Consider the following 288,358-nt stretch of genomic DNA (forward strand, 5'->3'; position numbering starts at 1 on the left):
TATTTAGTCTTATTGGCAAGCCAGTTTGTGTAGGACAAGTTCCTGGCTTGGAAGCAATGCTTACTGTGACACAACTTTGCTGAGATAAATGTTTTCAGAGAGTGGAGAACAGCAGGATAGCCAAACAGTTGCATTATTGTGACCCAGCATTTAAAGCATGCCTAAGAACACTTGATTAAATGCTTCTATGCAACTTCAATTGTGCCTATAAGTGGTTCTTTAACTCAATAATACAATCGCTAGTTCAATTATGTTCCAATATTATTCATCAATTCATTCATTTCATAAATTTAGTTGACTAACTACCATGGCCAAGTCTTGAGCTACTTACAGAATGTTAGCAGCAAATTATAGATCTAGAAGTATGTCATCTTTAGAAAGATCTCCTTTTAATGATTAATCCTTAACAGAGAAAAATATCTTGATTTTGCATAAAAATCATCTTTAGAAGCTAAATGAGCAAGTGCTTGAAAAGCGAAGAACAATATCTCAATGCATGTTTAGCTACTACTATTATTAAGCCCAAAACGCTCACTAAACTTCTCTCAAGTTCTCATATCCATTCTCACTATATTTCTTGAATGAGGTCAGGAATTAGTGAAAATACCAAAAAGGAAGAAGCTGAATGAATGGCCATTTCCATTTCTAGCATGAACTAGACAATACCAACTAAGTTTCCCTGTGAAGACAACTGAAAAAACTGGACAAATATTTTTTAAAAAATGTATTTGTAAGCATCAGATAACTAATAAGGCAAGGAAAGGGGTCAAGACTGAAGGGAAGACAGACATCAGAGAGGCAGTAAGGTTGTTTTCCTCTAGTAGTGTTTGCTGATTCAAGATGAGACAATTGAAAGGCCTATAAGCTGAGAAGTGCTTTTGACAGCCTCATGGGCTAGGAAGACAAAACTAAAGACAAACACTTGTCCAAGACCTGACAAGAAAGGCCTTGATAATGAGTCATGTTTTAGTTATGTCTGTAAAGGGCTACTTCTTAGAAGAAGGATGAACCAGAAGTAGATTAACCCACGAAGATTTTGAAGCCCAAATTCAAATAAGGTCTGAAATTGCATTAGAGCATTCAGAGATTATTCATGCCCTAGTTTCCTGCCCAATACTAATACAAATTTTCTCTGGAGAAATATAGCCATTTTCTTAGGCCTTAAATTATTGCTACAGTGTTTAACTTACAATATAGATCCTGTTATAAAATCAACCAGCATATGAAGAAACAAAAAAAACAAAAAGAAGCAATGTACAATTGAATCAGACCTACAAGGACTTCAAATGATAGGTTATGAGACACAGACTGAAATAATTATGAGGAAAATATTCAAAAAAGATAAAAGATTAAGAATTTGGGCAGACAATTTGTAAATTACAAACCTCAAAAATTAAGAACTCAGTGATAGGTTGTATGGCAGATTACAGACAGCTGAAGAGAGAATTAATAAACTGGAAGATAGGTTAGAAGAAAATATACACACTAGATCATGGAGAGAGAAATAAAGGGAAAAGTCCTAAGTGAGCATAGAAGACACAGAAGACATACCAAGAAAGTATAACATCACCAGAGTCTCAGAAGGAGAGAACAAATGTGTCAGAAGAAATATTTGAAAATATAGTTGGCAAAATTTTTCAAAATTGATGACCTTTCAAGACAAACAATGGAAGCCAGAAGATAATGAAATGATATTTTCACAGTGCTAACAGAAATATCTTCCAATCTATAATTCTAAACTAACAAAAATACCTTTTCAGAATACAAAGATTACATAAAGACCTTTATTTAAGACAAATAAAAATGAGAGAATTAATCACCTCTAATCTTTTGCTACAAGAAACACTAAAGGGTGTTTATCACACAGAAGAAAAAAGTCTCAAAACAAACAGACTACTATAGCCTTCAACAATTAAAAAAAAAAAACCTCAGCAAATCCTGAAGAAAGGTGAAAACGTCATTTCCAGAGTTACCACAGTATAATAATCAAATGTCCCATTTTCAACAATAACAACAAAATCACAAAGCATACAAAGAAACAGGAAAACATGGCTCATTCAAAGGAATAAAATAAATTGACAGTATCAACCACCAAGGAAGCCTAGACATCAGACTTACTAAAGAAAGACTTAAAAAACTGTATTAAATATACTCCAAGGCCTAAGGGAAAACATAGACAAAGAACAGAAGGAAAACAATATATGAAAAAAAGAGAATATCAACAAAGAGACAGAAAACATAAAAATGAACCAAACACAAATTCTGGAGTTGAAAAGTACAATAACTGAAATGAAAAAAATCACTATAGGAGTTCAACAGCATATTTGAGCAGACAGAAGAGAGAATCAGTGAACCCAAATTTCAGATAATTGAAATTCTTGAGTATGAGGAGCAGAAAGAAAAAAAAGAATGAAAAAAATGAACAGAGTTAAGGGACTTGTGGAATAACATCAAGTGGGCCAGCATATGTGTTAAGGGAGTTCCAGAAAGAGAATAAAGAAAGGAGCAGAAAGATTGTTTTCAAAAAAATCTTGGGCCCAAACTCTTCAATTATGATGAACGATATGAACTTACAAATCCAAGAATCTCAACAAACTCCAAGTAAGATGAACACAAAGAGGCCCACACTATGACAGATTACAATCAAACTTTCAGCACCTTGAATATATCATGCCACTTTCGACAGCCAAGACAAAGAGAGAACCTTGAAAGCAAAAATAGAGAAGTGACACATCACATAGAAGAGATCCTTAATAAGACTATCAACAAATCTTTCATCAGAAACCTTGACGGCCAGAAGGCAGTGGGATGATATATTCAAAAACTGTGCTGAAAAGAAAAAAACCTGTTGGTCAAGAATTCTATATCTGCAAAACTGTCCTTCAAAAATAAGGGAGAAATTCAAACATTCCCAGAAAAATAAAAGCTCAGGGAGTTCATTACCACTACACCTGACTTAAAAGAAATGTTAGAGGAAGTCCTCCTGTTTGAAACAAAAGGATGCTACACAGTAACTTGAAGCCTTATGAACATATAAAGATCTCTGGTAAAGGTAAATAAGTAGGCAAATATAAAAGTTAGTATTGATGTTATCTTGGTTTGTAATGGCACTGTTTATTTTCTACAAGATTTAAAAGACAAAATGTGTAAGCAATAATTATAAATCTATGTTAATAGGTACACAATATATAAAGATGTCATTTGTGACATTAACATAAAGTGGGGGTGGGGTAGAGCTGTAAAGGAGTAGGGTTTTTGTATGTAATTGAAGTTTAGTAGGCATCAATCTAAAATAGATTGTTATAACTTTAGGATGTTATGCGTAATTCCTATGTTAACCACAAGGGAAATATCTATACAATATACACAAACGGACATGAGAAGGGAATCAAAATACGTCACTACAAAAAGTCAACTAAAGACAAAAGAAGGCAGTAATGGAGGAAAAGAGGGACCAAAAAACCTGTTATACATATGAAAAACAAATAATATGATGGAAAAATCAAGTTCTTCCTTATCAATAATTACCTTAAATGTAAATGGCTTAATCTCTCCAAGAAAAAGTCATATATTGACAGAATGGATAAAAAAAAAAACAGTATCCAATGATACTCTCTAAAACAGACTCATTTTATATCTAAGGACACACATAGGTTAAAATTGAAAGGGTGGAAAGAGATATTCTGTGCAAACAGTAAGAAAGAAAGCATGACTGGCTATAGCAATATCAGATAAAATAGACTTTAAGTCAAAACTGTTGTAAGAGACAATGAAGGACATTGTATATTGATAAAAGGGTCAATTCACCAAGAATATACAACAATTATAAACATATATATGCATGAAACATCAGAGCTCCTAAATATGTGATGCAAATATTGATGGAATTTGAAGGGAGAAATAGACAGCTCTATGGTAAGAGTAAGAGTCTTCAATACTCCATTTTCAAGAATGGAAAAACAGAAGGTCAATAAGGAAATTGTCTTGGTTTATTTGGACTGCTATAACAGGATACCATAGACTAGGTGGCTTATAAATAATAGAAATTTTATTTCTTACAATTCTAAAGGCTGGAAAGTCCAAGATCAAGGTACTGGCAGATTCAGAGTCTGGTGAGAGCCTGCTTTCTGATTCATGGATGGCCATCTTCTCACCATGTCCTTACATGGTGGAAAGAGAAAGGAAACTCTCTGGCGTCTCTTTTATGAGGGCACTAATCCCAATCATGAGAGTTCCAATCTCATGACCTAATCATCTCCCAAAGGCCCCACCTTTTAATAGCATCACACTGAGATTAGGATTTCAATATATGAAATAGGAAGGGACATAAACATTCAGTCCATTGCAGGAACAGAAGACTTAAACAACCCTGTGGACTAATCAAACCTAATAGACATGAAGAACGCTCCATCCCACAATAGAATACATACTTTTCTTAAGCACGCAAATAACATCCTCCAGGAGAGATTATATGTTGGGCCACAAAGAAGTCTTAATAAATTTAAAAGATTGAAATTGTACAAAGTATCTTTTCTTATCATAATGGAAGGAAACAAAACCAATAGCAGAAGGAAAACTGAAAAATTTTCATATACATTTAAATTAAACAAGACAATAGGTCAAGGAAGAAATCACAAGGGAAATTGAAAACATGTTGAAATAAATGAAAATGAAAATACAACATACCAAAAAATATGAGATGTAGAGAAAGTAGTACTAAGAGGGAAATTTATAGTTGTAAATGCTTACATTAAAAAAAAAAAAAAAGATCTCAAATCAACAACCTAACTTTACACCTTAAAGAACTAGATAAAGAAGAGTAGACTAAATCCAAATCTATCAGAAGGAAGGAAATAATAAAGATTAGAGCAAAGATAGATAAAATAGAGTGGAGAAAAACAATAGAGAAAATCAATGAAACCAAGAGTTGGTTTTTCAAAAAGATTCACAAAATTGACAAAAATTTAGCTAATTTGACATAAAAAATGAGTGAAGCCTCAAATAACTAAAATCAGAAATAAAAGTGGGGACATTTCTACTGATTTTACAGAAATAAAAAGAACAATGAAAGAATACTACAAACAATCATATGCCAACACATTGGATAACCTAGATGAAATGGACAAATTCATAGAAAGATACAGCCAACCCAGACTAAACCTTGAACAAATGGAAAATCTGAATAGGCCTACTACTAGCAAGAGACCGAATCAGTAATCAAAAACCTTCCAACAGGGAATGCTCCACTGAGGCAGCTCAGCCACCACTTGGGGGCCCCCACCAAGCCCAGCAGCCCAGGCAGGCCACCAGTGAGTGCAAAGTGGGCTCACGTGAGAGAAAGAAAGCACTGCTCCCCTTCCTTCCTACCTGGTGCACCAGCTCAACCAGTTAGCCAAGGCAGCAGATCTGCACTAGAGCACCTATGCCTACATGTGTGACATGCCAAGCAGCAGCATCCAGCAGGCAAATACAGAAAGCTGTATTGTCACAACTTCCAGTGGATGGGCACAACTTGCAGTGGATGCAGCAGGTTCAGAAAATTCAGCTCCAGTCCCCCTCAGTGGTGGCAGGTGGAATCTGTAACCAGATAACTACCACTATGCACCAGCAAAGGTCCACATCATCAAACACCGTGAAGAAATACATTGACACTCCAGATCAGAAGGAAAATGACAAGTCTCCAGAAGCCAATCCTGAAGGCACAGAAATTTATAATCTAAATGACAGAGAATTCAAAATAGTTATCAAAGAATCTCAAGGAGTTACAGGAAAACTCAGAAAGACAGTTCAATGAACTCAGGAGTAAAATTAATGAGCAGAAGGAATTCTTCACAAAAGAGATTGGAATTCTAAAAAAACCAAACAAAAATGCCAGAGATGAAGAACACAATGAATTAGATTTAAAAAATATCTAGAAACCTTAAAAAACAGAGCTGACATTATGGAGGACAAAATTAGTAATTTAGGCAACAAAAATATAGGAAGGCTTCAAGTGGAGGAGGAGAGAGAACTAAGACCAAAAACAAATGAAGACATTCTCCAAGAAATATCTGACTCAATTAGGAAATGCAACATAAGGATTATAGGTATTCCAGAGGGAGAAAGGAGCAGAGAGCTTGTTCAAAGAAATCGTAGCTGAGAAATTCCCAAACCTTGGGAAGGAACTGGAATTACAAGTAAATGAAGCCAATACAGCTCCTAATTACATCAATGGAAAAAGACCTTCCCTAATGCATATATTACTAAAACTGGCAAGACTCAATGACTAAGAAAAAATAGTAAGGGCAGCACACAGAAGAAAATAACCTAAAAGGGAACCCCTATCAGGTTTTCAGCAGATTTCTTGGCAGAAACCTTACAAGCTAGGAGAGAGTGGAATGATATATTCAAAATACTGAAAGACAAAAACTTTCAGCCAAGAATGCTCTATCCATTGAAACCATCCATTAGATATGATGGAGAAAGAAAAACTTTCCCAGATAAACAAAAACTGAAGGAGATCATTGCCACAAGACCCCCCAGCTACAAGAAATGATCAAGAAAGCCCTCATACCTGAAACAAAAAGGAAAGGGTTTACAAAGCCTTGAGCAAGGAGATAAATAGACAGACAAAATCAGAAAATTGCAGCTCTCTATTAGAACAGGTTAATTATAACACTAAACATAAGGGAAGGAAAGAATCAAAAATAACTGTAAACATTTTAATCACAAACTCACAAGACAAACTGGAAATAATTGTGTCAACAATAACTTAGATGGGGAAGAGGAAAGGGATGGAACATGTTTAGGCTAACGGAGATAAGAGGCTATCAGAAAATGGAGTATCTCATCTACAAGATCTTTTATACAAACCTCAAAGTAATCACTAAATAAAAAATCAGGACAGAGACACAAATGATAAATGAAGAGAAAACTATCACAGAAAATCACCAAACTGAAATGGCAGTTAGAGATACATGGGAAGAGAAACAAGGGAAATATAGAACAACTGGAAAACAAGAGATAAAACGGCAGTGTTAAGCCCTCATATATCAAGAATCACTCTAAATGTAAATGGGTTGAATCTCCAATCAAAAGACACAGAGCAGTCAGATGGATTAAAAATCAAGATCCAACAATATGCTGCCTCCAGGAAACACATCTCAGCTCTAAAGACAAACATAGGCTCAGAGTGAAGGAATGGAAGATAATACTCCAAGCAAACAGCAAACAAAAGAAAGCAGGCATTGCCATACTTATATCGCAAAATGCAAACTTCAAGATAAAAAAGGCAATAAGAGGCAAAGAGGGGCAGTATATAATGATAAAAGGGACATTACACCAAGAGGACATAACACTTATGAATATATATGCACCTAACACAAGAACACCAAAGTACATAAAACAACTATTAACAGACCTAAGGGGAGAAATTAATAGCAACACAATAATAGTAGGGGACTTCAACACCCCACTTACATCAATGGATAGATCATCCAGACAGAAAGTCAACAAGGAAATAGTGGAATTAAACTAAATACTAGACCAGATGGACTTAATAGATATATACAGAATACTCTACCCAAAAACACAGGATACACATTCTTCTCAAGTGCACATGGAACATTCTCAAAGATAGACAATATGTTGGGAAAAAAAGGCAAGCCTCAATAAATTTAAGAACATTGAAACCATATCAAGCAGCTTTTCTGATCATAACGCTATGAAACTAGAAACCAACAACAAGAAAAAAGCTGGTAAATTCATAAATACGTGGGGACTAAACAACATAAAACTGAACAACCAATGGATCAAAGAAGAAATAAAAAAAATGTCGAGACAAATGAAAATGAGAATATATCATATCAACTCTTATAGGATGCAGCAGCAAAAGTGGTTCTAAGAGGAAAATTCATAGCAGTACAGGCCCACCTCAACAAACAAGAAAAATCTCAACTAAGTAATCTTAAACTACACCTAATAGAACTAGAAAAAGAAGAAGAACAAACAAAGCCCAAAGTCAGCACAAGGAGGGAAATAATGAAAATTACAGTATAAATAAATGAAATGGAAATCAAAAACAAAACAAAACAAAAATACAAACAATAGAGGGGCTGGACTGGTGGTGTAGCAGTTAAGTTTGCACCCTCTGCTTTGGCAACCTGGGGTTCAGTGCTTCAGATCCTGGGTGCAAACCTATGCACCACTTATCAAGCCATGCTGTGGCAGGCATCCCACATATAAAATAGAGGAAGATGGGCACAGATGTTAGCTCATGGCCAACCTTTCTCAGCAAAAAGAGGAGGATTGGTGGTAGATGTTAGATCAAGCTAATCTTCCTTAAAAGAAAACAAACCCACAATAGAAAGGATTGATGAAATTAAGAGCTGGTTCTTTGAGAAGATAAAAAATTGACAGACCCTTAGCCAGACTCACTAAGAGAAAAAGAGACAAGTCTAAAAATAAATAAAATTAGAAATGAAAGAGGAGAAACTACAACAGATACCACAGGAATACAAAGGATTATGAGAGAATACTATGTAAAACTATATGCCAACAAATTGGACAACTTAGAAGAAATGGAAAAATTCTTAGACTCATCCAAACTCCCAAAACTGAATGAAGATATAGAGAATATGAATAGACCAATCACAAGTAAAGAGACTGAAACAGTAATTGAAAAATTTCCCAAAAACCAAAAGTCCAGGACCAGATGGCTTCTCTGGAGAATTCTATCAAATATTCAAAGATTTAATACCTATCCTTCTCAAACTATTCCAAAAAATTGAAGAAGAGGGAATGCTTCCTAACTCATTCTATGAGTCCAACATAACCCTGGCCCCAAAACCAGACAAGGACAATACAAAGAAGGGAAATTACAGGCCAATATTGCTGATAAACATAGATGCAAAAATCCTCAACAAAATATTGGTAAACCAAATACAGCAATAGGGGCCGGCCCCGTGGCTGAGTGGTTAAGTTCATGCACTCCACTTCAGCGGACCAGCATTTCACTGGTTTGGATCCTGGGCACAGACATGGCACCACTCAGCAGGCCATGCTGAGGTAGCATCCCACATACCACAACTAGAAGGACCCACAACTAAAACTATACAACTATGTACCAGGGGGCTTTGGGGAGAAAAAGGAAAAATTTTTGAAAAAATCAAATATAGCAATACATGAAAAGGATCATACACCATGATCAAGAGGGATTTATACCAGGGATGAAGGGATGGTTCAATATCTGCAAGTCAATCAGCATGATATACCACATTAACAAAATGAGGAATAAAAATCACATGGTCATCTCAATAGACAAAGAGAAAGCATTTGACGAGATCCAACATCCATTTATGATAAAAACTCTCAATAAAATAGATGTAGAAGGTATAAAATAAATAAAATAGGTGTAGAATGGAGGTACCTCAACACAATAAAGGCCATATATGACAAACCCACAGCCAACATCATACTCAATGGTGAAAAACTGAAAGCTGTCTCTCTGAAAATAAGAACAAGACAAGTGTGCCCACTCTCTCCATTCCTATTCAACATAGTACTAGAGGTTTGGGCCAGAGTGATTAGGCAAGAAAAAGAAATAAAAGATATCCAAATTGGTAAGGGAGAAGTGAAACTCTCACTGTTTGCAGATGACATGATTCTATATATAGAAAATCCTAAAAAATCCATTAGAAAACTTTTAGAAATAATCAACAACTACACCAATGTTTCAAGGTACAAAATTAACCCACATAAATCAGTTGCATTTCTATACTCTAACAACGAACTAGCAGAAAGAAGACTCAAGAATACAATCCCATTTACAATTGCAACAAAAAGAATAAAATATCTAGGAATAAATTTAACCAAGGAGGTGAAAGACCTATATACTGAAAATTATAAGACATTATTGAAAGAAATCAAAGACGACACAAAAAAATGGAAAGATAATCTATGCAAATGGATTGGAAGAATAAACATAGTAAAAACGTCCATATTACTGAAAGCAATCTACAGATTCAATGTAATCCCAATCAGAATCCCAATGACATTCTTCACAGAAATAGAAAAAAGAATCCTAAACTTTATATGGAACAACGAAAGACCCTGAATAGCAAAAGCAATCCTGAGAACAAAGAACAAAGCTGGAGGCATCACAATCTCTGACGTCAAAATATACTACAAAGCTATAGTAATCAAAACAGCATGGTACTGGTACAAAAACAGACACACAGGTCAATGGAATAGAATTGAAAGCCCAGAAATAAAACCACACATTAGTTGACAGCTAATCTTTGACAAAGGAGCCAAGAACATACAATGGAGAAAGGAAAATCTCTTCAATAAATTGTGTTTGGAAAACTGGACAGCCACATGCAAAAGAATGAAAGTAGACCATTATCTTACACTGTACACAAAAATTAACTCAAAATTAAGGTAAGATCTGAAACCATAAAACTCTTAGAAGAAAATATACGCAGTACACTCTTTGACATCAGTCTTAGCAGCATCTTTTTGAATACCATGTCTGTTCAGGCATGGGAAACAAAAGAAAAAATAAACAAACGGCACTTCATCAGACTAAAGAGCTTCTGCAAGGCAAAGGAAACCAGGAACAAAATGAAAAGACAACCCACCACCTAGGTGAAAATATTTGCAAATCATTTATCTGACAAGGGGTTAATCTCCAAAATATACAAAGAACTCATATAACTCAATGATAAAAAACAACCTGATCAAAAAATGAGCAGACAATATGAACAGATATTTCTCCACAGAAGATACATAGATGGCTAATAGGCACATGAAAAGATGTCCCACATCACTAATCACTAGGAAAATGCAAATCAAAACTTAATGAGCTATCACCTTGCATCTGTTACAATGGCTACATTACCAAGACAAAAAATAAATGTTGGAGAGGATGTGCAGAAAAGGAAACCCTCATGCACTGCTGGTGGTGCAGCCACTATGGAAAACAGTATGGAGATTTCTCAAAAAATTAAAAATAGAAATACCATATGATCCAGCTATCCCACTACTGAATACTTATCAAAAAAACTTGAAATCAACAATTCAAAGAGACTTATGCACCCCTATGTTCATTGCAGCATTATTCACAATGGCCAAGAAGTGGAAGCAACCCAAGTGCCCATCAACTGATGAATAGATAAAGATGTGGTATATTTACACAATGGAATATTACTCAGCCATAAAAAAGACAAAACTATCCCATTTGCAACAACATGGATGGACCTTGAGGGTATTAAGTTAAGCAAAAAAAGCCAGACAAAGAAAGAAAAACACCACATAATTTCACTCATATGTCGAGATAAATACACGGACAAGGAGGACAGATTACTGGTTATCAGAGGAGAAGAGGGCTGGGGCGGTGCACAAAAAGGGTTAAGGGGCACATATGTATGGTGACAGATAAAAATTAGATATTGGTGGTGAGCACAATGCAGTCTTTGTGGAAACTGATTAATAATAATGTACACCTAAAATTTCACAATGTTATAAACCATTATGACCTCAATAAAATAATTTTTTTAAAAAACAGAGAAAAAACCTTCCAACAAAGAAAAGTCCAGACAAAATCATCTTTAAGGTTATAAGCATTACTGAGGATAACTGGAATACTTCATAAGGAGAGAAAGTTCAACTTATCCAAAAGAGAATACTATTTTCAATTGATATGTATCTTGTATCATAGTATCAAAATACATAAATAAAAAATTTTCAGAACCACAAGGAAAAACCAAATGATCCATAGTCATAGTCAGAAATTTTAACATACCTCTCTCAGTAACTAATACAACATGCAATTAATCTGCTTGTAACAATTGTTACAAAATCAATTTACAGCAAAAAGTCAATAAGAATATAGGAAGTTTGAACAACACAATTAACAAATTTGATCTAATTACTTATAGAACATTGAACTCAACACTGTAGCATACACATTCTTTTCAAGCACTCACAAAAAATTAATCCCCAAATCATCATATGCTGAGCCATAAGGCAAAGCTTGATAATTTCCAAAGCTTGATAATTTCCAAAAGAGTATATGGAGTATACTCTCTGAGCAAAGTTTAAACTTAACAGAAGCTGGTCCATGTAAGGCTGGTTCAACGTTAAAAAGTTAATTAAGATAATCCATCAAATCAATAGGCCAAAAAAATTAGGAAATATTTAAAACTGAATGGTAATGAAAATGCTACATATCAAAACTATGGCATACAACTAAAGCTGTACTTAGAGGCAGATATGAAGTTCTAAATACATATTTTAGAAAAGAAGAAAGTGAGAGAAAGAACACTAAATTAAATCCAATAAGAACAGAAGGAAGGAAATAATAAGGATAAAAGTAGAAAATAATAAAACAGGAAAAAATGTAACAGAGATTCAACAAAACTGATAATTGATTCTTTCAGAAGACCAACAAAACTGGTGAGACTAATCAAGGAAAAAGACATAGCATAAGTGACCAGTATCCAAAATAAAAATGAGATGTCACTGCAGATCCTGAAACTCTGACAAAGACAGGATATTATGATCAACTTTATACTAACACATTTGAACACTTATATGGAGTGAGCAAATTCCCAGAAAAATACAACTTACTAAAACTGACACAAGAGGAAATAGGAAAATTTCAATAGCATTATAATTATGAAATAAATTGAGTCTGTAATTTAAAACTTTCCGTACGGAAAACTCTAGGTCAAATGGCTTCATTGGAGAACTCAAACGATCATCTAAAGAATTAATAATGCCAAATTGATATCGACTCTGATATCAGTTTCCCCACATTGAACCCAGCATATATGGGGTTAAAAACAAAACACTCATTCCCTGCTTACTCTCTGGCTTTCTGGCTCCAGAATCCACCATCCTCCATGGAGACAGACACCGTCAAGGACAAGCAACTGGACTATCTCCTCCCGCAAAGAGATACAGGCTGGTGGGAAAGCTGCTGACCAGCAAGGTCATGGGCTCCCTCCTCTCCGCAAGTAGTCTCAAGGCCAAAGACAGGCTGGTGGGAAAGCTCCGACCAGCAAGGGCATATGCTCCCCCTCCCCTACCTAAAACCCCAAATAAAAGCCCTTCCTTTTAGCTTTTCGGGGAGTTTGGGATTTGAGCGTTAGCTGCCCTCTCTCCTTGCTCAGTGCTGTGCAAAAATAAAATTCCTGCTTTCTTCCACCACACCTGGTGTCAGAGATTAGTTTGCTGCGCAACGGGTGAGCGAACTCACTTCAGGTTTGGTAACAAAATTACACAAAATTTTGCAGACAGAACACTTTTCAACTAATTTTATGAGACCAAAAATAAAAAGACCAACTCACTAGAAAAAAGGGCACAGACTCTTCAAGAAAGGGAATGTCAACTGGCCAATAAACACAGGAAAAGTTGCTCAACCTCCTTATCATTAAAGGAATGCAAATTAAACCAAAATAAGATACTACTATAGAACCGTCAGAATGGTTAAAATTGAAAAGACTCAAAGTAACAAGGCCGGCCCGGTGGCGCAGTGGTTAAGTTGACACATTTCGCTTCTCTGAGGCCCGGGGTTCGCCGGTTCGGATCCCAGGTGCGGACATGGCACCGCTTGGCACGCCATGCTGTGGTAGACGTCCCACATAGAAAGTAGAGGAAGATGAGCACGGATGTTAGCTCAGGGCCAGGCTTCCCCAGCGAAAAAGAGGACTGGCAGTAGTTAGCTCAGGGCTAATCTTCCTCAAAAAAAGAAAAGAAAGGAAAAGACTCTCAGTACCAAGCATTGATGAAGACATGGAACAACTGTGATTCTCATGCACTGCTGTCAGGAATGTAAATTGGCACAACCACTTTGGAAAACTGGTAGTATTATCTAAAGCCACACTGTCCAATATAGTAATTAATAGCCACATTTGCTTATTGAGCACTCAAAATGTGGCTAGTCCAAATTGCTATAAATGTCAAATACGCATTGAATTTTGAAGATTTAATATGTAAAATAGCCAATTAAAAATGTGCATATTCGGTCCGGCCTGGTGGTGCAGCGGTTAAGTTTGCGTGTTCTGCTTCAGCGGCCCATGGTTCACGGGTTCAGATCCTGGGTGTGGACTCACGCACCGCTTGTCAAGCCTTGCTGCGGCATGCATCCCACACATCAAGTAGAAGAAGATGGGCACGGATGTTAGCTCAGGGCCAGTCTTCTTCAGCAAAAAGTGGAGGATTCGTGGCAGATGTTAGCTCAGGACTAATTTTCCTCAAAAGAAAATGTGCATATTGATGGCATGTTGAAATGACAATACTTTGTATATACTGGGTTAGTAAAATGCGCGATTAATATTAATGTCACTTTTTAAAAACTTTTTTAATGTGGCTACTAGAAAATCTTAAATTATATATGCGACTTGTACTATATTTCTGTTGCTGATGTAAAGCTATGATCCACCAATTTTATTCCTTGAGCATATTCCCAACAGAAATGTGTATATATGTACACTAAAAGTTAAGCACAAGAATGTCCATAACAGCTTTATGCATGATAGCTGAAAACTGGAAACAACCTGAATGTCCTTCAACAGTGGAATGATAAATAAATGGGGGTGTGATTATAATATAAAATATTATTTAGCATCAAAAATGAATAAACTACAGCTCTATGCAACATCATGATGACTCCTACGGTGTTAAGTGAAAGAAGCCATCTCATTTGATTCCATTTACATACAGTTTAAAAGCAAGGGAAAATAAGCTACAATAACAAGGCAGAAGAGTAGTTAACTTTGGGGAGAATGGCGGATGTAGGGCCTGAAGGGGAGGGTTTAGGAATCTGGCAAATGTTCTGTGACTTGGTACGGTGGTAGTTACATGGGGTTTTGCTTTGTAATAATTCACTGAACTGTACATTTATGTATATGATATATATCCAGTTTTCTGTATGTATGTTATTCTTCACAATGAAAAAAACTAAGAAGGGTTAGTGAGACTTCCAGCAATTTTGCAAACGATTTTAATAAATGTAAGGCCTCCTTAAAAATTAAGCATCTATGACTGATCTGTTTATGTAAATTGTGGAAAACCAAATTGGGTTGTTTTTTCAAGACTGTATTCTGCCCAGTAAGGAAATCCAGATACTTTCTAAATAGTTCTAGGTATGACTCTCCAGTTTAAAATAAAAATATCTCTGCCCTTTGCTTGGTCACTAAGCTTGGCATGACAGTCCACTTCATAACAGATGTGTCAATAATGTTGATAAAAATAAAATATTGAATCTCAGAATTGCAGAATTTAAAGCAACAAGGCAGTCTAAAATTGTTTTGAGTTATGATTTCTTTGTGAATCCAATGGAATCTATGACATTTCCTCTTGAAAATGTGTATATACGTATACATGCAATATTTTACACATAATTTCAGTTGGTTCACCACGGTAATTTATCCAATTCAGGTTATTCGCTAGATAAAGCTCTAAGGTAGAACGAGATCAAGTGACATGGCTGGTTAGCGGAAAAACCAGGACCAGTACTGCACGCTTAATTGCCAAACCAGTCATTATTCTTTCAAGCGAAGCAGATGTTTTTCTCTGCTCCTTAGTTCCCATCTCAGTACTGGGGTTGTGAATTCTCATACAATTCTGTCCTTATCCTTCTGCCTACTTGGGTGAAGTCTTCAGGTAAGAAGATGACTCCCTTATCCTCTTCTTAAAGTAATATACCTTTAATTTTCCTATATCACTGTTATTTAAGCATATACATTATTTTTCCAGCTACATTGTAGGGACTATGCCTTATGAATCTTTGCTTTCTTCAAACCACCAAGCTAAGTGCAAGGAATACATCCCTTATAAAAGAAACATCTGTTGAATTAAAAGGACGTGCAAATATATGACTGAAACTTCGAGAGAACTATGTCCCATCATTACAGGGTTATCATGAACTCAGATTCTGGTATCAGACTGACCAAAATATGAATTCAGCCTCTGCCATTTACTAGCTGTATGTTGCTGGGTGTGTTACTTAACCTGAGTCTCACTTGGTAAATCTGATGGTACCAAATGTAGTTCATAAGATCATTGTGAGGATTAAAGGAAATAATCTCTGTGAAATATCTTGAGCAGTGTCTGGCACGTAGATTGCAGCTAGCTATGGTTGTTGTGATAGCATACTCAACCCTGAATTAAAGACTCAGTGGAGGAAAACAGACTTAGAATCTTAGAATCAGGCTGGTCAACCAGTCTAACTGATTCAGGAATGATTTATATGTTGCTCTAAGAGATTCTGCCTTTGCTTAATCTATCCCAGTGACGGGGAACTCATTAGAACTAACTGAAGCAGTTTCAATTTTTCCAAAGTTCTACCATGTTATTAGGTCGAACCATATAAAATTGCTGTTTGTAAGTAAAGACAATTGAATCATCAACAATTTCTAATAAAATGACCAGAAATTTGCCTTTCTATTACTTCCTCTCACTTTAGTTCAATGTCCACTCCCTCCTTTTTATTTTTTATTTATTTATCTTATTTAATATTTTTTGAGGAAAATTAGCCCTGAGCTAACATCTGCTGCCAATCCTTTCTTTGCTGAGGAAGACTGGCCCTGAGCTAACACCCATGACCATCTTCCTCTACTTTATATGTGGGACACCTGTCACAGCACAGCATGGCTTGCCAAGTGGTGTGTAGGTCCGTACCTGGGATCCAAACCGGTGAACCCTGGGCTGCCAAAGAAGAACATGCAAACTTAGCCACTGTGCTAGCAGGCTGGCCCCACCTCCTTTTTCTATATGACTCTTTTGGAGACAATGGAGACTCAACGATGAAAAGATACACCTAGCTCTTGCCTCCATTGAGGCTTACATGCTCATTAAGGAGACAACAAGAAAATAAGCAATTGTGCATAGTTTTCAGTTCAAGGACCTGGAAGAAAAATGTTTCCAGCAAAGGCCTTAATAGAGTGAATTCCCATAGAACATATCCTAGATGAGGAATTGAGAGTATAGAGCAGCACAGCCCAACAGAACTTTCTGTGATGATGAAAATATTCTGTATTGGCACTGTCCCATAGGATAGCTACGAGTCACACATGGCTACTGAGCACCTGAAATGTGGCTAGTGTCATGCAACTCAGGAAATGCAATTTTAATTTAACTTAATTTAAAAAATTAAAATTAAGTTAAATTTAAATAGCCACATGTGGCTAGTGGCTACCAGGTTGAACAGAGCAGGTATAGAGCAAGAGGAGACAGGCAAGAGATGAGTCTGGAGAGATCAGCAGGGCCCAGCTCATGAAAAGCCTGGAGGAACATCTTAATACCTGTGACTTTGTTACCCCCTGAGGGCGGTCATCTGCCCGCCTCAAGACATGCCAATAGTCAAGAGGCAAGGTGGTAGGAGAGAAAGGGTTTTTTATTACAGCTTGCTAGCAAGAGGGAAGATGGCCGACAAATGTCTGAAAGAACCATCTTACAGAACAAAGAGTACAGGCCAGCTATATACAGTGCTGGTCTCTGGGTGGGGGAGGCATCTGGTCTCTGAGTGGGGCCTCCATCTGATCTCCAGGTAGGGGCAGACATCTGGTCTTAGTTCCTGATAGTCTTTCGTTGTACTGGATATGCATCAGAGACTGCAACAATGCCCTGTGCCCTGATCTTCTTTCAGTTGTCATTTATGACGGCTATCAGCATAAACATTCCTAGAGAACTCAAAAGAACAAAGTTATCATCTTATCGCAGCTGGGAGGGGCCAGAAAATCTACAGAGTATGTCTGGGCTAGTTAATCAGAGGTCATTCAAAGTGACAATAAGGTTTCTTTTCTACAATATGGCTTCCCTCATGTCAACCTTGTGTTGAGCTGGTATCAGCTTTACCCTGAGAGTCTCGGGGAGTCTCGGAAGGATTTTAGGCTCCAGGGAATAACATGATCAGATAGATAATTTTTATAAAGATAATTCTGGTTGTCTTACGGAGATAGACACAAAACGGGGAGAGAGATTGATCTTAAGAGTTTGCTCTATAGGGGGAGACATAGGAACAAAAGAAAAATGCCTCAAGGATATCTCAAAGGAACAAAGAAGCACGTAACTAATTACACCCAGTTACAGACAATACTCATATATGTATTTATATACATTATACACTATTTAACTGTAATAACCCAAATTTCTTGCCTTTTTTTCCTAGTTGTTCATAGGACATCTAGCTTCCTAAGTGTTTCTGGATGTCCCCAGGTGTACCTGAGCTCACAAGTATGTCTATCAACAAAGTGTCCTTGCAGCATCCACCTTGTTCTCCCTCCTTTGTGTATATTTCACTCTGCTCTTCTCACAGTCTGGCCACTGAGGATACTTCTGACAGTGGTCATGCCAATGATCCTGATGCTCTCAAAGCCATTAACCCTAAAGTGCCAGAAAGGTCCTCTTTTCTCTGCAGAAGGGAGACGAAAGCCCCCACCTCTGCAACGGAAGCCACAGTGCTTGGCTCACCATCCTCTTGGTCCTCAGAGCAATTTCTTTACCCAGCTCTTTCAGGCTCCTTCTCGTCTAACTGCTCTATACCCTACCTAGGGGATAAAACAAAACGAGAGAAGGAAGTCTCCAAGAACTGATGGTGATAAGCTGCTACTGGGTCTCCCCCTAAAGAATTTTGTCTTCCTCCCTTTAGGAACCAATACATACACATGCATGCTCAGTACAATCTTTCACCCGCTCCCTGATACACACCGCATGAAAGCACACACACCTTATGCATGTAGACCTCTTCAACTCCTAGCACTTTGGCTAAACATGTCCATATAAGGCTGAATTCTCTTCAGGATCAGCCAGCACTGTCCCTATTCCATATACATTCCTGCAAAAGAAATGGACAAAGAAGCACTTAACCAACCATAGCTCAACAGTCAGATATAATGTGTGTGGAGCTGGGGCAATAGCTCCAGCAATGTAAGTCCAGCAATAGCTGGAGCAAATGTGAAGTGCATGCATTTGACTTGGGTGCCAGACTGACCTGGATTCAAATCTCAGCCTGGTCACTTTTACTAACTGGGCACTCTTGGGCAGATCACTTCACCTCTCTGAACCTCAGTTTTCAGTTCTACAAAATCCCTACTTTTAGAAGGTTGTAAAAATTAGAAACAGCTTATGTACAGCGCCTGGTACCGAATGGAAGCTGGTATTATTCCATGCGTGTCAAGCACTGAAAACTCAGGATGCTGCAGGCTTGCAAAGGGGACACAGAATAAAGGTCAGAGTGCTACCAAATCCTGATGCAAAAGCATCTTAGGATCAAATTAGATCACAGCCTGGAGCTCACCTAGTGAGGACACTTAAGTCAGAGACATAAGTGAGTTGATCAAGGCCACACAGCAAATTAGTGTCGGAGACAGGATAAAATTCCAGGTAAGTCTGGAAATGTTCAGCTCAATGCTCCTTTCTGTAAGGCAGCAGCCTCTCAGCTGTCCAGGCTCTGCTCTGATCTGCCCCTATTTCATTCTGATGTGACAATTTGGACTCCTCCTTTGCACCTGGGAGTGTCCTTTCAAATGACAGGCAAGAGAAAGAGCAGATGAGGTGTGTTTCTAGTGATAACCAGGCCAGCACACGCATCCCTGTCGCCATGGCAACCTGGGCTTGGTTGGGGAGGACCCGCTCCTCCTGCGCGCCCCCCCCCATCCACGCAGCGGACGTAACACGTGCGGCAGGGTCACGTGTTGTTGTTGGGCCGCAAAAGCTGCTTCCGGGTCAATGCAGGACAGCGGGCTCCAGCGGCCGGAGTGGGGGCCGAGGTGAAGCGGAGCCGGGCCGGGGCGGCCGGGACCAGGCCCGAGGCTGAGCGGCGGCCACGGCGGTGGCCGGGAGGGGGGAGGCGAGGCGCAGCCCGAGGAGCCGCCGCAGCAGCTCCCCGCCTCCCGGGCTGAGGGGTGAGTGGAGCCCGGCCTGCCGGCTCCGCCGGCTTCTCGAGGCCCGAGGCGCTCCGCCCCGGAGCCGAGGCGCGGAGGGCAGCTCCTGCTGGGGTGCCGTGTGAGGAGACGTCGGGAAGAACTCGGAGCGGGACGGGGCCCACCTGGGCCACGGGGAGGGAGGCGACACCTGCCGGGGGCTGGCGGGAGGCTGGGCCTGACCCGGGCTGGCGGAGCGGGGAGGGCCCTGGGCTGCGAGGGGGAGTTTGGCCCCGGGTTGGAGCAGGGCATGGGGGGAGCCGGTTCCTGGGAGAATCCAGGCTTCTCCCTGTGCCCCAGGGGCGGGGGGATGGGAGGACGTCCCTGGCTGATGGGAACCGGAGATGAGTCCGGGGCTGCTGGGGAAACAGGCAACTTGTCTGACCCACTGAACCAAAAAAAAAAAAAAAAAAAAAAAAGAAAATAGAGGACGTGTCCCTAGGGAGGGGAAAGGAGTGTTCGCAGGTTCCTGGGACACTAGGCCTGCTCCTTCCAGGGGCTGATCAGAGGAGATGGTATTTTAATAAGGGCTTTAGGGAGAATCGTTTTGCCCCCAAGTTGGAAGACCCTGAGAATGAGGGGATTGGGATAAACTGGGGCCTGGGAAGAGGGTACCCTGTCCTGGGATGTGTGAGGAGTCGGGAATGTACGGGTCTGTGTTGAGAATGGGGAGTACGGAGTTCTAGGTCCTCTCCTAGGAAGACTGCTGGGAATTGCTGACGTGAGTGATTGGGACACAGTGATTCTAGCAGTTGTAGTTAAGGAAAGTTGGTTGGAAGAGTTGAACTGCTTACAGTAGTGGAGGAAGGAGGAGCTCTACTCTCAAGGTTGCTAAGCTACAGGAGCTTGTCGGCACTGCCTAGGGCTGTTGTTTGGGGAAGTTAGCAATCCTTTCAGGTCCGAGTACAGCCTTTGCTAAGGCATCTCCTAGTTCTTTTTACGGGCCCTGGAGCTCTTCACTTGGTGTCCAGAGTCCATCTTGAGGAGAGATTATGTGTAGGTGATGAGGACTAATGAAAACGTTCTAGGGTAGGAGCTTTCAAATTTTTTTTTCCCATCATGCCCCGTAGCAAAAAGTACATTTTACATCATGATCTAGTACAAAGGTACCGATGAACAAAACGTTTCACAAAGCAGTGTTTACTCTTATTATATGTGATGCATTCTGATAATTTCTATTATACTCCACTCTCTTTCATTAAAAACTTCTGACCGAAACCCACTAAATTGATTTATGGGTCACAAGGTGAAGTTTGAAAAACACCATCTCCAAGGCACGTTTCTTTGGCTTCAGTGTGTCCTCATGTTTGCTTCTGGAAAGCAAGGATGATGGTAAGGAGATGGAGGGTCGGGGGGAAGGAAGAGGACGCCAACCAGGTGCAATTGACTGCTTCATTTGTTTACATAGTTATAACATGTAGCATATTTGACTGGTGTTTTGTACCGTAATCCTAATGCCTGATCATTTAATGAAATTTTTGAAATAAGTATGTGCTTTAATTCTCTCTATCCTTTGCTCTGTCTGAAATATGAGAGGCCTAGTTCCATTTAGTTGATTTACCCCTACAACATAGCTAAGGTAATTTTAATGTTAGTCTTGTAAATATACAGTGATTTGCTTTTATGCTATTTAAAAAAAAGTCAATCTGAAACCTAACTCTTCTTATTCCAGTAATTAACACATGGTAACATTTTTCTGCATGATTATAGGTATAGGTTCATGGCTTTAGTATATATTTTAAACTTAGTCATAAACTTGAGCAAGACTTTGAGTTAGTTAACATCTTAATTCTCCCCACAAAAATGATGTTTTCATCTATTTATAAAATAAGTGAGGTCCTTATATGAATAGTATTATAATGAACATTAATGAGTATTGGTAAACAAAGTGAGAGGGCTTCATGTGTTGCTGTGTTTAAAGTCCTTTTAAAATTTGTCACATAGCCTATTGTTCCAGGATGTTGAGTGTCAAATGATGTTGCAGATTTCAGTAGGTAAATTTATACGGTATGTATTTAAGACCCGTTCACTAGTGTTATTTTTTGTGGAGAATGCCTTCATGTTATTTGGAACATGGAATTCAAATGCACAACCATCAAGAAAGAATTGCCCAAGTTAAACTTCATCTGTGAGGCCACATTCTTGATTAGATGCCTTATAAAAACATCCTTATCATCTTCAAACTGTGTATTATAAAATATCTTTCTTACATTTAACTATCTGTTGACTATATCTTGGTTACTGATGAGAGGGGCTATGTTGGCATGTATCAGCCATCCTTGAAAAATTATCTTTTAATGAGGTAAATATTTGTTTTAAAATATTTAGCTTTAATGAATGTTTACATGTTTTCTCTTTGTGGTAGCTGTTTGGAACATTAAGGAAGATTCTCATTAATTTCATTTTTCTGGGAATCATGTGTACCTGTCAATAAACAGTCGTGGAGAATTTACCCTGAGTGATTGTGTGTGCTTTTTTATAGTTTTCGTTTCTTCTCTTGAATCTCAGACTCTTTAAGTATGTCCACCTATAGCAGGCTCTTTTCCCCTTCTAATTTTTGCTTCCAAACTGCTGTGGGTTTGGAAATTAGATGCTTACATTTGTTGGAATTTTGTGTAAAATGAGATCGTGTAGCTCTGAATAATGTTTTTTCACATATATATAATATATATTATGCTATATATTATATATATCATATATGTAATACTTTTTTTTTTAGTGTATGAGCTATGTGACATGTATTTTGGCTACTCAGAGGCCTATTTACTGACCTTTTATTCGTGGGTTGTGTTTAAAATAAGTGAACTGTTTATATATTTTGGGCCTAGTTAGCTATATAAGAAAAAGTTCTAAAAAGTAAGGTGAAACTGATAGTGATACAATTTGGATTTAGGAGGTGCAGAAATCATTTAGCTGTGATTGTTGCCTTTGCCCTACGTGCAATTAGTTATTGGGTTACCATTCCGCCCTTTTTCATCTTTTCCACTACCCTGTTCTGACTTCCTTTCTTTGAGATTAGAATGCTAACAGCCTAACTATTCCCATTGCCTGTTATTCTCATTCTACTGGATCTTGCATAGCTTTATCGGAGTATTCTTCCAAAGAGTGTTGCTATAATTTATCATTTCCCTCCTCAAAAACCATTAGCAGCTTCCAGGGCCAGCGCTGAATAAAGCCCATACTGTTGAGGTGGACATTGGCATTGTACAGCCTCTACTTTTTTTTGGACATTGTTTTTCCATTCCTAAATGCAAATCCTCTGTTCCTGCCAAGCTATTTACTCATTGTACCTTCCTTTGTATATAACATTATTCTTGAAAGTCTGGGAAATGTGTTCTCTTTCTTTGTGAAATCCTACTCATCTTCATTTCATTACAGATGAGCCCTCTTCCTGAGGTCTTTCTTGCCTGTATTGTCTACATCACTTGTCCTGTATTGTTTTATATTATTTGTGTACCTTGTTTTTTACCCCTTTTAGATTGTAAACTCATAGAGGACAGGAGGCTCAAGTGTCCCCCAATCTCTAGGATCGAACACCTAACACAGGCTTTATCAGAGTATAGTTTAGAAACCAAGTGAATCAGAATTTGACTGAATTTATGGTTAAAATGTCAGGTTTTGAAAATTCCACCCTAGACTTACTGAATCAGAATCTAGGAATCTGCTTAGGTAATTCTTCCGTTCAGTAAAATTTGAGACTCACTGACCTAGCATGAGGCTTTAAATTATAGTAGGTACACATAAGTTTTGAGCAAATGATATAAATGAACTGAGCAGTGTCAGTTCAGCAAATTGGTTTAACTTTAGGGCTTTGGAGTCAGGCAGCCTAGATTTGAATCCTGTCTCTCTCACTCACTAGAGCTGTCTGACCGTAACCTCTCTTTGCTTTAGTTTTCCCATCTGTAAAATGGGGTTAATAATAGGACTCCTCATAAGGATGTTGTGAGAATTGAATGAGATAACACATGTAAAACAACACTGTGTAAGGTACATGGTAAACGGTAGATTTTGTCTGCTGTTATCATAGCAATGATTGGCATAACTGGTCATCGAAGTAATGAAAAGCGCTAAGAGTAGGATCCATGTCAATCATTGTTAATAAGCAAATTGCTCGTGGTTTCAAGAATTCAGGCTTAAGATTTATTTTCCATTTTAGACTAACGGATAGTGGACCTATATGGTGTTTAAAGTCATGAAGGTGTTTTGCCTTCTTTAGAAGGATGGTAACAAATTAGCAAGTTAAGCTTTTTCCCCTTCATCGCCCCCTTGCCTGAAGAATGAAGTGCAAACTTTCAAACCGAGGACCTTAGAGCTTACCATCTGGTCCTGCCAGCCCATCTTCTTCCAGCCCTCCTCCCACACATCCACACCAGCCACACTTTCCCTTACTTGCGCCTTGACATGTGCTTTTCCCCTTATTTCTCATCTGGGGAATTCGTGTGGCTCTTTTAAGACTCAGTTTTATGTGTGGCCGACCTTAGTGAGGACAGACCCACTCCCTCGGTGTCCTGAAAGTGCTTTGTCCATACTTAGGTATTACCTTTGTGTACGTTTGTCTTCTTTTTGGAGGGGAAAGGATTTAGTCCTTGTGTACGTTCTCGGTACATTCTATTTAATTAGTTCACCTCTGTTAGAGGCAGAGGGTGTTTGGTTGGTATTTGACTCAAATAAGCTCTCCCATTTGTCTGGACTTTTCTACTCTCAGCTTTCATAATAATGTCTACAATTTATTGGTCATGTACTATAAGCAAGGCAAAACTAGATGCTTTAAAAGCTTTATTTCATTTAATCTTCACAATGATTCTGAGATAGCTATTAATAGCTCCATTTTACGAACGAGAAAGCCAGCCCAGAGAGGTTAGTAACTTGTTCAAATTTCAGTGCAGATTTGTGATTGCACTCAGGCCAAACTGAATTCCATGCTCTCAATCACAGTGCTCTTCTAAAAACAGGAGATTTAAACAGATGACACTTCCAAAACTCAGGACTCCGTGGCTGTGTGAAACTCTCACTAATAATTCATTAATCGTCCTTAGAAATGTGATCTATTATTAGTACTGTTGGGAAAGGATTATTTAAACTAAAATTCTTCTTAGACTAATGCTTTTCCAGTGATTTTTCAAAATTTCACTTCCCATTCTGTCATACTCCTCATTGATGTACTTGATTTTTATTTCACTGATAGAAGATATCACTTCCTGTTTATTCAAAGTAAAATTCACTTTTTCATTCATCCACCAAATATTTGTTGCCATGTGGCAGACACTGCTCCATGTAACACTGAACTGGACTCACAAATCCCTGCTTTTGTGGGACTTCGGTTCTGGTGGAGAGAGACCTCAAACAGGCACGAACGAACAGATCATGCTAAGTGCTGTCAAGAATGAAAGCGGGTGAAGTGATAAGTGGGTGACGGTGGCAGCCGTGCAATTTTTGATGGGGCGATCAGAGGCAGCCTCACTGAGAAGGTAACATTTGTATTTAAATTTATTTAAGGTTTAAATGCTGAGATGAAGCCAGCTAAACCAAGAGCGAGGAAAAGGGCCTTCCTGTGAATGCCTTAAGAGGGGCAATCAGCTCGGCAGGTTTCAGAAGTGGAAAGCCATGCTAGCTGAAGCCTGGTGGGCTAGGAAAAGGGTGAGAGGAGGCAACGTTAGGGAGGTAAGCAGAGAACAAAGTCAATGAAGCCCTGAAGACTGATGAAGAGATTGGATTTTATTCCAAGTGTGAAGGGAAGCCATTGGAGAGCTTGAAGGACGTGATTTGACTTAAATTTTGGAAAGATTGCTTGGCTACATTGTGGAGAAGGAATTGTAGTCATGAGACACCGGGGAGGAAATCATTGCAGCAGTCCTAGTAAGAGGTTGATGGAGGCTTGAACCAGGGTACGGTAATGGAGATGGAAAGAACTGGGCAGAGTTGGGGTGTTTTAAAGGCACTGTTGGTTGGTCTTGCTGATTGATTACATGGGCATGTGAGAGGAAGAGAGAAATCAAATATGACTGGAGGTGGGGACTGGTGGAGGAGGAGCAGGTTTGAGGAGGGAATGAAGAGTTCTGTTTTTGCCTGTGTGCCTCTCCCTGATTGTACTCCCACTCTCCAAGGATGCCACAATCCTCTTTATTATTCTCTGACTTTCCTATACAGTTTTTACCACATATGTATGTGACCCTAAACAATGACTCATTTTCTATGTTTTTAAATTTTGTGTAAATGGAATTGTACTGTATATATTCTTATAATTAGTTATTTTATCCATTCAACATTATTTTTAAGTGTTATTCATGTTGCTGAGGAAGCAAGCAGTCATAGCGAATTTGTCAATTGTTAATTTCCATTGCTGTGTACCATTTTATTTTATGAATATAATGCAGTTTTATCCAATTGCCTGTTCTTGGATATAAGGGCCTTTTTTCACCAGGATTTTTGTAACTTCAGACAGTACTGTTGTGGACATTCTTTTGCTTGTCTCCTGGTGCACGTGTACAAGTTCCTAGAGAGTTTACACTGAGAAGTAGAAGTGCTGTATCACGGAGTATGTGCATATTCAACTTCACTAGACAGTGATAGATTGTTTGCCGAGGTGTTTGTACTCCCACCAGCAATAGAAGAGTTCTCACTCTCCCATATTTTCTCCAACACTTAGGATTGTGAGTTTTTAAGTCTTGCTAATTTTTACAAATGATATTTTATCAAGACTTTAATTTTTGTTTCTGAGTATTGAACATCTTTTACATATATTTGTCATATGAATTTTATCTTCTGATAAATGCTTGTTCATGTCTTTTGTCCATTTTTCTATTTGGATTGTTCACCATTTTCTTACTGTCTTTAGGTGTTCTCCAAATTGGTTACATGTGTTGCAATTATCGTATTCCAATTTCTGGCTTGTCCTTTTACATGTTTAATGTCTTTTGATGATCAAAAGTTTTTCATTTTACTGGTCAACTTTTCCTTCATGAGTTTTGTTTATTTATTTTTTTTTTTTTAAAGATTTTATTTTTTCCTTTTTCTCCCCAAACCCCCCCGGTACATAGTTGTGTATTCTTCGTTGTGGGTTCTTCTAGTTGTGGCATGTGGGACGCTGCCTCAGCGTGGTCTGATGAGCAGTGCCATGTCCGCGCCCAGGATTCGAACCAATGAAACACTGGGCCGCCTGCAGTGGAGCGCGCGAACTTAACCACTCGGCCACGGGGCCAGCCCCAAGTTTTGTTTATGTTTTGATTATGAAATATTTCCCTAAATCAAGATCTTAGAGCTTTTCTCCTATTAGAAAAAATAACTATTTTCTCTCAAAGGAGTAAAGTTTGCCTTTTAATTTTATCTGGAGTTGAGTTTTTCTATGTCGTGAAATGAGGATTCGCTTTCATTTTTCTCAAATTGATATTCACTTGTCCTGGGACCAGTTATTAAATAGTTTAACCTTTTCATACTGATCTCTCTGCCACTTCCTGTCATATTTACATGGGCCTGTTTCTGGGCTCTCTTTTCTGTTATATTGGTTATTCTTTTTCCTTCAGAATTGTCTTCTTTAACAAAATATAGTCGATTCTTGTTAGTCATGGTACTTATGTAAAGTTGCCATAAAAACTGAATGAGTGAATATGGAACCATTGCTCCTATGGAAAATACAGGCTTAGGTTCCTGCCAGCCTCTGGTCACGACATTTCCATCAACTGATCAGTACATAACCTTGTTTTATATGTGTTTCTTATTAATTATTCACTATATATTGTTGATTCGTTAACTTTGAATTCATAGTGAATAGCACTATATAAGCCTTATCTAACTGTATTTTCTCCCTAAGGTACATCACAGTCTTCTTGTGCTTAGGAACATTAGACAGCACTTCAGCACTACACCTGGGGGCCATTTCAATACTGAAATCACAACAAAATACAAAAATATGAAAACCATGGCCCAAAATAGATCAGGAAAAGGACACTTATTTACAGTATGAGCTGAAACAAGAAGGCAGAGTGCTGCCTTGTTCTGTCCCAGCTAGAAATGTGCATGTCGGGCAACTCAAATTTTTTGTTGCTCTTTGAGTATCTGCAAATGACTGTGAAAGTGCTGCAGTTATTGATTTTGGGGTTACAAATAAGTTTTAGTGAGTAGGCAAATCTGCAAATAAATTCTCTAGTGATTAGTCTTGACTGTACTAGGTACTCTTAAAAGAGAGCCAATTTTTCAGGAAACCATTAACTTGAGCATTTTTCCTACCCTCTCATGCTTACACATATCTTTATAACATTTTATTTTAAAAGAATAATTTAATGCAATGAATCTCTCAGATACTAAGTTCTAATTGACAGATAACATTCTCTCAATAAAGAGACTTCTTTTTTGAGAATATTTTTATTATATTTATAATCATGGTATTATTATTTAGTTCATAGTTAAATGAGCAAAGAATTTCAGGAAGAATTGCAACACTTAAAATGTTGAAAACAAGTCTAAATTATTAAACCCTGATTGTGACTCTATACAAGGATCATATTTTCTCATAGGCACTATTAATAAGGCATAAGTTTTGTAAAGGCAAGTACCCTCTGGAGATTGTAATTTAAATATTAGCTCTTTGTAGTCCCTTATCCATTAGTGACATATCTCCACGTGAACATCAGTAAAGGAGCCAAGGAAAAAATAAATGAAGACTATACATCGTAAATCAGATCTTCCACAAAATGCATTTATTGTGACGTAGCCATTTGTCCCTCACTGTTTAAGATCTTTAAGTGAATTGTTGGCATTAATTTGATAAGTGTGCTGAGAGAGTGAGAACCAGAAACTTTGGACTTGGAACTACAGTCATCTTTTTTTTTATATAGCATATATTTTATTTATTCCTTCATTTTTTGAAATATTTTTATTGTGGTAAAATATATATATCATAAAATGTACCATTTTAACCATTTTTAAGTGTACAGCTTAGTGGCATTAAGTACATTCACATTGCTGTGCAACCATCTATCTCCAGAACTTTTCATGTTCCCAAACTGAAACTGTTGTACCCATTAATCAATAACTCCCCATTCCCTATTCTCTCCAGCTGCTGGCAACCGTCATTCTACTTTCTACATTCTACTTTCTCTGAATTTGACTACTCTGTATACCTCATAAAGTGGAATCATACAGTATTTGCTGTTTTCTGTCTGGCTTATTTCATTTAGCATTATGTCTTCAGTGTTCATCCATGTTATAGCATGTGTCAGAATTTCTTTCCTTTTCAAAGCTGAATAATACTCCATTCTATGTACACACCACATTTTGTTTATTCATTCATTTATCCAGGGATATTGGGGTTGTTTCCATCTTTTGACTATTGCGAATTATGCTGCTATGAACGTTGGTGTATAAATATCTATTCAAGTCCCTGATTTCAGTTCTTTTGGTCTACACCCTGAAGTGGGATTGCTGGAGCATATGGGAATTCTATGTTTAACGTTTGAGGAACTGTTTTCCACAGCAGGTGTACCATTTTGCGTTCTCACAAGCAGTGCACATATATTCATCTTTAGTTACTAAACAGTGCCTATTGTTCTGAAGTATGGCATAAATTATTAACTCTTGCATATGGAATATAAGGTATAGTATGTATACAAAACTCATATTCAGTATTGAGTCTATTGTGGCTGTAGTCTTTGCGAAAGAACTTAGCTTGTGCTAGGTAGCAGGTATTTCTGACTCTGCCACTGATTCATTGCTCTATCATTGTCATCTGTTATTTTTGGAATCCCCTTGGAGAGATAGACATAATTATGTATTTCAGTGGTAGCTGTGAAGGATTTTTGTGCATAAGTACTCTGATCTCAGGGTTTATTAATAAAACTGCTTTTCATGTTTTATAAAATAATTCGATAGGCACAATCAGAAGTGATTAGAAAACACATTGATTAGCACATTTGTTTTTAGTGCCGTTGAGGAACTTCTGACTCCTAGCGGCCCTGTGCACAGCAGAGCAGAACCCTGCTTGGTCTTTCTGCACCATCCTCTCTCCTCCTGGTGCTGTATCAGACAATGCTCCGCTGCTATTCATAGGGGTTTTGTGGCCAATTTTTTCAGAAGTGGGTGGCCAGGTTCCTTCTTCCTAGTCTGTCTTGCTCTGGAAGCTTTGCTGAAACCTGTCCACCATGGGTGACCCTGCTGGTATCTGAAATTCCCGTGACTGTGTACTACGGCATCACGGCAACACACAGCCACCACAGTGTGACAACCGACAGATGGGTGGTATGACCCCTGACCAGGAGACAAACCTGCGTTGCAGCAGTGAGAGAGCCTAATCTTAATCACTAGACCACCAGGGCTGGCTAGCACATTGCCTGGGTGCCAGTTACGTGCAAAGTACGTTCGTGATGGATACAAAGAAGCATTATGATGTGGTCCTTACCCTCAAGGGCTATACAGTCTAAGGACACAAGACATAGACACATGAAAAGCACATCACTACACATGAGTTACTTAACTACTGATACTAGTATATGGGACAAAATGAAAAGATGTCATGCCAATATGTATTGATTAATCGCTCATTGAATATTTTAGTCAATAGCTACCATGAGCTCAGCTCAAAGGAAACAGTATTATGGCAGGAAGTATCTGAAAAGTATACCTCCAAAGCATATTCTGAGTAGGGTGTTGAAGGATGTATTAAATTTAGACAGCTGGAAAGGAGAGGAGAAAACCATCCAGTTAAGGAGGAATGACATTATAAATGTCAGACAGTTTTATTGCCCAAATCATTAATTGGTATTAATTAGCATTGTCCCAGGACCAAAAAAATTAGATTAAATCTATGTAACAAAAATTTCAAGTAAGTCCCCCAGCCCTCCATTCATGCTGCCGTGCTCACGGGCTGGTGATGGTAGTAGTAATAGGAGTGGCAGTAGCAGCAGAAGTAATAATCAGCTGATATTTATTAAGTGCTTTCTATGTCCTAGGTGCTGTGCTGACCACTTTTTACCCTTATTGTCTCCATTCACTCTTCAGCAACCCTATGAGCTAGGAGTTAGGGGCTATCTGTTACCTCTTTTTACAGATGAGGCAATGGAGACAGAGCTGCAGTAACTTGCCCACAGTCACACAGAGAAGTGGTCAGTCATGATTTATATGCAGGCAGTTTAGTTCTAGAACCAGCACTTATTACCACCAGGTAATACCGCCTGAATACTAAATGTGGGAGGGACTACTCAATTTTTTTTTTATGACCTGTAAACTTTTGCAGACTCTCTGTGGCTGGTTAACATTCTGGTAATCCCTAGTTATTAACCAGAGTGGTTTGTAAACTCTAGAAGCCTGCAGAGTGATGAGCTAACAGTCTGTTCCTAATGAGGCCTTGCTTTAACTTGATAACTTCAGTAGGTGACACGAGCAGAGATAATGGGGTAATCTGTAAACAGCTGTGTAATGACCTTAAACTTGTGTATTCAACAGCTGAAAAATAGCATGCATATATAATTTTCTTCTGATGAAAACTAATCCATTGAAGAAACTAATATTTGTTGCTTTTTGGGGGGGGAGGAAAAATCGAGAATAATTTTTTCCGCTTTGGTCACTAGACCAGTCAGTCCTGCTGCTTAGTTTTGTGATTCAAAAGTTACTTTATGTGGTTACAGGAGGTATTTTGGCTGTGATGGTTTTCATATATTTTGATAAGGTGTATTTCTGTGACTTGTGCGTGATGCTGTATACAGTTGACTTAAAATATTCCTTTTTTAGTAAAGACAGCATGGCTCAACAGATTAGGGATACAGAAGGTATGACTTAGCATGCTGGTGGGGCCGCAGAAACCTGAGCAAGTCACGTCAATTTCATGTCCTGTAAATAAAGATAAGTGTCAGTTTGTCAGTATCAGGATGGTTGTGGAAAATTACGAGGCTTTAAAATGATTGTTAATCTCAGTTTGGGGACACTTGACTTATGGGGAACATCGATTCAAGAGAAAGCGTGTCTACTCCTGAATTTTGAGGAAGCGCAACATTAAAGCCTTGAGATTTTTCCAGTCGCATCTGGGCTGCATAGAAAGGTAGGAGTGGCTGCAAATTTGTTTGTGAAGGAGTTGGGGCGGGCTGAGGGTGGAACTCTCCTTGGAAGCTATTGAAGTAAGGGTAGCGGATGTTAAACTGTGGTTGTTGTCGTGATCGCTCTAAGTGTATGGAAAGTACTTTTCTATAGTTCAGAGTGCCTAATTTAATAGGGATATAGATGCCTGCTTTCTGGACGGTGAGAAGCCATGGAAATCAAGAAAGCAGTGCTTGGAAATATTTTCACACAAAGAGGTACTTCAGTCTAAATAGAAGTATTTTCTCAATTTTTTTCCTCTCAAATAAGGTACTTTCTTATGAAAATCATAAAATTCTTGGGCTAGTACATTTGGGCCAGAAATGTCAAGTACTTTGTTTACATACAGTAGACTACAAGTGTGAGAGTCAGTCATACTTACTGTTTTGCACTTGTTGATGAGAAAACTGTCTCTTTGTTTAATGTCAAATGTGCATCGTGTGTAATACCGTTCTTAGTAGAAAATACAGACAGCTGTGAGGCCGCACTCACTAATAATGTAGCGTCATGATTTAGACATCTTTGGTGTCACTGATATAATGAAATAAAGAATTTGACTTAGATGTTTTAGTGTCTGTGGTGCTTTTAAGGAGAAACAGGTGCTGTGATAAGAAAAGGGGGTAGCAGGGCCCGACTAATAGCGTGATTCAAGGAATGCCCAGGAGTCTGAATTCTCATGTCATTTGGCAGTGTTGGACTTTTAAAAAAATCTTCTACTGAGAAAAGTTGATGTGCCACATTATTACACTTGGATTTAGTTTAGTATTCAGTTGAGGAAGAGGCTTTGAGAAATAGGGTGGGTCAAAGTAGGGTGTGAAATCCTGGTGGCCTGGTGTGTTATGATAATGGATTTATCAGCTACGCTCAAGGTTCGCACTTGGAATGCTTAGAGTAAGTTTGTGAATTGGGGAACTGTAACTCCACAGAATAGTTTTGAAAGTTATTAGAGTTAATTTTCCTTACTTTTCATCCCAAGAAAGCATCCTCTTAGGTATATTACATAACGCTCAGGGGAGATGACTGAGGTGGAATTACAGGTATATGTACTTTATGATAAATGCAATTAGAAGTGCCATTCAGAAGAAGACTGGCTAGTCTAATTCTATTGGCCTGGACAACGTCCCTGAAGCATTTTTATGGGAGAGACAGCTGTCATGAATGACTTCAGCTGCAAAAGCTTGTTAATGGAACACTGTACAAACCTTAAAAACGATTATGTAGATATATAGTTATTGACATAGAAAGCTTTTCATGAGCTATTTAGCGAAAAGGCAGGTTATAAAACTATATATCTAAAAATAAATTAATCTTTGTGTAAAAAAGATATATCTACATAGCATGGAAAAATATACACCATAAAGTGCATCCTCAGGCTTAATCTACTTGCTAAATCTGTCGACCAAACCTTTCTAGTACGGCTGTGACTCCAAACATGCTTCAGATGTGAAAAACTTTTGGTAACACTTATTTACATGCTTAGCTGAGCTAATAAAAAGGGAAAGTAATCTACATGGAAACTACATGAGATTACAGGGTTTTTGCTTATTTTCAACTGGACATTTTTAAAAATTCAGAGTGTATAATACTTGTATTTTTTAAAGCAGTTATTTATTTTAAAAAAAGCTTATCAATAGGCCTTTATTCATTCATTATTTAATTTTTCCTAGAGGGAAAATGTATAACACACACATATACTTTCCAGAGTTTTATTGGGGGACACTTATGTTGAAGATCAGAAAGATTTAGAAAACAAAGTCCCAGCTACCTAAAATGTCAAAGACCCTGGCAGGGTTTGGGTATAGTGGGGTCTTTTGAAAAGGAAGCTTTCTGGGGATGAGGTTAGGAGTCCACAAAGCACAAGTTAAATGGGCTTTAAAAAAAAAAAAACTTGCAAAATTTGAGAAAGTCATCCTAAGAGACCCTTTGAAGCTACTCAGCAGATTTTCCTCCTCAGACGTGTTTTGTTAGTTGTTGACCTCCTCCACCACCACCCAAGCCCCAGGCTCAGCCTGTAAATTTCTCTTTTGTGTTTTTTTTTTAAAAAAAAACAAGATATAACAACTCTCTCTCTAAACACGTGGTTTTTCGTCTCAACTGTCCCATCTCTTCTCTTTCATCTAAGCTTCTCAAATCCATGGTCTATCTCACTGTCTTCACTTATTTCTTTCTTTAACTCTTTGCTGTGGTTTCTATTCCCCTGTCTGTACTCAAAGGGCTTCCCCTAAGGTCAACAAACTCCTGACTGCCCAGTCCTTTAGGGAGTTTAAGGTTGTCCTCATTGTTGACCTCTTGTTATTCTGCGTAAAGATCGGTAACCCCATCCTTGCTCTGTATTCACAGTGATCTATCAAAATTTTTCATACTTTTCTCTCTACAGGATAAGGTCAAATGTGAGCAAGGTCAATCAGGAGCTGACCACCATCCACTCTACAGTCGAATCGCTCGCTTCTCCCACTCCCCACCACACGTATTTTATGTTTTAGCAATACCGCTTATTAGCCCATGTTTCACGTCTCTTGTGCCTGTTCGTGTTCTGTTATTTCCTGCGCCTGGAATGTTCTTCATCCTGTTAACCTGATGTTCATCGTCTTTCAAAATGGCTCAGGATTCACCTCACAGTTCCTTGATTGTACTTCCGAAAGTTAATCACTTCCTATGTTTGAATTCACTATTTCTACATGGCTTATTTTAGGTATGTGTTATCTCCGTATATCTCCTTCTAGATTGTGGGTACCTTGAGGGCAGACTTTGGATTTTATTTATTCTTGCTTTTTTTAGTGCTTAGCACAGTGTTTGGCACTGATTCAGTATCTGTTTCCTGTTTGTTGAACAGAATGAAATGAGATTGTAAGCTTGGTGAGGGCACACATTTTATGAATAAATGCATAGGCAAAGAGGCCTAATTGGAACCACTTGATAAGGTGCAAAAAAGAGATAGCAGAAAAAACTAAGTATATTTGTTGTCTCTGCTTTTATTAAACAAGTGGTAAATAGATTCTTTTTCTCAGATTGTCTTGTAAAGGAAATAGGCACCTAAGTGGAGAGAAATGACTGGAATCTAATGTCGTCTGACCAAAGGAAGTTAAAGGTGAAATTGTAGAGCCTTTGGTCAAAACGGTTAACCTAAGTTTTGTTGTCAAATGTTGTTAACAAAATATTGGCAGGTAGCTTTTAGAGTGTAGTTTTTTCTGCACTTCTCTGATGAATAGATAAGATTGATTAGTTGGAAATAAATGGGTGCGTGTCAAATGACTGAGAATACTTCTAAACTACTTGAGAGTGTTTCCGTCTTCTCCATTATCTTTATGCTACAAAAACTCCTCCTGGAGATTTAGTCTCATACTAAATTAATGCATACTTTGAATTACTGCAATTTACTTTTTAGAACTGTAAATCAGTTCCCAACTATTTGCTATTCCAGTAATTTGAATCCTGCAGGATTGGCTTCCTGCTGCAGGAAGCACCACTCTTTTCTTTGTTAGTCTCCACAGTGAGGGCCCAGGGAGGCCTGAAGCTCCCAAAGCATCCTTAGGCTTATGGCTTTGTAACCTCTCCCTCCTAGAGCTGGGATGGTTCCACAGTCATGATAATTTGGATACAGTTTGGGTAATTTGGATGAAATATTTGGATAACTTCTATTACCTCATTTAACTTGCCTAGCATAGGAAGTGACTTGACCCTGCAGGCCTGAGGGTATCCTTCCAGCCCTTCTGTACACTTCCTAGTGGAGATTTTGCTTTGCCCTTGTTAAAGCCATGGAAAAGCCTAGAGAACACTCATCTGGCTCTGTCATCTTACCCCTTTATCTCACCTCCATCTCTCATTTAATTGTAGTTTAGTTCTGAGGCTCGGGTGTGTTTTGTCCTGCTTTCTTTTTCTTTCCCAATGCTGTTTCACAGAAGTATCTGTTTCATTTGGCCATCTGTTTTATTTCTTTTCTTCCTCACTCCCCAATTCCTTTTAAAATTTTTATTATTTCTGGATTCTGCATGGTCCAATTTGGATTTTTTAAATAAATGATTGATAATAATGAAGAGTTAAAAAACTCTTTGACAAATTATTAGGTCATTCCCAGGTATATCACTTGAAACTGTTTTATGTTTTGAAAAGATAATGTTTGAAAAAAAAGATGATATATGTGTCTGGTGAGTTGATGGGGTTTAAATGGGTGATGGCAAAAAGCAAATCTTCTTTCTACCCTTATTCCTCATTTCCTCTCTCTGGAGTCAACCATAGACACTAATTTTATTAATTTCTATTTTGTCCTCCTGGAGGTAGTCTATGTATATAAGCAGATAAATCTATTTTTTATAACATTTAAAATTTATATTTTGGGACTCTGTGGAGTAGTATTTATATTTTTGGAAGTTGTGAGTGAGGCTGGTAGTATTCATACTTTACGAAGCATGGTACGCTACCATGAAGTTTTTTTGTGAAGTAAATATTGACCTTGCATACCAGCATGAGGAAATACCTTGTATATCCTCCAGTGTTAGTGGTCACAAATGGCCTATTTTCTGTTTTCAGTTGTGTTGAGTTTCGTACTAATTTGACCTGATCCTTTGATTGGGAACATAAAGTACAAAGTGTTTGATAGCAATTGAGGACCCTTAGGTGACTAGATGTTCTGTTCTGATATTAATCTATTTGGTCAAAGTGTCTGAGCACCTTATCTTCCAGCTTACGCTTTATCCTGACTTTCTCCAAGCACTTTACAAGGGCATATTATAGTCAGCATTCAAGGCACAAAGGAGTTGAGATTTTCACAGGCACACTCCATTACTTAGTAATGGAACCAAGTAACATCACCCAAGATTCCTGGCCCCCTGGCTTTAAGCACCAATTCAGAATACTTTTACAAATGCATTAGAACTCTGCCAACTGTAGAGGTAGTCAGATGTAATTTGACACCTGTGCTTTCCAGAAAGTCATAGACTACCCCTCTACCCACCAAAAACCTTTTTAAAAGCTCCAGTTAAAGATCTTTTTCCATCCTGTATTTCCTCATTTTTCAATTTGTTTGGTTTTCAGTTTTCCTTTCCCACCTGCTGTTCCTCCTCAAACTGCCCCAACAGATTTTGAGTAGATTTATGTTACTGATCCATTTTGCAATCTTAATGTTCTAATTTAAAAGCCATGTATTAACGTCTATACTATCTGCATTCCTGGAAAGCTATTCCAATAGAGTATCCTGGAAAATGACCAATGAAGGCGCCTAGCATTGCTTTTAAGTCTTTAGAAAATAAAGAAGAATTAAAAAAAAAAAAAAACCCAGACTACTTGGAAGGGTTATTAAAGCCTGGGGCCATGAGGAATAACTTTTTTAAGTTCCCACGATTGCTTGCTCACTAACACTCATTTTAACTTGAATATGTCTCTAATCTTACCATCCCTCAGTTTGTCTATATTTAAATTGTGTATAAGATTATTGCCCTTGAATTGAATAGGTTTGAGTTTAAGTGGTTCTGAAGCTTCCTTTTAAAAAGATGCTATTTAAACTCAGTGACTATTATTTTGACACTGACAGTTCAGCACCCTCACCACACACTTTTTATTCTTTTGAACTGCCAATTGCGTAGAAGATAGCAATGTAACTTCCTTGACTTTTTGTTAAACATTTCTAAAAGTTCTGTTGGCATTCTGCTTGAGACAGGTCTTTGATTAGAACTATGGTGCCTGTCACTAGTGGCACAGCGCCTGCTCTGTGCTGTCTGCTGTTGGTGCTCAGTTTACATTGAAAAAGAACCTTCCCACCTGAAGGTTCCTGAAGTCCTAGATGAACGCACACTTCAGTTTTGACACAATCAGTGCTGGGATGGAGGACAGCAGCAGACGCTAAACATTCTGTATGGATAGAAAGAACGAACTGTCTTAGACTAGAACAGGCTCTATCCTTTAACTCCCGGGTGAGGATCCTGACAGGCAGCCCTGTATTTTCAAGGTGACTTGTGATATATTCACTATGAAATGTATTCTGTAGCCTCAACTTTGGTAAATTGTACAGACACAACTTTTGTTCGGTAGATTGACATGTGCTCAGTGAGTGTCTACTCTGCATTATAGGCATTTGTGAATTGATTTTACAGAGTATAGTAGACATGGTCCTGGTAGTTATCTAGAAAATGGGCCAAGTTTAAAGCCCACTTTTATATTCATACCTTTTTCAGATTATTATTACAAATCTGAGAGGAAAATTTTAGCCCATCCATAGGTGAGAAAATTAGAGAGAGGTTAGATGACTAGCTTATGTTTTACCCAGCTAGTAAATGACAGAGCCCATTTTCTATGTCCATGTGCTTTCTAGCACACTACAACTTCCATGGATAGTGGATAACATTTGTGTATTTTAGAGCCTTACAACAGCCTTGTAATCCCAATAGTACGTTTGTGTATGTTAGAACTCTACAGCAACTCTAATCCAAGTAGTATAGATATTAATATCTTATTTTACAGATGAAGACATTTGCATCCCAGAGAAATAGTGTCTTTCTTGCCTGACGGCACAAAACTATTAAGTGATAGAACTGCGTGGTCTTAAACCTACTGCCCAACCTGAATTCTCTGCTCTCTCTAAGCACACTGGAGGCTAGTGATTTTAGTACTCAGCAACACTTCTTAAACCCTTACCATGTATAGCACTGTACCAGATGCTTTGAATGAATACTAAAGAAATAGAATTACAAAGCTCCACTCCCCTTTATAATGTGATAGTGGAGTTAAGACACTCACATGAGAAAAATACTTAATGTTCGGTATAATTAAACTGTATAAGCAAAAATAAACTAGTCCAACATTGTGAAGGAAATATGTCACCACCAATGGTAAACAATGTGCAACATTATCTTGTTAGCATCAGGCAGCCTTCTGAAAAGTTTTTTAGGGCTCATTCCTGCTGGTTTCTTCCAGGACCATGTACCAGTAGTACTTTTTAGCCTTTCCGGCTCTACTTGCTACTTCTCTGTAATCCATAGCCATATTCAGGTCTCTCCTATTTTAAGAGGAAAAATCTTGACAGTTGCCCTCTATTCCCTACTCCCTCCTGTTTCTGCGTAGCTTATCAGCCCATCTTCCTCCTCCCCTTCTCATCAAAATTTCTCAAAATGTTGACTATGCAGTCTACTCTCTGGTTGTTCCCTTTCTTTTTCTTCATGACTCTGCTTCCTCTGCCTGACCCTTCAGTATCAGTGTCCTTGAGTGTTCTATTGTTCTACTGTTCTTATTCATAATATTTCCTGGAGCCTGGTGATGTCCAAAGCTTCACCTCTAGCTTACATTTCTCTTCCAACTTCTGACTGTTTCCCTGGATATTCCAGAGATGCCCCAGATAGAACATGTGTAAAATGGAATTCATCATTTTCCCCCTTAAAACTAGATCTCTTCATATTTTCTTTTTACTTAATGGTATCACCAGTCACCTGGTCACCTGTACTAGAGACCTGGGGGTCAGCCTTGACTTCACCTTCCCCTCAGCCCCTATAATTCCTGAAAAGCTTGCTTTCTAAATTGATCTTGAATCTGCTACTATTTGTACTACTACTGTATTGCTTCAGACTCTCATCATCTCTCTTCTGTATTTTTGCAGTATCTTTCTAACTCTTCTACCTGACTTCAATCTTGTTTCCCTCATATTTATTAGCTACACAACTGCCAGGGTGAGTTTTCCCAAAAAATTGGTTGTTGCGTATTCCCTTCCTTAAAACCTTTCGTTTCTTCCTGTTTCCTGCAGAATAAAGTTCAGCCTCTTGATGTAGCATAGAAGATCTCCTCTGAGGTTCATATTTAGATACTCCTGATGCTGTCTTCTATTAGATGTCTTGTGGTTTCTCATATATACCATTGTACATTCTCATTGCTATACCTTTTTTCATGATATTCCCTCTTTGAGTATTCTTTAGCCTCCTTCCTTTTTCTGATTATTTTAGTAGAAAGCTTGATATCTGATAGTTGGAACTACAGAGGTCAACTAGTTGCCTGTATTTTGATTGATATTTAATACAGATCATAGGCTAGCACCTCAAGATAACGGGTTAGCAGGTTGTCAGAAGTTAGCATGTTGTATAATATTATCTGTTTTAACCTATGCTAAATACTGAGAGGATGCTGGAGTTACTGCATCTTTGGACCCTTAGCTGAGGTTAGACAGTGAAGACTCTACCCAAACTCAAAACCAAAAGAAATGACATTCTGTAGTAGTTAGGATTAGGTCTATTTATAAGTAACTGAAAAATGGAAAAGAAGAGTGGCTTAAATAAAATAGAAGATTATTTATATTTCACTGAAATTCCCAGAGATTTGCAATCCAGAACCAGTATGGCAACTCAGTTCCATGAAATCTTTAGGGACTTAAGTCCCTTTAAGCTCTTTGTTCCACCCTCCTTAGGGTGTGTTCCTTGGGCCCATAGTCCAAGGTGGCATCTGTTTTCTAGGTAATAGAATTGAGGAGGAGACAAAGAAAGAGGGCAAAGAGCACATTCTCTTTATCTTTTAAGGATGATTCCCAGAAGCTGCCTCAGAAAACTTTATTTCTATCCCATGGACTAGAACTTAGTCATATACTCATTCCTAAATAGAAGTAGCTATGGATACAGTTAAAAATTCTTTTACTATGGAGGAAGAGAAAAATGGATCTTGAGGGACAAATATCAAAGGATTCATCCAAACGTTTTAGTCTGATGTTTAGTCTATACCTTCCTTTTTTCTCCTTTTTTCCATTACTTACCACATGAACCGTACGCACGAGCCAAAAGTCGTCTTGTTACCCTTTGTTCAAAATGATTGCCTCCTGTTCTAAATCTTGGAGCGCTTTTAATCTGTATTACAGTTATCATATGCTGACTTGTATTGCTGTCATTTGTCCTGCGTGTAGCTTCCCGAAATCCTAAGGTTTCACCACAGTGTAAATTTCTGTGGGCAGTGACCACGTCTTAAATGTCTACAGTGCTTAGCCTAGTGCCTTATAAATAATTAGTTCTCAATAAATATTTCTTGTATGAGTAAAGAAATAATTTTCATGATTTATTGGTTTCTTGTAGAATTTTAAGGAAAGGAAGATGGATCAACCTAGTGGAAGGAGTTTTATGCAAGTATTATGTGAAAAATATAGTCCTGAAAACTTTCCTTACCGCCGTGGTCCTGGGATGGGTGTCCACGTCCCAGCCACACCTCAGGGCTCTCCTATGAAAGGTAAGCAAGATGGGGCCTAAGACATTTATTTATTGGAGGTTACTTAAGACATTTAACCAGAACATTCCCTTATTTGCAAAAGATTTCCTCTATTTTGGATTATGAGTCAAGTAGTCTTTCTCCCTTGCTATGATTTTAGTTTTTTGAAAAACCTGAAATGACTTGTTTTCCTTCAGATTGGCCAAAAGGCATTTTAGTTGCACTCACAGGACAAGAACAACATTTGAGTGATAGTATTTCAAATGCCTATTTTTTCAGGGAACTCAGAGTGTGCAAGATTGTACAAGACTCGCCTGTGTCCTCAAGGACCACAGCCTAATTGCATTACAAGATATTCACATTTACAAATATATAACACGATGTAGTTTATGATGAGACAAATGACTGGCACAGTGATTGGGAAAGAAATTTAGAAGAGAGTTAATAATATGATCATGAAAGGTTCAAAGCTGGGATACTTGAACCAATCCCTTCAAGAATGTGGCGTTTGGTTAGAGAGGAGATAAAGACATTCTAGGAAAGAGATTATGACATGAGCAAAGATCTACAACTAGAAAGGTGCAAGGTATGTTTTTTGCTTATGTTTTACTTTACTGTTGTAATTAACAGTTTTTGGAAGTAGTTCTTTATAATTATATGGGATTAATATTGAAGAGTATTTTAGTTCTTATGTTCAAAGGTCACTGAGTGTTTGTTGTTTCTGCATACAACTATCTTATCACTCCATATAAACTGGAATGGCAGAAAGAAATGAACTTCCTACTTGGTGATTTTTTTCAGGATCCATTCCTAGTCTGAAAAATTTGATACTGATAAGTACTAAGTTGAAAAACCATGTAATTTGAGGCCTCCATTAATAAAATATTACCTTTGTGAGTCCTTGTTTTATACCAAATAGAGACAGTGTGGTTGAATTCTCATGTTTATTCTTTTTAGTAGAGGTAGTAAGAGCAATTTTATTGACACGTGTTTTTGAACCAGGCAGTAGTTTGACTACCCAGTTTGATCAAATTCATTGAATAGTTTAAGACTCTGGAACACTTTCTCCCATTACAGTTATATTTTTTAAAAAGTCTAATTTTTGTAAGGGGCAAATTCTACACAGATTGAAATGGGAATGATTGATGGACAAGTATGAGAAAGAGATGCAGATTTTTAAATGGATCCATTTAAGTGAGGGCGATTTCTTGAATCATATGAACCTGAAGAACAGAAGTGCTTTAGCGCATAGACTATCTAATGGTTTGAGATAATTTTCAAAGGCAGAAAAAGGTGAAAATATACATCTGACAGAGAGAAAAGAGCTATCTAGAACGACACTTTTGAAGTAAATTATAAAAAGAAAGAAGAGGCCATTAAGAAGACAGTGGTATTTCAGACATGAGTCGCCTGGATCTAGTGTTCGGGTGATAAGATGATAGCATGGATGATGGCTCTGTTGTTGCTTCCTGAGATGAACAATGCTACCGGGAGTTAAAGCGTATAGGACATTTTGGTGCTACTGGTCCACTACTTCTCCTCTCCTCGTGGACCATACTTAACCGTTTCCCCTTAGAATTCGGTACTCTTGGATTCTATCATATCCTGTATTTTCCAGGTCCTTGTGTAATTTCACACAATTTGATTTTGATTCCTGGGGGCTGAGTATATGTAGACAAGAATTAGGCTGACATAGAAAGTGTTTTGTTTCCCCCGTGATTCAGATCGCCTCAACCTCCCAAGTGTACTGGTGTTGAACAGCTGTGGAATAACCTGTGCAGGAGATGAAAAAGAAATTGCTGCCTTCTGTGCTCATGTGTCGGAACTAGATCTTTCTGACAACAAACTGGAAGACTGGCATGAGGTGAAGTTTTTATATTGCTGTATTCTGGTGAGATGCGGCAATAACCATTGTTTTATTGTTTGTAATGTATTCTGCTGAATTCTGGGTCTCACTCGAGATTCTTGTTGTCTGTATATCTCAGGATAAATAACCCACTTCAACTGTTTCTATGGTGATTTTTCAGTTAGCTTTGTTATTCTAATTAGTTTTTCATTAATGTAAAAAGCACTGAAGAACTTGATACCAGGTATCAAGAGGTTAATGAGACTACAGAGATTTGGACTGCTGACAGTGCATTAAATTCTCTACTATTGCACTAGTTTACACATCCTTTGCTCATTCTCTACTACTGCTTCAATATTTCTCCCTACAGTTTGACATAAAAATTGCTTGAGTTTGAAACTAAGATTATAAAAATATTTCTTCTTTTTTTTTTTTTAAAGATTTTATTTTTTTTCTTTTTCTCCCCAAAACCCCCAGGTACCTAGTTGTATATTCTTAATTGTGGGTCCTTCTAGTTGTGGCATGTGGGACGCCGCCTCAGCATGGCTTGATAAGTGGTGCCATGTCCACGCCCAGGATTCGAACCGACGAAACACTGGGCCACTGCACGGGAGTGCATGAATTTAACCACTCAGCCACGGGACTGGCCCCAAAAATATTTATTCTTGTTACTAAAATTTACTCCAAATATTTTAGAACTTTTCCTTATATTATTAAGTCTTTTTGGTGGTTTGACATAACTGATGTCTTATGATCTCAGAGTGACTCTAAACCAAGTACACAAAGAAAATTATTCTCATCTCCTCTCTTATTATTATATATACTATTACTGACTTGATTATAACATTACCTGATGAAGCTACCATTAAGAATAAGGGAAAAATAGTTCTTCCTAGTCGATTCATTCTCTTGCCTTAATTTAGGCTCTTAATTCTTGCTTGGGCTATTGGAAAAACTTCCTAATGGGATTTCTTGCCTCTAGTTTTATTCTCCTTCCTCTAAGCTGTCTTCTACAGTGCTACCAGACTCCTTTTAATAAATGAAACATGATTATGACATGCTAGAAGTCCTTTAGTTGCTTTTTGTTGCCTAGAAACTAAGGTCTGAACTCCCTAAGCGTGGCCCTCCATCATATGGCCATTTGCTATTTCTAGAGCTTTATCTCCATCTTTAGCCATATGCTTTTTCCTGCTGCTCATGATAAACTCTTGACATGAAAAGCTTCCTTGCTTGGGTTCATCCTGTATCTATTGCTCCCTCTCTCCTCTTGTCTGCCTGGCCACTTCCTACCTATCCTTCAAGACTCGGCTCAAGTTGCTATTCCTCTGTGAAACTTGCCCTGGCTCTCACTCAGGCAGTCAGATTATCCTAGCAGCTGTATCATGCTGCTAGGAAAGATTTATCACCATGTAGTGCCATCACTTGCTTATTTGACAGTTTTCCTACTAGACTATGAGCTTATTCAAGTAGAGACTTTTGTCTTTTTTATCATCAGCACTAAGCACACTGGGCGCTCAAATACTTGTTAATGCGTTAATGAACAAATGATTCTATCTTAAGGATTGATGAAGACCATTTGCTTCAACTTTTCGTGTTAGCTTAAGAAATTCACTTAATCTTTTAGTGCTTCAGTTTGCTCATCCCTAAGACAGGGCTGCTGATAAAATTAATCATTGAGGCACTTTGTATGTATTAAATGCTATGCAAATTGTAAGACAGCTTTCTTGTTTCAGAAAGATCTATCGATAACCTCGTTTTCTTCAGTTTTTCTTATGTTTATCCATTTCATAGTCTCATTTAATTTGATAACTCTCAGTTATATTTCCTATTATTAAGATGTTTACCAAAATTCTTTGAGGTGCATGTCACTTGATGTCTACGTGACTTGTTAATATATACAGATTTACTAGGCTGTTCCGTGAAACAATCTCTATTTGTACATGTATTTATTCATTGATCAACTTATCTAAACTGCTAGTATAGTTTACTGTGCAACAAATTACATTCTGTGCCTTTTTGGTCTTTTGAGATGCTTAATTGACATGCATGCTGTGTTCATACTGCACAGACGCAAAAAAACTACCTTGTCAATCCTCCTTCTCCACGATTCCCACAATAGTCCTACTGCTGAATCTCTGGCAAGATTTATGACCTGCATGGGTGACAAGTCAGACCAGATCTTCCTCTGAATCGTTTCAGCTCCTATGTTCTCAGGCTGATTCCCCTCAATTTGTTTCTTTGGGAGTATAAAATTTCACAAAGGTTTTGTGCTTTGTGCTTTGACCTGTGCTTTGAACACATGCATATACTTTTGCTACCTGGTGGGAACAGTTTCATAGTGATGTAGTGCTACCTCAAAAGAACGATTTCTGTCAATATGGATCAGAACACGGAGTTCGCCGTTTCTCTGCTTAGATAAAGGTCTACACTAAATATTTCCTAGGCCACATTGACATATATAGCCAGTTTATTTGTACTCTACTTGTGCTCAGTTTGTATATTCCTGTATATGCTCTTATAGTTTGTTTTCAAATAAACGTTTGTTGCTGCTACCCTGCAGGTTTCCGTTTTCCAATTTATTTTTGTATTCCTCGTTCCTTTATATTTTGTCCTTAGCCTTAACTGTAGTTGATCCCAATCTTCTACAATGTATATCAGAGCACAGAGAGATGAGAGAAATACTGACAGCAAAAGAATATTGATTTTTAGGATTGATTAAACTCTTTGTTAGGCTACAAATACCTCATATGTCACAGTTGGGATTTTTTTCTTTTTTTGTGAAAGATTAGCCCTGAGCTAACATCTGCCGCTAATCCTCCTCTTTTTGCTGAGGAAGATTGGCCTTGAGCTAACATCCTTGCCCATCTTCCTCTGTTTTATACGTGGGATGCCTGCCACAGCATGACTTGACAAGCAGTGCATAGGTCCACACCTGGGATCCAAAGCGGTGAACCCCAGGCCACTGAAGCAGAATGTGCGAAATTAACCACTACACCACTGGGCTGGCCCATAGGTCACAGTCTTAAGACATTACATTTCAACCCTGTTACAAGCCGTATATCTGATGACTGGAAAGATCATTTGTCCGTGGCCGTTAGCTTACTTTATTTCAGCTGGTATTTGATATAGCAATGTGAACAAAATAATATAGTTTATTCTTTCAGTGTTTCATATGGTCACTAATATTATGAGCAACTTCTTTTGTAGTTTAAGCTACTGGCTCCTGTATATCCAGAGACTAAGATAAATATGAGTGAGAAGGGGAATGCTTTTGAGGGAGGCAAAAATTTGTCTCCATCCTTCTAAAATTGGGCATCTATGTGTAAAAGAAAGATGCATTTTTTAGCCTTTGACTTGAATTTTTGCCTAAGTAGATTTTTGTCTGACCTTTCCCAAGGTATCTCCTTTTTCCTTCCCTCCTTATCAAAAGCATTTTATAAAAGAAATTAAACCAGGTAGTTGAGAGGAGAGAGGAATTAGCCACTCAGAAGAGGTAGAGAATAGCTTGGGTATAAGTTACAGATTGTTATCTTGCAACCCTTCCCCTATTTTTCTTAAAACTTTAGTTTCCTCCTTTTTAGAAGCCAGAGTAGAGGGTCCTTTATCAAATCATAGAATTGTGGAAGCCTGAAAGGTGATGTAAGTTCGTCTCCACGTTTCTGCACGTGAGTATACTCAACTCACTCTAGCAGGAAGAGTCTTTTTTATTTTTAGAGTTTAAAAAAGAGAAGTCAATATACTGCCCTGGAAACTCAGTTTGTCAGCCTTTGCTATTAGGACATTTTTCTGTCATACATATATTTACCTGTGTAATGAATATAATATTTTCCAGGATCTAATCATTAATTTAAAGTTATCCAAAACTCCTTTTTAATTTTAGCCTTTTAAAGATAATATTTATTTATTTATTTATTTGAGGAGGAAGATTAGCCCTGAGCTAACATCTGTGCCAGTCTTCCTCCACTTTATATGTGGGTTGCTCCCACAACGTGGCTGATGAGTGGTGTTGGTCCGTGCCTGTGATCTGAACCCACCAACCCAGGCCACCGAAGCAGAGCGTGCCGAACTTAACCACTACACCACAGGGCCAGCCGCGAAAATATTTATTTTTAACATATTATTTTTCCTGCTTGAATTATTAGATGATAGTCCAATTTTGTCTTTTTAGAATATTCCAAGGCTAATGAGTTCTTATTATAAATGTTTGTTCTTATTGGACTGTAGTATGGATGCAAACTGTGGAAAAGATTGTATTGTGTATCTGCTAGCCTTGGGAATGCTCCCAGAAATTGCTTCAGAAACCCTTAAACTATCCATTTTTGGGGTACTTTCTTCTTTATTATAAAAATAAAATATGAAGTGTGGTGGTTAGCAAAGGGGTTAAGTTTTTTTTATTTAACTGGGGTTGTACTATAATTAGCAGTTATCCTTCATGCTGTAGTTGGAGCATGATTCCTCTTCGTCTCTTTTTGCCCTTAAAAGAGGTAGAGCATAGCTGGTCATCATCTTCTGTGTGAAAGTCCTCGTATCATTAGTGTTCAGGTGGCAGAAGGCAGCAGAGGGCTGCTCTCTGTAGACTAGCCGTGTTGTGACCACAGACTAAACTCCACATCCTAGCCGTATATCCCGCAAATGCCTGATACCATTGGTCACAAAAGGTATCAAGCAGGAGAGTCTGTGCAGAGCGGGAAAAATTTCTTACGTTTTAAACTGAAGCCTGGTGTATTTTCTCTAGAAGATAGCTCATTTCTTTATTTGTAAAATGAGGATAAAAATGGTACCACTTGAAAGGGTTAGTGTGTAGAATAGATGAATAATGTATGTGAGGACTGTTCCCTCTGGTATACTTCTCTGAACCACCTTCTTGGAATTCATCTGCTCCTCACTGATTGTGGAGCTCCTGAGCTGAGCAGTACACAGTAGATCTCATAGAAAGTACAGATTGCTTTTTCTTTCTACCCATAGTTCTCAACACTGGATACCTTTTTGGGGTTACTTATGGAGCTCTGAAAAGAAACACGTATTCAGGTCCCAGCCATGAAGCTTGTCTCACGTATGAAGCTTCTGATTCAGTTGTTTATGGTGGATCCTGGGAATCTACCAGTGGCTCTAAATATGACATACTTAAATTAAAATAAATATGGTAGGGCATATAGCTAGGGTTGAAATATTGGTTCATACTATAGCTGCATTAGTAATCTGATTTCTTGAATGGTTTTGTGACATTGATTTATTCGACAAACTTTCAGTGCCCACTAGTCAGTAGTGAACTAGGTAATTATTACTCCCACTTTCATCGAATTTGCTTCCTGTTGGGGAATAGGTAAGGATAAAAGTTTCTAAAATATGTACCAATCACTGTAAGTGCTTTACAAGTCGATCTCAGTTCTACCAAAAATCCTGTTAAATAGGTGAATACTTTTTTCTCTCTGTTACAGATGAGGAAACTGAGATTTGGAAAGGTTAAGTAACCTGTCAAACCACACAGCTAGAAAGTTCCGAAACCTGGTTTGAACCCAGGTTTTCTGACTCTAAAAACAATTCTAACTCTTCTGTTGTACTCATTTTCTCATAACTTTTAGTTAGCACATTGCCTGGCTGTTTGATGCCTAATACATTTACTAGGCTGCTAGCATTTATTTCATATTTGTTTAAACCAGGTCTTCTTTTTTTTTCTGGTTATATTTATAATTTACTATTTGTGGTATATTGGAAAGAATAATAGCTCTGATTTTTAAATCCTAGATTTTGCTTCTGTAACTCTGAAACCTTAGTCAAATTACTTAATATCTCTGAGCCTCAGTTTCCTCATTTATTAAAATGAAAATGGTGTTAGCTATCTTGCAAGTTGTTTTGAGAATTTAGTGAAATAAGCTATATCAAAGAGACTAGTGCTATGCAGAGCAAATAGTTAAGGTCAGTGATGCTCATTTCCTATTTTTTTCTCTTTTATAACAAGTTGCGAGCTAGCTAAATTGTTAAGTTGGTGATCGTCTTTTCTCTTTTGTTATGTAACTATAGATGCTTTTTGTTTTTGAGTAAATCTATTGTAAAGTTGGTACATCTTTGAATCAAGCTGAAACTGTTTTCTAAGTGATTGTGACTATGTAGTCAATTTTGAACGCTTGAATGTGGTCTTCAATAAACCTTTAATCAGCCTTGTACTGGAAATGGAAGGGAGGAGATATTCAAAGAGAGTTACATGACTCAATCTCAGCTCTTTAGAAACTTGTAGCCTAAAATGTAGTCATCTAAACTATCTTTTCTCCATTTAGCAAAGAGAGTGTCATATAGAGCATTATAAAAAACCTTGCCAAAGGCAACATGGGAAATCTTTCTTTTGTACCATTGCTTTTCAGTTATGCCACTATTTCATAGAAGGAGATTAATTATTTGCCAAGATTTGTTGAAATTACTTGTGTCCCTCTGTAAGTACCATCACTAAATAGGACTCCTGAATGTAAATGGCCTTTGGCGTAGAGACCCATGCACTTAGGCTTTCTTGAGAGTGTTTGCTATTTACAAGCTCTGATTACTGCCTGATATGCCTTTCTTTTTTTCTCCCTAGGTCAGTAAAATTGTGTCAAATGTTCCCCAGTTGGAGTTTCTAAACCTGAGTTCCAATCCTCTGAATTTATCGGTTTTAGAAAGAACGTGTGCTGGGTCCTTCTCTGGGGTTCGCAAACTTGTCCTCAACAACAGCAAAGCTTCTTGGGAGACAGTCCACACGATACTGCAGGAGTTACCAGAGTAAGCCCAGAGAGCATGATGGAGAGGGAGCTATGTTGCCATCTGTGTTAATACATAGAATTAATGCTGATCTCCTATCTCAGAAATACTAGAACTGCAGATTGAATGGAGAATGAGGTTAGAAAAATGAAGGAATTAGAATGAGGTGTGAGGGTAATCTAGTAGCATTTTCATTGGAATACTTGCTCAGTGTTGAGTAGCTCCAAGACATAGGATATGTCATCCTTTGGCTAGAAAATATCCCTGAGAAGCACTTATCATTTCTAGATCAACCCAACCCTTCTCCATTTTAATCTTGTGATTACCTGATGTCAGGATTTTGCCTCAGCCCTTTTCTTGGGGAGGAAAAAAAAAATCATAGTATCTCTAAAATATGTTAACAGTCAGATGATTAAGTACCTGGCTGGCCTGATGGGAAAATGGGCCTGGTATTCTTTCCAATAATTTAAGCAAGAAATTATCCTTTGGTTTGTCAATTTAGAAATGCTTTGTTATCTTTTGTTTTTATCTATCTTTGTATATGCACATAAATATTCAAAGGAAGTAGTTTAAAGAAATATACGAAGCTGTAGTTTCTTTGACCGTCTAAATGTGGAAATTATCAAAGCCTTTCAGAATCTGGTCTCAGCGCACTTATTCCATCTTAGTTTCTCACTCTTACTCCATGAGGGTGGTTTCCTCACTGCATGGAACATCTAGCATGACATCTAATGAGCATTTAAGTCCCAGTTCTACTTACTAACCATGTGACCTTTGGTAAGCTAAGTAACCTCTGAGCTCTGTTTCCTGGTCTGTAAAATGGGTGTAGTTGCATTCGCCGTGAGGAAGTGTAGTGCAGTCTGTAAAGCTCCTGGCACAGGGCCTGGCACGGTGCGGGAGTTCAATGACAGTTATTATTTCTGGTTCTAAACATTGGCTCATGTTGTTTCTGGACTTGCCTCTGTCTCCTCTCAACCTATACAAGCCCACCTCTCCTTCAGGGCCATGCATTGTTTCCTCATTATTCTCACTACAATTTCAATTCCAGTCCTATAAGAACTACATAGTTAGTACCGCTTAATTTAGCGCTTAATTGTTTAGGCATCAAATTGACTTAGTACTGACTGGGTCATATCATTCTCTGCTGCTTTATGGATTTTAAGTTTTGTCTTCCCAGCTATATTTTAAGCTTCAGGAAGATATTTTTATGTTTTCTCTACAACATCTAGCAGAATGTCACACAGAGTAGACACTTATTTATTTATTGAGTGAATGAAATAGATGCAAAGTAGAAACTTAACTGCTTTAAACAATGAAATGTTTCTTTTTCTCTGCAGTTTGGAGGAGCTCTTCCTGTGCCTTAACGACTATGAAACAGTGTCTTGTCCTTCTATTTGCTGTCATTCTCTTAAGCTACTGCACATAACAGACAATAACCTCCAAGACTGGACTGAAATACGAAAATTAGGAGTTATGTTTCCTTCACTGGATACCCTCGTCCTGGCCAACAATCATTTAAATGCTATTGAGGAGCCTGATGATTCTCTGGCCAGGTTATTTCCTAATCTGAGATCCATCAGTCTGCATAAGTCAGGTGAGGTACAGGCTGGTCTCATTCTGCGTGCAAATTGGTCTGAGCTTATGCAGGAAATGCAATCAAAGCATATTTCTTTCAGTCATAGCTCTGCCTTCTTATAGGATGAATTTTCAAGAGTGACATGTAGATGGATATTGATTAGCTATATTTAAGACATTCATTTTCATAAATGCTCTGATAAATATCGAGTGGCATAGCATTATATTAACTATTTATATTTCATAGGTTAAAGGGGTCATGCTATGAAAGGAGTGAAATGAAATTAGTGAATTGTATAGTAAAAGAAAGTAAAAAGAGTACGGAGAATTGTAAACTAGACTATTTTATCTGAATTTAGGTTAAGGAATCACAACCTCCTATGCCTTTCAAATGCTCTTTTCTTTTCTAGTATTTACGTATAATCGATTGCCCGTTTCTTGCCATCTGGTTCTGTGTATCACAAGAATGAATATTTTTAGCCTGTGTTTTTTTTTTTTTTTGAGGAAGATAAGCCCTGAGCTAACTACTGCCAATCCTCCTCTTTTTGCTGAGGAAGACTGGCCCTGAGCTAACATCTGTGCCATCTTCCTCTACTTTATACGTAGGACGCCTACCACAGCATGGCTTGCCAAGTGGTGCCATGTCCGCACCCGGGATCCAAACCGGCGAACCCTGGGCCGCTAAGAAGCAGAACGTGCGAACTTAACCGCTGTGTCACCGGGTCGGCCCCATAGCCTGTTTTTCAAAATTGATAAACTTTATTTTTTAGAGCAGTTTTAGATTCACAGCAAAATTGAACAGAAAGTACAGAGTTCCCGCATACTCCCTGCCACCACATGTGCACAACCTCCCCCACTATCAACATCCTCCCAGCACCGAAATGATACATTTGTTACCATCCATCCTCCATTGACACATCATCACCCAAAGTCCATAGCTTATATTAAGACTCACTCGTGGTGCTGTACATCCTATGGATTTGCACAAATGTGTAATGACCTGTGTTCACCATTATAAAGTCATACAGACTAGTTTCACTGCCCTAACAATCTTCTGTGCTCCACCTAGTCATCCCTCCCTACCCCCTAATCCCTGGCAACCACTGATCTTTTTCTGTCTCCATAGTTTTGTCTTTTCCAGAATGTCATATAGTTGGAATCGTACAGTATGTAGCCTTTTCAGATTGGCTTCTATCGCTTAATAATATGCATTTAAGTTTCCTCCATGTCTTTTCATGGCTTGATAGCTCATTTCTTTTTAGCACTGAGTAATATTCCATTGTCTGGATGTCCCACAGTTTATTTGTCCCCTCACAAACTGAATGACATCTTGGTTGCTTCCAAGTTTTGGCAATTATGAATAAAGCTGCTGTAAACCTCCATGTACAAGTTTTTGTGTGGGCATAACTTTCAGTTCATTTGGGTAAATACCAAGGAGTGCAAATGCTAGATCATATGGTAAGAGTATATTTAGTTTTGTAAGAAACTGCTGACCTGTCTTCCAAAGTGGCTGTACCAGTTTGCATTCCCACCAGCAATGAGTGAGAGTTCCTGTTGCTCCACACCCTCGTCAGCATTTGATGTTGTCAGTGTTTGGAATAGGTAGTGGTATCTTACGGTTGTTTTAATTTGCATTTTCCTGATGACACGTGGTGTTGAACATATTTTCATGTGCTTACTTGCCATCTGTATGTCTTCTTTGGGGAGGTGTCTTTTCAGGTCTTTTGTCCATTTTTAAATCAGATTGTTCATTTTCCCATTGTTGAGTTTTAAGAGTTCTTTGTATATTTTGGATAAAAATCCTTCATCAGATGTGTCTTGAACAAATATATTCTCCCAGTATATGGCTTTCTTCTCATTCTCATGACATTGTCTTTCAGCTTATTTCTTAAAACAACTATGTAATTAAAAATAACTCTAACCTATAGTTGAAAAAACATAAAGAGTTTAATTTGCCATAGGGGTATAAGAGTGAGAATTAATTTTTAAAAACCATTATTTTGCATAAGGAAGCTGTTTATTTCACAACTGCGACACCCCTTGAGCTAACAGTATTCTTCCTCCTGGAAGGAAATGCCATTCTGAAGGGAAGAGGAGGGTTGAGACTTGGATGCTTATGCACCAGTCCTCATAAAGTGCTCCTCTGCCTTTACCCTTGCTGAAGGTTGAAAGAAACAGGAAGGGGCTACGTTGGTCTCTGAAATGGATTTAATGTGTTATAAAATCGACCAGCTTTATGATTATAGGAATATTTTTTATACCACTGCCAAGTATTGACCTAGATGATACATTTGCTCACAGCCATAGGAAGAGTTTTGTTTTAGGACTAAACGATCTTAATTTGTTGTGTGTTCTCCTGCCTAAGGGTTCAGGGTTTTTATGTTTTTGTTTTTTTGTTTTAAATTTTGAATCTGTTTTCTCTGTCCCCAAAATGAGGACAGTGTAAGAGATAATATTTAGTTTCTGGTTTTATTGATCTTGCCCCACTTTAGAATTTGTTAGGTAAGAATTTGAGTATGACGGTATCAACTCTGATCAATAGTTACGTTCTATGAGTCTATATTTGGTGAAAGAGTTGATTACATCACTTTTTTATTATGTAATCTTGGTATACATCCTGCTTACTGAAACCACCAGTGACCCCCTTTACAAGCCATTTGGTTGGAGACTCAGTAGATGAGTGGATGTTGGAGAATAAAGATGTCTCTCCTTGACCACTGGGATCATAGACATAGGAGAGGCTATAGGGAAGTTTTTAGGGTATTTAACTAGATTCCATTCTGTCCTTGGATAAGGAAAAATTTCAGGCTTTCTAACTAGTTTATGATTATTTTAACATTTCAGAAATTATTAAGTGAAGTAATCTTCTTTTTGCTATGTGCCTATTTGTGTGCTTTTCAGGATTTGCTTAAACAATTTATTTCTCAAATTAGGTTTGCATTCCTGGGAAGACATTGACAAACTAAATTCATTCCCCAAACTGGAAGAAGTGAGATTATTAGGAATACCTCTTCTGCAGCCATATACCACTGAGGAGCGAAGGAAATTGGTAGTAGCCAGGTCTGTTGTCCTGATTATTCTGCTTTCTATTCTCAGGGCCTTATTTCATCAATCGAATAATGCATTATTTGTTGGGGGGAGTGCACTGTAAGTTTATCCATCTCTTGAACAGACTCTGTTTGAAGGAGCTGCTTCTGTAGCTCCAAATCCTGGAAGAAAAGGGATGCAGTATGATGAGAAAAATGTGAAATATAGTTGGCCTGCCAAGATCACTGAAAAATTCCCTTACAAATCTTTTCTATTTTTATACTTTTCAATATTTGCAATATTTGAAGTGCTGTTTTGGGTCATGAAGAAAAAGTAGGTATAATAGAGAATCAGTTCTATTTTGGTTGTCCTATTTTCTGTTAACATAGTGGTCGTTTAAAGTGTAAGTACCTGAAAATTGGGCTGTTTCATTTGTGTAAAATTTAAGAAAGCAGCATCTGTGTTTTCTTCTTGAATATAGATTGACTTAAATATGACTACCATATTGTTATCTTCTTATTCCAACTCCCCTGCCTTTTGTTTCTCAGACTCTGCCTCCCGCAGACTACTGGAATGTCCCATGAGTGTTTATTTTTGTATGCCCCTTTACCAGTAATAAGATTTGGCTAAGATGTAAAGGGCTATGGAGTTTTGATTTGTTCTCTTTGTGTACTACACATGGTAGTTTTGAAAGGGGAACAGTAGGCTTTAAGGTTCCTTCAGCAGGTTTGATATAAGAAGAGGTTTTTATTTTGTTTTAAGACTGGCCCTGAGCTAACATCTGTTGCTAGTCTTTTTTCTTCTTCTCCCAAAGCCCCCAGTATATAGCTGTATGTTCTAGTTGTGGTCTTTCTGGTTCGACTATGTAGGACGCTGTCTCAGCATGGCCTGATGCGTGGTGCTAGGTCCGCACCCAGGATCCAAACCAGTGAAACCCTGGGCCGCAGAGAGGCCCAGCACGTGAACTTAACCACTTGGCCACAGGGCTGGCTCCAAGAGTGATTCTTTAAACAATGTATTGATCTTCCTGATCAGCTAACACCTAGCAGATCCTACTGCTTTCCAGTTGTTAACATACCCATTAATATCTCACTGAAGAAATATATTTCAGCATACTTTTCTTCTAAGAAGAATATCTTGCAATAGTCCTTGTACTTTACTTTCTTTACACAATTCTTTTGTAAATATAATAAATTAATTCTTGAACCAAATTGCACTGATTACTCTCTACAACTGTACTGTCCAATGTGATACCATTAGCCATGTGTGACTTTTGAGCCCTTAAATTATGGCTAGTTTGAATTGAAATGCGCTGTAAGTATAAAATATACACTGGATTTCAAACACTTTATGAGACAAAGAATGTAAAGTATCTCAGTTATTTTTTTAGTATTGATTACAGTTGAAATTATTAAATCCTGGATACATTGGGTTAAATAAAATATATTATTAAAATTAATTTCACCTTTTTTATTTTAGTCTTTAAAATATGACTACTAGAGAATTTAAAATTACATATGTGGCTTGCATTATGTTTAAATTGGACAGTGCTGCCTAGAATCTTATTTTGAAAGGTGAGATATAATTGTAAAAGGTCAGTGTCATATCTAAAAAAGAAACTTTAGGTATTTTTGGTCCTTTTATTTTGTATCACTTTAGTTCATGTCAGTAGTTACATACAAGCACAGCCACATCAAATGTGTCCTTTCAAGAGAATAAGACTTGGCCTCAAACCAATAATTTTATTTCTAAAGCTAAGTATTTTTAGTATCTTAAAATGTCTTTATTTTGGTTTTTACTTACAGATTGCCATCAGTTTCCAAACTTAATGGCAGCGTTGTTACTGACGGTGAGCGAGAAGATTCTGAGAGATTTTTTATTCGGTACTATGTAGATGTTCCACAGGAGGAAGTGCCATTCAGGTAAAAACTCCTCATCAGCTTAGCAACACTGTAGTGAATATGGAGGCAATTTAAGAATTATTTTAGAGGAAATCTAGTAATTTGTTATTTAGCCCTCTTAGAGGACTTTGGTGATGGATTTGAAAAACAAGGAAGAAACGCAAAAGCACACCTATTTTATCTCACTTGCCACAGTGTGTTTCTTCTAACTTTGCACTTGTATCAAGAAGGTTGGGTAAGTATTTGACTGCTTCCAGTAGTTCCCACTCCATACTCCCTATTGTTTGATTCCTTTTTCATCCTCTTCTCCAGGGTCACATTTTCACCTACCCCCAAAATTGATCTCTTCTTTCATATTGCATCTGCTTTTAGGATACACTAATTCCTGCAATTTGGAAGATTTGGCAGATGTACACTAGGTTTAAAGGATATGAGAAAAGAACTGGCAAATAGACTCTTGAGGAAATATTAAAGGAATTAGGATAGTTGATTTTGAAGAGAAATGCTGAGGGCTACATTTGTAATTACTTTTAAGAATATGAAGAGTTAATATATATAGTTTGGTAGGTTTATAGTTTAATACTCTGTAGCAGGTTTGATATAAGTAAATAAACAGGAAAAAAAATACTCCCGAAACAGGTTTCTAGATGTTGGTGACTAGAACTGGTTACCAAAGAAGTTATACACTTTCCTTAAAGACTTGAGAATACTATGGAATCCCGTTTGACAGGCAGAGTTTCAGATGAATGAGGTGCGAGTTGGGACTGAACGTGTGTCAAATCAGTTGGTCCTTCTGGTTACAAATTTCTGTGATTCTAATTCATTCTTTCTGAGCATATCTAATTTTCACCAAACTTTTCTATTATAGGCTTTAAGGGGGTTGATGTTCTGTAAGGCTCAACCACTGCTGTATAAAAAGATTTTGTGGTATTATTAGTAGTATTTTAAAGCCTAAGTGTTTAAAAAGTGTTAGACAAAGTCAGGATTTTGAAGATAACAGTTTAAAATTAGCTAAGAACAGCTAAGTAGGGAGAAAGATATTAGTATGCCGTTTAACACAACCCAGGAATATTAGGTTAAACTGCGTAAAATTTTGTGGGGTAAAACATGGTCTAATATTTATAGTTTCATTTGGTTCAATCTAACGTATTAATAGAAGAAGTAAATATTCTGGTTTTGAGCATAAATCTGTTATTATAGTTTACTTAACTTCCATTCTGCTATAAGTAGTATATATATATGCAGTAAATTGTTTTCCATCCCTAATAGCATAATTATCCTAAAATGAATTTATGCCTCTGTACTAGTTGGTGTTCATGAATGCAGGTCATAGAAATCATCTTTAATCAGGGGAGAAATTTAGTGGAAGGATATTGAGAAACTAAAAGAATTGTTAGACAGTCTGAAGAGCCAGGCATAGGCAGGAACCAAGGGAAGCTCGGACAGCCAATGTTTCAATGCATAGTCTGTCCATCTCTCTCTGCTGGCACTGTCATCTCTAGATGCTACAGTGCGGGGCTTTACCACTGGACACTTGCAGCTGTGTCACGGACTTTTGATTCCCCTGTAAGTGCTGAAAATAATCTCTCACTGACCTTTGCCTCATTCCCTAAAGGTCAAAAATCTGCATCTGCCCAGTTGCTTGGCTATGTGTAGGACATGCCCTCATACCTTGTCTCCCAAGGGACAGGGAGAGGGATTATATGCTCCACTGTGGCTTCTGCAGTGAGAGGTAGAATCTTGCTTCCCTTGATCTTAGGACTTTTCCCTGAAAAGGAGCAATTCAGAAGAAAGAACATCTACTATAGTCTGCCATTTTGAGTACCCAATATCTATACATATACATTTTCCCATAGTTATATAAAAAGAAATTATTCATACCTGCCCTAATATATTCTGTGTATAAATGAAAACGTATTTCTCTCTTCCTGAAATGAGATACCTATTTATTCAAATCCTAAAGACTCCGTGATCTATTAGCTACTGTAAGAGATTTATGCAGTCAAGCTATTTTAATTACCACTCTGGCTTTGCTGCCTATTTATGTAATTATGCCTACTTTCTCACTCACTAGTGGTTAGATGCCACTGCTTGGTCCCTTCCATCCTTTTTGAAATGGAAATGGGCAACCTGATTTCAGGTGTCTTCTACCAGTACTGCTGGCCTGTAGAACTCACACCTTTTCAAAGATGTGAGTGCTGTACTCACTAATGTGTTTTTCAAGGCCTTTGAAAAGGAAGTGTCTTCTGAGTCCTCTTAGGGTTCATGGATGGAGAATGGGTGACAATAATTTCCACCATTCTTTTTTTTTTTTTTTTGAAGATTGGCACCTGAGCAAATGACTGTTGCCAATCTTCTTTTTTTTTTTTCTGCTTTTTCTCCCCAAATCCTCCCAGTACACAGTTGTATGTTTTAGTTATGGGTCCTTCTAGTTGTCGCATGTGGGATGCCGCGTCAACGTGACCTTGTGAGCAGTTCCATGTCAGCACTCAGGATCGGAACCAGCGAAACCCTGGGCCGCCAAAGCAGAGAGCGCAAACTTAACCCCTCGGCCGCAGGGCCGGCCCCTCCATCATTCCTGTGTCCTGAAGTTTTTGAATTCTTCCTTTCACATTATCCCCCAAATTTGTGGCATCTCAACTTCCTTTAGCATAGACCACCACTGAGTCCAATTTCCAACCAGCCAACTAGACAAAAATTTAGAACCACTCCCAGCCACTAAGACTAGCTTTTTGAATTCAGAATCTCTAGTAATGTACCTATATCAACAAAATCGGTTATATCTAAAATTGCTTTTCCCTCTTTGGTCAACATACTCAGAATCTATTCCTGTACTTATTTCCTATATTTTTGTCCATATAAATGACCAAAGTCTTATAAGTCTTTGGTGTTTTTGTAATTAACCCCACAGAGCATGCTGTGGTCTGATGGTACTGGAGCAGAGAATATATGTGGAAAGATGAGGTAAATGGGGAATTAGTTTCCTCTTGCAAGGTAATTCCCTTAGGCAGGATTTTACTGCCTTTTCAAGAAAGAGAGGAACAGTCTTATTAGACCCAACTAGCAAGGGGGAGCCTAGATGAGGATTAGGAATTCAAGATACACCCAAGTCCTCAGAATCCACCCATATGCCTCTGTTCCAATTCATATTCTCCCTCTTTCTTCTCTTTCTCTTTCCAAGCAATGCTCCAACTTTCATATAATAGTTCAAATATGGTCTCAAATTCCAGTGACCTGTAATTTAGCAACCTGGAGCATGAAACTTGTGTATTTGTGTTTAAAACTACCCAACTCTTATTGTAGTAAGACAGAAAAGACCCTTTTCTTAAAAGTACTTGGAGTTCAGCCTGTGCCATGAGCCTCGTTTATAGGGATTTGACCTGAATATACTCTTTATTTAAGCTATTTTGTGCCCTTAGAATAGCAGATTCTCCGCCTCATAGTCGCATTCTTCATGCCCTTTATATAGCTTTATTCTTGGCAGCACTAGAGCATTCCATGTGACCACAAGTGATAATTCTCTATTTCTCTACTCCATGTTCAGGACTTGCTGAATCCCTTCCATGAACACTAATATGGTATTCACTGGCCTCTACTAGAAAGCAATCCCCAAATACCCTGAATTACCTGAGGGGCTGTTGCCAGTAATCTACTCCCTGGTACCAATTTCTTAGTGCACACAACAGAAACCAGCTCGCCCAACTTAAGTAGGATAAGAATTTAGTGAAAGAATAATGAAGACTGTGTAGCTCGAAGAATTGAGAAGAAGATTAGAGAATTAGGCTCGGGGCAAGATTTATGGGAAGCAAGGCACAGCCAAGATTCCTACATCTCACTATACAGACAGTGTGTTTCTGACAGCAGTCACTGGATCGTCATCAGTAAGCTGCTGGACTTGATTGCCCTCAGACATTTACAGCCATGCTTTTGAATTCTTGGTTCTTCTATATCTGCTGTGAATAATCTCTGTTAGACCTTGTGTCTCTGCATTATACCTTAAGATTTAAAATTCCAGTTATAGGGAGACAGCTTTATATCACCTTCCCATGTTCTAGCTTTCTGGGAATGGAGAAAGAGAAAATCTACTCCTCTTCAGCTTCTGTAGTGGGAAGTGGTTCCTGCCGCTCATCTTTTTTGGGTTTCCCGCCAATCAGAGGGGCATTCACATGCTGGACAGCCAAAGTCGACATATATCCATTGTGGTACCTGTTCCCTAGTAGTTTTTATTATAAGTCCCATGGTAGAATTATCCATTTACTGAGCAAATATTTTCTTGAGATATTGTAATGTGCCAGGAACTGTGTTAGGTAGGCACTTGAAAAAGAACTATAACAGCCATTCATGCTGATTCAAGATGGAATGGTGAATAAGCAGAGAGGAATTTGTGTTAAAATGCATTCATTGTGAATTAAGAATAGTGATATATAAACAAGCTATTAGTACTATACTTATCATCTCTTTAATTGTCTTCTAAATTATAGGCATAATCTCTTCCTAAAATACCCATAAATAGTGAGTAGCACAGTGTGTAGTTGGTAAAAAGTGAAAATTTGACTCTCTGGATAATTCAGTGTTTCGTACAGAATCACATTTGAGCTTTAGTTTCCAGATAGGATGGAGGTATTTATTTATTTTGAAGAAAACTTCCTTTTCATTTGGCCATGGATTTTTTTAAATCATTGTTTAACTTGATTATCCTATAAATTCTAACTTCTACAACATCCTTCCCCGGTTGTTAGGTTCCCTGAGCTTTTCGTCCTCCATTCATTTTCCTGTCTTGTGTCATTAAACATGAAATACCTCTAGTCAACTTAGACATAAGTAAAAAAGTGAGCCAAAATGTCTTTTGAGGGTGTGAATAAGAAGCCAATAAGATCATTTGAATGTCCTTTATGGTAGCAAAGTTATTTTCTGAGTCAGTTGGATTATTCACACACATCTGTTTCTGTGTGATTAGTCGTTGTGGCAACAGAAGTCTTTAATGATTATTCAGAAATTTACGAAATTTGTTTTCCTCTTAGAATAAAATACAAGCCCCAGTCACCTGAATCATTTCAATTTTTTGTGATGAACAGAATAAAATGTTTAGAGGACCAAAAGGAGATATACTTATTAAGAGTTTTCTAATTTCTTACAGGTGCTCATTTATCCTTTTTATTGCCTTCTTCTGGTAGGTGGGACTAGAAGTTTAGCCTCTACTGTAGCTATTAATGGTACTAATGGACTACCCCAAAAAACTGAGCCATCACCCATATGTTTCATGTTTATTTACTTTGTGAAATAATAGAAGATGAAAATCTCTGTTTCCTGATTCTTGGCCTTTAAACACCATAGTGTTTGCTTTTCCAATCAATAGACTCTTTTTTTAAAGATTTTATTTTTTTCCCTTTTTCTCCCCAAAGCCCTCCGGTACATAGTTGTATATTCTTCGTTGTGGGTCCTTCTAGTTGTGGCATGTGGGACGCTGCCTCAGCGTGGTTTGGATGAGCAGTGTCATGTCCGCACCCAGGATTCGAACCAACGAAACACTGGGCCGCCTGCAGCGGAGCGCGCGAACTTAACCGCTCGGCCACGGGGCCAGCCCCAATAGACTCTTTCTTTTAAAGCCTTCATCCATGCCTTGTCTCTTCGTGGCTTGTGTAGCAGTGGTGTGCTATTTCAAAATAAGCTCGGTGTGTGCTGCGGGTGGTTGCAAAGATGTCCTCACTGAGCTGGTCCTATTTCAGCTATTGGACTCTCATATTTTGCCAGGAAAACTTGTAGGAAATAACTCTAGATTCTAGCTGGGTTTCAAAGGACAGCTTAATTTATTACTGAATACCTACTATGAGCCAAGAGGCACTGAGCCAGAAGCTGGAGATAAAAAGACAAAAAAAGTAGTATATGCTCTCAAGAAGCTTGCCATCTGGGCTAAGCTAGAGATTTCCATGTTCCCAACCTCTAAATATTGAGTTAGCCCAGGATTTGGTCCTTGGACCTCTTCTCTTTGATACTCATCCCCTAGTTCCAGTCCTGTGGCTTTACATGCCTTCTGTATTCTAACAACTACCAAATTTATATCTCCAGCTTTGATCTGCCCCTGTATTCCAGACTAGTATTTCCAGATGCCTGCTTGACATCTTCACCTGGATGTTTAAACCTAATGTGTCCAAAACCCAACTTTTGATATTCTCCCTTACCTTTCCCCTTCCCCCCGACCCCCCCACCGCCATATCTGCTGCTCTGCAAGTTTTCCTCCATCCCTCCATTTTTCCAGTTGCTCAGGACAAAAACTTCAATATCACCCTTGATTTCCTTCTCCCATACACCACGTCTAGTCCATTTGGGTTTTTTTCTTTCAAAAAATGTATATGGAATCCAACTACTTCTCACTATTCATTTTAGTTCAGACCTTCATCATCTTACCTGAGTTCTTAGAGTAACCTCTTACTTGGTCTCTCTGAACCCACCCTTGCCCCCATAGCTTATTCTCCGTATGGGAGCCAGTTTAGAAGAACTCAAATTTATTTTTAAAAAAACCCTTCCTTGCTGTTCCTCACATGCATCAAGCACACTCCCACCTCTGGCCTTTGCACTTTTGTCCCTGTTTGGAATGCACCAAGTGTTGGCTCTCTCCCTCACTGTTACCTCATCAGATATTCCTTCCCTGACCATCCTACCTCTGTCTCCTACAATTCTCTTAGCCTACTTTTATTTTTCTTATTTATCAACATCTACTGTGGTCTCCCCATGCTGTACTGTAAGCTCTGTAAAGCAAGGACTTCTTCTGTTTTGTACTTTGCTATATCCTCAGTGCCTAGAGCAGTGCCTGACAGTACAGCAACTGTTCAGTAAAATGATCGAATCTTCGCATTATGCTCTGGGAGCATGAAGGAGGGGTACGTGGCTCTGTTGGAACAGTTGTACTTCCTAGAAAATGATTGAGTGATCTGGTGAAGGTGAGAGGAGAATATTCCAGATAGACAGAAGTACATGGGAAGTAAAGGCACAGAGGTATGAAATAACTCTTTATGTTCAGTGAACTATAACAGTTCGATATGACTTAGTGAGAAGTAGTAAATGGGAAGCAGTGGTAGATAACGCTGGGGAGGAAGGTAGGAGTCAGGGCAGCCCATTAAAGACTTTGGTATGCCATTCCAGGAGATTAGGACTTTTTCCTGCAGGCAGTGGGAAATCATTAAAAGATTTCAAGTGGGGAAGTTACCTGGGCAGATTTTGGTTTCTACTTAGAAGGACAAACTGAGAAATAGCCAGGGACCTAGTTAATAACTGAGACTTTAATAAAGGAGGATGTGTGTATTGGAGGTTGCTTATGTCATTGCACAGAGGTACACATGTTAGGACTGAATTTCACTATGGAATTTGAAGTAGTCCTTAGAAAAAACTTGAAGTTCTGCTTGTTTTCTGATATTTATAGCCCTGATTTCTCTAGGGGTATAAACATATTTAGAGAGAAAGAAACTTCCACGTTTATGAATCTAGTACGTGTTAAAGTGTACATGTTTATTATTTTTGCCTTGCTATTTATCAGATGTCTGCCACATGGCCTATATTTATCAGTCTTTCTTTTATTTTGTGTTTGCTTTATCTCTTAATTTCTTCTGAGAGATTGAATTTAATTGATTATTTAGTACTTTAATACATAGTGCTCCTCTGTTTAGTTTTAAAGAGAGAGATAAAAAGAAAAACCATGTAACTTTTCTTTTAGAAATGAACATACCATGTATCTTTGGGGGTTAAATGGTTTCTTTTTGTTTTTGAGGACAGTGGGGGTAAATAAACTGATCAATTTGATGTGTCTCTTTTTTTCAGACTTTAAAATTTTGTTTTTCATAAAGAGGAGTTATAAGAGACATAACTCCAGTGAATGATTATTTGATAGGGGGAAATGCTGTTGTCAGAGGTAGAGTGGCAAAGCTGGAAAGAGGTTTCTTTAAAGGCTTTTCTTTGCTTTTACACTCCTTTGGTACCTCACTTTCTGTTTGTCCCAAGGAGTCTCTAAACTATGCCCTGGGAAGTCCTTATTTATGATGCCAAGGATTTTATTAGGCATTCCTCAAATGCTTATTGGATTGTCATTAGAGGTATGCTTTTTAAAATATGGAGAGTGTGTTTTTTCTTGCTTGAGACTAATGGCTTTTCTAAATGGAGCTGATTGTATCTTCAGCAGCCTGCATTTGGACACCACCTCAATGAAGGCTTATTTTGTCTTGGATGCTGGAGAAATCCTAGTGTGCTGTGTCCGTTACCTCATATTCCTTCCACACAGAGGACCTGCTGTTGTGAAGGAACATTCCTACATTGGACATGAGTCTCCTGGGGTTCTCCATATTGCCAGGCTCCATCATCCTCTGACAAGGGCCGTGACACAGCACTCCTCACATTCAGCTGAGAGTCTGAGGAGAAACAAAAGGTGCTTTCTCCTTGGCACACCACGGAGAGCCTCTGAAATGTTAGCTTCCCCTGTTGCTTACAGCCTTTGTCATTCCAATTACCTTGGACTTTATTTTGACTTCTTGCCACTTTCCCAGCCCAGCAGAAGATAAGCTACCTTCCTAATCTTGATTGGAGTTATATATGAGAATTTGAATATACCTGCAAAGGAAAGAAAGAATAAGAACCAGTCCTCCCAAATCATGGTCTCGGGGAAGCCATTATCTTTGGTGTCTGAACTTTTGTTTTGGCCTGGGCAGGGGGCCAGTTTTATCTTTTTTGTTTTTGTTTGCTTTTTAGAATTAAAAAAAATATTGAGAATAATAAAACAAACACTTGTGTTCAGAACTGATGATTGTTAATATTTTACTCTTCGAGTTTATTTTTTAATTAAAAGAAATAGCATTGCAGAGAAAATTCTAGTACCTTTGTGACTCTGTTGCCAGTCCTATTCTTACTCCAAGAAGTAACCACTGGCAAGAATTTGATGTGTATCCTTCGTGTCTACTTATTATATTTTATATATCCATTAAAATATAAAGTAGGATTTTATAATTCCTTGTCACTGTACATTGCAGTTTCTTCTCTCGGTCTGTAGCTTTTCAGTCTGATCTTTTCACTTTGTATTTTGTTGAAAAGAAGTTTTAAAATTTTAATATCTAATGTATCAATCCTTTGTTCTATGGTTTATTCTTATTCCATCTTATTTAAGAAATCTTTTTCTTTCCAAAGATCATTTAAAATAATCTCCTGGGTTTTCTTCTAAAAGTGTTTTCACATTTATGTCTGTGATTCACCCAGAATCTATTTTTGTGTATAGTGTCAAATAGAGATCTAAGAGTTTGTTTTTTTCCCATATGGATAATTAGCATTCACCACTGATCTGTAATGCCACCTCTGTCATATATCTTGTTTTTTATATGCATGCATGGTTGTTTCAGGGCCCTGTTTTGTTCCATCGGTGTATTTGTCTCTTCTTATACCATTACAAAATTGCTAAATTATGGTAAATCTGAATTCCCAATAAGGGTAAGTTTCCCCACATAATTGTTGTTTTTCCCCTTGCCTTAGATATTATAGGCCCTTTTCCCTATGAATTTTAGTTTTGGCTTATCAAGTTCCACAAAAATCCTGTGGTAATTTGGATTCCAATTGCATTGAATTCATTGACTAATTTGGGAGAATTGACATCTTGTCAATTCTCTATTATGTCTTCTTATCTGGGAACATAGGATATCTTTCCATTTAATTCAGAGCATCTTTTATGTCCTTCAGCAATGTTTCTAATTCTCTCACAAAGACCTTGCACATCTTTGTTAAATTTATTTCTAGGTGTCTTATACATTTTGTTGCTATTTTAAATGAAATTATTTTTTGTCACTGCTTTCTTATTGGTTATTGTTGATGTATAGAAATACTATTAATTTTTGTATGTTGATCACGTATCTATCAGTTTTGCTGATGTATAGAGTAGTTACTTTCTTTAGAATTTCTATGTAGATAATCATATCTGCAAATAATTTTTAGATCTCTTTTTTCTGTTTCTTAGATAAGACCTCCTCCAGTATAATATTAAAAATGAACAGTAAAAGAGGGCATCTTTATCTTGTTCCTCATTTTAAAGAGAGTACTTCCAAAATTTCAATGTGAAGTATTTCGATACGAAATATGACTTTTGCTGCAGGTTTTTGATAGGTGTCCTTCATCAGATTAAGGTAGTTACTGTCTCTGTTTTTCTAAGAATTTCTTTTATTACAAATGAGTATTGATTTGTTTTATAGAATGTTCTTTTTGTATTGATATGAGCATATTGTTTTGTTCTGTCAGTCTGAATTTTAGTGATACATTTTGAGATATTGAACCATTTCTGCATTCCTATACTCTTTAACTTGGTTGTAAAATATTAAGTGTTCTTTTTCAACACTGCAGAACTTAATATTATAATGTTATTTGGGATGTTTCCAACTATTTTCATATTTAAAATTGGTCTGTAATTTTCGTTTCTACTGTTCTTTTCTGGTTTCGTTATGAAGCTTATATTAACTTCATAAAATGAATTGGGTCAGTAATTTTATAGTTTTTTATTAAATTAACTGTTTCATTTAAGTTTAAATTTTTGTTGTCATTCATAATATTCTTATGATTTAGGAGTAGGTGTTTAAGTTTTCAAATTATTTTATTCTATTTAATTTTCATTTGGACTAAATGATACTTCCACATGGAACCTGGCTGAAAATTTTTTTAAGAATATAAACCAAAAACCAAATCTTTTTCCAACTTGTGTCCTTAGCAGCCACTCAGGTATTTTGTCCCTAGGCAACTACTGACATGGGTTTCTTCTTATATTTCCCTTTGCTATTCAGTGCATAATTTTTGTGCACAAATGGTCACAAAACAATATACATCTTTCCCTTTGCACTTAACAATAGATCTTCAATATCATTCCATAATGAGGGATCTTTGTGATTAAAAGAATGTGCTGTATCAATATTCATCTCCTTTTTCATACCTAATAATGTTTATTTGTGCCTTTTCCTTTTTTCTTGATTGGTCCTGCTAAATGATTATCTTTTAGTAGTGTTCTTTGTTTAGAGTTAGGCTTATTGAGGTATAATTGACATAGAGTAAGTTTAACCCTTTTTAGTGTACAGTTCTGAGTTTTGACCAACACTACAGTTATGTAACCTCTAACACAATCAGAATATATAGCAGTTCTATTACTTGAAAAAATCTCTTTGTACTCCTCAACCCTTCCTCTGACTCTCATCCTCTGGCAACCACTGATCTATTTTCTCTCCCTATAGTTTTGACTTTTCCAGAATGTCTTGTAAATAGAATCATATAGTACCTAGCCTTTGTTTTTAATTGAAATTTTTTTGAGATAATTATAGGATCACATGCAATTGTAAGAAATAATACAGCTACATCCCGTGTACCCTTTACCCAGTTTCCCGTAATAGTAAAATTTTACAGAACTGTAGTACAGTATCGCAACCAGGATCTTAGCATTGATACAGTCCACTGATCTTATTCAGATTTCTGTGGTTTTGCTTATACATGTTTGTGAGTGTGTGTGTATTTAGTTCCACAGATCTTATTGCATGTGTAGTTTTGTATATCCACCGCTGTTGTCAAGGTACTGAACAATTCCATCACCATTGGGATCTCTCAGTTTGCTCTTTTATAACCACACTCAGATCCCAGCTGGGTCCCCACTCCCATCCCTATCCTATCCCCTAGCAACCACTATTCTTATCTTCATTTCTAAAATTTTGCCATCTCAAAAATATTACATAAATAGAATCATACAGTATATAACCTTTTTTTAGATTATTTTTTTCCACTTAGCATAATTCCCTGGACATTCATCCAAATTGTTGCATATATCAGTAGTTTGTACCTTTTTATGGATGAGTAATACTCCATGGTTTGTAAGTATCACAGTTTGTTTAATCATTCACCTGTTGAAGAACATTTGAGTTGATTCCAGTTCTTGGTTATTACAGATAAGACAATCTATGAATATTTCTGTACAGTTTTTTTGTGTGAGCATAAGTTTTCATTCCTCTGGGCTAAATGCCCAGAAGTGCAATTGCTGAGTAGTATGGTAATTGCATGTTTAGTTTTATAGGAAACTACCATACTGTTTTCTAGAATGGCTGTACCATTTACATTCTAAACAGCAATAAATGAGTGATCAAGTTTCTCTGCAGTCTTGCTAGTATTTAGTATTGTCACTATTTTTCTATTTTAGCCATTCTGATAGATGTTAATATCTCATGATTTTAATTTTCATTTCCCTGATGGCTAAAGATGTTGAATATCTTTTGATGTGCTTATTTGCCATATGTAAAGTCTCTTTAGTAAAATAGCTCTTCATGGGTTTTTTTTCCACTTATTTTATTGAGGTCATAATGGTTTATAATGTGTAATTTCAGGTGTGCATTATTATTAATCAGTTTTGTATAGACTGCATCATGCTCACCACCAATAGTCTAATTTTTATCCGTCATCATACATGTGTGCCCCTTTACCCCTTTTGCCCACACCCCAATCCCTTTCCCCTCCAGTAACCTCTAATCTGTTCTCTTTATCCATGTGTTTGTTTATTTTCCACATGAGTGAAATCATGGAGTGTTTGACTTTCTCTGTCTGGCTTATTTGCTTAACATCATACTCTCAAGGTCCATCCATGTTGTTACAAGTGGAACAATTTTGTCTTTTTTATGGCTGAGTAGTATTCCATTGTGTGTGTAGATATATATTTTATATATATGTATATAAAAGAAGATACCCCACATCTTCTTTATCCATTCACCAGTTGAAGGGCTCTTGGGTTGCTTCTGTGTCTTGGCTATTGTGAATAATGCTGCAATGAACAGAGGGGTACATAAATCTCTTTGAACTGTTGATTTCAAGTTCTTTGAATAAATACCCAGTAGTGGGATGGCTGGATCGCATGATATTTCTATTTTTAATTTCTTAAGAAATCTCCATACTGTTTTCCATAATGGGTGAGCCAGTTTGCATTCCCACCAGCAGTGTATGAGGGTTCCCTTTTTCCATGTTCTCTCCAACATTTGTTATTTTTTGTCTTATTACTGATAACCATCCTGACACGTGTAAGGTGATATCTTATTGTAGTTCTGATTTGCATTTCCCTAATACTTGGTGATGTTGAACATCTTTCATGTGCTTGTTGGCCGTCTGTATATCTTCCTTGGAAAAATGTCTGTTCATATCCTCCGCCCATTTTTTGATCAGGTTGTTTATTTTTTAGTTGTTGAGTTGTATGAATTCTTTTTTGGAAATGAACCCCTTGTTGGATATATGACTTGCAAATATTTTCTCCCAGTGGGTGGGTTGTCTTTTCATTTTGTTCATGGTTTCCTTTGCCTTGCAGAAGCTTTTTAGTCTGATATGGTTCCATCTGTTTATTTTTCTTTTGTTTCCCTTGCGTGAGCTAACATGGTATTCGAAAAAATGCAACTAAAACTGATGTCAAGCAGTGTACTGCCTATATTTTCTTCTACAAGTTTTATGGTTTCAGGTCTTACATTTACATCTTTAATCCATTTTGAGTTAACTTTTGTATATGGTGCAAGATAGTGGTCTACTTTCATTCTTTTAAATGTGGCTGTTGAGTTTTCCCAACACAATTTATTGAAGAGACTTTCCTTTCTCCATTGTATGTTCTTGGCTTCTTTGTCAGAAATTAACTGTCCACAAATGTGTGGTCTTATTTCTGGGCTTTCAATTCTGTTCCATTGATCTGTGTGTCTGTTATTGTGCCAGTACCATCCTCCTTTGATTACTACAGCTTTGTAGTATATTTTGAGGTCAGGGATTGTGATGCCTCCAACTTTGTTCATTTTCTCAGAATGCTTTGGCTATTCAGGGTTTTTTGTTGTTCCATATAAATTTTAAGATTCTTTGTTCTGTTTCTGTGAGGAATGTCATTGGGATTTGGATTGAGATTGCATTGACTTGGTAGATTGCTTTAGGTAATATGGACATTTTAACTATGTTATTCTTCCAATTCAAGAGCATGGAATATCTTTCCATTTCTTTATATCTCCACTTTCTTTTAATAATATCTTATAGTTTTCAGTGTATAGGTCTTTTACTTTTTTGGTTAAATTTGTTCCTAGATATTTTATTGTTTTTGTTGCAGTTGTAAGTGGGATTGTATTCTTGACGTCTCTTTCTGCTAATTCCTTGTTGGTGTATAGAAATGCAGCTGATTTTTGTAAGTTATTTTGTACCCTGAAACTTTGCCATAGTTGTTGATTATTTCCAGTAGTTTTCCGATGGATTATTTGTAGTTTTCTATTTATACAACCATGTCATCTGCAGACAGTGAGAGTTTCACTTCCTCCTTACCAATTTGGGTACATTTTATTTCTTTTTATTGCGTAATTCCTCTGGCCAAAACCTCCAGTACTATGTTGAATAGGAGTAGTGAGATTGGGCACCCTTGTCTTATTCCTGTTCTCAGAGAGCTGGCTTTTAGATTTTCACCATTAAGTATGATGTTGGCTGTGGGTTTGTCATATTTGGCCTTTATTATATTGAGGTACTTTTCTTCTATACCATTTTATTGAGAGATTTTATTATAAATGGATGTTGGATCTTGTCAGATGCTTTCTCTGCATCTATTGAGGTGATCATGTGATTTTTTTATTCCTCATTTTGTTAATGTGGGGTATTGCATGATTGATTTGTAGGTGTTGAACCATCCCTGCATTCCTGGTATAAATCCTACTTGATCACAGTGTATGATCCTTTTAATGTATTTGGTTTGCCAATATTTTGTTGAGAATGTTTGCATCTATGTTCACCAGCAGTATGGCCTGTAATTTTCCTTCTTTGTGTTGCCCTTGCCTAGTTTTGGTATCAGGGTGATGTTGGCCTCATAAAATGAGTTAGGGAGCAATTTTGGGGAATAATTTGAGAAGGATAGGTTCTAATCTTCTTTAAATGTTTGGTAGAATTCTCCAAAGAAGCCGGCAGTTCCTGGACTTTTGTTCTTTAGGAGGTTTTTGGTTACTGTTTCAATCTCTTCACTTGTGATTGGTCTTTTCAGATTCTCTATTTCTTCTTGATTCAGTTTGGGGAAGTTAGATGAGTCTAAGAATTTTTCCATTTCTTCGAAGTTATCCAATTTGTTGGCATATAGTTTTCCATAGTATTCTCTTATAATCCTTTGTATTTCTATGGTATCCATTGTAATTTCTCCTCCTTCATTTTTAATTTTATTTATTTGAGACTTGTCTGTTTTTTTCTTAGTGAGTCTGGCTATGGATTTGTCAAATTTGTTTATCTTCTCAAAGAATCAACTCATAGTTTCATTGATCCTCTTTATTTATTTATTTTTTAGTCTCTATTTCATTTATTTCTGCTCTGACTTTTATTATTTCCCCCTTGCTGACTTTGGGTTTTGTTTGTACTTCTTTTTTTAGTTCTGTTAGTTTAAGATTACTTGTTTGAAATTTTTCTTGTTTGTTGAGGTGGGCCTGTATTGCTATCAATTTCCCTCTTATAACCACTTTTACTGCCTCCCATAATAGTTGGTATATTGTATTTTCATTTTCATTTGTCTTCAGGTATTTTTTAATTTCTCCTTTGATTTCTTCATTGATTCAATGGTTGTTCAGTAGCATGTTGTTTAGTCTCCATGTATCTTGACTTTCCCAGCTATTTTCTTGTTGTTGATTTCTAGTTTCATAGCATTTGGTTGGGAAAGATGCTTGATATGACTTCAATCTTCTTAAATTTATTGAGGCTAGCCTTTTTTCCCAGTATGTGGTCTGTCATTGAGAATGTTCCATGTGCACTTGAGAAGAATGTGTATTTTGCTGTTTTTGAATGAAGTGTTCTATATATATAGATATATATAGATATATCTATATATCTATATATATCTATTAAGTGCATCTGATTAAGTGTTTCATTTAAAGCCACTATTTCCTTGTTGACTTTCTGTCTGGATGATCTATCCAGTGATGTTAGTGAGGTGTTGAGGTCCCCACTATTATGGTATTACTGTCAGTTTTTCCCTTTAGATCTGTTAATAGTTGTTTTATATGCTTTGGTGCTCCTGTGTTAGGTACATATGTATTCATAAGAGTTATATCCTTTACTGGAGAGCCCCTTTTATCACTATATGCTGCCCCTCTTTGTCTCTCATTGTGATTTTTATCTGGAGGTCTGCTTTGTCTGATATAAGTATGGCAACACCTGCTTTCTTTTGTGGGCCATTTGCTTGGAGTATCTTCCTCCGTCCCTTCACTCGGAGACTATGCTTGTCTTTAGAGCTGAGATGTGTTTCCTGGAGGCAGCATATTGTTGTGTCTTGTCTTTTAATCCATCTAGCCACTCTGTGTCTTTTGATTGGAGAATTCAATCCATTTACATTTAAAGTGATTATTGATATATGAGGGCTTAGTACTGCCATTTTATTTCTTGTTTTCCAGTTCTATATTTCCATTGTTTCTCTTCCTTTGTATTTCTGACTATCATTTCAGTTTGGTGGTTTTCTGGTAGTTTTCTCGGTTTTCTCTTTATGTGTTGTGGCTCTGCTCTGATTTTTTGTTTAGTGGTTACCTTGAGGTTTGTATAAAAGATTTCATAGATAAGATAGTCCATTTTCTGATAGCCTCTTATCTCCGTTAGCCTAAGCAGGTTCCATCCCTTGCCTCTTCCCCTTTGACAATTCCCATAATTGTCACAAATTATTCTTTTTTGTGTTGTGAGTTTGTGACTAAAGTGAAGTGTTTATGGGTATTTTTTATGCTTTCCTTCCCTTTATCTTTTATGTTATAATTAAGTGTTTGATAACCTGTTCTGATAAAGAGCTGCAGTTTTCTGATTTTGTCTGTTTATCTCCTTGCTCAAAGCTTTGTAGACCTGTGCCTTTTTGTTTCAAGTATTAAGGCTTCCTTCACCATTTTTTGTAAGAGAGGTCTAGTGGCAAGGAACTCCCTCAGCTTTTGTTTATCTGGGAAAGCTTTTATTTCTCCATCATATCTGAAGGATAGTGTCACAGGATAGAGTATTCTTGGCTGAAAGTTTTGTCTTTGGGTATTTTCAATATATCATTCCATTCTCTCCTAGCCTGTAAATTTCTGCCAAGAAATTCACTGAAAGCCTGATAGGGGTTCCTTTGTAGATTATTTTCTTCTGCCTTGCTACCCTTGATATTTTTTCTTTGTCATTGACTTTTGCCAGTTTTGCTATTATATGCCTTGGAGAAGGTCTTTTTGCATTGATGTAATTAGGAGTTCTATTGGGTTCATGTGTTTGTAAGTCCAGTTCCTTCCCCACGTTTGGGAAGTTCTCAGCTATTATTTCTTTGAACAAACTCTCTGCTCCTTTCTCCCTCTGGGATACCTATAATCCTTATGTTGCTTTTTCTAATTGAGTCAGATATTTCTCAAAGAATTCCTTCATGTTTTTTAACTCTTAGTTATCTCTCCTCCTCCACCTGAAGCATTCTATATTTCTATCCTCTAAATCACTAATTCTGTTCTCCATACTGTCAGCTCTATTTGTTTAAGGATTCTAGATTATTTTTTATCTCATTAATTGTGTTCTTCATATCCAGAATTTCTGTTTGTTTGGGCTTTTTTAGAGTTTCAGTCTCTTTGGTGAAGTATTCCTTCTGCTCATTAATTTTATTCCTGAGCTCATTGAACTGTCTTTCTGAGTTTTCTTGTAACTTGAGTTTCTTTATAACAGCTATTTTCAATTCTCTGTCATTTAGATTGTAAATTTCTGTGACTTTAGAGTTGGTTTCTGGAGACATCATTTTCCTTCTGTTCTGTAGTCTTAATGTAGTTCTTCATGATATTTAATGAAGTGATCATTTGTGGCACATTTGTGGTAGTATCATGTCACAAATTCTACTGGCTACTGCTGGGGAGAAGCAGGAGCTGTGTTTCTGATCCCACCCCACCTGCTGTGAGTTGTGCAGATGTGATGGGTGCTCCCGCAGGCCAGGATAGCACTCACGCATACTTTTGGCTGCTGCCACCTCCACTTATAGTTGTACCAGCAACTGTGCCTGGGTGAGGCTTCTTCATGGGTTTTGAACCAAGGCCACTCATTGCGGCTGTGGTGGCACAGTGGGTTCTCCCATAGACTGGGAAAGGATGCACATGTGCAGGGCTGCCACCACCTCTTCTTACAGTTGCACCAAAGCATGTTCCCACTGAGGGAGCCATGGTGGCATGGTGGGCACTCCTGCAGGCCTGGAAGGCATTCATGTGCACATGTAGGACTGCTGCTGCTTTTTCTTACAGTCACTCCTGGGTGCGTTCCCACTGGTGGGGCTGCTGCAGCACAGTTTGTGCTCCCACAGGCTGGGATAGCATTCATCCACAGCCTCGGTTGTCCCTTCTCCACTTAGAGTAGTACCAACCACTGCATGAGGACCTGCAACCTGGCTTGCTGTTGCCGGAGAGGGGTAGAGGAGCACTCATCTATCTTCAGTGCTTTCTGGGGATCCATTCCATCTACCTTCAGATGTATAGCTGCGTGGGTCTCTCAGGCATCCTGTTGTGCTGTGTGGGTATCCTCCATAGGTCAAAGAATGTCCATTTCATTGTAATTCAGAGGGGGAGACTCAAAGGGAACAGCTCACTCTGCCATGTTGCTGACATCACTCTCCTCTTCATGGTTTTTGCCATTTTTTGATCGGATTGTTTCTTTATTTTTGAGTTTGAGAGTTCTTTATATAGTTTAGATACTAGTCCTTTGTTGGATATGTGGTTTGCAAATATTTTATGTTGGTTTGTAGCTTGTCTGTTTCATTCTTTTTCCATGAGCTTTTATAGCACAAAAACTTTTAATATTGATGAGGTCCAGTTTATCAAATTTTCCTTTTATGAATTGTGCTTTAGTGTCAAGAACTCTTTGCCTAGCCATAGCTATTGAAAATTTTCCTATTTTTTCCTAGAAGTTTTATAGTTTTACATTGCACATTTAAGTCCCTGATCTATTTTGAGTTAACTTTCATGCAAGGTGAGAGGTTTAGGTTGAAGTTTATTTTTCTCACCCATGGTTGTGCAATTGCTCCAGCACATTTGTTGAAAAGACTGTCTTCCCTCATTGTATTGCTTTTGCAACTTTTTGAAAAAAATCAAGAGAGTATATTTTTCTGGGTTTTTTCCATTCTGTTCCAATGATCTATGTGTCTGTTGCTCTAGAAATACCCCACTGTCTTGATTCCTGTAGCTATATAATAAGCTTTAATATCACATAGAATGATTCTTCCCACTTTATTCTTCAAGATTATTTTAGATATTCTCGTGCCTTTGCCTTTCTATATAAATTTAAGACTAAACTTTTCCCTGTCTACAAAAAATCTTGCTGGGATTTTGATAGGAATTATATTAAACCTATAGATCAGTTTGGGGAAGATTGGCATATTTACTATATTGGGTCTTCACTGCATGAACATAGTATGTCTCTTCATTTATTCAGCCCTTCTTTGATTTCTTCCATCAGCATTTTGTAATTTTCAACATACAAGTCTTGTAAATCTTTTGTTAGGTTTACACCTAAGTATTTCATGTCATTTGCAAATATGAAAAGTTTTATTTCTGCCTTTCCAATCTGTATGACTTTATTTCTTTTTCTTGCCTTATTACTGTAGCTAGAACTCCAGTACTATGTTGCATAAGATGGTAAGAGTGGACACCCTTGCTTTGCTCCCAATCTTAGGGATTAGCATTCAGTCTTTTACTACTAAGTATAATGTTAACTATAGGTTTTTTATAGATGCTCTTTATCAAGTTGAAGTAATTCCCCTCCATTTCTAACATGCTAAGAGTTTTTATCATAAATGGATATTAGATTTTTTTTGAATGCGTTTTCTGTGTCAGTTAATACAATGATTTTTCTTCTTGAGCTTGTTGATATGGGAGCTATATTGAGTGACTTTAAAATGTTGAACCAGCCTTGCATACCTAGAATAAATTCCACTTGGTAGTAGTGTATATTTCTTTTTATACATTGTTGGATTTAGTTTGCTAATACTTTGTTGAGGATTTTTGAGTTTAAGGTCACAAGAGATATTAGTATGTAGTATTTTCTTTTTTTTAAACTCTATTTTATGTTCTTTTGGTATGATGGTAACACTTGCTTCATAAAACAAGTTGGTAAGTGTTCCCTCCTCTTCTGTTTTCTGGAAAAGATTGTGTAAAATTTGTTAATTCTCTTTTTTTATCGTTTAAAATTTTTTTTAGGTTTTAATTGTTGTAAACTACACATAACAAAATTTACCATCTTAGCCACTTTTTAAAATTGTGGTAAAACATATATAACATAAAATTCACCATCTTAACCATTTTTAAATATACAGTTCAGTAGTGTTAAATACATTCACATTATTGTGTGACAAGACTTCAGAACATTTTTCATCTTGCAAAACTGAAATTCTATATCCATTAAACATCAACTTCCCACTACCCCCTCCCTCCAGCCCCTTGCACCCACCTGGCAGCCATCATTCTACTTTCTATCTCTATGAATTTGACTACCCTAGGTACCTTATATAAATGGAATCATACAGTATTTGTCTTTTTGTGACTGACATTTCGTTTCGCATAATATCTTCAGGATTCATTCACGTTGCAGCATATGACAAGATTTCCTTCCTTTTTAAGGTTGAATAATATTCTATTTTATGTATTTACCACATTTTATGTATTCATTCATTCATCAACAGACATTTGGGTTGCTTTCGCCTCTTAGCTGTTATGAATAGTGCTGCTCTGAACATGAGTGTGCAGTTATCTCTTCAAGACCCAGTTTTTCAATTCTTTTGAATCCCAGAAGTGGGATTGCTGGATCATATGGTAATTCTATTTTTAATTTTTGAAGAACCACCATACTGTGTTCCATAGCTGTTACATCATTTTATTGTCACACCAACAGTGCACAAGGGTTCCAATTTTTTCACCAACCAACACTTGTTATTTTGTGGTTTTTTGACAGTAGCCATCCTAACGGGTGTGAGAGGGTAGCTCATTGTGGTTTCAATTTGCATTTCATTGATGATTAGGGATTTTGAACATCTTTTCATATGCTTGTTGGCCATTTGTATGTCATCTTTAGAAAAATGTCTATTCAAGTCCTTTGCCCATTTTTAAATCAGGCTTATTGATTTTTTGTTGTTGAGTTGTAGAATTTCTTTATATATTCTAGATATTAACCCTTTATCAGATATATGATTTACAAATATTTTCTCCTGTTCTGTAGGTTGCCCTTTTGTTCTGTTCATTGTATCTTTTGATGCACAAAAGTTTTTAAGTTTGATGTATCTCATTTGTCTATTTTTGCTTTTGTTGCCTGTGCTTTTTGTGCAATATCCAAGAAATCATTGCCAAATCAAACATCATGAAGCTTTTCCTTCATGTTTTCTTCTAGAATTGTTATAGTTTTGGGTCTTATATTTAAGTCTTTAATTCATTTTAGTTAATTTCTGTATATGGTGAAAGATAAGGGTCCACCTTCATTTTTTTGCATGTGGATATCCAGTTTTCTCAGCACCGTTTGTTGAAGAAACTGTCCTTTCCCTGTTAAGTGGTCTTAACACCTTTATCAAAGATCATTGACCATGTATATGAGGTTTATTTCTGTCCTCTCTACTCTATTCCATAGGTCTATATGTCTGTCTTTATGCCAGTACCACACTGTTTTAATTACTGTAGCTTTGTAATATGTTTTGAAGGAAAGGAGTGTGAGTCTTCCAACTTTATTCCTCCTTTTCAAAATTGTTTTGGCTATTCAGGACCTGTTGAGATTCCATGTGAATTTGAAGATGATTTTTCTTATTTCTGCAAAAAAAATGCTATTAGGATTTTGATAGGATTATGTTGAATCTATAGATTGCTTTGAGTAGTAGAAACATCTTAATATTAAGTATTCTAATCTATGACCATGGACTGTCTTTCCATTTATGTGTGTCTTCCTTAATTTCTTTCAGCAATGTTTTGTAGTTTTCAGTGTTGTTTTCCTTTTTTAAAAAAATACCTTTGATTTCTTTGTTATTTTCTTCCTTTTCCTTGATTTTCTCTTCTTTTTCTAATTTTTGAGGTAGGAGTATAGATTATTGATTTGAGGCAGGCTTTTGAGTCTGGTTTCTTTTACTTAGCATAATGCATTTGAGATTCATCTATCTTGAGTATGTTACTAGTGAGATTGTTTTTACTACTCAATTGTATTCTTTTATATAGATGTAACACAGTTACTTAGCCATTCATCAGCTAAATTACATTTGGGTTTTTTCCTTGCTTTTTCTTTTTTTGCAATTTGCTAAGAAAGCTGGGATATGTTACTACCTACAGGTTTCTGTGTGAAAATAAGCTCTTCTTTCCCCTGGGTAAATACCTAGAAGTAGAATTGCTGAGTCACATGGGAAGTACATGTTTAACTTGACAAGCTGTTTTCCAAAGTGGCTATAACCGCTTTGCTTTCCCACCAGCAGCATATGGGAGTTCCTGTTGCTCCACATCCTCATCACCACTTAGTATTTTCAGTTTTTTTGTTTCTCTCTTTAATTTTAGCCATTCTAATACATATACAGTGGTATCTCATTGTAGTTTTAATTTGCATTTCCCTAATGACTAATGACGTTGAGCATCTTCTCATGAGCTTATTTCGTCTCCATATACCTTCTTTGGTGAAGTGTCTGTTAAAATCTTTTGCCCATTTTTGTACTGAGTTATTTGTACTCTTATTATTAATTTTGAGAATTCGTTGTACATTCCAGATGTATGTCCCTTAGCAGATATGTGTTTTGTAAATATTTTCTCTCAGTCTGGCTTGTCATTTCATTCTTTTAAAAGTTTCTTTCAAATAGCAGAAGCTTTAAATTTTGATGACATTCACCTTACTGGTTTTTTTCTTTTTGGATCATGCTTTTAGTGTCATATCTAAGAAATCTTTGACCAACCGAAGATCACAGAGATTTTCTTATATGTTTTCTAGACACTTTATAATTTTAGGTTTTACATTTAAGCTTGTGATTCACTTGAGTTAATTTTTGTATATGGTGTAGGATATGGATTAGGTTTTTGTTTTGTTTTAATTTTGACATATAGGTATCGGTTTTTCTAGCAATATTCATTGATAAGACTATCTTTTTTCTATTGAATTGATGTTACACCTTTGTTGAAAATCAATTAACTGTCTAGGTAGACTCTCTATTTCTGGATTCTTTGTTTTTTTCTGTTGATCTATGTGTCTATCCTTTCCCAATATCACACTGTCTTGATTACTGTAGCTTTATAGTAAGTTTTGAAATTCAGGTAGTGTGGGTCCTCCACCTCAGGTCTTCTTTTTCAAAGTTATTTTGGCTATTCTAGTTCCTTTGCCTTTACATATAAATATTAGGAAAAACTTGTTGAATTCTAGGAAAAAATTCTGCCAGGATTTTGGTTGGGGTTGTGTTGAATCTATAGAACAATTTAGGTAGAATTGACATCTTAATAATATTGAGCCTTCCTGTCCATGAACCAGCATATGTCTCCATTTATTTAAGTCTTCTTTGATTTATTTCAGAAATTTGTTCTTTGTATTTTTCCATATATAGATCCTGCACATATTTTGTTACATTTTTATTTAAGGATTTCAGGTGTCTTAGTCCTGTTCAAAATAATAGTTGTTTTTTTAATTTCAGTTTTCAATTGTTCATTGCTGGGTATAGAAATACAATTGATTTTTGTATAGTGACCTAGTATTCTGCAACCTTGCTAAACTTATTAGTTCTAGTTGTTCTTTTGTAGATTCTTTGTAGACAATCATGTTGTCTATGACAAGGCACAGTGTATTTCTTCTTTTCCAATCTGTATGACTTATACTTCTTTTTTTTCTTTTCCTGCATCTCTTAAGAAATTCATACAATTTTTCTTATTTACTGTGTCAATATAGTGAATCATATTGACTGATTTTTTTCATGTTTAACCAGACTTAAATTCCCAGGATGCATTTCACTTGGTTATATAGTATCATCTTCTTTTTATGTTAGTAGATTTCATTTGCTAATATTTTGTTGAGGATTTTTGTGTATATGTTCATGAGGGATATTGATCTGTAATTTTCTTTACTTCTAATGTCTTTGTCATGTTTTCATATTAGGATAGTTCTGGCCTCATAAAATGTGTTTGAGTGTTCTTTCCTCTTCTCTTTTCTACAAGGATCTGTGTAGAATTAATATTATTTCTTTCTTAAATATTTGGTAGAATTTTCAGTGAAGCCATCTGTGCTTGGTGTTTTCTTTGCTGGAGGTTTTAACTATGATTAAATTTACTTAATAGATGTAGCTTGATTTAAGTTATCTGTTCCTTCTTGAAAGAGGTTTGGTAATTTTTGTCTTTGAAGGAATTCATCCATTTCATCTTAGTTATTGAATTTATGGGCATAAAGTTGTTCATAATATTCACTTATTATAAACTAACTTTAATGTCTGTAGGGTCTGTAGTGACAGTCCTGATATTGGTATCTTCTTTTCTTGATCAGTCTGGCTAGAGGTTTATCAAATTTACTAACCTTAAGAGCCAGCTTTGGATTTCATGGGTTTTCTATTATTTTTCTGCATTCTATTGCATTGAATTCTGTTCATATCTTTATTAGTTTCTTCCTTCTCCTTGCTTTGGGTTTAATTTGCTCATCTTTTTCTAGTTTCTTAAGGTAGAAACTTACATCACTGATTCGAGACCTTTCTTCTTTTCTCTTATAAACATTTAATTCTATTAATTTCTTTCTAAGCACTGTTTTAGCTACATTCTGTAATTTTTGATGTATTATATTTTCATTTTCATTGAATTCAGAATTTTTTCTAATTTCCTTTGTGACTTCCTCTTTGATCTGTAAATTATTTACAGATGTGTTGTGTATTTTCCAAATGCTTGGAGATTTTCTGGTTGTCTTTCTGTTCATGATTTCCAGTTTAATTTCATTATAGTCAAAGAACATACTTTGTATTATATCAATTCTTTTAAACCTGTTGAGGTGTTTTTGGCCTAGAATTATGGTCTGTCTTGGTCAGTATTCCACTAGAAAAAGAAATGTATTCTGATGTTGTTGGGGAGTGTGTTTTATAAATGTCAGGTCAAGCTTTTAATGTTGTTCAGGTCTTTTATATTGTTAACAATTTTCTGCCTGCTTGTTCTATCAATTACTGAGAAATGAGTGTTGAAGTCTCCAGCTGTAACTGTGGATTTGTCTATTTTTGCTTTCAGTTTCCATCACTTTTTGCTTCATTATCTTGAACCTCTGTTGCTATATACATACACACTAAGGATTGTACTGTCTTCCTGTTTGAGCTCACCTCTCCCTAATGGTTTTGCAATTGTCTAGAGACAATTGTCCTGGTCTAGATAGGACCAGCTCTCATAGTGGATTTCAAAGAACCTGCCCCATAATAATTATAGTTAATGTGGATCTAGTCACCTAGACAGCAGGTGGTTTGATTTAATCACTGATAGTGGAGCTATCTTTTTACTTCTTTTACTTAGACCTATTGCTCTAAAGAGGTAGCCATAGATAGTGTATCTTCAGCAGTTTTTTTGCATCCTTATTTCATGCCCAGTGTCACATCACCCCAACTCTACCCTGCTTCAAGCAGTGAACCTGGCTCAAGTTCCCCTGTCCCCCATGGAGGACTTTGAATCTCCTTTGCCTCATAGAACCTAAACTCCATCTATACAGAATTCGAAATATATTGTGATGTACATCCAAAAATAAACAAGTAAATGAAAAAAAAAGAAAAAAAAAAAAGAACCTAAACTCCTGACTGCTATTGCCTGCTTTGGATTCGGAGTCCAATGGTCCTGTGGTTTCAGTTGTGTACTTTGGATTTCTGTTCAATTTCTAGTCCATGGAGATGTCTCTTACTTTTGAGCTTGGAGTATGTCTTTTTGGAATTCAGATTTTCATATTTTATCCATTTTACTCTTTGTTTGGAGCAGAAGTGCATTAAAATGTGAATTTATGGAGCCATTTTGATCAAAGTCCTAATCATATTGGTAAATGTAGGTCAAATCATTCTTTTAACTGCTGTATGATATTCTATTATATGAATAGGTCACATCCTATTTATCCATTCACTAGGCAATTTTAAGAGGACTTGAATTTAAGAAATAGTGAGTTGAAACAAAATTCTATGACTTAAGCCTTGATGAAAAACTATTTGGAAAATACTAAGTTCAATTCAAGATACTTTGCTCTGTGTGAAAGGTGAGAATAAATAATTCTGAAGGTAGATGAAATACAGAAGCTTGAGGAAAACAAGTGGGGAATATCTATGGTTTAAGCTAAGCAAAGAGAATGAGATCTGTGATAGATCATAAAGAGAAAAGGGAAGAAAATGCGGGAGTGAATTTTGAGGACTACCTAAGTGTGGGTGGTAAAAAGAGGAATAAGAACCCATAAAGACAGATTGAAAGGGGGCATTTGAAATGTAGAAAGGAGGAGAGAATTTCTAGAACAGTATTCATTATTACAGCAAACCATTAAGATAATGAGAACTAAGAAAGAATGATGGTCTGAGAACAAGACTTGAGTTCTAATTTCTACCTTTCCATTCACTAGCTAACAGACTGGACTAGCAAACTGGCTGTCAGTTACTATATCTGTAAAATATGTAGTAGATGATCTCTAAAGTCTTTCTACCTCTAAAATGTGATATTTATGTGTTTTAATAAATAGGATATTGGTGACCTAGAGAAAACTGCTTCAGTAGAGTGTAACATCCCAGTTGTAGAATGTTAAGGAAATTTGTTTGGTATGCCATGATGTGGTACCCTACAAAATGAGAGAAAGCAAACTATAGCAAGAGAGATTAAATAACAGCAATCAGATGTTTGCAATATATTTTCGAATCCTTCATAATGCCTTGGGAAACCGAGTAAACTAAATGAATGTTTTTCTTCTAGTTATTCTGCAGTGATTTGGTTCAACCAAGTGAACCATCTGAGATTTTTCATGTTTTATTTGCTGCATTTCTTAGAGAGATGGATGTACTAGGGATTAATTTTGGAGCAAGACAGCTTTGTTTAGAATAAAGACTCCAGTTGATTCAATATGAGTCTGCCTTTGACCAAGAATAGATTAACAGAATTGTTAGCTTAAGACTGCTACCCAGGCCGCCTGCAAGCACACCTCTAGGCAGTTGTAACAGATGGATAGATCACCTCTGGGATACGTTTATTGCCATTGTGGTGTAAGCACCTGCATAAAATGTAAATACCATCATTTTTCTCTAGGATGCTCCTTGAGATTGTGAGCTGCTGCTTTTATGGATTTGGAGACGTGAGGTCCAAACGTGGATGTTTTCTGCCACCTAAAAGCCCCTAGTTCTAGGCCTACTTTACTTTTCCAGTTTCCTAAAAATTATGTAAAATATTTAATGTTTATATTATTTAGTTAGGATAGTTTATAAGGCTACTCAGAGCTGAGAAGGAGTTCACCTTTTGTCTCTATCCAAGTTTGGATTTTAGGTTTTATCATAAATTCTCCCTATGACTATGGCTTATGGTAGGAACCTGGAGTCTTTTTCAAGTAGTGTGCCAAGTCTTCATTCATTCTGGAATCCTAGACCTGTGACTGAATTGTGATTAAGGAAATGCTCCCAGGTATCTCAGGAATCAAGAGTGAAAATGGGCAATAAGGAGAAAGGAGCATACGTCTCTTAACCTGACCATCATGGTACTAAAATCTGCTCATAGGTCTGTCATGTTAGACAGGTGTGCCATGGACCAGGATGCCCTAGTGTGTGAAGGTTTGCTTATGTGCATTGGAAATGGAGCTACGCCAGCTCCATTAAGGATGGCTTCGTTTTTCATTCCCTTCTTTGTTAGTGCCACCTTCAACCCCACTTTACTGGTAGTCTGACTTCTAACTACTCCCTATTCAAAGACTCTTAAAGTTGAAAGAAGCTTTTCTCTCAGTGGGTGTTTTTATTTAATAGGAAGAAAATAAAAGCATAATGCCAGGAAGGAAAAAAAAAAGCACAACGCCAGTTTGCCTGTGGGTAGTGTTTTTCATAGCCAGCCTTGGTGGCACTCTCACTGCCCCAGCCCAGTTTCATTTTCCAGTCAGGGAACCACATCACCCATTTGTTAGTTGTCACACTGTGGCAGCTGCCTGTTGCTGTGATGCTGAAAGCTGTACCACCAGTATTTCAAATACCAGCAGGGTCACCCATGGTGGACAGGTTTCATGGAGCTTCCAGACTAAGACAGATTAGGGAGAAGCACCTGGCCACCCACTTCTGAAAAAATTGGCCATGAAAACCCTATGAATAGTGATGGAGCATCGTTTGATACAGCGCGGGAAGATGAGAGGATGGCACAGAAAGACCATACAGGGTTCTGCTCTGCTGTACGCAGGGTTGCTAAGAATTAGAATCGACTCAACAGCCCTAACAAAGTGTTCTTCACAAGGTTGCAGCTAGCATTTGGTTTCCATTTATCAGTCTCAGTTGCCCATGTGGTCATGCTGGCCATTATGCTGTGTGTAGTAAATTTTGGTTCTCTTGTGATTAGTCATTTTCTGTTAGAAGGTCATCATGGAATGGTGTACACACATTTTCAACTTCTGAACACAAATACAGTATAAATTACATTTTAGCATTTGATTATTGCAATACATCCTTGTCAATAATATCTTCCAAGCTCATTTTATAGCATTTTGCCCACTTGAGGAGTGAGATTTATAAACATTAAACACTTTTTAGTGTACTAATTGATAGAAGTACTAATTAGTAGAATATAAATTGAGATCATTAGTTTTGAAGAATACTTAGTCATCAGAAAGCATTTACCTCTTAAGACTATAGTTCTGGGCCAGCCCCATGGCCAAGTGTTTAAGTTCATGCACTCCACTTGAGGGCCCAGGGTTTAGCTCATTCAGATCCTGGGCACAGACCTAACACTGCTCATCAAGCCATGCTGAGGCAGCATCCCACATAGCAGAACTAGAAGGACCTGCAACTAGAATATACAACTGTGTACTGGGGGTCTTTGAGGAGGAGAAGAAGAAGAAGAAAAAAACAAGATTGGCAACAGATGTTAGCTCAGGGCCAATCTTCAAAAAAAAAATAAAAAGACTATAGCTTTGGGGCTGATGGTAAGAAAAACTCAGATAATGCAGAGTATGCAGATATAGTTCAGTTTGGATGGACTTTTGAATAATGAATAAAATATCTAAGCTAGAAGACTAGGGAGAATTTGTTTCTAAAATTTATTGGGCATTTTGTAAAGTCATGATTTCTTATATTTACTGAATTGCCCTGCTTAAAGATAATTCAAAATAAGATAATTGGGAGTAAACATATTATCTTAAAATCTTGATTTTCATGTATGTAACTTTTAGGGGAACATATTCTGTGTGTGTAGTGAGTCACAACTCTTAGTGCCTTTTCTTCATTTTTATAGACTAAAGAGTGAATATTTGTTATGGCCCATATCCAAACTTTTATCTATGTATGAAAGTCTGCTGGCCTTACCTGAAAAATTAATAAATAAACATTGATTTTAAGATTTAAACAAGTGGAAAGGCAGGTGCAGAAAGTGGTAAAGTTGATGGCACAAAATAAAGTTGGAAAGTTATGAAGGAACCAAGTCATGAAGGGCTTTTTATAGTCATTGTATTAGTTTTCTATTGCTGCTGTAACAAATTACCATAAACTAAGCGCTTAAAACAGCTCCTCCTTATTATGTCACAGTTTCTGTGGGTCAGATATGTGGGCAAGGTGTGGTTCAACTGGGTTCTCTGCTTAGCGTCTCACAAGGCTAAAATCAAGGGGTCAGCAGGGCTGCATTTGTTATTGGAGGCTCTGGAGAAGAAGCACATTGCAGACTCATTCAGAATGGTGGTAGAATTCTGTTTCTTCTTATGCTTTCCATGTGACCCACTTCATCTTCAAGCCACCAATGGTATGTCAAGTCCTTCTCATGCTTAGGATCTCTCCGACTTCTTGTTCTGCTAGTTGTAGAAACTTGTCTGTTTTTAAGGGCTCATATGATTAGATTAGGCCCCTCTGGTTAATCTCCCTGTCTTAAGGACAACTGTGCCATATAACATGATAAAATCTTGAGAATAACAGCAGGGGATGAAGCTCATGGGGGCCAAAATTCTGCCTACCAAAGTCGTGCTAAAGATATGGGGCTTTATTCTGATGGGTTTTGTATGATTTTAAGTAGAGGAGTGATGTGGTCAAATTTGTGTTTTATAGCAGTCGTGTTGGCTTTGGTATAGACAAGGATCAGCGTGGGCCACACTGAAGTCATGGGAAACCATTTGAAGGAGTTTCACTGGGATTCAGTTATAGATAACAGAAGCCGTGCTAGCTATTTTAAGAAGAAAGGGATTTAATACAGGGAGTAAGGTGCTTACAAAATCTTTGGAAGGGCTGTCTCCTGAGGATTGCCTCTAGAACAGTACCACAGAACTGGCCCACCAAAAGCACTGCTGCCTCTGCTAGAATCAGAAAAAGGGAGGCTCTGGAAGCTGCTGTCCCTAGTGCTGGATCACAACCACCTTAACTGTGACCTGGAGGTCAGCAAGCTGCTGCCAGGGGTGTTGACTCCAGGAACACACTGCTTGAACTGCAGTTTGGTAATTAGGAAGCCTCTACCCAAACTGTTCCCACTCCATGCCTACTAGATCCACTGTATCTCACCCCAGAGCTGTTGACAGTAATTGATAGAAGATAATCTCACTTGCAAAGGAGTGTGGGAAATGTAGTTTTCAGCTTTCTAGTCTTTGCAGTACAGGAAGACATTCCAGGAGGCGTTTGGAACAGATACTGAGGAAGCTCATCTAGCTTATGCATCCAGAGAAAGCTATAGCAATCCAGGTTATTAATGATAGTGGCTTGAATTTATAAGGCATGTGGGCGAGACAGCTGCAATAGATTCATAAAATATTTAGGAATAGAATTAGTAGGACATGGCAATTGATTGAATGGGAGAAGTGGAGAGGAGAAATAAGAAGGAATCAGGATGACTATCCAGTTTCTGGCTAGGATGATTAGACAGTTTCTGGTGCCATTTACTGAGAAAAGAAAGACTGGAAGAGAAGATAGTTGGGGAGTGACAGTGAATTATTTCTGGACATGTTGGTTTTGAGAAAACTGTAAGACCTTAGTGTCCTAATTTATAGTCATTTAATTTGTAGATAGACTTGACCAGTTGGACGAAGTAGGCTAGTTTCTGCACTTGAGTCATAATTTGGGATACAAATATGTTTATAGTTGAGATTAATTCAGTTGACTATAGTGTCAAGCATTAAGTCTAGGATTATACAATTATTATTTTAAGTTTTAGTTTTATATTTAAATAGATTTCAGGGTTTACCACTAGTTCTTTAACCTCATTGTTGAGTAGTGTTTATCTTTTTCTTTTTCAGAAGGGCTCATGGGTGCCCTATTCCCTAAATTCTTGTTTCAGAATATTTGCTTGTCAAATTTATTTCCGAAAAATGCTTGGCAAGGTATAATATTCCTGGGTCATGCTTTCTAATTTATTTATTTGTTCAATAATGTTAGTGTTTTGCTCCTCAGTTTGTTTCACTGGCTCTGTAAGTTCCCTTCATCTCATTCTGCTGTTTATCCTTTGTCTTTGAGCTCTTGTTTTATTATATTCATGCACTTATTAATCTCTAGACTTTAAAGTACTTATGAGACATTTTCTTTTCCTTCAGTTATGTTTTCTTTCATATTGAGCTCCGCCTCTGCCTTTTACTTATTTATATGTTCCTTTCTTTTACTCTTTTTTCTGTGCTATGTGCTTAGTTGCCATTTTGTGTCTTTACCTTCTTGCTTCAAAGCGGGCACCTCTCTCCAGACCATCTCTTTACTGAAACATAGTATAAATAAACTCTCTTTGACCCCTTTGCCATTGTTTCTTTTGTCCCTCCTCTGCAGAGTATGAGAGCTGGGGTATCACAATTCCGTCTGCTTTTCTGTGGTCTGAAGGGAAAACATCTCTGGAGTTGGGTTAAGTTTTTATTTGACCCCTGGGTTCTGTTGTCTTTTCCAAGAGTTTATTAAATTATCATAATCAGTGTTTGACTTACTTGAAGGCGTATACTAGGAGACAGGGTGGAGGAGAGATACCCTTAGACTTTGAATCATTTCACTTTTTCAGTTTTGAGCCTTGGAAAATTTCAAATCCTGGTAGTTTGTTTGTTGGGGGTTTTTGGTTTGTTTTGTTTGCCTTTGCTAAGATCCTGACACCCTGGCAGTGGGATGTAGAGGCTTCCCGTCTCCAAAGGGTTTCCTCAGTCTTCCTCTCAGCCACTCCTTACCCCTCAGTTCAGTTTCCTTTAAATTGGGAAGTATTAGTCAGAATGCTCAGGACTTTGTCTCCTTACCCTCTTTCTCCATAATGGCTTCTGGAGGTTGGGTTAGAATCCTTGCTTAGCAGAACTATATAGTACAGAGCCTTGGGTTCCTTTTAAAAGATTGTGGCAATATGGTTTTTCCTTCTCTTCTTTAGTTAGTTGCTGCTGGTGATATTTTTACCCTTTTAAAAAACACTATTTGGGGCTCAAGTCTTGAGAGAAGATTATTGTGTAGTTTGTTTCATCATACCACCACCTTTTCCAAGAAGTTCTACCTGAATACGTTTCAACCATATATTTTCTAAGGAGTATGTGTGTTTTAATAATGTGAGTTCCAGGATGACAGGAGTGTAACATTAATTTGTGTATATGAAATTAGAATTTACAACTGCTTACTCATCTGTTATTTTATATAATGCTCATGACTGTCTTATAAGGTAGGAAAGGCAGACTTATCCCAATTTTACTGAAGAGAAAATTGAGATCCAAAAGGATTGCGTGAGTTGCTAAGTCACACATCTAATTATAGGTTGAAGTCAAGACTCTAAAGTCGGATCTTCTGACTACAAGGCCAATGCTATTTTACCATACCCTGTTACTCCCCTTGATGGAAATGGTTACCTCCATCCCCAACTACACATCCTCTTACTACGTCTTTAATGTCCTACCAACCTTATTATAACACTGATTTAACTGAGTTAAAGCCAAAAGTAGGGTGAGGGAGGTAGGGGAGTAATCTTGTATGACCATTGTATTCTGATCCTGAATTGACCTCAGTATGCCTTGGTTATAATAAAGCTAATATCCGATCTTTTTAGCATTTTTTCCCTCTCTGGTTTGTAGGAAGCTGCTCAGCTTCCTCAGTAAAATCAGACCTCGATCCTCCAAGGCTGGCAGTGGAGACAAGATTTTCCACGTGGGAAACTTACCTTGTGGGCCCTAGTCTCACCTCTGTGATTCACTTTCCTCTTGATGTCTTTTGTTTTTTATTCTTGCCTTGATCAAGGAACTTGTATCCCCTCATTTACAACTTTTTTACAAGAATGTATTCTTGACTCTTCTGCAAATTCCTTGTCTTACACCCTGTGAGACTAGGCTGGAAATTCAAACAAGGCATCACTGAAGAAGCTGGGTTAACAGCTAGCAGTCAACTAGTTGTTTTTGTTTCTAAGTTATGGCTTGTCCAGGAGTCAGAAACTGCTCGCCTGTTCTTATATAGTGATTAGTAGTGGGCATGGTGACCATCTCTAGGAGAAACTCTTCCCGTATCCACAAAGACATGGTTTTACTGTTGCCTTTAGAGGGCAACCATATCAGATCACAGCTTCCACAATAGTCATTCGATAGATGGATAGATAGATAGATGAAGATAATATTCGAATAGGCTATTAGAAGGATGTTGAGCATAGCAGTGTAGTTTAGCTGTAATTCTGAAGAAGTCCATAGTTCGTGTGCTAGTGACATAAGCTGACACTTTTTTTATTCTTCTAGGTATCATGAACTGATCACAAAATATGGGAAGCTGGAGCCTTTGGCAGAAGTGGACCTAAGACCCCAGAGCAGCGCAAAAGTAGAAGTCCACTTTAATGATCAGGTGGAAGAAATAAGCATTCGTCTGGACCAAACAGTTGCAGAACTAAAGAAACAATTAAAAACTCTAGTGCAATTACCCACAAGCAGCATGCTTCTCTACTATTTTGACCATGAAGCGCCCTTTGGCCCAGAGGAAATGAAGTACAGCTCTCGGGCGTTGCATTCTTTTGGCATTAGGGATGGAGATAAGATTTATGTGGAATCCAAGACAAAATAACCTCTACCAGCCTTGTAAAACACACACATAAGGACTTCTTGCAGGGCATTTGTTTCCAATGTGGTTTTCTTTAGGAGGGAGAAGGTTTTTTGTTTTGTTTTGTTTGATTTAGGTTTCAGGAGGGGTTTGTATATTTTCCCCCCTAGAATGGGTAGGGGGCTGTTTTTGGTATTTTCTACCACAGATTTCTTTGGCTCAGCCAGCAGAATTGGCCACATCTCCAGTCCGTGTGCCCTCCCTCATGAAAGATGACTAAGAAATCACCGACTTCTTACTGTGTTCACCGGGATTCGTCTACCACGTGGTTATCGTTACCATTGAGGGTACTTGTGAAGATGGTACGAACCGTATATCCCCCTCAGAAGGGTGTCTTATAGTATTTAAATCAGAAAACAAGCAATCTTTACAGGAGGGGCCAGCACTTCTCTCTCCCAGTTCTTCCCTCTCCCTCCTTTCCTTTTTTGTTCAGTTTTTCATTTTGATTTGTGTCAGCACGTGTTTGCCTAATTGTTTTATTCTGTTCATAATTAACTTATTTCTCAACTTGGGTGATTTTTCATTTCTCCCTTTTGAAATTAAAATGTTTTAAGCATTTTCAACCTGATTCTGATCTCAGGTACTCAGTTAGAACCTATAACTGTTAGGATCTGGAAGAAGAGTAGATGGAGAGTTAAAACTCCAGGAAAACTCGCCGTTCTTCTGGAAGCGCAGGCAGAGCAGTCTGGTCTCTTTGTATGTAACTATCTCAATTTGTAATGTTCCTCACACATGACATCAACTGTTACTTCCATAACATGACAATATCAGATTCCAGAGTTCTTTTATTTTTGCTTATTGAATGTATTTCCTTATATCTATCTATCTTTTTCATTACTTTAAACTATTAGGAATAGAGGCCTGACTTTGTGAAGAATCCAATGGCGTAATGGATGTACGTGCCAGGAGAGTTGAGAATTAGCTAATGAACTATCTGCAGGGTGTGTGAGGGAGGAAAGGGGGGAATCTGGGAGGAGTGTTGTGACTTTCCTGCCTGTGTCATCATTTGAAGCCCTTGCTCTTGCACTTTGCATTAAAAGTGGGAAATTTTACTCAAAGGGAGCTTTGGTTCCCAGTTCTCCCCTGGGATTTTGTGATGTCATAATCGAGCAATTCTTTTTGTTTTACATTTCGATTTCATTGCCTCTACAGAAGAACAACTCTGCCTAATCTGTGAGTAAAATGTAAGTGTCAAAACTTCAGAATTGCCTCCAAGTCATATTTTTTGCAAAAGCATATTTAAAGCACTTTTCTTTAAAAGCTAGTTCCTTATCTGCTCTGAAATCTTTTTGTTTGTTCTTCTATTCCTTTGTTAATCAATGTGATCCCTTTTTTTGATATATGTCTTTCTTGGTCCACCATGTTTACAGGTGGGAGACTTGAGAAAGACTTAGCATAACTGGGGCAGAAGATGTGCACGTGAAGTATTTTTCAAGGAATGTGATCAATACCTGATTGCGTTTGACCTTTTGACCTTCATTATATGATTCCACCCCTCCTACAAATTCTTTAATTTCTTATGAAATTTTTAGATGACTCTTGTAAATTCTTCACCTATGCGGAGTTGTGTTTATTATTGCTACTTTTTAAATTTTCCTATGCCATAACAGCAGATGTTTATTCTCTTAATGCACTTCAGGTTCAGTATCTGTAAAGACTTTGACCCAGGCCTACTGAGTCAAATCTACATTCACTGTAACATTAAAGGTGGAAACCAAAGGGTTTGAGAAAGATGAATGAGGCCTATTCTCCTTCTGCTGCAGACTTTATCTTTCGAAATCACAAAAGTGAGCAATGGAGATCCAGGCTGGGTATAGACAAGGATAATTATTTTGCAATCACATTTTCCTGACAGATTTTTGGAAGTGGGAAAAAAGTGTGGCAACAGTGTCATGAAGACTAAAACCGTGGGTGCTTTGTGTATGTGCGCATGAGTGCAGACGAGTTTGAGAGAAAACAATATAATTGAGCCCATTGCTTCTGTCAGCCTGGAAAACAGATGCACTGTTATTTCTGAGGTTGACTGACTGTCCCACAGCAGAAGGCAGAGCAAACACTTATGTTATGCTTTAATCATAAGTGGAATGGTCACAATTAATAAGATATTTTATATATGACAAAGTTTTATGAAGCGCTTTTTTACTGTTAGAGACCTGTTCCTTCTGTTATTACAGAGCACAGTGTCCATCAGCTGCAGGCGTAATTCTTCTGTTATACAGCTGCACGTCAGGGGACTTCTCATTTAATTCAGTGGATGTGGGTATTTTTAGGGCATTGGATTGATGGTTTTAATAGTTGCTGAATAATTTTTGATTGAGACGAAAATCTAATACAATTACCGGTCTTTTAGAGTTACGGAAGTAAAGGAGAAACGCTATTTGAGCATGTGTTCTTGTAGATTTATTTGGGCAGCTAAGTAAAGATGCTGCTTTTGAAATAAAACTGGTGCTGTGTAGACACTTGTAACCAAAATTATTTTTATAATAGGCCAAAAAGAAGGAGAGGAGAGATCATGGACCTTTGAGTCTACAAGTTATGCATAATTGATGCTGCAGCTTATCTGTATTTTAATGTTGACTTCGTCCAGATTCAGTGAGAGCATATTATTGACATTTATGAGGCAAAATGCTGTCAGAGCCAGTATTACAGATATGTTGCTACAGGCAGGCTGTATAGAACATACCTTTTCTAAATTAGACATTCTTTTCAGTTATGAAAAAGGAAAGGAATAACAAAAGAACGCCAAATCAAGGGAAAGGGATCCTTTCTACATGTGGGCATGTAGCTGCAGAAGCCACAGTAGAAATCAGTTTTTGAATTTGAATTGTTCAAATAGCCCAGATTGCTGTAAAGTAAAAAAAAGTCAGAGTCACATGTCTGTTTTTATTATTAAAAGTTTCTATTGCTTCTGCAAACTGTTGCCACCATTGCCATAAATATGTAAGAAAGCAGCAGATATTATATAACCCTTTGTTTCTTTAAAACCTTTTGGTGAAAATAAGCCCAAAACATGAGCCATGTGTAAGAGAGCCAAATATTATGATGCTATGTTTTAAATTTTTGTTTGCTTAAAAAAATGAAAGTTCAAGTCTAACCAGGTGTTTTAGCTATGTCGCTAAGTCCGCAGTGTTATGAACAGAGAACACTTGTTGCGCAGGGAGCTGATCGTCATTTGAGGCTCGCAGTTGATAGCTTTACAAATGCACATGTGAGTGCGGCTGCTCCATGGGAAGTGCTGGCCTCCAGGGCATATAAAACAGGAATACAGAATAACAGATTGTTCTAAGCAATGTCACTTCTGTTTATGAATTTGATTTTTCCCTTCATTTCATGTTAGATTGAAAATGCAAACAAACTGCTTTCGAGAACACCCAGAAGCTCTCTGTGTTACCAGACGTGTTGTGAACACTCGATTTTTCCTAGGTGCTTCCTTAAAATACATGTCCATTGTAGTGGTGGAGGACTCTCTCAGGCTCTTTACTTGCCAGTTGTCTCCTGCAGTTAATGGAAATATATATTTTATTTTAGAATATAATTTAAACATGAAGGTCTATTCTTTGCACTTTTTATTAATATATATATATATAGATAATCTTTAAAAAAATTAAAAATCCAAGTCCACTTTCTCTTTGTGTTCTGGTTTTTTTCTGGAGTTGTGGGATCAAGATATATGTTTGTTTTGATACAGCTAAAAATCGACATCAGTGCTGTGGTTGGGTCCTCTGGGGATCTGGCCTAAGCTGGTAAGAGTTTGGCCATTTTAATGAGCTTAATTGGGATTTTGCCAAAGTTAGAAGTGGGAATTGCAAAACAAAGATTCATAGGAAATGTGTTATTGCTTTTGTGTTGGTGAACTTTATACTTCGAACATGCTCTAGATAATCCCTTTTTATCCTTTTAAGGCTAAAAACCTCCCTTTGAGATATTTGGCATCCCCTTTTTTCAGTAAGAATGAAAATCTCATTTTGATGAATTAAAATTTGTGACACTTTTTCAAGTGACACTTCTTCCTTTGAAAAATAATTGTCTATACGAGTTAGAGTTTTAGAGACTTGAACCCTACCTGCTTATCAATAATTTCTTGGTAAAGTTATAAATTAACCTTGTACCAAGAGTTAAAGTCCAAGAACTGTGTTTCATTTCTGTATTTAGAAGACAGACTCTATTAACTTTTCTCTCAGTGCTTCAGAAGTGCATGAGTATCATGATCTGTGTAAATTTGATTGTTTCTACCTCTTGCTCAAGTTTCAAAGAATTGTAATTTTAACTTCTGTGCTAAATTCTATTTAATTAGTATTTTTGTGAGCTTCTCTAAGGACTTGCACAGTAGACATATGTCAAGACATCCAATATCCAATGGACTGAAAAATGTTGGACTTTCGCCAGTCATTAATATGCGTATAAAACAAGAAGGTTAACCTGTGATGTCACATTTCTCTTTCCATCTCTTTTATGGAAAAGAAGTCATCTGTGTTTTCCAACTTAGAACTTCAGAGTTCAAATTTAGCCAGATAACTTTAAAACATATATAAGTCATTATAGATACTAACATGAGTCATTTCATCTACTTTTAAGTTTTTAATGTAATTCAGATTTAGGAATTAAGTTTATCCATGAAAGGAATAACGTACCATATTGCATCTCCTTAAAGGATAATGAAGTTCTGATTCCTTTCCTTGAAAAATTTGAGAATAGCACTAGAAGTGTTTAGCTTTTTTTCTAATAAACTGCTCTATTAAAATGTTCAAATATATATATTTGCCTATATATATGAATATAATATATGTGAACATATTCTTAGCCTCCCGCCTTACTCTGAAGTAAACAGCACAACATGGAGATTTTTTACTAATATAGTTTAGCATTATTCTGCTGAGTCAGTGGCATTTTTACAACTTTATTTCAAAACACTGAAACAGTGACCTAAATAATAATTGAGCCAAATAAATAGACAGCAAACTAGAAGAAAGGAAGTAAGTTCTTCCCTTTAAATCGGTGAAATAAGAATTGCTAATAACTTTAATGCTTTGTCTAATGCTTTCTTCAGTGTGGTTCAGGCACCTGAACAGTTGGCTTGCATTCTGTTTGAAGGCACACACATTAAGAGGGGAGTAACAAACTCATGACCCAGGAGGAAGGAAAGACACAGAAGATAGAGTTGCTGGTTGTGTGAATCAGTGCCAGGGATCCGAGCTTACAATTTCCCGTTCTCAAGTTTCTTCTAAACACTAATAAGGAGCATTTATCATCAACAGGGCTCATCCTAGATGCTCTACCTATACTGAACCCATTTGGTCTTCACAACGTCTGTGACGTCAGCACTGTCATCATCCCCATCTTCTTACTAGTAAGGTGATTGAGGCACAGATAGATTAAGTGATTTGCCAAAAGTCATACCGTTGGTAAATGACAATAGAGCCAGGATTCAAGCCCAAGCACTTTGTCTGCAGACTCCATGCACGGGACAGCTATGCTATAGTGCTTACTGCTGCCATAACCTTCCACACACATACCTTTATTGTTAGTCTTTATGTGTCACTGAAATAAGATATTCCTCAAAATCCATTTACTAAGTTGATTTGCTCTATAACAGTCTCTAATGTGTCTGGCAGCTCTAAATCCAAATTGAAATTTGTCCTCGTGCCACTTCCAGAATTGTGAAACTGTGGTTCGTGTATATCTATTGCCCTGCCTGCTCCTCCACAATGCCCTATTGGACACTTGTGATGGGTGCTATTGACGAGAATAAATGAACCAGTAATATTATGCAAGGAAACTGATAATTTGGTTTTTAACCTGAGGACATTCCAGGGCCTTACGACTTTGTTTCAGTAAACAGCCAAAGGTGAGAGAGGTCACTCTGTTCCAACTCAGACATCCATCAAGAAGGCATCAGTGTTCAAGTGAAAAAATTGCTGTTCTTAGAGGAAGAAAAAATGTTTATAATCTAATGGAGCCTGTATGAAAGGTTTTGTCATGGGAAAAGATGAGGTTGTCACTGCTATTGCTCCTCTTTAAAATTCAAGAGAGAGCTCTGTGAAGAATATAAATATTGCTACAAAATGGAGGGGACGTTATCTATTATGGTCTGCAAGATCTAGATTTGCCAAAAAATTGCAATGCAATTTCAGTTTGTCGAGTCTTTCATAGACTCTTCATCCTTGAATGCTTCTTTGTCACTGTAAGTAATACAATTAAGTTGCTAAATAAGTAAAAATGGGGATAAAAGGAGGCAGACATTAAAAAATACAGGCTAAAGAGAAAAAAAATGTTTTCTGAAATATCTGATACATTTGAAGGCAGATGTAAGCTTTACTCCACTATTAGAGAATACAACTAGGACATTATGAATTGCTTTGGTTGTGTTAAAATTTTGTTTGGTCTAATTTGTTTACAAAAAGAAGTCTTTTTAAAACCATTTAATGTTTAAATAGAAAGCATTCACATGGTTCAAAAATCAAACAATATAAAGAAGGTATACATTGAAAATCCCACTCTAACCCCTGTACTCCATCTTTTATTAGTTTCTTGTATATATTTCCAGAGTTTACACAAATAATAGCAAATAAGAATATATTTTCTTATTGTTCCCCTTTTATACAGCAAAGTGAACATATTATACACTATCATGCACCTTGCTTTTTTTCACTTAAAACATATCTTGGAGATCTCTCTATAGCAGTATGTAGGGAATCACTTTACCCTTTGTTTACAGTAGAATACATAACATTTCATTTATTGATGTAATTGATAATTTATTTGACCAATACCTTATTGGTAAACATTTGAGTGTTTCTCCCCCCACCAATCTCCCCCTTTTTTTATTGTTCTCATTTGCTCCAGGAAACAGCATACGTTCTTTTACATATTTGCAATAAATCTGTAGAATATATTCCCAGAAATGAGATTGCTCAATCAAAGGTCAAAAGTGTTTGTAATTTTGGTAGATATTGCCAAATTGTTCTCCATTAAACTTATATAAAAAGGACATTTTTTTTCCTGGTTTTATAACTTGTCACATCAATACAAAGTCAAAGACTTTACTAATTTGGGGCTTGATATATGATTCCTAGTTAGTGCAACCAAGATAGTGTTCTTCCCAATTAGGCATGCAAATCTGGGCACTTGAATTCAACACATCGTGGATTTATGTGATCCTTGCATATTGTCTATCTTAGGAGCCATCTTTCTTCTGGAATCTGCAATTTTTAATCATCGCTAAGTGAGATTTCACCTCTGCACCAGAAGTTATATATGTACTATTTTTCCTCAGCAATGTATCACTTGTTTTAGCCTAGTGCCCTTGAAAAAATGATGAATTAATAGCCCCAAACTCCTCCACTTATGGTCCCAGTAAACTTTAATCAGAGTTGCCTTGCCAACCACCGAAAATCTTCTAGAGAAACTTCTTGGTGCTACTTGGTGAAGAGGGAATGTAGTGTGTCTGCCCCTGCTTTTTTTTCAACTTTATTGCTAATGTGCTAGCAAGAATGTTAAATAAGGCCAATTGTGAATTTCTTCGCTTATGTTGGTCTACTTAGAATTAGCTATTGCAAACTCCTTGGTTAGAAATAGATAAAGTTGCCTTCAGAAAATATCTTTGAGTCCTTGTTTAAATTTCAGAGACGACCATCTTTTATCATTGAGATCTTAGATCCAGGAAATCTTACTGGTTAGTTAATAAACATTAAGTGTCATTCAGTGTGGTCTCTGATTCAATATATATATACAGTATTCTGGAGGGTGACACCCCACCCTCTCAGGGTATTATCTCCAAGGCGGTGCTTCCCTTCCTCCTTCAGCAATTCATTCCAATGCTGGATCAGGGATCCTACTGTAGTCATGGGCCCACACTCATATCCCCTTTTTTGAAAAGGACATTCCCTAGTCAGATACTATTTTGCACAGAATTCTATGCCTACAGATCAGGCCGTCTGCAAGCCTCTCATTAGCAGTGCTGGCTGAGGCCCTGTGAGCAGGAAAGGCATTCCCATATCCAGAATACAGGTCTATTCCTGTGAGAAGGGACAACGGGCACTTCCAGGATGAAGGTGATCCAGCATAGCCATTTTGCCACCAAGTGGCCAGTTGGTCTCCCTGAGGAACTGTGACATACTGAGGGCTTAGCTATGGTCTCTGCTATTGGCAGGTTGAACATTCAGAGGCAATGGTAGCTAGATCAGCTTTGCCAAATGAGAGTTCATGCTATTGGTCCCATGCATAACCTCCACCCACGCTCCTGTGGGCGCTTCATACGGGTCCCCATTGTACTATCACTGGCAAAGGCTGCCTCACATCAACTGGCCAAGTCATTTTGTCTACTCAGTTGTCTAGTTCCTCTTCTGTAGTGGATGCTTTCTTGTGGACGTTAACATGTGATACAAAGATCTTCACACTTTGTGTCCATTTCCAGCTGTCTATCCACATGTCTCTACTCCAGGCCTCCTTGTCACTGATTTTCCAAGCTTTTTCCTTTCAGGCTTTTGTCCAGCTGGCTATGTGATTCACCACTGCCTACGAGTTTGTACGTATTCTAACCTCAGAACGCTTCTCTTTTGACACAAAGTACTTGACAAGATATATCGTCCAAAACTCTACACATTGGCAGATGTTCCCTTATCATTGTCTTTCAAGGCCACCCCTGACTGAGGCTGTAATACTGCCCCCATCTGCCTTAGGCTTGCATACACACACCAAGCCAATCCATCCATATGCCAAACTGAGGCCTTTCCTCCTCCTTTAGTTTATAGTGTGCACCCCTCATGTCACATGCAGCCATATGTTTGATTTGGATTGGGGGGTACTGGTACAACTCTGGAAGGTGACATGGAGTCTAGGCTAACTAGTCAGGCAGCTTGCTCACTGCAGGTCCCAGATATACAATTTCATCTTACAATAGATTGCTACTGGGCCCCCCTGACTTTATGACTTGGTGGGGCCAACAGGGCACAGCTCATGGTGGGAATTTCTGGACACGTGGTCACTTGTATCGTGGTCAAATGTTCCATCACAGGGCCAATTTGAATGCCAAAAGTTGATTTTCAGGAGCTGTGTTATTCTTTGCTACCAATGGCATGACCTTGTTCCAGAACTCCAGGGGCCTGTTGTGTGGTTCTCCCACTGGGGTTTGCAATAAAGTGCACATTTCAACTTTTTCCACCACTGACACCTCCAACAACAAAGGGTCTACTGAACATATGACCCAAGTGCCAGCGTTGCGTGCATTTCAGCCCGGAGCAGCTACAAAGTTCTTTCCTGCTCTCAGACCAAGTCAAAGCTGGCTGAATTCCTTATCACCTGGAATGTGGGCTGGAACAGTTTTCATAGGTATAGAATGTGTGGCCACTAGAACTTGAAGAAAGCTACAAAGAAGGAAGAATTCCCGTAGAGTTGCAAGATGTAGCAATTTGTTTTTTACTTTGGAGGGGAGGGTCCAGCATGCCCCTGACCACTGGATTCCTAAAAACTTTACTGAAGTAGTAGCCCTGAATCTTTGAAGGATTTATCTCCCACCTTCTGGAGCACATGTGTTTTCCCAAGGCCTCTAGCCTGCTAGCCACTTCCTGCTCAGCATGCCCAGTCAGCTTGATGTTAACAGTGTAATGAATCAAGGTGATGTTCTGTAGGATCCAGATGGTCCAGAGCTCAGTCCTGGGGCAAAACTATGAATGTACATCGCGGTCTGTTCCATTTGAATGTAAACTATTTCTGATCCTCGTTCTTGATTCAGGCAGGGAAAAAATACATTTTCCAAATAAATGGGCACATGTCATGTTATCTAAAAACCATGTCAATCAGCTCTGTGCCATTAGCACAGCAGCTGCAAATTGGAGCTACTACTTGGTTGAACTGGCAGTAGTCCACAATCATTCTTCAGGATCCATCTCAGCCAATTAAATGGAGATATGATAGAGTCCACCACCCTTGCTCTTTAAGAGTGACACTAGTCTTTACCATCCTCCCCCGATCCCAGGATGCAATACTCTTTTGTATTTACTACCTCTGTGGGAGTGGGGGATCAGTTTCCTTCCTTGCTATGATAGCTCTTACCTGACAGACCAAGGACCCAGTGTGACAAGTACATCAATCCCAATTATATATTGAGACTTGGAGTATGACATCCAGGTGGGTCTGCAGCCCCTGTGGATCTGCTGAAGCTGGACTTGGCCGAGACTCCTTTTATTATCTGGGCCCTACGTGTTCCCACACTAACAGGGTCTTTGGGTATCAGTGTTAACTCAAACCCCTCGTCCAACAGTCCCCAAAATCTCTAGGCACTCCACTTCCCCAAGTCTACAGTCGCTCTAGTAAATGGCCATAGGTCTTTTGGGAGAAGGACTGTGAGAATCATTACTATACATATTTGCCATGGAGTTGCAGGGTTCCTCCCTTTGGAGAGCTGGTTACCTTTTTGGTCTGTGGATTCCAGTTTCAAAAACTGACTCAGATCCACAAGCTGAGCAAGAGATCTGGACTTTTTATTAGGGCAACTGTCTTTGGCCTCTTGCTCTTTTTTATTATACCTAGTAAGCAATACCACTATCACCTGCCCATCTACTTTGCCCCTTGGATGCCACGCTCTGTTAATTGTCTCCATAACTCTCAATGGATCAGGCCCTCTTGGCTATCACTGTGATCTTCTCAGTCGTTATGAAGATTATGACCCCCTTGGCTTCAGACAGTAGGGGGCTGCCACCTGGTCTCTATTGCTTCATGCTCCCAACGTCTCCGATTCTATCAGACAGTCGAGGTCTATATCACCTCTCCTGCCATCAGCCCTGGCCTGCAGAGGAGAGCACCCACTGAGCTTCTTAGTGATAGCTTAGAGAAGCTGGTGCTTCTCTCAGCAGCGTACTCCTGCTGGCTTTGGTGGATGATGTGTCTGTTCTCTGGGCTTTCCCATGGAACATGATCATCTGGTGGGTCTTCCAAACTCACGTACTATATCTGATCCAGCATCTACTACAGTAATTTAGGCATTTCAACCTCACTCAGGGTGAGCCATCATTTTTTTCCAGGCTGCTAGGAGCTTCTAGCAGCGAGTTTGCACCATCCCCTGGGATCCTTGCCAGTGTTAAAGCCTGTATCCCTAGAGTGTGCCCCCAAGTCAGCAAACCTTCCCTTGTTCTGTGTTATGGCCCAGTCTCCTTGATTGATCACCCTCACAATTCAGTCCCATGGGTACTCCCCTCTGCCCACCCTGAGCCAGGAGGTGCTGGCTAGGTCTTGTAGCTTCTTTGGTGTAGAGTCTCTTTCTTCCCTCACCAGGTCCAGGACATCCCTGGCTGGGTTATGCTGCAACTTAACCCTTATTATAGGTATAGCAGTCAGGAAAGGAGACGGGAGCAGCTTCAGAACTGGGGCGACTGTTGCCTCATAGGGAATAGTCCTTCCTATTGTCCTCCTGTGCTGGGAGAAATTTTAGCTCTTAATGAGGTAGAATGGGACATGTCTGAGGGCTCAGAGTTTTGAGAAATCTGGAAAATCAAATCTTTGAAGGCTTCTACCCAGATAATGCCATCATACACACACACCCATACATGTATTATGCATGTACACGTGTATATGTATACATACAATAAATCCCACCCAGATAAAATTATATATATAATGCATTGTATATACATATACAAGGTTTTCCCAATTAGGCCCTGATTGTGGCCCATGAGAGCCGCCTCAGTTGAGCACTTGTCAGCTCAACTAGGCCCTCCAGAGCAAACATTGCCCATAAGAGGAATCTTGCTTTGGGTGGAAAGTGCTAGGCCATTGTCCTACCACCTCACCCAGTCATTGGCTAGGGGCCACTCCAAGAAGAGTGTGCCCTTGGTTCCAATGCTGAGGCTGAGCCTGAAGGACCTGGAAGCTGTTGGCCAACCACACTTCTCACTGCATCCTTTCAAACGAGCTCAAATCTGACAACTCTCTCACAGAAAAGGTGTAAGAAATTTAACAAAACCAAACAAAAACAATCAGCATATGAGGTCCATTCTACTTGTTTTTAGGGAGTTAAATTTTTTGGTTCCGTTTATTTTGTCTGAAGTGTCTTTTCTCCTGCCTAGAAAGCAGCATCCATCTATGCCATCTTTATAAAGAGCCAATATCTTGGGTTACTAGCTCCAAGCCACCCGGCACCACCTTTGGTCTAAATTTTTGTCAGAAATCTTTGCTCACTTCACACCTTCAACAAAATAAGCCCTCCTGCCGATATGGCATAAAAAGAGGTTTTTGTCGTTTCTCCATCTGTGACCACGGAGTATACACCCAGAATACATACTCACTGACTGGCTTACAGCCAACCAGCACTAAACCAGACCAGGCTTTCCTCAAGCGCCTGGCACCCGCTCGCTCCCAGATTCTCAAAGTCATTCATTTCTGCCACCATCTTGCAGATCTGGTTAAGCCCAGATTGCATTTCTCCCAGGAGCAGTTCTGCCTCAAGAAGGATGAAGCACTTAATATGGGTCAAAAGGGCTGAGATATAAATATCCTCAAGCGCATGAAAAAAGAAGACCAAAGCAATTATTATGCCACTAGCAATTTTTTTAAATAGAGCCAACTCTTCTGCTTCAAGACAGTTAGGCTGACTACTGGACTAAAACCTTAATAAAGGCTGGGCAAGGAAAATGCTTTTCTGGGCATCTTCTATTTGAGTCTCATTTTACTTTAAATAGACACCCCTAAAGTTAGATTTTTCTGTTATATAAATATGTGCCTTTCAGAGGAAATTAGTCATTTGAGATCCATAAGTAAATTTATGTGGAAGATTCGTCATACTAGTAAGCTTAATGTACAAAACCTACTGAATTATCACAAGTTTTGAGAAAAATATTGAATAATCTAGACTAAAAAATAAGTTCCCCAAGCACTCTTGTCCATTTTAGGATAACTTGCTCAAAACTGGAATTACAGGTTTGCTTTTTTTTTTTTTGCAGTCGGCATTTAAACGTCTGGTCAGAGAAAAATTTTGAGTAATTTAAAAATTCCCATTGATTTACAGTTTTTTTCTGCTACATTCAATGATTTCTTTTTTAACAAATCTCACTTTACATATTTTGAATAGTAGACTTAGTTTATGTCTTAGCCAATTTTTCTCATTCTGCATCAAACCTAACACATTTTACCTTGTTCACAATGCCTTTTTTTTTTCTTTTAAAGATTGGCACCTGAGCTAACAACTGTTGCCAGTCTTCTTTTTTCTTTCTTTTTCTTTCCTGCTTTTTCTCCCCAAATCCCCCCAGTACGTAGTTACATATTTTACTTGTGGGTCCTTCTGGTTGTGACATATAGGATGCCGCCTTAACATGGCCTGACGAGCGATGCCATGTCTGCGCCCAGGATCCAAACCGTGAAACCCTGGGCTGCTGAATCAGAGCGCACGAACTTAACCGCTCAGCCACGGGGCTGGCCGCACTATGCCTTTTAAATTATTTACTTACTGCAAATTTTTATCAGGAGGGATCTCTCTCCCCCCAGGCTCTCCGAGGACCCTCACTGGGCATCAACGGAGCTTTCCAGGGCACCGTTTGGTTTTTCCTTATGAAAGATCATGCCTCACACAGGTTCCCTCGTTCGCGTTTGCTGGAAAGTGCCCTGGCCTATCACGCTGCACAGCCGTGTAGCAGAGAGCAAAGGGAAAGAATAAAACCTAGAAAAGTTTGAGAACGTTTCTTTAAATACTTGGTGCATACCTGTGAAAAATCAGAGCTGAGCCTGTCTGCCAACCGTTCAAAACCAGAGAAACAAAAAAAGACTTTAGTGGAAAACCAACTTCATTTAAATGTTGGAAGCAGCAGCTTTGTGTGGCGTTTTAATCCCATGCTGGTGGATGCTAATTCTGTAACACTATACAGTTGCCTTTTTTTTGGGTACAAAAGTAGAAGGGGGGAGTTGCTTTTGTGTTTTTCAGTGCAAAGTGATTCTGATCAGAAAGGACCAAGGTTTCAGCTCCCAGTACCTGACATTTCCATCTGAATCTACTTTTTCTTTTTAAGAGGGGTAAAAAAAGGTCTAGTTTTTCAGGAAAAGAACCTCTCTACGCAATCCTGAAACTGATCTTTAGATTTACTTTTCCTTAATCAATAGAAAAAAACTTGATCGCAACTCAACACATCTGACTCTAACGCCGGACTAACTGAATTTTTGGTTTTAAGAGTAAGGGATTCAGACATCATTTCAGGAATCAGAAATAATTGGCAGCAAGTGGGGGAGAAGTGACATGAATTCCTGTTCTACTTAATTTTTTCCTGGTTTACCAAGATTTGGCTTAATATTTCTGACAATTCCTCCAGTGTCTACAGAACAGGTTAGTGACATTTTTCGTAAATACAAATGTTTAAATGAATCCTCCTTCCTGCTCTCTGAACCGCTTCCCTAAGGGCTCCAGTCTTCACCTCGCACGGCATCTCCCTCTGCTAAAGCTGTGTGAGAGCTCTCCTAAAGTCTTTGTACTATTTTCGGCAAAACTGACTAATATTTATTATGTGCTTGAGATTCTAATGCGTGTGCTTGACAACGGAAGACTTACAATAAAACTCTCACAGGGGAAAGTCACTGATATTCCATGAAAGTTTGGCTGAAGAATTGTGATAGCTTCAAAGAATAAGAGGAGGGTTTTTAATTTTAAGAAGACTGTTTAGAGCAAACTTCACCGTCGACCCTGCACTTGGTGCTCACGCAGGTGTGTGTCTAACGTTGCGCTTGCGTCTGCGTTTGCATCTCAGCTTTACGGAGCGGCACAGACCGTCCCGGCCGTTCAACTGACTGTAACTAAAATGAAAGCAAGCACACTTTGGTAATATCCCTTCTTAAATTAATTTGCTGGAACTAATCACTGGTTTGTGTGCTAGCTTCTATTTTTATTGTAATTTCAAGGAGCAACCCTGGCGTGGTTCTTTTTTTTTTATCATCAATGTATTTATCATTCATTTCACCATGGAAAGTCAGTGAACAGTCTCACACTACTTGTGAATCTGGTCAGTGCTTCAAAATGATGGATTGGCGCCATCCTCTAGAGAAGATGATGGCAAACTCTAAATCCTCTCTCCCGTAGAAACACGTTGTGTTTTAATCGACTATTAGTTGACCCTGATTGAGAGCTGTTGTGAAAATTAGGAGAGCCAGGTCTCCCAGAAGACGAGTGTCTATTCTAGAGACACAACATGCTCTATTTAGAGTTGGGTCCTATTTTTCAGTGGTTTCAGAGTAGGTGCCTTTCCTTTACTCATTGTCGCTGTCATTGATTCTATATAATTTCCTGACAATTTGAATGATCTCATTACACTTCCAAACTGGCTGCTCATGGGGAGTCTAATTTGTTCATGAAGCATTGAACTTAAGGACCTGCTGGCATTCAGGGAATTTCAACCCGACTCAGAACTGTTGATGTTGTTATGTGAATTTGTCCTAGGATGGTTGTGCTGTGTCTTGGGATTTGCCACCAAACACACCTGGTGTTCTGTTTACTCTGGCAAGCTGGGGATTTTTTTTTTCTTTTTCTTTTTAAAATTCCAGGATGAATTATTCATCATTACTTAGAATTTGGGTCTCTTTCATCTTCGCACTTGTACGGCACCAAGGTGAGTACTACAGAATTCCATAAAGCTCTTGATTAGCATGCTCTTGAATTTATAAAGAGATGCTTTTGTTGGAACCATAATTGTCAGGGCAGGTGTACATGTGTCTACAGATACAACAAGAAAAATGTAAATTAAATTCTCTTGTCAAGGGCAAAATACATTAACTTTGAATGATGTTCGCTTAAATTCCTACTTTTTCTTATCTAACTTTGAACACAATTTGTATATACTAGGTTGCTCATGTTAATGGAGTGGGTCTTTAAGAGGATGCAAATTATTTTTACTAAAAGTATGTAGGGTAAGTGTGCGTGTTCACCCCATGCCTGATGATTGAGTTCCATTAAGGCATTTAACTTCTGGCTCAGAGTTTAAAGAATACACTTGTTTTAGCCAAAATTGAGAAGTTGCAATAGCATTAATGTTGGTAACTTGTCTATCAGTAGCCCTTTTACAATGGCCAAAAGTCTAAAACTGCCAGTGAAATAAGATAATTACACCCCCAGAGATTTTTTTCTTTTTATCTGCGTAGCGTTGCCCAACATAGGCAAATGCTGCACACATTTCTTTCTGCTGTTGTTGGGTTTTAGACAAGAAAGATGGGAAAGTCCACATAGATTTGAAACTTTTATGGCTAAAATTCTGAAGCACCTTTATTTTACTCGTTTGTTTGGTTCAGCTGGAATGTGATTACAAATCTAAGAGAATAAATCTCTAAGGCATGCGCAGCCCTGACATTTTTCCAGGGTTGGGTAAATTGAAACAGTTGTGGCATGCAAACTATAGTCTGAAACTTCGCAATAAGGAAAGAGACCCACTGACTCTAGCCTCCCACTCCTGCTCTAAGAAAGTATGTTTCATTTGGTGGGGAAAAAAAAGTTCTGGAAACATAGTTATGTTTATTGGGAAATTGGCAACCTAAAGCCAGCCTGAGTAGCGATATTCTTTCTTTTATTAACGCTGATGCTATTGACAGGCCATGCTGTTAACCAGTTAAATTTTCATAGTAGCATTGGTGTCTAAGGTAGAAATTACTGGGGTTTTAATCTACTCGCTTTTATTAAGCACCCTTTTCGTCGTTCAACAAGTATTATTTTTTTCTTTCTTCTTCTCCCCAAAGCTCCCCCCCCGCCACCGCCAGTACATAGTTGTGTATTCTAGTTGCAGGTCCTTCTGGCTCTGCTGTGTGGGACACCGCCTCATTGCTTGATGAGCGGTGCCATGTCCGCACCCAGGATCTGAACTAGGGAAACCCTGGGCCGCTGACACAGAGCGCGAGAACTTAACCACTCGGCCACGGGGCCTGCCTCCTCATTAAATAAGTACTGATTAAGTATTTATAACATCAGCTATCTTAATGATTTGTATTCTTCTTAAAATTGAAAAATTTTAGCTCTCCATTCTTTCTTGTTCAAATTCATGAGCTAGTTAGAATTACTCATGGAGAGAAGAATCTTGCAAGTTTGCCTCCCCTTTGGAGCAGAGAGAGAAGCTAGGGACGGTCTCCGTGCCCACAGTTTTCTGCCTCCTCCAGGAGGGGGACGAATTCTCCGTTTCCCAGGCAGAAGGGCCAACACTGCCCCAAAGATCAATTCATCTTTCCATTAAAAAGATTACAATTCAGGGTGAATTTGAGCCCTATTCACACCTGGGCATCACTCCTAAAAAGTTCCCCGTTAAGGATAAACCCACGACATGATTTGATTGATTTATTATTATTAATTTGAGAAAGCTCATCCCCCTTCAAATTTAGCAAGTACCTGTGAATACTGCTATGATAGGGATTATAAAGAGATTTTTTAAAATTCCTACCTTCTAGGAATTTGGAATTTGTTACTTCGGGGTAAATATGAAAGTTAGAGAACTGTTCTTTTGCCTACTGACGTGATGTTAAATGAAGCGCATAGGCTGAGCACTCCTGTGATTAAACTGGGTGCAGCATCTCCGAAAAGTTCAGATCTGGTTGGCTTCCCAGAGACTTCCGGGGCTTGGGGAACAATGCTTACACACTAATGGCCGGGCTCGTTTCCCCTGCTTCCCTCCGTGTGAGCCCCTGGAAACAGATGAGCTGTCTGTCCAGGCACATTGCCTCTTGCTCTCTGCTCCAGAAGGAGAGAAGCTGGCACTCAGCCAGGCGCCACTGGGCTGCTTTGTGGCCATTCTGTATTCTCTCTTACATGAGCTGTTGTCTGCTCGCTAAAAGGCTCCCGAAGGAGCAGGACAGTCCTCGGCCAGTAGCTCGCCGGTCTATCAGCTCCATCAGCACAGAGCAGGGACTTTCCCAAGGAGAGGACCCTGACATGAGAATGGGGTGTTAGCATCTGGGGATGGCAAGCAGGTACCTCAAGAACTGTGGCCAGAAGCCCCCAAAGGATTTGCCCCTTCCTCTGACAACTAATAAACAAATAAAAAGAAAAAAAACGGAAGAAAAGATGATGTTCTATTGTTCTGTTCTCATTCAAGAGAAGAAAGGGCAGAGGCAGAGAAAGGTCACACCCCAAATGTAGATTATTTCATAGATCTCCTGATCATCAATCACGTAGACCCTGGAGTAATTGTCTAATTTCTCTCACAAAACTGGGTCACCCCTTGCAAGAGTTTGGATGAGAAACTTCTGAGAAAGAAGCCAGGTTGTCAGGAGAGGTGATGACACAGTCACAGGAGGGGAGCTGTGTGTGTTTGTATGATGACTCTCACCTTTGACCGGGACGATAAGTAAGAGCCTTGCGCCTCCTCTGCAAAGAGTTCTCAAGGGCCCGACCTCCCTCACCCCAGAGCATCCCGTGTCTGTCTTTTGTAAACAGGAGCTGGGCAGAGAGCCTTCTCACAGGCCGGAGCTCAATCAAGGTCATTCACTGGCCAGTTACTACAAACCCTCTCCTCCCACTTTTGTCCCAGTTCCAACTGTTGTTTATTTCCTTCTGGGATCTAGTATCTTCTCCTATTGTGCAGGAGGGGGAAAGGGACTCCTTTCAGGAAGACATGAGAGTAGAATTCTTGAGCTAGAAGGGAGCTTCATAACCACTAGCCTCCTTCTCCGTACCTTGCCTTCTGATCAAAGATCAAGCTGTGTAAGCCGTGCCAGACCTGGAGGCCACCTCTCAGTGCTCTGAGAGCTCCAGAGATGATGTCACAACCTGCCAGCCTGTTTTAACCCTTTCTCTCTCTAAAACATATGGAAGCATAGAAATGAAGCAGGAAGTGATTTCTCCTAAGGAGAAATAGTGTCATTCCCATTCTCTCCTTTCCAGAGGCAGAAGATAACGCACTGTGTACAGCTTAGATTTAGGATAAATGGAAAGGCAATCTGACTTGCATTTAATCTATAAGACTTAGTGGAAGAAGCTGGCTTTTGCAGATGGGAGGGAAGTAACTTGCCAAACAGAAGAGGGATCTGCCATCTCTCTAACCACCGTCTCTCTTGACAGCTCAGCCCAGGGAGCTCATGTATCCATTTTGGCAGAATGACACCAAAACCCCTAAAGTAGACGATGGAAGCTCATCTGAGATTAAGTTGGCCATCCCCATTTTCTTCTTTGGCGTTCCTTACCGCACTGTCTATGTAAGTGGAGACGCAGCCCGGCTGTCGCTCTGTGGCTCTCCCCTTTGTTTGTCATTAAGGAAAACATTTTAAATACCTTCTTCCAGGGCTCTGGGAATGGAGGATTTATTGGCAGCCCAAACAACAAGTTCTGAGATTTCATGAGCTGATAGGTTTTATGATTAAGGAAGTCAAAGGTATATTTAATGGCTAATGTTCATAGTAGAGGAGTATACAGGGCAATAAATTGCTTTTGTGGATGATTAAACACAGAAGTGGAGCAGAGGCCCCAATGCCATGAACATTATTTCTGCTACTCGACAAGATAAAAAGATACAATGAACCACAATAGGAGCAGTATCATTTTTCTTCCCCTTTGGGGGTGTGAAAAGTTTAGGCATCTGCTGTTCTTAGGCTTCCTACTAATTTGGAGCAGAGTCAGAGCATAGCAGAGGGGTAATCAACTAGTCTGTAAAAGTTATTTGCAGAATTGGCCACTCTCTTTGGGCCTGAGATATGCCATTGTCAACCCCTCATGAAGAAATGATACCATTTGCTGTCAGAGCTCTCCTGCGTTCTCAGGTTATTATTATTATTATTATTATTATTATTATTATTATTTGGATCACTGGGTTTGCCACTAGTGAGACTGTTGCATACTGAGAAGGTTCAGAGAAACGGAACTTGCCTTTATCTCCGACCTTAAAGGATTGGGTGAAGCATATGCAGATTATATTATGTCCTATGCTATTCTGTGTCCTTCCCTGGAGGAAGAAATGAATCTCTAAGCACCTCCACCTCTGGCCGTCTCTGTATCTGAGACTCTGTCTTCCCCAACTTTTGATGTATAGCTCAGGGCTGGTGCCCATTAGAAAAGAGTTTCCTTTTCCATTACCTAACCAGGGGTGCCTGAACCTGGAGCACCAGCATCACCTGGCTCTTGTTAGAAATGTCACTTCTCTGGCCTCACCCCAGACCTCCTGAATCTGAAACTCTCGGAAGGGAGCCCCGTAATTTGTGTTCGAACTACCCCTCCAGGTGATTCTGATGCCCACAAAAGTTGGAGAACCCCTGAGCTTAACTGCAGACTCTATAGACTATATAGACAGAACACGTCTGAGTCGTTACCAGCTTCCTCTGCTGTCTCTGTGGTTAATTACACCCATTATTCCCCAGCAAACACATTGTTCTGGCATTCTGAAATGCCTTTTATGATCTACTCACAGCAGAGCCTCCTTAATCTGTAAGAGCTGATTGTAAGTTTCAGAATGCGTTGACCTGATTTTGGAGACGAGAGAGGTGTGCAGGACTTCCATTCTGGAAGCCTTAGTCTCCCAGACTTATAGAACAAAATGTTTCATTAAGCTCCTCTTTCTCCTCCATTGTGCTATGTGAGACGGAGTCTGAATAAGTCTTGCCCTTTCAAAAGGAGGGTCTTAACGTGGGGCAGACTAACTTGAGAGCAAATTGTTCTCTGAGTTTCCAGCACTTTGAACAGTGCAGTCTTTTCCAAGCCTCCGTGTTGTTCCTTATTACTTGCAGACAGTAGACGCTCGATGTCCTTGTAGCTGGGTCTCCAGCTTCCTTTCCAAACCCCACACCCTTATTTCCAAAACAGGTCAACATACTCTTGGCCCAGGTACCAACAATTTACTGCTGGGATCTGGATCACTGTTAATGTCCATAATATTACTGATTAACATGAACATAACAAACAATTCCCGTCACAGGTGTTTCTGTTGCAGAAGCCATACAAGCCACAGGGTTAAATCAGGCTTATTTACCAATGCGTAAACCATATTGACCATACACATTTTTACCATATGCATATTTACCAACGCATATGACCAGCTGCAGCCGCAGGCAGAGGCTGACTTGCTTATAGGTCCTGTGTCAATTAAGTGTACATATTGGCTTGTGATTTGCAGTAAGGTTTAATAATTTAATAAGTTTACTAAGCTATTTACAAATCATGAAGAAATCACCATATAAGATAGTTATTTACATGTACAATGTGAAGTATTCATGTCTCCATTTTTATGCAGCAATTATACAAAGAAACCATCAGTCTGCAAGCGCTGTCATTGAATTGGGCATCTGTAGGTCATAACCTTGTCCTTCTTCTGAGTACAGAGTGGTTGGGACATCAATAGAAGTCCTTTAAACATCTCTCTCAAACAAGTTATGGTTCATCCTGAGATCTGAGTTTGATGGTGGATTATTTGATTTATCTTTTTCTAACATTCCTCTCTTGTCATATAATAGGAATCGAGGTCTAATATAGAAATCCTCAATTTTTTAATTTCTTTGCTTCTGTGTTTCTTTTCTTGTCTATTTTGCATCTGTGACTCTGGATATTCCTTATTGCTCACGTTACCCCCTGCCTGGCCCAACACACACACACACACACACACACACACACCTCAGTAGCATTTGATAAGTGTAAATAGAGATAGGATAAAGAACATGCAAATGAGACCGATTATTAATAAGTAATGAAGCTAACCATAAATTGAAAGTGAAAGAAAACCAATGAGTTTGTCTGGAAGTAAACGAACCTCCTAGTTGAGCAATGGAAGATGGTGTTTGAAGGTTCTAATTCAGTAGTTTGCAAGTTGTTTTCCATTCATGTGATTAAGGGAATGTCTGTCTTGGTTTGTGACTCTGAAGTTGTCATTATTTCAGATCCACTGTGCAAACCTCTTATTTTTGTAGGTCAATAACAACGGAGTTGTTTCCTTCAATGTCCTAGTGAGCCAGTTCACACCAGAATCCTTTCCCCTGACGGATGGGAGGGCCTTCATCGCCCCATTTTGGGCAGATGTACACAATGGAATTCGAGGCGAGATCTATTACAGAGAGACCATGGATCCTGTCATCTTGAAAAGAGCCACCAAGGACATCAGGAAGTACTTCAAAGACATGGCAACCTTCTCTGCCACTTGGGTTTTCATTGTGACATGGGAGGAAGTCACGTTTTATGGAGGCAGCAGCACCACACCTGTAATAATTCAAATTTTCCGTTTTCCACTTCATTTCCTGACATCTCATTCTTGTCCATCTTCACTACTGTGAGAGAGTCTAATTGTTAGAGCTGAGGAACGTCAGTTTCCTTGAGTTAAACTAATGAGTCTTGCCACCCACTTTCCAGGAAGCAGAGGGACGTATCGTCCCTAAGCAGTCCAGTCAGCAGGAATATTTCAGAAGATATGTCAGCCCTATTGCTGATCATTGCGAATGCCTAAAAAGAACCCCTCCGCAATTTTCTTGCAGTCGGTAGCATTCCTAATTTGCAGGAGCGTGATTGAGGCACTGAGACCTCATCCAGGCCACATCATAAGGGACCCACCTAGGAATTCAAAGATCCCTTTTCTTGCCAGAGGCACAAATGCCTCTCTCCATCAGCTAATTTCCTTTTTTCCCTCCCTTTTTCACAAAACCTGATAGGAACAGGAAAATAGAGTGCTGGATTTGGGCACAAATGACCTGACTCATTTTATTATATTATGATCTTTTTTTTATTGTGACTGGGGCTGGAATTATTCATACTTGATGCTAATTGGAGTGGGCAGCTAAAGCGTTTCATGACTAAAGTTTCAACATCTGCTCTGAAATCCCAAATGAGCAGTCAAATAAAAGTCAAATAAGAAAGATTATCACCGGCATTATTGTAGAGATAATCAACTTTCTACATAAAGGGACAGAACACAGTTTTCAGGAAAGCCTGCGGCTTGTTTGGGTGACTTTGGTGGTGCAGATTTTTGAAGTTGCAGACGCGTCTTCAACTGTATAATTTCCAGTAAGCAAAGACACTCAAAAATCTGCCCTCTGCTTTCTTAGGATTATTTCCAATTCCATCTGTTTTCCCATTTCCTTGGCAATGAGCCAGTTGTTTAGGGGGAGAACGGAAACTACTGAGTTAGACACAGAGGTGCAGAAGTGCTGAGCTTGCAATTCGTAGCTGCTACGCCAGAAGCACGCTGTTTTAGCACGTTCTGACCAGAGCAGCAAGATACACTTTATCGCTAAGAGGTTCTGGAGAACAGAAAGATACAAGTTTAAACAGCAGATGCGTTGGCTAGAAATAACCTCTAAAGAAGCGTACATTTCCCTCTGTCATGTTATGGATCGCTAACGACTCCTCCGGTGATGTTTTATGTCCTTTAAGCCTCATACCTCACAGCGTTCGAATGCAGGATGCCAGCGATCGATAAATTTTAGTGTCAGTGGGGGAAAAAAAAGAGAAGAAATGCCCATCAAATGCTGACCACCATTTTTTCAAAAAAACTTCCACTGACTATAAAAATGGCAAGATAATTTAGATACTTTCTGGTTTGTACTTTGGAGTAAATGTCTGGATATGGTGAGAACTCTTTCGATGAGGATGAATGAGGTAACATGGAGGTGTTCAGGCTCCATGGAGAGGAGGATGATACACTCCTCCCGAGCTGCAGAGCTGTCCACCCATCCCCGTCTTTGAAATTGGCCCCTGCTCCCAGGTTTCCTCTTCTCTATAGGAACACATCTTATCAGGCCAACTACACACTGGGGGTGAGAGGTCCTTTAGAGGCAGAAGGTCGCATGGAAATCAATAGAAAAGGAAGGGCAAGAGGACATGTTCAGTTTAAGAAAGGAAAAATAGTATTTATTGAGGGCTTTCTATGAGCCCCGTGCTGTGATCAGCTATTTTTGCATATCATTTAGCTCTCACAAGAATGTTCCACTATAAGGTCTCTCTCCGCTTTAAAGAGGGGGAACAGGCCCAGAGGGGTCAAGTAACTTGCCCGAGGGGCAAGAAAAAAGATTTGAACCTCAGAGGAGTCAGAGCTGGGTTCAAACTAAAGTCTTCTAACCCGGAATCCTGAGCTCTTTCCTCGGCTGCCTCCCCCAGGTATCCTTGGAAGTCCTCTGAAGGATAAGAGGGTCTTTCAAGAGTTGAAAACATGGTTTTACAAACACAGATCCCGGAGGAGTCTTAAAACTGATGTTGAGGAGATGTGTGTGTGTCGGGGCGCGTGAGAGCAAGAACGCGCATGAGGGCGAACCAGACTCTGAGCGTCGTTAGGATGTTCGGTTGGTTTCGAGGTGACTCCTGGGATCACAAATGGGTTGCTCTCAAGAACTATTTGGACCAAAGATATTTCCAACATCATCTCAGGAGCAGGAATTCACTTCCTAAAGGAGAATCCTGGTCTGAAGGAGAGTCTAATTTAGGCCTTGTACGACCTTGACTTTATGCCTGTCTCTTGAACCCGACCCCGCAGTGACCTTATAGCAATCTTGGGCTGACGGCTCACTCACCTCTGTGTCCCACTTTTTGTTGAGCGGGGCCAAAGAATGGAGGCATATACCTGGGTGACTCTATCATAAACCCCATCAGCTGCGGCAAGCACAGGGCTTGGGGAGAAAGTTCTCGTTTACAAAAAGGGCTTTTCTTTACTTGCACCTCATCTCCCTCCCTGGGACCATCTAGGATGGGAGATTTGGGGCTTCCAAGATCCTCTCCCCCAGTTTGATTACACAGGATAAGGATGTGGGCCTTCCTCTGAGTCTGGCAGAATGTTAACCAGGATGGTATCAGGCAGCTGGGAAAAGTGCGAGGTATGAATGGAAAAGGTCAAAGCAGCCTCTCCTTTTAACTCTATTTTTATTTGAATTTCCTGAAAACATGTGTCAAGGGGCAGGCATTAGCAAAGGGAAATAGTAAAAGACCGAGTTTGCTACAGCTTGTTTCTGGAAAATGTTTGCAAGGCTTGTTTGAATTTATGTAACATCTCTAACCCAAAAAGTTTAAAATTAAGATGGTGTGTAATGACAGTGCACTAGAAGGTAGCCTGGGTACTCTGGCTCGAATCCCATTCTCTGTTGCTGGGTCATTGCAAAATTTCCAGCAATCCATTTGCCTTAGCCCTCAGTTGTTTTTTTAATAGTAGTGTGTCATCTTTATCTATTCATTTATTTATTTTGCTGAGGAAGATTCGCCCTGAGCTAACATCTGCTGCCAGTCCTCCTCTTTTTTTGCTTGAGGAAGATTAGCCCTGGGCTAACATCTGTGACAATCTTCCTCTATTTTTTTGTATGTGGGATACCTCCACAGCATGGCTGGTGAGTGGAGTAGGTCCTTGCCCAGGATCCAAACCCACAAACCTGGGCCACCAAAGTGGAGCACGCAGAACTTTAACCACTTGGTCATGGGGCTGGGCTCTAGCCCTCAGTTTTTTAAGCTACAAGATGGGAATGGGCAAAAAAATTGCCCATCTTAGTGTTGGTCTGAGGTACAGATGAGTGTTGAGAATTTTGCAGAAATAAAGTGATGCCTAAATGTTCAATTAGAGAAGCAATTTCTCCCCACAAAGTGCTTTTTAAAAATCACTTCCAACTTCCCTTTTAAAACTGGGAGACATCTCACCGAGATTAGCGGTGTTTTCCAAGAATCACAAGAGCTGAGTCCACAGCACCGCTTTAGTCACACTGACTAGCATTTGCTTGCTCTTCTCCACCCCCTTCCCACACCCCATCCAACCTGCTCTGGGAACAGGTGCATGCAGCTCTTTCCCTGGCTTGACTATGTATTTCCTATAGTTTATTCTCATGCTGCCATCTATAGGTACTTGCATATTATCACAAGTTGAGCTGGGCCTCTGAATTTTCTCTCTGGTTTGGATCAGAGATGTGAGAGGGGCGCTGAGTCAGCCTCCACAGGTTACCCTCAGGCAATTTCTCTTTTAGATGCGCAGCCCCACATGTCGTGCTTTTCCCACTGGAGGTGAGAACATATTCAGAGAGGAGGCAGAGCATGAGGGCTGGCAACAGAGCAGCTCTGAGCTGCTCGGGGGGCAGGGAGAGTGCAAGGGAAAGGGAGCTGCTGTGCGGGAGAGGAGCTCCTGGGCCGGGTAAGTCCTGAAACCACCCATTCCCGTCCTGTAGGTGAACACCTTCCAGGCCGTCCTGGTGTCTGACGGCTCCCATACATTCACACTCTTCAATTATTATGAAATCAACTGGACCACAGGGACGGCAAGCGGTGGCGATCCCCTGACAGGTCTTGGGGGAGTGATGGCACAGGTAGGTTGTTCTCCACCTCATCCTCCTGCGTGTTTCTGAAGCACTGCATTCTCTCCTTATGCTGCTCAGCATCCTAGAGGAAATCCCGCCAACAGCTTTTAATTAGAGAAGTGTGTCTGATCTTGCAGGTGGACTGAGAGGCCAGTCTTACCCCATCTTTGATACCTTGATCCAGATGTGGCATGAACTAGGCAGGCCTTTCTTACCTGGAATGGTGGCCCCAGGGACTCCAGGAAAAGGGGGTCTCTTGATTCCAGGTGTGCTGGATTCTGAAAATAAGGTATTTGGGCAAGGTAACCAATGGGGGTGGTGTGTGTGCTCAAAAGTTCTGTTGTCCTTTGTGCTCTAGGCAGGATTTAATGGTGGAAACCTCACCAATTTCTTCAGCCTCCCGGGGTCAAGAACCCCTGATATTGTGAATATCCAAGAGACCACAAACGTCAATGTTCCAGGCCGCTGGGCATTTAAAGTTGACGGGAAGGAAATTGATCCAGCCAATGGCTGCACCTCCAGAGGTAAAGGCTTTCCCTATTCTCTGTGGCAAAGCTGGGTTTGTTTAGCTTAGATTGGCAGGCAGGCTTTTAAGCCACGGGGGCGGACTCGCTCCTCATGCCTTACTCTCTTGACATCGCTCAGCTGGGTAACGGAGATCAAGGTAATTTGAGCATGCAGATTCATCACACTGGGAGCTGAAACCCGGCATCTGCTACACTGCGGCTTCCGGGGTCCTCGCCTGGAGTGTGAACACACTCCGTGTTCGGAGCAACTCCAAAGTGGATGAGGATCTTGAGTGATTTCGCAGCCAGAGGGACAGAAGGGCGCCCTCCTGTTTAACATTATTTTTGTTGTTGTTGTTTCCATTTCCCCTCTTTCCATTTTTCTTCTCATCTTTACTCCTGCTCTGCCATCTGCACTTTGTGGATCCACAGGAGTGGGCGAACGTGGAGCAATGCCAAATCTCTATGAGAGGAAATCAGTACTTTCTAGTATGACCAGAAGGAAAGGAAAAGAAAGTGTCATAGTCTTTAGGGGAGCTTCTCCTAAAATCCTCCCAGCAGCCCCCAAACTTGCGGGGATTTGGGGAGAACCAAAGTGGGCTTTAGGTCTGTGTGAACAAGCTGGAGTGGAACCTCTGTGGGTTTCCTTTACATTGGCATCCAAAGTTTGGAGCCCTCTCTGAACGATCAAAACCACTATGGTTGTGCAAAACAGTCCAGGACTCTCACAGGAACATCCTGGTTTATAGATTCCTGCTTCTTATGTGTCTAAAAGTTTTCAGAAAACAGGATTTCGGTTAATATTTCTGCTTCCAGGACTGGAGGCTGTAGCAGCTAGAATTAGTAAGTCATCCATCTAACCATCCATGCACCCCCCACCCAACTACCCATCTCCCCTTTCATCCGTTCAGCCATCCAGTCATTGCATCTTTCCAAAGAACATTTTGAGAGCCCCAACGAGGTGCAAGCCACTCTGCTAGGTGCTGGAGATGAAGGAGCTCCCGCCTCCCATGATGCTGCTATGGTAGAGAAGACCGCCATGGAAACAGTGATGACACAGTGGAAGACAGAACATGACAGACATGAGTGCGGGGTGTTGTGGAAGTACAAAGGATGACCCTGGAGAAGATGTCTCCAGATGTCTAAGAAAGGTTTGGGTTGAGATGAAGATTTCAGGCCTTCCTGATGAAGGTTTCTTGCCCTCCTTAGATAGAAAGCATGGCCTGGTGACCTGCGTGTCTCAGCAGCTCTGGGGGGCCTCAGGTTTCTCTTTTGGCTCAGCTTCAATTCGTGTAACATACAGAAAAGCCATACTCACCTAGTCTGTAATGCCCATGCTCTCTGCCCCCATCCCCTGCTCTGTGGTTAGGCTTAGCAAACCTCTGCTTTACTCTAAGGAAAGGTCGTTTGTGTAGATGGCCTGCCTGGACGTCCTTGCCTCTGTGGAATCTAGAAAGTCCTCAGAATAAAATAAAGTGTTCAGAATAGCAAATAAATGTTTTGGAGCTAAGCTAGTATTAAACTGGAAAGGAAAGAATCTAGTCCACAGCTCAGCAGGATTTCAGAAGGGTGCCCTCTTCCCTCACAGAGTGTAAGTACCACTTTGCCTAGTATCTGTGACAGATACCAAACCACTACTCCATTATCTCTCTCCCTTTATGACGTGGACTAGGGACCTACCCAAAGCCTCTCCCGCTTTGTCCAAGCATCACAGAGCTGACTGGCTGTGGCCATGCAACCTAAGCACCCAGTGACAGCCTCGCGCCTGAGTCCTGGGAATGAAATGCTGTGATAATGGAAAGTATTGGCGCGCCGAGCTGTGGAGCTGGTCAGATGCCAGCCGCGTACAAAGTCCCCACTTTGACTTCATTCTTTTCCTCCTGAGTTATGGGTTTGGGTTTCACATACAGGACAAATTCAATATCCTTCTACAGACTGCTGTGCGTTTTTATGTGCCACTGGACATACATCAATCTAATGAGATGGGGATCTGGCCGGGGTGATGGCAGGGGAAGTGTGCATAGCGCCGGTTTATTATATCATCATCTCGCAAACAAAATTATCTCAGAGAGTCTACCTTTTGGTCCAAACCGCCTCTATTCAAAGGCATTTTCCTCTCATTTATTGCAAGCCTGAAAAAAGCAGAGACTGGAAATTGTTCTGAGTGGAGGCTGTTACAGTATATGCAGCCTGGACTAGAGCCAAAGAGTATTGAGGTTTGAGGGGCCTGTTTCCAGGGCCAGTGCGTATGACCTGCTGGGAATATGAATTAATCTGTTATCCAATTTTGGGGCCTTATTCTCAACAGGTATGAAGCATAATTGCCTGTTGAAACATAATTGTATCTGCTGGACAGATATGGAAACGACCGTTCCTGAGGCCCCCATGCCTTCTGCTTGTGTTAAACTTGTAACCTTGCGCTCTTCCCTAGGTATTGAGTTTTATAAACACTTGAGCAATTTTTTCAAACTATAGTTTCTCCTGGTATATGGCATTTTTATTACTTTTTTTAATGTCGTGTCTTTGATACTTTCCTTTTCAGACATTCTCAATTTACAAATGCTTCTACCTCTGTCAACACGTGCCAAACTTTTATAGCATCACTGCTCCCGGTGAGGCACGGAGAAGAAAATAGCATTGTCCACGTGTCACAGATTAGAAAACTGAGCCAGATGGAAGTTAAGTCAGTAGTCTTAGATGTTGGTTGCAGAGTTGTGGCTATTGCCCACCTCTCTTGATTCGCGCCCCCAATCCAGGACTAGATCACAGCCCCCAGCCCCGAGATGCTCCTATTTCAATTTGAAGGTTGATATTGACAACTGGCAAATTTCAAAGTTTTTGGTGGGAGAGATCAGTTCGCTAGGAAAATGGTTTCAAGGACTGATTGTCTACCAAATAAATGGTAGTAAATATTTTAAAAACTAGCATATCCCTTAAAACCATTCCCCTCCCCATCCTCCTTCTCCTCCTGACCTAGATTCTGTCAAGAAGTTCTGTGCAGTGGAGAAAGAGAGAGAAGTTCTGGCCTTGGACAGGGCCTAGAGCGAGAGAGAAGACAACTTGTATAGGTGTAAGTTCTGCCTAAGCAGCATCTGCAGGGTTAAGAAGCCTTTGAAGGCGCCAAGCCAGAGGTCAGCCCTTTCCAGAATTCTCCCAGGGAGCCTGGGGTTTAAAATTATGCATCTGACTCCTGATTCGTGCTATTGAGCTTTTCTGGCACATTCTGGACCCCCAGCTAATTGTTGTTGAATGGGTGGATGAGTGAGCAAATGAACAAATTCGCAAATGAACAAACAGTGTTATGAGTTACCTGGGCCAGCATTCCTTCTTTTGAAGACCCTCCCTCTTATTCCTGAAATGAAGGATATGGCTCCTGTGTGTCATAGCCTTTCCCATGGATTAAGACAGTGTGTCTTTCCTTGAATAAGAGTGTGCTCACCAGCCATGGAGATGACAATGCCAAGAGCTTAGACTGGATTCAGACAGACTCGGCTTGGAATCTTGGCTTCACCAATGAGTTGCTGAGTGATCTTGGAGGAATTACTCAACTGTTCTTAAGCCTCAGTTTCCTCACTTGTCAAATGAAAGCGACAATGCCTGCCTAGTAGGGTTCTTGTGTGGATTAAATGGTACAATGCAAGTAAAGCGTTTAGCCCAATGCCTGGCACAGAGGGTAAATGCTCAATAAATGTTGGCTCTAATGTCATTATTCCCCAGGACAGTTCCTTCGGCGAGGGGAGGTGTTTTGGGATGACCTGAACTGCACCATCAAGTGCCGCTGTCTGGATTTCAACAACGAGATCTACTGCCAGGAGGCCTCTTGTAGCCCCTACGAGGTGTGCGAACCCAAAGGCAAATTCTTCTCCTGCAGCCCTGTGGAGACCAGCACGTGCGTGGTGTTTGGGGAGCCCCACTACCACACCTTCGATGGCTTCCTCTTCCACTTCCAAGGCTCCTGTGCCTACCTGTTGGCCCGACAGTGTTTGCAGACTTCCAGCCTCCCCTTCTTCAGTGTGGAGGCCAAGAATGAGCACCGGGGGGGCTCAGCTGTCTCCTGGGTGAAGGAGCTCTCTGTGGAGGTGAATGGCTACAAGATTCTCATCCCCAAAGGAAGCTATGGAAAAGTCAAGGTGAGCTGCTCTCCATCCTTCACGGGGAGATGGAGAAGCTGGAGATTCTTCAGCCTGGGGAAGATTTTCCCAGATCTATTGGTTCTACTGTTTCCTGTTTGTACCAAAGAGAGGCATGACTCTTGCTGTCTTGCAAATATCTTGTAAAGTTCTTTACTAGGCTAAATTTTTTTTTAGTGCAAGAACTAACCTGAGCTCTCTTTTCGGCATGTCTATCTGCTGTTCATCTTAAAGTGCATTTACATACCTAGTTCCCTCATAAACACTGTCACGCGTGCACACACACACACACACACACACACACATCCAAGCTCAGAATTAACTGGGAAGAGAGGTGAGTTCAGTTTCTCATGGACCTGGCTTGCAACAGTGGCAGCCACATGGCCGTGCCCTGGAGATGGTGTAAACACAGTACAAACCCATAATTTAGTACAGCCTTTGATTAACAATCCTCACTCCCCATCCCATTTGCCCAAGAGCGGCTGCTTCAGTCTCAGAGAAATCTCCAGATGGACTGGCGTCTCCAGAGGCACTGCCTGTGCAGGCACCCAGAGCCGGCTTGGGGACTTCTTTAGTGAAGCCTGGGTGGGAGGGTCTCGTGCAAACTCTGCCCCAAACACCCTTTTATGAGAATCCCCACTCCTGCCTGGAATAAGAGAGAAGAACCTGGGTCTCCACTGGCCTGTTTAGCACGTGCGCATTTCCTGTCACCGTCTACCTGGATTTCCAACAAGGTCATTGACAAGAGAGGGAGAGCAAAAAGCCACTAGCAATTACTCAATTTGTGGAGGCCCCAATTTTCATGTTAATGAAGACCTTGTTGCAACCCTGTATTTAGTCAAGCAATAATAACCGAGACCACAGGGCCTGATTGCTACAACTCCGTGCAGTCCTTAATCCCCACGCATGGAGGTCTTCACAGGGATTACACACCAGAACTGATGCCAATGTAGGGATTTCTTTCTTTTTTAAAATATGTGATGTAGTTTTAATTGATGCAGCATGTCCAACCAAAGGCAGGACCGAGGAACTAATTCCGCTTTTTCTGGCTCTGCCCTTCCTAGGTCTGTGCAGCTTATCAGTGTCATAATTAGAAAAGTGAGCTGGCACTGTGGTTGAAATGCCAATTTGCTCGTTATTCAGTTAGTCTCCCTAGGGACAGCTCTGTCTATCAAATCAAAGGTAAGGGTTTGGGTACAGAATTGTACCCACGTGAGTGTGTCCCTTTGAAATTTACATTGTGCTGTTAAGCACTGTACCTGTCCTTGTAGAAAGATGCTAACATTTCAAGCTAGAAAAATGTTCACTAGCTTTCCCCTCCTTCCTGTATTGTGGGGATGATGTGTACAATATCTGTAGTTGAAAAGAAAGCTTCATGCTTTATTCTCACTTTCCATTTTGATTAAAATTCTTTTTCGCTCACAGTCAGACATTTTTTAGAAGGAAAGGGGCACCGTCATTTCTTTCAGGCCCAGCAGCTCCGCTAATCTGCGTGGCTCTTCTCCATCGTCCAAGCACAGGGCACGGGTTCTTCAATTTTCCGTAGCGACAGGGAGATGTGGATGTGAATGTAAATGTTTCAGAAAAAAAAAGGTTATGTGACTCCGACTGCAAGCTGACAAAGGCTTCCTTTTCCTTTTGCCAAATGGCTTCCGAGTGTCTCTGAATACACCTGCTCTGCTGCGGAGGCTGGCTCGATGGACGGTAGAGCCTCCACCCAAGGTGAAATGGGGACAGGCAGGGAGAGGGGTGGGAAGCAAAAGGAGCCGGATACGCCTGCCAGGCAGCTGACTTCCTCCGACACGCTGGGCCAGGCTGGCAATGGCCACTGAGCTCTGTCTTGCAAAGGACAGATCGCCTTTCTCCATATGCTGGGTTAGGAATTGGGTTCTGTATATGGGTTTTCCCCCTCTGAATTCTTCTCAAGTAACAAAATAAACAATTTAGGATTGTATGTGCTAATGGGGACGAAAGACAGCTGGCTAAAATCCACATATAATAACATCTCTTTCTAGCTAATACTTATCAGTTTTCATATTTCTCTCCCAGATAAACCTGAGTAGTTTAGGATGTTCCAGTGAAAAGCGCACCAAGGCCAAATAGCCTATGGTGATGAAGAGCTCAGACCCTGGGGTCAGATCTCAATCCCTGTGTCACCACTGCCAGCTGAGTGACGTCTTTGAGCTTCCTTTTCTCCGTCTGTAAAATGGGGTCATGGGGTCTAGGAGGCAGGGCTCCTGGGCTGTATTTGGGACTTCGCTACCCGTCCTCAGCACTGGGCTAGAGCAGCAGGGAGCAGTGGTGACGGCAAGGCTTTGGAGCCCAGCTCGTGGGAGTCGGGCCCTGTCACCTCAAGTCATGCAAGCCCTGAACCTCAATTTCCTCATCTGCAAAAGGGGCAATGATAAGGGCCTTCTCAGGTTGTCATGAGGAGGCAACGGAATAGGCACATCTGCAATATCTAGCACAAAGCCTGGCACATTGTTGGCACTCAATACACACTCACCGCCATAGTGCATTCCCACCACACTCTCTCTTCATTCTAAGACCTATGCTTCCACAATTCCACTTCTCTCTTCTAATCTTGCCCCTACCCACATCCTGGGAGAGACACTAGCAAAGAGGGAAATGGCTAGAATACAGGGAAAAGGGAAGCAAAGAGGTAAGATTCATCAACCATTAGTCCAGAGTTGAGGACTGGGACTGAGGGAGTAAAAGAAATTATGCATCGGAGTAAGAGTTCTTTGGGAGCTCCTACTCTGAGCACTGTGGGGCACAAACATGAGGAGTTGATAACTTGATAACTTGTGGTTTAAACTGAGACATGTGTGACAGTGAAAGGAAGTACAATGAAAATGTACACCAGACAAAAGGTATAAACTGAGAAATACCGGTGCCTACGGTGAGCCTAGGGATAAAGTCAGTCTGAGTGGGACAAGATCTGATGCAGAGAAACCAGAAGGACATTTGCAATACCCAGAGACATTCCATCCCATAGCTTCTGCTTTGAGACACAAATACAGCCCTTTGTCAGCAGGAGCTTAAGTGAGAGGAGAGGAGAGCACTTAGCAACGGATGTATTTGGCATTTACAATTATGCCAATCTTGGGGAAGCTTTCACTTTCAACATGTCAGTGTAGAACAATACATAATAATAATCCAGTGCTCTTGCTAGTTGACCTTCCTTATAGTATGGCTTTTCTCACCATTGTTGGCTACCTCGCTACCTAGGAGATGAGGATGCATCAATCAACTCCTAGGTTTTTCTTTCTACTTGTAGCTCTCTGAAGGATGTCTTATTTCTGAAGTCTCTTTTTCTTGTCCCCTTCCCTCACTAAGTCTTACTAATCCCTGGAGACAGAGAATTGCACATGGCATCTGCTATGGTACATCTTGGGAGTGATACTGGGACAGTCTAGTGTTTCACTTCCTAAACAACTCAGAAAGTAGCAGCAGTGATGGCAGTAAGACCCTTGTCCTTCTTGTGTGCCAGAAATCAGTATGGGTCCAGGGAAGCCTGGAAATCAGACGTGCACTCACAGTCAAGCCCGCCGAGGACTGTCCATCCCAGCTCGCAGATGTGATGTCTATAGGTGCTAGGCATGGCAAGTGTGAAAAACAAGAAAATCAACTCTCTCTCGGAGGCTTATCAAGCCACCTACTCAAGTGAGCCAGACACTTGGGATACAGTCTCAATTCTTCCTGCATTTTCCACTGCAAAAAACCACAGGTCCTGCTGAATGTGCTCCCTGATCTCGTCCCTCCCTCTCCATGCCTGCATGTAGTTCAGGCCTCATCCTCCATCGTCCCTGGACTCTTGCTGCAGTTGCCTGGCTGGTTCCTCTGCTTCTCATCTTGACATGCTGGCAGAATGGACCTTCTCAAATGCAAGTCTGACTATGTCATTCCATTGCGTAAAACCTTTTGGGGCTCTCCCTACAGATGAGCAATCCCAGTGGTTATTTTGTTTTGTTTTAAAAGATGGCTTCAAAGGCCCTCCAAAGTCTGTTCCCAACAAAGAAGCCAGACAATTCTTTTAAAACGGAAGTCAGATCATGTCAATCTTTGGCTCTAGACACCCTCTTGGCTGTCCGTCTTGCTCAGAGTCAAAGCCAGAGTCTTTACAACGGCTGACAAGGCCCTCCCTGTTCTAGCTGCTGTTATCTCTCTGACATCATCCACCTCTGCCCAATCGTTGCTCTCTCTGCTCCAGTCACACTGGCCCCTGAGGCCCCGGGAGCACCCAGGCACACTCCCGTCTTAGAGCCTGGCTGTCCCCTCTGCATTAGCCACCCTCACCCCAGATAACCGCATGGCTTGCTTCCTCATCTCAAATGTCCCCTTTCTTCCCTGACCATCCTATTTAAATTTAGAAACCCTCTTCCTTGGCACTTTTGATCCACATTCCCTGCTTTATTTTTCTGCAGAACACTTTTCTAACATATGTATATGTTTTACTTATTTATTTTGTTTGTTGTTGGTCTCTCAATGAACATGTAAGTTCCATGAGGCCGGGATTTTTGTCCATTTTGCTCATTGCTAATCCCAACCCTTAGACTAGTGCTTGACACACAGAAAGGGCTAAATTGCTGTTTGTTGAATGAATGGATCCTGCCCATGTCTCCAGCTTCACCTCCAGCACCTCTTCCCTCTGCAGCCCAGTAGCTCCTCGATGACTGTCCCCATACTCACGCAGCTGTTCCTGAGCACCTGCCTTTCTTCTCTTGTCCTGGAATTCCCTGCCCCACACTCTTCCTTTGGCCACTTCTATTTATCTTTTAAGACCCAAGTCAGATTTAATCGCCTCTAGAAAGCCTTATATGACTCCCCCAGGCTGGATTACGTGTTCATTTACTGTTTTGCCATTGCATCACCCATTAATGCACATTTAAAACAATATATTATAAACATCAACTTGTGTCCCTCTACCCCTGTAGACCTAGAGCTCATGATGGACAGGGACAATTAGTTTTTTATTTTTTACTTCTCAGCACCTAACATAGTGCTTGGTACCCAGTAGGCGTTCAAATTTGTTGGGGTTGAACGATTACATGACATAGTCTTGGTATCAGGGAGTGACAGGGTGAAACACTCAGAGAATAATACTACGAAAGCCTCAAAGCTAAATTGTGGGGAATGGCTTACAGCACCCATTTCAGCTGGGAGGAGGGGTCAGGGAGTGCTAAAGGCAGTGAAGGGTCATGGAAAATATGTGACCTAAGCTGAGACTTAGAGAATGGATTTATGGGAGTGAAGAGGAGAAGCAAAGTAACTAGTGTTTCAAAAAGAGACTTGAAGCCAGCCCTAGAGCCAGCCAGGAAGGGTGGACAACCACCTGGTCCTCAGCAGAGTCTAGAGTGGCGCTAGCGATGCACGTCTGCCAGAGCTCAAACGCACAGTGCTCGGCTGACCCTCGCCAGCCTGCTCTCGAGGGTGCCCCCAGGCCTCTGCCTTATGGGAGGCAAGTCCCTGGAGCCCGGATATTTGGGGGCCATTCTCTCTGGAGCACTGAATTGCTCTGCCTCCCTTTCCTGAGCTCAGCTGGACCCATTGCCCTGGCGCCTGCTCACCTGCCTTTTACTATTACTGTTGTTGGCAGGTTAATGACCTAGTGACTTCTTTGCCCATCACCTTAGACTTGGGGGCAGTGAAAATCTACCAGAGTGGCATGTCTACTGCTGTGGAAACAGATTTTGGGCTCTTAGTGACGTTTGACGGCCAGCACTACGCCTCCATTTCCATCCCAGGCTCCTATATCAACTCCACTTGTGGGCTCTGTGGGAACTACAATAAAAACCCGCTGGATGATTTCCTCCGCCCGGACGGCAGGCCAGCCATGTCTGTCCTGGATCTGGGAGAGAGCTGGCGGGTCTACCATGCCGACTGGAAGTGCGACTCGGGCTGCGTGGACAACTGCACCCTGTGTGATGCCGCCACCGAAGCTCTCTACTTTGGCTCTGACTACTGTGGCTTCCTCAACAAGACAGACGGCCCCCTGTGGGAGTGTGGCACTGTCGTGGACCCCACGGCCTTTGTGCACAGCTGTGTGTATGACCTGTGCAGCGTGAGGGACAACGGGACACTCCTCTGTCAAGCCATCCAGGCCTATGCTCTTGTGTGCCAAGCCCTTGGCATTCCGATTGGAGACTGGCGAATCCAGACTGGGTGTGGTAAGCTGGCATCTCATCCAAATGGAAGGCCACTCTTGTGCAGGGGGGCAGGAGAGGGTGTCCGGGCTCCTCAAAAATCTCCTCGTTAGGGCAAATTGCCTGAGAGTTAGGGTGAGTGAAATATCACAAATCAGAAAGAAGGAACTATGAAAGGATCTTTACTTTTTCCCCCACCCAATGTCATAGCCAGAGAACAAGAAACCATTGATAAGCATAAATGATCTGGAAACACGCAATGCGTGGCAGGAAATGCTCAGCCGGAGGAAGGCCCTATAGCAGAGGAGGGCAATCCCAGAGGGAAGGGGGAGGTGGGCTTTCCAGAGGTGGAGGTGGCCGTTGAGTAAATGGAGGCACTGGCCTGAGTAACCAAACAAAACTAGCTTTGTGGAAAATAACTCCCCTCTCCCATGGGACCGACAGCGTTTGTTCCCTGGCTCTTTCTTCTCCATTTTCAGTCCCTTTAGTTTTGTGTCTCTTGCTCTGGAGCATTTCCCCTGACCCACTGCTGCTGGTTGAAGACGGGGCTGCAGATGGGGAGTCTAGAATACTCGCTAGAGTATTTTCTTCTAGAAAGAAGCCCTTTTTCTGAAATGCCAGGTGGTTAGGAAAAGCCTCAACAGTGTGGGGAAATCCAGCTTCTTTGGAATTACACTTTTGGATTAAGCATTTTGTACCATTTGGTTCTCTTGTTATTTTTTCCTTCTAAAACCTCCTTCTTTTCCTAGTTATGTAAATTTTTAAAACAAGCAAAAAAAAAAAAAAAAAAATCCAACACCCCAGCTTCTTGGAATTTTCTTTCTTTCCTGGTCCTTGGTTTTTTCCATCTGAGGAAACAGAAAATGATAATCCTTGCATTTGAGAGTGCCATGGAGGTGAGAAGATATAAAAGTTTCTCAAAGTTCCAAGGCCAGAGGGAGATGTTTTTCCCATCAGTATAGGTTGGATTCACAAAATCATCATGCATCAGATTTAATTCTTAGAGAACTGATCAAACAACTAAGAGACAGTGTATTTTTTCTTTGTCTTTCTTTCTTTCTTTCTTTTTTTGCTATGTGCCTGACTGGCCACTGCTATGCCTGGAGCATCCACATCCTGATTCAAGTTGAGATTAAATATGGCTTCTCTTTGATCCTTGTATAACCCAAGTGCATGCAAATTGCCTCACTAAATTTTTGCTTACAACGCCTATTTTTTTTCCTCTGGTACTACTTTCCTGTCTTCCACATTCCTTCCTCCTCTCTCCCTCTCTCAGATGTTAGGGGATGAACTGTATTGAACTCAGAGAGCTAGTTTACCAGGCCCTTGAGCCCTGCCTGTTGGATTCAACCAGACTCAAACGTTTCTGTAAACTCAGATGTTCTTAAAAAAAAGAACTAAGGTTTCTAAGGTGAGAAGGGGCTGCACGAGGCATCTAGGGCCCATCCGGTCTTCTGGAAGACCAGGCACACAAATTCTTTTCAGATGACCAAGTTTCATTCTTATGACTAACATCCCAGAGACTTCATTTTCACAGTCTTCTTTGGTCCCTCTTAGGCATTTTAAGTACTTTCCTGATTGAAATTTCACATTTTCAAATTACTCCTCTAGCAGCTACATTTTTTGTTTCTCCTGCAAGTTCGGTTTTTTTTCCTGCTAAGAACAGCTCATGCTTTTTAAACTCAGATCAATTTATATGTCCATCAGTTGAAGATCTGAAAACATCTTGATGGTTGCAGATCACCAAATAAATCCAGATTGAATAATCAGACTAGTCTCCTTAGGACAGCAGCGAGGTTTAATTTCTGTCAAGATGATCAAAGGAGAGTCCAGGTTCACAATTCAATCACACTGCTCAGTAGTTATTAGGAAAGCAGTTGGGTTCATTTCTGCAGATGCCACCTCAAGTTTCTCTTCCCCAAACGAGTGGCAGCTGGGCCCTGGCTCCAGGAGCTAGATGGTCCAGAAGGAGCACCGTCCTCCAGGGCCCTGTGCGTGGTGGATTCTGGCGGGATAGAACCTGGGGCATTCACCTTGTGTCCTGCTCTCTTCTCCCCTGCGCGGCAGTGTCCACAGTGCAGTGCCCGAGCTTCAGCCACTATTCCGTGTGCACCAGCAGCTGCCCGGACACGTGCTCGGATCTCACGGCCTCTCGGAATTGCGCCACGCCCTGTACCGAGGGCTGCGAGTGTAACGAAGGCTTTGTCCTCAGCACCAGCCAGTGCGTCCCGCTGCACAAATGCGGCTGCGACTTCGACGGCCACTACTACACCATGGGGGAGTTCTTCTGGGCCACGGCCAACTGCACGGTGCAGTGCCTGTGCGAGGAGGGCGGCGACATCTACTGCTTCAACAAGACGTGCCGCGGCGGGGAGGTGTGCGCGGTGGAGGAGGGCTACCGGGGCTGCTTCCCCAAGCGCGAGACTGTGTGCCTGCTCAGCCAGAACCAGGTGCTGCACACCTTCGACGGCGCCGCCTACGCCTTCCCCTCCGAGTTCTCCTACACCCTCCTGAGGACCTGCCCGGAGCGGCCGGAGCATCTGGAAATCGACATCAACAAGAAGAAGCCCGACGCCGGGCCCGCTTGGCTGCGAGGCCTTCGGATCCTGGTGGCCGACCAGGAGGTCAAGATAGGAGGAATCGGGGCTTCGGAAGTCAAGGTAAGACTCCTGCTGCCCGGGAGGGGTTTCCGATGAGTCACACGAGGAGAAGAGGCGTATTCTTCAGGTTTGGCTTTCTGCTCAGACGGTGAGTAGATTCTAGGAAGAGAGTGACTCTGAAATGGGAGCGTTTTCTGTCTGTCAGCACCAAAGAAGAGTCTGTCAGGTTGAGAAATGGAGGGAAGCTGGAATTTCTTAAATTAGATAGATCTGGCAGGACTAGCTCTCCATAATTGCAAAGACTTACAGGACGCTTACTATGTGCCAAGCACTCTCCTGAGCAGGACCACATTTGATCCTATAAGGTATATATTATTACCGTTATTTTATGTATGAGAAAACGAAGCACAGAGAGATTAAGGTAACTTCCCTAGAGACACACAGCCATAAAGTGGGATTCAAACCCTGGCAGGCTGGCTCCAGGGTCTGTGCTCTTTACCCTGTACTATACTGACTCTCCTACCTACAGATGGGAAGCCGTGTGGGGTCATGCAAAGACCATCGAGTCTGGAGCAGTTAGGGGTTAGGATTAGGGTTAGGGTTAGGGTTAGCCTGCCGTGGTGCCTCCTGGCCATCTGATCTGGTCTAACATACCCGTCATTAGGCACTCAGGCTCATGGATCATTGGTTCTAGAAGGAATCTTAGGAATCATCTAGTGCAACTCCTGGTTTTCACATGAAGATCCCAAAGGGGTCAGTGAGGGATGCAGGTCACAGCTAAGTAGTGGCAGAGCTGGGATGAAGGGCCGGGGGGATCTCCCCTCTTCCAGTCCAACAGGCATCTCATAGTCTGACATGAAGTCTAATTTAGAAAACAAGAGTCAATGCAGTTTTGTACAAGGAGGTGATAACACACATCCACAAACTGAGACGGCTGTGTTTGCATTCCCATTGACACAGTGGCAGAGATTAATTTATGAAAAGAATAGTAAGAGGTAGATAGGTGGATGGACAGCTAGATGATTAGACATACACTATATGCCCCCAAGGGCTGGAACTCAGGAAGTGTCAGATTCGAAGGGAAAAGAAGGAACCAGAAAGATAGGGAAGAAGGGATGCTGTCTGCGAAAAGGAGATGCCAGGCAGCAGGAGGAAGCCACGTGGCGAAGGCAACTTTTACTCACATTTCAGTTCTGTTTTAAGCTCACTCCGTCTTGTTCATACCCAGAAAAAGAGCAAATCTGTTGAATCAAAGGAATCTAGAAAGAAGCAAAGATGCCCATGAAAACATGGTGGCTGTCTGTGTGGTTTCCATAGACTGTCAGCTTCTTGCCATTTCTCAAAGGGCTAGTTATGGGGCGGGACCATGTCTTTATTCCACAGCCTAGCAAACGGTGGGTACTTTCTGTGTAACTGGTATTGATGATGGTGATTTGATTTTTCAGTTGAATGGCCAGGAAGTAGAATTGCCTTTTTTCCATCCTTCGGGAAGGCTGGAAATTTATCGAAACAAAAACAGCACGACAGTAGAGTCCAAGGGCATTGTGACCGTCCAGTACACAGACGTAGGTCTGCTGTACATCCGACTCTCCACTGCTTACTTCAATTGCACCAGCGGGTTGTGTGGCTTCTTCAATGCCAACGCCAGCGATGAATTCTGTCTCCCCAATGGCAAGTGCACTGACAACCTGGCAGTGTTCCTGGAAAGCTGGACAACTTTCGAGGAGATCTGCAACGGGGAGTGTGGGGACCTGCTGAAGGCCTGCAACAATGATTCAGAGCTGCTCAAATTCTATCGGAGCCGCTCCAGGTGCGGCATCATCAACGACCCCTCCAACAGCTCCTTTCTGGAGTGCCACGGAGTGGTCAATGTCACTGCCTACTACCGCACCTGCCTCTTCCGCCTGTGCCAGAGCGGAGGCAACGAGTCGGAACTCTGTGACTCTGTGGCCCGGTATGCAAGTGCTTGCAAGAACGCTGACGTGGAGGTGGGCCCCTGGCGGACCTATGACTTCTGCCGTAAGTTGGGCTACATCCACGGGGAGACCAGCTTGGGGGTGGGGATGTGGATGAGACAGTGGCTCTTCTTACTCAGGACTTCTCTTCCCTGATGGAGTTGAGCCCAAGGACTATGTACTTCCTGTGGGTATACCTTCCCTAGTTTGGCGCGTCCTCTGGAAGGCCCATCACCCCAAACCAAACTGTTTCTCACCTTTTCTTTGTTTCTAATTACACAATATCTCTTCACTGTAGACTAATTAGCCACCCTATTGACTTGGTGGTTTCATCTAACGGAAGATAGGCATCATGTGAAAGCACTAAAAATCTTTGTGATGTCTCCGTAGGTGCCTTCTCTCTTGGCAAAGAAGGGCCCCATTTGTGTCAATAGAAGGTGATCAGTCATGCTGCCCTACTCAGAGCAGAGATTGGCATTGCTCCCTGGGGCACCTGGCAATGGCTACTAAGAGAGTCCCATGTTGCTAGTTTTTCGTTTTGTCCCTAGAATATCTGACCCTTCTCAGTAGGGCAGGTGTCAGTACTAGTAGTAATTAGAATAATTGCTGAGAAGACCTGACATATATCTCACTTGTTATAGGGGAAAAGTGGAAGGATAGAAGGAGTGGCTGAGAGGGTGGGCCCTAGGCCTGGAGCAAGGACTGCCCCACCTGGACTTCAGCAACCGTCCTTTTCCCACCAAAAAGATCCGCCCTAAACTGAAACCAATACCACTATTAAGATTCCTTCATTCATTTATCTCTCTTCCATTATATTTCTTCCTAAATTTGTTTAATTTTTAAAACTTTTTATTTTGAAATCATTTTGGAGTTGTAGAAAAGTTGCAAGAATATCTGTACCCCCTTTACCCAGATTAACCTCTTGTTAGCATTTTCCCCATTTGCTTTGTCATTCTCTCTCACTCTCTCTCTCCATTTGAAAAGTTGCATACATCATGCTTCTTTGGCCCTAAATACTTCAATGTGTATTTCCTTAGAATAAGGACACTCATTTACAGAACCACAGAGCAGCTGTTGACCTTAGGAAATTTACCATTGAAATAATAATTTAACATTCTTATTTCAGTTTTGTCACTTGCCTCTGTAATGTCCTTTATGGCTTTTTTGCCTCCTCAAAGCAGATCTAGGGGCTGGCCCCATGGCCGAGTGGTTGAGTCCGCACGCTCTGCTGCAGGCGGCCCAGTGTTTTGTTGGTTCAAATCCTGGGCGCGGACATGGCACTGCTCATCAAACCACGCTGAGGCAGCGTCCCACATACCACAACTAGAAGGGCCCACAGTGAAGAATACATGGCTATGTACCAGGGGGCTTTGGGGAGAAAAAGGAAAAAAATAAAATCTTTAAAAAAAAAAAAAAAAGCCCATCTAGTCTAGGACCACATGTGCATTTAGTTGTCATGTCTCTTTAGTCTCCTTTAATTAATCTGGAATAATGCCTTAGCTCTCTTTGTCTTTTATAACATTGTCATTTTTTAAGATACAACCTCCCCCCTTTTTCAATAGAATGGGCCTCCATTCGGGTTTAATTTGGGTTTGGGTTTGAACCTAATGTCATGATTAGGTCGTGCAGTACATCCCCACTCAGACTCCTGTATAGGTGATGTGTGGTTTTCTCATGGCACCCCATCACATGTGGGGCTCGCCCTGTCCAGCGTCCTCTCATTGGTGATGGGCATGTTGATCCCCTGGTCAGGTGTTGTCAAATGTCTCCACTCTGTAGTCACTATGTTTTTTCTCTTGCAACTGATGAGCAATCTGTGACAGACATTGTAAGACTGTAGAGGAGGAAGACAAATCCTCTACCCTTTGGGTCCTTCTGGCTGGTCTATGAATTAAATTGACATGAGACAGAATAATAGGAGAAAATCAAAGCTTTGTAACATGTATACATGGGAGAAACTCAGGAAAACTGAGCAACCTGCCAAAATGGCCAAGGTTGTCGTTAAATACCATCTTCGGCTAAAGACCAAGGAGGATGTTGGGAGTGGGGGGAGTCAGTTATGGGAGATTACCAGAAAAGCACAGTACAAGAGTCAGGTTATTATGCAGATTTAAGGCCTTGCCTTCGCATTGATAAGAGTTTCTAGAGATAAGGTTATCCCCCCTTCCTCCTGGTACAGAGAGGGAAATACTTTTACAAATGGAGGTTTCCCTTACAAATGTAAATCTCTTATAAAGGGTATCTTCTTTTCAGAGCTTCTCCCCTGTCTGCAGTTTCTTAAAAGTAACCAGTCCAAAATAATCCTCATGCCAAAGAGACACATTTTGGGGTGACCAATTCTGATCCTTCACAAGACCATGCAAGTGTCCTGTTTGTCATCAAAACCCTCTCCTTGATTTAATGCCTATTGATGCTTTTCGCTTGTATCAATCTTTAGCATGATGATTACAAACTGATGGTTTCTGGCTCCAGCACTCTCTCCACTTTTACCAGTTAGCAGATGTCATTCTACTATAAGCAGAAGCCCTCCCTTCTCTTCTCTCTGTCTGCCCATCATCCATCTATCTGCCTACCTACCTACCTACCTACCTACCTATCCATCTATCCACCGATCCATCCATTCATCCATCCGTCCATCCATCTATCTACTTATCTGTCTCAGTCATTTATTTATCTTATCAATATGGACACACGGATTCCTATTTTTTTGATGACTATTATATTTGTTAATTATTTTGGTGTTAATATTTTTCCACATTTAGCCTTTGAGAGCCTCCTCAAGTTACCTCCTGTCCTTTTGGCGTGCCTCTGTCATTGTCTTACTTTCTGGCATAACAAGATGCTCCACACTCATCTCTTAACCTTCCCTGCCCCAGACTAGAAGTAGCCATTACTCCATTTCTTGGGGAATGTTATTAGAAACCAAGATTTGGGTGAGGTGGACCCTTTGCTATTGGAACATTCTTGCTTTGCTTCTAAGCCCTTTCAACAGAAACATCTTAGGTGGAGCTAAGAACACACATGCACACGTGCATACACATATATACATGCTTGTCTTTTTAAATCTCTGGTTTCTGAGCTTTGGAAGTCTTAGGAATACATGGAGTGTTTGGTGACTGTCCTCTCAGAGAAGAGTGGTCATATCCCTGGTGAGCCTTCACTGCACTGGGAAGGGATTAATAGCACATGCTGTGAATCCTAAAGCTGGAATTCTGGGAGCTTGCTCTTTTCATTGTCACCTACAGGGGGAGAGGCTCCAAGGTTTCCATTGACCACCACCTCTGGCAGGACCTTATAATGCTTTCCCACAGCCTTCTTGTCAATCTTCCTCCCACTTCCTCCTCTGTCCTAGCTCCGGCTTATCTAATATGATCTCTGTCCCTGCTCCCGCACTGAGCCTTCCAGTTGTAGTTCGGTCACGGTGTGGCATTACTGAGTCTGCCCCACGCCAAATCCGTTTTGTGGCCAGGCAGCGTCCATGCCATCCCTTTAGACGATGAACTCGTACTTGGCAGGAAGTATTTCTGGATTGTTTTTGTACTGCATGGAGCACCGTTTGGTGGCAGTGTTTGTGTGAAGTAAGTATAGCAGGATAGTGATGATTCCCTCTTTTCCTGGGTGTGATGGCTGCCGAGAAGAGCTTCTCCCCGTACCTCACCTGGGCTGCCAAGCTGGACGAAGCTCTTGTAAGTGTTTTTTTTAGAGAGAGACGTGAGAACAGAAGCAGCCACGTGGAACATGGCTTCCTTGGGGGGAAGGCCAGGGCTCAAACTTGAGACACCCCTCCAGGATGTCTTGGCCAGACCTTGGCGAGAAGGACCGGAGCGTGTACGCTTGATCGATCAAATTTCTGGGTGCTAAGGGCTGAATCTGGTCGAGGTCTTGCAGGGTGGGCATCAGATTAGGCAACAGCTGCAAATCAGGAGTGCAATCTTCATACCTAGAGAGAGACAAGCTCGGCTTCTGTGTTCAGATATTTTTAACCAGCCCTCTTGCTGGCAGAGCTGGGGGGCCCAATTAAGTAATTTCACGGAGGCATTTCAGGGGCAGGGGAAGTTTTATTACTTCACGTCTGTACGTTCCAGACTTTCAGGCAAATTCAGACAACACAGTAAGTCATAAAGCAAGAGCCATTTAAATAAGTCATGTCGTTTGCTATCACCATAAACCTGCAGTAAGTGTTGTAACATTCATAATTTAGAGACAAATATGAAAATCCCTCTCTACAGACGTATTTAATCAGGGCTGAACTAGCCTTCAACTCAAAGCCTTTCACTCAAAGCTGCATGGTATTGTTGTCCACGGGAGTGGGGATGGTCCTTTAGCCCAGAAGAAAAAAGACTGGCTTTCAGTACACAGCGCAGAACCGTTGCGATGGTACTTGCGGGCAGAGCTGTTCTTGCCATGCAGTTTATTTCTCTGTAGTGTCCTTTGTGTCCTTGGATTATAAAATGCTATTAGGGAATGGTAGTATGCATAGGAGCAAAGGTTTTAAAGGCACGATCTTATTCTCCCAGGAGATGTTGGGGACCTTCACAGAGCTTCAGTCTACACAGACCTGTAGGTAGATTTCTTCTGTGTTCCTGGATTCATCCCTGCCCAGGTCAAATTTTGACAAACCTAAAATAATAAAGAGAAATGGGAAAGTTACCCAGAATTCCACAGTGAGCCACATGCTGTCATCATTTTATGTGCTGTGCTTTGTGACTCAGACACTTGATCTATCAAGGAAGGCTTCTGGGCAGAAGTGCAATTTGAAATGAAGAATGGGTAGGATTTCGCCTTGTGAGGGCTCTCCAGGTCGGCAAAAGAGTGTGGGCAAAGGAGGTGGGGGTGACCATGTGGGAGGGTGGGGAGGAGCTGGTGCAGAGGGCGCCAGGAGCAGAGAAATGAAAGACAAAGGGAACGACCAATTTGTAGAATAAAAATACGTACATGAAGCCTTTCCGTATAGAAGGAAGTGGAAAGAGGGGGGAAGGGATACTATTTATTAACACTCTGCTGTGAACTCAATATATTAGGTTATTAATCCTCAGAGCCACCATGCTGGCTAAGTATTGTTCTCATTTAACAAAAGAAGAAACTGAAGCTCAGAGGTGGTATCCACTGGTCTCTATGGCCTCAATGCACTTGTTCTTTCCAGAACACTTTCTCTCCAGAGTCTTCAAGTCAGGAGACTTCGACTCAGGAGATCGCGATTCGAATCTCTCCCTGGTACTTATTAGCTGGATTAAATTAAGTCTCTGAGCTTCAGTTGTCTCATCTATAAAATAGGGATGATAAGACTACTTACCTTCCAGATCGTTGAGAAAAGTTACACTCAAGTGCCTAGAACAGTGCCTGGTGTGCAGCACATGCTCTGTACAGGCTCCTAATCTTGGAATCTTCCACATGGAAAGTGAAGTGCACAGAGAAGCACACGTGTGAGGAGTTCCCTGAGCCTTTGATCACCCCAAACAAGGATGACAGTGGTGCTGATCGCATGGCATTCATCACGCTCACTGTGCTGTACAAATAAGAGGACACACGCAGCACACACACACACATGCACACACACACGCATGCTAGTGAGAGCACGCGTCATCTATCTCTGACCTCTGTCCCTTTCTCAAGCCTGTCTTCTCCTTGACCACCCTCAGCTCTGGAATGCCCGGAGAACAGCCATTTCGAGGAGTGTGTGACATGTGTGGAGACCTGTGAGACCCTGGCCCTGGGCCCCATCTGTGTGGACACCTGCTCTGAGGGGTGTCAGTGTGATGAGGGCTATGCCCTGCAAGGCAGCCAGTGCGTCACCCGGAGCGAATGTGGCTGCAACTTTGAGGGACACCAACTTGCCACCAACGAGACCTTCTGGGTGGACCTGGACTGCCAAATCTTCTGCTATTGCAATGGCACAGACAACAGTGTTCACTGTGAGACCGTCCCCTGCAAGGATGACGAGTACTGCATGGAGGACGGTGGCCTGTACCACTGCCAGGCCCGCACTGACGCCTCCTGCATCGTCTCGGGCTATGGCCACTACCTGACTTTTGATGGCTACCCCTTTGACTTCCAGACCAGCTGCCCATTCATCCTGTGCACCACAGGAAACAGGCCGAGCTCAGATGCTTTTCCCAAGTTCATCGTCACAGCCAAGAACGAGGACCGGGACCCGTCACTGGCCTTGTGGGTCAAGCAGGTGGACGTGACTGTTTTTGGCTACAGCATTGTGATTCACAGGGCCTACAAGCACACTGTGCTGGTGAGTACAAGCCAGACCCCAGGAAGGGAGTCGTGGGGATGTGAGGACGGGGGTTCTGGGTCAGCAAGCCGGGCTGCAACTGAATCAGGCTGGTCCAGAATCCAAGGAAAAGCTTAGGATGTTAGAGCAGAGAGGGGTCCTGGAGATTTTCTGTCACTTTATCTTATAGGTAAGGAAACTGAGCCTCAGAGAGAAAAATGATCTGCCCAAGTCATAAGCACCAAATTAGGAACACAGGCAGCTCTAGAAATGGTCCCTTTCATGTTGTAGCAGAGTATGCTGGAGAGAGCACGGACCTAGATTGGAATCCCAGCGTGGCGACTGCTCTGCGGCGTTGGGCAGTCATTCCACCTGTGAAAGAGAACACAGGCCAGTGTGGATTAGGCATCTATAAGTGGTGCTGCTGTCTAATGCACCTCCTTCCCTTTTTTGAGATCAGAATGATATTTGCCTGCTCTGGCTTCCTTCCACCTCTTCCAGTCTCGCTGTTGGCTCCCACGGGATCTGGAGCTCAAGAGTCTTGCACAGTTTTGGAGCGCTGAAGAGCTCTCCTACAATCTCTTACTCACCTGGGCCTCTGTTCCCTCTTTCTACCCTTCCCACCCTGTTCACTCCCTTGACCATGAAGACAGGAGCAAGTAGGGGGGAGGAGTTCCACGCACTCCTAGTTCAGCCTGAGGACATCGGCCCCAGCAACAGGCCCAGCCACTCCTTCTCCAAGGTCTTGCTCTGAGCATCATTTGGAACACTAACAAGCCGGCCACCGGCCTCTGCTTTGGCATTTGGGAGGAGCTGATTTAGGGTGTAAGCCTATTGACTTTATCCTCACTGGTCTGTGGCGTAATTTATCTCTAAGGAGACTCCTTTCCATCTTGTATACATTCTCTAAAATTCTGAGCTGTTGCTTACAATTTCCCTGGGTAACTCTACTGATTTCTTTCCTTCCTTAGGATTTCTTTAATCCTTGATTTTCCTTAAACCTTGGTTCTTACATCCATTAGTTCATGCATCATATTGTATTTTTTCATGATGCTCATGTCTAACTCACTCAATACTAACTGTGAGCTTCTTGAGGGCAGGAACCGTACCTAATTCATCTTTATGTTAAATGAGTACATGGTGCCTGCATGTAATGATGCTCAAAATGTTTGTTTAATGAGTGAGAAGGATGACATAATAACCTCTTTTTTCCAAGGTTTCTTTGACTTTCATTTTGCTGCTGGTCACTTCTTCAGCAATCTGGGAGATTAAATTGCCACTGAGGCAAGTTAAGAATATATCAGATGCTTTGCTTTTAGCCTCATAAGGTTTCAAACAGCTATCGGGATAGTTGAAGCTGCCCATTACAATAACTTCCCTGTACTCTGTTTTCATCATATGCGTTAAAACAAACGTCAATCGTTTTGTCCGTGTGGCTTACATAATATTTGTCCTTTTCTCCTTATCCGGTATATTCCCACCCTTTGATTTATAAGTTTTCGTGCAGTTCCTTATCTCCTTGACTTTCAACACTCTTCCATCTTTCTACCTTTCAGGTTTTTTCTTCTTTTAAAATACCATCTGTTCAGAGGTCCTGTCCCACGCAGCGTATTATCAAACTGTATTTTCTGCCTTGTGTTACGTGCCCTCAGCATTTAGGTATATAGACATCTGAGGCTACACGTGTTGTTTTCTGACCCAGTTATTTTCGCATATGGACCATTGGATCCTCATGAAGACTTACTCATTTTCATACTCTCCCTTCTCTCCTACATGGTGGTCGATTCCTCACTCTCACTGGGTATTTCCCTCCCTTTTCCTCCACTTTAGGGCTAAGGCCCTAATGGGTCAGCTCACCTTCCAGGCACATGTCCTGATCTAATCTCCTGAGATGCACTCATGGTTAACGTCCAGGGTCATGAGAACCACCCAGCTAGTTCCTTCCTCCCATAAAAAGGTGGAGAGGGAGGGGTATATTAGTTTCCTAGGGCTGCCAGCACAAAATACCACAGACTACATGGCTTAAAACAACAGAAACATATTCTCTCACACTTCTAGAGACTAGAAACCAGAAATCAAGGTGTCGGCAGGGCTGTGCTCCCTCTGAGGTTCCAGGGCAGAATCTGTTCCAGGCCTCTCTCCTAGCTTCTGGTATTGTAGGCAGTTCTTGGCGATCCTTGGCTTGTGGCAGCATAACTCCAGTCTCTGCCCCATCTTCTCGTGGCCTTTCTCCCTCTGTATCTGCTGGTTTTCTGTGCCAAATCTCTCTCTCGTTTTAAGAACACTCATCATTGGATTTAGGGCCCATCTTAATCCACTGTGATCTTATCTTAACTTGATTACATCTGCAAGGACTCTGTTTCCGAATAAGGTCACACTCATAGGTCCTGGGGGTTAAGACTTCAACATATCTTTTGGGGACACAGTTCAACCCGCAATAGGGAGTAATGAGCATCAAGGAGGAGTTGATTAAAGGGGTAGGGGACCCATCTTTCTAAGTCACCCAGGTATCTTAAGTGCCCATGCTGGGAACACGGTATATAGCTTTCAAATCTCTGCCAAGAGGACCAAGTTCAGGATGCTTGATGGCTCTTTTGTTCTGGGGCCTGGGGATAGATTTAGCATTTACTTTGAATTATTGCTATGCATTACAGGATCTGCTTGTTCAATGATTTGCATTTGTTTTTCTATGATGTTATTATTAGTCACATCTCTCCCTGAGAGAAGAATAGTGGCCATGATAATGACAACGTAGAGTGAAGAGCTGGGCAAACACAGCGCGGAGCCCCCAGTCACTGCTGGTGCTCTCAGAAAGGGAGGGGACATGGAAGTGATTCCTTGGGACGCAGGGTCCCTCTATGACTCTGACATTTCCCTGCATTATGCAGTACTGGAGGACGTGGGGAAATCCAGTAAGCCAAGGGAAACTAGAAATAAGTATGCTATCTATATACCAGACAGGGTTATGGGGGTGAGCGACAGAAGGTGAGCCACTCCCGGGGCCCCTGCCACAGCCCACGTCTCGGCAGTCCACGGCTGGAGTTCAACAGAGATGGTCCCTCTCCCACCGTCCACCCCAGGCTTCAGCACAACCAGGTCCTTCGTGGTCCAGGCCACAGGGAAGGTTTTCAGGACCCTCACAGCTGGTTGCCAATCTTATTGCCAATCCTGTAACCATCAGAGAAGAGGGAGGTTTTGAGCCTCTCTCTAGCTCAGTTTAGTTTGACGGCTTGTATTGGTGCCTATTCTGTGCCAAGCTCTGGGGGAAGAGAAAAGAATCAAACATGGCTTCTGTCCTAAGAGAACACAGGGTCTAGGGGGAGACAAAGACATCTTAGCAGGTAAAGTCGATGTAATGTGAAGTGCTACAAAAATGTGACGTGCGGCGGGTCGTGGGAGCAAAGATTGCCTAAGCCAGTGGAAGGCTTTCTGGAAGAGAGGACCCAGACAGAGCTGAGCCCTGAAGGAATAGGTTAGCCGGGCAGAGATTGAAGTACAGGCATTCTAGGAAAAGCAAACATCAGCGAAGACCCAGAGGAGTAGCAAGTGTCGGCCATGAGGGACCTGAGAGCAGCCGAAGAGGCTGTGGGAGCAGATCAGGGCCAGTTCTTTAAAGGAAAGCTCTCTATAAAAATCTAATATGTGGTCTCGTTTGCAATACTTGAATATTTACAGTCCGTTTCCTCACACTCGTCCCCATGCCCTTTTCTCTTCCTCCTCTGCACCTTCCCCTCCATCCATCAGGCTCTCCTTCCGTACCAACCTCTCCCCTTCTCTGCTGCTCTCCCTCTGCCCCCTCTTTCCTTCCATTTCTCACTCACAGAGAGAGACTGGGCTGTGATGTCAGGATGCAGGTGGCATTCGGGGTGCTTCAGAGACAGAGGCAAGCTGGGTGTGCCTGTCTGAGTTGAAAGGCATTCCTTCCTCAGGGTTCTCCTGGGCAACGACAGAATTTGCAAGCCTTTTAGCTTTCATCCAATTATATTGCCTCCGGCTTGACACGCAATAGCCAAGAACATAGAATGCAGGAAACTCAGGAGGAAAAGTAAGACAGCGCACGTGAGCCTTTGGGTGCATAGCTTTTAGTTTATTAGTGTGAGTCTTCAAGGCAGGTGGGAGTCCCCGCCACCTTTGCTTCCCTCAGTGACCTTCCACATCTGTGTTCTGTGTCTATGCAGAGCCCCTGTTGCTCCGTCTCTGGGCCTCCCAGTTGGGAAAGCTGTGCTCACCAGGCTTGATCTCCCCTCTCCTTCCACCCTCCTGCACTGTCACTGGAATGCCCCGTCACCAGATCCTCCTCACCTCCTCTCTTCCAGGCACAGAGAATGAAGCATCTCTTCTCCTCTCTGTGGCCACTCTTCACCTTTGCCATCTCTGCTTTGCCTCCTCAGCGATTTGCCCATCTGTCATCTCCTCTCCCTTCTGTGTCTGAGGTCCTCCTCTTTGACCCATGGACACGTTCCTTCTAAAAAAACCTTGACCCCAATTCCCCACTAGCTTCTGTCCAATCTCTTGCGTTCCCTTTCTTTTCAAACTCCTGGAGAGAGCCATCTCAACTTCTGAATCTCCTATTTGCTGTTGAACTTCTGCAATCTGACTTCTGGCCTTATCACTCTAGTGAAGTTTTCTTATTAAGGTCACCGATGACTTCGTTTTTGCGAAATGAATAGGTCTTTCTCAGGCTTGATCTCAAGGACCTTTCTGCCATGTGTGGCGTTGCATATGAGGCCCTCCACAATCCAGGCCCTCCCCACCTCTCCATCTCCATCTCCCACCACTCCCAAGGCCACATTTTATGCTCCAGCAGCACTAAATTGCTGTAATTCTTCATATTTATCAGGTTTTTCCTCTCCCTTTGTCCTTTTCCTGGGATTCCTTTTCTTCATTCTCATTTCTCCTTGACTGGCCAACACCACTCATCTTTTAGGACTGGGCGAGGGCAGCATCTTCTGCAGGCATCCCAGATTCTGTCCCCAGGCTGAGTCTGGTTTCTGTGTATCTATTTATCTCTATTGTTGCTTTTATCAGATGATGTCATTATTATCTCTTTATGTACTTATCTCTGCCACATGCCTGTGAGCTCCTAGGGAAAGGGCTCTGTGCTTTATTCCAGCACTTAGCACAGTGCCTGGCACACAGTAATGCCAAATTGATGTCTCTTGGATGAATGAATGAATTCTGCCTAAATAAATATTCATAGAAGAGAAGATAGTTGAGTTGGAATTTGAAAAGTAAGTATTGCCCGTAGAGAGGGGGATGGAAGGAAGGGCATCATTGCTGTCTTAGGTCAGGTTCCTAGAGGCAGAGTCTGAGATGGGGATTTTTGAGAAAGTGCGGGAAGCACCAAGGGAAGAGAGCTCAGCAAGGATGTGGTCTAAGCTGGAGACCAGCTTCAGCCTGGGCTACTGGGAGCTCTGGTGTATGACCTACACACAGAGTTGGTCCCCTGTGTTGGTCAGTCAATGGCCGAGGGTTGCTTTTGGGATGGGAGAAGTGGTTGGAGTTGGGGGAGGGGGTCATAACTTCCTGGGCCAAGTGGCTCCCATTCAGCCAAGGCCAGCTGTGAGTTATCATTGCCCACAATCACGGTGGCTGAGGATGGGGCGCCCTGGGCAGGACACAGAAAGTACCACCATGCTTGCAGGAAAGTAAATGGCAGGGTGGAATGGCTCCACTTGGTCCATTTGGGGAAGTGCAAAGTGTTAGGTATTGCTGGAGTGGAGGAAGGGAGTGGGTTGGGTCTGAGAGGCAGGGCCAGCTCCTGGAGAGCCCTGTGTGATGTGCTAAGCATATGAGACATTTTACTCAAGCCGTGGAGAGGGGGTTTAAGTATTGGATTAACTGCTTACAGTTGCATTAAAAAATATTGGGGTGGCAGTCATGAGTGAATGGAGGAGAGGGGCAATTCTGGAGCAGAGAGGCCAGTTCGGAGAGTGTTCAGTAGTCAAGGTGGAAGGTGATGAGAGTCTGAACTAAAGCAGTAGCAAGGATGGGAGGGATGTCAAGAAAGGAGAGAGGTTAGGAGGTGAGGAGGGAAGGTATTTCTGGCTGGAAAGCAATCTTAGAACACCCCCAGCTGCAGCCACCTGCTCCTCCCACGAGGAAGACCGGCTCTCCTCGTCGTCCTCGGAGCAGTCTCTGTTTCCCATCATGCGCTCACCCAGCCAAGGCTATAGGATTTGGCTCATCTGAATCAAAATAGTTCAAGGCCAGTGCGGTTCTGCAGTTTTACGCTAAGGGATTTCTTTGTTTTCTGAATTAAAAATATATGGGCGGAAACATGTCAAGGGCCCTCTCTGTGTGAGGCATCGTGCTGGGCGCCCGGTAGGTAACGCGGGGAAGGTGGATATAAAGATCAATAAAATGTGGTTCCTGCCCTCAAGTTGCTCATAATCTTGTAGGCGAGACAGAAATGAAGCCAACCAACCAGAATATAAGACCGATTGTGATGTGTGCTTCGATGGCAGTGTGCATATGCTTGACCTTGGCCAAAGGTGAAGATAAATAAAGAGAAGCATAAATAACATGTTCTGGTCACCCGGATGCGGGAGCGATTAATTCTGACCACAGGCTCAGAAAACCTTGCTTTATAAAGAGGCGACGTTTGAGCAGGGCCTGGATGATGAGAGAGACGTTGACAGGTGAAGAATGGCATCTTAGGCAGAGCGACCAGAAAAGTCAAGTCATTCTTCAGGGGAAAAAAAAAATCCCAAAGGAATTAAGAAATTGGGGCTTGCCTAAAATAAATCCACCGTGGATCTGGAAATAGAAACACAGGAGTTCTAAGTTTCAGTATTTTAGTCTAAACTTTAATTGAATTCTTATTACCCTCTCATTACCTTGGAGAAAACAATTTGAACTCCTGGGGGGAGTAATGGTATGTAAACAGAAGGCACTGCAATAAATAGGTGTATTAGTGTACAAAGGGTAGTCATTTAAGTCTGTTCAAATCCTAATAATAATAGTTGACTGACATAGACAACACTTAGTGTAAAGATTGCATTCAACCTGCTCAAACCCCCTCTGGGACTGCCTCTCCGAAGACTAATCGTTAGAAGGGCTAGGAGACTCTGGGCAGACTGTATTTCTCTACTTAACTCTCTTTCTCTTGCAGGTCAACAATGAACGGCTATATCTGCCCCTGAAGTTGGGACATGGGAAGATAAATATCTTTTCCTTCGGCTTCCATGTGGTGGTGGAAACTGATTTTGGCCTGAAGGTTGTGTACGACTGGAAGACTTTCCTGTCAATCACAGTCCCTCGGAGCATGCGGAACAGCACCTACGGCCTGTGCGGCCGCTATAATAGCAACCCTGATGATGATCTGGAGATGCCCATGGGTCTGCTCGCATCCAGTATCAGTGAGTTTGGGCAGAGCTGGGTGAAGAGGGACACCTTCTGCCAGGTTGGCTGTGGGGACCGCTGTCCTTCCTGTGCCAAGGTGGAAGGTTTCTCCAAGGTGCAGCAGCTATGCGGCCTGATCCCCAACCAGAACGCTGGTTTCGCCAAGTGTCACAGCAAAGTCAACCCCGCCTTCTTCTACAAGAACTGCCTCTTTGACTCTTGCATCGATGGGGGTGCGGTGCAGACCGCCTGCAGCTGGCTGCAGAACTATGCCAGCACCTGCCAGACCCAGGGGATCGCAGTGACCGGCTGGAGGAATTACACGTCCTGCTGTGAGTCCTCACGTCTCTCCTTGTATCTTGACTGGTGTGGCACGCCAGTCTTCCAGCGCCGTAGGAGTCAGAGCAAATTGAGCAGAGCAATTTAAGGATATGCACTTTGGAATTGAGTTTGTTATCTGAGACAAGATACGCAACCTCCCAGAGCCTCCATTTTCTTATCTATAAAATGGAGTTAATACTACTTATTTCATGTATTGCTCTGAGCATGAAATAAGATCATGTATATAAAGTACAGAGCATACACGGCATTTGGACTCAGCAAGTGCGCAATAAAATTCTAGCAAAGGACTAATGGGTGAAGAGTTAGTTAGTTAGGTGGTTAGCTAGTTGGATCTAGAGCCTCCTGGGCCCATCGTTGTGCTGGTAATTCACATGCTTTCTCTAAGTGTGTTATTCTATATGATTCATAAATATCATGTATCAGTCTTTGCGCTTAGGAAACAAAGCTTTCTCTGTCCTTAAGGATTGGTGTGACCTTGAAGCATTTCAGTTTTCCTCCCTGGTTCTTAGTTTCCCCGATAATGCTGTGATGCTGCTGCTGCCTACACCTATGCTATGGAAACGTCAGGAGGATCAAATTAGGTAATTGAAAGCACAGCACGCTCTATGCATGCTAAGTGGCATTGTTGTTATATTAATAGCTTGCTCTGAGCCAAGCCCAGTGCTAACTACTTCATCAACATTATCCCATTTATTCTCCTCAATAACCCAATTAGTCGGGAGAAACTGAGACTCAGCGGAGTCAAGTAACTTGCCTAAGGTCAGACAATCTCAGTGGCGAAGTCTGGATTCCATCTTCTAACCCCAAAGCTCATGCTTTCAACTTATGCACTATACGGGTGTACTATGTACTGAAATCATGTGCCTGCGTTTAGCACAACACAATAGGAAAAGATTGGGAGGAGAAACCACTATTGATCTTTGGCCAGTCTGCCTCGGTCTGTTTTCCCATCTCAGTCTCATTAGCTATAGCAAATTTCTTTTAGGTCTGACTGTATGAAAAGGCTACAAATTGATGCTGAATGCATAGAGCTCTAATAAGTGATACAGCAGGGGTCCCAGAGAATAAACGCCCTTTTCATCCTGGAAAAGGGAGATTTGGATGAAAAACCAGAAGCAGTGTTGTAGTTTAATGCTCACACAGTTAGTTTACATTCCACATAATTGGATTCATGTAGATCGTGGGAGAGGGTGGGAGGAAGCGGGGGGAGGGAGGGAAACGATGCCAGTACCGTTTCATCCAGGCTCAGTCCCAGAGTGCGGGGTTGGGCTATGATGCCAGCAGAGGGACTGTCCGGACTAACTGGCCTCTGGTGACTTCCGTAAAATAACTACGCCTATAAAAAGGTGAGGGTCTGGATAAATCCCCAGAGCTACTCTGGATTCATCGGGGTCAGCACAGTGGGGCCAGAGAGCTTGCCTTCTTCTAAATCAGAAAACCAGGCTCTGGACCCAGGCCCTACAGATGGGGCAGGATGGGGAAGCAGTTTTAGGAAGGAGACCTGCCTGCGTCCTCTTGAGACCCACTCCAGGGAGTTGCCTCTTTGCCTGTAGCCGTGCCGCGGTGGCTGTCCTGCGTTCTGGCATGGCTGGGCTGGGGGCGGGGCACAGTGTCTGCCAAAACCCACTGCTTCCAGCTACTATGACTAGCAGGGAAATCACAGGAAAGAGTTGTTTTTAAAGGGGACTGATGCTGGGAACTCTCACCTTCAATTGTGGCTGTCGATTTTTGTCACTCGTGGGAAAGAAAAGGAATCGAGTTCGTAAGCCCTCATAACCTTACCTCTGAGGAAGAGGGTCCCCCTACCCCTCCAGAGCTGGGACCCATAGGGATAAGAATGGTGCAGGATGGAGAAACCATTTTGGGAAGGGAGACCCTTCATAAAGGATATGAAGACCATTTTTCTTGTCCTCCTGTCCCCTCCATCTGCAACCTTTTCCTCTCCCGTCCTCAAAGTTCTGTCCAGACATCGGCTCTATGCAGAGTACTAGGAACTCTATCCAAGGCGCTCAGAGCCACGTCTGTCCTGCCCCACCCTTGACCTTGGGCCCTATCTTTGCCTGGACTAGCTGCCTGCCAGCAAGGCCTAGGCCGAGCATCAGGGCCAGCCGCCCCCATCACAAGAGGGTTAGACCTTACCCACCTCGGCATTTCGGGATGGGGGCAAAGATCCAAAAGAGAGCGACTGATGAGATGGTGGTAGTGACTGGCAAAAAGCAAAGCTAAAATAAGAGAAAAAATTATACTTTAAAGACGGTCTGTGGGTGGGATGGGGGCGGGCACAGTTGGAGGCAGCTTAGTTTTCCGTTTTGAATTTCAGAAGCAGAGAAAAGCGGTGGAAGACCGAGTCTCAGCTCAGCCATCGGTTCTGAGAGGTCGGCGACACAGAAAGGCTGTCTTGAATGTGGTTGTTTGTAACCATAGTTGATGTATTTGACGTGCCTTGAGCCTCTAGAAATGAAGAGCAGAGCCGACATCCACCCCTCTCCCCATTCTACTAAGAATTAATCCAATTCAACCCTCACGTGTTGAGATATGAGAAATGGTGCTTTCAGGAGAAAAAGGATTAAGCCCGAATTGCCCATTAAATTTAGGCTTTATTGGGAACAAGGTAAAGCGCTGTTGTTTTCAATGCTATTGGCTGTTCCTATCAATGGTATAATTTATTACTCAATTACCTTATTTGTAAATGCATTGGAAAACTTCTTCATCCAAGTTGAACAAATAGGCTTGGGGGGAAGGGGAGGTCAATTGTCTTAATTACTAAGCCCTCCCTAAAATTTGTTCAGCTGAGTCTATCATTCTTTCAGTCCCTTAATGGGGGACTTAAATTAGAATGCTAGATGGTGACAGTACAGTAAGAGAAGAAAATAATAAATTCTAACAGTTACTTAGCTCTGACTATGTGCTGAGTACTATGCTAAGTGTGATATAAGTCCTCACTTTTCAAGAAACCCTATAAAGTAGGTCCTATTCATCATCCCATTTTCTAGAGGTGGAAACCAAAACTCACAGAAATTAAGTAGCTTTCGCCCGGAAAGTGGCTTGAGTAAGTTGGAAAATGGCTCCAGAGACGGTACTCTGCCTGCTGTGCAATACTGCCTCTCTGACCCTCGTCAGGCAGGGAGCCCTCGGGTGCTGCAGAGAGTGTACAGCTCTGTAGGATCGGGTCTGGGGAGATGTGCTCCAACCTCATCGGGCCATCGTGAGAGTTAAATGTGATGATGTCCCATAAACCACGCCCCCCAGTGCCCGACACCTACTAAGTGGTCAGTCAAGGTTGAGTACCACTCTCACTTTCCCTTTTATCAGAGGCAGCTTTTGCTACTTCAGAGTCCTGAGTCCAAAGTCTGGTAAATAGGAGTTTTCTGACATATTTCTCTGCAGATCCAATAAATTCTTGTTGAATAAATTTTTAAAAATCCTCCTCCTACTACTACAGCTGCTCCTGCTATGAATAACAGAAGCTACCGTTGAAGTACCAGGCACTGTACTAGAAGCTTTGCAAAATGCATCTCATTTTATCTTGACAAATCCTTCATGAGGGAGATATTATTATCCCCATTTTACAGATGGGAAAACAGAGGGTGTAGAGAGCATAAGTAATCTGCCCAAAGTGACCCTGCTAGTTAGTGGCAGAGCCAGGGCGCAAACGGGTCAGTCTGATCCCAAAGGCCTTGTCCATTCCTTTGTACTACGTTGCTCTTCAGTGGGAATCCATGCATTCTGCCCACCCACTGCACAAAGGCCAAACCACTCCATTGGCTGCAACAAGAGACACATTCATGACCTGGGGAGAAATCCAGGCGTAGAGCTGTCATCACTCACAGCTCTCAGTGCTTCATTTCGGTCAAGAAAATCAGTATTAGGAATTTGAAAGTTTGTTTTCAAGAATTGAATGTCTATTGACTACTCGCCATGTTCTTGGCACTGTTTTAGGTGACATGAAGAATTAGAAGTGTAAAATATAGAGTTTATTGTCTAGATGGGGAAATAGGGCCAGCATACTTGAAATAACAATGGGCATCTCTAAGTTGGAGATGTATCTTCCCAGATACTAAAATGTGTTGTAGAGCTTCAGTAACTAAAACAAGTTAATACTCGCACATGAACAGAGAGACAAACCAGTGGAGAGATGGAAAAGTCCAGAAATAAGCCCAAACACTAAAGAGAAATTAGCATATAGTAAAGCTGGCATTTCAAATCACCAGGGCAAAACGTATGATTCAATAAGTAGCAAGGGACAATGGACAAACTAATGAGGAAAAAAATAGCTAAATTCTTCCATTTCCTCACTCCAATATAAAGTCCAGACAGAACCAAGATTAAACATAAGAATTTATGTTATAAAAGTACTAGAAGAAAACGAAGGAGTTTTTTGGCAACGTATAGTAGAGAGGGCCTTTCTAAGAAAAACCCCAAAGCCATAAGGGAAATCCTGATAAATTTGATCACTTAAAAATTTTTTTCCTTTAAAGATCGGCAGCTGAGCTAACATCTATTGCTATTTCTTCTCCTTCTTCTTCTCCCCAAATCCCCCCAGCACATAGTTGTATATTCTAGTTGTGAGTGCCTCTGCTTGTGCAGACCACTTTAAAATTTCAAATTTCTACATGGCAAAAATACAAACAAATGTACATTACAAAAAGAAGCAAAGTCAAAAGACAAAGGATAAATATTTTGCAACACATGACAAGCAAATGTCTGTTTCTAATTTATAAAGAGCTTTTATCATTTAATAAGAAAAAATTCAACAACACAAAGTGTGCCAATGACATGAAAATGCAGCTCACAGAAAAAGATGTACAAGTGGACTATAAAAAGATAAAAAGATGATCAGTCTCCAAAAAATGCAAACTAAATAAGGATAGAATAGAGCAGATAGAGCACTTTTTTCATTGTGGTAAAATACACATAACATAAAATTTACTATCTTAAGCATTTTTAAGTGCACAGTTCAATGGCATTAAGTACATTCATATTGTGCAACCACCAGCACCATCCATTTATAGAACTCTTTTCATCTTGAAAAACTGAAATTCTATACCCATTAAAACAATAACTCCCCATTCCCCCTTTCCCCAGCCCTGGTAACCACCATTCTATTTTCTGTCTCTATGAGCTAAAGTAAGATGCCTCATGTAAGTGGAATCGTACAGTATTTGTTTTTTGTGACAGGCTTATTTCACTTAGTATAATGTTCTCAAGAGTCATCCATGTTGTAGTATATTGCAGAATTTCCTTCCTTTTTAAGGCTGAATAATATTCCATTGTGTGTATAGACCACACTTTGCTTATCCATTCCTCCATCAGTGGACATTTGGGTTGCTTCCATGTTTTAGCTATTGCGAATAATGCTGCTATGAACATAGATGTATAAATATCTCTTTGAGATACTTCTTTCAAATCTTTTGAGTATATACCCAGAAGTGGAATTGTTGGGTCACACGGTAATCCTATGTTTAATTTTTTGAGGAACTGCCATCCTGTTTTCCACAGCAGCTGTACCATTTTACATTCCCGTCAACAGTGCATGAGGATTCCAATTTCTCCACATCTTTGCCAACATTTTTTCTTTTCTTTTTTTTCCTTGGAGAGTAGCCATCCCAATAGGTGTGAGGTGGTATCACATTGTAGTTTTGATTTCCCTGGGGATTAGTGATGTTGAGCATCTTTTCATGTGTTTATTGGCCATTCCTATATCTTCTTTGGAGAAACGGCTATTCAGTCTTTTGCCCATTTTTGAATCAGGTTGTTTTTTGTTGTTGTTCAGTTTTAGAAGTTCTCTATATATTCTGGATAGTAATCCCTTGTAGATATAGCATGTAAGCTTTCATATTTCCAAGGATCAGAGGGTTGGTGATAAATAATCAGCAAGGATGTGGGAAAATAAACCTCATACTGCCCTGGTAGGAGGAGGATTGGCGCAGCCTCTTTAGAGGGCAATTCCGTTGCATCTATCAAAAATTTAAAGGTACATACCCTTTGACCCAGCGATTCCTCTTTCAGGAATTTATTGTACGGAGGCACTTACTCATGAGGGCAAAGATGTATGTACAAGGATGTTCAGTGCAGCAGCATTGTAAACGCCTAAAATACACACACCACACAGCAGGGCAAACACAATAATTCAAGGCTAAATGGCGTAGAGTAGAAATTCTCACGTAACAGTAGTTGTGCTTTTTGTATACATTGATTAAAATAATAGTTTCTATAAAACTTTTAAGCAAACCTGTCTTTAAGGATTGGCTAACACTTACTGAACAGTTACACACTAAGCACGCAAACTCACTTAATCCCTCCCAGCAAGCCGTGAAGGAGGTGCTCTGGGTATCTGCCCTGCACAGATAAGGAGCTGAGGCCACGAGAGGCTGAGTAACTGGCTCCGGTCTCCGACAGCTGGCTGCAGAGCTCACGCTCTTCACCAGGACCCTAACTGCCGTCCAGGAAAGCATCTACATGCATCTGAAAACCAGCGAACATAGTAGACACTGGTCAGTCTCCACGCACACGCAGACACATGGTGCACACTTGCTTTCTCAGAAGTCAAGGCTCTTGGGGGTCCCACCATTTATAAACTACTCGTTGAGAAAAAGATTCTGAGGTGAAAGGGAGTTGGTCTTGGTATGAGAAGACAGAGTTTTATGAATAAGACGAGACTCCACCCGGGACTTGAAGAATGGAGAATTTAGATAGGCTGAGAGGATGAAGAAGGGCACGCATAAGGGAGATCAACATGAGTAAGGACCTAAAGGCAGGAATGAGTGTTGGGAGCCCGAGGAGGCCATCAAATGGCACCACTAACTGGAGTCAAGATGCATGTTGGGAGGTGGGTTTAAGGTGGCAGGTTATAGAGGCCCTCCAAAAACAAGGCTGAGGAGAGAACAAAGATTACGTGAGGAGCCTCCAGTTACCTCCATCTGCTCTTTGGTCCATTGTTCAAGCAGTAATAAGTCAGATAGAGGCTTTCCCTAAGCAGAGAGGGCAGTAACGAGGGAAGATGGCAAAGCTCACTCCAGCCACACGCTCCATCTTGGAAACCTTTTACAGTCCTTGTGATGATTTGAGTCTTGACTTGTGTCTTCTGTTCCAGCTGTCACCTGCCCTCCCAACAGCCACTATGAGAGCTGCGTGAGTGTCTGCCAGCCTCGCTGTGCCGCCATCCGCCTGAAGAGTGACTGTAACCACTACTGTGTGGAGGGCTGTCAGTGCGACCCTGGCTACGTCCTCAACGGCAAGAGCTGCATCCTGCCCCACAACTGCGGCTGCTATTCAGACGGCAAATACTACGAGGTAGGGGAGCCCAGCCCTGCCTGTTTCTCCTTGCCAGTCATCAGCTTTCTCACACCAAGGAGGTGGTCGCAGTTGACCAGTCTGCCCACTTCATTGTGAAGATTGTGGTGCTTATTCGCAGGGAGGTGGGACAGGGCCAAAAAGGTTAAGAACTGGTCAGGTGAGGCTCTTGCTCAGTTAGTAGTGGATGTGGAAACACATTTGGGCCTCACTCTCTCCTCCCTCTGCCTCCTCTGGTGCTCTGCCTCCCCTCCGCACTGGTATTTGTGTTTCTCTCTCCGCCAAGCCTTTCTCAAGGCCCTTCTGATTTCCTCTTCTGTAAATCTTAGTTTGAAAGCTTCTGACGGGGCTGCAGTTTGGAAATATGTTGGCTGTGAATCTGACATTTGTGGCTGTCTTAGCTAAGGACATTTTTAACTGGAAAATATGGGGCTCGAGGCTGGGAGGAGTGGCTTTCCCTCTTGTGGCTATTGAAGCTCCCTGAGAGCGAGCAAAGGCTACCATCTCAGCATGTGCCATTCATCACTCTGGTACCATCCCCAGAGAGTTCTGTCTGGACTGCTTAGTGCTGTGTCCCCACATCCTGCCCTCTGCTTCTCTCTCTGTGGGGGTTTAACACAGAGCTGATGAAGATGCCCTTCGTAGATGTCCCTCAGTAAAACCTATTAGCTCACTACATCATTTACTTTTCGTACGCTGTAATCTTTCTTTATGGGCCATGATACTAAACTAGAAAAGATCTTGCTAGAGAAGGTATTTAGCCCATGGTTCTGCCTCATGCCCAGTGTCTGCTTAAATGACATTGATGCCTTATATTGGTGAATAGACAGTGAACAACCGCAAATACAGAGTATCTGCTCTTTGCAGATCAGTGTGCGAGTGGGATTGTTAGGAATGATAAAGCATGTTCCTTGCCTTAAGGAACTTAAAAATCTATTCAGGAGAGAAAAAGAAATGAACTTTAAAGAACAAGGAACAATTACAAAATAACATATCAATAGTGAAAAATAATACCCTACAGAATTAATCAATTTTAAAATGAAAAAGAATAGCAGCATTAAAAAAAATCTAATTGAAATGTCTGAACTAGAAAGAAACTAGGCAAAAAATAAATAATGTTTCCTTTTTGTAAAGAGGCATTGTTCTTGTTCAAGAACAGCTAAGTTGACTTTACTTTGAGAATTAATAAAAGAAAGTGAACGTTGAAGTTGCCCTCAATCTCATTTTCAGTGGGAAATTTGTTTAAATGTTATTTTAGAAAGAGAGAGAGAAGTAGAGTAAAATAGTACAACTAATGAAAGATGACTTCCTGGGAGAGGTGAGTTTTGAAGTTAGCTCTTAGAAATATTTATAATTTGAGAGCAAAAGGCAGAACATGTGGGAGAAAATAATAACAAATTCCATTTTCTCACAATCTGGGAGAAGAGATAAGCAGGCACTCTTTGAATCTCTGCTCCGCTGTCCGGAGACTCACTGACGTGTATCTATCTGTCAAGCATGTCATGTACCCTCGGTGGGGATCCTGAGTGTCTGTGGCACAATGGAACAAGACTTGGGTTTGATCCCAGCTGAACCACCGTTAGTAGTGTGACATTGAGCAATCTGCCCCGTTTCTCTGAGCTTCAGTTGCCCTATCTATGAAATGTGACTAATAATACCAACTCAGTACTGTTGGTTGTGTAAATAATCCATGCCAAGTGCCTCGCCTAGTACCTAGCACCTAGCACCTACTACCCAGCACCTAATACCTAGCACTTAGTAGTTCAACAATCGGTAGCCGCTCTTTTGTTGTTATTGGTATTCTCTTGAGAAGCATTTTGTAAGTAAGAAATCCAGGCGTGTTAATGAAATGATGCATACAAAAGCCCTTGGAACTCTCAGGAAACGCATGGTGCAGCTCTTGGCAGCTATTAGCATTATAAACATTATTATCTGCTTTTCATCAGAAAGTCAGTGGGTTTTGACAACAGCTTATGTCTAGGAAGTAGCAAACTCACAGAACAAATAATCCACATCTACTTGCCACAATTCCAGCAAGCTTCGGGGCTTGTTGATACAACAAATCTCTTTGGAAATAAAGCGAGAACACATCCATCCATTAGCATGTAGGGTAATCACCCAGCTGTCACTGTCAGGTCTAATTAAGGTGAAGAAAGCAGCCTAGGGGCCAGTCACTTTACTGTGATGCTAGTTGCATGATCAAGTTCTCCTGGGGGATGAGTTATTTATCCTTGATCATATCCACATGCATCATGTTATGTTTCTCTTTCCACCCATGTAATGTCTGACATCTTATCAGAGAAAGGCCAGACCATCCGCTCAATTATTCGGCAGATCTGATAAGAGAAATGAAGTCAATTTGTGAGGCTGCTGGCACCCAGGATATTTTACAGGCCTGAAAGGAGAGAAGACTTGTTCCAGGAACTACTTTACTTTGAGGATGAAAGACTCGGCAGTGGCATCTTGAAGTGCCCTGGATGGAGAAAACTCTTCCTGGAAGATCTCGCCCTGCATCTATGTACCCCTGAGTCTGAGTCACAGCTATACTTGATCTCCAGGGCTTTGATAAATCTATAGTTAAAGCAGAAGACAGTGACCAGACAGAAACATAGGCCTCCTGTGCCATTAAAACATCTTTTCTGGATAGCGCCGTTTTGGTAAATTGAATTAGCGCCCCGAGTGCCCACATCTCTGTGACGTAGTCTGTGTGTCGGGACCACATCCCACATGGACAGTCATGACCAATTTTCAACAATTCCCTGGAGTTCTTAATCTAGAACAAGTGTAAGGCCAAGAGCACAATTCCACCAAGTAGAGTTGTGTCTACAGATTGTTGTTTGTTTGTGGAACAGTAGAAAATAATGGCTGCCACCAATTGAGGATATACTTTGTGGTAGGTATTTTCTATAACTTTATACAATTCCTCACCATCTGAAAGAGGAGAAGTAGTTCTTCTCCTGTAACAACAGCAGCTACTATTTGCTGAGTGCCAACTCTGTGCGAGGAAATGTGCTTTATCCGTCTTATTTAATCTTCACAACCGCCCTGCAAGACATTACTATCATCTCCAGTTAGGAGATGAGCAAGCTGACACCCTGAGAGGTTAGTAGTGCTCCCCCAGGTGGCTCATTGCAGGGTGGCAGGGCCGAGATTCAAACCCAGGTGGCCTGATTCCAAAGCTTTCCTTTGACGGGACCTCACTGTTCTCTAGATATCCCACTTCAGGACACATAGAAATGGAGGGACTTGCAATGGCAGTAAATTAGAATTAGACTAGATACAGGAAAGAGTTCGGAACGGTGAGTAATACGAAATGTTGAAATGGTTCACCATAAGAGTTGGTTATCACTTTCTTTTAACCTTTTATCATTCTTGAGTGAATTTAAATTTCATCCTTGAAGTGGAGCAGGTACTTGATAGAATAATTTTCTACCAAATATTTTTCCTCTTCACCTAGTTCCTCTAGCAGCTGCACATTCAGGTTGGCTGTGATTAGTTCTACAATTCAGCCGTAAAGATTCCCGAGTTCTTGATTGAAACCAATAAAGACGAAATTGCATATTGTTTGGCATCTGAGTTACATGGACCTGAGGTAACGTTTGAAATGAAGCAGTCTCCCTGCTGCTCCCAGTTGCAAATTCCAGACCATTAAAGACAGCCCAGCCCAGCCCAGCCCAGCCCAGTAGAGGGTCCGGATGGACTGGGCTTTGGGGTCCCCAGTCCTGACCACAGCCTGAGATTAATGCAAACGGCGCCTCTCTTCCAGCCCAAGCAGCTGTTCTGGAACAGCGACTGTACGCGGCGCTGCCGCTGTTTCCGGCGCAACCTGATCCAGTGCGACCCGCGCCAGTGCAAGTCCGACGAGGAGTGCGCGCTGCGCAACGGGGTGCGCGGCTGCTTCAGCACCAAGACCTCCTACTGCCTGGCGGCCGGCGGCGGCGTCTTCCGCACTTTCGACGGCGCCTTCCTCCGCTTCCCTGCCAACTGCGCCTTCGTGCTCTCCACCATCTGCCAGAAGCTGCCCGACATCTCCTTCCAGCTCATCATCAACTTCGACAAGTGGTCGGCCCCCAACCTCACCATCATCTCGCCCGTCTATTTCTACATTAACGAAGAGCAGATTCTCATCAACGACCGGAACACTGTCAAGGTGACAAACGTGTCCTTGATGCTTAAAAAACGTGCCTTGGAACAAGGGTTTGACTAGGGGACATTGTGGTCTTCTCGGATAACCAAATTTGAGGATCTTTATCCTTAAATTTGTTGTTGCTTCATATATACCATACACAGATGACCAGATTTTAAAGAATGAAAGTGTAAAGATTCTACAAGCTAAGGATGGGTCCCATTTAGTTCTTCGCTGATGATTCCAAAGGCCTTGGAGGAAAGGTACAGTGTCTCAGGGCCACAATAGCGTCATGGGTGCCAATAAAGCTTCAGGTGACAAAATGGTAGATGTCAGCTTTTACTCTGGATTAATTTCCAAAAGCGTCTGGTTTGTTTTTAAGAGCCTTTAAAATTATTCTTGGCTCTGCCCCTACCTGTACCAAGACCCAATCTTTCTTCTCTGCCATCCTTTCTAGAAGCTGAGAGAAGGCAAACATTTGCCCATAAAAACAGCTACCTGAATAAAAACCAGATGGAGCATCCCCACTGTCAGAGGGCCCCATGATGACATACCAAGTGAAAGAAAATGGGAGGCTGAATATGGTGAATTTCTCTTAGGTTGGCTCTTTCTTAAGTCAGCTGCCTGGTTTCTTGTGAATCTTGGACCTGTGTATAAATAAATGGGAATCTCTAACCCATCTCCATAACTAATATGGCTCTCTGACTTGGATTCCTCCTACCACCTTCTGTTTAAGAAGATCATCTGCTCTGATGAACTATTAATGGTGGCCCCAGCCTCTCAGCTAAACCAGGCTGCACACAGCAGGTAGACCTGGAAGATGGAACCAGGCCTCAAGGCTGTGATTACAGCTAGGGAGGGCCGGGGAGAGGGCCAGGACGTACATATTAGCATTTTTTGGAATTGAGTGTTACTGTGTGTATCTGCTTTCCACCGTTGGCTCAGATAATCACACACTGAGCATATCTTTATTTGAAGAGTCATCAGATAGCTTAGTATTCAGTATTAGGCAAAAGACTGGAGGTATTTTGCAAGCTTAAGAGGATGAGTCCAGATTTTAATACTGGCTTTTAACTTCACTGAACACTGCTACTGTTTTTGACACTGCAATTACTTTTTGCAAATTGGCCCACATAGACACAACTGCATTGTCCAGAATACAGGAGCTGGAAAGTGAAAATGACCACCTGAGAGAGAGAAACTGAGATCATTGCTGAATAGTATACCCCAAGCTAGCCAAAACAGTAAAGAATCGTATTTTTCAAAAAGGTTTCTGCTTTTTTTTAAAGAAACGTAACTTACTAATAACCCGGGGGGAAAAATCCCAATTTATTCTGTAACTACGGGAAAAGCATATTATGTTCTATCCTAAGGGCTAAGAAAAGAAACTGTTACAAAGCAGGAAAATGACAAATACAGAAAATACTGTGCTTATAGGACCTCTGGGGGGAGCCTTCTGTTTGTGCATTATAAACAAGAAAACTGTAAACATGACAGTGATCCCCAGATTCATTTTAATCGTGATAGACTCTCCTTAGCGCAGTGTTGGGATTTCATTTTCAGTAAGTGGTTTATGCTGGGGAAGTTTTATACAAAAATCCAGCCATTTGGAGTGGGTTATACTTTTCTAATGTTTTCTTACCTCTCTGCCTCCAGACTTTGCTTCTTTAGGGGCACTGTGGCCAGTAAGATGAGTGAGTGCCCTTAAACTCTAGGGCAAGGGTCGACAAACTTTGGAGTTCAGCCAGATCTACTTGCTGCTGTTTTTATAAATAAAGCTTTATTGGAACACGGCCTCACTCTTTTAGTTACATACCATCTATGGTTGCTTTCCTCCCTCGAGGGCAGAGTTGAGTAGCGATAGAGATCATTTGGCCCGCAAAATCTAAATTATTTACTCTGGCCCTTTACAGTAAAAGTTTGCCAACCCCTGCTCTAAGGGTCATTTACCTTTTTTCCCTCCATTAGGTGAATGGCACACAAGTGAATGTTCCATTTATAACTGGGTTGGCAACCAAAATCTACAGCAGTGAGGGGTTCCTGGTGATCGACACCAGCCCTGATATCCAGATATACTACAATGGTTTCAACGTCATAAAAATCAGCATCAGCGAGAGGCTGCAGAGCAAAGTGTGTGGGCTGTGTGGCAACTTCAACGGGGACTTAACCGATGATTATGTGACCTTGCGGGGGAAGCCGGTGGTGAGCAGCGTGGTGCTGGCCCAGAGCTGGAAAACCAATGGCATGCAGAAGAGGTGAGAGTTCTAGCCACTAGACTAAGTGAGACGAGCCCCTAGACTCAGTGGCCCTAATCCTCCCACGTCCATGGGAGGTGTCAGTGAGGAGCACACTTTCTATAGCGTCACCCTACCTCTCCTACAAAGAGCAGACCCAAAGGCCTTTGGAGTTTTCAGGATACAAATAGGCCCAGCAGAGGCCTCAGTAATTTCTCAAACAGCAGAGGAAGCAACTGGGCTTAGATAATCTGACTCTGAATTTTCATATCGTCCACACATGCAGAAGAGTGTACCCAGGATTAGAACTCTGAAGCTTTGGCCAGTGGCCCAGTTGGGAGCTGGGCGCCCCTGCTAGGGTGGGATTCTGAGTTGACTCAGAAGAAGAATGGCTGTCCCTTGCTCCCCAGTGCTGGGTTTAATCAGGGGTCCGTGACTCTTACCAGAAGGCTTGGTTGTGGTTGGGCAGGTTGAAGCCGGCGGGAATCAGGAAAGCCTTTTGTAAAACAGACATCACCCAAGTTCTTATCAGGCCCCTCTCTGGCCAGCTAAACAAGTTATTCCAAAAGTGTTTAAGTTAGGGCCCATCTGGGCTGCTGAGTTATGATGATACCTTTCTGGATCGATAGAAATGCTTCTCTTTCCTGGCATTTCTTTACTCTATTCCCCTCTTGTGCCTTAACCTGCCAAACATCAGCTAAATATCCAGATGTGGAAATGAAGCTCCGAACCCTCTTTGACCCTTCTGCAGGTGTAAACTGAATAATGTATCATAAATTAGACTTGTGGGACCCAGAGCTGGAAGAAGCTTGGGCAATGTCTAGTGCAGTCTCTTCCTTTTCTAGGTGAAACGGAGGCTAGAGCAGAATGATTTACATGAGGAGGGCCTGTAAGTGGCACAGCCAGGATTAGATTCCAGAATTTCTAATTGAATGCCCCCTTTAAAATGTCACTTATTGGGCCCACAGTTAGAAAAATGACAACTTTGGACATTTAAGCTATTCAGGGGCTTCCAAAGATGAGCAAGGTTCAGTTCCTCCTGAGGAATTACGATTCTGTCCAAGCTTCCTTTCCCTTCCTTTCTTCCGTCTTATATAAACGATTTTAGCCTGACACCAATTTTCTTGTGAAGGTTTTGCTTTTGGTCTCTGACAGCTAAACTGGAACTGGTTTAGAAGCTTCTGGACTTCCTTTCGATTCTTAATTCTACCAACTGTCATTACTGATTAATAATAATAGTAACCATCATTATTATTATTGTTGTTCGTTGTTTTATCCATACCTGCTAATGGTTACTGTATCAATTATATCAGTCAACTGTATCAAAGGTTAATGGTTATTATATCAATATCTACCTTTTTCTGACAAGTTGGCTACCAATCCATTATTTTTATTTTACCCTCGCTTGTCCCAGTGATATTTACCATAGAAATTACCTAGCCTTCCTAAGGTCACACAGCCACCGAGTGTCGGAATCAGCATAGGACACTGACTTCTGGGTTAGCCAAAGAGGTAAGAGAGGTGGTCTTCCCTTCCACTGGACATCTCGAATGGCTGTGTTTGCTTCACTTAGTCTGACCAGATGTCTTGCCCCCAGCTGCAACGAGCTGCAGTTCTCACAGTACGCAGCCACGTGCGACAACGTGCACATCCAGAAGATGCAGGGTGATGGCTACTGCCTGAAGCTCACTGACATGAAGGGCTTCTTCCAGCCCTGCTACGGACTTCTCGACCCCCTCCCTTTCTACGAGTCCTGCTACCTGGACGGCTGCTACAACCACATGAAGTTCCAGCTGTGCGGCTCCCTGGCTGCCTACGGAGAGTCCTGTCGCTCCTTCGGGATCCTCAGCACAGAGTGGATTGAGAAAGAGAATTGCTGTAAGAGAATTATTTTATTCCTGCTGATTCTTTTCTAAGTTAGAAGAACAGCTTTGCAGGTAGCATTGCGTTGTCTGGGGCTGGCTGGCTGGTCTCCACCGCTACCGTAGCTCTGCTTCCAGGGTTGGAGAGGGGAGAGTTGTCAGCTGCGGCAGAGATCCCGCGAGGGATGTTTTCAGTGGAGGCTCAGTCACCTGTACTTCCTGCCCAGTCATGGAATTCGGAACACCGTCTTGGGAAGGTGGGGTTCTCTGGGTTGGAGGAGCATCAGTTTAGTGACTTAGGAGGTAGAGGGACAGAGGCTGGGACTCCTGATTGATTTCAGTCCCAAACTCAGCTCTACGTCGGCTCCTCTAACATGGGTTAGAGCCCAAATCAGCAATGGATGGCATGTGGCAAGTGGCGAGCTGAGTTGGAATTGAGTTGGCTGTATCTGCCTGGGTTGAAAGGAAGCTGCGGTTGGATTTCTAAAGGAATTATACACTATTAAATCAGTTGATGAATAAAGAGCTATAGATTCTTGTATTTTTCTCTGTAGTAAGAAAATTATTTTGATGTGTATATTCATTATCCTATTTGTTCATTTTCTTACTATGCTAATCAAATAGATGGAGCAAATATGTACATAAGCACACATAAATTTGTCATATATGTATATGTGTAGCCAGGTACATAACGGGTCCCTCTGCCCCATTAATGCAGTATGATACTGCGGCCAACAGAATGTGTGCACATACCTTGACACACCCAGGTTCCCCCAGGAAAAGTGGCCCATCCAAGTCTGTGGCTGCCCGTCACTAAATTTGCAGACCAAACCTGAGCAAGAGGAGGGATGCACTTAATTCAGAACCTAAAAACAATGTAGTTAATTAAAATATGCATTCGGTGATTTCAGAAGCTCTTAACAAGCAAATTACTAGTCTCTGTTGGAAATCAACAGGAATGTTTTGTTTGATAACTTTAATATTTTACCCTGTTGTGTTAATTAGCAGTACTTTAAATAACTCTAACTGTTTTGAACTTTTAAAATTGTCTGGAATTAAAAACAAATCGGCTTTTGTTTTTAACCTCAAAGCTTCCCTTTGTATAAGGGCATGTCTTATTCGCCTATCGGCAGATAGACCACCAGATCTGTAAATGAATGCTTCTCTGGAGCGCATTTTCTTTATAAAAGGAAGCTTTTTAAAAAGAAATGTATCTAAGTGATACTGATGGCTTTCCTTCTGTCATCCTTCCAGAAATTAAGACAGGGTGATGCTTAGCCGTCCTTGTACTCCCACCTCATGTAGTTACCTACTTAGCAGAGGGGTCAGGAGAGGCATCCGGAGCTGTGGGACGGCTGGGGATTTTCGTTTCATTTTTAAACTCTTGAAGCTGACTTGGCTCACGCTGAGATTGAACAGTTGTTTCTTTAGCACTAACCGTCATATACCATGATGGATCGGAGGGTTATTACATCTGGAGAGGGAGAGAGAGTCTTTAAATAAAGAAGTGAGTCTCTAAAAGGAAATGCTGTCAGTTAGTGGTTCTCAAACCGAAGTGTTGATCTTGCAGATGGTCTGTGTGCGAACTCATCTGCCACAGAAATAGTGTTCATGATATGATGATACTTCGCATACATTGATATTTTACTTAAGAGTTTCTCCCTTTTTGGCAAAACAGTACCATTAATCTAAGTCAATGCTGGTGAATTGTCTGGGCTTTTGGGTGGTCTGTTTTTATAAAATTAAAAAGTTTATGGAGAAGATGGACCATGAATCAAAAAGGATAAGAAATCCTGGTTTAAGGGACCTCTCTGAGATCTTACTGGCCCTAAAATTTTCATTCTTGACAAATATTTGTGGAGCACCAACTATGAGGTGGCTGGGTGTTGGGAATCTGGAGATGAATGGTTTGGACCCCACTCTTTCTGTAAAGACCCGGATGCCCGTGACTGAGCCCAGTGTAGCAAGTGCAGCAGTGGTGGTCTGTCCTGGAAGGAAAGAGTGTCTGTGCATTCCGTCATCACCACTTCCCTTCACCTGCTCGAGACCTTGGGCAGGCTTTGGCTGTGAAATGGGGTTTATAACATTTAGCTCGCAGAGTATTTGTGAATGTTGGAGGAGATAAAGCAACCAGAGCATGAAGTGCAGTGCCAGGCCCATAGCAGGGGCCCAATGACTAGCTATTGTCATTATTTTCCAGAAGGTCTGTTGCTTTGCGGCAGCCATCTGACCATCGCCAGTTCCTTTAAAGTGGCAGGTCTGGAGTGTAACCACATGCGCCTGTGTGTTGGTGTGAAAATCAAGTCGTGCGTGTTTCTGTTTGTTTTCCTTTTTAGCAGGAGTGGTTGAAGACCCCTGTGTGGGGGCAGTCTGTCCCAACCGAACCTGTGAGCTGGAAAATGGAGGAGAGCTGTGTGGTTGCATTGAGCCGCCCCCCTATGGAAACAGTGAGTGACACCTGCCTCCTCCCCAGGCAGACAGGTCCAATTGAAGAGGCCTAGCAGCCCAGTAGGAAAGCTCCAGAGTTGGAGCCCGGACGTCCCACACTGTAGGTTAGAAACGCAAATAGCGAAGCTTTCATGTGCATTTAAGCAGAACAAGGAAGCAATCGGACCGCTTCAAAGTAGGCTAATGTTTCACTTCCTCGTGACTACATCCTTTTCTTCAATAAATTATAACACGTAAATGTGTACACGAATAGAATCAGCCAGTTCCATCTGAGGCTACGTTCAGCATCAGAGAGATCCAAATTGATCTTTTAGACTCACAGGGAAGTCAGGGGGTTGGACGACAACATGAAAGAATCAGGAGGAGGGCGCTTTAAGACTCGTTCAAAGCCGGCTTTCTCTGGCCCGTGGCTTTTTTAGTCCTGAATATACAACTGAGATGTTTGCAGCAAATGGTAAACAAGTAGGACTCCGGGTCCTGTTCCTAACTGCAGCCCCTGAAGGTAGGACTGACCCTGTCCCTGGCCAAGCGCACCCGTGATGTCAGCTTGAAGTGGAGCCGCTTTGCCTCCCAGCTCTGCGCCCTTGCATGAACCAAGTAACTCAGAAGGCACATGCTAAATTTACCGTCATTAGAGAATGAAAGCCTAATTGACTAAAAGGCTCCATAGGAGGGGACAACATGCTGTTCAAGGGCTTCACCTAAGCAGATAAAAGTGTTTCTCTCTCTTTCTATAGTGCTCATTAGCTTGTGTTTATGTACTCACAGAAAATGTCAATTGGTGCATCACCGTGTCAAAAAGCAAGAGCGCCTAGGGATCAGCTGGACTTTGGGGTGGCCTGGCCAGTGCTGCTGTCACCTGGGGACATGTTCTTTGGCCAAGCCCCAATGAACCAGCTGCGGCATGTAGCTTACGGAAAAGTTGCTACCATCACAGTGTGGGAAAAATCCTGGGTTTGTTAAGAAAAGATAAAAGATGCTTTATTAGCATTTTTCTCATTTTAAAAAGGCTCTTCCATGCCCCAGTTATTGCTTGGAATGAATTCATACACTCATTTGGTTTGATCAAAGCTTCCCTAGAAATGCCACAGCCTTTGTGCAAAGATCATTAGCCTCTTGAAAGGAAATGGTAAAGGGATGCCTCGCCCCCACCCCTCAGCAGGACCAGCTCCCACTGACTTGCCTTTCGTCATAACTGTTCCCCGCAGACTCATATGACATTATCGATGCAGAGGTGACCTGCAAGCCGTCCCAGATGGAAGTGTCCATATCCAAGTGCAAACTCTTCCAGCTTGGCTTTGAGCGGGAGGGCGTACGCATCAACGACAGACAGTGCACCGGCATCGAGGGGGAAGATTTCATCTCCTTTCAGATCAACAACACCAAAGGGAATTGTGGAAACATCGTGCAGGTGAGCAGTGGGGGCGGAAAGAGCATCTGGCAGAGGGAGTGACAGCTCCGGGTGTTCGCACATTGATTGTGCTTGAAGGCAACTTCAGGGTGGTCTACCTAGAAAGATCCTCCTTAGAAAACAGCAAAAGGCACGGACGTACAAAATGGAAGACATCAAGGAGAATAATCATTTGGTGCTAAGTGGTTGATTGAACTGAATGAGTACGATGAGTGACAGGCTTCTTTGCTTGGTTTGCACTGTCTGCTGTCATCCTTTGCCCTGAATATTGACAATTTTTTTTTTTTTTACCTCTTTCATGCTTCTGTTGTTCTTCCAGGTAATACAGCTGGGTTCAGCTATTTCAGGGGGTAAGGGTGTCCCAGACGTCATTTAACAGTTGGCTGCAGAAACACAGCAGGGTCCCAACTTTGTGTCAGATTATCCAGTTTATAGGTTAGCAAAGCATCTTGATTCTCTTCATCCTGTTCCCTCCTGCTGTCTGTCTGTTCTCGAGAACTGTGTTCATTAATGGTTTTATCAGAGAGAAAAAGGAGTAAGAAGGTAAAACTTGAATTTGTTCATTTTGGCACTTGTGGGCATGTCGGGTAAAAGATTTAGTGGAGGAGAGATTTTGAATTAAGAATCGAAAAAGAAGATTTATGTTACCTCGTGATGGCAGTACTTGATGCTGTCCCCAGCTTGGGTTCCCACAGGTAATGGGGGGCTGGTCGTAGCTGGAATTCAGTGGGACATGAAGTCATCCTCCGTGGGCATCCCGGGTTATCAGGGTGCTGTTGACATCTATTATAATCCTTTTTTGTAACTGCTGAGGCCAGCTCCATACCGATTTATACTGGCCTCTGGGTTATGTGTGGAATGAAGCCATTTCTCTGCTTTCAGGGCTGTGGATTTGAAATGCAAGCCACATACTCACTCCCAGATTTAGTGATTTCTGACCTCCCTTTGCTCTGCAGTCCAATGCCACTCATATCATGTATAAAAACACAGTCTGGATCGAAAGTGCCAACAACACTGGCAACATCATCACCAGGGACCGGACGATCAGTGTGGACTTTTCGTGTGCTTATGAGCTGGATATCAAGATCTCCTTAGACGCTGTGGTGAAGCCCATGCTGAGGTAAAGAATCTCCTGGGCTGTGTGCTTTGCTTTGTCTTTCCCTTGACAGTTAAGGTTAGCATAATCAAAATTGCTAGCATTTGTCTTCAAAACACTAGGGAAAAATAATTCCTATTTTCTGAATCTAAATGCCTTAGACCAGCACTGTTCAATAGAACTTTCTACAATGATGGAAATATTCTTTATCTGTACTATCCAATACAATAGCTATGTGTTGCCATCAAGCACTTAAAATGTGGCTGGGGGGTGCTGAGGAATTGAATTTTTAATTTAATTTTAATTTTAATTGCCTCATGTGGCTAGCAGGTACCCTACTGGATAGCACAACCTTAGACTTTACTCTATCTGCTTTGCCTTCCTTCTGCATTTTTAGCTTGAAAAGAGGTAGGTAACTGAATAAATATAATTGTTTCGGGTTCATTGCCTCATGATTGTTTCCCTTTTAGTGTCATTAACCTGACAGTTCCAACCCAAGAAGGCAGCTTCACCACCAAGATGGCGCTCTACAAAAATGCCTCCTATAAACATCCTTACCGCCAGGGTGAAGTGGTGTTGACAACGCGAGATGTGCTGTATGTAGGGGTCTTTGTGGTTGGAGCTGACGCCACACATTTGATCCTGACACTGAACAAATGCTATGCCACTCCCTCCCGCGACAGCAATGATAAACTCCGATATTTCATCATTGAAGAAGGGTAGGTAGCCTCTTAGTAGAGGACAGTCCCAGATCCTTTAGTGTAATATTAGTCTACATCAGTCTTTAGAGAAGGGAATAGGAACTAATATTTGTTGACTACCTACAGGGCCAGCGTTTGCATCCATGAACCATCTAATTCTCGTAACAGCTTATGAGGTAGATATTATAAGCCTCATTTTATAGATGAGAAGGCTGAGGCTTAGTGAGATCAAGCAACTTTTAAAGACACAGCAATTTAGTGATAGATCCCCAAGTCCATGTGGCATTAACCACAAAATACTTTATTCTCAAAGTGATCAAAGAGGGGATTCTGTTCTGCCTATTCTCAATTTCAATTTGAGAGAAATGTAGATCATCTGCAAATGAAAGAATGTAATGAGAATAGCTAAAGATGGGTGAATAGAACATCTATCAAAATTTTAAAAAGAATTAGATTAATAGCCTATAAAATCCATGAATTTCCTTTTACTCACCACTTATATACCCTCACCTAGTATATTTCCTGAAACATAGTGGTTATGCAACAAAATTTATTGAATGAATGAATGAATGAAAAGAAGAAAAGACATAGATTGAATAACAATAATGATAATTATCTTTATTTTTTAAAAAAACTTAGTTTTTAAACAATAGTTCTTTTTTTAACTGTTTTATTGCATAAATAATAATAATAAGATGTACTTGCTTTAAGTGTAAAATTCAATGATTTTTAGTGAATTTACAAGAGGAGTGCAACCATCAACATAATCTAATTTTGGAACATTTTCATCACCCCAATATGATAATTCTCAAAGCAGATGACTATAGTAACCAAAATTCTTCCTATTAGAAGTGGTAGAGACCAATTCAAACTAGCTTATGCAAATACAAGGCATTTAACAGTTACAAAACCAAATCGTAAGAGTGGAAGTGGCTTCAGGGATGATCGGATCCAGGCAGCCAAATGCTGTCAAGACTCTCTCTCCCTCCCTCTCTCCCTCATCTCTCTCTCTCTCTCTCTCTCATTGATCTCGTTAGATACTGGCAATCCTGGATTCGCATTCTTAAGCATTGTAATGCCTAAGGAGCGAGCATTCCTTCTAACCCCAGTTCAGGGAATCCCTGGGGAGGAATATATCTAGCCTTTCTTGGATCACCTGCCTCTTCTTTGTTTGAAGAGGATGCAGCATTAAATTGCCTGGTGTCAGGGGAGGGCACAGTTCTCCTCGATGCTCTTAGGGTCCCTGGCTGGGTCTGCAAATTAAATGGACAAAGATTAGAAGGAGAAAAGCATACAAATTTATTCAATATAAGTTTTACATGACACGAGAGCCCTCATAAGGAAATGGAGACCCAAAGAAATGGTTCAACCTTGGTCTTTTATGCTAAGTTTGATGAAGAGCGGTCAGTCATGGAGAAGTGTGTGAGGTCACAGAGTAGGAGGCACGTGTAGTAACCGGGGGACACGCCGCCTGTTTGTTGGGATTGTTCTCTGCATCCCTTTGTCTTTGGAGATAAGGATGCTCCTTTCCTCCGGTATAGGGAGGGCACCTGTCATGTGAGGGTTTCATGACTTGTTCCAGGGGAGAAGGGTCGGGGAAAGGTCAAAGTGGCCTTCCTGCTTTCGCCATTCTCTCAAACTCCTTCAACGTAAAATATTCAGTATGCCAATGGGCCAAAGTTGGGGGTAATGAGTCCTGAACCCTGTCACTGGCCTGGCTCAGCACCCACCCCTGGGGTGGTCAGACAGTGCTGTGGATACTATAATTAGCTTCAAGGCTGGGCGGGGGGGGAATGAATGGTGCCCCAAAAGAAGAAGGGTGTGGTTCAAACAATAAATATCCACTATTTTGCAGGTGAAACAGGCTCACAGAGGTCGAGCACACAGCTCCCCCAAGGCCACCCCACTAGCAGGGGCGGAGGAAGAGTCCCTCCAGATATCAAGACACCGCGACTCCCTAACTGGCCAGGCCCGGTGTGTGGCCGGGGTGCTGAGGCACGGTGTGGCATTTTCAGCAAAGACCTCCCTCAGGCATTTGCCTTGCTGAATCGGTTTTTAGCCCCCTCAGAGGCAAAGGGAAGGATGTGGTGACTACTTGGTGTCTAGCAGGCCTAGATGCTGGGGTTGACGTCACAGTTCCCCTTTTCTCCTCATGTCTTCCCTCCCCTCTCATCATCCTTCCCATCCTGAAAGGGCTACGATCTGAGCCACTATGCAAATGCAAACCCAGGCTCTGGCTGGTGCCTCCTTTGAAGGACGCTGTGTTATTTGGCATTTTTTAAATAGTATTTAACAGACTTGACCCAGAGAGGGAGAGCGAGTGAGTGAGCATGCTCATAAATCTCAGTTTCCCCCAGGGTCTCAATAAAGGCCTTCAAATTAAACTGTTTTTAGGTGTGAAGTGATTTTATCATGTGAGAGAATTTTAATTCCTGGGTCCTTCTGACCTTTCTTGGAGGGATGTGGTTATTGTTTATTTCCAGTGACCTTATGGGAAAACTGATGCCCAATGCTGAATGAACGAACAATAAAGTGGGTCCACTTCAGAATTTGGAGGGGTCAGCTGTCCCTCTTCAGCTATGTGGAGGGCAGAGATGGCACTGACATCTATCAGTGACTCAGAAGCCTGAGGACACAGAGGTCTCTTCTCTTTCCTCTTCATGTGCCTAGACAGAGGAAAGGACAGTTGTTCCTCTGAGAGTGGACAGAGGATTCTAGTGCTTGGCTTGTTTGCTCACGCCAAGGCAGGCATCCAGACAGCCTGCCCCCTCTTCCATAGGACTCTTCCTTCTGCTCCATGTCTTTCTGATACCTCAACCTCAAGTCATCTCTCGGGGAGTTAGTGGTCTGGTTAAGACGGAAGGTCTCTGTGAAGATTGGAGGGCTGTGAACATTTTAGAGTCTTTGAACCAATTTAGATTATTCAAATGAATAACAGTGACAAGGAACAATACGGCAAGTAAGTTTTTCTTTCAAAGCATTTGAGATGATTGCCTTGAAGACTAATTACAAAACTTAATAGGTGTGGAAATGCTGAAGGATAACTTCAGTTTTTAATTCTCCTTATCACTAAGCTATTTAATCCTGTGGGCCGGGGGAGGGAAACATAAGGAACAGAGTCGCCCTTTTTATCTTTGTCATTTTAAAGAGCTCCTTGGCTCCTATGGGCCAGTCTTGGCCATGGTCCCACAGTTCATTCATTCGCTCATTCATTCACCCAACAAAGATTTCTAATACTTACTACGTGCCCTGCAGTGCGTTGGAGACACGATGAGGATTCCGACTTGATTCCTTCTCGCCAAGGGCTCTATGGATGCTGTTGGGAAGTCCAGGAAAAGCCACTTGTTCCTCCCTGGTTGGGGCAACACTGGGGGATATTTATAAAGGAGGGGGAGCCATAGGCTGGTGCTGGAGAAAGAGCAGGGGTTACGCATGGGAAGAGGAGCCGAAAGACTTCCACTCGGGAAACGTTACGTGAGAAGACCCTGGGGCCTAGGAGACTGTGATGCGTTGGGGAACTCTAAGCAGCAGAGGTCAGGCATCTGTGCCCGAGGGAGGGCCAAGGCTGTGGTCGCCTGCTGGCTCAGTACCCGAGGAGGAGAGGGAGGGGGGCGACTCGGCAGTCTCCTACATCAAAACGACTCGAGCTCTTCTTGACTGCTCTTCCTTCTCCTCCAGCTCCACCTACTTTCACATGTGGGAACACTTCCCAAGAGGGTTTGAAACAGGGGCCCCTCCCAAAGCTGATAATTAACTGAAGAAAGTACAGAAGAATTAAGGACTAATCTTGTGTTTGTTAAATGGATGTCAGTAAAACACAGCATAATGAGGAGGCGGAATGAGAAACTGAAGCGCTGGGAAATCGAGCGCAGTCTCTCCGGTCGTTTTGTTTTTAGTTGCAGTTAGGATACTAACTTGTGCTATTTGATGCTTTTAAAACAAACTATGAAAATATAAGGGAGTGGTAATAATGACAAACCCACACAGTCGAGAGGTCACTTTCAAATGCAAAGGTATCTTTACCGTTTATGATGATTTTATATGAAATATGAAAATGTGAAGCAAAGATTCCATTTTTTCTGAATAGGTGTCAGAACATTAAAGATAATACCATTGGCATCGAGGAGAACGGTGTCTCCCTAACCTGTCGCTTCCACGTCACCGTCTTTAAGTTCATTGGAGATTATGATGAAGTTCATCTTCACTGTGCGGTGTCCCTCTGTGACTCAGAAAAGTACTCCTGTAAAGTAGTAAGTGAGAGTATGAAAATTAAATGCTTAGCCTTATTTCTCATGGCCCCAGTTTTCCCAACATGGGGATCATGAATGCAGGATCTGAGTGGCTCTTTACAGTTCGTAAGGACTTAGAGCACCTGGAAGTGGCTGAATTGGAATCATCTTCAGATGCGCGTAGGAGCAGCAGTCATCTTTAGTGGGACAATAAGAGCAAGAACACAATAGAATGATGTCCTCGTACTCCTCCACCTCTGAAATGTCAGTCTGTCATTGGTGTAACAGTAGACCAGGGTTTCTCAATCCTTGGCACTTTGGACCAAATTGCTCTTTGTTGTGGGAACTGTTCTGTGCATAGTAGGAAGTTTAGCAGCATCCCTGACCTCCACCCACTAGATACCAGTAGCACCTCCCTGCAGTTGCAATACCCAAAAATGTCTCCCAACACTGCCAAATGTCCCCTGGGGGGCAAAATTGGCCCCGTTTAAGAACCATTGTGGGCCAGCCCCGGTGGCCTAGTGGTTGAGTTCAGTGCGCTCCGCTGTGGTGGGCCAGGTTTGGTTCCTGGATGTGGACCTCTGTTAGCAGCCATGCCATGCTGGCAGCCCACATACTAAAAAAATAGAGGAAGATTGGCATGGATGTTAGCTCAGGGTGAATCTTCCTCAGCAAAAACCAAAACAAAACAAAACAAAAACACCACTGCACCAGAGACTCAAGCAGCCAGGCCACCTGAATCTGAAGTGACCAGTGGGGCCAGGCTCCACTCCTCTAAAGAAGCAAACTCCTGTGCTCAGAACACGCTTTACCTAGGTGTTCTTTAGACAGGGGTTATCCTGTAGCTCGCCCAGGTCTACACCAGGGCCTGAGCCTCTGGCGGGACTGGTGGGGTGAGGTGACAAACCAGTCATCTCTTCTATGCCAGGCTCACATCCCCATCATGTGTGGCTATGTTCCTAAGATTTTACTGCACTGGTACCTGGTCTCTAACCTGTAACATGCCAGCTTTCTGCTTACCCCATGTTTGAAGAATCGAGACGTGATTATGGTCAGAGCTGCTCACAGATGCTGCTATGTACACCATTGTTCGATGCAACCCAACCATCCTCGTTCCTGGGAAGGGATCCTTTTTGAATAAATTCTAATGTGGAGACTATATTTAGTTCTGTTCAACACGAAGCCCAGAGTCTCAACAGGCTCAGCGATCAAGAATGCATTGGTTCTAATTAATCTGAGCAGCGATAGTGCTCGAGGCCAGAGCCGCTGCCTCTTTTGGAGATGGAAACGTGGTGGAGAATCAGTTATCAGCTTAATCATGTGAAGTTTTCCCTCTGGTGTTCTGTCTTTCAGATTTGCCCACAAAATTCCAGGATTGCCACAGATTATACCAAAGAGCCTAAAGAACAGATCATTTCAGTGGGACCTATTAGGAGAAAAAGTACGTATGGTCACTAAACCACATTATACATTATTAAGATAATGGGATTGGAAGGCTTGGGCTAACTCTTGGGTGTCTTTCATCTGTGATGTGAATCTGGTGACTGAGGAGCTGAGGATACCAGTTTGAGAAGACAGCCCATTCCATGTTGAAATCTTTTCATAGACTGTTAAACACTCACAACAGCCATGGGCTTCTCTTCTTCCTCTCCACTCTTTAGAGGCTTGGAGTTGAAGAGTTGAACTGTCTACAGTTAATCTGTTCGATGCCTCTTTCCTAGGACTGGACTGGTGTGAGGACAATGGAGGATGCGAGCAGATTTGCACGAGCCGGGTGGATGGGCCTCTGTGTAGCTGTGTGACGGGGACCCTGCAGGAGGATGGCAAGAGCTGCCGAGGTAAATACACCTCCCGTTCAGGCCAGGCAGCTGGAGGCACAAGAAGTTCTTTACTCTGAGAAGGAGAAATTCATATGTGAAGCCCACTCAGTCAGCAACCAACTTGTAAGAATTCCAGAAATGAAGACGGAAAGACGTGGAAAACACCCAAGGAATTCTAGCACCATTTTGTTTTTTTAAAACCTTGGGGTCCCTCCTCTTTTATCTAACAGATAAAGGTGATTTAAAAAAAAAAAGTTATCCAACCATTTATGGACCAAAATTGGCCTTAAATCTGGCTGCCAAGTCTACTTGGGCTGTGGTTGGAAATGGGATGTTTGATTGAACAAGCAAGACATCCTGAAGTGGCCTTAACACATGGTTTCCCTGGTTCCCTCTGAGGTTAGCAGGATTCTTCTAAAAGTTGGGTTAATTCTGTTTCTTTGCTGCCTCAGTCAGGGCCTTTTGGGCAAAGTGTGTTCTTGGCAATGAGGACGGTGTTTTCCTTTATTTGGTTGATTACTGCAAAGCTGTCTGATCTCTATCAAACAGGTGCGTGTTGGGTTTTTTTCATGGGACTTACTATGTTCCTCTCTCTTCACAGCCTCTAATTCTTCCATTGAACTTCAAGTTTGGACGCTGCTTCTCATCATGACCCAGATTTCATTATGGCATTTTGTCTATAAATCAGGCACGACCTCATAAATAACTCAAGGTTGCCATATAAAGTACTGTAATTTACTTACTCCAACTCCCTGTAGGATAAAAGGTGTGTCCCCTTAAGTCAACATTTTTTGAAAGTGTTCAACATCTCAAAGTGATGCCACCTGCCTCAAACTTTGGTCAGAGTTCTGGAAATGAGTGAAATCCCAAGCTCCTCTTTCAAAGTATGCAACGGGGCTTCTAAAAGCCAGTTGTGGAAAGCATATATCTTGCCTAAAATTTCCAGACAGTTGTCCCTAGAAAATTTGGTTCACATGAATAACCAGTAAAGGAAAAAATTTGGGTTACAAAAGACTGACCGGAAATCTGACCAGAGCAATCTGTCAAACCAGTGCTGTTTCTGGATCAGTTTTTCAGAGAGAGGGCCTGTTGGAACAATATTGAGAAGCAGTGATGGGAAGGTCTGACTCCCTCTAGAAACTTTCCGATGTTTGGAAGTGTCTGCTCTATGATACGCAAGTGCTGCTCCCTTCTGTTCATGATGAGCTCCTTCCCTACCCTCATGTCCTTCAACCTTGCCATGGCAGCTTGGCCACTGGGTATACTGTTTGCAGACCTGGGGAACCCCACCCCCCATCCCTGCCCCTCAGACCCAATCCGTTCTCTTTTACAAATCAACCAAATCATTTTTAATGTGTTTTATGCTTAAATAAACTTTGTGTTCAAGTATTCTCATTCCTTGGTGGTTGGAATCATTGTTATTGAGGTTAAGGCTTGCACACTAAATAGCATGCTATGATTTAAAGAAAGAAGCAGCAGCAGCGAGTGGACCAAGTCGGCACTGCCGGCCAGAACATTAATGCACTTTGTTATGTGACTATTCGTGTGCACTTACAGAGCATTAGCAGGGTATTAAGGTGCCATGTAGAAGAGAAGCAGACAGCATCCTCTTTTGTATGTAGTACATAAACATACATTTACCATAATTAACTACAAAATGGAGGGCCTGCTAAATACGTTCCTGGAGTGCCTCTCTTTTTAAAAGTTGAAAACAAAGTAAAACCCACTTCAGGTTTATTTTGAAATTGTTTTGGATTTACGCTGATGGCATTTTTGTATTTTTCTGGGAACTTTGTGAAAAGCTGAGCAGAATTAGCATCTTTGACCGTGGGTGTGGATACGATTTCTGTTGTCTTACATGTAAAAGGCACCCCATCCCGATGTCACTGGGCTGGAGAAGTGGAGTGTAGACTGAGTCTACACTGAGCTTCTTTGTTCTCCCAGCCCCCTGGGAGGGTCAACAAATTGTCTTTGCATCACACATGCTCTGTGGCTAAGACTGATGGAGAAATATACGCATCTGCTTCAACTTGGACATCTTAAGACCTTTGGGGAAAATGCTGGCCATTGAGATGGATTAAGGAATCAAACCTTGTATTCTAGGTGAGACATAGGCATACTTCTTCCTCACTGTGATAGAAATTGATGTTACGAGCAGGTGCTTTTTTCACATGAAAACTTCAACTCTAGAGTAACCCCCACTTCGGGATCAGAAGGTTCAGGGCTCATGCACCCTTCTCCTTCACACAGTTTAAAGTTGAGGTTTTCACAATCAGACAGATGCTGAGTTAAACACAATAATGTCTCATTTATCTTTTCACTTGATTACCTTAGATAAATTCTAACTAAAAACATACAAGGAGAAAGTGTTTTGATATTTAATAACTTCTCTTCATTGATTTTCACATCAAAGCATTAGAAATTTCTAAATTAAAGATCGTAGTTGGTTTTTTAGCTTTTTAATTCAATCCTTTCTTGCTGTGCTTTTATTTTTGGCCTTGGTGTTCTCACTTGGATGGCATCCCAAACTCATCTATCATCAGGACAAGCTGGTTGTGGTGCCATGACAGAAACCCCCGGAACCTCAGTGGCTTAAACAACCAAGGTTTCTTTCGTGCTCATGCTGGGGGTCTCTGATCCTCAGTCTTACCCTGGAGTGGAGGTTGATGGAGACTTCATTATCTTTTGTTTTTCTCAGCAGAATTTATTGAACAGTTTATCCTTTCCCCTTAGAACTGTGGTATCCCCTTTATGATATATCAAGTTTCAATCTCTGTGGTTCTGTTTGTGAGCTCTTGGCTCTCTTCCATTGGTTTTTCTGTTCCCGTGTCAGAACATTTTTTTTATTGAGATATAATTGACAAATAACATTATATTAGTTTTAGATGTACAACAAAATGATTCAATATATGTCTATATTGGGAAATGATCACCACAATAAGTTTAGTTAACATCTCTCACGACACAGTTAATTTTTTTCTTTGTGAGGAGAACTTGCAAGATCTACTCTCTTAACAACTTTCAAATATACATACAGTATTATTAACTATAGTCACCATGCTGTACATGACATCCCCAGGACTTATTTATTTTATAGCTGGAAGTTTGTAGCTTTTGACTCCCATCACCCATTTTGCCCATCCTCCACCCCTCCCCTCTGGCAACTACCAGTTTCTTCTTTGTATCTATAAGTTTGTTTCTGTTTCTGTTTTGTTTTGTTTTTTTCTTTTGTTTTGTTTTTTAGATTCCACATATAAGTGAAATGATTTGGTGTTTGTCTTTCTCTGTCTAACTTATTTCACTCAGCATAATGCCCTCAAGGTCCATCCATGTTGTCACAAATGGCAGGATTTCCTTCTTTTTTCTGACTGAATAATATTCCATTGTGTATATGTATTTCTTTATCCATTCATCCAACAGTGGATGCTCAAGTGGTTTCCATGTCTTGGACATTGTAAATAATGCTGCAATGAACATTGGCTGCAGATATCTTTTTGAGTTAGTGTTTTTATTTCCTTCAGATAAATACCCAGAAGTCGAATTGCTGGATCATATGGTAGATCTATTTTTAATTTTTGAGGAACTTCCATACTGTTTTCCATAGTGGCTGCACTCTGGAAACATGACATTCCCACCAACAGTGCATGAGGGTTCTCTTTTCTCCACATCCTCGCCAACCCTTGGTATTTCTTGAGACTTCATTATCTTTTGATGCTGCCAGCTCAACATGACACTTTGGGTTCACCTCAGCAAGAGGAGAGAGTGTGGAGAATCATAACCCAGAAGGGATCATATCACTTCTGTTCCCATTCCATTGGCCAAAGCAAGTTGTATGGCCATAACTAACTTTCAGAGAGCAGGGCTGTGCGAACTTCCCATGAGCCTGGAAGGCAGAAGAACTGGAAATCCATGCTGACTGCTGCCACACTGTCTCTGAGTCAATCACTTCTCTCTGTATTAAAGAGAAATATGTCTACAGAAGTAAAAATAAACAGGCCCCTTAGCTGACTATCTGGAAGGCAGAAGAACTGGAAGATGATCCTGACCCTTCTACTAATTCTCTGCTTAAAACAAATCATTCGATATCACACCTTAACTTTCCTCTCTGTAAAATGAGTGTATTAAGCTTCTTTTCAAATATTCTCATGTTAGAAAATAACACTATACGAATGTAAACTGTATGATAGTATATATTTAGACAATTCCGGAATGTTGCCTTTCCCTGCCACTCAAAAAGATTTGCCTCAAGGAAGGAGAAAAAAAAAGCACACGTTTAGCAAAGGTTAAAAAGGAAATTAATTGGGAATCATATTAACTTGGTATTTGTCTGATACCAAAAGAGACAACATCTTGGGGTCTGGCATTTCTGATAATTGGGAATTCTATAATTAGTTTCTTAGCCAATACTAGGTCTGTGCTCTCCACAAAACTCTAATGGTAAACTTGAGATCACTAACTGTTTCACATTGTCTAATATTCTAGCTCTTTTTAGAAGCATTCGACATTTAGTGAGAGCTTGAAATCTAATAAAATTCTTTCAACCAAAAGAATTAAGTAATTATCAAAAGATGACAATCATGCAGGTTTGGGGTAAGAAAGAATTATTTCTTAACTAATTCTGAATTAATTAAGCATCTACCCCATTCTGAACCTTCCAGCCTCTCTCCTAGAACTCAGGGGATTTCCGTACCTTGTATTTCATTGCAATTTGGCCCTAGTTAGGAGGAACATGAAGGCAGTGCTCAGTGCCCTGATGCACTGGCATCTGCGGCGCAACCTAGTGAAAAAGAGAATCAAACAGCACCCTCTAGTGTCCTCTTTTTATTTCTGCAAGAAACACAAACGCATATGGAACCACACCAATCAAAATACAATTTCTCCCCCTCCTCGAAACCTCAGACGCAGAACGTTACCAGAATATAGCTTTAGAGAACACATCAAATGCCAAGGACGTGTTCTGGAGAACAGTGTGAGGTTTATTTTTATGCACACAGTAAGCAGCATTCCAGGAAAATATCAGCTCTTAGCATCCCGTGCACATTTTGCCCTTAATATCTATTTCTCTAACATGTTGACAAAAATAGCTGTTGAGAAAAATTAAGTATCTCTTTAAAATGTCAACAAATAAACAATCTGATCAAGCAAAACCCATGAAATATTTAGTAGTCTTTCTTTCCCCCCGGCAGAACGTGAAATACTTTCAAAAGCATCTAAAGCACAACAGCAATAACTCTGGTCTGACTAATGGAAGGCTCTGTTTGTGGTGATTTAATTATATTTGCTGAAATATGACTGTCATATAAGACAACATCACCATGGCAGAGGGACAGAGCTCTGTGTCTATAGATAGAAATAAAACACAAAAGACTCACTGTTCCATGAAGATCTCGGCAATCAAATTCTATTGGCTAAGGAAACACATGCAGGAAGACGTTCACACATTTGTTGTGTGTTTCTATTTGCATGTAGCCCTGGGGTTAGGTGCTGTTTTATTTGTTAGCATAAAATGTTGATTGTGAAAGAGGTTTGAAACTAAGATATTCTCTCATTAGATGAAGTAACAATATTTTAGGCTTATGCAGCATCTTTCATAACTAATGCTTTCCCACCTATATTTAATAGTGTTCAATCCTGAATTGTGCTGCAGTTTGACAGAGAAATCAGAGGGAAAGCGTTAAGTTGAAGTTATATTGTATATGGCATAAAGTACTGACTAAAGAAAAATGCAAACCCACTCACATATGTGTGTTCAGGCGTGTAGGTTTATTAGCAATTTTCAACTTTTAATGAAACATATTAGAACGATAGTAGCCTTTTAAGTTTTTTAAGCTTTTGAAGAACAAGGAAACTTTGGCACAGAATCGTTGTTTTTTCCCCCTAACACTTGAATTTCTTTGTGGTACAGTTTAAGGTTCAAAAATCCACTGGTATTACCCTAATTTAGTTATATTTATATTACCCTATTTTGCCCTATTTTAGGGCAAAAATATATTATTTTACTGAAAGGGATAACATTTAATTACTTTATGTATTGAAAATCTTTGCAGTGGATCTATCCATAATTCATAGAATGTTTTGATTTAGAGACTATATTCACATAGAAATACGCTAGTAAGTTAATTCCATGTTAACCAAAGGCAGAAAATGCATGATTCCTGGTATTTTCCTCTTACCTGCCACAAACATTCTTAATGCAACCGGCCGTCCTGGTCTTTAAATAAACATAGTTTCCATATCTACATGGATGATTCAAATCAGGGAATTAGAAGTGTGTATTCAATCACGCTTTCCATGAGTCTCTGCATAGATGACTGCAAAATGCAGGAAAGGAATGTCTGCATCGACCGAAGGAGGGAGTCCGCTCCCCTGAAGAGTCCTGATCAAAAAGCAATTTGGCAACCTAATTCGACAAGGGGAAAATGATGGAACATCTAATGTGAAAGTGTCTAGGTGACGTATCAAATATTCAGGGCATAAAATGAGAAGAAGAGCTGTGGATAGCACAGAACACATTTTCTTTGCCCTAAAATGCCCCACATTCTACATGCTTACTTTGAACCTCCGAGGGGGAAGAGGAGTGGGGATATTCTGAATATTGATTCAAGACTAGCAGAGTGTGGAGATGCTCCGCCACTCTCGATTTTGTTCACGTCTCCCATGAGTTAGCATTTTCTAATTGTTCTTGTAACCTGGTCCTTTTCATAAATAATTTTACTTTCATTAGCTAACTTGAAGTGGAATCCAAGAATTAAGTCAACAGAGGGAGAGAAATCTTACCATCTTATCTTAAACATCCCCCTGGACCACAGTGAACAATTTTACCCAGTGATTGCAATCAGTTTAAATGTACACTATTTAGGCAAATAGCCCTGAAAGCCCAGGCCGCCTAAATCACAGGGAAACACGTCTCCATCACAGAACTTTAAATAGTTTTGATTTTAGGAAAAGTAGTTTCTGAGAGTCACAACACATGAGGACTTATCCAGGCTTTACACTCTAGAAACATAAATTCATTAAAAGTCAACTTTCCTGGTAGACCCCCAAAAGAGATGCTCATACCCCCTAGAAATCAGGAGACCTCAGAATTACATCATTATGAACTATTTGTATTTCCTCTGCCTTAGACTTTTCCATACTTCGTTGGCAGGATGAAACTATAGAACTTAAAATTGGATGGTGATTTGAAAAATGTCGTAATAAAATGTTGTAAAATGTATGGGTGTATTTCTAAGTCTTCTACCAAAAAGTATTGAATGTTATAGAAACAACAACAAAATTTCTCATCTCTTAGTGTAATCTTAGAAGTGAGTTCTTTAAATTCCATCCCCAAAACACATACTTGAGTCACTGATCACTGGCAAAGTCTGTTCCTGTGGCTGTTTTATTTGTATGAACAACTGGAGGTGCAAACACTTTCACCAATCCCTACATCATTTATTCCAATCTTATTCTGAGTTCCTCCCCCTCACCAGAAGAATGGAAATGCACATAAGTTGTAAAAATCAAAGTGACATAACCTTTTCATTTTGCGAAAGGGGAACAAGAACATTTCCTTCCCATATGTAACAAAGTGTGGCCAGGGGCGGTAGAGAGAATGCAGAGGGATGGGGGCAGCCCCTCTTCCATGGGACCTTGAGGGAGCCAGGTTGACCAGATGCCATGGAAGTTATCTTCCCCTTTCAAAAATGTCAAAAAAGGAAAGTTTACTTTTACTAAAACTCCTAAACAACTTTTATTCAAAGGTAGGATAAAATTATCTTAATTCTTTTTCTGAGATATTTGGAAATACTATAAGAAGAACAATGACTCCCTTAGATTTACTTCAGTGAGTAAAAATCTAATGGAATCCAGAACCAAGAAGCATAAAGACAGGATTACCCTGAGGAAGAATGTCTGAATTAAATAAAATATTCCTGGTAGACACTAAACTAATGTAAAGGAAAGGACAAGGTATCTTGATACAATTACCTTCGGGATAATGCATGATTTCATACATAAAAAAGCTAAACTGATTCCCTTGAACAATAAGTAAATAAACACTAAAGCCAATCACTAAAATACGTCAGAAACACCATTAATTTTCCTCTAGGATTTTGTAAAACGATTTCCTCGGCCATTCCTTTTTGCCTCACTCCCAGTTATCAAGGGCAGCTAAGGTTCCATTTATTTCTACAGTTGCGTAAGTGTGAGAGTGTGTGTGTGTGTAGAAACATAAGGCCTTAGGGTGAGTTGTAAGGGAAAAAAATCTCGTTCCGATGAATCTTAAAATTTGTGGTATTTAACTCTAAGCTTTTCCTCTCCAAAACATGTAAATATTTAGCAAAAGGTCTATTTAATTTCTCCTGAGTTAGATGGCATAGAATCTACTGTGCAAAATGCATCCAACTCCATTTTCAGATTCTCAAAGAATTCTGTGGCTTCCTCTGCCAGCTCGTCTAGTTTTGTCATGATAACATCCAAAATCTGGAAAACAAAAAGAAATGCTGAGGTTTCTCTTATAAAGAAATATGGTCCTCTCAAACTGATCTCAAAGAAATATGGGACCCAATACCTTCATTAAACCATATGAAATAGAGCACTTGGCAAATCCTTGATAGCAAAGTCCTCTGAGGCAAAAAAAAAAAAAAATCCCATCCCTAAATATCAGTGTGTGTTTTACTTTGTTGTTGTTCTAGACAGAATCAATGAACTGAATCAAACTTCTCTTTAAAAGTAATTTAGAAAAGAACACATATGTTGCTCCCTTCTTCTTGTATATTCCTCAAAGCTGGACCTTAGTGGGAAATGTAGACTCACGAACCAAACACAAATTCCAAGAATGACACTGACCTCAAACTGGGACCGTAGCTGTCCTTTGCAATGAAGTGTAAACTCAGTGTAAATTTAGAACTGGCTCATCCAGATTTAGAGGCTGCCTGTGGGTTTCTAAAGTCCCCCTGCAGAGGCAACGCTCCTGCCTGTTTCCTCCTTGTATCATTAGTCTTTGATGATGTGGCTTGTCAATCCAGCGCATCTGAACCATGTCAGAATTTAGAAGCAGTTAAAAAGGGAACCCTGATTATTTAACCCTAAAGATTAGAGTTTTTCAACCAACTGAAGAATTGACTTTTTTTAAAAAGAATCCCAGTTATTATATACTAGCTTACTTACTTACCATATACTTACCATATTCTAGCCCTGTGGGGAGGTCTTTTCATCTATTATTTCCTTTAGTCCTCCTAAATGATCCTATGAAAGAGTTATTTCTCTGTTTTTTTGATGAGGAAACAGTGGTCTAAAGAGCTAAAGTAATTTGCCCAACATCATTTTATTTGATTTTACAGAAAATTTGATAGAGTTGGAAGAATTCTTACAGGCTCTTAACATCAGCCCTGATATCAGTTCCCCCACATTGAACCCAGCGTATATGGGGTTAAAACTAAAACACACCACCCCCTTTCCTGCTTCTCTAGCTCCACTCATATGTAAATACCTGTTTCTTTAAACTTGGACTCCTTGAGCTTTACAACTAAATGGGAGTTACAAATTGTTAAAAGCCCAGGTGGCCTGGAATTGGAGGCACACTAAAGTTTAGCTAATCATGTGTCCTTGAAGTTTGCCAGGAAAGCCTGTCTCAAGAATATCAAGGAGTGGAGGCTTCCCAAACCTCCACTCCTTGACTCCTGGCACTGGAACTCGCCTCAAATAGGAAGATGAGACAACAGACAACTGCGAAAGACGCCCACCTGCCATCCTCCTATCTCACCCCCCACCCCGCCTTGCTGCAAGCAGCTCTCAAGGCCAAATGCAGGCTGGTGGAAAAGCACCGAGCTGCACAAGCTACATGTTCCCTCTCCCCTACCCAAAACCCCAAATAAAAATCCCCACCCATTCCTCATCAGGGAGCTAGTAATTTTTTTTTAATTAATTTTTTTTTAAAGATTTTATTTTTTCCTTTTTCTCCCCAAAGCCCCCCGGTACATAGTTGTATATTCTTCGTTGTGGGTCCTTCTAGTTGTGGCATGTCGGACGCTGCCTCAGCGTGGTCTGATGAGCAGTGCCATGTCTGCGCCCAGGATTCGAACCAACGAAACACTGGGCCGCCTGCAGCGGAGCGCGCGAACTTAACCACTCGGCCACGGGGCCAGCCCCAGGGAGCTAGTAATTTTTGAGGCATGAGCCCTTGCTTTGCTCCCTGTGCCTGGCATAGTAAAAACCTTTCCTCTTCCACTCAAGACTCTGTTCTCATTATTTGGATTGGCATCGGGTTCAGAGACCGAACTTTCGGTTACAGAATCATTACAAGGGGTCTGTCTGGGCATCTTAGTAAACACAATGCCAAGTGTGGCATGCTTTCTGTTCTCCAGCATGACTGTTTATTTGGAGGATAGAGGTCAATCAAGTACTCTATTGTCATTGGAGGGTTATCATATGGATTATCAAATTTTTAAAAAATTTTACACTAAAATTCCACAGAACATAAACTAAGTTTACTCATAGCACAACAGCTCAGAATCCAGATTCTGGAGTCAGATATATTCTGGGTTTGAATCCTAGATGCACCTCATTCATTCACTCATTCATCAAATATTTGTTGACTGCCTACCTTGTACCAGGTGTTAGGTCTATAGCGGTAAATGAAAACAGGTATAGTTGTTGCCCTCATAGAACTTATACTTTAGTGGGACAGACCAATAACAAACATGTAAACAAACCAATAAAGATGTGATTTCCAAGGGAGAAAAACCCTATGAAGAAAACAAGTAGGATGTTATAGAAAAAATGGGAACGGAGCATTCACTTAGATACAGCAGCCAAGCAGGGCTTCTGAGATGGTATCATTTCAGCTGATATTTAAGGGAAGAGAAGGAAGCAAGCAAGGATGAAGTGGGGATGTCACGGGAGGCATTTCAGACAGAGGCCAGAGCAAGGGCAAGGCCTAAGGCTTGAGAGTAGCACGCTCGCAGGCATGAGAAGGAGCCAGTGTGGGTGGAATGCTCTAGGCTAGCATGAGCTAGGGCTGGAAAGGCAGGCCGGGGTCTTGTCAGCCATGGGAAGGCGTCTGGAATTTATTTCAAGGGCAAGAGTAAGCCACTAGAGGATCTTAAGCAGGAGAGTGGTATCAACCAATTTACTTTTTAAAAAAATACTTTATTTTTTTAGAGCAGTTTTCGGTTCACAGCAAAATCAAGCAGAAGTTACACAGATTTCCCATATATCCCCCGCCTACATGTGCACAGCCTCCCCCACTATCAACATCCCATACCAGAGTGGTACATTTGTTACAGTCAATGAACCTACACTGACAAATCGTCACTCAGAGTCCCTAGTTTACGTTAGGGTTCACTCTTGGTGCTGCACATTCTATGGGTTTTGGCAAACGTGTGATAACATGTACCCACCATTATAGCATCATACAGAATAGTTTCATTGCCCTAAAAATCCTCTGTGCTCTGTCTAGTTACCTCTCCCGATTTACATTTAAAAAATAATTCCAAATACTATGTGGAGACTGGATTTGGAAAGGGGAAGAGAGGAAGCAAGAAGAAGTGACTATTGCATTAGCTGGAGTGTTGGCAAAAGCCCAGGGGCAGAGGACATGGGAAGAAATGGATGGCTTTGAGCTAGATTTTGGAGGAAGAAGCCATAGGACTAAGTCATATATTGGATTTGAAGGCAGGAGAAAGATAGGAATCAAAAATATTTCTGATTTGTACAACTGGATAGATGATGATGTCATTTACTGAGATGGAAAAACAGAAATAGTTTCATGGAGAGAATCGAGTGTTCAGTTCCGTGCGTGCTGAGCATGAGATGTCTGTAAGAGATCCAAGTAGAGGCGTCAAGTGGGCAGTAAGATCGATGACAGGAGCTCGTCCGACTAGTCTGGGATGGTGATAAACCATATATATGAATCATATACATTTAGATGGCATTTTAAGCTTCAGACAGAGAGGGAAAAAATAGAAAGGGCCTCAATCTCAAGGGGTCTAAGAATCTACAGGATCAAAATTTAGGGGTTAGGAAGACAGGGAGGAATTACCAAAGGAAACTGAGGAAGAGCCAAAAAAATGTCAAGGAAAACTCGAGAGGAAGTGTGACTAATACCAAGGAAAGAGAGTATTAGAGTGGCCAACCATGCTGAGTACAAGAAGATCTTAGGCAAGTTATTTACTCTTTCTGAGAACCTATAAAATCTATAAAATAAGGATAATACCGCTTATCCCCTACGGCTGTTCAGATTATATAGTAAAATGACAAATCTAAGCCACTTAATATGGGGTTCTGTATATAATAAGTGTACAGTAGAGTTTTTCCCACTCTTCCTTATCTCAATGCCATCAATTATCATTGTATTGTAGATGTGCAGAAAAGAAGCTAGTCTAAGAGAAGTATGTTTATAAAAATGACAAATAAATTGATTTTTACTATTTCTCTTTCCTTATTGACATTATAGATCATTAAAAAGGTATAATAAATTTCTTCTTGTAGTAAAACATGGCTTTTCAGTGTCGGTGAGAGCATACCATTAATTATTTCAAAACCTGTTTTACTTGTCCACCTTTCCCTAACACTCGTTGGCTGTCCCATAAAGTGTATGAAAGTGTTTTTTCCTTTCAATTAATTTTAACTGCAACCTGAGGAGGGACCAAATCATCAAAATTATTAACATCTTAAAAACACTAGCCCACTTACTACAAAAGCATTCATATAGATATCTCCTGTGGGAATATTCTCCAAAGAGCTTGCTGGCGTTTCTGAATGCTGAAGTGCCGTTTAAAAAGGAAAATTATCAAGCATGCAGGCTTTCCAAAAAGGCGGGAGAAATTAAAAGCTATTAAAAACAGTGAAGCATTAATGAAAAGAAAATGATCAGCTTTCATTTATTAAAAATTATGTAAACACACTCATTTCAGACCCATTATTATTGCACTTGGATATTTCTGCTAAATGTTATCAGCAGGTAGAAATAGGAGATGGAAATTTGCTCTTAACCAGCATTTTAAAATAGAAACTCCTTTTCAAAATAGTGATCCTCATATGTTCTCTTAAGATTAGTTGGAGTGGTAATTACTTTAGCCTATGAAAATTCAACCAATGAAAATTTAAAGATTAAAATAAATTTTCTAAGTTCACAAAAAGAATCCAGGAAAAATCAAAGAAGGACTGCTCCCTCTACCATTCCCAAAGTGTACACTTGAAAATTTTCTCCAATTAATTAAAAAGATGCATCTCAAACCTTTTATGATGCAATGGAGACTGCTTTATAAGAAAAAATAACAGGTAATTCTCTATAAAAGAGCTTATTAATTTGTTAGTATTTATCCGATGAATGTAGAATTAGTGGATAAATATCTATGAAAGAGAAAGAGAAACATCCCTGAAAGAGTTTAACATGGGGCCAGCCAGCCAGGTCACAGTGGTCAAGTTTGGCACCTTCTGCTTCAGCGGCCCAGGTTCGCAGGTTCGGATCCCTGGCACAGACCTACACCACTTGTCAGTCACACTGTAGCAGTGTCCCACATATAAAGTGGAGGAGTACTGGCATCAATGTTAACTCAGGGCTAATCTTCCTCAGCAAAAAAAAAAGACTGGATACTTGAACCCTAATTCTGATTATCGCACTCGGGCACATATGAGCTTGAGCTGACCAAGATACTGCAGTCTCTTTTATCTACTCGTTCTTCTCTCATCCATGTTCCTACTCACTCACACTCTCTTCCTTCCCTTCCTCTCGCTGTATTCCAACAACTCTTTAAGGCAATAATAGGAATAGAGAAATAACCAAAAAGTAACATTATTTAGAAATAGGTGAGGGAAAAGGTAGGAATATAAAATAGTATGAAAAATTGGACGAGTTTTTGCATGTCATGAATTTCTACATAGAAGGAACAGCCACCAGTTTTGTTCTAAGCTCCACAGCAAACAATGCAAAAGTGACACAATTGAACATCCATAGTATAAAGACAAACTGCTTAGCATAACTGGTTAGTGCGGTAGGAAGCATAGGTACAAACATTTGGTAAGTCCAACAAATGATTCACTTCCTCCATTGGGATTTACATACTTGAGAGGTACCTTTTGTCAGCTATGACAGGCATTTAACCAAGTATCAAAATAAACTGATCTAAGAACCAGACCATCCAATTGCTGGATGATAAAGAAAAGCATAATTATTCCCTACTCTGAGAACAGAAAGTACTCACTCCTAAGTGCTCTCATAAGGAGAATTAATACATAATACAGCATTATAACAACAAGAAGCCGCCACTTAATGAGTAGGCAGTCTGCTCGAGGCTCTATGATCTGCCCTCTACATACATTCTGTCATCAATTAAATCTTCATTCTAGTTGCTGGATGAATTTAAAACAGCCATTTCTTGCTTACAGAGCCCCTCAGCGCAACTCAATGGCATCAGGCCAAAGCCCAACTCAGTAAAAGCAGTTCTGCACAGTCTGGGGACACAGCTCTCTAAAGATATGGCTTAATTGTTGTCTAAACTTAGAGCAAAATTGTGGTAGGTCAGCTACTTGTATCAGAATAGCCTGGAGTGTGTATTAAAAATGCACATTCTGGAGCCCTCTCCATACTCACTGAATCGGAATCCTGGGGGTCATGTCCAGCAGACAGCATTTTTTTTTATTTAATTTTTATCGAGTTGATAGGTTACAATCTTGTGAAATTTCAGTTGTACATTATTGTTTGTCAGTCGCGTTGTAGGTGCACCCCTTCACCCTTTGTGCCCACCCCCCACCCCCACTTTCCCCCATAGCCACTAATCTCTTCTCTTTGTCTGGATTTTTAAATTCCTCATATGAGTGGAGTGATACAGAGATTGTCCTTCTCTATCTGGCTTATTTCACTTAACATAATTCCCTCAAGGTCCATCCACGTTGTTGTGAATGGGACGATTTTGTTCTTTTTTACGGCTGAGTAGTATTCCATTGTGTGTATATACCACATCTTCTTTATCCAATCATCTGTTGATGGGCACTTAGCTTGCTTCCACGTCTTGGTGACTGTAAATAATGCTGCAGTGAACATTGGGGTGCATGGGACTTTTGGAATTGCTGACTTCAAGCTCTCTGGATAGATACCCAGTAGTGGGATAGCTGGATCATATGGTAGTTCTATTTTTAATTTTTTGAGGAGTCTCCATACTGTTTTCCATAGTGGCTGCGCCAGTTTGCATTCCCACCAGCAGTGTATGAGGGCTCCTTTTTCTCCACAACATCTCCAACATTTGTTACTATTTGTTTTAGTTATTTTTGTCATTCTAACAGGTGTAAGGTGATATCTTAGTGTAGTTTTGATTTGCATTTCCCTGATGATCAGCAATGACAATCACCTTTTCATGTGCCTATTGGCCATCCGTATGTCTTCTTTGGAGAAATGTCTGTTCATGCAGCAGACAGCATTTTGAACATGCACACAGGTGACTCTTCAGCACCCTCGGCTCCAGAAGCGCTGCCCGACGGCTTCTCCAGCAGTAGTCTCCAAATATTCTGACTGCCCACACAGTAAGAAACTTTGGGGGCATATTTTCTCAGTTTAGTATTGGGGTTACGTACAAATTATATATGAGTACTAGTTTACCAATATATTATATACATTTTAAAGGATACAAAGATTTTAAAAGGAAAAGGTTTTAAACAATTATTATGTAATAATAGCTTAGTAAGAGCAAAGTGATAGAACAAGCTTCATTATTTTTGAAAATTTACTCACCCAGGAATTCTATAATCGTTAGGCAAATACCAGCAAATTAATAAGATTTTCTAGTGTTAATGTGATTTTCCCTCATGAATGTGATTTCTAATTCATTAAAAAGCTTTGAGATGCATGTTTGTAAATAATCAAAGAAAATGTCCAAATGTTCACTTCACAGAATTGTAAATGTTTAATTAAAATTTTTGTTGTGAAATATATCATATAAATAAGAGAGTGTGTGAAGATAAAGAATTATAATAAACTGAGCACTCATGTACCAACCACATAGGTCACAAAACAGAATATTACTAGTATCTTGAAACCTCCTTGTGTGGCCCTCCCCAATCAAATTTACGCACGCAACCCTCCTTAAGGTATCCATTATCTTATTAATCATTCATCTGTCTTTCCTTGTAATTTTACCACCTATATATGTATCCCCAAACAATATATTTCTTCGTTTCTCCTTTGTTCAAACTTTGTGTATAAAATAGACCATACTGTACTTACTGACTTGCTTTTTTCACTCAACACCACCATTCTGAAATTCATCCATGCTAATGTGTCTAGTTCCAGCTCATTTATCTTTACTTCCGTATACTACTCCATTATAGGAATAATCCACAATTTATTTACCATTCTATTAGAGAAGAACATTTGAATTGCATCCGGGTTTCTTTTTTATTATTATTACAAACAGGGGTACCATGCACATTTTTGTTTTTCAAGGCCTATATCCAGGAACGGATTTGCTGCGTCATGGGGGTGGTCGACTTTACAAAGTAATGCCAACAGTTTTCCAGAGAGTTTCTATCCATTTGCTCTCTTAACAAAAGCGCGTGAGTGTTGCCATTGCCCTGCCTCCTTGCCCACACTCTACAAACCAGCTTTGTAAAGCTTTTTTATTTTTGCCAATCTGTTGAATGTGAAACAGTATCTCATGTTTTTAATTTAAATTTTCTAGATTATTAAGCTTAAGTATCTTTACATAGATTTATGAGTCATTTTTGTTTCTTCTTCTGTGCCATCTATGTCTTTTGCTCATTTTTATAATAAATTATCATTCTTATTGATTCATTGAATTCTTTTATATTCTTCACTTGAATCTGTATGATTATATACGTTGAAAATATCTTCTCCCAATCCATGACCTGTTTTTACTCTCTATTTTCTTGTAAGGAATACACATTCTTAATTTTAATATAGTTGATTTATCAATCAATGGTTAGTGGTGTCTGTGTATTTTAAGAAATCCTTTCTTACCTCAAGTTCATAATGCCTGTCTCCTAAAAGTTTTAAAATTTAAGGTTTTATATTTGTCTTCAATCTACAAGGACTGATTTTTGTGTGAGATTGGAATATAGTTCACTTTTTCTTTCCATTTGGTAGCAAATGGCCCATGCACCATTTATAGAATTATCCTTTCTCCACTGTTTGCAAAGCCTGCTTTATATGCATGGATTATTTCTGAGTTCTCTATTTTATCCATTGGCCTATTTCCTTATTCCTGCCCTAAAACCACACTGTCTTAATTACTGTAGCTTTACAATAAATCTTGATACCTAGAAGGACACATTCTTCTCTTTTTTTTCTTTCTATCAAGAGTGACTTGGCTATTCTTAGGCATTTGTTCTTCCATAGAAATCTCAGCATAAGTAATTCACTCTTCCATATAAATTCATACAAACAAAATTTATAGATGTCTCAAAACAAAACACAAAAAACCTATTGGGTTTTGATTGGGATTCCATTGGCTACAAAGATCCATTTTAGAACTGACATCTTTTTAAAGATTTTTATTTTTTCCTTTTTCTCCCCAAAGCCCCCCGGTACATAGTTGTGTATTCTTCGTTGTGGGTTCCTCTAGTTGTGGCATGTGGGACGCTGCCTCAGCGTGGTCCGACGAGCAGTGCCATGTCCGCACCCAGGATTCGAACCGACGAAACACTGGGCCGCCTGCAGCGGAGCGCGCGAACTTAACCACTCGGCCACGGGGCCAGCCCCAGAACTGACATCTTTATAACACTGAGATTTCTCACCCGTGAAATTAGTATTCCCTATTTATCTAGATTTTTAATATCTTTCCAAATATTTGCAATTTTTTTCTTCCCAAGGTTTCATCTATCTTTAAAAAATTCCTAGGCATTTTGTTGTTGTTGTTAATGAAAATGGTATTTGTTTCTGAATACATTTTCTAACTGTTGCTGATGTGTTGAAATACAATTGCTTTTTATATATTGAGTTTCTCTCTAGTAATCTCAATAAGCTCTCTAAATAATTCTAATAATTTATCTGTAGAGTCTTTGGGTTTTCTCTATACACAATCATATAATCTGAAAATAATAACAATTTTGTTTTTTACAATTCTTATATCTTTACTTTTCTTGTCTTAACTGTGTTGGGCAGGATGTCAGGGACACTCTGATAGGAGCGATGGCAGGTGCATTTGTCTTGATCCTGATCACAAATGAAAACTTTCACTGTGTCTCCCTTAAGTATGATCTTTGTTTTCAAACTTTTTGTGAATGCCCTTTATAGGTTTATAGAAGTTCTCTTATATTTTTACTTTGTTAAGAATTTTTATTATGACTGGATGCTGAATTTTCTCAAATGCTTTTCCAGCATCTATAGTGTTGAGCATGTGACTTTTTCTCCTGTAACTTACTAAGGCAGTGAATTGCTTAATTGATTTTCTAATATTATGCTAACCTTGCATTCCTGGGATAGATGCAATTTGCTTGTGAAATATTAACTTATTTGAACATTTTTGGATTGCTAATAATTAGTTTGCATTGGCCTACAGATTTTCTTTCTCATGCTGTCCACAGTGGAATTTCACACCAAAATTACGCTATCCTCATAAAATGAGTTCCAGAATATTTCCTATTTTAAAAAATTCTCTGCAATTGTTTTTGGAAAACTGGAATTATTTTTTCTTTTGATATTTTGTAGAACACAGGTAGCCCTAGAGTTTCTTTGTGGCACATTTTTAACCACTGATTCAATTCCCTTAATAGCTATGCAACTATTTTGTTTCTCTATTTCCTTGAGTCAGTTTTAATAAAACTGAGTTTTTGGGGCCGGCCCCATAGCCGAGTGGTTAAGTTCGCGCACTCTGCTTTGGTGGCCCACGGTTTCACCGGTTTGGATCCTGGGCGCAGACATGGCACCGCTTTCAGGCCATGCTGAGGTGGCGTCCCACGTGCCACAACTAGGACACACAACTAAAAATACACAACTATGTACTGTGGTGCTTTGGGGAGGAAAAAAAAAAACCTGAGTACGATCAGCTATATGTTTCTAGGGCTTTTTCCATTTTATTTAATTTTAAATGTTATTGGCACTAAGTTGATTATATCTGTTTGCTATTTTTTAAAAGTCTGCAACATTTAGGAGCTGGCCCCGTGGCCGAGTGGTTAAGTTCACGTGCTCCGCTGTAGGCGACCCAGTGTTTCGTTGGTTCGAATCCTGGGCGCGGACATGGCACTGCTCATCAAACCATGCTGAGGCAGCGTCCCACATGCCACAACTAGAAGGACCCACAATGAAGAATATACAACTATGTACCAGGGGGCTTTAGGGAGAAAAAGGAAAAAAATAAAATCTTTAAAAAAAAAAAGTCTGCAACATTTACAGTAATGTCCTGTTTTTAGTTCCTAATATTGATGATTTGAGCTTTCTCTATTTTTTTCTTAATCAGTCTTGGCAGAGCCTTGTCAATTTTATTGGCATTTCAAATCATCAAACTTTGGTTTTGTTAATCTTTTCTAATTATATCTATATGTTCTATTTTATTAGTTTTCACTTTTATTTTTATTACATTCTTTCTTTGACTTAATTTTGCTATTTTTTTCTAACTCCTCAAACGGTAGACTTAACTAATTGATTAGTCAATTGATTCTTTCTTTTTCTTTTATTTTTGGTGAGGAAGATTGGCCCTGAGCTAACAGATAACATCCGTTGCCAATGCTCCTCCCTTTTTTTTTTTTTTTTTTTTGCTTGACGAAGATTGTTGCTGAGCTAACATCTGTGCCAATCTTCCTGCATTTTGTATATGGGATGCCAGCACAGCATGGCTTGATGAGCAGTGTGTAGGTCCATGCACAGTATCTGAACCCACTAACCCTGGGCTGCCGAAGCAGAGCACACAAACTTAACTACTACGCCACCAGGTCAGCCCCCAATTCTTTCTTTTTTTAACATAAGCATTTAAGGCTATACATTTCTCTCTAAGAACTACTTTAGCCTGATCCTAAAATTTTTGATATGTATTATTTCTTATTATTACTCATTTAAAATATTTTCTACCCTGTACTTCAACATTTAGTGTTAAGTTTAGTGAAATCTTATAAGCTATACATAATACTGTATGACTCTCAAACCCACTTAAAACCGTACACGTATTTTCACAAATGGATGCTTAATTTCAATCTAATTTTTGTGTTGTGCTTATGCTTACAATGTTGTTATTGTATTTTATCTATGATTTCTTTGTAGGAATCTTTTTTAGCCATGTTCATTTGGAAACCATAAATTCCACTTAAATTAGTGCAAATTGCCCAAGTCACAATATGAGGACAGTGAACAAAGGAATGAAAGGACCACTGTCAAGCCTTTCACACTGTGATAGTCCCGCTCCCTCCTCAGAATACTCAGGTTCGGTACGTCACAGCTAACTGTTTGACTTACAAATCAAGTGAGGGTATCAGGGGCGTCAGTGTCACCTAACTTATTAATTATCAATACAGTTTGAATTGTTTCCTTTGTTAGCTAAAAATATCAACATAAACACAAGTTTAATGTTTTCTTCCCATCCCCCAGTGGATGTGGAGACCACTCATTGGAGCAGTAATTCTCCTCCATGCATGGAAATAGCAGGACATCATCTCCCAATGAGGACATATCAGTCTTCTAGGGGAAGAGACAATATGTTTGCAGAATAAAAAAGCATATTTAAGTATTATAATTACATATTTGGAAAACAACAAATTTTATGATATGAACTACACAAAAGATGAACATCTTGGCTGGTGGAAATTTGCAAAGGATGCAATGATTCTCAAGGGGAATGCACATCACAAACTCTGGGAGGGGTGACAGATTTTCATATTTATCACAGGAGGCCCTGGTGTTAAAAAGGTTAAAAAGCATCTTTCATCTTTGCTCTGTAAAGGTGTTTCCTCTCCATAGAACTGTTGAAAGACGCTGTGTGGTAGACATCTGGAGGTCAGCTAGGCTCTGCCGGCAAGCAGAAAAAGAACCATTACTTTTACATACAGTTGAGCTTAGAGTAAGTCCTATAATATACATTCTCAATACACACCAGCCATTATAAGTCCCTACTCCATCACAGTTCACAAATCTTCCACCCTCCTTTCTTTTTTCCACCTAAATTAAAAATTGGAGAAGGGTGTGAGGAAGCCAAGGACACAAGGACACACCAAGGGCCATGAGACCCTGGATCAAGAAATGGCTTTTATTTTTTAATATCTCCTTCTTCAAAATGGATGTATGGAAAATAATTTAAATTATTGGTGTTAGCAAATGTGTATGAGGTATGAAAAAAATCCTCTCATATGAAAAATACCGTATAGAGATACTTAAGTATATTTAAGTTTTGCAACCTCTTATTTTTCTAATTCAAGGCCCACCATCTAAAATGATGCTTGAATGATTCATTCCGGAAAAACATGATCTCATGCATTTTAATCACTCCTATCAAGTCTTTCAGAAGAAACATATCAATAAGCTGTTTACCAGCAAATATTGTAACCTACGGGATAGACCAGTCATTCTAATTACACTTTAGAGGGAACAGAAATTAAAACCATTTACAGGAACTTCTATTACTGCTCTTCCTGCTCAAGCATAGAAAACAAGAATTCCCCTTCCCACATCTGCTTGTACAACGGGTCATGCTTCCATGACTTGCCAGAAACTTCTCTTAGTTCTTGGAAGAGTAAATATAAAAAGACAGAACTGACTTTTAGATTCAATGACAAGATTCTTTTGATATATACAACCAAAAACCCATGAAATATTTCTTAGGTTGTCTTCTAGGTTAGAGCACCTTCTTTAAGAGTAGGTGTCATCTTCTTGAAGAAGTTTTCTTTGAGCCCAAAGATGGGGCAGGTGCCCACGTGGGTGCTCCCCAGCTTCTGGTCCTTAGATCTATTAGAGTGCTCATCACACTACAGTGCAATTGCTTGTTTCCTTGTCTGCTTCCCACCAAAATATGATCCTCCTCAAGCAGACACCATATAGTTAGCCTATTTTACTCTCAGTATTTAGCACAGTGTTTGCTTGGCCCATAGTCAGAATTCAATAAATACCTGTGAAATTAAACCTCAAAGTTTCAATAAGATTGTAGATTAATATACAGTAGCCCCTCCTTATCCAAGGGAGATATGTTCCAAGACCCCTAGTGGATGTCTGAAACCACAGATAATACCGAACCCTATATATTCTGGCTTTCTTCCTATACATACATACCTATGATAAAGTTTACTTTGTAAATTAGGCACAGTAAGAGATTAACAACAATAACTAATAATAAACTAGGACAATTACAACAATATACTGTAATAAGAGTTTCCATAGATCTTAGCAACCCCAATATATGATTTTTTTTTCCTTTCCTTATTAAGTGCGGAACTTTCACCTTTTCACTTAAAGGAAGCACTTTACAGCTTCTCTTTGGTATATCTGAACTGCCAGCATCACTGCTCTCAAGCTTTGGGGTCATTATTAAGTAAAATAAAGGTTACTTGAACACAAGCACTGCAATACTGCAACAGTTGACCTAATAACCAGGCTACTAAGTGACTACTGGTCAGGTAGGTATTCAGTGTGGATATGCTAGACAAAGGATGATTCACCTCCTAGGCGGGGTAGCCCAGGATGGCACAAGATTTCATCATGCTACTCAGAATAGTGCACAATTGGAAACTTATGGGTTATTTACTTTTGGAATTTTCCACTTAATATTTTCAGACCACAGTTGACCATTGATAACTGAAACTGCGGGAAACAAAACCATGGACAAGGGTAGACTACTGTAGATTGTTTTATCTAAAATAAATCCCTGATGTTATAGACTAACCAACCACTCCACTTACTCTCATCTCCTATAACAGAGGTCTTCAAAGTGGCCCAGACCAGCAGCATCAGCATCACCAGGCACTTGGTAGAAATGCACATGCTCAGACTCCACCCCAGACATCCCGAATCAGACACTCTGGGGGTGGGGCCCTGCAATCTGGGATGTAACAAGCCCTCCGAGTGATACTAACCTATTTTAAAGTTCACAAACCACCACACTAGAAGATTTTACTATCCAAACATGTATGTGCATTCACAAAGCAGATAATTTCCTAAACACATACACTGATGAAATCTCTAATTGAGCTCTAATTGCATAATGCAAAATGAGCACATTCTGGGCAATATGTTGATTTTGCACAAGGCATATGAAGGCTAGGTTGGACATTAGACTTAAATTTACATGCCCTCAGTGCCAATGTTGGCATTGAAATAGCATGGGAAAATAGTACAGGATTTCAAACTGTCTTCCTTGGATCCCTAGAACTCCTTACAATTTCTATAAGTACTGCTGCAGACAGAATAGATGGGACTACAGACTTCCCACCCTCCAGGGCAAATAGAGCATCTTCTGTTGGTCTCTGTTTTCTACATTGGGGTTCCTCTTGTGATTTTATGTGAATAAAGAATTCAATTTTGAAACCAAAAAGCTTTCAAAATTACTGGCACGGTGTCCTGAAGAGGTGGAAAAAGCTTTAAGCAATCGAGTGTGAGTCATAGTGATCTGTTCCAAGCAAGAGCATCCACCATGAGTGACAGATGATGCAACTGAAGCACGGAGGATAAGTAACTTGCCAGAGGATCACACAGCTATTACAGAGTGAAGTCAAATTCTATCCTACACAATCTGGCTACACAGACTATGCACTAAAAAGTTGTTTTTAGTTAAAGAGCTGAAATTTCCAAAGAATTTACTTTATATATGAATGTACCATATGTATGCTCGTATTCTGGGAGAAACGGGAGTGGCATTCTAGGCAGAATGCTGAGAACTGTCTTGCCACACAGCCCAAGTCCACCTTTGCACTAGAAGACAAAGATCCACCACTACAGACGGGTGGTTCCGTTCTGATGATTACAAATTATCCAAGTGCATGATTTCCAAATTTGGGAGATATTTTTAAAAACATGAATGTGCCCTTGAGAGTGTTTCCCACAGAAAAGAATCATTTATCAAGCATGTTATGGCAGCAAAAAGGCTGAGGACTGACCGTTGCTTTAGAGCGTATATATCGCAGTTGTGTGCTGATTTTAATTATCTACCAGCCAGAGGATGGCATGACCCAGCACAGAATTTTATGATTCTAAAATGTCTGAAAGCTTAGAGTCTTACAAAGAGGCAACAAATTAGGAGAGATTTTGTCGTATGAGTTGTGAAGTCATTTGTTGGAAAAGAAAAAAAAGGGCAAAAATAAAAAAGAGAGACGGGCTTCAAGTGCTCAGGGGGGTTGAATTTTCCAGTGCAAAATGTTCCTCAGTCATCTTTAACATAGCCGTCCAGGCCACCTTAATTCCTAATTAAGTTCCCAATTTTTTATGAATGAATCTTCAGGAACTTGGATATTATTTCTACTTCCTTTAATATATAAACAAAACTCTAGCCAAGCTGATATTTACACACAGTTCCTAGCCTTGTAGCTCACTTACAGAATCAGGATGTAAATCAAACTCATCATTTCCTTGCTGCCTTTTCTTCAACATCTCATTGCACAATAAAATATTTGGTTATTGGAAGATCTGCATCAATATTCTTTATATACAATATAAACAATCAGTTAGACCTCCTTCTCAGTATTTAAAACGCATTCAACAATATATTTTCAGTTTAAAAATCTAAGCTTAACCTGATCAAAAAATGGGCAGGGGAAATGAACAGACATTTCTCCAAAGAAGATATGCAGATGGCCAATAGACCCATGAAAAGATGCTCATCATCACTAATCATCAGGGAAATGCAAATCAAAACTACACTAGGATATCATCTTATACCTGTTAGAATGGCAAAAATAACCAAAACAAAAAGTGACAAATGTTGGAGAGGTTGCGGAGAAAAAGGAACTCTCATACAGGGTTGGAGGGAATGCAAACTGGTGCAGGCACTATGGAAAACAGTATGGAGATTTCTCAAAAAATTAAAAATAGAAATATCATATGACCCAGCCATCCCACTACTGGGTATCTATCCAAAGAACTTGAAATCACCAATTTCAAAAGTCCCATGCACCCCTGTGTTCATCGCAGCATTATTTACAAGAGCTAAGATGTGGAAGCAAGCTAAGTGCCCATCAACTGATGATTGGATAAAGAAGATATGGTATACATATATACAATGGAATACTACTCAGCCATAAAAAAAGGATAAAATTGTCCCATTCACAACAACATGGATGGACCTTGAGGGAATTATGTTAAGTGAAATAAGCCAGATAGAGAAAGATGAAATCTGTATGACTCCACTCATAGGTGGAAATTAAACCTATAGACAAAGAGAACTGATCCGTGGTTACCAGGGGAAAGGGGGGCGTGGGGCGAGGGCACAAAGGGTGAAGTGGTGCACCAACAACATGACGAACAATAATGTACAACTGAAATTTCACAAGGTTGTAAACTATCATAATCTTAATAAAAAGTTTCTTTAAAAAGTCTAAGCTTAAGACTATAAGGGTGATAGTAGTGAAAACAGCAGTGTAAGGACATCCAGAAATTCTCTACTCTATAAAACCAATGAGAACACTGGCAAAAGTTGTCATAATCAACTTTTCAGAACTCTGGAAATTAATCAAAAGCTTGAAACAATTTGGGAACATTTTTTCCAAAAGAACACAACTAAATCTTGGTAAGAACATTGAGCTTTGTGGCATTTAACTTGCCCTATTCCCATCACCCCTTTAGCTCTGTGGTAGTTATGAAAAGCAATAGCCCACAATCACAGTTAAAACCAGCAGCCTGGCAACCACTAAAGGTAGCAGAAAGTAACACCAGTGGTGTTACTGCAAAACATAGTAGGATAACCACAAAGCTAGGGGTAAAAGAAAAAGCTGAGGAATAAGATATCTATATGGGGCTTTGAAATAGTCTGACTTATTCCTGGGAATCTAGAAGACCATGCGGATGCATGTGTGTGCAAGGCCATACAGGTTGTGTAGAAGCCCAGAGCTGTGCACACGCTCAGGAAAGACTGGAGAGCATCCTAAGTCCTCATGTCTGGCTAACCTTGAGGCTCTACTCACTCAGGAAGTGAAGGCTAAAATAGAGTTGAAACTACCTGGCTGAGTGTTGAACACATGCCTCAACACACACATAGAGCCTTTCTGCAAAGACTAGAGGACTTAATGGTTTCAGGCATCTAAGGAAATCTCTGTCTAATTATTGGCTCACCACTGAGCTAACCGAGCAGAGACAGCGGCCACACGTAAGAGATAATACAGACATTATAGAATTAGTTAAGAAAAAACACTAAGCAGACAAACAACAAGAACAACAAACCCTGAGGAGTCAGGAGAATCTGCTTTCCAGAATTGCTACTTTATATTATTTAAAATGTCCATTTTTTAACAACAACAAAAAATTACGTGATACATAAAGAAATAAAAGTATGACCTACACGCAAGAAAAAAAAAGCGGTCAATATGAACTGTCCCTGAGAAGCCAAGATGTTAGATGGCTTTACTAGACAAAGACCTTAAATCAGCTATTTTAAATATATTCAAATAAATAAAAACCAAGTGCAACCAACTAAAGAAAAGTATGAGAATGATTTCTCATCGAATAAAGAACTTCAGTAAAGATATAAAAAATGTTTTTAAAGAACCAAATAGAAATTCTTTTTTTTTCTGCTTTATCTCCCCAAATCCCCCTGGTACATAGTTGTATATTTTAGTTGTGGGTCCTTCTAGTTGTGGCATGTGGGATGCCACCTCAATGTGGCCTGACGAGTGGTGCCATGTCCACACCCAGGATTTGAACCGGCAAAACCCTTGGCTGCCACAGTGGAGCACACAAACTTAACCAGTCTGCCATGGGGCCAGTCCCCCAAATAGGAATTCTGAATCTGAAAAATACAATGACCAAAATGAAAAATTCACCAGAGCGGCTCAATAGTAGATTTGAGTAGGCAGAAGAAAGAACCAGTGCATTTCAATATCAGTCAATAGAGATTATCCAGTCTGAAGAACAGAAAGAATAAAGAATGAAGAGAAATAAAGAGCTTCAGAGACCTGCAGAACACCATCAAGTATGCTAAGATATGCATAATGGGAGTACCAGAAGGGAAGAAGAGAAAAAAAAGGACAGAAAGTGTATTTGAAGAAATAATGGACAAAAACTTCCCAAACTAATGAAAAACATTAACCTATATTATCCAAGGAGTTCTACAAACTCCAAGTAAGATGAAGTCAAACACAGCTACACATAGACACATCATAATCAAACTGTCAAAAGACAAAGGAAGGAATCTCGAAAGCAGTGAGAGAGAAGCAACTCATTACATACAAAGGATTCTTAATAAATTTATCAGTTGTATTCTCATAAGAAACCATGGAGGCCAAAGACAGCAGGATGACACATGCAAAGTGCTGAAAGAAAAAGACTGTCAACCAAGGATTATTTATCCAGCAAAACTATATTTCCAAAATGAAGGAAAAATTAAGATGTTCCCAGATAAACAAAAACTGAGAGAATCCAATGCTAATGGACCTGCCCTATAAGAAATACTAAAGGAGGTCCTTCAGGCTGAAATGAAAGGACATCAGACAGTAACCCAAATCCACATGAAGAAATAAAGAGTATCAGTAAAGGTAACTATATAAATAAATATAAAAGTTTGCTTGCAACTATTTTTTCTCACATTTGATCTAAAAAACAAATCAATAATTTTAGATCTGTGTTGGTGGGCATACAATATATAAAGATGTACTTTGTAAGACAATAATAGCACAAAAGAGGCAGAAGGGAATGAAGTTATATAGGAGTAAATGCTTTGTAAATTATTAAGTTAGTATTAATTTAAACTGAATTGTTATAAGATATGAATTGTAATTCCCAAAGCAACCAGTAAGAACATAAGTCAAAAGATACAATAACATAAGTTTCAAGAGAATTAAAATGGTACACTAGAAAGTATTTAACACAAAAGAAGCCAGTAATGAAGGAGTAGAGGAATGAAAATTACTTAAGACATATAGAAAACAATAGCAAAATGGTAGATGCAAAGTCTGTCTTAGTAATTACATTAAGTGTAAATGGATTAAACACTTCAAATAAAGGGCAGTGTGGATTAAAAAATCATGATCCAAATATATAGTATCTGCAACAGACACACTTTTGATTGAAAGACACAAATAGTTTAAAGAGAAAAAATGGAAAAAGATAAACCCTGCAAACAGTGACCACAAGAGAGTGGGAATGGCTAAACTAACATCAGACAAAATAGATTTAAAATGAAAATTGTTATTACAAAAAAGGACATTATCCAGTAATAAAAAGGTCAATCCATCAAAAAGATATAACAATTGTAAATCTATATGTACATGGTAACAAAGCCTTAAGACACAGGAAGCAAAAACTGAGAATTGAAGGGGAAATTCAACAATAGTCTTGTCAATATGAAAAATGGATAGAACAACTAGACCTACCAGACATCTGTAGAATACTCCACTAAACAACAGCAGAACACATATTCTTCTCAAGTGCACATGGAACCTTCTCCAGATAGACCGTATGTTAGGCCATAAAACAAGTCTCAATAAATTTAAAAGGATTGAAAGTACACAAAATATATTTTCCTATAAAAAAGAAATTAAATTAGAAATCAATACAGGAGAAAATTTGGAAAATTTATAAATATGTGGAAATTAAACAACACATCCTAAATAGCAAATTGGGGGGCCGGCCCCGTGGCCGAGTGGTTAAGTTCCCACACTCCGCTTCAGCAGCCCAGGGTTTTGCCAGTTTGGATCCTGGGCGTGGACACGGCACTGCTCATCAGGCCATGCTGAGGTGCTGTTGTACATGCCACAACTAGAGGGACCCACAACTAAAAATATACAACTATGTACCGGGGGGCTTTGGGGAGAAAAAGGAAAAATAAAATCTTTAGCAAATTGGTCAAAGAAGAAACCACAAGGTTAACTAAAAAACACTTTAAGATGAATGAAAATGAAAACACAACGTACCAAGACTTATGGGATGCTGTTAAACAGTGTTTAGAGGGAAATTCATAGCTGTAAACACCTATATTAAAAAAGAAGAAAGACCTCAAATCAATAACATGAACTTCCACATTAAGAAATAAGGAAAAAAAAAGATCATACCAAACCCAAAACAAGCAAGAGGAAGAAAATAACAAAAAAATAGATTAGAAATTAATGAAATGGAGAATAGAAAAATAATAGAGGAAGCTAATGAAAGCAAACATTGATTCTTTGAAAAGTTCATCAAAATTGACAAACTTTTAGCTAGACTGACCAATAAGAAAAGAGAGAAGTCACAAATTCTAAAACTGAGAGTAAGGTGAAGACATGATTATCAACCTTACAGAAATAAAAAGGATTGTAGGTGAGTACTATGGACAACTGTATGACAACAAATAAGGTAACTTAGATGAACTGGAAAATCTCCTAGAAAGACACACTTTCCAACTCATTTTATGAGGTCAGTGTTACCCTGCCATCAAAATTAGACAAAAATTTCACAAGAAAAAAACAAAACAAAACTACAGACCAATGTCCCTTATAAATACATATGCAAAAAATCCAAAAATCCTCAACAAAATACTAGCAAACTGAATTCTGCAACATATGAAAAGAACTATATACTATGACCAAGTGGGATTTATCCCAAGAATGCAAGGTTGGTTCAACATATAAAATCAATCAATTTGATAGATCACATTAAAAAAGGACAAAAACCAAACTATCATCTCAATAGATGCATAAAAAGCATTTGATAAATTCCAACTCCTTTTTATGATTTTGATTTTATGATTTTAGCTCCTTTGGAAAACATTCTGGCAGTTCCTCAAAATGTTAAATACAGAGTTACCATATGACCCAGCAATTCCACTCCTAGGTATAGATTCTATATATTGCACAGAATATGTACACAAAATGTACACAAAATTACTTGCTTTTTCTTTGTAACTTACCTGTAAAAGGTTTCCACTACTATCAAAAGAAGATGCATGTATATTAAGACTTCATTTCTCTAGATTTTCTTCTCTTATATTATTGCTATTGTCCTGAAATCTTTTTTGAGAAAATTCATCAAGTAACATTTTGCATATGGCTGACTGTGAACATATCTAAGCCCGTCTGTACATCTAAGCTTAAATGGAATTGGTCAAATGAGGGAACATTTCAGTTATGCCTTTTCTAAAAAAAAATAGTTTTCTTAGGGACTGTCAGCATGCTGTTGAAATGTGAAGTTGTAACTGCATGGACTATGGACAGTCAAAAATATACACACAAAGTTGTACTATTGCAGAAATGGGTTTATTATCCAGGTAGTCATATACTTTTGTACTGCTGGTGCTCTACTAGAAACATTTTCTTTTATTTTCACTTGTGTTTTAAACTTTGCTTAGCCACTTAAAGAAAATCTGTTTATGGCACAATTTTCCTCTAATCCATTTTGAGTTGTATTTTTGTTTTCCAATTCAAAAATTACAATTTACTCATAGAAAGATTATGTTTAACTTTGGAAGAAACTGCTAAACTGTCTTCCAAAGTAGCTGCACCATTTTGCATTCCCACCAGCAACCAAAGAGAGTTCCTGTTGCTCTGCGTCCTTGTCAGCAGTTCACATCACCATGGTTTCTGTTTGTTTTGAATCTTAGCCATTCTAATAGGTGTATGTGGTATCTTGTTTTAATCTGTAATTCCCTAATGACAAATGATGCTGAGCATCTTTTGATATGCTTACTTGCCATATGTGGATCGTCTTTATGAGATGTCTGCCCAGATCTTTTGCCTATTTTTAAATTGCTCTGTTTGTTTTCTTATGGTTGAGTTTTAAGAGTTGGACCTCATATTTTGAAACTTGAAACCCTGCCTGATCACCCCTTTCCCAAGGCATAAAGTGAGAAAGCACTGGCTGTAGCCTGGAGGGGCAAGCATAGTACATAGGAAGTGGAGATGGGGTAAGGATGCAGGAAATGCTTTGGTTAATATTTTAAAATATTATCCCACTCACATCTGGATTATCTGGGACTACAGGGGTAGGTCTGCTTCTCAATACCCTTTACTGATTTTTATTCATCTACCATTATCTTTAAGCTTCTTTCCCTGGCCCACACCCCGTCTCACCTTACCCAGCCTCCATGGGCAACCCCACCCTTTCCCACAGTCTCACCTATCACTTCCACACGACTGTCTCCAAATCTGCATCTCCTACAGAGCCAGAGACTGCACTCTACCTGAATGCCTGATTTATCCCCCCAACATCTTTGGGCACCCCGTACTCAATCTGTCCAAGATAAAACTATTCTGCTTCCTCTCTGGCCCTATCTATTCATCACACTCTCTAATTCTCTATATTCATATACCTCCACAACACATCCAGTGTCCCCCTTTTCCATTAATGCTATCACCAGCAGTAGCCAAATTCTGTCAATTCTTTCTTTAAAATTTAGCTCCGATTTCTTTCCTTTTCCATGGCCAATTACGCATTTACATCTCCCTGGAGTCGCTCCCCTTCCAGATTGCCCTCCACATGGAATTTTTTCTAAATAATATTGCTCTTCTGTTCAAACCTCCAGTGACCCGCTTGTTGATATAAAATAACATCAAAATCCCTAAACCCAGTGCTCAATGTCCTCCTTAGTCAGGTCATTATAACGGCACATCACATGAAGCACCTTCAGGAGCTGGCTCATCAAGGTACCTGTATAAAGCCAAGCGTAGCGCGATGGGAATGATATGTCCTGTGGAAATGAGAGCATACATGCCCCGTCCCCAGTGCTATTTTTTGAAGACTTTATTTTACCATATTTTGGGGGGGTAAAAAGCACATATTATAAAAATTACAAAAAATTTTATTTTGGAATAATTTTAGACATAAAAAAGTTCAAAAATGGTTCAAAGAATTCCCTTAGACTTTAGAAGATATATCTTGTATCTTTTCCCGAGATTCTCCAAATGTTGACATACTTAGCAAATAAACCATACTTGCTCTATCATTCTCTCTCTCTGTCTCTCAGTGCTTGGACACAATGCTCCTTGTACTGTGGTTACGTAGGAGAATCTGCCCCCACCCTGTCACCCTCCTACTGTCTGCTGCTGGCTATGATTCATTTTTTCAGGGGTCTACACCTAACCCAAACTAAGCCCATCAAAGTCCCAACCCAGGGTTTAGCATTGGAACAAAGGAAGAGTCCATCCTCTCCTGTGGGAGAAAGGAATACATGTCAAACCCAGGAGCGCTGGTGGCCTGTTTCCTGCCATGTGGAGGAAGCCAATGTGGGAGGAGTGGCTATGTGCACAGGAGGGAGGGCAGTTCCCAGGAGAAGTCGGAAGGAGTCTGAGACAGGAATCCCCACGTGTCTTCACTCCTGCTGGAGATATTAAAAATAATTTCATGAAAAAGAGTGGGAATTAAAAGCTAGGCACGGATGTTTGGACACAAAAAATAGGGAAAATGGAACAAATGCACGTTTTTAGGCGCAGGTGTCTCAGGAAGATGAACTCTAGCAGTGATATTCAGAATAGTACAGAAGAAAGGCCTTGCGACAGGAGCCCACCACCTAAGAGCTGGTTACTGTAGCCAGGCAACTACTTAATCCTCTAAATGCTGACTATTTTTCTTTTGAAATGTCTCTTGAACTCATCACTTACTATCTACTATCCTAATGAGAGCCCTTGTCCTAGCACCCATCATGAAGTCTTATATCTGTTTACTTACAGATCTACCTCCCTCTACTGGGCGATAACCTTCATGAGGACAAGTCACCTTTGTAAGTAGTAAGGTATGTCATAAGGGCAAACAGAGCATAGCATTTACCCATAAACTTCACTCAACCAGACTTTTGAACCCCATCTATATCCAGTTTTTAATAACTGTGAGATCTTAGGCAAGAATTTGTGAGCTGTAATCTCTTCATCTTAGCCTTAACCCTACATGAGGCTACCGTGAAGAGTAAATTAGATACACAGTCAAAACATAAATGCCAGGAACACAATAACATTCAATTAACGTTAAGTATCAGTATTATATGTGGTAGAGTGTCTGGCACACACAAGCATTCAATAAATGGTAATTATTAATATTATATTGATTAATAATAAACAGTTTTTTATTTGAGGGATACCACAAATAGAAATAAGGATGTTGGCAATGCCTGTCTGCCTCATGCAGGTAAATGGGGTCTTGGCATAACACTGGATAAAAATAGTTGGATCTTTGAACCACACATAACATAGTCCCCAAGGCTCAGCTAAGTTATTTTAATCTCTTCAGTGGCAGTTTCATTCACAGTGTTGTAAATGGCTGCTTGCATGAGGTAATCATTAAGAAAATCCTTCCAAACACCTCTAACCCCATCAGCAGAAAGCTCTCTCAAAATTTTACTCATCCAGCAAAATGTGATTAGGTGATTCAAGGTGGACATGAAGTCAGTCAAATATCAAGAGAGGAAAATCCAACACATTAAAAACATAGATAACATCTATTTTGTTTTCCCTCCTTCTCTCCACCCTCAAAAACTATGTGAAGGGGGAATTAGTATTTAGTGGTTAGGAATGAAAACAAGCAAGCCATCAAACTTTACACCTGCTCCCATTCCTTGTCGTTGTCACCTACTGATTCCCACCTGGTCACTCACTCTCATTTACTTACACTTCTAGCCCTGGATACTACTGTCCTTTCTATTTCTACTCCTGTCACCATTCCTGGTGATTTACAATGCATGACATGATCTATCCAAAGCCTTGGAGTGTTAGGTCTCTGACCTCCACCCCACCTCAGCCATCATTTCCACCGTCATTCATCTGAAGAAGGAACCAAAACTTGATTTTAAGCTTTGCACTACTGGACCACCATCTCTTAGCTTTCCAACTCATATACTCCCATTCCATCAGTTTTCTTATCCTGGCAGAGCCTGCAATCTATTGACCTAAATACTTTTCCTCTATCCATCACAACCCTCTTGTCATCACTTTCCTCATCCCCTAACTTAGAGTCTATGGTCCATTATATAACTACTCCCTTGCAATCTTGCTAAAACCTTTTGCCCAGCTTTTCTTGCACAGTCACCTGGAAAATACCTATCTTAGTTAAATACAAGAATCTCTGTATTATGTGCCTGTGACCCAGAAGATGAACATTGACAGCGAAAACCACACACCTGTGCCTATTGGTTTCCCTCTGAATGAATGACCAAAAAACCTCCAATGGTCAGTCATCTCAACCAGACCATCATACTATATTTTCTACTGAATTCATTCTCCCTCTCTCCAGAGACTGTTTCCCAACTTAATCTCTCTCCTTAAGCCTCCAGGCCCTTCTACCCAACTCATTCTTAATTCACTGAGGAAAAACAGCCATCAGATAAGCAATCCTTCAGTCTCCCATGACCAAATCTACCAGTCTGCATGCATCTGTACCCACCTAGTCTGCCTTCTCTCCTGTTAAAGCAGACAATGCAAACCAGCTCCTATGAGAGGTAAACACTCCTCCCAAATAATCTTCTCCAAAACACATTATAATAAAATTGTCTAAAATCAACGACAAAGAGAGAATCTGAAGAGCAGCAAGAGAAAAGAAGCTTGTCACTTACAAGGGAATTCTCATGAAGCTATCAGCGGTTTTCTCAGCAGAAACCTTACAGACCAGAAAAGAGGAGGATGATATATTTAAAGTGCTGAAAGAAAAACTGCCAACCAAGAATACTCTATCTGGCAAGGTTGTCCTTCAGAAATGAGGGAGAGGAAAAGATTTTCCCAGACAAGCAAAAGCTGAGGGAGTTCATCACCACTACACCTGCCAAAAGGAGTTCTTCAAGCTGAAATGAGAGGAGGCTAATTAATAACATGAAAATATAAAACACACCAGAAAAGTGTGTAGTCAAATTCAGAATACTCCAATACTGTAACATAGCGGTGTGTTAATCATTTAACTCTAGTATGATAAAGTTAAAAGGACAAAAGTATTAAAAGTAGCCATAGCTACAATAATTTGTTAATGAATACACAATATAAAAACACATAAATCATGGCATAAAAATAATAAAGTTATTTCTTTTTTATACAAGACATCATGACTCCTGGACCTGGAGCCATCATAAGCCCCCTCACGTGGTGCCCTGCCTCACTAGACTCAGGATCAAAACATGCTCCCACATGCCCCACCCACAGGTAGGTGTTTCCTTACCAAAGTCAGTCCATAAAGTCTGGAAGTGGTGACTTTCTAAGTTACAGATCCTACAGATATTAAAATTTCTGGGATGGGGAGGAGGAGTAAAAAGGTAGAGTTTTTATATGTGATTGAAATTAAGTTGTTACCAGCTTAAAATAGATTGTTATATCTAGCTATAAGAAGTTTCATGTAAGCATAAGTGTATCCACAAAGCCAAAATCTATAGTATGAATAAACAAGATAACAAGAAAGGAATCAAAGAATACCACTACAGAGAATCATCAGTTCACAAAGGAAGACAGCAAGAGAGGAAGAAAGGAGCAAAGGAACTACGAAACAGCCAGAAAACAATTAACATGATGGCATTAGTAAGTCCTTACCTATCAGTAATTAATTTAAATGTAAATGGATTAAATTCTCCAATCAAAAGACGTAGAGTGACCGAATGGATAAAAAAATGAGACCCGATTCACGGCTCCGGGAGAGTCCCAGAGAGAATCCCAGAGGGCGGGGCGACCCCCAGCTGCCATTGCCCGCCCCGTGGGACTAGGGATAGCCGGAGATCTCGGAGAGGACTGGGGCTGGGGGGAGTTCCAGAGACCCAGCTCCGTAGCCTAGGGGGAAACCCTACAGGCTCACAGCAGCCTTAGGGAAAGCCTCTGCACAGCACCAGTAGAAGGCACCCACCCGGCAGCCACAAGGCTGGAAGACCCCAGGGCAAAAGCAGCATAGCTAGGTGAATTAACCACAGACTGTAGAAGATGCCAATAGCTCTCCTGCGACCCATAGAGGACAAGTGAGATTTTGTGGGTGCCGACAGCAATGGAGCGACAAATATAAGTGATCCCACCCCTGGCCGTTGGAAAAGCCCATAACACCATTGCAGACCCCAAGGAGGGAGCACATCTAGGTGGGCTGCAACAGTAGGCACCAGCAGCCTGAAGCCCCCCTGTGACGGCCCCCACAGCAGAGGAGGGAATCCAAAGGACCACTGTGGCTACGAGGAGGGGCCCAGGTCCAGTTAGCAACTGCAGACAGGGTTCCTGGTTGGTGCAGTATAAACAGCTGCTCCCCCACCGCAGCAGCTGAAACAAGTGAAAGGAGCAACTAAACTCTATCTCCATGCGGAGGCACAAATCAACAACATCAAGCAATATGAAAAAATACATTAAATCTCCAGAACAGAAAGAAACAAATACACAGAAAACAATCCCAAAGAAAATGAGATATATAACCTAAATGATGATGACTTCAAAACAGCCATCATTAAAATACTCAATGAGTTAAGAGAGAATTCTGACCGACAACTCAACGAGTTCAGGAGCTATGTCACAAAAGAGTTTGATACGATAAAGAAGAACCAAACAGAAATATTGGAAATGAAGAACACAATAGAGGAGATTAAGAAAAATCTAGATGCTCTGAACAGTAGGGCCGATAATATGGAGGAAAGAATTAGCAATTTGGAAGATGGCAATATAGAATTGCTGCAGGCAGAGGAGGAGAGAGAAGCAAGACTAGAAAGAAATGAAGAAACTCTCCGAGAATTATCAGACACAATTAGGAGATGCAACGTGAGGATTATAGGTATACCAGAGGGAGAAGAGTAGGAGAAAGGGGCAGAAAGCCTAGTCAAAGAAATAATGGCTGAGAACTTCCCAAATCTGGTGAGAGAGATGGATCTTCAGGTGACAGAAGCCAATAGATCTCTAAACTTTATCAATGCAAGAAGACCAACACCACAGTATATAGTAGTGAAGCTAGCAAAAGTCAACGACAAGGAGAAAATACTAAGGACAGCCAGGCAAAAGAAACTAACCTACAAAGGAACCCCCATCAGGCTATCAGCAGATTTCTCAGCAGAAACTTTACAGGCTAGAAGAGAGTGGAATGATATATTCAAAAATCTGAAGGACAAAAATCTACAGCCAAGAATTCTCTACCCAGCAAAAATATCCTTCAAATACGATGGAGAAATAAAAACTTTCCAAGATAAACAAAAATTAACGGAGTTCATTGCCACAAAACCTCCTCTACAGGAAATCCTCAGGAAAACCTTCATTCCTGAAAAATCCAAAAAAGGAAAGGGGCTACAAAACCAAGAGCAGAGGAGATAAGTAGAAGGACAACAACAGAGAGTAGCAGCTCTACATCAGAACAGATTAAACCATGGGACGAGAAACAAAGGAAATTGAAGAAAACCGGGAAACAAGACACAAAATGGTAGTGGTAGGCCCCCACATCTCAATAATCACTCTAAATGTAAATGGATTGAACTCCCCAATCAAAAGACACAGAGTGGCAGGATGGATCAAAGAACAAGATCCAACAATATGCTGCCTCCAGGAAACACACCTCAGCCCCAAAGACAAACACAGACTCAGAGTGAAGGGATGGAGAACAATACTCCAAGCTAATAATGAACAAAAGAAAGCAGGTGTCACTATACTAATATCAGACAAGGTAGATTTCAAAGCAAAACAGATAAAGAAAGATAAAGAGGGACAGTATATAATGATAAAAGGGACTCTCCACCAAGAAGACATAACACTTATAAATATATACGCACCCAACACAGGAGCACCAAAATTTGTAAAGCAACTCTTAATAGAACTAAAAGAAGACATCAACAACAATACAATAATAGTAGGGGACCTCAATACACCATTAACACCAATGGACAGAACATCCAGACAGAAAATCAACAAGGAAATAATAGAATTAAATGAAAAATTAGACCAGATGGACTTAATAGATATATATAGAACACTTCATCCAAAAACAGCAGGATACACATTCTTCTCAAGTGCACATGGAACATTCTCAAGGATTGACCATATTTTGGGAACCAAAGCAAACATCAATAAATACAAGAGAGTTGAAATAATATCAAGCATCTTTTCTGATCATAATGCTATTAAACTAGAAATCAACTACAAGAAAAAAGCAGAGAAAGGTGCAAAAATGTGGAGACTAAACAACACGCTTCTCAACAAACAATGGATCATTGAAGAAATTAAAGAAGAAATCAAATTTTATCTGGAGACTAATGAAAATGAGAACACGACATACCAAATCATTTGGGATGCAGCAAAAGCAGTCCTAAGAGGGAAATTCATCGCAATACAGGCTCACCTCACTAAACAAGAAAAAGCTCACATAAGCAACCTCAAACGACACCTATCAGAACTAGAAAAAGAAGAACAAACAAAGCCCAGAGTCAGTAGAAGGAGGGAAATAATAAAAATAAGAGCAGAAATAAATGATATTGAAACAAAAAAAAAACAATAGAAAGGATCAATGAAACAAAGAGTTGGTTCTTTGAAAGAATTAACAAAATTGACAAACCCCTAGCCAGACTCACCAAGAAAAGAAGAGAGAAATCGCAAATTAATAAAATTAGGAATGACAGAGGAGAAATCACAACAGATACTAATGAAATACAAGAGATCATAAGAGAATACTATGAAAAACTATATGCCAACAAATTGAACAACCTGGAAGAAATGGACAAATTCCTAGACTCCTACAATCTCCCCAAACTGAATCAGGAAGAAATGGAAAATCTGAATAGGCCAATCACAAGTAAGGAAATAGAAACGGTAATCAAAAACCTCCCCAAAAATAAGAGTCCAGGACCAGACAGCTTCTCTGGAGAATTCTACCAAACATTCAAAGAAGACTTAATACCTATTCTCCTCAAACTGTTCCAGAAAATTGAGAGAGATGGAGAACTCCCTAACACATTCTATGAAGCCAACATCACTCTGATCCCCAAACCTGACAAGGACAACACAAAGAAGGAGAACTACAGGCCGATATCACTGATGAACATAGATGCAAAAATCCTCAACAAAATTTTGGCAAACCGAATACAGCAATACATCAAAAAGATTATACACCATGATCAAGTGGGATTTATACCAGGGACACAGGGATGGTTCAACATCCGCAAGTCAATCAACGTGATACACTACATCAACAAAATGAAAAACAAAAACCACATGATCATCTCAATAGATGCAGAGAAAGCATTCGACAAGATCCAACACCCATTTATGATAAAAACCCTCAGTAAAATGGGTATAGAAGGAAAGTACCTCAACATAATAAAGGCCATATATGATAGACCCACAGCCAACATCATACTCAATGGACAAAAACTGAAAGCCATCCCTCTGAGGACAGGAACAAGACAAGGGTGCCCACTTTCACCACTCCTATTCAACACAGTACTGGAGGTGCTGGCCAGAGCAATTCGGCAGGAAAAAGAAATAAAAGGAATCCAAATAGGCAACGAAGAAGTAAAACTCTCGCTGTTTGCAGACGACATGATCTTATATATAGAAAACCCCAAAGAATCCATAGAAAAACTATTAGAAATAATCAACAACTACAGCAAAGTAGCAGGGTATAAAATTAACGTGCATAAATCAGTAGCATTTCTATACACTAACAATGAACTAACAGAAAAAGAACTCAAGAACTCAATCCCATTCACAATCGCAACTAAAAGAATAAAATACCTTGGGATAAACTTAACCAAGGAAGTGAAGGATCTATACAATGAAAACTACAAGACTTTCTTGAAAGAAATTGACGATGACATAAAGAGATGGAAAGACATTCCTTGCACATGGATTGGAAGAATAAACATAGTTAAAATGTCCATACTACCTAAAGCAATATACAGATTCAATGCTATCCCAATCAGAATCCCAAGAACATTCTTCACAGAAATTGAACAAACAATCCTAAAATTCATATGGGGCAACAAAAGACCGCAAATTGCTAAAGCAATCCTGAGCAAAAACAAAGCCGGCGGAATCACAATCCCCGATTTCAAAACATACTACAAAGCTACAGTGATCAAAACAGCATGGTACTGGTACAAAAACAGGTCCACAGATCAATGGAACAGAATTGAAAGCCCAGAGATAAAACCACACATCTATGGACAGCTAATCTTCGACAAAGGAGCAGAGGGCCTACAATGGAGAAAAGAAAGTCTCTTCAACAAATGGTGCTGGGAAAACTGGACAGCCACATGCAAAAGATTGAAAATTGACCATTCTTTTTCACCACACACCAAAATAAACTCAAAATGGATCAAAGACCTAAAGATTAGGCCTGAGACAATAAGTCTTTTGGAAGAGAATATAGGCAGTACACTCTTTGACATCAGTTTCAAAAGAATCTTTTCGGACACTATAACTCCTCAGTTGAGGGAAACAATAGAAAGAATAAACAAATGGGACTTCATCAGACTAAAGAGTTTCTTCAAGGCAAGGGAAAACAGGATTGAAACAAAAAAACAGCTCACTAATTGGGAAAAAATATTTACAAGCCACTTATCTGACAAAGGGTTAATCTCCATAATACACAAAGAACTCATACTGATTAGCAACAAAAAAACAAACAACCCGATCAAAAAATGGGCAGAGGACATGAACAGACATTTCTCAAAAGAAGATATGAATATGGCCAATAGACACATGAAAAGATGTTCATCATCGCTAATCATCAGGGAAATGCAAATCAAAACTACACTAAGATATCACCTTACACCCGTTAGATTGGCAAAAACATCCAAAACCAAGAGTGACAAATGTTGGAGAGGATGTGGAGAAAAAGGAACCCTCATACACTGTTGGTGGGAATGCAAACTGGTACAGCCACTATGGAAAACAGTATGGAGATTTCTCAAAAAGTTAAAAATAAAAATACCCTATGACCCAGCCATCCCATTACTGGGTATCTATCCTAAGAACCTGATATCAGAAATCTCAAGAGTCCGTTGCACCCCTATGTTCATCGCAGCATTATTTACAATAGCCAAGATGTGGAACCAGCCTACATGCCCAGAAACTGATGATTGGATTAAGAAGATGTGGTATATATACACAATGGAATACTACTCAGCCATAAAAAAAGACAAAATTGGCCCATTCACAACAACGTGGATGGACCTCGAGGGTATTATGTTAAGCGAAATAAGCCAGTCAGAGAAAGACGAACTCTATATGACTCCACTCATAGGTGGAAGTTAGTATATTGATAAGGAGATCTGATCGGTGGTTACCAGGGAAAAGGGGGGGTGGGGGGAGGGCACAGAGGGGGAAGTGGTGTACCCACAACATGACTAACAAAAATGTACAACTGAAATCTCACAAGGTTGTAATCTATCATAACATTAATTAAAAAAAAAAAAAATGAGACCCGATTACATGATGCCTACAAGTGGCTCGCTTCAACTTTAAGGACATATACAGGCTCAAAGTGAAGGAATGGAAAAAGATATTTGCCATAAATGGAAGCCAAAAGAGAGCAGGGGTAGCTATATCTGTATCAAACAAAATAAACTTTAAGTCAAAAACTATAACAAGAGGGGCTGGCCCCGTGGCCGAGTGGTTAAGTTTGCGCGCTCCGCTGCAGGCGGCCCAGGGTTTTGTTGGTTCGAATCCTGGGCGCAGACATGGCACTGCTTGTCAGACCACGCTGAGGCAGCGTCCCACATACCACAGCTAGAAGAACCCACAACGAAGAATACACAACTATGTACCGGGGGGCTTTGGGGAGAAAAAGGAAAAAATAAAATCTTAAAAAAAAAAAAAAACTATAACAAGAGACAAAGAAGGTCATTATATAATGATAAAGAGGTCAATGTATCAAGAGGCTATAATAATTATAAATCTATATGCAAGCAACATTGGAGCACGTAAATATGTTAAGCTTATACCAACAGATATAAAGGGAGAAACAGACAATACAATTACAGTCAGAAATTTCAATACCCCACTTTCAACAATGGTTAGATCATCAAAACAGAAAATCAAGAAGGAAATATTGGATTTGAACTATAGACCAAATGGATCTAACAGAAATATACAGAACATTTTATCCAACAGCAGCAGAATACACATCCTTCTCAAGTGAACATGAGACATCCTCCAGGATAGATCACACATTAGATCAGAAAACAAGTCTTAGAAATTTTAAAAAGACTGAAATCAGACCAAGTACCTTTTCCAAACACAATGGTATGAAACCAGAAATCAATAAGAAGAGGAAACCTGGAAAATTCACAAACATGTGGAAATTAAACACACTCCTGAACAACCAATGACTCAAAAAAGAAATCAAAAGGGAAATTTTAAAAAATCTTCAAACAAATGAAAATGGAAACAACATACCAAAACTTACTGAATGCAGCAAAAACAGTTCTAAGAGGGAAGTTTAGAGCAATAAATGCCTAAATTAAGAAAAAAGAAAGATCTCAAATAAACAACATAACTTTACACCTCAAGGAACCAGGAAAAGAAGAACAAACTTAGCCCAGAGTCCAAAGTCAACAGAAAGCAGGAAATAACGAAGATCAGAGCAGAAATAAGTGAAATAGAAAATAGAACAATAGAAAAGATCAATGAAATTGAGAGTTGGTTTTATGGAAAGATAAAAAAAATTGACAAATCTTTAGCTAGACTTACCAAGAAAAAAAGTAGAGGATTCAAATAAGTTATATTATAAATGAAAGAGGAGACATTACAACTGAGAGACAACTATAAACAATTACATGCCAACAAATTTGGACAATCTAGAAGAATTTGGAATAATCCTAGAAACGTACAACCTACCAAGAGGGAATCAGGAAGAAATAGAAAATCTAGGGGGCTGGCCCTGTGGCCTAGTAGTTAAGTTTGTGCACTCTGCTTCGGCAGCCCAGGGTTTCGCTGGTTTGGATCCTGGGCGTGGACACGGCACCGCCCATCAGGCCATGTTGAGGTGGTGTCCCACATGCCACAACTAGAAGGACCCACAACTAAAAGTACACAACTATGTGCTGGGGGGGATTTGGGGAGAAAAAAGCAGAAAAAAAAAGAAGGAAAATCTGACCAGACCAATAATGATCAATGAGACGGAATCAGTAATCAAAAACCTCCCAACAAAGGAAAGCCCATGACCAGATGGTTTATAGATGAATTCTACCAAACATCTAAAGAAGAATTAACATCAACCCCTCTCACATTCTTCCAAAAAACTGAAGAAGTGGGAACACTCTCAACTCATTTTACAAGGCCAGCATTACCCTGATAACAAAGCCTGACAAGGACACTACAAGAAAAGGAAACTACAGGCCAATATCCCTGATGAATAGAGGTGCAAAAATTCCCAACAAAATACTAGCAAACTGAATTCAACAGCACATTGAAAAGATCATGCATCATGATTAAGTGGGATTTATCCCTGGGATGCAAGGATGGTTCCACATATGCAAATTAATAAACGTGACACACTACATTAGTAGAATGGAAGATAAAAATCATATGTTCATCTCAACAGATGCAGAAAAAGCATTTTACAAAATTCAGTATCATTTCTAGATAAAAACTCTCAAAGTGGGGATCAAAGGAACGCACCTCAACAATAATAAAGGCCACAAAGAACAACCCACAGCTGACATCATTCTCAGCAGTGAAAGGTTGAAAGCTTTCCCTCTAAGATCAGGAATAAGACCAGGTTGCCCACTATCACCACTGCTATTTAACACAGTGCTAGAAGTCCTAGCCAGAGCAATTAGGCAAGAAAAAAATAAACAAATAAAAGGCATCCAAAGTAAAAAGGAAGAAGTAAAATTGTCTATTTGTTGATGACACGATCTTGTATATAGAAAATCCTAAAGACTTCACCAAAAAACTGTTAGAACTGCTACACAAATTCACCAAAGTTGCAAGATACAAAATCAATATGTAAAAATCAGTTGCATTTCTGTACACTAACAATAAACTACCTGAAAAGAAATAAAGAAAACAATTCCACTTACAATAGAATACAAATACAATAGAATACAAATACAATACAAAAAGAATAAAATACTTAGGAATAAATTTAACCAAGGAAGTGAAATCTATAAGACATTGATGAAAGAAACTGAGGAAGATACAAATAAATGGAAAGATACTCCACATTCATGGATCAGAAAAGTTGATATCATTAAAATGTTCACACTATCTAAAACCATCTATAGATTCAATGCAAACTCCATCAAAATTCCAATGGCATTTTTTACATAAATAGAAAAAACAATCCTCAAATTTGTATGGAACTACAAATGACCCCAAATAGCCAAAGCAATCTTGAGAAAGAAGAATAAACCTAGAGGCATCATACTTTCTGATTTCAAACTATATCACAAAGCTATATGAATCAAAACACTTTAGTACTGGCATAAAAACAGACACTAATGGAACAGAATGGAGAGCCTGGAAATATACTGACACATATACAGTCAATTAATATTTGTCAAGGGATCCAAGAATACTCAGTGAGGAAAGGATAGTCTCATCAATAAATGGTACTGGGAAAACTGGATAACCACATGCAAAAGAAGGAAACTGGACCCCTATCTTACATCACTCACAAAAAACTATCTCGAAATGGATTAAGGACTTAAATGTAACATCTGAAACCATAAAACTTCTAGCAAAAAACATAGAGAAAATGTTCCTTGATATTGGTCTGGGCAAGGCTTTGTTGATATGACACCAAAAACACAAGCAACACAAGAAAAAAATCAATAAGTAGGACTACATCAAGTTAAAAAGCTTCTGCACAGTGAAAGAAACAATGAACAGAATGAAAATGAAACCCAGAGAATGGGAGAAAATATCTGCAAACCATCTGTCTGGTAAGGATTTAATATCCAAAATATAAAAGGAGCTCATACAACTCAACAGCAAAACAAAACAAAACGATGACAAATAATCTGATTTTAAAATGGGCAAAGGACTTGAATAGACATTTTTCCAAATAAGACATACAGATAGCCAACAAGTACATGAAAAAGTGCTCGACATCATTTATCATCAGGAAATGCAAATCAAAACCACAATGAGATATCACCTCACATCTGTTAGAATGGCTATTATCAAAAAGACAAGAGATAACTAGTGTCGTTGAGAATGCGAACAAAAGGGAAAACTTGTGCATTTTTGATGGGACTGTAAATTGGTACGACCTCAGTGAAAAACAGTATGGAGGTTCCTCAAAAAATTAAAAATAGAACTCCCGTGTGATCCAGCAAGCCCACTTCCGGGCATATAGCCAAAGGAAATGAAATCAGTATCTCAAAGAAATATCTGCACTCCTGTGTTCATTGTAGCATTATTCACAACAGCCAAGACATGGAAACAACCTAAGTGTCTATCAATGGACGAATGAAATAAAAAAATAGGGTGTATATATACAATGAAATGTTTATTCAGCCGCGAGAAAGAAGAAAATCCTGCCATTTGTGGCGACGTGGAAGGCTCTTGAGGGCATTATGCTGAGTGAAATAAGTCAGGCAGAAAAATACAAATACTGCTTGATCTCCTGAATTCATAGAAGCAGAGAGCAGAACCACGGTTGCCAGGGGCTAAGGGGTGGGGGAAATGAGGAGATGTTGGTCAAAGAGCACGAAGTTCAAGTTATAAGAGGAATCAGCTCTGGCCATCTAATGTGCAGCAGGGCAACTAGAGTTAAAAGGACCGCATTGCATACTTGAAAGCTGCTATAAGAGTAGATTTTAAATGTTCGCACAATAACAACAAAATGGTCAGAGGGAGGACGTGTTAACTAATCTTATGATGGTAAACATTTTGCAATGTATACGAGTATCAAACCACCACGTTGCACACCTTAAACTTACACAATGTTATATGTTAATTATATATTAATAAGGCTGGAAAAAAGAATAATCAAGCTGTGTTTCTTGTGTTACAAAGTCGGAGTCTTAAGATTCTGTTTATTTCTTGTTCTGAGCTCAGTGTTTCGTAGATCTTGGATAAATAAGTAGATAAAGACAGAAAACTTGGTGTGATCTCAAACAATCAGTTGGTAAAAAAACAAAAATTCTGAATTGAAGGAACTAGGGACGTGCAAATCACAATACCCACGTCTGTTCAAACTACTGTAGACTGCCGGGAACACTTCTTACCAAATCACACTTCTAAAATATTTATTTATACTTTCTCAGCTTTTGATAATACGGTGTAAATGAATGAGAGAATATTTTGAAATGATCTGATCATTTAGAACAAATATTCTACTCACGTGAATACAAAATGCTGTTACTATTTTTCCACCTCATACTAGAGTCCCGAGCCAGCTTTTAAAATTTTGTATATAAGTTTGCTCACGAATTGGTAAGCCAGACAAAGTTGGATTCTCTGCAAGACTCTGAGAAAGTGTTGCCTTGCAGTTTCAGAGTCAAATTTCTTTGTGTAATACAGAGGTTGCTGCAAGAATTGTTTGAAACACAAATTGCTATTACAGTGTGTCATTCTCATTAATTTAGAACCAGATCAGTTTTGCCCCAGTTACAAATGGATAAAAACATCTGTCCACTTCAGGCTTTCAATTATATATACGTGTACATTAAGATATAATTATAGATAGATATAGATATAGATATAGATATGGTCTTAAAATCTATCCACTTTGGGGCCAGCCTGGTGGCACAGCAGTTAAGTTCACACCTTCTGCTTTGGCGGCCCAGGGTTCGCAGGTTCAGATCCCGGGTGCAGACCTACACACTGCTTGTCAAGCCATGCTGTGGCAGGTGTCCCACATGTAAAGGGGAGAAAGATGGACACTGATGTTAGCTCAGGGCCAGTTTTCCTCAGCAAAAAGAGGAGGATTTGCGGCAGACGTTAGCTCAGGGCTAATCTTCTGCAAAAAAAAAAAAAAAAAAAAAAAAAAACACGAAAAACTATCTACCTTAACTCAGGAGGTAAAATAAGGATGTGCGAATGATTGTAACCCAAGTGCCTGCCTCTCTTTCTCAAGGGAGCACTTTCCTCTAGCATATTTAGGGCTTGGTATTACGTTGGTTCCCAAGTCAGTCCTTGTAACAGCTGCTACTTAGTCCTCCCTTCTGTTTTCTACTTATTTCATGTCTGCCGGTTACTCAGACTGACCTCTTTTGATATAAAGCTGTCATGCCCAAGAGGGTCTCCATGGAGTTGTGCTCGGGTGAATTCAGTCTGATGGAAAAGATCATGGAAAGCTTCTTAGGGGAAGTTTCTCTTGAGCCAAGTGTTGGAGGATGCAAGGGAATAAGTTAGACAAATGACAACGCATTCCAGAGAGGGCACAGCATTAGTTCATGTACTTATTTGTTCAGGCCAAAGAGTGAATTTGGGGCTGAGAGGCAATAATTGATAGCTGGCAAAGTATACTTGTAGACACACAAGTTGTGTGGCTTAGCCAGAGTTGAGAGATGAGCCTGGAGAAATGGCAAGCTCATGAAGGGACTAGATTATGCAACAAACATGATTTTAAGATGTAGGCACTGTCTGCAGAATTTAATGTGGTCAACAACTATTTCCCTTTACTTCACATTTTGATGATTTTTTTCTGCCTAATTTGAACCCGCCTCAGTCCTTCTATGACGGGTGATCCAGAAGTCTAGTTCTGTCTCACCAGTAAGCAGTTGTTCTTGAGAGCATTCTTAAATGCCCTTGACACTTGTCTCACATTCTCCCAGCTTCAGCTCCCAACAAATGCCTGATTTGCTCGCTATTACTAAAATTAACTAATAAGAATGAAAATTTAGATAACTCCTCTCTTCTCTAGCAGAGCATTCCATGACAGACCATATCAGGAGCTACCATATCGTAGACTGACCTTGGCTTGGCTGCTGCACAGGAGATCCCAGCCCTAGCGGAGGTATGAAGGGTGGTTGGCGCAAAGGGTGCAGAAATCACATAGCACAGAATGTGGCTGCCACAGGCCGTTCTCTCAGCAGGAATTGTGAGCTGAGCCTTTCCACTTTGATCAGGCCATGGGTGTGGCTGACACTGAATTGGCCTGGGATCAAGGCCTAGCTCCACCACTTAGCAGCTGTGCTGCCTTGAGTAAGAAACTTAACCTCACATAGCACCAAACCCAGAATCTTTAACCTGAGAATGAAAAGTACTTAACTGGCAGAGTGATTATGAGATTTAGAGGTATATATAAAATATCTGCTTCATAGCAAGTGCTCAATAAATGGTGAAATACACTCATCATACTCCACATTTTTAATTTTTAAGAAGTACATAATTTTCAACCCAGTTTATGGAGGATGCTTTTCCTAACTACTGCCTCTGTTGTTGAATATTTTAAGTTTTTCCCAATCTTCATTTTACAATTAATGCCACAGTAAACATCATGAATATTGTTTATCTTTTGAATTATTTTAAGACAAATCCTTATGATACGCTTCATTAGAACAAAGGATATGGATATCATTTGTATGGATTTTAATGCATATTGTCAAATAGGGATCCAAAATGAATTAGGGAATAATTCTTTAAAATGTCGAGTATACCAGTTAGCTTGAAGACATACCCAAATGAAATATTACACTTGCTTTTTTTCTTCAATAGATGTAAGTCGTATTTTTATTACTGTTTGGATTTGTACTATAATAATTAATAATATTAGATTTTAAAATGTTGATTTTCCTTTTGTGTGACTGGACTGTTCATGTACTTTACTGATGAGGTTTACAAAGTGTATATATTATATGCATATACATAAGCATACACACATATATATATACACATTAATTTCATTTATGATACTTATCTCATTATATATTAAATTTTTATGTGTAACTTTATATTTATAGATTTTTCACTTTGTCATACTATTTGAAATTTCTGTTCTAATACCAGTACTAGATTTAAAATGCATTCCCATAGGTAGAAGCAATAGTCCTTTTCCTCACTCTCTTCTTCTTCTTTTTTTAGATTATTTGCCATCATCAAGATGGTGCCTTGAAAGATGAGTAAAATAAGAGAAAACAAAATCCCTGACATGACTGATAAAGAAAAAGTCAAGGAAAAAATTAAAAATTATTGGAATAAAAAAGGAGACATGAGAGCAGCAGGGACTTTAAAAATAAAAAAATACTGGAGGCTGACACCGTGGCCGAGTGGTTGAGTTCGCGCGCTCCGCTGCAGGCGGCCCAGTGTTTCGTTGGTTCGAATCCTGGGCGCGGACGTGGCACTGCTCGTCAAGCCGCGCTGGGGCAGCATCCCACATGCCACAAGTGGAAGGACCTACAACGAAGAATATACAACTATGTACTGGGGGGCTTTGGGGAGAAAAAGGAAAAAAATAAAATCTTTAAAAAAAATTTAAAAAATTAAAAAATACTGTGAACAACTTTCTGCCACTCAATTAGAAAACTTAGACAAAATGGACAATTGCCTGCAAATGCAGATGTTACTTACTAAAACTAACTCAAGGGAAAATAGCAAACTTCAATGTATCTAAAACCGTGAAAGAAATTGAATAAGGAGTTTACAAGTTACAATCAATAGAGTAGATAGATACATAGATAAAAAGCCAACCAACTCATACGTAGCTTCTGAATGACAAGGCTAGTTTACAGATTAAGTATCAGGATGTAATGAATTTCTAAAATCTGATCTAAGACTGATTTTATCAAAATTTGAAAGAGCTCTGTGATATCCCTCTTTCTCTAGTGCCTTAATGCTATAGACTGAATATTTGTGTCCCCCGCCTCCACATTCATATGTTGAATCCTAACTTGATGGTCTTAAAAGGAGGGGCCTCTGGGGAGTGATTAGGACATGAGGGCGGAGCTCTCATGAATGGAATTAGTGCCCTTATAAAAGAGCCCCCCCCCACCCCCCGAGATCCCTCCCCTCTTTCTCGTGTGAGGAGACACAAACAAAGATGGACACTGATGAATCAAAAAGAGGGCGCTCACCTGACACCGAATCTGCCTTCCGGCACCTTGATCTTGGATTTGTCATTTGTAAGCCACCTAGTCTACGGGAATTTGTTATAGCAGCCCAAATGAACTAAAACACCTAAGCATGTGCTCATTTTGCTTAACGGTTAATCAGGGCTCTTTAAAGTGATGCAGATCAAGGAGGCTGGGGCCTCACAAATTGCCAAAGGTTGATTTTTAATGTTTTAATAAGTTAGAAACAAACTGAAGAATTTTACCACACTTCTAAAAGCAAAGAGTTCTTCACTTGATTAATGAGGTTTGTTGTTTTTTTTTCTATTTGTGTACGTGGTTTTAGAACAGGCTAATTTTGAGTAAAAGCCTTACATCTTAGTGTGCTCCTTTAGTTGGGGAATCCCTGTTCTGTATTTGAGATTCTCTGATTTACCAGCAGATGGACCTATTTAGTATTCTGTCTTCCAAGAAAGAGAACAGTTTTATATTCAGTGAGGTCTTCCTAACAAGGATTTAGACTACTGATCTTAAAACAAGATTTCTTTGAGTTTTTAAAATATAAACAATATCATCGGTATAAAATAATGAATAAAAGGTACTCATATATTTAGATAATGTGAATAAAAACCAACACCTGCAATGTTAAACCTCTTGGCTTAAGAAATAAAACACAGCCCGATAAATTTTTTAAATCAACTGTGCTTCCTCTCTGATCGTTTCCCTCCCCTCCCCACCCACATGAAACCTACCATAAATTACCAGCTACTTTAAAAAATAGTTTTACAGTATATGATCCCTAAATAATATAATATTTAATTTTTCCAGGTCTTGAAACTTACATAAAAGAACTCATACGTATTTTTCTCTGACTTGCTTTTTCATTCATCATCTTATTTCTGAGATTTATCCGTGTTGATATATATGTACGTCTCTAAGTGCATTTTTTAAACTGTCCTGTGATACTGCGTTGTATAAATAGACTAAAATTCATTTATCCATTTCACTGATGTTGGACTTGCTTTTTTTCATTCAACACTCTGACTTCAAGATTTTCATTTTCATTCCTGCAGCTAAAACTTAGGTAAACATTCTTGATATACAATCTGTAATAATTCCAATACCAATCTTGGGAGTCTGACCCTTCAGTTCATTTTTTTTCCTGCTGATTTTTGTTCATTAGAGCTTGTGTCCTCCTGTGTTTTAGCAATTTTTTAAAAAAAGTTGTGAGTGCATGTTCCTTTGGTGATAATTCTCTAAAAATAATGTTTTGGTTTTTCCTCCATATTAATATGTCTTAATGAGCCACAAAGAACTCCCCAATCCTTTCATCTGGAGATGTTTGGCTAATGGTCTCTGTCTCTGTCCTTAGCAATGGAGAGGCAAGTGCCCTTTCTCTGGGGCAGAGAAATCCAGGGTTTGTTGTTTTCTCCAAAGTTGAGTAAGCTGGAAACCTGGTGACAAAGCTATTGCCATTGGCGCCTTTCACATGAGCCACATCAGGAGTCAGGCTGTCTCCCTCTGGCAGAAATCACACCTCTCTGTCCCAGGTTAGTGTGTGCAGTCAACATCCATTGGTTAGCAGAACTTGATGAAACAGCTAATTGATTTGGCCAAGCTCCAAAGCAATCTGGAAAATGCCAATCTGGGTGGTGCCCACAAAGATCTTCCTCATTTTCCACAACTTATACTTGGCTTCCTCAGGCATAATCTGATGAACAGCAAAGTGAGCCTTGGGTCACAGACCAGATGGAAATCTCACTGCTCTTGTCACTGGTGATGACATCCATAAAACAGGCAGAGTAGCTTATATAAGGGCAAAGCCTGCCATCAATCTTAAGTAACCACTGTGTGCAGATCTTCCTTGCTTTCTCTCCTGTCAGAGCACACTAGAGTCTGTTCCTTAGGAAAATGACGAGAAGGAGCAGCTTGTTGGGCTCAGTGGACGCACAAAGAGCAAAGTTAGTATGTCCAGCATTCAATGCTTTGGAGTTGCTACATGCTCAGGACCATGAGTCATGACTGTTCTAGACACAGAAAGAGCTGAAATCAATGTTTTCCATGAATTATACTGGGAAGACTTGCTTTGCTTCTGCCAGGTATATAGGGGCAGTGCCAACCTACGGCTACTTTAAAATGAAATCTTGGCTTGGTGGTATTCAGACCAGGTGGGTAGCATGAATTAGGTCCGCAAACCTGTATGATCATGGGATTGTGGTTCAAAATTCTCAGAGGAGATTCTTTCTTTCTTTTTTTCCTACTCATCCTAGAGCTGAGCCCAAAAAGATAAGTGTCCCTCTGCGTGGCTATTTTCTACAGTTTCTACCCCTTCTAGAGTTCCGGCTTATGCTAGAATCCTGGATTCTATTTCTCACCCTTGTCTAGACACAGACTTTGCCTCCTATCCGTTAGAGGCCTAATCTAGTTCCAGGCCTTCCAATTTCGAGTCACAAGAGATTGTTGCTGCGACCCTAACAATAACAATAACCAGATAAGCTACAAAATCGTAGTTTTTGTAACCCACCAGAGACCTGAGGTCAGAAATAAACCTAACTAAAGTAAAATCTAGAACTGAAAATCTAGGAAGTGAAGAGTCCTTCCCCTAAGAGTAGAAACTTATAGACATTTTCATCCCATTAAAGCAGCTGAGAGAGGAAGGGGTACATCCTAGTTGGTGATAAGGAAAAACCAGCCATAGCTTTTCACACACAAAGAAGCAAGGAAATGGAACCTACGATCACGAGAGAAAAGAAGTAGACCAAGAGGTGGATCAAATGTTGGAATTATGAGACAAGACTTTAAATACTACGAAAGCGTGTTAAAGGATCTAGTGGAAATGCTGAACAACATTCACGAACATAGGGGAACGTCAGCAGAGAGATGGAAACGATAAAAATGGATCAAACGGAAGGGCTGGAAGTGAAAAACACATTACCATAAGTGAAGAATCCATTTGATGGAATCAGAAGCAGCTTGGACACAGAGGGAGAAAAAGATCTAAAAACTTAAAGATAGTATAAATTATATAAACTGAAACACAAAAAATGAAAAAAAAATAGAAAGTACAACAAAGTATCTGAGTTATATAGGACACATGCATACAATTAGAGTACCAGAGGAAAAGGAGAAGAAATGGGGCTGAAGAAATAGTTGAAGAGATAATGGCTGAAAATTTTCCAAAATTGTTGAAAGATGTCAATTAGCAAATGCCAAGCAAGATAAGCATGCACACGTGCACACACACACACACACACACACACAGAGCAAACAGTACACCCAGGCACATCAGACTCCAACTGCTGAGAACTAAGATAAAGACGCAATCTTAAAAGTAGCCATAATATATTACATACAGAGAGACAACACTAAGAATTATTGGTGAATTCTCATTAGAAACAAGGTGGAAGGACAGCGTTTAAGTACTTGAAGAAAAAAAAAAGACAACCTAGAATTCTACATACAGCAAAATATATCCTGCAAAAACAAAGGCAAAATAGAGACCTTTTCAGATAGACAAAAGTGGAGAGGTTTCACCTCCAGAAGTGTGCACTGCAAGAAATGCTAGGAGCTATTCAGGCTGAAGGGAAATGATGCCAGATGGAAGCTCAGAGCTGAAGGAAGGAATGAAGAACCCAAGAGAAGTATGTGGGTGAATAAAAAAGACCAACTTCATTATGCTTAAGAGACGAACATACATTTGTATGTAAATTTCCTTTAAAGACTATGGACTATTTAAAGCAAAAATAATAACAGTGTTTTGTGCTGTTTACAGCATTTGTAGAAATAAAATACAGAACAGAGCACAAACTGTAGAGGAGGAGATAAACACAACCATATTGTTGCATGGTTCTTATATTGCTCACAAAATTGGTACAATACTATTTGAAAATAGACTATGATAAGTTACAGATGTATACTGTAATCTTTAAAACACCACTAAAAAATTCCTCAAACAAGCGTAGCTAGAGGAGTTAAAACGAAATTCTAAAAAGTTCTGCATACATTTTAAAGAAGGCAGAAAGGCCTTTCCCAGCTGTGGAGCAACGAACAGGGCGGTGGGTGAGGAGCGGGAGCTGGCTGCAGCGGCCAGGCTGGTTTCAGGGGCTGTGGGGAGTCAGACTGCTCCTCGTGCCCCAGATCCTCAGCAGACTGCTCAACTTGTCATTAGGAGCAGAGTGTCAGGGGCTGGTAGCACCTGGAGTGCCTGCATACGCAGAAATAACCAGGACACGCTGAGCTGCAGGGGCACAGGTGGCAGCAGGGACGGGCTGCTGCACTGCCTGCTAAGCTCCACAACCTAAATGCCTTGCTGGCTCTGCATACAAGGAGATGGTCGGCCTCTGACAGCTGGACCTGTCCTTGCTCTGTTAACTGTATGGTCTCTACCAATCAGTTCAGAAATATAAGGGAGCTTTACAGGCAGCATCAAGCCCAGTCATCACTTGTGCTCTGCAAATTGGCTTCTTTGATGAGGAATATTTCCAGGAGCAGACTGTCCACTGAGAGGGAATGAGGTGATGCACAGGAACTGTCACTGCCTATCTCATCCTCCTCCAGCAGCAACCGGATTCTGGAATCCACCTTGAGGAACTCGGGAGGAATGCGACTTGGAGAAACCCTTAATACTGGACAGACTGTCACCACTTGCTTCTCCTCTTGCAAATGCTCCTTTCAAGAAAGCTCATTTGCTACTCCATTGTGCACTGTCCTCAGACATGTGGGATAAATGCTGCCAGTTTAATTTGTAGGTAGAGAGTTCTCCATTGACACATGTTGGCAGTCTATTTTGATGGTTGGAGTTTTTGTTCATTCAGACCTAATGGTGCCTAGCAATATCCTTGACACTCTTGTATTGAGGGACTCCTGCGAAGGATTTACCATTATAATATGATGAGACGATCTCTGTAAAACATCTTAGTGGATGCTTTTCTGGGTGCGGGTATTTTGTGGTAGATAACTTTCAGCTGGGTATTTCCTTATACATTGTAGATGATTTATTTACACATTCTTTGTTACAGGGTTTCTACCTCAAGTTTATGATGTATTAAAACTAACATTTCACTGCTTGCCTTCCTCAATACATTCTACAGCTTTTTAAACAAGGTTTTAGCCTATTGATTAACCGTTATTTATTTTCAGGCCACATTATTAACCGTCTGGGTGACTCAGTGAAAGTTTTTTGCTGACAAAGCAAACATTTCAGTTCACATTGGTCAATCGCTTTTCCTCAAACTATCAAAACCTTTATCTTTCTTTGTCCATCAGGTATGGGTGGTAGAAAGATAATATGAAGGTATGTTGAATGGAAAAAACACTGGGGTAAGTTAATATGTCATATCATTTACAGCAAGATGATAAACTTTTTAGATTTTAAAGATTCTGAGTGTAAACTAGGACGCCAGAAAGTAAACCACCCCCCTCAACTCAAAAAAAGTCTATGTAAACTCTAATATATTCATTAGAATATTTTATGAAAACCTTTTTAAAACAAGGCAGGAAAGGAGAAACAGAAAAGCAAATAGAAAACAGAGACAAATAAGAACAAATTCTGACATGGTATAATTCAGTCTGACCATCTTAATAATTATATTAAATATAAATGGACTAAAGATGTGGAAGCACCCTAAGTGCCCATCAACCGATGACTGGATAAAGAAGATGTGGTATATATATATACAACGGAATACTACTCAGCCATAAAAAAGGATAAAATCATCCCATTCACAACAACATAGATGGACCTTGAGGGTATTACGTTAAGTGAAATAAGCCAGATAGAGAAAGGCAATCTCTGTATGACTCCACTCATATGTGGAAGTTAAATATGTAGACAAAGAGAACAGGTTAGTAGTTACCAGGAGAAAGTGGGGGGGGGGGTGCACACAAAGGGTGAAGGGGTGCACCTACAACATGACTGACAAACAATAATGTACAACTGAAATTTCACAAGGTTCTAAACTGTCATAATCTCAATAAAAAGTTAAAAAAACAAACAAAAAATATATATAAATGGACTAAAACCCAAGCCCCAGGCCAGCAAATATCAGCTCAGGGAAATTGCTGGTTCCAGGGCTCCTTTTCTCTTGAAGGAATATCTTTTAAAAATTCTAGCTTCTGGTACAGCCTCTCTGGAAAACAGGCTGTTCTTCAAAAAGTAAAATCTAGAATTACCATAGGATCCAGCAATTCCACTTCTGGGTATGTAACCAAAAGAACTGAAAGTAGGGATTCAAATTGATACTTGTACACCAATGTTCATGGCAGCGTTATTCACAATAGCAAAAGGCAGACACAACCCAAATGCCCATCGACAGATAAATGAATAAACAAAATGTGGTATATACAAACAATGAAAATACTATTCAGCCTGAAAAAGGAATAAAATTCTGATACATGCTACATAACGTAAACGAACCTTGAAAACATTATGCTGAGTGAAATAACGCAGACACAAAAAGACAGATATTGTATGACTCCAGTTAAATGAGGTCCTTAGAATAGCAAATTCATAAAGATGGAAAATAGAGTAGAAGTTCCCAGGGGTTGGAGGCAGTGGGGAAAGGAAGAGCCATTATTTAATGGGTACATAGTTTCTGTTTGGGATGGTGAAAAAGTTCTGGAAATGGATAGTGGTGATGGTTGCAAAATACTGTAAATGTACTTAAGGCCACTGAATTTGACATTAAAATGGTTAAAATAATAAGGTTTTTTTAATGTATATTTTACCACAATAAAAAAATGGGGAAAAATTCTAGCCTCAGATTATTTTCTCTACTTTATGTTCTAGTTGTTATGTTTAAAAAATGTTTTTCATATTTTATTCAGGCATTTATGTTTTGCCACATTGCTGAAAATGGCAGACCTCTAATTATCTTTTAATTTTTTTCTTGACCTAAATTCCTTTCTTATCTGCATGAGCATACACACTCTGTCCCTCACTCCTGTCTTCTCTCTCTCTCACTCTCTTATTCCTCCCATCTCCCTCTCTCCCTTCCTCTCCCTTCCCCTATCCTAATGAATTTACAGATTTAATACAACTCCCATCAAAATCCAATGATGTTTTTACAGAAATAGAAAAACTCATCCTAAAATTCATGTGGAATCTCGAGGAACCCCCAAATAACTAAAATAATCTTGAAAAAGAAGAGCAAAGCTGGAAGACTCAGACTTTCTGATTTCAAAACTCGCTACAAAGCTGCAATAATCCAAACAGCATGGTATTGGCATAAGACAGATGTATAGACCAACGGAATAGAACAGAGAGCCCAGAAATAAATCCTCACGTATATGGTCAAATGTTTTTTAACAAAGGTGCCAAAATCATTCAACAGGTTCTGGGAAAACTAGATATCCACATGCAAAAGAATGAAGTTAGACCCTTAACTAACATCATATACAAAAATTAATTCAAAATGGATTCATGACCTAAATGTAAGACCTAAAACTATAAAACTCTTAGAGGAAAACTTAGGACAAACGCTTCATGACATTGGATTTTGCAATAATTTCTTGGATATGATACCAAAGGTACAGGAAACAAAAGAAAAATAAACAAATTTGACTTCATGAAAAATTTTTTAAAATTGTACATCGAAAGCCACTATCGACAGAGTAAAAAGGCAACCCATAGAACAGGAGGAAATGTTTGCAAATCATATATCAGTTTTATTCTCTCTCTATATATATACAGCTATATACTTTAGTATTAATATTCAGAATATATAGAGAACTCCAAATCTCAACAAAAACAAAAAACCCAAACAACCTGATTTAAAAATGGGCAAAAGAACAGACATTTTTCCAAAGAAGACATGCAAATGACCAATAAGCAGATGAAAAGATGCAAATCAAACTAGAGTAGTCTCCGCTTATCTGTCGTTTCAGTTACCCACGGGCAACTGTGGTCCAAATATATTAAGTGGGAAATTCCAGAAGTAAACAATTCATAAGATTTAAATGATGTGCCCTTCTGAGTAGCATGACGAAATCTTGGACTGGCCTGGGAGGCGGAGCATCTCTTTGTCCAGCATATCCATGCTGTATAGACTACTCACACATTAGACACTTAGTAGCAATCTTGGTTATCAGATTGACTGTCGCAGTATCGCAGTGTTTGCGTTCAAGTAACCCTTATTTACTTAACAACGGCCCCAAAGTGCAAGAGTAGTGATACTAGCAATTCAAATATGCTAAAGAGAAGCTGTAAAGTGCTTCCTTTAAGTGAAAAGGTGAAAATTCTCAACCTAATAAGGAAAGAAAAAAATTGTATGCTGAGGTTGCTAAGATCTACAGCATATAACTATTTTATTATTACAGCATATATTATAACTATTTTATTATTCGTTATTGTTAATCTCTTACTGTGCCTAATTTATAAATTAAATTTTATTATAGGTAAGTATATATGAGAAAAAACATAATATCCATAGGTTTTGGTACTATCTTTCATTCCAGGCATTCACTGGGGGGTCTTGGAACATATCCCCTCCAGGTAAGGGAAGGACTACCATACAATAAGAGACCACTTCACACCCATTAGGATGGCAACTATGAAAAAAAAACAGAGCAAATGTTGGTAAGGATGTGGAGAAATTGAAACTCTTGTGCACTGCTGGTGTCGTAAAATGGTGCAGCTGCTATGGAAAGCACTGTGGTAGTTCCTCAAAACATTAAAAATGGAATTACCATATGATCCAGCAATTCTACTTCTGAGTATATATTCCAAAGAATTGAAAGCAGGGACTTGAGCAGATATTTGTACACTCATAATCATAGCAGCATTATTCACAATAGCTAAAACATGGAAGCAACTCAAGCGTCCATCAACAGATGAATGGACAAGCAAAATGTATTATATACATACAATGGAATATTAATCAGCCTTAAAAAGGAAGGAAATTCTGACACATGCTACAACATGAATGAAACTTAAGAACATTATACTAAGTGAAAAAAGCCAGTCACAAAAAGACAAATACTGTGTGATTCCACTTACATGAGGTACTCAGGGTAGTTGAAACCTTAGAGACAGAAAGTTGAATGGTGGTTGCCAGGTTCTAGGAGGAAAGTGGAATGGGGAGTTATTGTTTAATGGATATAGAGTTTCAGATTTTCAAGATTAAAAATTGTTCTGGAAATGGATGGCAGTGATGGTTGCACAAAAATTGAATGTACTTCATACCACTGAACTGTATACTTATTGTATTAATATGGTGCATTACATAGATTTTCAGGTGTTAAACCAAACTTGCATTCCTGCAACCAAATCCCACTTGGTTAAGATGTACAACCTTTCTTATATGTATGGTGTTGGATTCAGTTTGCTACTGTTTTGTTGAAGATTGTTCATTCATATTCATAAGGGATATTGCTCTATAGCTGTCTTTTCTTGTAATATCTTTGTGTGGTTTCGGTATCAAGCTAACACTGATCTCAAAAACAAATTGGAAAGTATCCCCTCCTCTTCTATTCTTTGGAAGTATTTGTGAAGAATTAGTGTTAACTCTTCTTTAAAATGTGGGAAAATAGAGCTGTGAAGTTATCTGTTCCGGCCTTTTCTTTTGGGAAGTTTTTTGACTACTAATTCAATCCTTTTGTTTGTTTTAAGTCTATTCAGATTTTCTATTTCTCGTAGATTCAATTTCAGTAGTTGGCATATTTCTAGGAATTTGTCCATTTCATTGAGGTTATCAAATTTGTTGAGAGTATTTCCTTATAATCCATTCTATTTCTGTAAGGCTAGTAGTAACGTCTCCTTTTTTCATTCCTGACTTTAGTAATTTGAGTTTTCTCTTTTTTTCTCGGTCAGTCTAGGTAAAATTTTGTCACTTTGTTGATCTTTTCAAAGAACCAATTTTTGGGTTAAGTGGTTTTCTCTATTGTTTTTCTATTCTGTATTTCACATATATATGTTCTAGTCTTGGTTATTTCCTTCCTTCTTCTTGTCTAGGGATGTTTACTCTTCTTTTTCTAGTTTAGGGTGGAAGATAAGGTTATTGATATGAGATCTTTCTTCTTTTATATATAAGTATCTAGTTATAATGTTCCCCTTAAGTACTGCTTTAGCTTCATCTAGTAAGTTTTGGTATGTTGTGTTTTGTTTTCACTCATCTCAAAGTATTTTATAATTTCCCTCCTGATTTCTTCTTTGGCTCATTTGTTATTTAGGAATGTATTATTTAATTTCCCCACATCTCTAAATTTCCCAAATTTTCTTCTGTTATTGACCTCCAATTTCATTCCATTGTGGTACAACATGCTTTATATGATTTCAATCTTTTAAAACTTATTGAGAATTGCCTTACAGCCTATCGTATGGTCTATGCTGAAGAACATTCCATGTACACTTGAGAATAATGTGTAGTCTGCCATTTTTTTCATGGCGTTCTGTAGATGTCTTGTAGGTCTGTTGGTTTGCACTGTCTCATGTTTCCTTGTTGATCTTCTGCCTGGTTGTTCTATCTATTATTGAAAGTAAAATACTGGAGTCTCCAACAATATTGTTGAATTATCTATTTCTTCAATTCTGTGGGTTTTTGTTTTTTATGCAGCTTAACATATATGTTAGGTCTTCCAAGGGATTAACCCTTCCATCACTACAAATCGTCCTTTGTCTCCAGTAACAATTTTTATGTTAAAGTCTATTTTGTCTGATACTAGCATAGCCACCCCAGTTCTATTTTGGTTGTTGTTTGCATGATATATCTTTTTTCCATCCTTTTACTTTCAACTTATTTATGTTTCATCTAAGATATCTCTTTTTTAGATAGCATATAACTGTGTCATGTTTTTAAAAATACATTCTTCCAATTTCTGTCTTTAAATGGAGTGTTTAATCCATTTACATTTGATTTAATTACTAATAAGGCAGGATTTACATCTGTTGTTTACTTGTTTATTTCCTATATGTCTTAAGTCTTTTTGTCTCTCCATTCTTCTCTTAACCTTCACTTGTGTTAAACAGATATTTTGTAGTATGCCATTTTAATCGTCTTTCTCTTACTACTTTTAAAAATTACTCTCTTAGTGGGGATACTGGGGATTATAATTAACATCTTAACTTATAGAAATCTAGTACAGATTAGTACCAACTTAATTGCAATAGCATAAAGAACTTTGCTCCTACATAGCTCTATTCCCTACCTCCTCCTTTGTGCTATTATTGTAGTATAAATTACATCTTTATACATTGACTGCTGATGCTTTTTTGCTTTTTGCAGTTATCTTCTAAATCACATAGGAGGAAAAAGATTTACAAGAAAAAAATAAGTTTATACTGTCTTTTATATTTACCTGTGTAGTCACCATTACTGGTGCCCTTTATTTCTCTGTGTAGATTTGAATTGCTCTCTAGTGTCTTTTCATTTTTGCCCAAAGGACTCTCTTTAGTATGATGTGTAGAGCAGGTCTGCTGGTGACAAATTCTCTCATTGTTTATCTGGGAATATCTTCATTTCTTCTTCATTTTGGAAGGATAGTTTGCTGAATATAGAATTCTTGGTTGACATTCTTTTTTTTTAAAGCACTTTGAATATGTCATCCTACTACCTGTTGGCCTCTGTGGGTTCAGATGAGAAATCTGCTGTTAATCTTATTGAGGATCCTTCATAAATGATGAGTTGCTTCTATCTTGCTGCTTTCAAAATTGTCTGTGTTTGGCTTTCAACAGTTTGATCACGATGTATCCTGGTGTGAATCTCTTTGCGTTGATCTTATGTGGAATTCGCTGAACTTCTTAGACGTGTGGATTAATATTTTTCATCAAATTTTGGAAGTTTGAACTCATTATTTTTAAAATATTCTTTCCTTTTTTCTCTTTCTCTCTCTCCTCTCCTTCTGGAAGCTACACAATAAAGATGTTAAAGAAATAGTCTCTCATAAATATGCATAAGTGAGACTGCTGATCTAAGAGCTGAGAGTGGTACTGGATCAGATTGAATCAAGTTAGTATACCACGACATCCTATTTTAATTATTTACTGAGTATTATTTCCTCTGAAAGACATAATGAGACAGAAAATTGCAATAAATGAATTTGTCACTTTGAAGAACTAGGTTACTATTCATTCACTCATTCAACAAACATTTATGACTTATCCCATCATCTAGTACTAAGTATCCCACAGTGTTTTAATTGCAGAGTAAGGTAGCTAAGGGCTTTATTTGGTTGATAATAGACTGTATAGAACTGGGCACATGAAATTCAAAGAGCAATGACTCTCCTTTGAGACAGAAATTTCATTGAATTACAAGGGCCAGCCTAATCTAAAACACTGCTTTCTAGGTTGCTCTTCGAGGCTATGGCCATACAAAACTCCAGGTCAATGAACCTTATAAAAGCAAGCAGGACTAATTTATGTGAGAATCAGGAAGAGAGAAAAAACATCACGTATCTTCAGGCAGGGGGCCGGCCCCATGGCTGACTGGTTAAGTTCACGCATTCCGCTTCGGTGACCCAGGGTATCCTCAGTTCAGATCCTGGGCGTGGACATGGCACCACTCACCAGGTCATGCTGAAACGGTGTCCTACATAGCAGAGCCAGAGACACTCACAACTTTTGAGCTGCACTGGAAGAATCTATAACTAGAATATACAACTACGTACTGGGGGCCTTTGGGAAAAAGAAAAGATTGGCAACAGATGTTAGCTCAGGGGCCAATCTTTTTAAAAAAGTGTATATATATATCTTCAGGCAAAAAGGACTCTTCTCCTTGTGAAAAAGGCCAGTGAAAATACTTTAGAGCTTGCCTTGCCATGCTAAGCCAGGGTCACACTGCATAAAATGGATGGAGATGGGAGGTGGTGTGCTCTGCAGAAAAACCCAAAGTGTCCACTACAGTCTCCTTGTTGCCTATGCAATGTGCACATAAACAGATATGAAATTCCTCAAACTCCCCCCAGCAATCCAGGAATCCAGATTCTCTGGGAGACATCCATTTTTCTTAATCTGTTCTTTTGTTTAAGAACCACATGGTATATTCCCCAAATAGTCCAAGCACAAATATCAATGGTTGAAAGAGATCAGACAAACAGGGGCACCACTCCAGAACACATACCATCCTTCTCAGGAAATTGATACTAAGTTAAATAAAAGGACCCGTGAAACTTGTGGTCATCACTTTCTTGACTCAGCTTTGTGACAGTCGAATAATTTGGTCAGCCAAAATGGCCATGCCAGTTTCTATCTGTGAGGAAGAATTTCCTTGACAGTGTGCTTCAAGTCTATGCGTGAGGGGGGCTGAGGAAAGGAATTTCCAATAGAAGGTTGTACTACTTCAGCATTCCACTTTCTATGAATGTTGGTACTTGAGTTTGGATATTGCAATCATACATAAGCAATCATATTTACCAGATGTTTTTTTTCTAGCACTACAACTTTTTTAAACCCATAGTTAGTGTCACATTGATTTTATTTGTTGGGAGGAAAAAGTGCTTATGGGTTGTGCTGTCCTTAAGCTCTGAGATCTCAGCTCAAAGGCCTCACCTATGGGTATAGATGGGTCCTACTATGTCACTGACATCCTCCCAGACTCCCCATATGAATGTGCTTTATAATAGAAAGCATTATGACTTTTAGGATGGGGCATACATACACACATACACAAAGTGTAGAGGAGACATAGGAATGTAGGGGGGAGCTGTGCCTTTTCATGGTGTGGTAGGTGGCTTCTAACATGCCTCCCAGCATTCCTGTCCCCTGGTGTTCATGCTTTTGTGTGTGGGCTGCACTTAGTAGTGATTTGCTAACAAATATATGGCTAAGGTGATGGGATGTTACTTAACAGGTTAGGTTAGAAAAGATTATGACTTCCAACTTGTTTACAACACACACTCTCTCTGGCTCGTCTCACCCTTGCTGTGATGAAGCAACATGCAGAGGCCCTCAAGGCAAGGAACCAGGGGTGGCCTCCAGTCAATCACCAGGGAGGAACTGAGGCCCTCAGACCACCAGGCCCTGAGGAACTGAATCCTGCCAATAACCTATGTACATAAACTTGGCAGCAGTTCCTTCCCCAGATAAGCCTTCAGACAAGATCACAGCCCTAGCCAACACCATGATAGCCGCTTTGTGAGGGAAGCAGAGAGCCCAGCTAAGCCATGCCTAGATTCCTGACAGAAATTTAAGATAATAAATGTGTGTGGTCTTACGCTTCCAATTTTGGAGGTAATCTGCTATACAGCAATAGATAATACATATGGCTATCCCCATTCCAGTTTACTAATATCCCATAATATCATAATCAGCACATGAATTTTAGGGTATCACAAACAATTCGGCTACTGAAATTCAGCAAGGTACATGTTTTTCTGACTCTCAGCTAGCAGCCTCATATCAGTCACCATAAGCAGAAAGATCTTTCCTTAACAAAGTTACTTATTTGTATGGCTGTTGCCTGTCTGCTTGGGCTGCAACTTTTTCAACATATCAATCTCTTCTTTCTCTCTGTCTGTCTCACTCTCTTTGTCTCTTTCTTCGTGTCTCTGTCTCTGTCTCTGTCTGTCTCTCTCTTGACTGTTTACTATAGCCTAAAAAAAAAAAAAAAAAAAAGAGAAGAAAGAGCTAGCATTCCAACATCATGTTCTCTATATCACATCACCAAGCATTCCAGCGCGGGGGATACTCCGTCCAGGGCAAGCGAGAACAAGCCCTGCCAGTTTTCCCACCTAAGATGGAGGATTCTTCCTTGTATACTTCTCATCCTACTGTGACTTAATCAGTTTTATAGGTTTTCCTTTCTTAAACATTGAGTTAAAATTCCTATCACATAAGATCAATCATTTTAAGGTGTACAATTCAGTGACATTTCGTACTTTCACAGTGCTGTGCAACCATCACTTTGATCTAGTTCCAAAACATTTCACCACCCCAAAAGGAAACCTCATATCCATTAAACAATCACTCTCCATTTCCCATGGCAACCACTAATCAGCTTTGTCTCTGTGGATTTACCTATTCTGGATATTTCATATAAATTAAATCTATAATATGTGACCTACTACGTCTGGTTTCTTTCACTTAGAGTCAGTTCTATATTTTAAGGTCATTTTCAACAGCCCACTTCAAGTATTGATTTTGTATTAGCTATGACTCTTTGGCAGCAAGTTATGAAACTTGAACATGCATCCACCCCTAGATTAGGAGAACAAAGTGCACATTCAGAAAGAGTTCCATGAGGAACACTTTTCAGATAATCTCATCGCTTGATATGATATGCTTTGTCTATGGAATGCACTGTGGACAGTGGATCACGCCCACGGACAGTGGACCATGCCCCTGGAATCACATGTTTTACCATGTATCTCATCACCACAAAGCAGCTGGCACTAAAGAACAGTAGAATGTCCTGTTAAAAATTCAATTATAGCTGAACAGCTAAGTGACATCATCTTGACGGGTTGATGTGCTCTCATACAAAATGCGGCGTTATGTTCTAAACCAGCAACAACTTATAATACTATTTCTTCCACAGGCAGAATATATATTTTTTCTCTCCCTTTTCCTACTCTTATATATAAGTCATAATGGTAAATATTAAAAATTTAATTTTACACAAGGTTGTAATCTATCATAATCTTAATTAAAAAAAAATTTAATTTTAGGTTACACAATATCAAAGGATGATTGTGATTGTAATAGGAAAAGAATGATCATTACCCAGATATAGCTACAGTGACTCACAGAATCGTGAGTCTCCCTTTTTTAGGAGAGGGTGGATGTCTTTGAACAAGGGATAGCTGTATTATATTAGGCAGACACGGGGTGTTTTTGCTATTGCTTTTGTTTGAAGGATAAACATAGGCAGAAGGGGTTGTAAGAATGTTGAGTAACCAGTGGTTGGACTGCGCCGGCTTGTCTGCTGTTGACTCAGCACTATTCCAGCTCTTTCTATGCTTTCATCTTTAAAGGGCTGGAAGCACAGCAACTACATTTCCAGGAATCCCTTGTCAACAAGCTTCCAATTTATGGAAATTTGGAAGATGGAAGAGACGTAGAAACCATTATTTCTCCTTTCAAGGTGGATTTATTGGTAAAAGGCAGATATGAAGTTTCCAATAGCTTTTGGATGAACTTCTACAAATCACCCAACTCAGTGCTGGTGGCAGCTGAGATCACTGACAACTGTTACCACTATTCTCCACTTCCTGAGTTTCTGAAAGGCAGCGCACTTCTCACTGACTTCCACTCCCCATCCCCTTTCGATGATTTTATAAGCTTTAATTCATCTTACTAAAGCCCTCACTATTAAAATACCTAGAATAGTTCATGCTTTCCTGAATGAACTATGACAAATGTATGCAATAAAACATCCATGATATATATATATGCTTAGCAATCATAATATCTGACTGAAATGATTCAATTTTCAGTTCCATTTTTCTATTACAAGCTTGTCTTCTAGTTTTTATACCTGAAATATGGGTCCAAAGAGCTGAGCTTAATGATTTCACTCAGGGTATCTCAACATCAGCACTCCTGGCATATTGAGCTGAATAATTCTTTGTTGTGGGGGGGTCTTGTGCACTGTAGGAGATTTAGCAGAATCCCAGGCCTGTACCCACTGGATGCCATTAGCACCACCTCCCTCCCTTCTCAAATTGTGATGTGTCAAAGGAAAATGTTTCCAGATATTTTCAAATGTTCCCTGGGGAACAAAATTTCCCCCAGTTTAGAACTATTGGTATACAAGAACTCTCTGTACTCTTTTTGCAAATTTTCCATGAGTATAAAATTATTCCAAAATAAAAAGTTAAAAAAAAATCTTCCCATCAAAACTCCAGACACAGATGGCTTCACCAGTGAAGTCTTCCAACTGTTTAAGAAAGAAACAACACCAATCTCACACAAACTTTTCAAGGACTGGTAACAGAAGGAATATTTTTCAAATCATTTTATGAGGCCAGCATAAGCTTCATACTCAAATCTGACAAAGATATTCTAAGAAAGGAAAATTACAAACTAATCTCACCCAAATATATAGACACAAAAATCCTAAACAAATATTAGCAAAATAATCCTAAGCAGAAATAAGACTATATCAAGGCCTGTTAGGTTTCTTCCAAGAAAGCAAAGTTGGTTTAATACCAAAAATGGAATAAATGGAAATTCACTACGTTAACAGACAAAGGAGAAAAATCATGCAGTCATCTCAACAGATGCAAAAAAGGGATTTGATAAAATTTTCAAAATCATTTCATAAAATCTCTTAGCAAATCAGAAATAGATAGAAACATCCTTAATCTGATCATAGGTAACTACAAAGAACTACAGCAAACATGGTATTTGAACCAAAAGCCTGAAAGTTTAACTCTTGAGATCAGGAATAAGACAGAGATATCACCTATCAACAATTCTATTCATAACTGTACCAGAGGCCCCAAGCAACATAATAAGGAAAGATAAGAAATGAGTGGACTGCAAATATGAATGTTATTATTTATATATGACAAGACTGCATATGGAAAAGCCAAAAAATAGGTCCCCAGAAAACTATTGGAATTAATGAACAAATTTAGCAAGATTCCTGGATATAGGATCAGTATACAATAATAAATTGTATTTCTATATACGAACAACCAATTTGAAAATGAAAATTTTAAAATAATACAATTCCCTCCTTGGTATTTGTCCAAAGGAGTTGAAAACTTCTATCCACACAAAAACCTGCACACACATGTTCGTAGCAGCTTTATTCATAATTTACAAAACTTGGAAGCAACCAAAATGTCCTTCAGTTTGTAAGTGGATAAATAAACTGCAGTACAGCCAGACATTGGAATATTATTCAGTGCTGAAAAGAAATGAACTATCAAGCCATGAATAGGCATGGAGGAAGCTAAAATGCATATTATTAAATGAAAGAAGCCAATCTGAAAAGGCTGCATACTGTATGATTCCAACTATATGACATTTTGGAAAAGGCAAAACTACGGAGATAGTAAAAATATCAGTGGTTGCCAGGCATTGAGGAGTGGATAGGGTAGAAAAGGATACATAGATGGAACACAGAGTATTTTTGGGGCAGTGAAAATAGTCTATATGATACTATAACGATGGATGCATATCATTACATATTTGTCCAAAGCTATAGAATGTACAACACCAAGAGTGAACCCGAATGTTAACTATGGAATTGAGTGATTATCATGTGTCAATGTAGGTTCATCAGTTGTAACAAATCTACCACTCTGGTGCAGGATGTTGATAATGACGGAAGCTACATATGTTTGGATCAGGGTGTATAAGGGAAATCTCTGTACATCCCCTTAATTTTGCTGTGAATATAAAACTGCTCTAAAAAATGAAGTCTTTTTTTAAAAAAGCAAAAAAATAAATTTAAATTGCTTCAAATGCATCAAATATCTAGGAAGGAATCTAATGAAAACTGTACAAGATATCTACACAAAAAAATTATTAAGCATTACTGAAAGAAATTAAAGGATACCTTCAAAAATGGATGAACATACCACGTTTGTGAGTTGGAAGACTCAATGTAAAATTATCAGGTCATCTCATATCAATCTGTAGACCCAAGACAATCACAATCAATGCCAGGAGGATTTTTTTGTGAAAACTGACAATCTGATTATAAAATTTATATGGAAGTGCAAAGGGCCAGAATAGCCAAGATGAGCCTTAAAGAGAAAAATAAAGTTGGAGGTTTTATACTACCGGATATCAAGTCTTATAAACCTTCCCAAATGAAGACAAGGTGGTATTGGTGCAAGAATAGTTCGGGGGAGCAAAATGGCAGGGTGAGCTGACCCGGGATTCTCTCCCCTCCAAAATACAACAAAAGATTGGAAGAACTGAATTTCAGAGAATAAACAATGCCAGCTTGTTAGAGACCTAAAATACCAAGAAGGCGGAGATCATAAACCTAGCTTTACCCCTTTGGAGGCGCCGGAACGGTAGGAGAGAACATCGCTCCCTCCCCTAGAGTCTGCGATCGCTGCGGCGCTGGTCGGGAAGGAGCGGGTGAGGGGCCACGCGACCGGGGATCATCCAGGACTCCTGCCGCTGATTCAGTGGAGACCCGCTGACGGGGGGAAAGCTTCCGTCAGCGGGGACCCTATAAATCAAGGGCCTTGGGAGACCAGAGAACAGAACTGATCTAAACCCAGACCGGCGTGTGTGAGTAACAGCCCACTCCCCCCTAACAAAGCCAGTGGGCGCAGCCATCTTGCCCCAAGGCAGAGAGCTAACATGCCGCTCTCGACCCCCATCTAGTGGCGACAGGCTGTAACTGCAACTGAATTCTACCACCATGAGAAAAAACCGCTCCTCTACCATCCAGCAATTTATAAAAGCCCCAGACCAGAAGGAAAACAATAAAAACACAGAATTAAGTCCTGAGGACTTGGAATTAGGTAAACTAAGTGATAATGAATTCAGAGCAGCTATAATCAAAAAACTCAATGAGGTAGAGAGAAAGATAGAGAAACAAGCCGAGTTCTGGAGTTACTTCACAAAAGAGATTGAAATCATAAAGAAGAATCAAACAGAATTACTTGAGATGAAAAACACAATGGACCAGATAAAACAGAATACGGATTCCCTGAATGCCCGTGTAGACAACCTAGAGGAGCAAATCAGCATAATCGAGGACAGACAGGCTGAATGGCGCCAGACAGAGGAAGAAAGAGAACTAAGAATTTAAAAAAATGAGGAAAATCTCCGAGAGATAATGGATTCAATGAGGAGTAAGAACATAAGGATCATAGGAATTCCTGAGAATATGGAAAAGGAAAATGGAGCAGAAAGTGTGCTTAATGAAATTATTGAAGAGAATTTCCCAAATCTAGGGATCAATGGAGAAATGTGTGTAGAGGAGGGTTTTAGATCTCCTAGATTTGTCAATGTAAAAAGACCCACCGCACGGCACATAATAGTAAAGTTGGCACATAGGAATGATAAGGAAAGAATACTCAGGGAAGTAAGAAAAAAAAAGAGAATAACCTATAAAGGAGCCCCTATCAGACTGTCAGCGGATTTCTCTACAGAAACCCTACAAGCTAGGAGAGAATGGAGTGATATATTCAAAGCTTTAAAGGATAAAAACCTTCAGCCAAGAATACTCTATCCAGCAAGAATTTCCTTCAGATATGAGGGAGAAATTAAATCTTTTCCAGACAAACAAAAGTTAAGGGAATTTGTAACTAAAAGCCCTCCATTACAAGAAATCCTCAAGAAGGCTCTCATACTTGAAAAAAGAAAAAAAGGGAGAAAGGGGACACAATCCACAGACTAGGGAGACCGATGGATAGAACCAGAACAGGATAGCAAATATTCAACTATAGCATTAGGGTAAAAATAAGGAAACTACCAAAACAAGGACGATCTTAGCACTCTAACTACAAATTAATAAGACGAGTTGGAATAAAAAATGAAAATAATTATTTAGGAGGGGAAGAGCAAAGGGTCTAAATCAGTATTGGTTGAGTAAGTAAGAGACCACCAGAGAATAGACTATATTATACACGAGATTCTAAATACAAACTTCAAGGTAGACACTAAAATAAAGTACAGAACAGAGTCACAAATCATAGATAAGGAAAAATCTAAGAAACCCAGCATAAGAAATTGCAGTATTAAATGGGTAGTCTAAAGCACACAGGAAAAGAAACACAGGAAAACAAGATAATGAGTGACAAATTGACAGCATTAAGTCCACATGCATCAATAATCACTCTCAATGTGAACGGATTGAACTCTCCAATAAAAAGACACAGAGTGGCAAAATGGATTAAAGAACAAGATCCAACAATTTGTTGCCTCCAGGAAACACACCTCAGCCCCAAGGACAAACACAGACTCAGGGTGAAGGGGTGGAGGACAATACTTCAAGCAAATAGCAAGGAAAAAAAGGCAGGTGTTGCAATTCTCATATCAGACCAAGTGGATTTCAAAATAAGACAGGTAAAGAGAGACACAGAGGGACAATATATAATGATCAAAGGGACACTTCATCAAGAAGAAATAACGCTTATAAATATCTATGCACCCAACACAGGAGCACCAAGATTCATAAAGCAACTATTAACAGACCTGAAGGAAGATGTTAAAAACAGCACAATAATAGTAGGGGACCTCAACACCCCACTCACATCAATGGACAGATCATCCAGACAGAAAATCAACAAGGAAATAGTGGAGCTGAATGAAAAACTAAAACAATTGGACTTAATAGACATATATAGATCACTCCCCCCTGAAGGAGCTGAATACACATTCTTCTCAAGTGCACATGGAACATTCTCTAGGATAGACCATATGTTGGGAAACAAGGCAAGCCTCTACAAATTTAAAAAAATTGAAATAATAACAAGTATCTTCTCAGATCATAGTGCTATAAGGCTAGAAATTAATTACAAGAAAAAAGCTGAGAAAGGCACAAAGATGTGGAGACTAAACAACACACTACTGAACAAGCAATGGATCATTGAAGAAATTAAAGAAGAAATAAAAAAATACCTGGAAACAAATGAAAATGATAGCATGCCATACCAACTCATATGGGATACAGCAAAAGCTGTATTAAGAGGAAAATTCATTGCAATACAGGCACATCTTAACAAACAAGAAAAATCCCAAATAAGCAACCTTAAAGCACACCTAACTGAACTAGAGAAAAAAGAACAAATGAAGCCCAAAGTCAACAGAAGGAGAGAAATAATAAAAATCAGAGCAGAAATAAATACTATTGAAATGAAAAAGGCAGTAGAAAGGATCAATGAGACAAAGAGCCGGTTTGAGAAGATAAATAAAATTGACAAACCACTAGCCAGACTTACGAAGAAAAAAAGGGAGAAAGCTCAAATAAACAAAATCAGAAATGAGCGAGGAGAAATAACAACAGACTCTGCAGAAATACAACAGATTATAAGAGAATACTACAAAAAACTATATGCCAACAGAATGGATAACCTAGAGGAAATGGATAAATTCCTGGACTCCTACAATCTCCCAAAGCTCACTCAAGAAGAGGCAGACAATTTGAACAGACCAATCACAAGGAAAGAGATTGAAACAGCAATCAAAAGCATCCCAAAGAATAAAACCCCAGGACCAGATGGCTTTCCTGGGGAATTCTACCAAACTTTCAGAGAGGATTTAATACCTATCCTTTTCAAGCTATTCCAAAAAATTAGGGAAGATGGAACACTTCCTAACACATTCTATGAGTCCAACATCACGCTGATACCAAAACCTGACAAGGACACCACAAAAAAAGAGAACTACAGGCCAATATCACTGATGAACATAGCTGCAAAAATTCTAAACAAAATTTTGGCAACCAGAATTCAGCAATTCATCAAAAGAATCATACATCAGGATCAGGTGGGATTCATACCAGGGACACAGGGATGGTTCAACATCCGCAAATAAATCAACGTGATACACTACATCAACAAACTGAGGAATAAAAACCACATGATCAACTCAATAGATGCAGAGAAGGCATTTGATAAGATCCAACAGCCATTTATGATAAAAACTCTGAACAAAATGGGCATAGAAGGAAACTACCTCAACATAATAAAGGCCATATACGACAAACCCATAGCCAACATCATACTCAATGGGCAAAAACTGAACCCCATCCCCCTGAAAACAGGAACAAGACAAGGATGCCCTCTATCACCACTCTTATTTAACATAGTACTGGAGGTCCTGGCCAGAGCAATCAGGCAAGAAAAAGGAATAAAAGGAATCCAAATAGGGAAGGAAGAAGTGAAACTCTCGCTGTTTGCAGACGACATGATCTTATATATAGAAAACCCCAAAGAATCCATTGGAAAACTGTTAGAAGTAATCAACAACTACAGCAAAGTTGCAGGGTATAAAATCAATTTGCATAAATCAGTAGCATTTCTATATTCCAGTAATGAACCAACAGAAGAAGAACTCAAGAATACAATACCATTCACAATCGCAACAAAAAGAATAAAATACCTTGGGGTAAATTTAACTAAGGAAGTGAAGGACTTATATAATGAAAATTACAAGGCCTTTCTGAGAGAATTAGATGACGACATAAGGAGATGGAAAGACATTCCATGTACATGGATTGGAAGAATAAACATAGTTAAAATGTCTATTCTACCTAAAGCAATCTACAGATTCAACGCCATCCCAATCAGAATCCCAATGACATTCTTTACAGAATTAGAACAAAGAATCCTAAAATTCATATGGGGCAACAAAAGACCCTGAATTGCTAAAGCAATCCTGAGAAAAAAGAACAAAACGGGAGGCATCACAATCCCTGACTTCAAAACATACTACAAAGCTACAGTAATCAAAACAGCATGGTACTGGTACAAAAACAGGTGCACAGATCAATGGAACAAAATTGAAAGCCCAGAAATAAAACCACACATCTATGGACAGCTTATCTTTAACAAAGGAGCTGAGGGCCTACAATGGAGAAAAGAAAGTCTTTTCAACAAATGGTGCTGGGAAAACTGGAAAGCCACATGTAAAAGAATGAAAATTGACCATTCGTTTTCACCATTCACCAAAATAAACTCAAAATGGATTAAAGACCTAAAGGTGAGACCTGAAACCACAAGGCTTCTGGAAGAAAACGTAGGCAGTACACTCTTTGACATCAGTATTAAAAGGATCTTTTCGGACACCATGCCTTCTCAGAGAAGGGAAACAATAGAAAGAATAAACAAATGGGACTTCATCAGATTAAAGAGCTTCTTCAAGGCAAATGAAAACAGGATTGAAACAAAAAAACAACCCACTAACTGGGAAAAAATATTTGCAAGTCATATATCTGACAAAGGCTTAATATCCTTAATATATAAAGAACTCTCACAACTCAATCACAAAACATCAAACAACCCAATCAAAAAATGGGCTGGAGACATGAACAGACATTTCTCCAAAGAAGATATACTGATGGCCAATAGGCACATGAAAAGATGCTCATCATCGCTGATCATCAGGGAAATGCAAATCAAAACTACACTAAGATATCACCTTACACCCGTTAGAATGACAAAAATATCTAAAACTAATAGCAACAAATATTGGAGAGGTTGCGGAGAAAAAGGAACCCTCATACACTGCTGGTGGGAATGCAAACTGGTGCAGCCACTATGGAAAACAGTATGGAGATTCCTCAAAAAACTAAAAATAGAACTACCATACAATCCAGCCATCCCACTACTGGGTATTTATCCAAAGAGCCTGAAGTCAGCAATCCCAAAAGTCCTGTGCACCCCAATGTTTATTGCAGCACTGTTTACAATAGCCAAGACGTGGAAGCAACCTAAGTGCCCATCAACAGACAAATGGATAAAGAAGATGTGGTACATATATACAATGGAATACTACTCAGCTGCAAAACAGAACAAAATCATTCCATTTGCAATAACATGGATGGACCTTGAGAGAATTATGTTAAGTGAAATAAGCCAGCAAGAGAAAGATAATCTGTGTATGACTCCACTCATATGAGGAATTTAAAACTATGGACCAAGAACAGTTTAGTGGATACCAGGGGAAAGGTGGGGTGGGGGGTGGGCACAAAGGGTGAAGTGGTGCACCTACAACATGACTGACAAACATTAATGTACAATTGAAATTTCACAAGATTGTAACCTATCAATAACTCAATAAACAAAAAAAAAAAGAAAAAAGAGAACAAAAAAAAAAAAAAAAAAGAATAGTTCGGGGGCTGGCCCCGTGGCCGAGTGGTTAAGTTCACGCGCTCTGCTGCAGGCGGCCCAGTGTTTCGTTGGTTCGAATCCTGGGCGTGGACGTGGCACTGCTCATCAAACCACGCTGAGGCAGCGTCCCAAATGCCACAACTAGAAGGACCCACAACGAAGAATACACAACTATGTACCAGGGGGCTTTGGGGAGAAAAAGGAAAATAATAAAATCTTAAAAAAAAATAAAAAGAATAGTTAGAAGCAGCAATTAAATAAATTAGAGTCCAGAAACAGACCTCATAAATGTGGATACTTGGATTATTGACAAAGATGACCCTGCAGAGCAATGAATAACAGACACTTTTTCAGTAAATGGTGTTGGGTTAGTAAGATAGCCATGAGGGGAGAGAAAGAATCTTGATCTTTACTTCACATCATACATAAAAATCAATTTTAGGTGGGCTTTGGATAGAAATGCAAAAAGTAAGGCATTTTTAGAAGATAACGTAGACTGTCTTTGTGGTTTTGAGGTAGGCAAAGATTTCTTAGATAGGCTCCCAAGAACATCAAATATAAAAGAAAGACTGATAATTTTACTACATTAAAATTAAGACTCATATCATTTGAAATAGCATACAAGTCACCAAATACCTAGTTATAAATCTAACAAAAGATATATATCAAAAGATGCCATTAAGACAAAGAAAGTTCAAGTTTGGGAGAATATAGCTACAATACATACAACTGACAAATAATATTTCCAGAATATATAAAGAATACCTAAAAAGTAATTTTTTTAATGTAGACAATTCAATAGGCAAATATAGTGGGTAAAATGTCAGAAGGGGCACATAACAAAGTAGATATTCAAATGGCCAATAAACAAGAAAACATGCTCAAAACCACTAATCAATGAGGCAGTTTAAATTTAAGCCAATATCTGTATAAGATACCATTACATACTTACAAGAATAGTTATCATTTTGAAGACTGATAATACCCAGCATTAGGTACTGCAAGAGAATCTGGAGCAACTGAAAGTTTCATATGCCGCTGGTGTGTCTGGCACAAGGATAGGCAAATCTATACTGTCGGAGGAAATGTCAATTCATACAACCATTTCAAAAAGTTGTTTGACACTATGTACTCAAGCTGAACATACGTAAAACCTAAGAGCCAGCTATTCCACTCCTAGACATATACAAAAAAGAAACGCATATTTATATGTACCAAAACTGTATGCAAGAAAGTCCTTTACAGCACTATTTGTAAGAGCCCAAACTGAAAACAACCTAAACGTCTATCAATAGTGTAATGGATAAATAAGTATGATATAGGCATACAACAGAATATTATGCAGCAATGAAAATAAATGAACTCCCGCACGCGGCAATATGCTTTAACTCACAAACATAAAGTCAAATAAATGACACAAAAGACAAAAAAATACAAACTAAAGTATTCTAACCATATAAACTTCAAAAACAGGCAAAACAAATCTATGATATTAGAAGTCAGGATAGTGATTACCTCTGATTAGGAAGAGTAGTGACTAGGAGGGGACATGAGGAGTGCCGGTAAGGTTCTATTTTTATGTGGGTGATGCTAAGGCATGTGTTAATTTTGTGATCATTCTTCAAGATCTACATTTATTGTATGTAAGTTATCTGTCAATGACAATTTATTTAGAACTATGATAAGTGCTAAAATTAAGGTATATAAGATATGTAAGATGTGTTTGGAGGAACAAAGAGAAGGGAGTGACCTAGAAGGTAGATGTTATAAGTTGCACTGAGTTCTACAAAAAGACATGTCGGAGTCCTAACACTCAGAGTGTGATCTTATTTGGAAATAGGGTTGTTGTAGATATAATTAGTAAAATTAGATATAATTAGTTAAATTACACACACTATTAGTTAAAATTAGATATAATTAGTTAAAATGAGGTCATACTGGAGTAGGGTGGGCCCTTAATCCCATATGACTGATGTCCTTAATAAGAAGAAGGAAATCTGAACAGACACAGGGAGAACGCAAGGTAGTGACAGAGGCAGAGGTCGGAGCGAGGCAGCTACAAGCCAAGGAAAGCCAAGGATTGACTGCCACCGCCCCAAGCTGGAAGAGGCCAGGAAGGATTCTTTCTGAAAGGTTTCAGAGGGAGCGTGGCCCTGCCGGCACCTTGATTTTGGCCTTTCAGACTGCAAAACTGTGAGGGAATAAATTCCTGTTGTTTTAAGCTACCCAGTTAGTGCTACTTTGTTATGGCTGCTATAGAAAACTAACACAGTATGTACCATTGTTCTGTTTTTACAGAGGAGGCAACGAAAGTTCTATGAAGAGGAACGAATTGCAGAAAGTTACCAGTGTTATATGTAACAAATGCTGGCACTGGACCCAAGTCTTCAAAACTATTGTTCTTGCCATTAAACTAGGCAACAGACTAAAAATTAGCTCTGGCATTTAAAGTTCACTGGGGACAAGCAAAGCAGTAAGGAGGTAAAAGATGTCTGGAAAAAAAGTCCAGCTCTCTGTCATCTGGACCAGCCATTTCCATGTTCTTTCCTTTACCCCAAATTTTATAAAGCAAAGAAACTTGGAAACAGTTTTCTCAGCAAATAAGATGCCAGAAAATAAAATGCCAGCCTCTTCCATGAGAAAGATGATTTTCATTCTGTTTCTGATTATTTGGTTACCTAGGTATGGGGATAAACTTTTTCACCAAAAAATTTCCACCATCCCCTGCCCCTGTCCCAGGGGACTATAAAAGTAAATAAATAAATTCAAACACTGGTTTGAAAAAAAAGGAAGGAAGGCACTGACAAGCATTTAGAAGTGAAACCAGCCCTCGGGCCAAATCCTTGTCATCTTGGCATTAAAAACCTCAAAATGATAATTAAATAAATAATAACTAAATAACTAAATAATAACTAAATACTGATAATAACTAAAACTGAAATTAGAGTGATTTTGGATTAGTAGAATGCCCCTGAAGCCTGGCAGAAGGAAATTAAATTCCCCCATGGAGAAATTCACCCCAGGCCTCAAAGAATTCCAACAAATAGAAATCACAAATCAGTCCATCTTCCTTACGCCTCGTTTCTAAAACGATTCTCCACTTTAGCTTTATAGTTCCAGTTTCACATTCCAGAACATGCTCTTCTCTTTCATTGTGTCCCCATTACACAGGCAATTCCCTTCACCCTCTAGTCATATCTGTCACCTGACACCGTGAACTTCTGTTTCTCCTTCAAGTCATTGTGTCTGACTCCCTAAGACAGAGTAAGTCAGCAACCCTCTGTGCACCTACTCTATTTTGGCACGTATTTTGTATTTATAGCTCCAGTTTCCTGAGGCCCCACCAGTCCATGGTTACGAACGACAACACACTGACATTCATAGTTCAGATGTTGCAGATCAACTGCTCCCGTTACTGCCTACAAACCTAGCTTCCTTACCTGCCACACAAGAGGGGCCAAATAAAAATTGGAACACGAGGCTCACGGCAAGGAAAGGGTTTTTATTTCAGGTGATATCAGCCGGGAGACGAGAGGTAGCCACCAAATTGGTTTCATTTCATCTCATCTCCTGGAAAGAGGGAAGGCGAGGGGTTTTAAAGGTTCATGAGGAATGTGGCCGCTTGGAGAGAGGGAGGGTGGGCGGTCAGTGGCCTTGCTGGTCGGAGCTTTCCCACCAGCCTGTGTTAGGCCTTGGGACACTGCTAGTAGAGAGGAGGAGATGATAAGGAATCCACTTATCTCCCTGAAGCCAGGGAGCCAGGGAGTAAGCAGGGAAAGAGTGCTTTGGTTTTAACCCCATATATGCTGGGTTTACTGTAGGGGAACTGACATCAGGGTCGGCATCATTCCTTCACCTTAGGTCTCACACAAGTCTCCCTTCATTATTTCTGGAAACTTACGGGTGTGCCTCCCATGTGTACATGACTGATCCTATGTTCTGCTGTTGCTGCGGAATCCATCTAAGGGAGTCACATCACCGGCTTTCCGTAAAAGCATTGTTACCAGCCCTGAGTCCTAATCCCAGGGCTCCAAAGTGGAAAAGCATAGAGTCACTCAAACAGCACAGCAAGCAGGATTATTTTTTGTTGCTTGTTTTAACAGAGGTAAACAGCAGAATATACAGCTACAACCGTAAAGAACAGTTACCTGGGTGGAGCACGATTAGGAGGTGGGCACTGCTTTTTTTTTTTCCCTTATAAGCTTTTATATATTATTTGTATTTTTAAATGATATACATCCGCATCTTTGATAAAAATAGAGTAAATTTTTACAAACTGGTATAGCCTGACCTTCAGTCCTCACTGCACTGCAGTCAGGCTGTGTGCCATGAAGAAATGAAGCGACTGCCTCTCTTCTCACTGGGCGTCTCGTTTTGTCACCTCGTCCTGAAGCAGCACTGCTTCTGTAACGCACAGAGTTCTTTAGGAAAACTTCTCCTTCAGTTTCTGCCCGCAAAGTCATAATACGGGCTCGTGGTTCCACGGAGGGCCATAAGGATGGCCACAAATTTCTTGAAAAATTTATATACTTGTTTACATGCTGTAGAAGATAGTATAGGAAAGTGCTTAGAATACGAGTTCTGACTTTTGCTTTTAAGATGGAATAAGAGGGACCAGATTTATCCTCCTGCCTAAAACAAAGTACATCAAAGAAAGGCTTTCAAGACACTGGACATCATGCAAAGAAGGACAGTGCTGCCTGAGAAATGGAAACAAATGAACGAGCCCAGCAACGCCCCATTTACTGCCCTGAGAGAGTTTCTACACTGCAGGGCAGGGACAGAGAACTAAAGGAGAAGCCCACTGGACGCCCTGAACTGATGAGACAGAGCTGAGAGCACAGAGAGACCAAGGCAGCTTGAGTCCATTAGAGAGAGTACCAGAGAGGAGAGATGCACAGAGAGAGAATCCCAGAGATCTGTAGAGCGTCCTCCTTGATCAGCATCCGTATTCAAAGAAACTACACAAGGCCTGGGGGAAAAAACCATCCAGGAGGGTTACAGGGACCAGAGCCCAACACTCATACACAGCCAATTTACCCACTGGTCGGACAGGAAGAACTCACAATTCTTCCGCTCCCTCTTACAAGTTGCATGCCCTTGGGCAAGTTACTTAAATGCGCTATGCTTCAATCTCTTTGGCTGTAAAATGGACAAAAACAATGACACCTACCTCAAAGGGTTGGTGTAAGGATTTAAGGAGTTAATAACACACAAAGTACTTGGAATAGTGCCTGATACTTGCTAAATGTTAGCTATTACTATTATCCAACATATTTGGCATTGCTTGGTTAATTACAGAAGTTTATTAAAGTAAAGAATCACCAAAAACTGAAACACAAATACAGTGGGAGAGGTTGCTGATTGTTTCCCAACATGTTTTTCCCTTCTGTCATTGAGTAATTGTGATAGCCTCTAACATAAGGCCCCAGGATCCCTGCCTCCCGGTGTTTATGCCCTTGTGGAAAACCCTCCCCTTGAGTGTGGGCTGGACCCAGTGACTTGCTTCTAACAAACAGAATACAGCAAAAGTCACTTCTGGGTTTAGGTTACAAAAAAGTTCTGGCTTGTGTCTTGCTCATTCTCTTACTTTCTCGCTCACCACACTGCCATGTTGTGAGCTGCTCTGTGGAGAGGGCCACCTGGCAAGAAACCAATTTCCCTGGCAATAGCCAGTGAGGACTTGATGGCTACCAATGGCCCTGTGAGTGAGCAAGGAAGCAGATCTTCTGAGGCTGCTGACAGCCAATTGAGTGAGCTTGGAAATGATCTTCCCCAAACAAAGCCTTGAGATGACTGCAGCCTTCTGCAAGATCCAGAGCTAGAGGACCCAGCTAAGTTGCATTCAGATTCCTGATCCACAGGAACTGTGAAGTAAACATTTACTGTTTCAAGGTACCACGTTTTGGGGTAATTTGTTAGAAAGCAATAGATAACTATTATAGTAATAGAAACTCTGGTTGTAGCTAAACAAATAGACTACAGCATAAAGACCACATTTCTCAGCCTCCCTGATCGTTAGATGTGGCCATGTGACAGCTGTAGCCAAGAGCACATGAGAGGTGATGTGTTCGATTTCCAGACCAAGGCTAAAAAAAGGTATGCATACTCCATACTCTCTTTCCTATTTCTCTAGTTAAGACAGGGAAAATTAGGATAATGGTGGAGCTACAAGATGGACAAGACTGGATCCCTGAGTTACCATGCGGAAGAGGGCCACCCACTGCCCAGGATCATCCACTGGCACTGCTATGTGAGTGAGAAATAAATTTCTATTGTATCTGACTCTTTATAATTTTGGAGTTTATTTGTTATCACAGACAACTATGCTAATTAACACTTTTGTTTTCCCCCACAGAGGAAGATTTGCCTGAGCTAACAGCTGCTGCCAATCTTCCTCTTTTTGTACGTGAGTCACCACCACAGCAGGGCCACTGAGAGATGAGTGGTGCAGGTCTGTGCCTGGGAACCAAACCCAGGACACTGAAGTAGAGTGTGCTGAACTTAACCACTAGGCTGTGAGGGCTGGCCCTAATTAACACTTTTACATGAAAGAAAAATAAACTTTTCTCTGGAGTAAACTCCTATTATTTTGAGTCTCTGTCACATGAAGCCTAACTTACATCCTTATCAATATATGTACCTTAAGAATTCTATTTTTCCCTAAGTATTTATTGCCGAGTCATTGAGGCCTTTCTTTTGAGTATGTTCCTCTGATTGGAGTTCAGGGTAGTCTTTCTTACATAAACTATACCCCTAGTGCTTTGCTTTGGATTTTCAGTTTCATTCTGTTTGAAGCAGAGACAAAGACCCTTGCAAAGCAAATTAAACGCAGAATCCTACTAGATTCGGGGCTTCAAAAAATTCCTCTAGGGGCTGGCCCCGTGGCCGAGTGGTTAAGTTCGCGCACTCCGCTGCAGGCGGCCCAGTGTTTCGTCAGTTCAGATCCTGGGCGCAGACATGGCACTGCTCATCAAACCAAGCTGAGGCGGCGTCCCACATGCCACAGCTAGAAGGACCCACAACGAAGAATATACACCTATGTACTGAGGGGCTTTGGGGAGAAAAAGGAAAAAAATAAAATCTTTTAAAAAAAAATTCCTCTAATCTTTTATAACTTTACCTTGCCTACACCTAATTCAATGGCTATTTTTATTAGCACTCATCTTTATCTGGTCTTTCCAAAGCATTCTTCTCGGTTTTCATAGAAACAACAACTGTTTTTCTTTGTAGACCCAAGTTTTACCAATTTACATAATTTAATTACATAGTTATGAGCAGTACAATGGATAAATAGCTTGGAAACAAATACAACTGACTCTTGGTAAGCATTCCCTCATCTGGTGAAAGCAGATATGCAGGGGTGAACCCAAGTGGGCCTCCTTGCTGTGACTCTTCAGCATTTCTCAGGGATCAGATGGCATAACTCAGAAAGGGAATTGAGAACATTACTCAAGTGCATAGTGGTTAGGCAGAGCTTCTACTGTACGCACAAGTGTACTTTTCTAGGGACAGAGACCACAGCTGTCATCTAATTTTCAGAGGGACCTCTGATCCCTAAAATGTTAAGCATCATGCCCTAAGCTGAAACCTAATCCATGGGGCCAGGTTGAGGAATAGACACCTTCTCTTCCTATGATTTGCTTCTGGACACTTGTGCCCCTACTTTTCTCTTGAATACTCTTTTCCCCCTAAAAAGTAAATTCATGCAAATAGATGTTTGTGAGCCAGTGACCCCACCAGCTCATCAAAAACAGTCAGACTCTAAATCTCAGTTTAGAATCTTCCAAGTAAATGAGGCCCCCTCACTCCACTCGGGTCAAACGTTCCCCCACTCAGAGAAGTTGACCATGCTGTCCAAAGGAACAGCCCTCATCAGTTTTGATCACTTTACTCTTTTGTTTTGTTTGCTTCATAGCATTTAACACTGACATTGTATTACCTATCTATCTGTCTTCTGACTTCTCCACCAGCATACAAGCTTCCTGAAGCAGGGACTTTATTTCTCTTGATCACCAATGTATCACATGTGCCTAAAACAGTGCCTGGCTCTTATCAGCTATTCCATAATTAGTGAATAAATGATGGAATGGCCTGTTCACATATTTATGTCCCAACCAGACATGTAGGCAGGTATTGTAGCTTATAGAACTTTGCAAATAATGAATAAAAAAAATTATCCTGAACATTGTTCCTGCACAGAGAAAGCCTATGAAAAAGCTGCATCCTGGGATACTCTATTCATACATTTAAAATTAATTAAAATTTAAAAAGACTGTTCTCTTGGGATTAATTTATTTCTACTATGAGTTCCCAGGAGTAACTTGCACATTTTCAAAACTTGGGAACCTATAAGTCCCAAAAGACCACTAGTACATAGTCAATGATAAAATTCTAGCTATTCAGAATATTATATTTGAAGTTTGCTTATAATTTCAATGTCAGATTTCCCACTCAAGACTTCAAGGGAAGTCTGTTGTTGTTTTTTTAATGTGAAATTAATTAATTCAAGTAAGGGTAGAAAATATATTTGTGCACTAAAAGAAACCACATACGCAAGCTTTACCCTACAGCAGCCACAAATTTCGAAACTTGGTACTACGTAAAAGCCTTTTAAACTACATTTTAATTTTCCCCAGGAAATGAATGTAAAAATGTTAATCTCAAAAATGAAAGGATGAAATAAGAACAATAACAAGGAAATACGGAGAAGAAATCAACTGTGATTTAGAATGCAGGAGGCAATTTCACAATATATAGAAATACCGAGTTATTATGTTGTACACCTGAAACTAACATGTTATATGTTAAAAAAAAAAAAAGGAGGCAAGTCACAGATATTTAGAACAATACTCACATAGAAGTTTTTAATGATTGGAGACTAATAATTTCTCTCCTTACACTGTAGCACTTCTCATGGCCCTATAAGGAAATAGAAATGATCTTTCTCAAACTTAGTCATCTCCCAATTTCCAGTATGTCCTATTTACCACTCTGAAGGGAAGAAAATTGAACCATCAGTCAGATTTTCTTCTGACTGGTCAAGTTCACTAGAGCAGTGGTCCTCAAAGTTTACGGAGCACTAGAATCACTCTAGGTTTGTTAAAACACCGATTCCTGGCTCCCTCCCAGAGTTTCCGATCCAGCAGTTTTAGGGTGGCTCCCGATAATTTGCATTTCCGGTAAATTCTCAGATGATGCTAAATCTGCTGCCTGGGCTGGGAGAACCACCACCCTGAGGCTCCCAGGAAGGTCGATTTACAAGTGCGACCACTGCAGTTCAAGTTTAGAAAAGCTAACAACCACAAAGATAAAAACTACACACTCGCACACAAAAGCAAACTCCTCTGAGTCTACAGATATCCCCGTTTGGTTTGCATAGATTGATTTACCAGCCAGATTCCGGCGGTTAAAAACTATAGAAAAGGACAGTCTCCGGGACGAGAAATATTAGCAGTTGTCTGACATATAGGAGGCTCCGTCGCTTGAGTGGGAAAATGCCTCCGACATTCCCTTCAAAGGAAATGTCACCTATTGCCCTGAAGGCAGAGCATCCTGTCTTGGGGTGTCTCCCCAAACACGGTAAACCTGCTTCGTGTACAAGACTCTGGGCTACAGACGTCATCGCCCGTTAAAAAGCAAAGAAACGAAACCCCAACACGCCGGCGCTCAGTACCTGCGCCACCTTCGCGCTCTCCCTTCCCACCCGGGGTCTAGCGGCGGGGGAGGAGCCCCGACCTCGCGGCGTCACGTGACCGCCGAGGGCCGTGCGCAGCCAAGTCGCGCGATTCGCCGTCATATCAGCTTATGCCGCTGGCCCCTGATTGGCGGGCGGCTCTGGCCGCCAGGAGCGTGGGGCCTAGCTCCGCCCCTCCAGGCAGCGCCCTCTATTTGACAGCGGCCGCGGAAGTGCCCGGGCTGCGTGGGACCAGGCAGCGGCTGGCTCGGCGGCGAACCCTCTCTAGGTAGGGATGGCAGGAGGGGGGGGCAAAGGAGGCAGAATGCGCCAGAGCGGGGTGGGAGAGGAGAGGAAGAGAAGGGGATGGAGAGAAATCAGCAGGATGGGGTCCAGGTGGGGACGTGCGGCGTGCGCCTGGCCCTGGGCAACATTCCGCAGGCGTCTGTTGAATGCGTCGTAGGTGTCGGGCACTGGGCGGGCGCAGGGGCACTGACCCGACTGAAACTGACCCGAGGGCTCCTGCGCTGACCGTGGCAGAGACTGGCAGGCAGCTGGGCAACCTGAAAACGGGCTGCGAGGGCTGTGATGGGCGAGTGCGGGGCGCAGGGGACGCACGCTGGCCCAGGCTGGAGGCAGGGGGGTTGCGACCAGAGACCTCTGGTTTAGGGTCGCTGCCTGGCTAGAGGAGCTATTTCAGGGCGCTGAGGAGGCCTGGACGTGAAAGAAATACACACGGATGGGCGTGAAGAAAATGAAGTATTTGACGTTGGCCGTTGCGGATCTCTTGTCCAAGGGAAGTCTGTCCACTGAACACTAATACTTTACTTTGTGACAGATTTTATTTTATCTTTTTAAAGAGCGAAGGAATTAGGCGGAAGGACTGGTCATTATCTGTGACTTCTACCATTGTAGTGCAAACTCCAGTTACTGCAACGTAGTTAGGATGGAGGTGTAGCAATCCACTGTTTGGGGAGACTAGAAGAGAAGGGAATTTATTACTTTAGCACTGGAGAAGGAAAAATCACGTCAACTAGCTTCCCTATGTAATAGCAGAGTAAATTTTGAGATGGTAGGGGGCCGCCCCGTGGCAGAGTGGTTACAGTTCGGATCCGGGGCGCAGACCCACTTTACTACCAGTCATGCGCTGAAGGCATCCCACAGGTGAAATTTTGGGGGAAGATTAGCACAGATGTTCCCTCAGGGCTAATCTTAATCAAAAAAAAAAAAAAAAGAAGAACAAGAAGGTTGTCAACGGATGTTAGCTCAGGGCAAATCGTTCTCACCAAAAAAAAAAAAATTGGAGATGGTACAAGAGAAGAAAACATTACCTCGAAAAGTTTGGGGTAGCCGGGTGTTGTTAGCCAAAACCTTGTAGTAGGTTACCTGTCCTCATATCACCATCGTTTCTTTTTTTTTTTTAATTTGTAATGTTACTCACCCAAAAAAATCCTAAATATGTGACCCCTGATCTTTTTACAGAGTGCTTTTTCGTTTGTTATGTAATGTAATTAACATGAGAGACATAATTTTCCATTTGCATGTGTAACACCTTGAGAGGTAATATAATGTGGTAGCTAAGAGTACATGCTCTGGAATATACATCCCAGCTGTTACTTGTTACTGAACAAGTTATTTAAATACTCCTGCCCTCAGTTCCCCTGTCTATAAAATGGGGGTTATAGAAGTACCTACCTCATAGGGTTGTGAGAATTGTGACGGAATACATAAAAAGTAAATAATACTTTAATACTTGGTTCTCAATAAATGTTAGCTATTATTTCTACTTTTAAGGTAAAGCAAAAAGGTAATAAATGGTAGACTCAGTCATTCTGAGCCTAATTGTGTTGTATTGGGAACTATTTTAAGAAAAGGTTTGCTTCTGCAAAGGTAAAACAATATTGAATAGAAGGTTCTGTTTCAGTCAGAGGTACTTAACTTAGGGTGTGGAGGTGTTAAGAGGCCCCTTGACATTATATGCAAGATTATATGGTAGAATCACTGAGAATTTGCACACTTAAGGAGTGAAGAATTGAGATAATGGTGGGGAGGCAGCGGATCTTGCTTAAAGTTAACGGACTTTGGAACCAGACAGCAGGGGTTGGAATCCCAGCTCCAGAGTTTATTTACTTGATGACGTTGCGCGAGTTACTTGAATTTTCTGTGACCAGCTTCTTCATCTGTAAAATAAGAATAATGCTAGTACCTAACTCTTGGGGTTTCTTGAAGGAATTAAATTAGTTAATATGTACAGTACCTAGTATATAGAAAATATTAATATTAGGTATTACCAGTTATTTTTCAAAGAAAAATCAAATGGCACCTTTTTCTGCCTTAGGTTAAAGGAATTTTGACTCAGCTTTGGCTCCCATGACAGTGATAATAATAGCTCCTATTTATTGACTGCTTCCATGTGTCGATGATGCCAAAAGTGTATGTAGTTAGTCCCTAAACCTTATGACAATTCTATGACATACATATGTCATCTCCATTTTATAGATGTGGGTTTGAATATAAACTTCAAAATCGAATTGCAGTGTTTCCATCATATTGTTGTTGATTTCAGAAGATTTTGTGTTAGATGTCAGAAATTACAGCAGTATATTCACGAATACCTAATTCCTACACTCAGCAAATACAATTGAAACCAAAATTCTAAAAACACTTAGAACAGCCTTAATTTCACATATCCAAACTGCCTCTAGATTGACTGAGGTGCATTTCCTCCTCCCTCCCAGGCACTGGTTTGCTGTTGTAGCAATTTTGTACGGAGAATATACAGATTAAAACAATTAACATGATCTTCAGGTAAAAGCAAAATTAAAGAGTTTTTTAAAGTTAAGGACTGAGATCTTATTAAAGTTTTTGCTTATATCTGATATTAAAGATTCTTGGTTAATGTTGGAGTTCCTTTTGATTGCGCCATGCTATTCCAGGTCCTGGATTGGATTAGGGCTGTGTGGCACTGTGGGTAACAGACGGATTAGTCCATCACCTCTTGGCAACCTCGAGTGGTGTCGAAATGTCCTTTTCAATTGTTAGGTTTTTCTTCAAAATTTATGTTTCCAGTCATCACTTACTTAGTGTCTTTCCCCTGCTACACTATTTCCCTTGACAGTTTCTGCCTCTTACGCTTCAGCTTCAACGACCACTAGACTCACTTTTGAACTTCAGATTCATATTTGCATGTTGCCTATTGCTTATGTCTGGGAGCCCAGATGAGCCACAGGCAATTGGATTTAAGACCCAAACTGAACCCGTCACTCCTCACGCACGCCCTGTCCCTGTCGCTCCGAAATCTCCTGGCTCTCCCAGCATTCCCTATTTCCATTATAATGACGTCACCATCCACTCGGACAAGCTAAAATCTCACGGTCATCCTAGGTTTCTCCCTCTTTCGCATTCTAGTATCCAATCAGTTTTCAAGTCCTGTGGGATTTTTTTTTACTTGTTACATCTCCAGTGAGCGCGTCTATTCCCCTAGCTCCTGCCTGAGGTCAGGCTGTCATCTTCTCTGGATTAGTCTACCACCAGAGCAACCCAGCTAGTGTCATTCCTGACGGAATGGTTTTTATGAGCTAGGGGTCTGATTATACCTCCTTCCTGCTCAAAAGTCTGTAGTGTCTCCCCATCATGAATAAGGGAAAATCCAAACTCCTTAGCAGGGCAGCAGGTCCCTCCAGTCTCACAGCAATTTCCTTTGACCAGGTTCACCCTGGAACATTTTCTTCCCTCTGCCTCACTGCTGTCGCACTCTTCGGCACCTGTCAGCCACACCCAGTGAGCCATGAATGTACAGCATGACTTTCCATGCCTTCACCATTGTTATTTCTATTTGAAATGGCTATCTCTAACCTTTTGTTTCTGGTAATGGTCTTCAAAGGCCAAATCAAATGTTTTCACTGTGAAGCCTTATACTGTGAGCTGAGGTAGTTGTGTTGTCTTTTCTGACTGCATGGAATTTGTGTAGATGCCTTTATTATAGCACTTGTCATATTGATGTAATTATTTGTTTCTCTAGTTGCCTTACCTTTAAGATGGATTTAGACTATATCTTTTAAATCTTTTTGTATGCTCATTACCTAAAAGTAGTGCTTGATAATTGTGATTCGAATGAATTAACAATATTTGCTGAAGGATATATGTCAATATCTGGCATTTGGCATTAATTAATTAAAATTTTCTTTTAGTGCTAAAGTGAGAAAAAATGCTTGCTACTCATATCACCAACAAGGGGCTAAACACCCTAATTCATAAAGCGCTTCTAGAATTTGATTTTAAGACTAAAGACTCAGTGGGGAAAATGGGCAAAGAATAAACACAGATAATTCACAGAAAAAAATATAAATTATTCTGAATATATGAAATGATACTCAGCCTCACTCATCATAAGATAAATGTGAATGAAATATACACTGAGCTACCATTTCTTTGCTATTGATTAACAAATCTTCAAAAGTTTGGTGATACTCTCTGTTGGTGAGATTGTAGGGAAATCAGGAGTATCCTACATTGCTGTGGGCTTGCAAAGTCACGCGTTTCCTCTGGAGAGCAGTTTAACAGTATCTCCCAAAGTTAACCAATGTAGTTAGTCTTTGACCTAGCTCTTGTAGAAGTTTACCCAACCCAGGATTAATCACCGTAAAACTGTTTGCAGCAGCAAAAGATTAGTATCTGTCCACTTATCTATTTGTGGGTTAAACAGCAGTGAAGTCACACAAAGGAACGTAGGTCCACAGTCCCTAGCCACAGTTTCAAAGTCTGGAAAAAGCCCGGAAAACCAAGAGTTTTTTGTTTTTTTAGAGTTTGAGACTCAAACTCATTTGATAGCAAAGCCTGACTCCAACTGACTGAGGTGCCCACTGTGTCTTGATGCTCCTGCCGGGTACTCCTGCCTCTGCTGTTTGCTGGTACTGTTGTGTTACTTTGGGTTTAATTGCATGTAAAGATATTGAAAAAATAGTTAAAGTAGCCCTATGACTAACAGAATGAATGGAAACATCTGTCGTTCATAGTAGCACGGAATGTGGGGCTGTCATAGGAGCTTGTGCATGGTGTGTCTGCAAGGCAGACTGTGCGAGCAGACAGCGTGGTAACACCCACCATGTGTGACTTAAAGAACAGAAGGACAGATTGCTGAAGTTTTACACTGGCAGCGAGGACCAAGAAGTAATGAAAACCAGGAAACCACTGCACAGGACAGAAAATGAGGATCCTAACCATGTTTTGATTAAGTGAACTTGATAAGGAAGTAAATAAATGCCACTGATTGCTTTGTTGATCATGAAGCAGCTGGAACATATCAAGAACTGCTGCTGACGATGAATGTTAGCATTAAGGGAGGATTCAGAAATTTAGGAAGGAGTGTGATGAAAATATCTGAAAGTATGGTGAAAATTGTTGTGCTGACCGTGAAGCAGCTAAACGTTACCCTGATGAATTTGCTAACACAATATCTGATGAAAACGTGAGAGCTGAATAAATTTGCCATGGTGATAAAATAGTTCTATACTTGCTTTTCATTCCTGGAAAACATTATACCGCAGGAGAAGCACCAGACTGTAATCCGAAGAAAAAGTTAACTATTCTGGAAGGAGCCAGTGCTCCAGACACATAGAAGATCAAGTTGGAAGCAATTAGAAAAAGCCAGCATCTACAGTTTTTGAATGAGCCTCACAAAATACCTGGGCATCTTATTGCAAACATCTTTAGGCTGGTTCAGTAACGCCTATGCTGATGGCACAAGTTCTAGGCAGGCTGGACTGAAAGACAATGGAAGATTTTTAATTATTCCTAGGTAACTCTTTTATACATTCTCCTCAACTTTTTGTGAAAAGTAATGTTTTTAGCATTTACTGTCCCCCCGTTGTGACTGTAATACCTTTTTCACCAAAGAGTGTGACACTAGCAATCAAAATTTCCAGTAAGAGCTCACTCATAAAGATCTTGTGTTCAAATCGCTGAGGCATGAAGTGATATTGATGAATCAGTGTTAATAAATGCTTAACATTCTAGCTGACAATGAAGCTTGAAAATGAACCTGCAGATAAAGATTTGGAAGGATTTTGTGTCACCAGTGAGAAGGTGATACCTGACTTCATTAATTACACCATGTATTTTAACAGCCAAAACCAGAAATAAGTCAGGAGAAGCTGACATTGAAGAAATGCTGAACATTGATCGTGATGCTTCTGTTATGCCTTCCTTGGATGATGGGGAAATTGCTGAAAGGTGGTTAAACACACTGAAGCATGAAGATAGTCATGATACATTAATGATGCTGACAACAACGACTACATTGTGAGCACAAAAGGAAAAATGGCTGAAGGCATTATGGTATGCAATTAAACAGCAATCACAGAGGCAGAAAAACGGTAATAAGACAGATGACATTGGTAGAAATCTTTTCAAAAAGCCATCTTGGGTAGTGTTGCGTCCTCTCTTGGGAATCCTGATCCTGGATCACCCTCAATGTCTGATTCCAACCTGATGGGCCCTTCTCTCTAAGATCCTCAAACAAATAGACGTAATAAGTATTTATTGCACATGTATAAATACATACTTACACAGATATTTAACTTTGGTATGTATTTGAAAGTTTACTGAATATCTTCCTTTAAAAATAGAAGTAATAAAGTATTTATAGTCTGTACAAATTCTATTTTTCATTTATCAGTTAATTACTACATAAATTATTACCATACAAATGAACTGTAATACTATTTACAGTATGTATTTATCCCACTTAATGTGAATTTCATACATTTTTCTAAACAAATATTAATATATTTAACAGGATAATGTTATGACCTTTGAAAAATCTAGAAATTCTGAGTTCCAAAATACACTGATGCCAAATGTTTTAAGAAAGAATAGTAGACCTGTACAATAAAAAAGGGGGAATTGGGGCCGGCCCAGTGGTGCACTGGTTAGGTTCACACATTCTGCTTTGGCGGCTGGGGGTCCACCAGTTGAGATCCCAGGTGCAGACATGGCACTGCTCATCAAGCCGTGCTGTGGCAGGCATCCCACATGTGAAGTGGAGGAAGATGGGCACGGATGTTAGCTCAGGGCAGGAGGGAGTGTCAACCGTTGGCACTAACAAGAGCCTGACCATAAAACTTCAAAGGAAACACTGAAGCACGTCCACAGAGACTTTGAAAAGCTCTGACATTTTCTTAGAAATCTAGAATGATTTCCATGAGAAGGGCTGTGCACCTACCCAAGAAACATGGGAGATGGCTCTACTCTCTTACTTCTGGCTGACTTTGAGGGTCTGTGCAAGCAGGAAGTGAGGGCGAAGTCAGAGTTGTAAACTGCCCACAGAAGCATTAAAAGCATGGCCCAACACCTGGCACCTCAGCACAGGCTGAGAGACTTCTTGGTTCAAGACCTTTAAGGAGGGGCCGGCCCAGTGGTGCATTGGTTAAGTTTGCATGTTCTGCTTCTCGGCGGCACAGGGTTCACCAGTTCAGATCCCAGGTGTGGATATGGCACCGCTGGGCAAAAGCCATGCTGTGGTAGGCGTCCCATATATAAAGTAGAGGAAGATGGGCATGGATGTTAGCTCAGGGCCAGTCTTCCTCAGCAAAAAAGAGGAGGATTGGCAGCAGTTAGCTCAGGGCTCATCTTCCTCAAAAAAAAAAAAAAAGACATTTAAGGAAATCTGTTCAGTCATCACCAGCAGAGACTTCAGTATCTGCATACTACAGAGAGTACAGGTGTTATACAATTAATCTGGGAAAGTCACTTAAATAAGCAGCAACAACAGCAACATGAAACCTGGGAGGAGGCCCACGGGGAATCTGATGTCTAGGGCTGCCACATTATGTTATTTATGGAATTGTTCCATTTTCCACAAAAAATTATGAGACATACAAGCAAGTAGGTATGGCCTATACACACACACAAAAGCAGACAATAGAAACTCTCTCTGAGAAAGCCCAGACATTGGACTTAGTAGACAGAGACTTTAAATCCACTACTACAAGTATGTTCAAAGATCTAAAGAATGCTGTGTCTAAATACCTAAAAGAAAGTATGAGAACAATTTCCCACCAAATAGAGAATCTCAAAGTAATAGAATTTATTAAAGATAAATAAATAAATAAGAATTCAGGAGGTGAGGGGCCGGCCCCAGGACTGAGTGGTTAAGTTCACGTACTCTGCTTCGGCGGCCCAGGGTTCGCTGGTTCGGATCCTGGGTGTGGACATGGCACCACTCATCAAGCCATGCTGAGGCAGCATCCCACACAGCACAACCAGAAGGACTCACTACTAGAAATATATACAACTATGTACTGGGGGGCTTTGGGGAGAAAAAGGAGAAATAAAATCTTTAAAAAAAAATTCAGAAGTTGGGGCCGGCCCCATGGCCAAGTGGTTAAGTTCATGCGCTCCACTGCATGCGGCCCAGTGTTTCGTTGGTTCGAATCCTGGGCGCGGACATGGTACTGCTCATCAAACCACGCTGAGGCGGCGTCCCACATGCCACAACTAGAAGGACCCACAATGAAGAATATACAACTATGTACCGGGGGGCTTTGGGGAGAAAAAGGAAAAAAAATAAAATCTTTAAAAAAAAAAATTCAGAAGTTGAAAGTATAATAACTGAAGTTAAAAATTAACTGTCAGGCTTCATGTCAGATTTGAGCTTACAGAACAGAGAATCAAAGAACTTGAAGATAGGTCAATTGAGATTTATCCAGTCCTAGGAACATAAAGAAAGAATGAAGAAAAATGAACAGAGGCTCAGAGACTTGGGGGGCACCATCCAAAATACCAATATAAGCATAATGGGAGTCCCAGAAGGAGAAGAGAGAGAAATGGGCAAAAAGTTTATTTTAAGAAATAATGGCCCCATACTCCTCAAATTTGATGAAAAATATTAATTTACACATCCAGGAGGCTAAATGGTATGAGCTGTGGGGTTTCTTTTGGGGATGATAAAAATATTCTGAAATTGGATAATGGTAATGATTGAACAACTATGAGAATATGCTAAAAACTCCTGAATCATACTCTTTAAAATGGTGAATTTTATGATATGTGAATTGTATCTCAGTAAAGCTATTTAATTAAAAACAAAGAAAAGGAGGATGTTCTTTATATAGAGAGGGACAGATCTCTAAGCTATGTTGTTAAAAGAAAAGAGAAAGGAACAGTGTATATAACTTGCCACTTTTTGTAAGAAAGGAGGGAAATAAAACCTTGTAGTTTGATCTTACATTTAAAAACGTCCTAAGGATTCAGGGGCCAGCCCCCGTGGCATAGTGGTTAAGTTTTCATGCTCTGCTTTGGCGGCACAGGGTTAGCAGGTTCAGATCCCTGGTGCAGACCTATGCACCGCTCATCAGACCATGCTGTAGCGGCATCCCACATACAAAATAGAGGAAGATTGGCTCTGTGACAATCTTCCTCAAGCAAAAAAAAAAAAAAAAAATCCTAAGGATTCATAGGAAACTAATAAATATGGTTTCTCAGAGGGCTAGAAGTGGGATGATTGTGGTGTACAGAGACATGTATGGAAGCAATATTTCTCATTGTATATCTTCTTATGTCAATTATTTTAAACCACCTGTGTCTATTATTTTTTTTAAAGACTTTCTAAATCTCTGGGGAATCTAGTGGGGGAAGTGGGCTACAATTAAAACTTTCTTTCCTACAGGTTATTTTATTTCATAAGTGAATGTTTACTTACATGCCATTTATATGTAGCAGATAAAGGCCATTTGAATACCTGAAATCTAATTTGGATAGGCGGTTTCCAGACTGGTTTTTTTTTGTTGCTATTGTTCAGAAGTTTTACTTATAAATGAGAGATGTTGTTGAACTATAGAACAGGATCATGAATATAGAATAGACTTAAAATGTACCGAACTGACTAAAGTTTCTCTAAAAATTTAAGCATCTAGAGCAGGAGTTGGCAAACTTTTCTTTTAAAGGGCCAGCTAGTAAATATCTTAAGCTTTGCGGGCCGTTCTGTGGGCCACGTTTGCCAGGCCCTGATCTAGTATATTGATTAGGGGGTGAGGGATAAATGTATTCTGGTTCTTAATGCCAAGAACCTGTTTGCCTTTGTTCTGTCAATGGGGGACAGAACAAAGTTTCCTTCTGTCACAAGAACAGATTGTCCCTGACTTCTCTGCTTATGGTGACAGCATGGATGCCTTTTAGGAAATTTATCTTATGTCTCAGCACTGAAGCACGAATCTCTGAAATATGAGTCCTTTTAGGAGAGAGATGCCACTGAAACTTGTAGCTGAAGGAGTAAAACATTTGCCTAAGTACCTAGTTCCTGCTCTTCCACATCTTGACTACTTGCCATGTTGCCCTAGGACATACTAGAAAAGAACACTAAGGTGACCACTAAGTGGACTTACACCACTTACCAGCTTGATGACCTTAGAGAAAAAACTTCCTGGGCCTCAGTTTCTCTAACTGAGTTCTGGTGTCCCCACGCATAATAAGAAGAGATTGGACTAGAGATGATATTTAAGATCCCTTCTGGCTCTAAAGATGGCATTTAGGGGAGTCTGGTAGCAGCGGACTTACACTACATGGGCTTATTAAAGCAGGAGCTTCAAGGACAGCCATGCACCACATAAGGACAATGGAAAAGGACAGACTGCTTATACAACAGTGGTCCCATAAGATTCATCCCATATAGCCTAGGACTGTAGTATAGTATAGTAGGCTATATCATCTAGGCTTGTGTAAGTACTATCAGAGAGGAAGAAATTTTCCTCTCTCCTAGGTTCTTCTGGCTGGTCTAGGAATTAAATTGACATGAGACAGATTAACAGGAAAAAAACAAACAAAAGTTTAATAACATGTATACATGGGAGAAACTCAGGAAAACTGAGTAAGGCACCAAAATGGTTGAAGCCCTCACCTTAAATACCATCCTCAGCTAAAGACAAAAGAAGATGTTGGAGTTGGGGAGAGTCAGTGACTTCATTGGGAAGGAAGGCAATTCACAGGTAGGTGAAAAGGAGCAACGTTTGGAAAGCAAGTGTTTGACCACACAGAAACAGAAGAACACAGAGGGGAGCCCAACAACCAGGTTCTTCTAGGTTCCTCCCTGTCTGCCACCTAGTTCATGTTATGTTAAGGTGATAGCTCAATTCCTGAGGCAGGGTTTTTTGTCTGAATTCTTTTAGGCAGTTAAGTGGGAGTTAACAAGAAAAATTTTCTGAGTCTTGTGTTTCTTTTTCTTTTTCTTTTTTTTTTTTTTACAGAACTTATTTTTGCTCCCCAAAACCCCCCAGTACACAGTTGTATATTCTTCATTGTGGGTCCTTCTAGTTGTGGCATGTGGGATGCTGCCTCAGCGAGGTTTCATGAGCAGTGCCATGTCTACGCCCAGGATTCGAACCAACGAAACACTGGGCCGCCTGCAGCGGAGCGCGCAAATTTAACCACTCGGCCACGGGGCCAGCCCCTCTGAGTCTTCTCTTTCTTAAAAATAATCAGCCTAGGGCCAGCCCAGTGGTGTAGTGGTTAAGTTGGCATGGTCTGCTTCAGTGGCCCAGGGTTTGCAGGTTTGGATCCCGGGTGCATCGAGTCATGCTATGGCAGGGTCCCACATACAAAATAGAGGACAATTGGCAACAGATGTTAGCTCGGGGCCAATCTTCCTCACAAAAAAAAAAAAGACATTTGGGAGAAAAAAGTCAGCCTAAAATAATCCCCTTGTTAAGGAGACACATTTTGGGATGGGAAATTTTGTTCCCCTTCAGTACAATCTGTGCTGTTCACACAATAATGAAATCACCTAGCAACACATGACTGTAGTGTTTGTGAAAAGTGTTTGCTTTGAGAAATGTCATTGTGGGTAAATAATCGTTGCACATGTTTATCTTTTAGGGGCTAAGATGGATCTTGTTCTCAGTGCTGCAGATTATTATTTTTTTACACCATACATATATCCAGCCACATGGCCAGAGGATGACATCTTCCGACAAACTATTAGTCTCCTGATTGTTACAAATCTTGGTGCTTATATCCTTTATTTCCTCTTTTCAACGCTGAACTATTATTTTGTCTTTGACCATGCATTAATGAAACATCCACAATTTTTAAAGGTAAGTGATTTTCTCACCTACTTTCTAACTTACTGTTACGGTAAAAATGACAGTATGATGTTTTTGCGAGATTTTCATATTAAACTGGTTTTAACCATTACACAAAGCTTTGGAAACCAGCCTCAATGGATTAGATATTTTTGATAGGGCTAATCCCCTCTCTCTTTCCCTTAATTTAAACAAATAAATGAATCCAAAATTTTTTTTTAAGACTATAAGTCTGTATCTTGCAGATACATAGACAAGAATTTTTTTTCTTATAGTGATGAATGAATAAATGCACATATTTGTGTAATTATTTTAATGTTTGACTTTCACAAACTGAAATATGTTCTCTATCTGTATATATTTTTGTTTGCCTAGATAGAAGATTCAAACTCAGTAGTTTTAGACTTGTTTACAATCATTTTTCTATTTAAGTTATTTGTATTTGTCAACTGGAAAAAAAAGGGAGGATTGGGATAGAAATTAATTATGAAAAAAGTGATTATTCTGTAAAAGAAATTTAAAATACAGATTTTGTGTGGGAAGGGGGAAAAGTTTCAGAATCTAAAAATATTTATTGCATATGCTCAGTACAAATGGAATGTTTTTCTTACACGCCCATTTCCACATATTAAAATTTTAATAGAAACAGTTTGGAGGTAAGCTTCTTCATATAAAAAAGATTTTTTTTTTTTTTTTTTTTTTTTTTTTTTTTTGCTGGGGAAGATTTGCCATGAGCTAACATCTGTTGCCAGTCTTCCTCTTTTTTTATGTGAGCCGCCACCACAACATGGCCACTGACAGACAAGTGGTGTGGTCCCACCCCCAGGAACCAAACTTTAACCACTAGGCCATTGGGGCTGGCCCAAAAAAGATTTTTAAAATCCAATTCACAACAGTTTTATACTAGTTTTGTTTAACGTAGATTTTGTGATTTTTAAGTATTGGAAATTTCATTTTCAGAATCAAGTCTATCGAGAGATTATGTTTGCTGTCCAGTCATTGCCATGGATAAGTATTCCCACTATTTTATTGTTCCTGCTGGAGTTGCGAGGCTACAGCAAATTATATGATGACGTAGGAGAGTTTCCAAGTGGTAAGTGAATAATAGATCAGGCACAGAGTGGTTTCTCAAAAGAACCAAACTGCCTGTTTTTCTTTTAAAATAATTGCAAATAGTTCCATTGTCCTTAGTGTTCTACTTTTATATATTCTATCTTGCCCCATATGTGCATTTCATTGGTTTTATCTATCAATTTTAAAGTCTTTGTTGTAGATGAAATTGTGCCTGGGGGATCCGACATAGGCCCTCAAATTTGTTTCCCGTTGTCTTCATTGAATTCAAACTTCTGAAAAAATAACTCAAGTAGTACATGATAATTATAGAAAATCAGAAAATACAGATTTTTAAAAATCAATTATCCTGCTGCCTAGAAACTGTGCATCTTCTGGCATGCGTGCTCCCACTTCTCTATGCCTGTATACTTCATTATTTACAATACAAAAATGAAGCCTTCCTATACATTGTTGGATTGGACTCTGGTTTTGTTTTTCTCTTAGCAATATATATGCCCATGTCTGCATGTCAGTAAATATTGAGTGGCCAGCCTGGTGGTGTAGTGGTTAAGTTCGCGCACTCTGCTTCAACGGCCTGAGGTTTGCGGGTTAGGATCCCAGGCACGGACCTCGCACTGCTCATTAAGCCATGCTGTGGCGGCATCCCACATAGAGTAGAGGAAGATTGGCACAGATGTTAGCTCAGGGTCAGTCTTCCTCACAAAAAAGTTAAAAAATAAAGTAAATAAATATTGACATTATTATAATATATCAGTTATAGTATCTCATTGTACAGATATCCATAGTTTATTTAAATGATCTCTAATTTTTAGACCTTTAGATTTTTCCTCTTTTCCTACTAAAACAGTCCTACAGTGACTAACCTAAATTTTTGTGGAACTCTGAAGTTATATGATCAAGATACATTTTCAGTATCTAGTATCAGAAAATAAGAATAGCGGCCAGCCCAGTGACACAGCGGTTAAGTTCGCACGTTCTGCTTCGGCGGCTCGGCGTTCGTCGGTTTGGATTCCAGGTGCAGACATGGCACCACTTGACAAGCCATACTGTGGTAGGCATCCCACATATAAAGTAGAGGAAGATGGGCACAGATGTTAGCTCAGGGCCAGTCTTCCTCAGCAAAAAGAGGAGGATTGGCAGCAGATATGATCTCAGGGCTCATCTTCCTCAAAAAAAAAAGAAAGAGTAGTAGTTAACATTTATTGAGTGTTAATATGTACCAGCTACAGTTCACAGCTTTTCACATGTATCAGTCCATGTTGTTCTGCATCAATTCTATGAGGTAGGTACTCTTACTATACTCCTTTTATAGGTGAGTAAATTAAATGTACAGACTTTCGATAACTTGCCCAGGTCGCTCAACAAATAAGTGATGGCTCTGGGACTAGAACCCAGCTTGCCAGCACGAGCACCCCTACTCCCTAAGTCAGACGTTATTTGGTTATTTAGAGGAGGGAACAAAAATTATACACTAGGGTGATGCATTGGCTAGGCCTGGGAAAGTGGATAAGATTGTGAGTAAAAATAAAAGGAGGAAGGCATTCTAGATATGTGAAACAGTACGAGTAAAGGCACAGAGGTAAGACTTTCAAGATATGAGAAGGACATTGAGTAAACTAGCCTGGTTTGTACAAGAACAGATAAGGTTGGAAAGATGAGAAAGGGTTGGGTTATGGAGTAGATGCTAGGCTTAAGATATTTAGTGGAAAATAAAATTCTAAGCATGGAGATAATGTGTAAAGGTAAGTTTAAGCAGGTTAATATGAAGGAAAATTATTTAATGGCGTTATTCTCAGAGATTTAAATAATAAAGATGCCTGCGGAGTATTCTTTTTCTGTCTCATAAATATCTTCAGAGTTTAATTAAGAAATATTGTAGGTGGGACTCTTCAAGTTTCTACATGAAGGAAATGTGGAAATGAGCAGATTCTAGAGTCAAGGGGAGATTAATTTATAACGTATTGAATGAGCCCAGACAGGTAGTTTGTAGCGTTTGCGTGTAGGGTCGTATTTTGCACTTAGACATGTAAAAAGCAAATGCTGATCTTGGAAGCTGAATCTCGATTCTGCTCCACCCTGTTGTCTTTTCTAGGCTGGTTTCACCTCGTTGTTAGTGTGCTGTCCTTCCTCTTTTTCACGGACATGCTGATCTACTGGATTCACAGAGGCCTTCATCATAGACTCGTATATAAGGTAGAGTCATTTGCAGGGGAAAGAGAAAAAAATATACATTTCAACACTGTGTGATTATAAACGCTGCTCCCTATTTACAAGGATTTCCTCTAACTATGTTGAATACCTGAGTAGCCATAGTCATGACAGGTACTGGATATATTTTGTTTTTATCCTTCTTTATGGGTCTGGAGGGGTTGTGTTAAAATTTTACTGTTTGGGGCTAAAAAGAGGGCTATTTTATAAAGACATTATGCTAATTTCAAAGGGGTTTTTTAGTTAGTTCATTTCTACAACATGAGTATGAAAAGCTAAGTTGAATCTTGCACTGGGCAAAGTTTGTGGTGCTAACAGTGTCCTTTTCTTCTGTAGCACGTACACAAACCTCATCATACCTGGAAGATTCCTACTCCATTTGCAAGTCATGCTTTTCACCCCTTGGATGGCTTCCTTCAGGGTCTGCCTTACCATATATACCCCTTCATCTTTCCATTACACAAGATGGTATATTTAGGCTTGTATATCTTGGTCAATTTCTGGACAATTTCTATTCATGATGGTGATTTTCGTGTCCCCCAAATCTTAAGGCCATTTATTAATGGCTCCGCTCACCATACAGACCACCACCTTTTTTTTGACTGTAACTATGGACAGTATTTCACATTGTGGGATAGAATTGGAGGCTCATTCAAAAATCCTTCCTCCTTTGAAGGGAAGGGTCCACTTAGTTATGTAAAGAAGATGACAGAAGAAAAGTGCGATGGGCATGCAGGAAATGGCTGTAAAAATGAAAAATTATTCAATGGAGAATTTACAAAGACTGAGTAGATAATTGCCCAATTATTAAATATTTTTAATAAGGAAAAATAATCTATATATAGCCAAGAGACATAGCAAGTAAATGGTATCATTTGAAAATCAGCATTGTGGGTCGTGCTGAGGAATGATCGTAATGGTAGATCAAGGGAAGATGCTGTGAACACCAAGATTTTAACCTCATGCTTAAAATACTAGGTGTTAGTCTAAGGGACAACTTGTATCTTTCTAGCCAGCCGATCTGTGATTTGTATAGCCTCAACAACAATTTTTAGAAAGATAGAGAGAGAATACATTATTGAGGGGACTAGGTTATGTCCTTTTGCCTTAATCCACCATATTCATTAAGAAAAATTCATTGTGCTTAATAATACCAAGACTAAGCACCATAACAAAGAAATACTAATATAAAGATGGTTCCTTGTTTCAGGAATGGTTAAGTCTTCAATGTCAGTATGATTTGTTCAAGTGGAAATACCAGTGTGCGAAAAAATTCTGATATATTAGTGGCTGTGTAAGTGACCTAATTAATAGCAGGTGCAATAAGAGTATCGTCTTCCTACGCATAGGAAGCTTATTCTCTGGAGACATTGTCAAATATTACATCTTGCTGATGAATATATAAATTGAAATTTTACAAAATAATTGATACTCTCTGATTTAATCCAGATCTGGGCTTATTTAACTAAAGATTTTGATGGTTATTGTTTAAAACCATTATTTAATAAGTGTGAAAATATGTGAATCTGAATATAGTTAGAAAGGAAATATGATGCCCGAATAATATATTCGACACTGCTGATTTTTTAATTAAATTGATGCACTGCACTTTTGATATGTTTCAATGTTACAAACCTATAATTTTCTATAAAAGGACATAATTGCCAAATATTTAGGTCTGTCACTGAAGATTAGTTTTGTGACCTTATTCTCCCCTCTTCTTCCCTCACTTCTCCCCACTTCCTCTGCAAAAAGATTTAACATGTACTTTCGTAAAGAAATGTATGTTGTGACGTAAATATATTGGAAAAACGTGGTTTGCAAGGCATTCTATAAGATATTTATATAAAATCAATAAAAGTTGATTATGACTATTATTAAACTGTATCAGTTAAGTATTGTAACAGCACAAAGTATTTGTACAAATTTTATGTCAGTTTGAAACCAGAAATGATGCGGATTGTCAAAACTGTTTTAAAATGTCCCCAAATGCTCAACATCAAAGGAGAAAGAGAGAAGGGGCTATCAGATTCTTTTTATGTCTCCCAACTTTATTAGATTTGAGAGTTTCAGCAAGACACTGGTCATAAAATACAATGCTTGGGATCCGGATGAAAATCTTCTTTCTCTTTGAGTTACTATTACAGTGTTGTTATCTTACCTCAAGATGCCAGTGTACCACTTAGTATTTAGTAACTGGTAAATGCAGCCGAGGGCTTGTCGCTAATCCTCCACCCCATCCCACCCCTGGTACTCCACTTTGCCCAAGAAATAGAAGGAAATTTTTTTTTTTTTTTTTTAAAGATTGGCACCTGAGCTAACAACTGTTGCCAGTCTTTTTTTTCTGCTTTATCTTCCCAAACCCCCCCGTACATAGTTGTATATCTTAGTTGCAGGTCCTTCTAGTTGTGGGGTGTGGGACACCACCTCAATGTGGCCTGATGAGTGGTGCCATGTCCGCGCCCAGGATCCGAACCCTGGGCCGCCGCAGTGGAGCGCACGAACTTAACCACTCGGCCACGGAGCTAGCCCCAAAAGAAGGAAATTAAGAAGTAAATTTTGTTTGCTAATAATAATGACAGCTAATATTTATTGAGCTTTTCCTTTTGACCAGGCACTGTTTGAAGTCCTTGACATGAGGAAACTGGGGCCAGTTACGTAACTTTTCCAAGGTTATTTCTCTCATATAAAGTCCACTGTGGATGTTTCTGGTCTTTCCACAGTCATTCTGAGACCAGGCTCCTCTCATCTTAGGGCTCTGCCTCTCTGAGTCTGCAAAACCTTCTTCGTTTGAAGGAACACATAGGTGAAGAGGGGAAAGTACACTTGGAAAATTTTTATGGGTCGGGCCTGGAAGTGGCACATGTCCCTTGTGCATGTTCCTTTGGACGACACTCGGTCATACGGCCCTTCTGGGTGAAGGAGATTCTGGGAAATGTGCCTGTGTTTCTGGGAGGATGGGGTAGCCAGTTTCTTGAACGGTTTGCCCTCCCTGTCTAGTTTATTCCCCTCTTTTTGAAGGTGCCAATAAAGATATTGAAGAGATGAATGAGCTCAAAAGTGTTTCAAGTTATCCACGCACTGATTGTCTTAGTGTCCTTAATTTCATGACTCCAATTATGAGCGTTAAAGTCCCCTCCAGACTCTTAATACTGTGTAGCTAACAGAAAAGAAATCATTTATGGGGAGAGGGAAGCTTCCTCAAGGGTGTTAGGAAGAGTCAAACTAGTCTTCGCCCTCCCGTCCTTTTTCTTAAGTTCTACTCTTATTAAGCAGGATTATATTAAGTAGTCCTGACATTTTTTGTACACTGCCGCCACATTTTCCTGCTTTCCATTAGAGGGATTCAGAGCATATTCATGGAAATGAGGATCTAAATTCCTTCCTACAGGAATATCAAGTGAAAGGCTTTTTCTGTTGACTTTGAAACATTTATAGCCATAGGACGGAAAGGGAAAATCAAAATTACATTTTCCACTTTTATGGTAGAAATTGGAAAATGGATGAAGTGGGTACAAGCACACATTTCAAAGCCCAGAGACCTCTACTGAGTCATCTTCCTCCGCATCTCCCTGTGTCTGAGTGTGGTGACCTCCTACTTCTCCTCGCCCGGTATCATGTTTCTTTTTCCTCTCATCTTCAAAAAGCCTGGGACAGTTTTGGGAGAGAATTATGAGTTCAGTTTTTGATCCATGGAGTTTCCAGTGCCAGTACATTATTTGTGTTGAGATGATATCTGCAGGAAGATGCGAAGTAGGGAGAAAAATCGAAAACAAAGAGATTTGGAATTAGATAGAAGAAAAATCTGAGGCCATGAGACTGATTGCAAAGGAGAGCATGAAAAAGGACATTCAAAGAAACAAACCAGTGTGGGCAAAAGCACTTCCTTTCTTTGTCTTCCTAACGTCTTCAAACTCAAAAACCCTTGACTGGCAGTCTTATATCAGTACTTACTGATTTCTATCCTTGTTATACACACCCTATTTATTCCTTCAAAGTAGAGACCATGTGTGCATCATCGTTGTATTAAACCACATGTCCTTACAGAATGGTAAATACTTTGCTCAGCGAATTAACGAAATGGTGGAAATGTCATTCTCTTCAATAAATATTTAATCAACCCTTACTAGGTACAAAACACTGCACTAGGTACAAATATTTGATCTGCAGGCTCTTAAACACTGTCTTTTTAACCAACAGTTTGTTTCTCATTTATTCATTAGCTGACATTTGCTAAGTGCCTTGGGGGAGTCAAAAGGGGAAGTAAAGAGGAATCAAAGATGGTCCCTACATCAAGGTTAGACTGTGTCCTTTTTTTCTCACTCAAGGTCAAACCTTCCCCTGGAAGCAAACAAAACCTACAGTACCCTGGATTCTGACTGTACGTGAATCAGTAATATGAGTACTGATTAGAGGGTTGACTGAGTCCATGTGGAGTTATTATTACGTAACATAGTGCTCTGGATACAAAAAAAAGATCCCCAATATTAAATTGGTTGATTACAGACAGAATGACAAACCTAGGAGGGAATCTGTAACTTCCGCTGGAATGTAACTCGTCTCAGAGGAATTATGTAAGCTAAGAACTTGGAGTAACACAGTTTTGAGTCGTGGCTCTGCCACTTACAGATTACTTGCCCTTGGTTTCTCCATCTGTAAATTGATGGAAAACTACCAACCTAATAGGATTAAGTAAATTTAGAAACACTCAATTAGGTGTCAACGGAGGCTATTCATGTAATTGTGCTTACTACCTCTTCTTTCTAGGTTCAATGATTATTCTCATTACACTAGGATAGGCCCTCAGTAGGAATCAATTGCAGGGAGAAAAAGCATAGAAACTTTAAAACTGGAGGTGAAAGACATGAGGTGAACTAGAGATAGGGGGTACAGAGGAAAATCATGTAAGTAAAACTAAAATTGCTACATTATTTACTGTAAATTTCCTTTGTAAGAGTTGAGAGATATCTAAATTACTTGTTGCTAAATAACTTTATTTTAAAATGCATTGCTGGCGCTGGGCTGGTGGCGTACTGGTTAAGTTCACATACTCCACTTCAGCGGCCCAGGGTTCTCCAGTTTGGATCCTGGGCGCAGACCCACACACCACTCATCAAGCCATGCTGTGGCGGCATCCCACATAGAACAACTAGAAGGACTTACAACTATGCACTGGGGCTTTGAGGAGAAAAATAAATACATAAATAAAATGCATTGCTATAACCTATAAGGCCAGTGTACAAGATTTTGAGGTAAAGTAGAAGAAACTTAGCTTCCCTGAAAAGTAAAATAAATTTATTAAGAAACGCAAGAAGGAAGTATTGTGTGAACCATATTGTCAGTGAGCTTTACTGTCAAAACAGAATTTTGATATAAAAAGAAAAATACTTATAAATACTTGTTTTAATCAGTATTTGCCTTATTAAAGTACATTTAAGACAATTTTTCTTAAATCTCTAAGCTCAACTTGGAGATCTTATTAAAATATAAGTTTAGTAAAATTTGTGTAAAGGTAAGAGAAATTACACTTTCATTTCTTTGATTAACAACTAACTCATAAATTTGATCAAATTCCCCTTAGCATTTAACACCATTTACATATTTGATTAGTCATATTTTTCTTAAACATTTGATAAAGAGTTTTAATGTATTTGATTTATCCCCCAAAATGGCAGACTTGTGTACTCGACAGATTTTTGTGAGCTCCTTGACAACTTGTAGATAGCCATACTTAGACATACTTAAGTACAAAATAGTGTAATGATAGCAAAAGTTAGTCACTCAACTTTAAAATATTCATATTATAGACTTTTATTCACTTTTGGTGTCATTTTGTTATGTCTTCCTCTTTTTCAAGATTATAATTTTACTCACTAAGCCAGTTACTTAGATGAAAACTTGGCCCCTGACTTGTGCCACCCAACAAAGAAACAAATGGGAAACTAGAAATCAGTGTACCTGCCGATATTTGGTAGCAACTGTAATGACTTGTCTGTTACTTTGTTAGGATTCTTTTTTCTTTTAATCAACTTAATGGAGTTATAGTTTACATAGAATAAAATGTAGCCATTTTAACTGTACAGTTCAGTGGGCTTTGACACATGTGCATACCGTGTAATCACCATCCCAACCAAGATCTAGAACATTTTGTTCACCAGAAAAAGTTTATTTCCCTTAACAGTCTCTCCCCAGCCCTAGGTAACCACTCATCTACTTTCGGTCACTGGAGATGAATTTTGCCTGTCCTAGAATTTCATATGAATTGAATCAGATATATGTACTCTTATGTTTAGTTTCTTTAGTTTGCCATGTTTTGAGATTCATTCATGCTATTGCATATATCTATAGTTTGTTTCTCTTCATTGCTGAATAGTATTGCATTGTAGTATATCACAATTTGTTTATTTGTGTATCTGTTGATAGATATTTGGATTATTTCTAGTGTGTGGTTATTATGAATAAAGCCGCTACAAACATCTGTGTACAAGTTTTTGTATGGATCTGTGTTTCCATTTCTCTTTGGTAAATACCTATTAATAGATTTTCTAGGTCCTAGGGTAAGTATATGTTTAATTTTATAAGAAACTGTTTTCAAAAGTGGGAACATTTCACTTTCCCATTACCACTGATGAGAATTCCATTTCCTCCACATCCTCACTAACACTTAGTATTGTCAGTCTTTGTTTTTTGCTATTCTAGTAGGTGTGAATTAGTGTCTCATTGTGGCTTCATTTGCATTTTCCTATGACTAATAATGTTAAGCACCTTTTCTTGTGCTTTATGGCTATTTTATATTTCTTTTGTGAAGTATCTGTTAAGTCTTTTGGCCATTTTAAAAATCAGGCTCTTTTTCTTTGTGTTATTGATTTATAAGAATCCTTGATATGTTGGCACAAATCTTTTGTCAGACATGTATTACAAATGTTTACTCCAATCAGTGGCTTGCCTGTTCATTTCCTTAATTATGTTTTTCATAAGGAAAATTATTTAATTTTGATTAAGACCAGTTTATCAATTTTTATCTTTCATAATTATTGCATTTTATGTCCCATCTAAGAAATCTTTGCCTATCCCAAAGTAAGCCTGGAATTCTTTTTTCTGGGAAAGTTTTTGATAATAAATTCAAATTCTTAATAGATATAAAAGGCTTTTCATATTTTCATTTCTTCCTTTGTCAGTTTTGAAACACAGTTTTTCAGGAAATTTGTTCATTTCAATTTTGTTGCCATAAAGTTGTTTGTAACATTCCCCTATTACCCTGTCAATGCCTATAGGATCTATAGTGGTTTCCTTTTTAATTCCTGATATTGATAATTTGTATTTTCTTTTTCTTGATCAGTCTAGCTAAGAGAATATCAATTTTCTTTGTCTTTTTTAAAGAACCAACTTTTGGCTTTGTTGATTTTTCTCTATTGCTTGTCTTCAATTTCATTAGTTTCTGCCTCCATCTTTTTATTTCCTTCTATTTATTTTGGGTTTAAGTTGATCTCTCTTTTTCCCCCCTACTAACTTCTTAAGGTAGAAGCTCAGATGATTGATTTGATTTTTTTCCTTTATAAATACAAATATTTAAAGCCACAAAATTTCCTCCAAAGCCTGCTGTGACTGTATCCCACAAATTTTGATATGTTGTGTTTTCATTATTATTCAGTTCAAAGTTTTTTCTATTTTCAATGAGATTTCTTCTTTTCCCAGTGGTATGGTGGGCTTGTAGTGTGTCAGCTTAGCTAAGCCAGAACTCTGTTTCTCAGAATTACTTTGGCAAGTCATTTCTTGTGGGATGTAGAAGGTGGAAGTGGGACAGTAACCATCTTACATTTTAGTCTTGGGAAGATGGATCAGTCTATGAAGCACTGTCGCTGTTCACTCATGTTGTCACATCTGCTGGCTCACCTGGTTGCCCTGAGTCAGTATCTGGGCCCACAGCAGCTGGAGCTCCTCTCTGGTTATCTTCAGCTTCTCCAGATTCTGGGCCTGATGTGTGTTTAACTCCATGACGAAGGGCTCCAGCCTTTATGCCCTTCATCTCAAAGTTGTGAGAGAATGGAAAGGCGCCATTCTGCCATCATGATTCCAGATCAAAGTCCCAAGTTCTAGGTTGTCCTTGCTGGCCCCTCACACTCACTTCATGTTTATCTTTTCCTCCTGACTTCCTGCTTTGCAGAATTCAAACTCCAACACAAGACACAAGAACAGTCCCCTCATGTGGACCGTGTAACCAGCTTTCACAGCTGCCTGTGGTCAAGTCCTTGCTTCTCTGAAGGAGACTGATCAAGAATTTGGCGCTGAAAGTGGTTCCAGAGGTCAAAACCTTAAGAATTCTTTGAATTGGTCCTGTGTTCGCTGCAATTGGTTCTCTGATTTAATTAGATTTAAAGACACTGATGACCTTTTTTCCCAATATTAAAGGGGATATTGGAAGTCCATGATATGCAGCAGCAAAACGGTTACTTAAATGACCACCTATAGATACCTGTAATCAAGGGCCTATAGAAGGCAAGTCTTTGGAGGACCAAGTGTGTGCTGCATAGAACATTTTAGTGGAAATTAAGTAGCATAATGGGGTTGATTGATTGCTTCTAAGTGTGCTGAGAAACTTGGGCAAAGAAAGTGACGAGTTCATGACTTTAAATTCCCAGTTCAGGGTTCAATTAAGGAACCCAAAAGCTTGTATGATTGCCCTAAAATAAACCGTTATCTCCTATAGTTGTAGACTTCTGAAATCCACCTAAAAGTTTAATTGTGCAGGTAGCAAATCAAATTCCCAATCTTACTGAGTTTTGTATGTTAAGTTTATGGTGTTGATTGGGAAGAAGTAGGACTCTGAAAATGAGATAGAGGTATTCAAGGGTTCTGCACTCCAATTCTAGTGTGTGTGTGTGTGTGTGTGTGTGTGTGTGTGTGTGTGTGTGTGTGTGTGTGTGTGTGTGTGTGTGTGTGTGTGTGTGTGTGTGTGTGTGTGTGTGTGTGTGTGTGTGTGTGGTTTCCCCACACCAACAAGCAATTCTCTGACACCAGCTGGGTGTCCTACAATTGAACTCAATCCTGACACTATCCACCTGAGATGGCATCAAATTCCACAGGTTAAGGGCTCTCTCCCACAAGACTACCCTCCACTTCAGATGCCAGTCACAAGCCCAGGTTGTTACCTGTGCTTCTGACCAACTGGCTACAGATCAGAGGTCCCCGTGACCCCCTCCTGGCGTTCCATTAACTTGCTAGAGTGGACTTAAGATGCCAGTTGGAAGTCCAGGTTATAACTTATACTTCTGACCAACTGGCTATAAATCAGAGCTTCCCACAACCCCTCCTTGGGTTTGATTAATTTCCTAGAGTGGCTCATAGAACTCAAGAAACCCATTTACTCACTAGATTACTGCTTTATTACAAAGCATATCAAAGGATATGAACCAACAGCCAAATGAAGAGATACATAGGGCAGAGTCCCAAACAAAGGAGCTTCTGTCCTTGTGGAGTTTGGGGTCAGGCATGGTGGCACGTGGATGTGTTCTGATTCCCCAACTGGGAAGCTCTCCAAACCCTCTCCTTTTGGATTTTTAATGGAGGCTTCATTACATAGGCATGATTGCTTAAATCATTGGTCATTGGTGATTGATTCAACCTCCAGCCCCACCCTCTCCCAGGAAATCAGGGGATGGGACTGAAAGTTCAGTCCCTCTAATCACACGGGTGGTTCTTCTGGCAACCAGCCCTCCTCCTTAGGAGTGTCCAAAAGTCACATCATTAACATTACAAAAGACACCTTTATCACTCTCATCACTTAAGAAATTCTAATGATTTTAGGAACTCTGCTGGAAACGAGAGGAAGACTCAGTATATATTTCTTGCTATAAACCACAACATCACAGGTATATAGGCAGATTTTGATGAAACTGAGGACCTTGAACCCAAAAATTCTTCTGAGACTCCTGTGGCAATAGAAGAGAAAACTGTGTAGTAGGCAAATTGTATGGGGCAGCACCGTTTCGCAGAAAGAGATACAGCATAAAACTAATATGGGTTCAGATACTGGTTCTGAGCTTATGTTTTTTTCCCCTTAAATTTAGGGATTAAACATTTCCAGTATTGTAAATAGCTGCCATTATTAAATAATTATTCTGTGCGGTACTTTGTGCAGATCTCTTTATGTGCGTTATCTTATTTAATCTTCCCAAAAACCTATACTTTGCTGATGAATAAATTTGAGACTAGGAAGGGAAGGTTAAGGTAATTTGCCCAAAATCACAAAGCAAATATAAGGTGAAGTCAGGAGTTGACCTCAAGACTTGAACTCAGGTCTGTTTAATTTCACAGCCTTTGGTTATGTACTAGGTACGCTGCCATACCGAAGGATGAGCTGACATGACATTCACAAAGCGCCCAGATCAATGTCTGATGCCTAGCACTCTGTAAGTGGTTGTCATTGTTAGTCAATCTAAATCTGCTAACCAGAGCCCCTTTACCATTTCTTCTACTTCCCTCAGGTGATGAGGGTCTGAAAACTCTGTTCAGCTCTCACTACTATCAGTCTCTTTCTCTAGGTTAAAGGCCCTATGAGTAATTCACACACAGAGGTGAATGACTAACATCTTAACCCTTCTTCTAGAACCTTCTATGGAATCACAAAATGTTAGCCCTCTGGAGGACATAAGGGATCATGACTTCAACCCTTTATTTGCAGAAGAAGAAACAAGTCCAAAGAGATAAGGTGAATTATTCAAGGTCACACTGTGAGTATGTAGGTTGGGATAACTCTGTTGAGAAGGTTAAGAGAAAGACAAAACATCAGTAAAGCAGGTGTTCAAATTCCCTCCAAAGCAACTACGAGAATGATGTCATGCAGGACAGCTCCAACTGTAAACTTTTTTACATGCTGGAGTTGTGGAGAAAGTGATGCCTTGATGAGTGTGAAATCGCTTATTGGGCGGTTATGGGTAATCCTTACAAAATTCTATTGTTCCAAGTACCATCCTGTAGGAAATTAAGGGATTTGCTTATCAGATTTCTGGATTAAGGGCTGGCATGAGAGATTCCCATCCCTGCAGGTATGCTAAGCTCACAGCTGCTTGAGTAGTCATTAGAAATTAGGTGCTTTGTGATGGAGAAAGGCCTGTGTTGGGCTCACCCTTAGGACTTGGTGTGGACCAAGAACAAGGACTCAAAGTTGTATGGAAGGGTCTCTGCTCTTCCTCGTCCTGTCTTCCTCTTTCTCAATAATTCAATCCTAAGCCATCAGATGGGGTCAAGTAAAGAAGACTTCCATGTCAGTGACAGCGGCCCGGGAGCTGGAGCCCAGCAGTTGAGGGGGCCTTTGTGCTTCATGCACTGTTCAGTATATGCATTACACCTCAAAAGGGATAAAAGTTTAAAAATATATTTAATTGGTGTTTAAAAAATAATGAATGAAGAACTCATCGGGTGGTGTTTTAGATAAGGTAGCTCAGGAAGCCGTCTCCGAGGAGGTGACATTTGAGCAGAGACCTGAATGAAAAGAAAGAGCAAGCCAGGTGGGTATCTGAGAGAAGAGTATTCGGTGTGTTTGAAAAAGAATAGCAGGCCTGCTGTGACCTGAGCCTGACAAGATCTGGAAAGGTACAGAATTGGGAGGAAGGTTATAAGGACAGAAGTTAGGAAGGCGAGGAGGCCAGAAGAGGGACCAGGTGTGTTTGAGTGGCCTGGAATATAATTTAGAAAGAATTTGAAATAGAACGTTTGACGACAGCACTGCAATGTTGCGTCAGTCTCAAAAGTATAGAAATCTTCACATCTCTGTCTTATCGGCAGTCAGAACACAGTGGGGCCCTGTACAACCATGGACAGCTGACTGACCGCTCCAGGTCTGCGTTCCTCACTTGTCAAAGGAAGAGCCAAATTTTCTCTCTCTTCCTTTTCTCATGAAATGGCCTTACACATTAGACCTTAGATATATGAATGAATACTGATAACTGTGCAAAACACAGACATTAAAATTACAGTCGCTTTGAAAGCCTGAACTAAAGGAAGTATAATTTCGGGGGAATATTCTTTGTGGTAGACTCTGAAATCGCATTCTTCCCAGTGGGTTTTTTTCTCCCGTTTTGTTGGTTTTGTTTTCTTTTTCCTGGCTGAGGCTGAGTAGTTTCTAGGATCAGACTGTAGGTGGAGCACTTAGACTTTTCCCCACGTTCCAGCAGTAAAAGCAGGAGCATCAGCACTTCATGTCTAGACAGAAGACGTGCGTGGAATCCTAAGATCTTCAGACTGGAGGGCTCTGAAAGGTCATCTAGTCCCTCCCCGTCTTTAGAAAATCTTGCTCCTCCACCAGCCTGGCATACTGCATCTTCCCTGCTATGTTCCTTTAACTGCGTTTAAAACCCCACTGTTCTGTTCCCAGCCATTTATTTTAGGCTCAACAACAACAAAATACACAAAACAACAACCCCCAAATAGAATCCAACATGTGCCTGTGCACACACCCCTTCCCCATGGGAGAACATACCGCTCTTGATGCTGCGTGATATCGGAGCAGCCTCTGCCCTCTGATGGTGCAGTATATGTCATCTGTGGATTCTCAGGAAACATTTTATTTGTCTTAGGTTGAGATTGCCCAGTATTTGGGTCCTGATAGAGGAGAAAACATCAGGTGCATATATTTACCAAATGGCAGGACTAAATCAGTTCCACAAGATTTAGACACGGGCAACATCCCCGCAGGCCCCAGGGAGACGCCATGCCCATCACCTGTGTCCCACCCAGAAGGGGATAGATGAAAAGATTTCCTTCAATTATATGAAACTAGGATGCTCCTGAAAGTTTTTCCACAAAGTTCATGTCTGCTTATCTAATTCTGTTTCTCTATTAGAAATCACAGTGTTTCCCCCTTCTTCAGAAAAACCTAGGTCAAAGAGTTAATCAAGCACATTTAGGGGTATAGTAAATATTTTTTAAATGTTTAAAGGACAATGTTTTTATGATCAGGTCTTAGTCGTAATACTCAAAGCAGGTCATAGAGTGTATATGCAAACTACCCAGCAAGTCTAAAGGGAAAAAAAGCCATGAGTTACTTAAATCAGATGTTAGACACCTTTTCAATTACCCTCACACCCCGCGTTCCACAGCAGGAGAGTAGCACAGCTGTCTCTGGGTGTTGCAGCCTTTTCCTCCACAATTTTATAGAAGAGCCTAATTGTTTTGACTGAACAGGTTGGTTTGGAATTAGCAGTTGATTAGCAAATGCGAGAATACGCAAAGACCACCTTCCTGAAGCAATGTGAAAATTCTCAATTATGAATCTTCAGATAGTGTTGTTAACATTTAGGTAATCTGTTCATTCAACTAGTAGTTGTGAGCAGCTAGTTCATATTGGGCATTGGGCTTGGAGGTGGGATACAGCAGTGAACAGTTGAACAGGAAGATCAGTATAGTGAGTATTTTCACAGGACATGTACAGAAGCATAAGTCAGCAGGACCTAACCTAGTCTAGGGGTGAGGGAAAGTCTCCCAAAAGGATGCAACACTTAACCACAGATCTGAAAGGGACAGGTGGATGGGCCAGGTAGAAAGAATTGGATGGAGGAAGGTTGAGAATTGAAAGAGAATGGACCACTAAAGATCATGAAGGGCCTTTATGAAGGAGGTCAACATGGCTGGAATGTGGAATTCTAGGAGGCTGAAAAGATTGCGGCTGGAGTACAAGGTAAGGCCAGACCCTGGAGGGCTTTTTTGCCAGTCAAAGAGGTTTGGTTTTATCCTATGAGCAATGGGAAGACCCTGAAGAGCAAAATCAGCGAACTGGCAGGATAAGATCTATGTATGAAAAATATCATGCTGCCTGCTGTATATGCTGGATATAGATTTGGAAGTTAGCAGTGTATAAATGTTAGTAAGAGCCATGAGAGAGATGGTCCAGAGACTGTGTGTTGAGTGAGAAAAGGGCCAAGGAGAGAATCCTAAAGAATGTTTGTAAGTCAAGCAGAAGAAGGGGAACCAATAAAGAACCATGGAAGGAGCCAGAGAAATGAGGTAAACCAGGAGAATGTTGCTTCACAGGAACCCAGGTAAGAGTCTGCTTCAAAAAGGGGGAAACTGTCAGTGGTGATGAATTTTGCCAAGTAGCCAAGCAAACGGAGGACCGAGAAGCAGCTAGTGCATTTAACACAGACAGGTCAGAGGGAAGCTTGACACAGCCATTTCGGGAGAGTGCTGGGAGCAGGAGATAGACTACGGGGGGTAGGGGTGGGGGGGACGGGGGGGACATACAATGAACGAGGACAGGGAGATGGCTCTTCAAGAAGTACAGCTGCAGATGTGGGAAAAAGAAAGAGCCAGTGGTGGATGGTAGGGGATTAGGTCAGGGTGGGGAGTGTTTTATAAATATGAGAAGTTTGGAGGATATTTAAATACTGAAGGAAGTGACAGATTGAGTGGAAGGGGTCGAAAGAAGGCCAGATGGAGGCTATTGAGAAGGCTGGAGAGGCTGAGATTCAGAGCACACTAGAGCAATCGCTCTGATGGCAGGAGGAGGGCGCTTCTGCTGCTACAGGAAGGAAGGAGGAGAGAATGGGTGTGGATGCTGGTACGTTTGTGGGTTTAGGGGCAAGAATTTGAGAGCGTTCCTGTCTAGTGACTCTCATTTTCTCTGCGAGGGAAAAAGAGAATAGCGGGGATCTTTTTCGACACACCCATTGTGAAAGCTCAAAATCCATATTGAAGAGGAAGTTTTAAAAAGCTTTTGTGAAGTTGAGAGAGAGAAAAAGTTCTTAAAATGTATTTTAAAAAACAAATTCAGACAAATGTAATTCATGGTCAAGACAGAGTATGAAAGTAAGAGACTCATGAAAATTCTGCTTATAACAATTGATGGTGGGTGTACTAAAAATATTAATTTAAACTAAAATTGTATGTCTTATTCTAATAAACATTTTATGATCAAGTCTAATGGTTAGACAAATCGAAACAATTCACCTTACACATCCAGATTTAATGTTTTTTCTCTGAGCAGTTGACTGAATACATAATCACTAATTGCAGTAGGATTATATTAAAATCAGATGGCTTAAACTTTCTAGAACTGGATGATTAACACAATAACCTGAACTTAATTAGGTATTCATATTAAATGCTGGCAATAAGCAAGTGTTTCCTTTGATATCCACTTTAAGTGCATACTGAAATCACAGCATGGCACCATAAGAATATACACAGAGTCAATGGAGTTTGAAGAAATTAGACAGAATAAATGAGTCACACTTTTATTCATATGGAGCCCATCCTGGGGTAGAGATGAGGGCATAGGGAGGCAGCACAAATCTGTTGCTTCCTTGTCTTAACATCATTATGCAGAATCCAGTGTTCTGAGCAGTAGTTAATCCTCCTAACTGGAGCTGAGATCTTTACTGTTGTGTCATGTTTGACAGGAGGAAGCACTTGTCCTCTAGAAAGGACCTATAAAGCATTAGGAGGGCTGCTCAACAGCAGGAACCAAAGTTCCCTTTGTTAGAACTCAACCTACAATTTTCTCTATTTCCAACCCAGGTACATAGACTGGAAAATTCCCCAAGTAATCATTATAATACTCCTTCAGATCCTAGCTCCTTGGGCATCTTGTCCGCAAAAATTCCCTCATATTATTTGTGCTCCACAGCAAGGTTGGAAGATTAACTTGAAAGCCACAGTTGTACAAGGACACAGAATCTCCCCTGCCCCATTCCAAATAAATTATAAGGACTTCAGCTTTGGTGAAGCAGTCTTGGAAGCCATACATACATGAGTCCTACTGCAGCAAAAGTGCCAGGAACTGCTGCCATCAG

At 40.0% G+C, this 288,358-nt stretch overlaps 2 protein-coding genes and 1 long non-coding RNA gene across 5 annotated transcripts; 2 read left to right on the plus strand and 1 right to left on the minus strand.

The window, feature by feature from the left end:
• The first annotated feature begins 19,769 nt into the window (after nucleotides 1-19,769).
• TECTA (tectorin alpha) lies at nucleotides 19,770-174,268 on the plus strand. Its single transcript, XM_046685526.1, has 31 exons — nucleotides 19,770-19,889; nucleotides 21,154-21,239; nucleotides 41,000-41,150; nucleotides 42,854-42,993; nucleotides 49,544-49,725; nucleotides 51,042-51,298; nucleotides 54,213-54,339; nucleotides 56,112-56,228; nucleotides 105,853-105,917; nucleotides 109,343-109,476; nucleotides 112,171-112,458; nucleotides 116,383-116,520; nucleotides 116,870-117,035; nucleotides 120,735-121,147; nucleotides 126,747-127,317; nucleotides 129,361-129,953; nucleotides 131,339-131,912; nucleotides 137,488-138,089; nucleotides 145,183-145,744; nucleotides 152,848-153,047; nucleotides 156,814-157,197; nucleotides 159,142-159,428; nucleotides 161,005-161,285; nucleotides 163,606-163,716; nucleotides 164,926-165,128; nucleotides 166,085-166,248; nucleotides 166,695-166,943; nucleotides 171,013-171,175; nucleotides 172,508-172,595; nucleotides 172,876-172,992; nucleotides 173,576-174,268. Exons 2-31 carry the CDS (start codon nucleotides 21,234-21,236, stop codon nucleotides 173,674-173,676), a joined length of 7,434 nt encoding a protein of 2,477 aa, XP_046541482.1. The 5' UTR covers nucleotides 19,770-19,889; nucleotides 21,154-21,233; the 3' UTR covers nucleotides 173,677-174,268.
• On the minus strand, nucleotides 167,611-220,888 carry LOC124252233 (uncharacterized). 3 transcript variants are annotated; one of them, XR_006891935.1, is made up of 5 exons: nucleotides 220,781-220,888; nucleotides 179,148-179,374; nucleotides 171,037-171,165; nucleotides 170,167-170,241; nucleotides 167,611-168,178 (listed from the first exon to the last, which is right to left on the minus strand). It is a non-coding gene; the product is annotated as an uncharacterized LOC124252233 (long non-coding RNA). The 3 variants fall into 3 exon arrangements; XR_006891934.1 differs by having other exon boundaries at nucleotides 170,167-171,165; XR_006891936.1 differs by lacking the exon at nucleotides 220,781-220,888 and adding an exon at nucleotides 201,400-201,492 and having other exon boundaries at nucleotides 170,167-171,165.
• A 36,489-nt stretch (nucleotides 220,889-257,377) lies between these two features.
• Nucleotides 257,378-274,447, plus strand: SC5D (sterol-C5-desaturase). The gene is made up of 5 exons (XM_046685848.1): nucleotides 257,378-257,503; nucleotides 269,083-269,300; nucleotides 270,249-270,381; nucleotides 272,455-272,555; nucleotides 272,907-274,447. The coding sequence occupies exons 2-5, from the start codon at nucleotides 269,091-269,093 to the stop codon at nucleotides 273,360-273,362; spliced, it is 900 nt and encodes a 299-aa protein (XP_046541804.1). The 5' UTR covers nucleotides 257,378-257,503; nucleotides 269,083-269,090; the 3' UTR covers nucleotides 273,363-274,447.
• The last annotated feature ends 13,911 nt before the right edge of the window (nucleotides 274,448-288,358 follow it).

Source organism: Equus quagga, chromosome 14, assembly GCF_021613505.1.
Source record: "Equus quagga isolate Etosha38 chromosome 14, UCLA_HA_Equagga_1.0, whole genome shotgun sequence".
Classification (NCBI taxonomy): Eukaryota; Metazoa; Chordata; class Mammalia; order Perissodactyla; family Equidae; genus Equus; species Equus quagga.

What these genes read in the sequence shown, in the direction of transcription:
- SC5D (XM_046685848.1), top strand. Translation starts at nt 269,091, where the DNA reads ATGGATCTTGTTCTCAGTGCTGCAGATTATTATTTTTTTACACCATAC. An exon ending in CGTAGGAGAGTTTCCAAGTG is followed by an intron (nt 270,382 to 272,454) that starts GTAAGTGAATAA and finishes TGTCTTTTCTAG; the next exon opens with GCTGGTTTCACCTCGTTGTT. An exon ending in ATCATAGACTCGTATATAAG is followed by an intron (nt 272,556 to 272,906) that starts GTAGAGTCATTT and finishes TTTCTTCTGTAG; the next exon opens with CACGTACACAAACCTCATCA.
- TECTA (XM_046685526.1), top strand. An exon ending in TTCCTTACCGCACTGTCTAT is followed by an intron (nt 109,477 to 112,170) that starts GTAAGTGGAGAC and finishes TTATTTTTGTAG; the next exon opens with GTCAATAACAACGGAGTTGT. An exon ending in CCTACAAGCACACTGTGCTG is followed by an intron (nt 138,090 to 145,182) that starts GTGAGTACAAGC and finishes TTTCTCTTGCAG; the next exon opens with GTCAACAATGAACGGCTATA.